This window comes from Staurois parvus, unplaced genomic scaffold (genome assembly GCF_062004578.1).
Source record: "Staurois parvus isolate SC_StPar_1 unplaced genomic scaffold, SC_StPar_1.0 ptg000414l, whole genome shotgun sequence".
Classification (NCBI taxonomy): Eukaryota; Metazoa; Chordata; class Amphibia; order Anura; family Ranidae; genus Staurois; species Staurois parvus.
Window position 1 is genome coordinate 1,015,022 of NW_028318210.1, and position 269,751 is coordinate 1,284,772.

A 269,751-nucleotide genomic window follows, 5' to 3' on the forward strand; every position below is an offset into this window, starting at 1 on the left:
TGGAATTTCCTTCATGCTCTTGATACTGTGCTGGGAGACACAGCAAACCTTCTGGCAATGGCATGTATTGATGTGCCATCTTGGAGGAGGTGGACTGCCTGTGCAACCTCTGCAGAGTCCAGGTATCGCCTCATGCTACCAGTAGTGACACTGACCCTAGCAAAATTAATGGAAAACAGTCAGAAAAGATGAGTAGGGGAAAAAAATGTCAGTGGCCTCCACCTGTAAAACCATTCCTGTTTTGGGGGTCATCTCATTGTTGCCCATTTAGTGCACCTGTTATTTCATTAACACCAAAGCAGCTGAAACTGAATAACAACTCCCTCAGCTACTTAACTGACCAGATCAATATCCCAGCAGTTTAACTGCAGTGATGTTACACTCTGATTAAAAAGTGTTCCTTAATTTTTTATATATATATATATATATATATATATATATATATATATATATATATATATATATATATATCACATCACACCATTCCATAAACCAATCAATAATATGAATATTGCTGTAGTATCCTCTACCTTACAAAAATGTAAAAGTAAAGTGCACAGTTTATAATCCAATACGCCTCTTCTTCTGTGAATGTCAATAATTTTAACAGTCCACCATTGCTTTCACCATCCAAATTTTGTGCAGAATATTAATCAGTAGATCACCATCACTCAGTGTGTCCACCAGATTCCAACCGAACCACTTACCTCAGGAAACTGCCCCTCTGAAAGTAAGGTCAGTCTGCACCTTGCCCTTTAAATAGCGCTAGTTCTCCTCATCACCTCAATATAAGCTCTTATGCTAATGCATCATAAACATTCCTCCATGTTCAGTTCAAAGGAATAGAAGAAGAAACCTCATTGCGCAATATATCAACTCACCACACAGATTTATTAAACAGCAGGATTAATCATAAATAAGGTGCACTTTGCCTAGTGCACATAGCAACAACTGCCTTTTTAAAACAAGTGTTTCCCATTTAATGATTAACTTTGGCTTCAGAAACCTAATCCAGATGGTCGACTTCCAATTCCGTCTAGAGTGAATATGTCATCTGGCCAGGCCCTAGACGCATTTCCTCATCCAATCATGACTGCATTAGAAGGGGTCATGTTCCTTCTGAAGCAGTCATGATTGGATGATGAAACACGTCAAGGGCATGGCTGGATGACGTTATCACACACTAGGCGGAAAAGAAGTCAGCTATCTCGGTTAGGTATCTGAAGCAAACTTTTATCCTTAAGGTGGAAAGGCTTGTTTTAAAGAGGCAATTGTTTCTATGTGCACTAGCCAAAGTGCACCTTATTTGTGAGTGCTATTTTAATAAATCTGTATGATGAGCTGATATACTGCGCAATGAGGTTTCTTCTTCTATTCCGTTGAGCTGCACATGGAGGAATGTTTATGATGCATTAGCAGAAGAGCTTATCAAGGAGAAATAGCCTTATTTAAAGGGCAAGGAGGAGATTGCCCTTACTTTCAGTGGGTAAGTTTCCTGAGGTAACCAGTTCGGTTGGAAGGTGGTGGAGTAATGGTGATCTATTAATGAATATTCTGCACATTATGTAGACCTCTGATGGTGAAAGAAATGGTGGAATGTTAAAATAATTGTCATTTAAAGAAAAATGACCTATTGGATTATAAACGGTGTACTTTATTTATACATTTTTGTAAGGTGGACACTACAGCAATATTCAGATTATTGATATTCACATGAAATAAACTGATTTTGAGTGGTTTATTGAATAGTGTGAGCTATATATGATATACTTTTTGCATATGTTTTGTGCATGTGGTGGTACTTGCATATGTATTCATGTATGTGTATATGTTTAACGCGATTCATTTTTTTAGTTGTGCAGAGCTTATTTTTATTTGATTTGGTGTGGGAACACGCAACAGCTGCTGCAATCACTATTCAGATAATTTTAGTACATTTATTCATTATAATTCTTTGTGGTAGCGCAGGAAATTTCTGGTTTTTCTAGCACTAAGGAGCAGTCATCCATATTCATACACTGAACCACACTTACCCATTTTAGATTGCACATTCCAAAAGTAAACCTGTGGAGTGAGTAAACTAGTACATTAAGAGCAGTATCCAATAGAAACATATAGTTGTCAGTGTATACCTTTATTTATTACTATTTACAGACATTTACATACTGTACATTCACATCAGTCCTTGCCCTCAAGGGCAAGCATACTTAAATGCCCAACACATACTAGGGTCTATTTAGACAGTAACCAATTTAGACATGAAATCCATGCAAGCTCAAAGGGAACATGCAAACTCCATGGAGATAGCATTCTGGATAGGATTCAAACAGAGGACCGCAGGGTATAAGGTCTTACTATTTATTTGAAGCTGGCCATAGTTGGATAGAATATTGAGTGAAAATTCTTAGGAAAATTAGTAAGAAAATTCTTAGAACGTTCTCAGACCATTCAAATTTCATTAGAAAGATTTTATTTGCTTTTAAAATTTCATTTTGAAATGAATGGACTTTACTGAACAAAATAACATCCATTAAAAAAGTATCACACACAAAAGGAAATTTCAGTGTCACAGGATCAAACAGCTGTACCTCAAGCAATGTTGTGCACCTCATCCAATGCAAAACATGCAGCAAAGGATCTTACGCTGGTGAAGCAGAACAGAAATTGAAAACAAGGTTCAATAAACATAGACACACCATTGAGGAACATAAGGAAGATTACTTGTGCACACCTGTGGGACATCATTTCTCACAACCTGACCACACTATGGAAAACATGAAAGTTTTAATTCTTAGAAAGGGAACTTTAATACTGCTCAGGAAAGAAACACTTAAATTAAGAATGACAATTCTATGTGACGCAAAAAATATTGGACTAAATATGGACTATGGTTTCTACATCATTATCCAACAGTTTTATGACCAAACCCCTCCCCCCTCTCACCTCTGTGCAAGTTAAGCATGGTACACACTAGCAGTAGAAAAACAAACCCACACCATAACCCCCCCTCCATCAAACTTTACACTTGGCAGAATGCAGTCAGGCAAGAACTGTTCTCCAGGCAACTGTCAGACCCAGACATGTTCATCGGATTGCTAGACAGAGAAGCGTGATTCATCACCACAGAGAACATGTCTCCACTGCTCTAAATTCCAGTGGCAGTGTGCTTTACACCACTGCATCCGATGCTCTGCATTGCACTTGGTGATGCAAGGCTTGGATGCAGCTGCTCAGCCATGGAAACCATTCCATGAAGCTCTCTACGCACTGTTGTGCTAATCTGAAGGCTACACGAAGTTTGAAGGTCTTTAGTTATGCAGACAGTTGGTGACTTCTGCGCACTTTGCGCTTCAGCATGCGCTGACCCTACTCTGTCATTTTACGTGGTCTACCAGTTCTTCCACTTTGTTATATCACTAACAGTTGACTGTGGAATATTTATTAACAAGTAAATTTCACAGATGGGCTTATTGCACAGGTGGCAACCTATCATGGTACCACACTTGCATTCACTGAGCTGCTGAGAGACCCATTCTTTCACACGTTTGTAGAAGCAGTCTGCATGCCTAGGTCCTTGATTGATGGAACACCTGAATCCAATGATTTGGAGAGGTGTCCCAATACTTTGGCAATATAGTGCACTTCTTTGAAAGAAAGACGAAAGGGTACACGGTACTAAACCCCCACTATTCAAGTGGGGATCATCGGAAGAAGGAATCCGAAAGACAATATCTTTTCTCTAGGAAAGACAGTGTAGTCATGGGATGACACAACCAACCCTGTTCAGTGTAGGAAGTAGGTAACCCAGTCTTTAGGAGGAGTTCTCAATTTGTTTCTGGAGTTGAAGCCTCCTGATAGAGTTCTGATAAGGTCAGATAAAAAAACTGACCGACTGACCCAAAAAAAGCCTGTTCCATAGAACCAGACTGAAGAAATTGGCAAAGAATACATCCATAAGGGAAGTTATGCTAGGATGGGAGTGAACCATTCCCACTGTAGCTAGAGTTTCAGGTCTAAAGAGAGCAACTTGGTGTCTTATCAAATTCCAGAGTGCCTAACTCAAGGGAAGATTGAAAAGGACTAAGAGAGACTGCACAAGAAGGGGGCATCATGCTCAAAGGGAATTGTCCAACAATCACACAAATTTGCTATGAGCAGAAAATGGTCTAATGGCCACAGAGGGTGAATTATTTTAGAAAGGATATAAGCTAGACAAATCTACATGCAGATGAGGCAAGAGTATGTGCACTAGATAGTTGTTAATTTGTACTGGACAATCATTACACTGCACAAGCCCAAAAGTCTAGGGAATAGATTTCTTCAGGGAAGGTCTTCTGAGCACTCCACAATGGGTACCAGCTAGAAGACACTGAAGAGTCACCTTACTAGGTAAAAAAGCAGTGCAGACAGGGTTGAGAAGAATCAAACACAATCAAACACAAAGGATGCAATCATCTGTGATGGAAAGGGAATCCTGTGTAGGAAGGAGTGTAAGTTCTGGTGGGATAATGTTTGCTACAAGGGGAAGCCTGAGAATCAAAATTGCAAGGATCTAAATTACCAGGGGAGCAAGCACAATGAACAAACAAGTCCCCACTTGCAAAAGTGAGGGTGTATCTTCAAGCAGATGGTTAAACAGATGAGACAGAGGTCTTCTGGCTTCAAGAACTGCAGCTTGAGTGGGATGTAGACTCTGGCCACCTACAAGATACTACTGCAGTAGTGGATGAAGACTGGGGTTTCTCCATCCCATCCACGGATCTCCTGCATTAGGGCAGGCACACTTTGCGGCCAGCAGACATACTGGGAAAGATATTGTCAAGGGCAGGTCCTAAGAGATGCCTTATCTTGACAAGTGAACCAGACATCCCTTACACATACCCTTAATGTCCCAGGCACACAGCTAAAGCGTTCTACACATACGAACAAACAGTATTCATATGCAAGGCACAAGTCTAGTTGCTTGTAAAAGGCCATCACATGCTGAAGGCAGAAAGCAACACATTTGTTCCAAAAGTTTATTTTGTTGTTTATTTTGGAAGAGAGAAGTGAAGTCAACGCCTGACCTTCACCCTCCCTATGTCGTCCCCAAACATCTACAGCTAATGCTGGGTGGCCTAGGCTGCTCAGGCCTCCTCCATATTTTGTTTTCATATTATGCTCGCAAATCTTTTTTGGATCGGTTTGTTCTGTGTCTGCTAGTTTTATTGCGACGCACTGGATGAGTCTTTATCAGTCAATGTTTTTTGTGTTATTCTTTGTTAGAACAGCATGGTTTATTTGTCATATTGACCTGCATACACTTGCTTCATGTTCAGATTACACCAACATGTCTTTACGACTATACTCTTGCAATGTTAAAGGTTTAAATTCAATGAGGAAGAGGTCGATAGCTTTCAGGGAATTCCGTTAATCTAAGGCTGATATTATCCTTATCCAGGAAACACATTTCAAAAAGGGAAGCTCATTTAACTTTGCCCTCAGATATTTTCCTATAGCATACTTAGCTATGGATATCACAGGTAAAGCAGGTGTCGCTATTCACATCAAGAAAGGCTGCCCTATCAGGGTGGTATCCTCGGTACTAGACACACAGGGTAGATTTATGCTACTGCAATGTCAATACAGTGATGTCCATATTACAATCATTAATGTGTATGCTCCAAATACTAATCAATCGGTGTTCTTTAGAGATGCTATCTCCCTGCTTTTAGTTTCTTCACACCCTTTCACGATTATTGGCGGAGACTTTAATTTATCCATATCAGCTGCACACGAAAGGAGATCCCTTCAAAGCCAATTGCCCTAAAAACATGCTTTGAAATAGTCTACATCCTTCCGTCAATGGATCAGAGGACATAAGCTGTTTGATATTTGGAGAATACAACATCTGAGTGCTAAAAAGTTTTCGTTTTTCTCTCCAGTGCATCACATCTACACCAGACTAATTACTTTTTGCTGTCAACCCCCTCACTTAGACAGCTCTGATATTGTCCACAGCTCCTGGTCAAAGCATTCTTTTTTGGCTTTAGATCTGTTTCTAGATCGACCAAATTCTCGCACTTGCTATTGGTGCCTGAAAGACACACGTCTATGTCAAGCGGGTGTCAACGCTTCTATTTCAAAAGCATTGCGTGAATTTTTTTAACTTAATACAGGATCTGTGTCAGCATCCTCAACTCTGTGGGAATCCCACAAAGTGTTTATTAGGGATCGCTTTATAATGGAAAGCTCATGTCTTAAGAAGTCCATGCTTCACCAGAAAACTGACCTTATGAACCAATTATCTCAAGTGGAAAAAAAAAAATTATCACCTCGCCCTCTTTGCCTAAACTTTTATTAGTGGTACAACTTAAAAATCAACTTAAGACACTTAAGGCTAGTTCTATAGCAAAGAAATGGCTATGGATGAAACAAAAGTTTTATTAATAAGCTAATAAACCTCATAGGATGTTGGTTAAAAACTGAAAGCACATTTGACAACTTCCTCTCTTGAATTTTTGTTTCAAGTAGATGGCACCCCTACTTTTTGCCCCCAACAGATAGCCCAAGTATTCAGAGACTTTTATCGTAAGCTTTATAACGGTTTATCGTCACACATACACCCTCCTTTCCACAGAGATTCCTTTAATGCCTTTTTTTCAGCTCTTCATCTCCCTAAATTGAAAAGGGAAGATAGACTAACACTAAACGCAGCTATTACCATGGAGGAACTGTGTGCAGTTGTTAAGGAGCTACCGTCACACAAAGCGCCGGGACCAGACAGGTTTTCCTATACACATTATAAGCAATTTAACACGGATATAGACCCTGCCCTATTGGAATTTTACTTCTCTCTGCTGAGTGGAGAAAAACCTAATTCACAATTTCAACATTTTCATATCACAGTCATTCCCAAACTAGTCAAAAACCTAACGAACCCAGCTAGCTACAGGCCCATAGCATTATTGAACACAGATTATAACATTTTTAAGAAAATCTTAGCAAATCGTTTGGCCCCTTTGCTTCCCAAAATCATCCATAATGATCAGGTGGGATTTGCCTTGGCAAGACAGGCAGGGGACAAAACTAGATGTACGATTCACTTGGTTGACGTACTCCATGGCTCACGAACACCGACACTATTGCTAAGTTTAGATGCCCAGAAGGCATTTGACCGGTTGGGATGGCCTTATATGTTTGAATTACTGCGACATGTGGGAACACAAGGGCCATTTTTTAATGCTGTTACGGCGCTGAATTCAAGACCTACCGCACAGGTTAAGCTTCCCTATGCCACATCCGATACTTTTCCCATGCTCAACAGAACTAGACAGGGATGCCCCCTGTCCCCGCTCCTATTTGTGTTATGTCTTGAACCATTAGCAGTAGCGATCAGAGCACATCCTGACATAGCGGGAGTGACTGAGGGTGAAGGAATATAAACTCTCACTTTTTGCAGATGACGTTCTATTGACTATAACTAAGCCTCACTTGTCATTACCTGCATTGCATAAACTTTTACAAACCTTTAGTGATTAATCTGGCTAGAAAATAAACACTTCAAAGACGTAAGCTATGACCCTTAATATCCCATCCCAAGATCTCTCACTGCTCCAACAAAATTACTCATATCACTGGTGCACGTCATCTATTAAATACCTTGGTAATTATATCAACCCAACTTATGCTCAGTTGTTTGAAGCCAACTACCCCCCACTATTTTGGGAAATCTATGCACTCTTAAATCAGTGGGATGCTTATAAGATATCTTTCCTGGGTAGAGTAAATATGTTAAAGATGTCAATTCTGCCAAAGCTACTTTAACTTTTTGAGACTCTACCAATCGCGATCCCTCATGCTCAATTGCAAACTCTACAACAAGCATTTCTTAGATTTATTTAGCATGCCAGAAAGCCCAGAATAGCGAGAACAGTTCTTTTGTCATCTAGAAATAACGGAGGCTTAGGGTATCAGGTATTACCAATTATTATTTAGCCACTCATCTGAGACAAACGCTATCATGGTTCACCCAAAAACCTCAGAATAGATGGGCGTAGATTGAATTAGGTTATATTTCTCTGATCCAAACATGTTCATTGCTACGCCCTTTTAATTATACATCACCTCTGTCTCCTCCACCCCTTTGCTCGAATCTATGAAATTTACCCTCAAAGTTTGATCAACTTGTGTGAAATCTCAGCAGTTATTGTCAGTGTGCTCTCCATTGTTATAAGTTTTATATAATCCGGAGCTCCCAGATAGTGTGTCCTACCCACAGATGAGCCCTTGGGCAATTAATGGGATATTTCAACTCCGTCATCTGATCAATCCAGTCTCGTGCAGGATTCAGTCATTTGAGGAGATTAGGGCGTGGAAATCCACAATTCCTGTATCAGCTAGATACACCTATTTACAGTTCCATCATTTCTTCCATTCCTTGAATTCCTCTTTAATGCTAGATTGCCCCACAGATTTCGAGCAGATAGCTATTAAAGGTCCCTCCCAACAACATCTTATCACCTCCTTATATAAACTACTTCTCAATAAAGGTTCTCTCTTTGATAATCCTCACCGTTATATGAAGAGATGGGAGGATGAACTCCAATGCTCAATCTCTTTGAAATGTTGGCAGGTGATCTGGGATTCTGTTTCTAAGACTTCTCGTTGTGTTGTGTATAAAAGAAAACTTATATGAAATATTAATGCATTGGTACAAGATCCCTGTAGTGCTTCATGCGATCAACCCGAAACTGTCTGACAAGTGCTGGAGGTGCATGGGAGGAGTAGATACCTTGGCGCACATTTTTTGGTTTTGTCCACAGATTGTGGGTTATTGGGCTATGATTAGAATGGCCTTGGAGCAAGTACTCAATGCTATCCTACCCCTAGACCTGCTACACTATCTTTTGGGGCATCTCTAAGCACTCGAAAAGGTTGGGAATACATATTCTGACAGCCGCTGGACGAGTGATACCACGACTCTGGAAATCAGTTGATGTTCCCACGCTAAATCATCTCTTAAGAGCGATCTCTGAAATCAGGGAAATGGAATATCTTACAGCTCTAGTGGGTGAACACTCAGGTCACTTTCGCTCTATTAGGGAGCTATGGGATCATTCTCCCTTTGTAGACTTCCTTCTCCCCCTCTCCCCCCCCCAACCTTTATATAGCCCAGACACCTTTTTAGGTAACGTGCCTTTGCTAAATAATGTAATCCAATGATGTGCAGGTTTAGGTCGGTTTATACTTTTGTATTGTGCAGATTACCATGCTGTCCATTTATGTTCATATTTCTTCTGTTTTTGGTTTCTTTTATACTGATGGTGATTTTCTTTCATTGCAACGTTTACACCCAAAGTGTTGTTGTAACTATGTTTTGAAAAAAGAAAATGGGCACTGGCCCTTAATACAAATTTACAGTATATAAAAAAAAAAAAAAAAAAAAAAACAGGAGCGTGGAATATGTTCTTTTACAATGATAAATAATATATCTATGACATGGTGTTCAAAACTATATTACATGGAAGATTAACCTTAATGGAAGATTTCTGAGACTTTATGTAAAGTCCTAAATTATTACAAGTTCTCTCAGCTGAAGACAAGCAAATCCTGTGTCAGATGTCTTGCAAATCGTACCTGAAATCAACATCTCACCCGATTTTGAAATCGTGCAACTTCACTGTAAGTCGCATGATTTCAAAGTCGGGCTTGATGTAACCGGGGGTAATAGAGCTTTCTTCTGGTGGTATTTGATCACCCCTGCATTTTTTATTTTTTTGTGCTATAAACAAAAACAGAATGACAATTTCAAAAAAAGAAAAAAAACAATATGATTTACTTTTTGCTCTATAACATATCCAATTAAAAAAATACAATTTCTTCAGAAATTTAGGCCAAAATGTATTCTGCGACGTCTTTGGTAAAAAGAAAAATCCCAACAGGTGTATATTAATTGGTTTACATGAAAGTTATACAAATGGCGGTATATATACTGGAATTTTGGGGGGGGGGTATTTTATACTAGTAATGGCGGCGATCAGCGACTTATAGCGGGACTGCGACGGGCATTCTCACACTAACTGACACTGGGTGGAAACTGACTGACATCTCCAGTGAAACTAATACAGTGATCAGTGCTAATAAATAACACTGACACTGTACTAATGACACTGGGCAGGAAAGGGTTAACATCTGGGACGATCAAAGGTTTAAAAATGGCAATCAAGGGTTATTATATATCTAACTAACATGTGGGTGCAAATGTGCTGCTTTTACTCACGTGTGGTGTCTTTCATTTCTCCCTGGAACTAAAAATTTCCAGGGAGAGAAGATCCAGCTAGATCCTGTGCCTGTATTTACAAATACAGGCACAGCTCTGCTTCTCCATTCATTGCAGAAGATCAACAGAGTCCCGGGCAAATATCATTGGCTAGGGCCTGCTGACAAATATGTCCTGCAGCGAAGGATGCCTTGGGGAGGGGGCACGCACATGTATGCTCCAAAACCAGAAAAACACAGCGACATATGGGTACGACGCTGGTCCTGTAGTTGATGCCCATAGACCGTACACTGCGGGCGGTTGGGCGGTCTTTAAGTGGTGAATTGACAGTAAAATTAGTTTATCGCTATAACATGCTGATCCTCCCAAAGTCCATATCCTACTGGCACAAATAATGACAGTTACGTACCTTTTTATTTTTTACGTTGATGGTTTCTTGCTTTATATGTTGCCTTTGAGGGAAGGTAGGGGTTACCTGTTCTCATGTATAACTGAAAATTATTGAAATGTTCTTAACATATACAGTCCTTGTTATTCCATTTGTAATAAAAAAATACAATTTTAAAAAGCAAGTTAAGTTTATTTACTGAATAAATCAGGGTTTCTTAACCACATTTCCATGGAACCCTAGGGTTCCTCTGGAGGTTGCTTGGGGTTCCTTGAACAATGACCAATTTCTGCCTCTCAGATAAGTTCCCACTGACACCATTGATCTTTTTAGCTGTTTGCAAGTGCGTAATTCTTTCCTATGACCACAAGTGTAAGGAGCATTCTTCTCACTGACCACCACACCAATATATCATGAGTTATAGATATAGTTGCTTTCTGCAGGAGCTCCCTGAGACCAAAAAATTATTTCAAGGGTTCCTCTGTGTTGAAAAGGTTGAGAAAGCTTGGAATAAGCTGTACTTTTATTTCAAGAATACTAATTTTATATACACTGCATTTCACATTCCCAGTGTAACAAAATGCCTTTCAATTTGTAAAATTACTCCACACTGAATTTTTCAGAAAATGTCCATTTTTCCAGGAAAAAAATATATATATTTTTTGCTCATGGCTTCAAAATGTACAGAAATTTTAAATCTCTATTGCTGACCTCTTCTTTGGCTGCTCAAATAGGCCTGTTGGTTTTTCTGGCCACGTTGTTCTAGGGGCAGACACAGTGCCACAGCTGGCTAAGTCTAATATACCAGCCATCCATATTGTTCTTGGTGTCCCAAGAAAGTCTGAGACTTCACTGAACTGAGATTGAGCTCTGCAGTCACTTATGCAGCAGTTGTTTTTTATTCTGGGTCACAATCTTGTGCAATGTCCTTTTGTCTCTTTCAGTCAGTTGACCATGTCAATCGTGCTTATGCTTATCATACAACGTTTTCCCATAAACTGTATACACTGTCATAGCCTTGATACTGTACATTGCGACACAGCAAATAAATTGGCAACTCCAGTTACAGAGGCACCAGCTAAGCAGCCACCAACAATTTGCCCTCTATGAAGCTCAGTAAGCTCTGACATGACTCTCTATCACTGCATGCATTGAATGACAAAAGTGAGGATTGCCATCTGTTAGCTAGGTGTCTTATCACACAGCAAAAGCAAAAGATTGTTACATCACTTCCGCTTTCAACGTAGTAACTTTCACATCTGCAAATCAAGAAGTTTTTCCATTTTTTCTTAAACAAAACTCCTGTATGTCTCTAATTTTAGAGATGTATAAATAATCATCTTGCCTAGAGGAGTTCACAAGATGCAGCAATTAAATTGAGATTAACTGAATTCATATATTTCTAATTTCGAAAGATGGTGGTCACTGACTGAGACAGCTCAGTTTGTCAATCTGGACAAGTCTTTAATCAATAGTTGAGACATTTTGACTGAGCCACCTGTGCTGAAAATCTGGCCTGTTGGCAGCTGCCAAACAGGGAATCATCACTAATATTTCAAATACAGTCTTCCTAGACAATACAATAAAAACCTATTAAATTATACAGTATAGGTTAAATTTCAAAGTACACAAAATAAACATTTATTTTCTCTAATTTGAGACTCATTTGAGAAGGATAATAATCACAAGGGATCCAACTGTAGCTCAGGATAACAAAAGGCTTAATAGAAGTATACACCACTATTTCATCCAGTCATGCATCCTCTAAAAGATGTTTTGTGTATTGTTAATGCCTTCCCCCAGCCACCACTGCTGGACCCTTTAAGAAGTTCTAAACACCGGGGGACAAAAGGCAAGCATTCTGATCAAGTGACCACTGTGATTGCAAGTCACAACAATCATATGATCGGAAAGCTCCGTATCGCAAGTATGCATCGGGAGCTTTCTGGTAACTCTGCTGGGAGCAGCACGCAGACAACAGAAAACTGTTTAAATAAGGTTGCAAATATGTGGCCATTAACCATTTGCCCACAGGATTTACCCCCTTCCTGACCAGGCCATTTTTTGCAATACAGCGTTGCGTTAATTTACAGTGGGGCAAAAAAGTATTTAGTCAGCCACCAATTGTGCAAGTTCTCCCACTTAAAAAGATGAGAGAGGCCTGTAATTGGCATCATAGGTAGACCTCAACTATGACAGACAAAATTTAAAAAAAATCCAGACAATCACATTGGCTGATTTGGAAAGAATTTATTTGCAAATGATGGTGGAAAATAAGTATTTGGTCACCTACAAACAAGCAAGATTTCTGGCTCTCACAGACCTGTACCTTCTTCTTTAAGAGGCTACTCTGTCCTGCACTCATTACCTGTATCAATGGCACCTGTTTGAACTTGTTATCAGTATAAAAGACACCTGTTCACAACCTCAAACAGTCACACTCCAAACTCCACTATGGTGAAGACCAAAGAGCTGTCGAAGGACACCAGAAACAAAAATTGTAGACCTGCACCAGGCTGGGAAGACTGAATCTGCAATAGGCAAGTAGCTTGGTGTGAACAAATCAACTGTGGGAGCAATAATTAGAAAATGGAAGACATACAAGACCACTGATAATCTCCCTCGATCTGGGGCTCCACGCAAGATCTCACCCCGTGGGGTCAAAATGATCACAAGAACGGTGAGCAAAAATCCCAGGACCACACGGGGGGACCTAGTGAATGACCTGCAGAGAGCTGGGACCAACATAACAAAGGCTACCATCAGTAACACACTACGCCGCCAGGGACTCAGATCCTGCAGTGCCAGACGTGTCCCCCTGCTTAAGCCAGTACATGTCCGGGCCCATATGAAGTTTGCTAGAAAGCATTTGGATGATCCAGAAGAGGATTGGGAGAATGTCATATGGTCTAATGAGACCAAAATAGAACTGTTTGGTAGAAACACAACTCGTCGTGTTTGGAGGAGAGAGAATGCTGAGTTGCATCCAAAAAACATCATACCTACTGTGAAGTATGGGGGTGGCAACATCATGCTTTGGGTCTGTTTCTCCGCAAAGGGACCAGGGCGACTGATCCATGTACAGGATAGAATGAATGGGGCCATGTATCATGAGATTTTGAGTGCAAACCTCCTTCCATCAGCAAGGGCATTGAAGATGAAACGTGGCTGGATCTTTCAACATGACAATGATCCCAAACATACCGCCCGGGCAACAAAGGAATGGCTTCGTAAGAAGCATTTCAAGGTCCTGGAGTGGCCTAGCCAGTCTCCAGATCTCAACCCCATAGAAAACCTTTGGAGGGAGTTGAAAGTCCATGTTGCCCAGCGACAGCCCCAAAACATCACTGCTCTAGAGGAGATCTGCATGGAGGAATGGGCCAACATACCAGCAACAGTGTGTGCCAACCTTGTGAAGACTTACAGGAAACGTTTGACCTCTGTCATTGCCAACAAAGGATATATAACAAAGTATTGAGATGAACTTTTGATATTGACCAAATACTTATTTTCCACCATAATTTCCAAATCAGCCAATGTGATTGTCTGGATTTTTTTTTCTCATGTTGTCTCTCATAGATGAAGTCTACCTATGATGCCAATTACAGGCCTCTCTCATCTTTTTAAGTGGGAGAACTTGCGCAATTGGTGGCTGACTAAATACTTTTTTGCCCCACTGTAACTGACAATTGCACGGTCATGCAATGCTGTACATAAATGAAATTTATGTCATTTTTTTCCCCAAACATAGAGCTTTCTTCTGATGGTCATTCATCACCTCTGTGTTTTTTATTTTTTGCACTATAAACAAAGTAAAGACCAACAATTTTGAAAAAAAAAAAAAAAACACAATATTTTGGACGTTGTGCTATATAAAACATATCCAATAAAAACATTTTATAAAAATCTAATTTCTTCATAAATTTAGGCCAAAATGTATTCTGCTTCATGTCTTAACTAACAAAAATCCCAATACTTGCAAATTAATTGGTTTACGTAAAAGTTATAACATCTACAAATGGCGGTATATATACTGAAATTTTTTTCTTTTATATACTAGTAAGCGACTTAGTGGGACTGCAGCGGGCATTCTGACACTGGGTGGGAACTAACTGCCACTGACATCCCCAGTGACACTAATAGTGATCGGTGCTAATAAAAAGCACTGACACTGTACTAATGACACTGGGCAGGAAGGGATTAAAATCTGGGGCGATCAAAGGGTTAACTGTGTGCTGTGTTTTACTAAGCAGACATGCTGTTTTGTATCTCTCTGATGTGCAGAGATACAAAACAGCAAAACAGCAGTTTTTTACACACAGGTCTCTCCCCTGTCAGCTTTGTGATCGCCGAGTGCCGGCCAGGAATCGCCGGCTGAGGCCCGGTGATTGACATCCTAGCCACCAATAGCGGCATGGGTAGGCCGGCGCGCGCCCCCTTCCCAGAAATGCAAATCATGTATATATATATGTGATTTTGCACAGCCCTGCAGCAGTACTTCTGCTATACGGCAGAGGGAAAGTGGTTAAAGCACCGAGAGGCCGCATGTATGCGTACCTCCAGCGGGATGAGGTTAAACACACCTAATGTAAGTACCTGACTCTGTCCTAATAGTTGCTTTCTGTATTCCACTGTCAGAATACATCCATGAGCAACTCCAGCTGAATGGCTGCAACCGCTGTTTGACCTCTATTGAGTAGGGATGGCCACACACTGATTGGAATTCATTAGGTCCCTGCTGAACAGACCAAATTTCTATCTGTATATGGACAACTTTAGCAAATCAGGCTGCAGAATGCTTTAGGCTTTGCTTTCTGAATCCGTATGTTGTTTGCTTCCTACCCTAATGACATCCAGTAACACTTGACCTACTATTTTCTAGACTAGGTTTATTAAAGCTAAAACCAATCAAATGTATTAAAACTGAAAAACTTAGAACTGCTAGTAAGTATAAAGTGCATGCAATAAATGCCATCTGTTTTCCACATGTAAAGCTCTAAAACCCCAACATTTTTGGATAGTGACAGACATTGTCTGCTCCCTTTGGAAGGTCAATCTGAATGTGAGTGAGGCAGAAGGGGGTGGGCAAGCTTCTTCACTCAAGGAAGCTTGGACAAGCCAAGCTCAGTTCAATCAAAACCTCTTGCATTTAACCACAGAAGATGTGAATTAGAGCTGCTGCAGGTATGCGTAGACAATTCTATGCAAGGTGCAAAGTGGTTTCTCATACAGGAGCTCTACATCAACCATTGACCTATGGAGAGGCATGCACTGTGGGGAAGCCTGGCAGAGCTCCAACTGGAACTGAAGCCGCTATCTGCCTTAAACACTTGCCTTGAGTTCAGTGGCCATAGGAGTTGAGGAGAAAAAAAAAAGTGATGTACCAACAAATGACAATGTTATTCACATGCAGACATAACGCAAAAACAAGAAACTAATACCTTTATGAAAATGGTTACGTGTGAATTACTTACTTTACTGTTATGCTTATGGGCATCGTAACGAATTTGTGAAAATTCACGGAGTCCAAAGGAGCCTCCAACAACCAAGACCTAAAAAAAACAAAAACAAACACACATCAGAAACAGGACTGTGGCATTTATAGTATAATAGAGTTTTGTTTAAGTTAAGCAGACATGCATACAAGCTGCTGAGAACACCAGCTTACAAGTGCTACTCCCAGACACCACAAGCAAAAGATTTCCCAGTACACTTACCAGCTAGCTGTCAAAACAACCAAACAGACCCTGTCTAAGAGTTCACATTAAAAACAGAGGGTTTTGTTTGCACACATTTGCAAATATTTGCGTAAGCCGCAGTACCCGCATACTGCAGGCTGGCTGATAAATGTGCTGGGAAATCTTTTGTTTGTGATGTGCATTGCCCTTCCATGTGCACCCTACTGCAAAGACTAGTTATAGGTTGGGGTAGTTGCCACTTTAGATAGTTGAGTATGGTGCGGAGACACACTGGATGCCTTCAGCTGCCATTGTGTTATTGCTGGGCGTCATGTGCATCCCTGTGCCTTTAATGAGGGATTGGCTCCCTCCAAGCACACTTGCCCTTAATCTATCCACTGCTATACGTGCTCCAGACTCTGAATTATAGGTTAGGACTGCAGTACACAGAGGAGCCTTGACATGGGCACTGTGGCTTATGCATATATTTGCAAATTTGTGAAAAACAAACCTCTCTTTTCAACGTAAATTATTAGACAGGGTTAATTTGGTTGTTTTGCAGGCTGGCAAGTGTGTTAGGAAATCTTTTGTTTGTTTGTAATGTGAGTTGCCCTTCCATGTGCACCTTACTGCAAAGGCTAGTTATCGATTGAGGTGGCTGCCACTTTTTTGGAATATTCCCAGACATATCCCTTGTAGATGTTCTACTGTTTCTCATATGCAGAAAGGCTATCAAGAGGTTCCACACAGCCTCCAATGACATATAATTATTCCTCAGAATTTTGAATGTAATTGGTTATGCAAGACATACAGTAAAATAAAAAAAAAAGTACACTGTGAAGGATTCAGGTGAGTCTATTTGAGAGTGTCATTCGAAGTAGATTTGCACTAGAACTGACAAAGATTTTCCATTTTCTGCGGACACAAAAGCAAATTTGCAGGCACAGATATATTTGCACACTGTTTAGACACCAATATAGCATATTAAAGCTGGATTCCAGGTATTACATTTATTGCACAGATACAATGGTGCAGCTTGGATTAATGTAAGTATATATAAGCCATACCTGTGGGACCATTGGGGCTGCTGCCCAGTGATTGATGCCCCTATTCAGATGCCGTTCTGTGTAGTGAACACAAGAGGCTACTTATTCAACATGGGTGCCATGCTGAGAAGGAGATTGTGATGTCTCACCCTGCCTCTCCACCTCATCCAATCAGAGAATGCCTTGTATTTATTGAGAAGAATGCAAGGCTTTCTGTGAATGGCACTCATGCCAAGCGAGAAGATGGAGGAAATCATTGTAGCAACAACTACTACAGTTATTCTCCACTTCCCCAGAGGTCCCACAGGAATGGCATAGGCATACTTACATTGGTCCAAGATAGAGCGATTTAACTATGCAATAAAATTCATACCTGGAATTCAGCTTTAATGGGTGTATGAATACCATATTAATGTATATTATCTGTTTATTTATAGGAATGTTTTATTTTTTGGATGTGTATATTTACAGTAATATATTGAATATTGTATTAGGACACACAAGAAACATATATGTAAGTGTTCTTGCATGGCAAGACCACTCACTGTTATCTCACATATATATTCTTATTATTATAGCCAAAATTACCACCCTAACTCCTCCCACAGTTTATATACTACATAGACAAGTAATATACCGAAACGTGCGGATTGTTCCCGATTGGTGTGCTATTACTTTGTGGAACGTTTCGCCAAATGGTTCACGAAATATCGGCGTTTTTGTGGTAAAATTGGTCCCAGAGGAATGAATGGCGGAATGTTCAAAACTAGAGTGGGAGCTGACAAAAGCTAGAGTGTGAGCTGAAAAATCAGGACATGATTTCTAAACTGCCATCACTCCCTCATTTTCAAGCCCACCTACACAAATCTTATATCAAAACGTTCAGCTATCCCTGCTGCCACTAAAAATGCCCACGGCTAAGCCATAGCCCTGATAGTTTTCACAATATGACCATTTGTTTGCAACTCACGCCACCCATTGACATTCATGGAAACGCCACTCTAGCCACCTCAAATTTGAAGGACAATTTCTAAACTGCGACTGTGCCTTCATTTTTAATATTTCAGAGACATACTATGCATCAAAATGTAGGTCTGGGTCTTGTGATTATCACAATATAAAGCACTTCAGTGTAGGATTTATAATTTTTAAACTACAACCGTTTGAAAATGGCAACCACCAGTAAAGTGACCAAGTTGGAGCTGTTTGTTTTTAACCGCTCTTCTCTGCCCTTGCTGTAGAGTGAGTTGCCATAGGAACAGTTACTCCAGCCACTCCAACCACACAACAGTTACTCAAGCCACTCCACCCAGTTACTCCGCCCACTCCAGTTGTAGACTACTGGTGGAGGCAAGAACACTTCACACAATTTCCCCAGAAATTGTAGCTTTTCTAGTTGCATTTGTTCCTTTTATTTATTGTTCATAGCAGTTACTGGTGTAGGTGTCTATTTTTGTTCACGTGATTGTTAGTAGTACAAAATTATTAGTATGACTTATACTTCAATGTGTGCCTACTATCATTAAAGTGAAATCGAAAAGATAATCTTGTGAGAAAAAGTTACTATCATCTAAATTAGTTAAAAGATAATTAAACCCAAAAGCAAAAATGTAATATATTGCAACTTACAAGTCCTTAGATCTGGTGGATGCATTTGTCAACTTTTTTCCATTTTTCTAAAGTACAGAAAATACCTGTTGATTTTGGCAAAAATGCAATGCCCTCGTCACTTCCTTTGACCTGAACTGGAATCATAAAACAATGTTATCTTCCTTCTGTTAACTACTAATCCCCCATCCCCCATCTAAAGGTGACGAAGAAAAGGTAGACATATTTGAAGTCCACTCTGGATGACAACCATAAGTAAGCTGCAATATATTCAACTTTTCCTTTATGGATTTAGATACATTTTAATTTTAGCCTGGCAGCACCTCTGACAACTAATGCATTTCACCCAAAGTTTAAAGCAGACCTTTACCATTAACAGTTTGATACAAAATTAACTATTTCAAGTCCGGACACTTTCACCCCCTTCCAATCCAGGCCAGTTTTTAGCACTATCATACTTTGAATGGCAATTACTCAGTCATGCAACACTGTACCCAAATTACATTTCTTTCATTTTTTGAGACAGAGATAGAGCTTTCTTTTGGTGGTATTTAATCACCATTGGGTTGTGACGGGAGCGACTTAATGTAACGGAACCGGAACCCGACCGCACTTGGGTATATTCCGTTATACCACAGCTTCCCCTGTCCAAACACCATCCACGGACCACACCCTTGAAATCCCTCAGGAAATAGACAGCACCCAGCTCTTCCTAAAACAGGAAGCCAACAACTTTTATTGTACACAAACAACATGTTTTATACAGAGGGCGGGGAAAGACAACCAGGGACAGGAAACACCTCATCAGCCCACCCTATCAGTGGGAAGGGCTACAGTATAGGCAGGAAACACCTAATCACCCCTCCCCATCCAACCAAGACACAGAACAATGGGATGCAGCCATGCGGCAAAGGACATTGACCAACCCCCACACCAATACACAAACAGTACATCCCATAATAGTTGGCTGGACAGGAAGACACAGCACCATGGGGGGGAGCACATGGCAAACAGACAATTGACAGCCATGTGGCCTAGACAAAGGACAACACACAAATGCACAAGACTGGGACATTCACATGTACACCCTGTACCCTTAAACAGGCACAGGGTGGGTTAAACATAATGATTTGGGGAGATGATACAGGGGTCCCCCCACCCCCAAAAGTCGCTCCCGTCACATGGGTGTTTTACGTTTTGCTATATAAACTAAAAAAAAAACAACACCAAAAATATTGTGAAAAAAACACTTTTTTTAGTTTCTGTTTAAAAAATCTCATAAATTTAAGCTAAAATGTATTCTGCTACATTTTCTTGGTTAAAAGCCAAAAAAAGCATTTAATTTTGACTAGAGTGCACCTTTAATAATTAGCATTTACAATTCAGTGGTATGTCAATAAAGCAGAACTTCACTCTCTCAATCAACATGGACTATCCTTATGCTGCTAGCATTAGTAAATAAATAGGATAGTATATCAGATTTACTTTTTTTATTTAATTTGGTTTTTTTTACTTTTTTTTTTTCCAGTTACTTCCTGGTTTCCATGCCAAAGCAAATGATGTCATACATCCCAGGAGTCTTCAAGAGGGGTGGAGGGGCTTTCTCAGCTAAGGCAGATGGATTGCAGATTCCAGGTAAAGGCATTCCAAAGTAAATTTATCTGCCCTTACTTAAGATGGCCACGGCCAGAATTGCTAGAGGGCTGTTTTTCAAAGCTATTTCTCAGCAAAATAAAGCATGGAGACATGGATGGATGAGGGGGAGTTTGCTTTGAATATTAAAAATGAATTAAATGGTGTTTATGGTTTGTGCTGCTTAGGTGCAGTGTAGTTCCTCTTTAAGCTGCTAAATATCTGTCATGTTTTGCATTTACTTTTCAAGCCTGTTCCAGTTTACAAAGTAAAGTTTCTGCTGAAAAACTGAACTGATGAGAAATCTCTGGCTAAGAACATCAGCTACACCCTGAAGGAAAAAGTAGGCAAATACATCTGTCTAAAATATCCCCAAACCACCTATTTAATCATGTAACAGAGTCCTGAAAAAACATGGAAGAACGAGCAATAGCATTAATTAGGCATCTGTCTACAGCATTAGAATCTACAAGGTCATGAGAGGACTCAGGGGACCTGTATATTAAAAAATATAGTATATGGAAAGAGTAACAACATACAATATTAATTTGTTTGTCGCTGGGCCAGGATTTAAGATGCCGTTACCCTAAAGATATATGGCGACCTGCCACCTTCCATGTCCATGTAGGAAAAGGTCTTACCAAAATTGATAAGTCAACCTTTGGCAGATTGCTTCAAAGATATATTGGTCTCCCAATCTATTCCTACAGCAAGAGGGCTTTGCCACTAGCCAGAAAAAAACATTAATGGAACGTCTTTTGATCAAGCAGTGATCGAATATTCAATCCCAGGATCTCTGACAGTGAATTTCTTGAAGTTGAAAATTCTGGTTATCCTTGAGCACCCACCTGCCAAATAAAATCACAATCTAAAAATTTTAAATTAACAATAATTCTCTCAAACCCCAGCTTCATGGTGCTGCCAACCTCACTAACCCTCCACATTGCCTCCTAGGAAAGCAGAGTACTGAATATCTCACAAAAAATGCACTCCTGCACAGTGGATATCGTATGTACTCTCCAGTGCCTCAGGATATGTACAGCCAAAAGGGAAGCCAAGGGTATCAGGACAGCAAAAACCAAAGGAAATGCTTCAGGGGTGCAGCCCTCCTCAGACGGGGAAATCAGCCACTGGATAGAGAGAAAACAGGTGGCGCACACACCTAGTGCATTATCCAAGGTTTATTGTAAAGAGTAAAAAAATAATAAAAACATACTCACAGACGAAGCATGTATCTAAAAAGCATAGAAAAATGACGATGGCCACAATGGCAGGCAAGGTGTCCTCACTGTCAGTGCGGTCAAATGGCTGACGCGTTTCGGGGACGAATCCCTTTCCTCAGAGCTAATGACCAGCCTCTGATGCAGATGTGTAATGGATGAAGAGTGGGAGCCTTGCTGGTGATGCCTGAGTGGGGTGGCGTAGGAGTGTGCTTTATGCCTGCGGGGCAATGGCTCTGAGGCCGGTCATTAGCTCTGAGGAAAGGGATTCATCCCCGAAACGCGTCAGTCTTTGACCGCACTGACAGTGAGGACACCTTGCCTGCCGTTGTGGCCATCGTCATTTTTCTATGCTTTTTAGATACATGCTTCGTTTGTATGTTTTTAATATTTTTTACTCTTTACAATAAACCTTGGATAATGCACTAGGTGTGTGCGCCACCTGTTTTCTCTTTACTCCTGCACAGTGCTATATAAGCTGATGGATTCTAAACTGGTATAAAAGCCAAGTTATGCAATAATAACATAATTCCTATGAGCACGGTGTCAGGGCTCCCAGGTATGACCAGAGGTGTGTGACTGAAGCAGGGAAACGCAGACCTCAGATATGTTATAAACAATATAATTTATTAACACTAACAGTACAAACATAAACGCAGTGCAATACTAAACATAATATAGTGCAAACAAACCCAACCAAACCACCCACAGATAACAGTATATACAAGCAAGCGTCGTCAGGCAGGCCGGGTCAATATCAATTGGGCAGGTAGGTACAGGGGGAGCAAGCGGAGAATGGTCGGGGTCACAGGCCAGGTTCAGCAGGTAGCAAGCAGCATAGTACAGAGGGTCAGGCAGAGGGATGGTCCGGGTCACAAGCCAGGGATCAGAACAGGTAGCAAGCAGCGTAGTACAGAGGGTCAGACAGAGGGATGATCAGGGTCACAAGCCAGGATCAGAGCAGGAGAAGTCAGCAAAGGAACAGAAACAGGATGCAGGACAGATACAGGGCCCAGGACAAACACAACACCAAGGCAGAGTCTGCAAGTCTGGCCATCCCTTAAATACACCAGTATCATCAGTTCCAGGTGTTAGCTGGCTGAAAGGTTGAGTCTCTGATTGCTGGGAGCACCCGCTGGCCAGCCCTGGTACTGCAGATCAAAAGGCAGGTGAGTCCCACCATTGCTGGCCAGTCCATTCCTAACACACGGTTATATCTTCACAGACTTACTTTGGTCACTAGTCATCCTATTGCTGGTAGCAAATTGCCAGAGAAAAGATTTGCAAGAGAACTTGTACATGCTCCTATGGCATTGGTCCCAGACTTGCTGAACCAGAGTGGTTGCTCCATCACAGTTCTCTTGGTTCCTGAGCTGGATTCTGTAGCATTTTAGCTATCGAAACACTCAGACTGGAAAAAGAAGATACAGAACTATTGACCTCTGCTGCAGAGCATGAGTGCTGAGAGTAAACATGCTGACAGAAAGAGGAAGTAATGAGTAGAATGATAACCTTTTCAATATGCTGCTGCTCCTTTATTGTCAGTATACGAGGGATGTTCTTGGCTAGGCTGTACTATTTCTGCAGTACATGTCAAGATTCGGTTATGCTATCTGGCAGGGAAGCCTGAATTGTAAAACTTGTTAACAAGTACAAATCCTTTGACAGGTAAAACAGTTCCCAAATATTAATTTTGACTGTTTAGCTGCTTGCCTGCAATTCAGCCTCCTGGAATGTGTGACATCAGTGTCCCCGGTGGTCCAGGCAAGAATCACAGTTGGGCTTAAAAGAAAATGTGTAGTATTGTACAGTATATATGTGAATATGATCATTTTAATTATAAAGTACAAATCCATGGATACCCTCCCAGAACCACACCACCCACGTACCCCCAGGGGTACACACCTTCATACACAGCTGATCACAGACAAAACTAAAAGGCCAATCAGAGAGCCCTTTTACCATGTGACCAGTTGTGTCCAATCACAGCTGATCACAGTGTAAACAGGAAATGCCCATTATTCACAGTCTTCTCCTCATGCGGACAGCGAGTGAGGAGAGCTGGTAAGCAGAATTCCTCAGAGGGGACATCTACACTGATCATCAGAGCAATAATCAGTGCCCTGATGATCAGTGTAGCCCCACCAGTGTTGGCTAATACTGCCAACCAGTGCTGGCTAATAGTGCCCATCAGTGCTTGCCATCAGTGCCGGCTGTCAGTGATGTCTGGCAGTGCCCATCAGTGCAGTCTTATCGGCGCATATCAGTGAAGGAGAAAAATCACTTATTTACAAAACAGAAACGAAGAAAAACTTTTTTTTTTTTACAAAATTTTTAGTCTTTTTTCATTTGTTTAGCCAAAAATAAACACCCCAGTGGTGATTAACATACCAACAAAAGATAGCTATATTTGCCTAAAAAAAAAGGATAAAAATTTAATTTGAGTAGTGTTGCATGACTGCGCAATTGTCATTCAAAGGGCAAAAGCGCCGAAGCTGAAAATTGGCCTGGGCAGGAAGGGGGTAAAAGTGTCCAGTAGGTTAATTAAAATAAAAATTTCCATGAATTTTTTCTTCTTTTTTTTTACATACGGTCATCAGTCAGTGTCCCTGATCATCGCCACACCAGTTATATGACGACGCTCTACTGTACTGGTGATAGCATGTTTGTTTGTTTTTTTAAACATAATCATTTTCCAAAAAATGACAAAAAAGTACAACTTCAAAAAACTCACCATGCCTCTTACTAAATACTGCAGACTGTCTACTTGCCAAAAAGGGGTCATTTGGAGGATATCTGTTCTGTCCTGGCATTTTGGGGGCTCTAGGAATGAGATCAATACATGTGGATTGATCAATTTTCAGATATATACCATAGTTTGTGAGCTCTATAGCTTTCCGGCGGACTAAATAATAAACACTGATTTGGGTTATTTTCACCAAATAAATGTAGCTGAATACATTTTGGCCTACATTTATGAAGAAAAATTGCAACAGAAACGAAGAAAAATTCCTTTTTGTTTCAAAATTATTGGTCATTTTCACTTATTTAGCAAAAAATAAAAAAACCCAGTGGTGATTAAACTCCACCAAAAGAAAGCTCTATTTGTGTGAAAAAAAAAAATAAAAAACTTTCCTATGGGTACAGTGGTGCATGACCACACAATTGCCATTAAAACTGCGACAGCGCTGAAAGCAGGAAATTGACCTGGGCAGGAAGGGGGAGAAAGTGCCCGGTATTGAAGTGGTTAACCTAAAGTTGTACATAAAAGAAGAACCCTTGGAACAGTCATATATCTGTATACTAACCACTACATTTTGAAGCAGTATTAAACCCAAAAGCAAACATTATATTGCAGCTTACCAATTCTTAGATGTGATGGCTGCATTAAGTTTCCATTTTTATACTTCCTTTCTTCTATTTTCATCTGGTGATTCAGCCAGCAACTCTGCTGTGTTTCAGAAGTTCAAGCTCTCCAGCAGAATGCATCAACTTACATGGAAGAGACCATCCATTTACCACTGGCAGGGGTGATTAAAGTTATCAGATTTCATTTATTCAAGTACAATCTTTATACCAAAAGGAAACATGGTTTGCTGTAATGGATTATACTTTAAAGTGTTAAATGGAGTTTGGCTTCAATTTCATATTTGTATTCAAATCTGCTAATACATTTAACACTCCCCTCCCCCCCGACTGACAATTCTGCTGTCTGCTGTGTCCTGGTGCATTCCTCTAGATTGGTGTCTCAATAATACAGGAGGTTTGTTGCTGGCCAGATCACAAGGTGAAAATAGAGGGAAAGAAGCTAAAGAAAACGTATGCAACTACTACATCTAATGATTGGTAAGCTGCAAAATAATACACGTTTTGTTTTCGGTTTGGGTTTAACCACAAACCTACAGGGCACTTATACCCCCTTCCTGCTCAGGCCAATTTCCAGCTTTCAGCGCTGTTGCACTTTGAATGACAATTGCGCAGTCATGCAACACTGTACCCATAAGAAATTTGTATAATTTGTGACAGATAGAGCTTTATTTTGGTGGTATTTAATCACCTCTGGTTTTTTTATTTTTTCTTAAACAAACCAAAAACCACTAAAAATTTTGAAGAAAAAAAAAAATTTTCTTAGTTTTTGTTATAAAAGTTTGTAAATAAGTGGTTTTTCTCCTTCACTGATGTGCACTAATGAGGCTGCAGTGATGGGCACTGATAGGCTGCAATGATGGACACTGATAGATGGCACTGATGAGGAGGCACTGGTAGGTGGCACTGATGGGCATTGACAGGCATCACTGATGGGCACTGAAAGGCGGCACTGATATGTGGCACTGACTGGCACTGATAGGTGGTACTGATTGGCAGCACTGATAGGTGGCACTGCCTGGCACTGATGGGTGACACTGAAAGGCAGCTCAGATGGGCACTGATATGTGGCATTGATGTGCACTGGTAGGCACTGATATGTGGCATTGATGTGGCACTGGCACGTGGCACTGATGAGCACTGACAGCTTGTACTGATTGACACTGACAGGTGGCACTGCTGGGGCTACACTGTTCATCAAGGCACACTGATCATCAGTGCTCCAATGATCAGTGTACATGTCCCCTCCGAGGAATGCCAATTACCGGCTCTCCTCTCCGATAACTCGCATTTCCATGTTTACATGTGATCAGCTGTGATTGGACACAGCTGATCACATGACCAAGCCGACATCTTCGGCTCTTTCTGTGGATCGGTGACCCGCTGTGTCTGAGGGACACAGCGCACTGCCGATCACCGCGCTGCGTGCTCCGGGAGCTGCACACGCACGGTTAGAATGGGAGGACGTCATATGACGTCCTCCCAGAACGAGAGAACCACCTTGCATCCATCATATTACTATATGGCGGGTGGGAGGTAGTTAATATTGCTTTCAGTTTAAGGCTCCATGCACACTGGTAGCGTTAGCTGTGTAAAGTCACGTTAAAAACGCACATTTTTCGGCATTTTTGCATTAGTGTTTAGCTGTGTTTTTTAGCGTTTGTTTTACCAAGAAATAAATACTTTTTTTATGCTCAAAAAAAGTCCAAAAACATAATTTTGCCACGTTTTTCAGCCAAAAAACACTGATTACAGCCTATCTGTGCATGGACACATAGGATTACATGCTGCAGAGTTTACTGGCTGTAGAAAAAACTGCCAAAAGCCAAAAACAGCAGCTGTAAAAACATCCAGTGTGCATGAAGACTAAAAGATCCTTGCTTTCTCCAGAAAATCAAAGCACTTGTAATTTGTGGATAAGATATGGAAAATGTCTAGTAACAGCAGTTGGCTCTGTCTTGTGTTTAGGCAGAGTCTGGGGGGCATATTTGCCAACAATGCCTGTGTCATCACAATGACTTGATGCCTACACTATTAGACATACATATACTGAATCTTCCAAGGAACATGGACACTACTCTCCGCACAGCGCAGGACATCACAGTGATTGCTCACACTGCACCTACACACAATTCAGGGCACAGTCAGGAGTTCTTATGTCCTACAGGTTGTTCTCTTCATAACAATGTACAGAGCACTCTTGGGCTAGGAGAAGTGCACTGTCACATTCCAAGACTCAGAAACAAAGCAGCAACCATGTGTGCATTACATACCGCTGTGTATTATAAATATGCTGGAGGTTTTTTTTTTTTTTAAGGGCCTATTCACAGCCTAAATGTAGAGCTAATGCAAATGCATTGACGTGCGGTTTTCAACCATGTTGAAACAGAGTTGTGTATTTTCATGCAGTGCAATGTGTTTTTCACTGGAATATGTGTTATTTAAAAGAGAAGCCACAACAACATATTATCAGAGTCCTTCGAGCTTCAGAATGGAACCACGCAGGGTTGCCCACTGCCCCGACCACCCGTATTTTTATACTGACCGTGGAGCCATTACTATGCCAGATTCGGGCAAATCCCAGTAAGAACAGAAATAAAATATGGGGAACACAAAATAGCAAGATATGCAGATGATTTATTATTTTCATAACCCAACCACTGATCTCCCTGCCTAACCTGTTAGCAGAATTTTAAAATGATAGTACCCTTGCAAATTTCTGAATAAATCTTCAAAAATCAGAAGCACTGAACATCAATGTCTCACCCATCAACCTTCAATGATCTCAAAGCCCCATTTCCGTTCCAAGGGGCCCAGACAAGTAAAAAATATTTGAGTATTTTTCCCACACCCTCCATAGGAGACATTTTCACTGCCAATTTCCTTCACCAAGACTGCAAAGTGGTAGACAGTTCTCCTTTCCTGGTTCGGGAGAAATAGTGTACTAAAAATGAATGTGCTACCTCAACTCCTGTACCTCTTGCAGAATTTCCCAGTCTGGACTGCAAAGATATTCCTTAATCAGGTCAGGAGCGAATTTGAGAAGTTCTTGAGGGCCAATACATCTCACAGATCAAACCATTCCTATCTAAAGCCTAGTACACATTATTAGAAAATCAGACGAGCAATCGTTTGATTTTGTTTCTTCCGAATGTTCGTACCATGTTGAAAACGAGAATGGTGTTAATGGTATGGAAATTCTTGAACAACACAGGAAAACTTCCTATGTATGTAGCTACATTCAAGCATAGAATTGGAATCTGCTTTAAAACCACTGAACTACTTTTTCAGGTGGAAGAAGGGCCCCCACCCCCGCCACCCAGCAGCACTTACCAGCCAGCCTGCAAAACAACCAATTTGGCCATGTCTAACAGTTTGCGTTAAAAACAGAGGGTTTTGTCTGCACGCATTTGCAAATACATGCGTAAGCCACAGTCCCACGTCAAGGGTCCTCTGTATACTGTGGACCTAACTCTAAAATTTCAAGAGCCTCCATAGTAGGAGCACATAGATCAATGGATAGGTCATGGGACGCACGTGATGCCCATCTATATCAAAATGACAGCAAAGGCATCCAGTACGTCCCTGCATCCAAATTAGCCAACTACACAAAAAAATGGCAACCGTCCCAACCTATAACCAGCCTTAGCAGTAAGGTGCACATGGAAGGGCAATGCACATCGCAAACAAAGGATTTCCCAGCAACACTTACCAGCCAGCCTGCAAAACAACCAATTTGGCCCTAACAGTTTGCGTTAAAAACAGAGGTTTTTGTTTGCACACATTTGCAAATACATGCGTAAAGCACAGTACTACGTCAAGGGTCCTCTGTATATTGTGAACCTAACTCTAAAATTTCAAGAGCCTCCATAGTAGGAGCACATAGATCAATGGATAGGTCATGGGTAGTTGTGCCTGGAGCAACCCATCCCTCCTTAAAGGCCCAGCTATACCAGAATGACAGCAAAGGCATCCAGTGCGTCCCTGCATCCAAATTAGCCAAATACACAAAAAATTACAACCGTCCCAACCTATACCCAGCCTTAGCAGTAAGGTGCACATGGAAGGCCTATGCACATGGCAAATAAACAAAGGATTTCCCAGCAACACTTATGTCACATGCGTCCCTGTACCTTTAAGGAGGGATGGGCTCCTCCAGGCACATCTTGCAAAGCTTGCTTTGAACTGTCATGAATGTGTTAAGTTCATGACAGTTCAATATAATAGTGATCTGTGACTTGCTCCAGCTGGTCACATGGTGCTGTGCTGAGTGCTGTGATTGGCCCCATGTGTCATGTGAGAGCTGTGAACCAATAACAGCTCTCCAGAACAGAAGCAAAGCTTTTATGAATCTTTATAAATCAGACTGATTCATAAAACCTTTGTTTGATGGAATAGCGATCACATGATCACCAGGTCCTGATTACCAGGGCTCTCATTTTGCTGGATCCACGGGGGGGGGATTGCAAGCCCGAAGTGCACCCGTGTCGGCAACAGATCATTGACGTACAGGTCTCCTGTAGCTGCCACCTGTCCACAATACATTGTGGGCAGGTGGCCCGAAAGTGGTTAATTAAAAATAGTAGTAGAAGAAGTCAAATTTCAACATGTTAATGTTTTATGTTAATGCTTTGCATTGATACATGTTTCCACTTGCACTGCACTCAAAAAAGTAGACCATGCTTTATATTTTCAGCGCAAATAAATGCGGTGTGACTCAGCATGATGGTGCAGACTATCCTAATCATGAAGCATTGTATTTCTAGCATCCATGTGTTGGATGTTGTATTGTGCAACAAATACGGTGTGAATGGACCCTAAAGCAGTGATATGACTACAGCAAGGCTATACCACTGCTTTATAAATGGTCCCCTAAGAGAATTATCACCATAATAATGATGGGAGGGCACCACCTCAACCCTGAAACCACAGCTACAATTAGTGATACACTGAAATTTCGGTAGCCGAAACGTTTCGGTCGAAAACAATCCTGTTGGCCTTTGGCTGATGTGAAAATTAGCACCGACACAGGTGCCAAAAATAACCCCACTTGCCAATGCTCGGTGGTTCTCAGCCTTACCTGAGAAACCATCGAACGATCCTGGCGCTGAGCATAGAGATAAGTGAAGGAAAGATGGCCTCCACTCATCTCTATGCCCTTGGAGGACCGGATGATGTCACTTCCGGTTCCGGTGCCTTGTAAACAAGGCCATTTTTTTTTAAGCACTAGATCAATGCTTTTTTTGATCTAATGCTTTACATTGCAGAGGCAAGATGTGGGGTCTTATTGACCCCATATCTTTCCATAAAGAGGAACTGTCACTGCTTATTTCTTTCACAAGGGATGCATGCTTTAAAATTGCGCATGCTCATGGGCAATTTTTTTCTTTTTTACACTGTCCCTTTTTTTTGTTTTCTTTAATCACCTTTATTCCTATCACAAGGGATGCATGCAATCCTTGTGGTAGGAATAAAAGGTATTAAACACAAAAAAAGGGGGGACAGAGTAAAAAAAAGTTAAATATATATATTTTTAAAACATTTAAAGTGCCCCACGTCCCCCTGTGCTCGTGCGTAGTGCTGAACACATACGTATGCCAAGCCCACATATGTAAGCAGTGTTCAAACCACACATGCAAGATATCGGCACGAATGTCAGAGAAAGAGCAATAGTTCTAGAGTTCTAGAGACCTCTTCTGTAACTTTAAACTGGTAACCTACAGAAATTTTTAAAGCGTAAACCCATGGAGATTTTTCAGTACCTTAGTTTGACGCCATTCCAAGAGCATGCGCAATCTTAAAGCATGACATGTTGGGTATCTATTTACTCGGCATAACAACAGCTTTCATATTTTACAAAACAATGAGTATATATTGTGTTTTCTTTTTTTTATCAGTAAAGTGTATTGTTTCCAAAATAAATTGCATTTGAAAAATACATTAATTTTTATAAACTGTCCATTTCCATTTTTTGGCCAAGTGCATCTTGAATTTTTGGTTTCGGCACCAGAATTTTCATTTGGGTGCATCACTAGCTACAATGGCTCCTTCACATCAACCTGAAAGATAAAATGATTTGTGTTGGGGTGGTGAGGGGCGGAGCGTTGTGCTGTTACAATTCAAGGCACTTTTTATTTATTTATTTTTACTTTATTGAGGTGTCACAAATGACACTTAAGTCAAGTATATGCAGCACATTGCAATGGTTTTGCTGCATTTTTATGCAATGCAACTCACCTCAACAGCATTTTAGCGTAAACAAGAAGCATTGAGGACAATGGTTTTCTAAGTGTCACTGCGCTAAGCCTGTGTTCATCTGTGCAGACCAGCATAGCACAAAAAAGAATGTATGATCAAGCTTTAAATATCGATTCCCACTTTGGGTTCCGCCCATGATCCCAACTCACATGACAGTCACAGCACAGCGCGCTGCGTGCCATTATTCTTCCCTGGCACCCCAAATGCAATGTTATGTAATGCAATTCTGCCATGATTGTTGCACAGCAATCACAGAAAACAAGCCTTTAAAAATAATGCAAAGCTTGTTGCCAAAAAAAGGAGCAGGAGCTTCTTTTTGGGTAACAAAAATGCGTAAGGCAGCGCATTATGTGACACCCAGAATCATGTGAAAAAAATCACATGTCTAAATTGCATAGCGGAAATGGATAAGGTGAATGGGGCCTAAAGAATAAAGGCACCCATTTGCGTGCAGCATGTTGTGCTGCGATTTCCACGCAATCTGGGATCCCAAACCACGAAGTGTGAATGCAGCCTGAATCTTCACTGTTCCAAACGTGTGATTCCTTCAGTGAAGGGTAGATGGACACCTTCCTAGAGGTCTCTAGATGGAGAATGGGGGGGGCAGCTCAGGATTGCAGGGTTCAAGGACAGCAAGGTGTTTATTAGACTTGTGCTGGTCTCACACTGCTCCCTCTGGTCTCACAGGCACTATCCAGGTTCTGAGGCTACATTTTATTATAACAGGTTGAATGCAGACAGAACACACAGCCATGATACAACTGCAATTACACATCTGCCTGGAGCAGAAGCCCCCCTATCCCCCTGATATACCTCCCCTGGGATCTGCACTCACCACCATGGGTACTCCATACCGCAGGTTCGGGTTATTTTTGAACGCTTGCCGTAAATTACTCAACATCCCGACTTCTCCCCAATCACCTTGGGGGAAGAAATATTGTACCCCACAGTATAAAATATACTTCCGGGGTGAGGTCACTAGCAGCAGCCGGCTATGAGTCCGTATTCCAAATGTTTCCCTGGCGAACTGTGCAGGTCGCGATCGTTCCGTCTTCGGTTGCTTCCTGTAACAAACTGAAAGCAATTCCTGTGCTTTTGTTCTGGTTTCTTCATGGCTGACGTCTGACAGGGAGATACACAGCCCCCAGAATCTTCAGAATTATCCTAACCAAAAGGCATTCTGCTTCTGCATTCTAACACCCCTCCCCCCTACCCATAAAAAAGGGAAAGCATTGCTCTTGCAAGAAAAGAATGAATACTTCCCTCTCTGGCATGTGATACAGTCTACAGCAATATCTTTAGCATTTTTGTTATTATAAGGGCTGTATATAGTGCCAGCAGTTTGCGCAGTGCTTTAAATGAAGGCAGACAGCCCCTATAGCAGTGATGGCGAACCCGTGGCACGCGTGCCACAGCCGGCACGCCGAGCCTTATCTGTGGGCACGCCAGGAGAATACCGTATTTTTCGCTCCATAAGACGCACTTTTTTTCCCCCAAAAAAGGGGGGAAAATGTCAGTGCGTCTTATGGAGCGAATATAGAGCGGCCGGTCCAGTATTTCCACCGCCGCCGTGTCAGAATACCGGGCCGCTCAGCTCTGCAGTGGGACCGTACCTGTCCCTCTATCCAGCGGCGCGCTGTCTTCCCGGCTTCTGTAGTGTGCGTGACAGCCGGGTCCCAAGTGCGCATGCGCAAGAAGCAGTGCTCTTTGTGAATGGTAAGGCGGTACCTGGGACACATGACAGATCCCAGAAGCCGCCGGACCAATCACAAAGCGCAGCGCTTCTCGCGCATACGCACTGGGCATCCGGCTGTCCGATGAGCGCCCACACTACAGAAGCCGGGAAGACAACGCGCGGCTGGATAAAGGAACAGGTAAGATAAAAAAAAAAACTCTGTGGAAGTAAGAGCGGGTACCTGTCAAATTCAGGTACCCGCTCCCCCTCCCTCCCCAAAGGTCAGCAGTCATCTGTACTGTCCGCAGTCTCTGGTCATCCCTGTGCTTTCCGCAGTCTCTGGTCATCTCCTGTACTGTCCGCAGTCTCTGGTCATCCCTGTACTGTGTCCGCAGTCTCTGGTCATCCCTGTACTGTCCGCAGTCTCTGGTCATCCCCTGTACTGTCCGCAGTCTCTCGTCATCTCCTGTACTGTGTCTGCAGTCTCTGGTCATCCCTGTACTGTGTCCGCAGTCTCTGGTCATCCCTGTACTGTGTCCGCAGTCTCTGGTCATCCCTGTACTGTGTCTGCAGTCTCTGGTCATCCCTGTACTGTGTCCGCAGTCTCTGGTCATCCCTGTACTGTGTCTGCAGTCTCTGGTCATCCCTGTACTGTGTCTGCAGTCTCTGGTCATCCCCTGTACTATGTCTGCAGTCTTTGGTCATCCCTGTACTGTGTCTGCAGTCTCTGGTCATCCCTGTACCGTGTCCGCAGTCTCTGGTCATCTCCTGTACTATGTCCGCAGTCTCTGGTCATCTCCTGTACTGTGTCCGCAGTCTCTGGTCATCCCTGTACTGTGTCCGCAGTCTCTGGTCATCCCTGTACTGTGTCCGCAGTCTCTGGTCATCCCTGTACTGTGTCTGCAGTCTCTGGTCATCCCTGTACTGTGTCTGCAGTCTCTGGTCATCCCTGTACTGTGTCTGCAGTCTCTGGTCATCCCTGTACTGTCCGCAGTCTCTGGTCATCCCTGTACTGTTAATTAGTTTGCAGTACTGTACGAGTTGTTTTTTCTAAACCAAAAGCTCGATATTCAGGTTTCATTGCAGTGTTGGCACTTTGAAAGAAATAAGTTGGTTTTGGGTTGCAGTTTGGGCACTCGGGCTCAAAAAGGTTCGCCATCACTGCCCTATAGCGTTTGGCAAGCGTTGGTCCGGCGTTTGCGGAGCGTTTTTTAACGCTCGGCAAACGCTCCGCAAACGCCGCATGCGCGGTTTAGTGGCGGTTGCTAGGCGTTTGCCGAGCGTTAATAACGCCCCACAAATGCCTATAATACAGTTTGAGTGGTGTTACCGCTCCGCAAATGCCCCGCAACCGCGTCGCAACCGCACCGCAAACGCCGGCCGGGCGTTTGCGGAGCGGCACCATAGACGAGAATAGGAGGCTTCAAAGCCTCCTGACTCGACCAGAGGCGTCCGTTTTGCCGCGACGCGACGCAAACGCTCCCGTTAGAACAGCACCATGTGCTGTAATGTGCAGAATTGGCAGAGGCGTTTGGGAAGCGGTAAAAACGCTTCCCAAACGCCTCTCTGCCGCCTGCACACAACGCTAGTGTGAACGTAGCCTTAGGTTCACAAGCGCAACTCACAGTGCAAATTAAGCAATGCCAAATCTGATGGAACTCCCGCACAGCATGGCCAATGGCAGTGGCCAGTGATTGAGACCCGGAAGCTGGCCGACCAAAGATGTCAGCGTAGAGTTACGGGGGTGGCAAATTGCTGGATTCAAGGTGAGCATAGTTCCGTTTTAAGTGAACAAGCTGAAGTCAGAAGCTAATTGGCTGCCATGCAGAGCTTCACCAGACTTTGTACTCTCCAGTTTTAGAAAATCAACCCCTTTGCTGGAGGTTGTACTGCACACCCTGGAGAGGTACGTATTCACAGTCTTCTAATGCAGGAGCAAATACTTATATTTTGAGTGTGTGGTATAGCCTCCACCAAAGTCTTCCGCTTTTGACACTTCCCCAGATTCTGGTTGCTTGTGTATCCTGCTGATCTCTATGGTTCTTCCTTCCAGCCTCTACTTCACTATTGTGTCCTGGGAAGAACCAGGGAGCATGGAAGGTGCAGTATAGAATGAATATGACTTTGCAGCAAAGGAAGGTATTCATAGTGTTCTATTGTTGGAGCAAATACTGATCTCTCTGGCATGCAGTGCATACTTGGGCAAAGACCTCAGCATCTGACACTTCCGCAAGTGTAGAAAACTGCATCCTCTACTGTGGCCAATGGTTCTTGCCACCAGCCCTTGCATCACTACTGTGTCCTGGGAAGAACCACATTGAGTAGCAGGTGATGTAGGCATTTTCTTTAAAGAAGAATTAAAATACTTTAAAATAAAATTAAAATACTTTCTTTATCCACTTCAAGTCCGGACACTTTTACCCCCTTCCAGTCCAGGCCAATTTTCATCTTTCGGCTCTATCACACTTTGAATGACAATTGTGCGGTCATGCAGCACTGTACCCATATGAAATGTTTAGCATTTTTTTGAGACAAATAAAACTTTGGTGGTATTTATTCACCACTGGAATTTTTATTTTTTGGCTATATAAATGAAAAAAAATTGAAAAAAAGTGTTTTTCTTATAAAATTTTGCAAATAAATAATCTTTTTTCAGAAATCTTGGCCAAAATGTATTCAGCTATCTTTTTGGTATAAAAAAATAACCCAAATTAGTTTATAAAAAAGTATAGTGACACTTCTACTACTTTCTTTTTACATTGATTGCTTTTACACCCATAAATGCTGTAAAAGCAATAATTTCACCTTCTCTCTGGCTGCATTCCTGTAGCCATTGAGAAATACTGTGAGAGCTGTGATTGGTCACAGCTTTTCACATGTTGTTGTGAATAGCCTTGTACCATGTGACGTCATGTGACCTCTGTGATCATTCACAGGTTTCACAAGTAGTAAAGAATGATGTCAAGAAGTGACATCCTATGGAACTCCCTACCCCAATGTGTCTGGCTGTCTCCTAATCTATCCACCTTTAGACGATCCCTGAAAACCTTTCTCTTTAAAGAAGCCTATCCTGGTTCTACCTAGTAAACCGCCATTTATTTCCTCCATCAGCTCATCCCCCCACAGCTATTACCTTTTGTGACACTCAACCCTTCTTCCTACATTGTAAGTTCTAACGAGCAGGGCCCTCTGTTTCCTCTTGTACCAAATTGTATTGTAACTGTAATGTCTACCTTCATTTTGTAAAGTGCTGCGCAAACTATTGGCGCTATATAAATCCTGTATAATAATTATAAAAAAATATAATAGCTATTTTTTTAAAGGTTTGGTAGTGGTTCTGCTAAATATAACACAGCCTCTACAGTGGAAAACCAGGTTCAAAAGACTGCCTTTCATCCTGATGCAAAGGAATGATTCATCATTCTAACAGCAGAGGGACCCATCGTCTTATTTCTTTTTGGCCTTCTGATAAATTGGCTAAAGTAGTTTGCTAATGATAATGAACCATTACAGTTCACAAAGGCACTCTGCATTCTGCATTCTAATAACAATAGAACCTGGTTCATATTATCAACAATGTTGCTATCTAAGATGTAGCATATTCTAATTAAATATTTAAATACACTTAGTATATATTTCTATCCTTCATTAACTCTTTTATAGGTCCTAGGTTATATTGGAAACACTGGCAAATTGTTTCACCTGTGAAGCTCAGACAAATAAAGTAGTGTTAAATCCTCTGCATTTTTTAGTTTAACACATTGAGCATGGTAAAAATAAACATTCTGTAGTAAACTGTGAAAATTCACTACCCTCTTGAGAGCCACTGTGTTTTGGTCCCCTTTTACTTCCTGCACAGCCAGGCAATATGCATTTTCCACTTGTATCCAGATGCAAGAAACAATCCATGGGCTTGGTTTTTAGGTTTTATTAGAGAATTTAACTTAGATAAGGTAAAGAGGTTATGGGATGCCCAACTTGATTGCAGAATAACAATTAAAAAGAATTTCCTTCTCCAAAATGATACAAAAAATGGCTAATGAATGACTGTGTTCCAGCCAGAACCATGACAGTCTCTAGTAAAGTGACAGCTTGCAGGGGATCTGAGTCCCCTTGAGTGGATTTTTAGCAAAATTCCCAACTTGTAGCTCTTAGTCCCCAAAGAGAACAAAATTCCGGCCCACCTGGCTACAGTATCTGATCCCAGGACAAGGGATTTGGTAAGCCATGAACCGTCCCCCGAAGACTTACCAAGAACTTGCATCCAGCAGACTTCTCTCTTATAGGCCCTGGGAGTGTAGAAGTACTCACACTGTTATTGTCCTGCAGCTGTTGATAAAACTGCTTTCAGGCCTTCTAGCCGGGCTGGTACCTCTCCAGACTTTGTAGGCTGTCCTTCCCCAGTGGACTGCAGGGCAGTGAAAATCCCTCCTTCAGCTCTCCTCTTTCAGCTTCCAGCCTTCAGCCTGGAGGCAGAAGCCCCTTTCTATGGGGCCCCCTCCCAGGCTACTCAGCAGCACCTCTCAGCACTCCATCTTCCACACGACTCCGCTGCTGGCCAGGGTCTGTCATATTTATGGGCTGGTCTGCCACAGTGCCAGGCCTCCTGCTTGAGATCAGTCAGACTCCCATAAGTATGCAGATCAGGCCCTTCTCACCTCTGCCTACTGACTTCTAGAAGCTTGTCCCAGCTTCTAGAGCAGGGAGAGGTACCAGATGACTGACATGTAGAGCCCTCCAGCTTAACCTGAAGTAACCTTCATCTAAACTCAGGCTTCTAGCAAGCCTCTAACTACTCTCAACGGCTATATACACCAGAGGGAGCTACAGCTATATGTATTTTTACACATTAAAAGGCGGGCAGAACCGCAGCACGGAATGTAGGCATCTTACACACCTGGTGTGTTAATTTCAGTTCCAGTTAAGTTGTGATATACTTATAAGGCTGCACTAATTTGTATTGATGTCAGAGCGTGATTATAAAGTAATATTTAAGTACTCTGCCTCCCAGACTACAGGGCACAAGATTGTTGATGAGTATGGCTTTCTCATCTCCACAGCAGTCTGTGCTTTTTTTACATACCCAGGTGAGTCTACAATGCATTTTCCTGCTTGGATTCGTATGTTTGAGAAGTATATACCTGCTGCTTATCAGGAGGACTTATATGCTCCTAGAAAGCCTGTTTTTCCTATTTACTGCCTAAAAGTGGAAAGACTGCTTATTTTCTATTCTCTAAATACATAGGAAAATATATCATATTTGCTTGTTTTAAACTTTCTTGACTCTACTTCCTGGTTTCTGGCCTAGGCCAAAATGATGTCATACATTCCAGGTGTCTTCAGGAGGGGAGGAGGGACTTTCTCAGCTAAGCACACTCTCCTGATTGTATGCCTGAGATAAGGGCAGATAGATTCCAGGAGGTACAGTTGTGTTCAAAATAATAGCAGTCAGACATCACTAATCTGATCAATCACTGTTTTTGGTAGAAATTATATTTCTACATGGCAAATAACTTACTAGCAGGTGTAGTAGAGTAATAGAAATCCAACAGACCCAACAGTCATGACATGCATGCTGCTGATTCTGTGTAATTGAATTACTAATTGAAAGGGGCATGTTCAAAATAATAGCAGTGTGGAGTTCTATTAGTGAGGTCATTCATTCTTTGAAAAACAAGTGGCAATTATTGCCCTTATTTAAGAAAGGAAGGCAGCAAATGTAGTACATGCTGGTTACAGTGCATTTCTCTCTGAAATTCTGAGGAAAATGAGTCGTTCCAGACATTGTTCAGAAGAACAGCATACCTTGATTAAAAAGTTGATTGGAGAGGTGAAAACATATAAAGAAGTGCAGAAAATGATAGGCCGCTCAGCTAAAATGATCTCAAATGCTTTAAACTGGCAACCAAAACCTGAAAGACATGGAAGAAAGCGGAAAAACTACCATTCGAATGGATAGAAGAATAGCCAAAATGGCAAGGACTCAACCAACAATCAGCTCCAGGAAGATCAAAGAAGGTCTAAAGTTACCTGTGAGTACTGTTACAATTAGAAGACGCCTATGTGAAGCCAAGCTATCTGCAAGAAACCCCCGCAAAGTCCAACTGTTGAAAAAAAGACGTGCTAAAGAGGTTACAATTTGCCAAAGAGCACATTGACTGGCCTAAAGAGAAATGGCGCAATAGTTTGTGGACCGATGAAAGTACGATTGTTCTTTTTGGGTCTAGTGGCCGGAGACAGTTTGTCAGCCGACACCCAAACACTGAATTCAAGCCACAGTACACTGTTAAGACAGTGAAGCATGGTTTCACAAGCATCAAGATGTGGGGATGTTTCTCATACTACAGTGTTGGGCCTATTTATCGCATACCAGGGATCATGGATCAGTTTGAATACATCAGAATACTTGAAGAGGTCATGCTGCCTTATGCTGAAGAGAAAATGCCCTTGAAATGGGTGTTCCAACAAGACAACGACCCCAAACACACCAGTAAACGTGGAACATCTTGGTTCCAGACCAACAAGAGTGACGTTATGGAGTGGCCAGCCCAATCCCCGGATCTTAATCCAATAGAAAACTTGTGGGGTGACATCAAAAATGCAGTTTCTGAGGTAAAACCAAGAAATAGAGAAGAACTGTGGAATGTAGTCCAATCATCCTGGGCTGGAATACCTGTTCACAGGTGCCAGAAGTTGGTTGACTCCATGCAACACAGATGTACAGCAGTTCTCAGAAACAGTGCTTATACAACGAAATATTAATTAAGTGATTCAAAGGAAAGCAAAATCTTCAAACATTTTTCAGTTTACATAGTGAATGTTTTGATTTGGAATAGAATGTGTAGTGTTCCCAATGCATTTGTGTGTATGGAAATAAAAGCTGTTAGAAGGATTTTGAGCTTTATTCACTTTTTTCCACACACTGCTTTTATTTTGAACACAACTGTAAATGCAGAGCTGCCAATTGTCCTGATTTGTCTGGGATACTCACAGATTTTGAAAACCTGTCCCGACACAACATTGTCCAGGGCTCCATCACGGAAATCAAAGCTGGTCACAGACAGTGAAGAATCGGAGACATTCAGGGCAAGCAGAAAGGTTCAAAAAAAGGCGTCTAACATTGATGTCCATTCCCTTGCCCGGCATGAACCCCGTCTGCTCCACATCAACTAGGTCTTCAATTACCCTGGGTAGACTAGTAGCAAGGATCTTTGCAAACATTAGACCTGGGTGGCTGCTTTCATCCCTGGGGAATCTTGATATACAATTTCTGCTGATGATACCACTAGCCACCAGGGACATTTAAATCAGACCTGGATGAGTGTTTTTTTATGCTGATGGAACCACTAGCCACCAGGGAACCCATGAGACGTGGATGTATCCCTTTTATGCTGATGTGAGTTCTTTCCTTCTGTCTGCTTATTTTACTTTGAATAAACGTATTTCACCATTGATACCTTCTTGCCTCCTGGCTCGTTTATAATGAGCTCTGCAAGGTGGTGATCTGGAATAAGGAACCAGTTGGTGCCGGGACAACGTTGGACCTACGGGTGAGTCTGAGGGGACCCCTATAAAAGGTGTGCACCACCATCCCTGAATGCCCGCTATGGTGACCAGATACTGCTCACGCTGCTGACCAGACCCTGATGTCCTGATGTGACCAGATGCTGCTCATGCTGCTGACCAGACCATGATGACCTGTTGCTGAGGATTTACATACAATGCCCATATTGTATGTATTTGTGGTAAGCGCATAACCGCACTATTTTTTTCTATCCTATTGAGTTGGATCTGGAACGTCACAGGATCATATCCATCTGCCCTCCGGATACACCATATGAACAATTTTGTCCATTATTGTTACTTTTTATGGTGTCACCCTCTTTGTCTGATATTTTGTAAGCGCTACATACCCCATTTTTGTTTATTTCACGTTCAAGGTATTGAGGATTACCCTGTATGTTAGCTGCTCGCTTTGTCTGTTTGCGCTCACTTACCTTACCCTTTACAATTGTCCTGATTTGTCTGGGATACTCACAGATTTTGAAAACCTGTCCCGACAAAACATTGTCCAGGGCTCCATCACGGAAATCAAAGCTGGTCACAGACAGTGAAGAATCGGAGACATTCAGGGCAAGCAGAAAGGTTCAAAAAAGGCGTCTAACATTGATGTCCATTCCCTTGCCCGGCATGAACCCCGTCTGCTCCACATCAACTAGGTCTTCAATTACCCTGGGTAGACTAGTAGCAAGGATCTTTGCAAACATTTGTGCATCCATATTTAATAGGGAAAGAGGACGATATGAAGCGCAGTCCTGCAGGTCCTTGCCAGGCCTAGGAATCAATACAACGATGGACTCTTCCATGGATACAGGAAGTGACTCAAGGGACGAAAAATAAAAAAACAGAGCTAACAATTGAGCGGCAAACAGTTCTGAATATTGGCAGTAGAACTCTACTGGGAGACCATCTGTGCTGCCACGCAGCTTTACTATTTAGCAGTTGTTATTTACATGTTATGTTATAATGTTATTTGGTATCATCCACACACCCCTGCTGTTTCTGACTAGTTGGTTGCTTCCACCCTCCATTTCCTGTTGTAACTCCCCTTTTGTTTAGTGGTTTTGAAGACACTATAAAGTGAGAAAGCTGTGTTACATCACTAGAAATTTACCTATGAAAACACCTCTATGTTCATACCTTTGCTACCTTGAAGCATAAAGAAGCATTGGAAAACACCTCTGAAGTTGTTATTCATTGAGTAAACTATCTGTTAAGGCGATCATTCAACTTGCTGCACACATTCTTACAGACTGGGTCTAAACGAATCTCACCACAAGTACAACCGATGCCAAGACAGAACACCATCTGCCCCAAGGGTCTTGCCACCCTGCAACCGCCCAATCCTCCCATCCAGGTCCTTATAAAATTCCAGAAAACGGACGTTAATAGAGTAAAAAAAGCCTCGTCCTGAACAGAACCGACGGGCTATGATGGGGACCTGTCCCTAGCCAACCACGCAAGCAGCCTCCCACTTTTTTCTCCATATTTGAACACTTGCTGGGCAGAGTAAAGCAGAGCTTTTTTGTTTGTTCAATTCTAAAGGTAGACAGGTGGCGCAGTTCCTGCCACCAGGCTGCATAACGGCCCTGGTCTGGGGTGGCATTATACGCTGCTTCCAGTCCAGACACCTCCTCCTCCAGAGTTTCCAAAGAATGAGCCACCTCCTTTTGGACTACTATACCCGGGTTTAAAAGGGGGGCGATCAAGATAAAGACTAAGACGTATTCTCAACTTACCTGATTGGCCGCTCCTTTATCCCACTTCTGACACCAAATTGATAGGATCAATTCCTGTCTGTAGCCCAACTTGTCCTTATGGAAATTGCCCCTAGAGGATGATGTGGAGGCTTACCTTGGCAGAAGCTAGTCAAGAAGCAGTGAGCAGATGTTCTCACACCTTTTTTAATGGGGTAGCCCAAAAATACCTACTACAACTTGCAGCTTCAGTATGCTACAGAGTTTTGTGAGCTCATAGGATTCACCATAAAACAACAATAACTGTTAGCAGGCCTGCTTTCTCTCTGGCTCAGACTTGGTGTCCCGTCGGGTTTCCTGCAGTCAGATTGAGAAATAATGAGGGACCTAGAGAAAGGACAAGGAAACGTAACAAAAGGATTGATGGGGTGGTAGGGGGGACAGAAAGAAAAAAAGGGGGGTGGCCAAAGGTAGGAGATAACAGAAAATAACAGTGGCACAGTAGGGCAGAAACCACGACAGAAAATCATTGTCTACCATGGTCAGTTTAAAAAATGGGTTTACCCTCCTCAGAATAAATAAACATATTCCAGTGAAGCCAGGAGTACATATTGCGTTTGTTTCGAGTGGAAAGCACATGATCCTCCATCCTGTTCAGCTTCTCTACTCTGTTAAGCCAGAACATGATTGACGGAGGTTTAGGATCTTTCCATCTTAGAGAAATGCATGAATTGGCAGCGTTAATAAGATGGCGTAAGATGGGTTTCTTGTAAGTTTTAGTAGAAATGTCCAAGACGTAGCAAAAAAAAAAACGAGGGCTCCTCTGGGACCTAATAGTGAATTTTTGTGATATTTCGCATATTTTCTTTCAGAAATGGTCTAGCTTAGGGCAGGACCAAAATATATGCAGCAAATCGTTCTATCATTTGTGGAGATAAGGCAAGGCATAGTCATCTGGAGGTGAGACCAAAAAGGGAATACATTTAAGATAAAGTGTGTGATAAGGTACCCTGGCCAGTGCAGAATTATTCAAAGGTGGTCAGTGGGCATCAAAAGTGACTTGGGGAAACTAAATAGCTGGAGAAATGGTGAAGTTGTAATGCTTTCCAAAAATCCAGGCCAAAAGATCTGGTTTGGTCCATTAAAGAGTAGCTCCAGGCTCCCCCCAAAAAATTTAAAAGTCAGCAGCTACAAATACTGTAGCTGCTGACTTTTAATATAAGCACACTCACCTGTCCAAGAGTCCAGGGTCGTCATCACCTGGGCTAGTTTTTCACTAGCCTCCGGGTTCCTGGCACTGGCATCGCAAGTAAGGAGAACTGGAAGTGAAGCCTTGAGGCTTCAGCCAGTTTCCTACTGCGCATGTGAGAGTCGCACTACGCCTTATGATTAGTCGTCTGGGACCTGTGAAGAAGACTGCGGGGGGGAAAGAGGGGGGCCAAACTTCTGGCTCAGTTCATTGAGGCTCCCTTTAAGGTTCACAGCCCTCTATTCCAAATCAGGTCTCTCCCCAAAGGGGAGAAAGCACACACAGTTCTCTGAATACATGCCAACTCTCAGGCCTGTCCTGTCTCTACATCCCTTCCATCCTCTAAATATATTGATCACTTCACTCCTGCCTACATGGTTGGTTATAAAGTTAAAGGGAAATCCTTCATCATCATCAAACCTTGACACCTTTTGACCAATAGATCGCCATCAGGAAGTGTAAAACTTAAGTGAGGGGGCACACTGGAAACCCTAGATGCCATTGTGCTACATGCTGGGTGTCCAGTGCACTCCTGTACTTTTAAGGAGGGATGGGCTCCCTCAGGTTCACCTATCCTTGGTCTATCCATTAAATGCACGTGCCTCTACTATGGGGGCTCTAAAAATTTGTAGAGTTAGGACTACAGAATAATGGGATGCCGTGACGTGGCTCTGTAACTTACATATGTATTTGCAAATGTGTGCTAACTAAACCCCTGTTTTTAACGCATACTGTTAGACAGGTTAATTTTGTTTGTTTGCAAGCTGGCTGGCAAGTTGAACTGGGAACTTTTATCTTTTGTTGTTTGACATGCGTCGCCCGTCCATGTGTTCCTTGCTGTGAAGGCCAGTTAAAGACTGGGGCAGTGGCCATTTTTTGTACTGAAAAGTAACCCCTGCCTACACCTATGGATGATGGATTATCCCAGTCTAAAAAAATTAGGGTTGTTAGTGGCTGCACAGATCTTTATATAGGATGCAACTACTTTCAGTTTTGTACTAAAGACTATTTGTAATGTAGATATACTCCACTACAGAACATCAACATCAATAGATGAGCACACTTCTGTCTTCTCTAAACACCTTGGGCCAGATAAATTGAGACTGGCGGTTGTTGAGGAATGCAAATTATCGCATGTGACATCTTATTTTGCCACATCGGATTTCAAATAAACTGTTATGTCTCAGTACATATATGTGTGTCTGACAAAGGGGTCTCCACCCCAAATCATGTAGCTTCGCCCACTCATGCCCATCACAGCCGGCCCTTTGGCCAGAGATCTTGCTTCTTGCTATCCACAGTGGCCTGTACATACCAGTGTGAGTCCCTCCTGGTTTTCATTCTATGAAATACTATAGTGCTTGTTGGCATACTTTTCCATCTATAACTATCCAGGACTGGCTATCCATTGGAACCCATGATATGATGCCACGGCAGGAAGTTTTTGGTACACTGCCTATTGCTTTATTTATTAAATGTGAGTGCATTTTTATCTTTTATCCTCTTATTTAATAATTATTATTATACATCCACTGATGAAACCATCCACCAGGAGCAGCTCCCTATCTCCATTAGGAGCCATCAGAAGGATGCAACCTGCTGGACACTGAGTAATGCCTGCATTACACCATCTCTTTGTGAGTGCATCTATTAGTTTTTTTATACATTGCCTTTTATTAATACTACACTGAGAGTGGTGCGTTTCCTTTCTCTCCTCTTTCTTATCGTTTTATATCCATTGGAATATTTTTAAGAAACTGGCATCTGTTAATGTCTCCACTGAACACATTGATATGCTGTATGTGAGTGCAATACTTGTCATCCAGTTTTCGTATTGATTTTCCTATCACTACTAAGGTTGCATAGTTACATAGTTAGTCTGGCTGAAAAAAGACAAAAGTCCATCCAGTTCAACCATAAAAAAAAAAAGTTTTAATCCTATACCCACAGTTGATCCAGAAGAAGGCAAAAAAACCACAGCAAAGCATGATCCAATCTGCTCCTGTAGAGGAAAAAAAATCCTTCCTTATTTCCCGAGAGGAAATCAGATATTCCCTGGATCAACTCTTTTTCTCCACACATCCACATGTAAAGAGTGCCCCCTTGTCCTCTGCGATGGCCTCAGGGTGAATAGCTCTACACCCGAGTTCACTATATGAACCACTGATGTATTTATACATGTTGATCATAACCCCCTTAATCTCCTCTTCTCAAGAGAAAATAAATTCAGTTCTTTAATCTTTCCTCATAGCTGAGCTGCTCCATGCCTCTTATCAGTTTGGTTGCCCTTCTCTGTACTTTCTGCAGGTCCCCAATGTTCTTTTTGTGAATTGGTGCCCAAAACTGAACTGCATATTCCAGATGAGGTCTTACTAATGATTTGTACCAGGGTAAAATGATATCTCGCTCTCTGGAGTCTATACCTCTTTTAATAAGAGAGCATTTTGCTTGCTTTAGAAACCGCAGCTTGGCATTGCATGCCATTATTAAGCTTGTGATTTATCAGAGCCCCCAGATCCTTCTCCACCATTGATTCCCCCCAGTTGTACCCCCCAGTATGTATGATGCATGCATATTCTTAGCCCCCAACCAAGTGCATAACCTTACATTTATCAACATCAAACAGTGCATTGAGGTCGGCTTGTAAGTTGGAGACATCCTGTAAAGATGTTATTCCACTGCAAAGCTTGGTGTGAACTGCAAAGACTGAAATGGTATTTTTAATCCCAGACCCTATATCGTTTATAAATATATTAAAAAGTAAGGGTCCCAACACTGAACCTTGGGGTACACCACTGACAACCCTAGACCAATCAGAGTATGAATCACCACTACTCTCTGAATACGATCTTTTAGCTAGTTTTCTATTCATTTACATACGGATTTTTCCAAGCCGGTCAACTTTACCTTACACATTACTATTTACAAGACATAGTATAAGGATCTAGTTGAGTCAGGAGAAATCTCATTGGAAAGAGCCTGGAGAAAGCTGTGGGAGAGAGCCCAAGTTGTCCAGAGGTGGTGAGTCTACATTTCCCTCACTAGGAAAAGCTTGGTGGATATCTGCACAAGGCAACCAATGGTCCTATGTCTAGGTGAGACCCTAGTGCTGCAGAGTGTGTTTTTTTTAACTCTGGAAGTAGTACATGTCCCAGACAGTGTAGAGATACAGTAGGAAATTTCTTTGAAAGTGCGGTACAGCCAGAAGTTATAAAGCAGAACCAGAGGTTGTGCAATACAGCCAGAAGTTTGTGCATAACATCCAGAAGTTTAACAGTCCTCATGTACAGTATTACAGTTCTGGAGAATCCCATACTCCCTATTCCTAACCAAGTTCATCGTTACCCAATAAAAACCCATAGACTGATCTTTTAAGCCATCAGAAGAATGCAGAAAATGCTGTGTGCCTGGCTGTGTGTTTTCTAAGAGCGCTAATAGGACTAAATTTAGCAACAGCTCCTCTGGGAATAGTGCTATTCTACACTTAGGAAGCACCTAGCAACATGGGACAAAGTACTATATGTACATTTGTCCCATAGGAGACAAAATAGTGAAAACACATTTTTTATGACATTTCTTTAAGGTAAGAAAAAAACAACTGAACGGCTGGAGACCATTGAAGGCAGGAAAGGCATCAGCTAAATCATTTTCATTTTCTCACAGTAAACATATTACTCCTCATTTGGTTTGGTATTCAGTATATGGGAATAAAATCCTCACCAGATGTTTGCCCAATTAAAATTTGGAAAATTAAAGTTGATTGGATAGATGTTCTGCTATTTCTAACTCAAGAAGATAGATGATTTCTATAAAATCACAAACATATTTTTATCCAACGTGAAAAAGGAGTTAAAACTTTGGATATTTTTCAGAAATATATATGCAGAATATAATCTCATTTTTTTTATTTGATATACGTCTCACAAGCTCAGTATACAGCTTGACATCCCTACCCTGGAGGAGCAAAAAGCTAAAGATAATACAATTGTAATATGTGAATCCAGCAAGAAGAGCAATATGAAGGATGATAGCACATTTATTTTACTGCAAGACAGTGTAAGAGATTTATGTATTTATTTGGCATTTTTTCAAGTTTTGTGGAATCTGGTTGTGGACAAGCCAGATCAGGACCAGGGTGGATGTTATTGGACTGAAATCCAGACAATCCATCAACATTGATTTATGTTACTTGGAAGTAGAACAGTATTGTTATATTAAATACATCAGACTATATCAGTGAAGCCTACAGATGCTGCTAGAACTTAGAAAACTCTAGGTTCTGATCCTACAAAGGAATTTACAGATATCTTGTTTTGATGTCCACTGATGTCAACATGGGGATGATTGTAAAACATGAGACTGAATTGTACACTGTCCAACAGTGGACTGACAACTCATGAGGCCCCTGGGCAATAGGGGATCATGGGGCCCCTGTGTCCTCGCCCACACCCATAAAAGCCTATGAAAAAGCCAATGAAAGTTACCAGGGACATCTCATGGGGCCCCCTACTGACTCCCGGCCCTCGGCAGTGCCTCGGCAGTGCCTCGGCAGTGCCTGAGTGCTCGAATGGTCAGTCTGCCTCTACTGTCCAACATCCTACAGTTCCCATTACTTATCGTTTACCTATGGTTCATGAAGGGAATCTAATACCTTGAGGAAGACCAACAAAGGCTGGAATATGTTCAATAAAGGGAGAGTTTAAAGCGTAACCCCATTTTCGTGGAAATAGTGAATAAAAAATATATATATAGCATTTACAATTGCTACACAAGCCATGTTATGTTATATTTAAAGGTTATTAAAAATTACATTTCCTTTTTAATCCGTGGTGCTCTAATTTTTTGTAAAATTCAGTGCAGTATGGCAACATGATGGCAGGTTCTGCACACAGCTGAAAAACAAAAAGCCTTAAAAAATTTTATTTCCTGCTTGTGTGGTTGGCTCACTGATTTTCCCAAAGCCTGCGCTAAAATAAAAATCAGATTTTATGTATCCACCACAATAGAAATGTAGGTTTTGGTGAGATAGTCCATAAAGATTAATCACTATAGGGATGCAGACACTGCAAATTTCCTCATTAGAACACAGAGAGTACATCAACTGATTAATAATGAACCAGACCCGAGTATGCGATCATTCTGGTGAAAAGAAGAGCTATTTCTTCCCAGCAACAAATGGTAAGAATCTGCTACAAAGTTTGATAAAAATCCTTGTAAAGTACATTAATCACCCAGAGAATTTTCTTTTTTTTCCCCAACAAAAGTGGAATTACTCTTAAACACTTGCCCTCCAGAGGATTTACCCCCTTCCTAACCAGGCCATTTTTTGCATTCCGGCACTGCATTACTTTAACTGACAATTGCGCAGTCATGCAACTCTGCACCCTAATGAAATTTAGGTCCTTTTTTACATGAATAGAGCTTTTTTTGGTTGTATTTGATCGCCTGTGCGTTTCTTATTTTTTGCACTATAAAAAAAAAAGATTGACAATTTTGAGAAAAAACTATATTTTTGACTTTTTGCTATTAAACATGTCCAGTAAAAAAATTTTGTCATAAATTTAGGCCAAAATATATTCCGCGACATGTCTTTGCTAAAAAAAATCCTAACACGTGTAAATTAATTGGTTTACGTGAAAGTTATAGCGTTTACAAATGGCAGTATATATACTGTAATTTTTTTTATTTAATTTTACTAGTAATGGTGGCGATAAGCGACTTATTGCAGGACTGCGGGACTGCGGTGGGCATTCTGACACTGGGGGGAACTGGCTTGGTGTCACTGACATTGCCAGGGACACGGTGACTGACCCGGTGATTGACAGCCAAGGCCACAAGCCACACGCACCCCCTATCCGGGAAATGCAAAATCACATATATATATATATATATATATATATATATATACACGTGATTTTGCACACCCCTGCCACCCTATAGCAGTATATCTGCTATAGGGCGGCAGGAAAGCAGTTAAAGTGTTAGTTCACCTTTACAGAAAATCTGTAAGGTAATCTAAGACTCGAACCCCCTCACCATCCCCCCTCAGTCCTGCTGTACTTTAATTAAAAATAATCACAATGCTTAATATTCTTATTTATATATCATTTAGATTAGTGTTTCTCAACCTTTTTCCAGTCACGGCGCCCTTGAAAATTATTTTAATTCTCGAGGCACCCTAGTTAAGGCTTGGTTCAGACTACTGTTCGTTGGGGAATATGCGAAGAATCACGTACATTCTCAACACGCACACAAATGCGCTGCTCTTTAGCAGACACACAAGGATGCGATTAATTCCTAATGTTACCCCCATGCATTAGCAAATGCACTGCGTTTTGGTGTGGCGCAATTTGAAAGACAAAAAGCGTTTGGGGACTAGGGCCAGTTCACACCAGAACGCGGTATGGGAAAGGTTCACTCCCTGTGTTTCCTGCACTGCAGGTGATTGCATTGCCCTTGTGATCTGAACATAGGTGCCAGTACATTGTTACCGTAATTCCAAAGATCGCAGATCACAAATGCAGTGTGTTTGAAGGCACCAGATTGCATGGTACCGCAGTGCCAAGTGATTTGGTGCGAAGCATTTTTTAAAAGTAGTGCATGCACTGCTTTTTCTGCATTCCAGTGTGATTTGCAGCCCATTCAAATGAATGGACTTCAAAATCACACTATAAATTCCCCTCTCTGCTAACCTCTGCACCCCAATTCCACTCTGCCCACTTTTGGACCCCAATCCCTCTGCTAATCTCTGCACCCCAGAACCCTTCTGCTCACCTCTGCACTGCAACCCCCCCCCCTCTTCTCACCTTGGTACCTCGAACCCCCCTCTCTGCTCACCTCCATATCCCAAAACCCCATTTCTTTACACCTCTGTACCCTAAACCCCACTTTGTTCACCTCCACACCTCCCTCTCTACTCACCTCTACACCCCAAAACCCCCTCTCTGGTCACTTCCACACCCCAAACCCCTCTTTACTAATCTCCACACCCCCGTCTCTGCTCACCTCCAAACTCCAAACCCCTCTCTGCTCACCTTCACACCCCCTCTCTGCTCACCTCCACAACACCCTCTCTGCTCACCTCCACACCCCAAACCTCTCTTTGCTCACCTCTACACCCCCTCTCTATTCACCTCCACATCCTCCTCTCTGCCCAGCTCTACACCACAAAACCCCCTATTAGCACTCCTATGTACACCACTCTCCCTGCTAAGCGCTGCAAGCTAACCTCCAACCTCCCTTTTGATCCCCTCTGTGCCCTGCTTTCCACTCACCAGAGCCTCGGGGCAGACCATTTTTCTATTGCAATCCACACAGTTGTGGGTGGTGCTGACCAGGTACTGTCCTGTAGGGGGAGGCGGAGAGCTCAGGATTCAGAAAGCTTCCTCCCCCTTGCTTTGCATTGGACTGTGCCAACCAAGCTCTTGCTGTTGTGATAATTGGCAGAGCGGGAATTCAGTTGGATCTGACAGCTTTTTCAAGCACTATGCCACAGCACCCCTGAGGACCTCAGGCGGCACCCCAGGGTGCCGCAGCACCCCGGTTGAGAAACTCTGATTTAGATTGTTTTGCATTGTTCCAGTTTGCTTGCATTTGGAAGGAAACTAAACCAATCATACATATTTAGGAACACTATGGATCTCTGTGGGTCAAAGTTTGGTGTTTTTCTTTTCCAGTGTTCAGGAAACACATCATTCACAGTCCAGCACACAAAACACATACAAACTGTCATTAAAACTCATACAAACAGGAAGCAAATTGGATACTATTCAGAATTAAAATACACACACAATGCATGCATTTTTTGAAAAAATACAGCAATGGAGAGAAGGTCTTCTCTAGTGGTTTGGCATATGTAGTCAGGAAAAATATAGATGCGACTATGCAAGTTGTACCATCTCTAGGCGGCTCAGTCTTACATTCTTTGAAATCAAAATACTGGAAGAAACTCTTTGATTTGTCCTCTACTGATTTTTCTGTAGTGAATGTTTATTTATAACCATCCCTAGTCTATTATTCCAGTGCTTTTATTGTTGCATCCATTCATTTCATCACAATCAGAATCAACAAGCAGGTCTTTGCATTCATTGTTAGTTGTTGGCAGCAGCTAATTTCTCATTGCCTTGAGGCAGAGCTACAGTCTTCTACAGTAGACTATAGTAGAACAGTTGCTGGGTCAAACTCTGTTTAAATAGATCACCATCTGTCTTCAGGAGCCTCACCATGTTGTACTAATGATTCGATTGTCTTCCATATAATAGCACATCTGCATGTCACAGTGGAGGATCAGATTTATATCCATCACAGCTGCCCAATAAAAATAACTAAATATGTAAGTTTGACATTTTAGTGCAGTGAGGGATTGAGATTGCTTTTTACATGTAACATGTTGATGCAAACAGCTGTTAATCATATTGTTAATATGAAAAAAAAAAGTTTGTTTTTTTAATATGGCCATTGTGCCAGCCATATTTTCTTGTAAAACTAATGCTCTGCCACACCCTACGCTTTTCATCGTGCAAATGATTTAATCAGGGCCAGGCGTTCACAACGTAACTCACATAATACTCACATATTTAAAGTGAAATAAGACCCTCCCCCCTTCCCATCAACCATTCACATTTTCTAAAAATCAAACAATAAAAAATCTACCTATATACTGTATATCTGACTATATGTAAGCAGGTGCAGCCTGCTTTCTCCATTGTAGGGGGCCCTCGACCAGAGCAATACTGCAGCTGGAGGGGGAAGTCAAGGGAAACTTGGTTTCTCTATGGTTCCCTTAGTCCTCTGGAGCAGTGTTCCAGTTGGCTACACTGCATCCAGGTGACCCTGGTGGCCATCTTGGGTCACGCAGAGTCTTTTTAAGCCCCTATCCACCGCTTTTGGCATGCAAAGTGGTTAGGGTGGGAAGAACATGTCTGACAGGAGCAGCACTAGTTATAGGGGAAGGTTCCTGAAGAGTAGGGAAAATGCAGGGCCTTCACCTAGACCTTCTCAAGTTCCCTCTTGGGTTGGACCAACCACGCTGCACTCCACCTTCCTTGGCAAATGCCTTCTTCAGCTTGAGCCTAATACTGCTGACGCTCTGCTACACTGACTGTGAGTTGCCAGAAGGAGGGTATTCCACCCCACCGGGCAGTTGTATTGTTCTGCAAGTTATTTAAAACATTGTTTCTTGCTCTTCTGGCTTCAGTGTCATTACTGCCATGCACCACACTGCATCTACCCCACAAAAACTTTTTAATATGTAATAAAAATGCCATTAAGTAATCAAGCCCTTACAAAATCAATAATGAGATCAATTTAAAGCATCTATACTGGTTTTTGTTGTTTTAGAGCTAAAGCCCTCTCATGTTATTTTGTGCTTTCTGGGGAAAGTTTTCTTAAAGTGGTTGTAAAGTTAGAAGGTTTTTTTACCTTAAGGCCCCTTTCACATGGGTGGACTCCGCCAGTGAATCCATCTGCTTAGTGGGGGATCTGTTCGCTGATCCCCACTGAGCAGGCAGATGATCACTTTCCTCTGAGTGATCGGATGTAAATGGACCCCCTGTCCTTTTACATCTTACTGATCTGTTTACAGACATGGATGGTCTGATCGTCTGATCGTGTCCATCTGAAAACTGGACAGGCCGACCTTATCGGTTCGCCATGTGAAAGGGGCATAATGCATTATATGCATTAAGGTAAAAAACCTTCTGTCTGCTCTTCCCCCAGTCCAACCTTATACTTACCTGAGGCCAATCTTGGTCCAGTGATGTGCATGAGAGCAGAGGTTCTCTCCCTCCTCATTGACTCAGAGCCATTGGCTTCTGCTACTGTTAATCACAGCCAGTGAGGAGAGGCAGGAAGCGGGGCTTAGCCACGCTCTGTTTGTATATGGACACACAGGGCTAGGCTTGGGAGGGAGTCTGCACAAGTGCCCCAATAGCAAGCGGCTTGCTATGGAGGCACTTGTCAGGAAAGAGGAGCCCAGAGTGCCAGTGGGGGAACCTGAGAAGAGGAGGATTGGGGCTGCTCTGTGCAAAGCTATTGTACAGAGCAGGTAAGTATAACATGTTTGTTATTCTAATTTGAAAAAAAAATATAAAGCTTTAAAATCACTTTAAATTCTTGTTCTGAAAAAGCAACAGAAAATTAGAGAAAATCCCTTTCTCGCTTAGAGAGCTGTCACATGAACAGGTGTCCCCTTTGGAGGATCATGCCTCATCTCTTGCTCTGATGATCACTCAAAATGTTTAGATTTTCCTCACTTTCACTCAATTTGACAATGGTGGTCATGGTACGTCTCGGTAACACAGGTCGATGAACAGGAGTAGCTACATGTCTCACCCTGGACAAAGGTCTTAATAAAGTATGGGTGGCTAGCTGCCTTGAAACAATATTGAAACTGCCATAAACTGACATTTGATGGTATTCAGGGCCAATTACTGATCCAGGTCTGCCTGACTGAAAAAAGGCCAATATGGTATGCCTTCCATGTGTGATACTGGACCTTTTAAAGAAGTGGAGTTCTTGGTTTTTAACATAGTAGGGCTCACAGAGTTTAAGAGGCATCAGGACCTTCAACCATGCTGTTAAAGCCAGCAACTCAATAAGCAGGGTAATTAATAGGTTCTTGGGAACCCATGGATCATCTACCAGGTGTCTGATCAGGTTGAAGTACCACATCTGCCTAGGCCAATCCAGAGTTATGAGGATCACCAGAATACCCTGCAGATTTACCCTGGGGAGGAGACAAGGAAGGAGTTTCAAGGAGTTTCAGAGAAGAAAAGGCTGATCCCACGGTGTCAGCAAAGCATCCTCTTCTTTTGCCATAGGATCCCTGGATTTGTAAACAAAACTGTCCACTTTGTTGTTGAACCTAGAGGCCAGGAGCTCCGCATCCAATGATACCAGTGACACAGGTTTTGGAACACCTCCAGGTGTAGAGACCTTTCCCCCTGGTTCAGGAACTGTTGGCTGAGGTAGTCTACCTGCCAAATGTCTATACCTGGAATTTGAAGTTCTGCACAAGTACTCTCTCAGATAATGCCAACCACAACAGTGCTCAATTCTTGGCGCTCCACAATTTCACACGGTATCTGTCACTTGAGGTGCAGCCCTCCACAAATCGGGGAATCTAGGAATTATCGAGACAAAACACAAGAGGGCACACTCTCCTCATGCATTACCGTAATGAAAAATTTATTAAAAAATAGATCACAAATGGATGTATGCCACTGCCTTGGCATTATCCAACTAATTCCTAATTGGAATACTTCCCATTTAGGATGTCCAACTGTTCTAATAAATTAAAAAACTTTTCTTATTGGAGAAAAGATGTCTGTCTTCCTAAGCCCTCCTAGTGAACAACGGAAGCATGCTGGGAGTACTGAGAGGTTATACCAGGCTGATCACTGTTTGGTTGCCAGTGTGCAAATCTTCCTATAGGTGGCAGTACAATCCAATTGTCTCTGAATCCTGTGTCTCTCAATGGATGATAAAGAAATTCATTTTTAATGGTCTTAGTGAGTGAAGTAAAATCCTGGACAAGGAAAATTAAAAAATATAAATTTTTATCTTGCTCAGGATTGAATGATTGAAGTCAGTACAACTTCACTTAATTGCAAAGACAAAATGCACTAGCCTTAATTTTTTAACCAACCAATTTTTACATCAGTACTCAACTTTAGTAGACAGGAGGCATTAATTGCTGAACACCCAAGTCCATGTGCTGAACCTCTAAAAAAAAAAAAAAAAACTCCCATTGTGTGCAAGAACCAATTTCAATATTCTATATGAGACTGATTGTTGGAAAGGCTTATATTTGCACACAAGAGTTAATGGTCATTTAAACCCATAATCATTAATGCAAAAAAAAAGTTTATTGATTGATATCAAAAGACATAAATTTAGAGTGCTTATAATTCCTTTGCAGACTCACAGATAAAAACAACACTTAAAATTCCCTAGCTGCACATGGGACTGGCATTTAAAGAAACAAACAAAAAATCAGGCAAAAAATCAAAAGACATAAAGGAATTTCATAATAAATTCTGTATTCCAAGGAATTATACAATACATCCTGAATCAATATCGCAGATCCAATCTCCATCTTGAACAAAAGATGTATTGTACGATGACACCTCCTTCCTGAAACCAATCATCAAGCTGTCCTTTGTGTACAAAACCTGAAAAAGAGTGTAAGGGTGCCAATGGCATCATGGGTATGAATATAGCCATGAGGCCTACAGCTGACCAATTGGATGTATACTTAAGAGCAACGTTTGCACCATTTAGTAGTCCAGCCTGTTAGGTATGGAACCTTCCAAAGACCATCAACAGTCAATAACTGAAACACAAGTTTGCAAAATATAAATACTAGAAAATTTGAGTGCATACAAATATGGACTTTGTATATATATATATATATAAAAAACATCCAGCATAGATCAAAAAAACTTCCTACTTACACCCAGATATGTGTTACATAATAAATAGATCCTCCTTTTGGTCTGGTTCACCACTTCTAGATCATAGAGCAAGAATCATAGCTGGCAAGAATCAAATATTGTCATTCATGTGTACATCACCCAGGTGATACATGTAAGCCAGGGAGAGAATTCATCCACTTGTAGTTTTTTAATACATCCAAGGAAGGATCCAATAGAGTAATCAGGGGTAAGTTGTTAATGGAATCCCAAAGTGATCCCAAAGTTCCAAAACTAAAAATGTTAAAAACTGGAAAAAGAAGGAACAAAAACAAAATAAAGTATAAAAATAACATGTGTAGCTAGCCATGTCACCGCTTTGGGTAAAACATGTTTTGTCAGCACTAATGGTGATTTTCTCAAGCAGTGTGGTGAAGAATATTAGAATATATAAGCTCCTAATGGTGCCCAGGAGGAGAGGATGCCGAATGTGTCACATCCAGGACCGGACCTACGTCACTGGAACTGGAAGTGTATCCATAACAATGATGTAACAACACCAAGGCCAGATATGGTGTCTCCCAGCAACCACCATATCTTATAGTTCTTAATTTTACAGGAGAAATATGAACGATGGTACATTAGCATCTTCTATTTTGGGGTAGATTAAGTGTTTTTTCCTATATACACCACTAGTGCTTCAATACTACTTAATCAGCCCAAGATATCAGACAGATTATTTATCAGTCAGCTGGTTGCAGAAAAAAGCCTACAAAAGTCATTATACAAACTCCAGTTCTGATTGCCCTAAAAACATCACTTTCTCTAGTGGTTGTTCTTCCTTTTGCACTCCATTTTTCTTGGATCATACAGAATACTTTAAGCACATCAAAGATACTACACATTTCTCAAAGACTTTTTGTTTCCTCTTATTCTACTCTTTTATTGTTACTGTTTCATGTATACAACTTTATACAAATCGGTTGTTTAAAAGCAATGAACATAAAGAAATAAATGACTGATTTAACAGCAGATAAGAATGGATGATAGAGGTTTTCAGCACCTCTTTACAGAAAACATTTTCTTCCCAGTCCTTATAAAATTGTTTGGTGTTCAAGTGTGGTCAGCACTAAAGAGAATCTGTAAATCATATAAAATGTTTTGACATCATCTGAAGTCTTTTCAAGAAAGAGAAGTTCAAAAACCAACCAGAACAGTCGGGGCTGATGTGCACAATTAAAACAATTCAAAATCTGTCTTTTTACCTATAGATGTCTTGGTGATTTATTTTTTTACATTAAGTATTTTTAGAAAAACATGAAAATTAGAATGCATATAGGGTTACATATTTGCTCTTTGAAACAGATTATGCACTTTGCCTCTGTGCAGAAGTTTCCTGTAATAAATACAAGTCTTTGCAGCTCTCTTTCTTTGCACAAGGTGACTGGTCTTGTATCCGCCCCTCCTGTAGTTTTCTTTTTCTGGGGGGGGGGTCCCTTAGGGTCCCACCCACAGCTCTGCTCTTTGCACAGGCTGTGTTCATGTTAGCCCTTCTTTTATACACTAATATCTGGGTTTGTAAATGCATTTGATGCACACAAAGCACATTTTTACGCTATTGAAAAATGTACAGTATTTCAATGAAAATGTTTGTTCTTAGAGTTCAGCTGTAATACTTACCTGTTGCAAAGCTAAGCTGGCTAAAAAATCTTCTGCATCTGACGCAGTTCCAGTTGTGTCAGACGTCTGGTCCCCTCTGTTCTTGCTATGTGGTTTCATCTGCCACACAGAGCACAACGAGGTACAAGCATCTGACACTCCTGAATCTGTCAGATCCAGAAGATTTTTTTATACTGCACAATGCTACAAGGCATGGAGGAGCTCAGCTATGAGGAAAGATTGGAGGAACTAAATTGAGGAAAGATTAGAGGAACTGAATTTATTTTCTCTTGAGAAGAGGAGATTAAGGGGGGATATGATCAACATGTATAAATACATCAGTGATTCATATAGTGAACTCGGTGTAGAGCTATTCACCCTGAGGTCATCACAGAGGACAAGGGGGCGCTCTTTACGTCTGGAGGAAAAGAAATTTAATCTCAAAACACAGAAATGTTTCTTCCCAGTTAGAGCTGTGAAAATGTGGAATAGACTCCCTCAAGAGTTGGTTCTGGCCAGCTCAGTGGATTGCTTCAAAAAAGGCCTGGATTCTTTCTTAGATACACAGAATATAACTGGATACTAACATTTATAGGTAAAGTTGATCCAGGGAATATCCAATTGCCTCTTGGGGGATCAGGAAGGAATTTTTTCCCAGCAGGTGCAAATTGGATCACGCTTTGCTGGGATTTTTTTTTTGCCTTCCTCTGGATCAACTGTGGGTATAGAATTATAACTTTTTTTTTTCTATGGTTGAACTGGATGGACTTTTGTCTTTTTTCAGCCAGACTATGTAACTATGTAATGCAAGAGTTTGAATATCAGTGGCTGAGGCAGTGGGGCAGGTAAGTATTAATTATTTTCTAAACAGGCTTTTTTTTCCTATTTTTTTAATGTTTATCTAGCGACAGATTCACTCTAAGAACTAAAACGACAGACATTATAATTTTATCCAAATTTACTGTTTATGTAAGAATACTTCACATTCATAAGGAACCAGCTGCTATGCTAAGATACTGTGGGTGTTTACATATTTTTATTAAGAACTGTTATTATTTCTCTTCAGCGACCAATCAGCATCAGACCTGCCCTTAAAATATAAATTTGTTTGGTATGGGGAAATAAACAGTCCTTAGTAAGAACACATTGGGGTTAATTTACTAGAACAGGAAAGTGCAAAATCTGGTGCAGCTGTCCATGGTAGCCAATCACCTTCTAACTTCAACTTGTTCATTTAAGCTTTGACAAAAAACTGGAAGCTGATTGGTTTCTATGCAGAGCTGCACCAGATTTTAAACTGTTCAGTTTTATGATCAACCCAATTGATTAATTGAGTCCCTGTATGTTTTAATGATGTCACGGGTTTCCACACTTGTCTTTGAAATGTCACTTTAGTCTTGATGTATAATCTAAAACGTCATAACAGACAGTATATGTAGGCTTTAAATAGCAGCACTTGGTGTATTTTCCTGAGCTCTAAGTGCACCAGGAAACAGTACATTACACTGAATGGCCTGATACACTTGAATGCTTGGTGAAGTATTCACTCTGCTTTGTGGCACATCAAAATCAGTGCTATTCAACTCATCCCTCTGTTATCATGTGTCAATTGTAATTATTCATTGTTCAAGTAGAGGAAGAAGCCCTTGAGGTCATATCGCCAACGTGGGAGAATATACCAAGTAAGAGAATAAACAGTTTGTTTAAAGACTACTGTGATATCTCAATGGCAGATGCCCTTTATTCTGTTAGAAACTTTAACTCCTGTCTTATTAGCCTAAAATTGAAGCTGCCACTCTTCCACTCACAGGCCAATTGCTAGTTCACTGAAAATACATGTTCTAGTGAAGACAGTAAAGAGAATCTGTCCCTTTGCCCATTTAGGAAAAAGTGACAGTGTCTTGAAAGCCCACCCCAACCCACTCATACACACCTCCCTGCCACTCCATCGAGGCCCTCGCAAAATATCCTGTGCTTCTGGGTATAGTGGAGTACATGACCTCTCTTCAGGATGAAGTGCTTGCACCTTATGTGAGGAGGGCACCTCAATCCCTTTGTGAAGATCTGACATCATCCAATATGGACCTTACACATGGTTTGACCCCTGGCTTCAATGTAGGAAAAGAAGAGTTGCGGAGCATAGGAAAGGTGAGTCTGATGATAAGTAAAGAGCAACTTTCAAGAAACACTAGCACTTTGTGACAGAGTTGTATATGGAAGCTTCCATTAGTTTTTCAGAGACACACTTGCTCCTTACCATCAGACTCAAACACTTCGATCCTCTAAAGATCATGTGTCCTCCTGACCCACAGTCATTCCTACTGTGTGGCCTAGATGGGCTGGGTGCACTATTCTCACCTTAACTACTGTAGCTGATTCTCATGAATCACTGAGTTGGTATCCAAGAAACATGGAAGGAACATATTTCAGCATTCTGTATTTTCATGTTTTGATAGAATCATCTAATTCAAAGGCTACAATTTAAGTAGCAAGATATTACTATTTAAAAGTTTGGCTTCCTTTAAGTGTGTGTAGAATTTGCATTTAAAGCAAATACACCCCAACACTAAACTCCAGAAGAAAATCTAGCCACTGTGGTGCTGACTGGTACCAATAACATGTAAATGCATTTTTCAGAGCACCTGGCAGCCCCTGAATCTCAGGGATACCTACAGAATGTAGCTTCCTGCTTTGGAAATTTCAGCACCGTGGAGCACCTCCAGCAATTTCCACAGTGCAGTTGGTTACTGAGGTTATGCATTGCATAGTGGGTGTACGGATCAGGTCAGTCTTTTGAGTTTGCTTGCCTTATGTACCCAAAATTAGGAAAGCCCTGGGGTAGGATAGGATTATAAAGTGACTGGAACTGATCAGCACCTGGAGGTCCCTTATCGTCTTTTGAATGATTAGTTTTGGGGGTTGCATAAAGTTATAGGGATACTTTGAATTGAGACTTCTGCCAAAATGTTTTTTTTTGGTTTTGGATGGTGCAGGGAAGGGTAAGAACCTCTGCTGGGATTTCATTTTCTATCAGGCCTCATTGGGGATATTTCCTCAAACTTTTTGTCCTGGTAGCAACATTGTCATGCAGTGAGGGAAACCTCCAATGGGGACACAGTCAACTATAAAAATCTGTTAGGAGCTTCAGACATCCTATACTCTACTGTTTATTGATGTCTATATCCCTTTTTTAGATTTTCTCTTCACTCACTATCCTGCTGACCCATTGTCACAAGGATAGGAGGTAAGTAGAAATCATCCAAATGGGGTAAAGATAACAATAAAAGCTAATCGAGGTTATAAACCTTTTCCACGCTATCCAAAACTAAAAACACATTTTGGCTTGAGATATACTTTTAATAATAAATGAAAAAACAACACTATAAATGCAATTCTATGCCTCCCACCAATGATTCAACCTAAATTATGTCACACCCCACTTACAACAAATGTTTGAAATATACTGTATACAGTATATTCTGTCCAAACAGGTCATGCTCTTTAAGCCTTGTCCTTTTTTGATGAAGCTCTTTTAGTTATGGTGTCCAGGAATGAAGACAGTCCAACCAAAGTCAAAAGATACCAATGGAAATTGTAAAGTTGGTGTTTGTTACATTCCTTAGAAATTCTGTTTAAAGAAAATGTAAATTTTTTGCATAACTATGATCCAAAGAATCCCCATGAAGAAGGAAAACAATAAAAAAAAGGAATAAAATAATAGGAAAAAAGTTGAATGAAAAATGTTGCTGTTTTCTTGAGTTGGAATTAAAGTTATACTCTCCCTTGGAGAATGAAAACTATTAGTCTGTGAAGGTCACAATGTAATTTAAACTCTTGTGTGTCTACAGGTTCGTGAAGCCCCAGTGGGGGCAGTCGATGTTGCTGGTGCGGCAACACCTGATGTGGAAGGAGAGTCTTCATCTGTGGTTTCTCCGTGGTCCTCTCTTTGAAGACCAAGGGTGATATGACTCTGTAGGGCTGCTGGTGTTAGCCATTCTTTTGGAAGGCAGCTCTGAAGAAAAGGGATACAGGAGCTGAAGTAAGCTAGACGATTCACCCACCGGGGAATTTCTTTTCCGCACAACATCTAAACATACAAGGACAACAGTGTTAAAACTGATGAAGAAACTTAATTGTATGGAATCAAACATTTGTATAATGTGCAATGTCTTAACAAGCTCTGTAATCTGGTTCTGGTGCAGAACTATTTTTCTGTAGAAGATGAAAGATCAACTCCCGGATAGGCAAATATTTTTTAAATACAAGAGACATTTGTATTGTTTCTTGAATCTTGGTGTGCATTGTGTATTTTTTCCAGATCTGTGCAGTAATCCAGTGTGAAACATATCCACTGTAATCAAGACTAGCCACTGCTACTTTCTTTTCTTGTGCAGGGTGACAGGTCTTGCCAGGACAGGTATGCGCCCCTCCTTTCCCCCTGTAATTTTCTGCAGCAAACTGTTATGGGTGGACCTTTTGGGTTCCTCCCACTTCTCTGCCCTCTGTACAGGCTATGTACAGCACAGCGATGATGTCACTGCGACTTTTGCAAGGTTATATCTGGGTTTGCAAAGACATTTGGGGCACACAAAGTTGATTTTTATCCTTTAAGAAAATAGTTGAATTAACATTTTTGTTCCTGGAGTTCAACTTTAACTGAAAAGCCAAAAAATACTCTGAAACATATATTTGTGTTTGTTTTCCCAGATGAACCACATTCCCAGTGACATCACACATGTATGTGGCATCATGGAAGTGGCTCTTTTTCTGTGGCACTGCATATATGCATGCCTTTCGTTTGTGCTGGGAGAATGCAACATGGCCCTGACAGCTCACAATCTAGGAATAATGAGGAAGGACCAGCTTCTAATCACATGATCACTGTGATAGCTTGTGATTGGCTATCACAATGATCAATAGTTTTAGAACCCTCCCCATCTCTTTCTCCTCTGTGAGAAGAAAGAGACACATTGTATAGTTTTTCCCTCTCAAGTGGAGAAATCTGGAAAAAAAAAGTATGCTAACTAGTTCCTGAGGTACGTACTGTATATATGCGGCCTCTTGGTGGGTGGGCTTAAACGCTGAGAAGCCGCATATATGCATCAATCTAAACATATTGCATCTAATGCATACATGCATCGGGATCATCTGATCATTTGCTGTGACTGCAAATCACAGCGGTAACACGATTGGAATGTCTGCCTCCACCTCCCAGAAGGGCTTAGAAGAATAAACAAATAGACAAAAAACAAGATCGTACCCTGCTCTACATTGGTCTCAGTGTGTTTCAGGTAGGATTAAACAAACCAGGAGATGGTTATTAAAGTAGAACAAGAATAAGGGAGGGTTATAACCCGTCAGATTTTTTGTCACCATCTGTGTTCCATTCACTTCCTGTCTGATATCCAAACAGGAAGGGAGAGGAAAAGCTTTGCAAATTAACCATTTGCCCTCCAGAGGATTTACACCCCTTCTTGACCAGGCCATTTTTTTAGTTACGGAGCTGTATTACTGACAATTGCGCAATCATGCAATACCGTACCCAGATAGAATTTAAGTCATTTTTTTCCCACGAATTTAGTTTTCTTTAGGTGGTATTTGATCGCCTGTGCGTTTTTTATTTTTTTGCACTATAAGCAAAAAAAGACTGACAATTTTGAGAAAAAAACTATATTTTTTACTTTTTGCTATTAAACATTTCCAGTAATAAAAATTGAAAAATCGAATTTCGGCATAAATTTAGGCCAAAAAAAATCCCAATACGTGTAAATGAATTGATTTATATTTTTTTTCCCCTGCTAGTAATGGCGTCGATCAGCGACTTTTAGCGGGACTGCTGCGGACATTCTGACACGAGGGGAACTAACTTGGTGTCACTGACATCCTCAGTGACACCAATACAGTGATCAGTGTAACAATCATGCACATAGGGAGAGGCGCGGTTCTCCATTTTGCTCCAAACGTCTGCATTTTGGTATTTCTCTTAAACTCCTATGCAACTACCTGAGGGGGGGAGGTGTAACAATCGTGCACACCAGAGCCAGACACAATCCTTATTTTGTTAAGAATCCTTCATGGTTTTCCCTCATTTCCTCCCTCCCTCAGGAATGCGTTCAGTGTACGGTGCTAGTCCCCTGCCTTTATACAATCCTTTTACCAAATAAAGCTATTGGGTTCTGTTGTAAGAGACACCCCGTTGACTTTGGGTAGAAATAAGCTGTTATGCTTTGTGTGTGGTGAGAGAATGAGAGATCTGCCCTGCGTTTAACATTACTGCAGAGTCTCCTGCCATGAAAACAACGAAACTTGCAGTCGAGACAAAGAAAATCATCCTGGAGCTCATAAGCCTTGAAGCTGCTTAACCCAAGGCGTTTTGGCAAGTGCTCATCTACCTAAACTTCTTTCTGTTACCTTTTTGCTGTGCTGTGGTTCTCTGTATATTTATATATATATATATATATATATATATATATATTCTGGTTGCATTTTTTTCCTGTAAATATTTTTATTGCACCCCTTTGACCTTTTAGTAATAAATCTTACTTTCTGAAAGTGTTGAACTGTTTCTATAGCTCTTTAATGTAACTTATGAATCCCTGCCGCTGAAGAGTGCTACTATGAGTGTTTAACCCTCTGTATAACCTGTCTGCGGAGATAGCGGTATACTGACAATTAACCAATCATCCTAGTGTATTGCTGGAGCTCCCTCTTTCTCAGTACAAAAAGGAGGTGGTGGCAGTGTGAAGGGTTAATTGTGTAATTAACCTGACCCACTAACAAATGCTCCCAGGCTGCAGGTACATCGATTGTGGTCCAGTTAGCTGGAAAATCGTTGTGCAGGGTGCAGCTGGGCGTGGCCTTGTTACGCACGTGACATCGCAGTTTCAGATTGGCTAGTCCTTCAGTCACGAATTTTGTGAGAAGGTCAGGGGTCTGATGCCGCGCCCATCACAATCAGTGCTAAAAAACAGCACTGACACTGTACTATTGACTCTGGGCAGGAAGCGGTTAATGTGAGGGGCGATCAAAGGGTTAACTGTGTGTAGGGAGTGTTTTACTAGGTGGTGGGGGGTGTGCTTTACTGTAAGTACACTGCTGTGCACAGCCATCCCAAACAGTGTGCCTGAGCTGACAGGGAGGAAGACTGTTTGTACACAAAACATTCTGCTTCCCCATCGGTGATTGTTGGTAATCACCGGGGCCCGGCGGGTAATCGGGTAATTCGCGTGGGCTGCGAATGGTGGCACGGGTAGGGAGCACACGTGCCTCGCTCGTGCCCCCCTACCAGGAACTGCAAAGTCACATTTATATACGTGATTTTGGGCACCATGCCGTCATTTAGCAGTATATCTGCTATACAGTGGCGGGTAAGTGGTTAAGAAAATTCCTTGGGGCCCCCCAGGTCACCAGAACTAGTGTCCCCATTAGAAGATGTCCCCTCTATTACTTTTCTGAGGACAACCCAAAATGTGGGATTTTCTTTTACTTTCTTTTTCAATTATAAAGGTAAAGAGGACATATAGAGAAGGTGAATCTCCCTAACGGGGGAACAGACGGCAATGAAAACTGACAGGGGTTCTAATCCCTCTCCACTCTGTCCAAAACTACAAAATTTCTGATTATTGGGAGAGCCTCATGATCAGGAGTTTGGAGCTCAAGAGATTGGGGGGAAAAAAGTGCAACTCTTAAAGAGACACATTTAATTTCTCGGCCACCATCCCTTCTATTACTCTCACTGTCCGGAGTTGCAGGCAGCATCTGGAGCATTATATCTGGTGGAGAAGAGTAAAGGAGATTTACAGAGATTCTGGAGTTTACATGTAGATATCCCTGTTGCAGATACACAAGCGATGCATGCCAACCATGAGAATGGAAGGCATGTAAATCTGGTGAGTGCATACATAAGGGAAGGCATTTGTTAAGAGCAAGTGGTGTTTTTGTCTGGGAATACTTGAAGATTGCTACACTGAAAGAGATATTCACGTCTCACAATGGACTTCATTTTTACACACTAATTAATTGATGTATGTCACATGATTGTTTTGTTTCTTGTTGACCACTGGAATATTTATGCTCATTTATTTATGCACGATATATTTGATTCAAAGTGGCAGCAGTGCTTGTTAGTCACAATTTTATGTGAGTTATTGTATTAATTTAATGCACGCATTCAGCGCAAGTGGTTTTTTTGGTTGTGTTTGTCTAAAAAAAAGTTTTGTCTTTAGGTATACTTTAACATTTCTTATCAAATGAAGGCACAATTTATGCTGAAAAAAAAACAAGATATAATTCATCTGAATACGCTGAGTAGTTGCAAACATACTGTATGTACAGCTGTACTAACAAGGTTGCAAAACTGGGTTCAGGCGTTGCGCTCCTGTATGACCTTTACCATTAAAGTGTTACTAGACTCAAACATTTATTTTTATTAAAAATACTCACCTGCAATTCTACTGCACAGAGCATCCCCGATCCTCCTCTTCTCGGGTCCCCCGTCCCCCCGTCTTGGCTCCTCCTCTCCTTTGTGTGTTCCCATAGCTGTGCTCCATAGACTTACACAGTGCCCCACCCCCCACTTCCACCTCACTGCATTTGATTGACAGCAGCAGGAGCCAATTATTCCTGTTGCTGCTCGAGTCCTGTGTGAGGCGGAAGAGAGGAGAGAATAGATGCAGCCATGCACAGCGCTGGATGTGTTCTCCCCTCTCTTCACACAGGGAAGGGGAGCAGAGAAATAGAAAAAATGTTTTACCATAATGCAAGAAATGCAGTAAGGTAAAAAAAAGTGTCACTTTAACCTGTTCCCGCCCGGCCTATAGAAGAATGACAGCCGAGTGGGACACTCATCGATCCGGATGGGTGTCATATGCCATCCTCCTGGATCTCTGCCTTCACACACCCGTGGGGCCACGCTGCGGCAAGATCTGTCCATACGATACAGCTGATGACCGAACTGTGTACCAGCCCATTGCTGGAACCATGTGACTTCTGTGACCAATCATGGCTTTCTTTCATGCCATCCGTTGTGTACAATTGTGTTGTTAGCTGTGATTGGTCACAGTGATCACATGTACAGACTGGGCCAATCACAGCCCATATGTGTCATATGATTAGCTGTGGCCAATCACAGCTAATCACAACAAAAAAGACTGAATGAATCAATTTCATTCAGTTAAATGCTTGCTTATAGCAGTGAAATTCCCTGCTTTAGGCAATAAAAAAAAAAAAATACTGATCACTTCCCCAGAGTAGTACAATGTTACTATGGTAACGGTATATTACTGTTGTCACAGTGTTTTATTTAAAAAAAAAACTTGCAAAAAGAGTGTCACAGCCCATGGGCATGTCAGCCTGCTGCAGAGAGGCCACTGCTTACTAGCAGAGAGCAACAGATGTCTATGGCTGCACCCTGATGTGATTTATTGACTTCAGTCTGGGTTCCCAAATTTTGTATGGCTCAAATCGCACTGCAAAAGGTATTGGTTTTTGAGCATTTGCAGGAGTATATGTACTTGTGCAAATGCTTAGGATTGGCTGTACTTGTGCAAATGCTTAGGATTGGCACCAATACCGGTACCGGTATCGGTATCAGTGTAACCCTAGTTATTGGAATGCAACTTTTTTTCAATAGTGGTTCTTTAGTTTGCTATAAATTAAAATTAAATTAATCTTATTTAGATATTTCTATTTAGAGTTGGTTTAGAAATATAGCAACTAAAGATGTGCTGTATGAAGAGGTTAATCATTTCTTTGTTTATTTGTTCCATTGTTTCATGACCGACATCAGCGAAAAGTCAGTGTGAATATTCCAAACATTGGTGCTTGCTGTGTTCAAGTCTTTCCCTTCCCTTCCATCTTTTCTACATCAGTAGCTGTCTTTTTTTTTATTTGAGATGCTATAATGTAATCACACTCCTCCAGATTTATTCAAATGAGAGAGCAAACAGGGACATGGCTGATGTGTTAACAGCACACAAAAGGAACATGAATGCAAATCAGCTTGGTACCAGGCAGGTGGGGTCACCATGTCACAGACCTCAGCTAGAGCTGCAGAGAAGTGATTGCAGTTTTTGTGCATTAAATGGTAGGCGTTGCCCTTATATTCCTTCCCTAGCTCCTCCATGATGTTATCAATGTCTTCCTCCGTGAAGTCTGTTGTACCAAGGGCAATGGCTTCCCTGTAGGAGACACAAATGACAGAATTGATAAGGAGACCCTGTGACCACCATTAAGAACAAACGTCTGCAGTACAATGTCAGCTAGATAAGGTAGAATGGACTAATTAAAGGTTCAAGGGAAATTATGATTATTTAGTTTAGACATTTAACATTTCTTAAAGTGTACCAATTCATTTCTATCAAATGATTCATCAGAAGGGTCGGCAAATCATAACTTTAGTTTTGTCTAAATATGTCCATCTGAAAATCATGCAATTCTAAAAACTAGACATTTGTGAGTAATAAATTGTATGATGCTCTGCAGACTGGACATGTCTGCAATTATATATTCAGGCAAATCCAAAAAAAAATCATTATTTTCTTAATTTGAAAAGTGAAACCTGTTAGTACATAGCAGGTTGTAAGGAAAGCCATGGAAGTAAAACATATACTAGGGATTGTTGTTAATATTTTTCCCTTTTCGATGTTCTGGGGTTTGGCTTTCAAACCAATAAATAGATCTAGAAATATATGCAGCTGACTTTGTCATAAAATCAAGTTTATTTTGTTAATACTGAGCTTGGCTCTTTCCCTCCTACCTCTCCAAGCTTACCTAATGGTTGAGATTTGCAACTTCAGCACCTATATCTCTGGATGTGCTAATCATTTATATAGATTTCACTTAACCACTTGCCCTCCAGAGGATTTACCCCCCTTCCTGACAAGGCCATTTTTTGCAATACTTTAACTGACGGTCATGCAACGCTGCACCCAAATGAAATGTACGTCCTTCTGTTCCCACAAATAGAGCTTTCTTTCGGTGGTATTTGATCGCCTCTGCGGTTTTTATTTTTTGCTCTATAAACAAAAAAGGACTGGCAATTTTGAGAAAAAAAACTGTCTTTTTTACTTTTTGCTATAAAACATCCAGTAAAAAAAATTTCAGAAATCAAATCTCATCATAAATTTAGGCCAAAATGTATTCTGCTACATGTCTTCGCTAAAAAAAAATCCTAATGCGTGTAAATTAATTGGTTTACGTGAAAGTTATAGTGTTTACAAATGGCGGTATGTATACTGGAATTTTCTTTTTCACTAGTAATGATCAATGGCGATCAGCGACTTATAGTGGGACTGCGGTGGGCATTCTGACACTGGGGGGAAACTGACTTGGTGTCACTGACATCCCCAGTGACACCAGTACAGTGATCAGTGCTATTAAAAAGCGCTGACACTGTGCTAATGACACTGAGCAGGAAGGGGTTAACATGTGGGGCAATCAAAGGGTAAACTGTGTGCTGTTTCACTGTGTGCTGTGTGTGCTTTACAGTGTAAGCACACTGCTTTGTATGGCTCTGCTATGCAAAGCCATACAAAGCAGCGTGCAGGAGCTGACAGGGGAGAGATCTGTGTTGTTTATACACAGGTCTCTCCCCTGTTGAAGATACTCGGCGATCACTGGGTGCCGGCGAGGAAGTCACAAGGAATATGGTTCCTCTATGGTTTCCTGAGTCACTGGGGCAGTGATCTGCTTGAATGCTGGCAACTCAGGTAACTCTGGTGGCCATCTTGGGTGTGGCAGAGTCTATTTAAGACATTAGCCCCTGGGATTGATGTGCGTTCGTGTGCGGGTAGTGTAGGAATAGGTCACCTGTCTGTCAGGGACAGTATTAAAATTAAACATGTGTATATTTAGAACATCATAAACCAGTACTTCCTGAAGACGATCTTTGATCGAAACACGTCGAGGTTTGATGATGCAACTTCCGACGATGTCACATCCGCACGCTGCTCCGTGGAGCGGTCAGGTCAGCGGCTTCCATCTTTGATTCACAACAAGGCTGAGTACACCAGATATCGGGCTATAGGCACTTCTCTTGTGAGTGTATATTTATATAATTACCCCCAATAAAGGTACCAAACTGTTTTACACTATGGGATATCCCCTTCTTTTTCTTCATACATGGTGATACATTTCTTTGTTACTTGCGGAGCTGTGGAAATAGCAGGTTTTTTGGAATTTGTTCTTTATATGTCACGGACCGCCCTAAGGATAGATGATCAGAGGCTAAAGGATCTGGGGACCATTGGCTTACTGGGATTGTTCCTCAAAGCGTTAATGACCACTCTAGAGATAGATGGTCATTGAATGAGGGTGAGTGTCTGTCCATGTGGGACACTTTTGTTGAGCACAATGGAGCACTGATCATGATATTGAATACAAGCTGAACACCAGAATGAGCACCTTCTTTTTTTCACTGATTATGGGACTGGCTTATGATATGTTCTAAATATACACATGTTTATGACCATGCGCGGTTCATCTGCTTTTTAATTTATTTTATTTTTTTAGAATTTTACACAAATATAGGACTGCTGTAATAGGTCTAGTTTGAGTTGCTGAGTGTGGAATATCAATAAGCACAGAAGGACTTTTTTTCTATTTACGTTATCACAGTAACAGTATTAGCAGCAGGAAAAGGTTCCAAATGGAAAGAAAAGCTTAGGGCTCACATTCCCCTTGGACATCTTCCTGTTTGGGCACAAGGCCGGGCCATATTCTGCCCCTCCAGACAGATGGGGGTTTATTTACTAAAGCTGGAGAGTCCAAAATCAGACTCCCTTCTGCATAGAAACCAATCAGCTTCTAACCTCAGCTTGTTCAATGAAGCTTTGGCAATGAAACCTGGAAGCTGATTGGTTTCTATGCAGAAGTGAGTCTGATTTTGGACTCTCCAGCTTTAGTAAATAAACCCCATGCTGTCTGTTCAGCTGATACTTGCTCTGCTACACACTGTTGGCATCCATGAGTGGTCCCGGTTGGGCCTTCTCCCTCTGGGTTTCTTGTGAACTGTTTTGCATTTACTACAATAAACGTTCTACAAATTGCACCTGGACTGTGTGTTATTGCTGCTGCACCCACCCACAAGCTCATCCCTTTCATAGACTATATGCTTGCTTCTATGACAGTTCTATTAAAATAATGCCAGTCATCAAAAGAAAGCAGTTTGAGTACTCCTGACCCACCATGTACTCCCAGGAGCTTGCAGTATGAAACTTGCATGGTTCATAATGGTACAATACATACTGTATATGTGATGGGGCAAGAGCCTTCTTGTTCTCTACTGTGTTCATTTTAGTATGTAGACTTCTATATAAGTCTGCCCTTAATAGACATTTTACATTTCTTGGACACTCCAAAAGAAAGATTTCCCTTGAAGCTCCATTCTTCTTTTGTTTTGGATGATCCTGCCAATTTTTGGAGTTTGATCTCCTCCTGTTGCATTGACCACATTATAAAATAAATGGAAATTATAAAAATAGTGGGATCCTTTCATAATGCCACCCAGGTGCTCAAGTACAGGAAGTGATGACATCTTCTCTCTCTGCATACATTCCATTCCAGAGAGAGAAAAATCCAGACACAGTTAGTAAAAGCAGCACACATTTTACAGTTAGAACACTTTAGGACACATTTAACCCCTTGATCCCCCCCAGTTAGTGTCACCGGCGACTTCAGATAGCGTTAGAGTCAGTTAGCTCCTCTCCCAGATAGCGTCAGATTGCCCGTCAGTACACCAGTAATCACATTTAATCCCTTGATTGTCAGGAACATGCTCACATAAACAATAAACCTCCATTGCTAGTATAGTGTCTGAATGGATCAATATCTTTTGATCAGATCAGCACTACACCAGCGTTCACATTAGTATAGTGTCCCCAAAAATGCAGCATTAGCAAGATCAGCCTGTGCACCTGCCAGCACCTGCATTTAGCCCCTATGCTTACCCCTCCTTCTCCCCCAGCAGGTGCAGTGTCAGTAGGTCACTGTCACTTGATACATTGCACACAAAACCGCAGTGTTTGCAGAATCAGGCCTGATATCTGCTAGCACTTGCAGGTAAATTTTGTTGGAGCGGTTCAAGCAGTCCCTGACGGCCAGGGGCTCTTTTTCCCATGTGTCACACTAGGTACGTATAAATTTAGTGGCCAAAATGTCAATGGAAAGGTACTCTAGTGAAGAGACTTACAGGATTCTGAGCATGTCAGGTGAGAGCAAAGGGGAAGACTCCCTGACACAATCAGCCTCAGAATATGAACCTGTAGAGAGCAGCGGCACCCTGACAGATAACTCAGACGATGGAGAAGAGGTCCCTGTTAAGATCAGGTATACCCAACCCTGTTCTCAGGTTGCTGAGATGTTACATTCGCATGATGACTCTCATATGCAGCAGAGTGCCAGTACTAGTGCCCCTCTACCTTTTGGTGAACTGGCGAGCACCAGTGACCTAGTACATCCTGGTCTTTCACATACCAGCACTGCAGAATCACTTGGAGTCCCATAAGTGCAGTACAAGCTGGTACGGAGGTGAGCACAAGTAGTGTCCCGCAGCCACCAAGAATTCGCACACAGGCTCGTAGAGCCCCTAGTATCCTTCAGGACGTGCTTGCAAATACCGATTGGCAGCCCACAAATTCTGCAGCACCCGTACTTCCCCTATTCACTGCCCAACCCGGAATTCAGGTGGGAACAGCAAATTTAAATACTCCCCTTGACTTTTTGGAACTACTTTTCACGGAAGATCTGTATGCATTGATTGTGGATCAAAGAAATGTATATGCACAACAGTTTATTGCCGCCAACCCAAATTCAACCCTTGGCAGACCATTCGCATTGGAAACCCATTACAGTTTCCGAATTTAAAGGATTTTTGGGCCTAACTCTCAACATGGGCATTACTAAAAGAAATGAATTGCGGTTGTATTGGTCCACAGACCCAATTCATTAAATGCCCGTGTTCTCTGCTGCCATGGCCAGGCATAGATATGAAAGCATAATGTGTTTTAACAACAACATACTCTGTCCTCCTTGGGGTGACCCTGAATTTTACCAGCTCCACAAAACACAGCCCCTTATAAATCACCTTAACCAAAAATTTGCAGATGTATATACTCACCAGCAAGACATCTGTGTTGATGAGTCCCTCATTAATGTTTTTGGCCGCCTTGCATTCAAACAGACATGGAATTAGGCATGACATCCGCTTTTTTTGGCCCTCCTGTCCTGGCCAACCTGGTCTCTGCCTCAAGGACTGCTTTCGTCGCTACCACACACTAGTGGAGTATTAGTATAGGGTACAGTACGGCACAGTTCAGGGCACATATTTACACAGGGTCTCGAAAGATGTTAGGTAGTTGAGAAACTGGTTATCGAATTTGGAGAGACCCTGCAATCTGTTTTAAAAAGTTAAAAATTAAAAAAAAAACACATAAAAAATAAAAAGTACAAATCCCCCCAAAATTAAAATTGTTAAAAACCAAAAATAGTTATATTTTTCTTGTTGTTGTCATTGTTGTTACTGTTCTACTGTTACAATTTTACTGTTACTGTTTTACTGTTTACTATTGCTGTTTTCTTTGCAGGAATGCCATTCAGCTGCAGCACCAACCTGTTTATTCTGACAGCAAGAGGAACTTGCTCTCAGAATATACATAACTCAGTGTGGACAGTGGTGTTGGATGAGATTTTTCATCCGCGGTTAAAAAAGAGCATATATGCCGAATCATGGGGGCCTGGGGTGCCCAGTGGGTAGATGGCCCCTATGCTTCGGCATATATATTTTATAATATTTTTGGCAGATTTCATGTGTGCCCATTATAAGTGGGTGGATACAGGGCGGTATATTCTAATGGTGTGCATACCACAAACTTTTTCTGACAGAGATTTCTTCTTTTCTTTTCATTCAGCCCACAGGCTGCATAAAAAAAAAAAGAACATAGCATATTCATGCAACAAGGACCAGTGGCGCACTGGTACATCACTGGACTTTGAATGATTATACCAGGATGATGCCTGCAGCTGCCCCCCTCCCCCGCTACCTTCCACAGCCTTCTTGGGCAGTCCCGTACCATTGGGGGAACCTGAGAATGCAGCCGGTGTCTCTGCCGGCTAACCATAGAGCTGATTGGAGACTGGAATGGTGCCAATCATCTCTATAATCTAAGAAATTGAAAGCTACGAGCATTTCATCACTTCAGTTTTGCAGGATATAAACAGCGCCATTTGTAAATTGGGAAAGCATCTGATCACACCGATCTTGGTGAGATTAGACAATGTAAGGGCAGAGGAGAGATCTAGAGTCTGATAGACCCCAGATTTCTCAAAAAAGAATATATGCCCATTGAAGTTATAAGGAATATTTGCATTCCTTGTGATAGCATTAAAGTGATCCAAAAAAAAAATTATAAGAAAGTGTAAAAATAATTTCAAAAATCAAAATAACTTAAAAAAAAAAAACCCTACCTCGCCCCCTCACGCACACGCACCTGGGTGCTTGAGCGTTGACCCCATGCCAGTATGTTAACAGCGGTTGCACCATGCATGTGAGGTATCACGGCAAACGTCAGATCAAGTGCAGTAATTCTAGCACTAGAACTCCTCTGTAAATCTAAAATGGTAGCTTGTAAAGGCATTTAAAGCGTTGTCTATGGATATTAAAAATGTATGAAGTTTGTCACCATTGCACGGGACATGCGCAGTTTTAAAGCATGTCATGGCTTGGTATCTATTTATTTGGCATACCATCATCTTTTATATCTTACCAAATAACTGGCCAATATATTGTGTTTTTGTGCATTAAAAGTAAAAAAAAAATTATTTTTTTCAAAATATTTGTGTCTGAAAAAATCGCTACGGGAATACTATGTGACATAGAAAAATTGCAGCACCCACTATTTTATTCATTAGGGTGTCTGCTTTAAAAAAAATATAATGTTTGGGGATTCAAAGTAGTTTCCTAGCAAAAAATACAGATTTTTTTCATGTGAACAAAAGGTGTCAGAAAAGGCTTGGTCTTTAGGTGGTTAGAAGAGTGAGTGATGTGTGGCATAAACTTCTAATGCTGGGCATAAAATGCCCCCACCTCCAAAAATGACCCCTTTTTGGAAAGTAGAACCCCAAACTATTTGCTGAGAGGCATGTTGAGTCAATAGACGAATTTATTTTTTACCCCAAGTTTTTGGGAAATGACAAAAAAATATTTTTGTTTACAAAATGTGTCACTTAAATGATTTATTGCTCACACATGCCATGGATATATGTGGAATTACACCCCAAAATACATTCTGCTACTTCTCCTGAGTATGGGGATACCACAAGTGAGAGACTTTTTGGCAGTCTAGCCAAGTACAGGACCCCAAAATCCAACAATCACCTCCAGGCTTTTAAAGGGCTTTTTATTTCCTCATCACACTTCCTGATACCTATCACAGTTTCGGAGGCCCTGAAATGCCAGGATATCACCTACCCCTCGCCCCCCCCCCCCAAATGACCCCTTTTTGGAAAGTAGACACCAAGAAATTTTATAAATAGCTTGGTGAGTATTTGCAGATCTTGTTTGTTGCCACAAGTTTTTAGAAAATGAAGAAGGAAAACAAAAACATATTTTTTAAATTTTTTTATAATATATATTTTTTTTATATTTCAAAACCTTGTGAGAAAAAATTAGATATTCAAAATACTCACCATGCCTCTTTTTAAATTCCTCAGGGTGTTTACTTTCCAAAAAGGGGTCATGGGGGGGGGGTGTTGGTGAATTTCAGGGCCTCCGAAACTGTGATAGGTAGTGAGAAAGTGAAATGAGGAAGTTACGCACCTTCGGGCTTTCAAAGGGGTCATTGGATTTCAGGCTCCTGTATGTGGCTAGGCTCCCAGAAAGTCTCACACGTGTGGTATCCCCATACTCGGTAGAAGTAGCAGAATGTCTTTTGAGGTGTAATTCCACATTTACCCATGGCTTGTGCGAGAAATATATCATTTAAGTAACAACTTTGTTTAAAAAAAAAAAATGTTTTTGTCATTTTCCAAAAATGTGTGGAAAAAAAAAATCTTCCATGGACTCAATATGCCTCTCAGCCGATAGCTTAGGGTGTCTACTTTCCTAAAAGGGGTCATTTGGTAATGTTTGTACTGTCCTGGTATTTTAGCACCTCAAGAAATGTGATGGGCAGTCAGAAAGTAAAAGCTGTGTAAATGCCATTATCTATACCATAGTTTGTAGATACTATAACTTTCACACAAAGCAATCAATATACACTTCTTGGAATGTTTTTACCAAAGACATGTAGCAGAATACATTTTGGCCTAAATTTATGACTAACGTTGAGTTTACTATATATTTTTTATAGCCAAAAGTAAAAAATATTGGTTTTTTTTCCAAATTTTTGGTCTTTTTTTGTTTATAGTGCAAAAAATAAAAAGTACACAGGTGATCAAATACCACCAAAACAAAGCTCTGTTTGTGTGAAAAAAGGACATAAATTTTGTTTGGGTACAGCATTGCATGGCCGCGCAATTACTAGTTGAAATAGTGCAGCACCAAATAGCAAAAAAAAGCCTGGTCAGGAAGAGGGGTAAATCCTCCGGAGGGCAAGTGGTTAATGATGACACTACCAAAACACAATGAAATCTTAATCAATAAAATATTTGAGTATATTATCAATCAGCCTACAGCAAATGTTTACTACACACATACAGGTTTGCATTAAGTCTTGGCATCTGTGTTTTGCATGGCCTTGTGCAATTATCACCAAAGCAGAAAGCTGGACAGGCTGGCCTCTAATCTTTATAGAATAACACAGTTGATACACAGGCAGAATATTACTCAGTAACAATAAATGGTCCAGTAATTACAATTCACCTTCAAGAAATCATTGAATACCAAAAGCAGCTGCAATATCTCCTTCTAGCACAAAGTATTTTAATACAATGCATGCCCAGTAAAAGAACTGTTGATTAAAACTGAACTACAAGCAGATAAATACACAATGGAAGAAATAAAGCAAATTATTTAGATGCTAAAAACATGACACTAAAAACCAAATAAAATGTTACAATTTTAATGTATGATAACATAAAACCATACACCAAGAATATGGTATTGTTAAAATCAACATTTAGTTACATTGGAGATTACTGTGACTTTTTTGTGAATTATTGCAGAAGCTTCCTCTCAACATGTTTCACCATAAACTGGCTTCTTCAGGAGTCTTATGAGTACTGCAAGTGTTGTTACTATCAAATAAACCAAATTCATATATCAGTACAATACACCATATTTTGATTATATTCATATGGAGAATATACAACATGAAAACTACAAAATGAGTTCTACAGGGGGCTTCATACCAAAGGGCCTTGTGCAGATCCCACCATGATCACTAATAAATCTAGTAATGAATTTAATATATATATATATATATATATATATATATATAGTTATTATTAAAGCTTGTATAAGTGTCTAAATCTCTCTTCAATAGGGTTGTGTGGACCTCTGCATAGCTCAACTAGGGAGGAAAGGGTAGCACTGTGAGGATTAAAGTACATCCTTTGGGATCAGCTAATCTCTACAATCATGATGGACCACATTTGTACATGTACACTAGCCTTAAGCCAGATAAGGTCTAGTGTTGTCAATTGTGAGCATTCTTACGGGAGGAGAAGCAGAGTGATGCCCTCATCTTTGTATTTTAGTTGTGTATTTACCTGTTAGCTTGGAATTCAATTTTAAATGTGTAGATAAGTGTAAATATTCTCTAGAACTAAACATGAAACTAAAATGCTTATGTTGATGATCTCCAATATCTTTCATGAACTTTCTGGTCTTTGAATAAAATAGATGTAGAGTTTCCATGAACTGGTTGAGCTTCACAAATTACCTTAAGGTTACTGGCTTTTACCACAACTACCACAACTACCACAACCACTACCACAACTAAGAATATGGTGACATAGCTTGCTTTGTATCAGGTGCATTAAGTGCATAAATGGCATAAATTACAATTACTTGAATTTAAATGTTTCTCCAAGTTCCACTGCGCTGCCGGGTGTAATTTCAAAAATGCCACTGAATGGGTAGGGATGTCCTCCATAGGCAAACTCTGTAAATAAACAAATACATATACTTAATAAATGTTAACCAATAATCACTTCACAATGAAGAGGTAAAAAAATGGCACTGATAGATATTGACATAGAATGTGCTGAGTCAATATTTCTCTGAACTGACTTTATTCAACTTGTTTGACATCTAAGTAGCCGTGACCGCCTAAAAGATATCTACAACTAAGAAGAAAAATGTAATATTGCAGGAAAAAATACAATGGAAAATGTGCCACTGTGCTTGTGGTCCCTCCCAGTGACTTATGTGCACCACCTCCATGGCATTGCATGGTTGCAACATCACAGGTTGCCCGTTTATTAGATAAATCCAGCAAAACAGAGCCCATCTAATTGCTTGAAGAAGTAGTCCTAGGGCACTGATGGGAAACAGAGACTCCTCCAGGCTGTAAGAATGCTGAGTGTGCCGATGACCTGGTACTCCCTCCTCAATTTTTTTTTCTGACAGAAGGAACACCTTGGCCTGGTTGGCGTCCAACACCAAAACCAGGTATTCCAGGAGCCAGAATCGGAAAGGAATTCTTGAACTTTAAATTCCACCTGAATTCCTCCAAAGTCTAAAAGATGGAAAGGTTGGACAGTTTGGAATAAGACTCCACACAGAATAGGTCATCCAGGTACCCCATGATTGGTATCTCTGGCAACAACATCTTGGCAAGGCTGTAAACTAATAAAGCTCCTGCTCTACCACAAAGTCCAAGAACTGCTGGTGGCCCTGGTAAATGTGTACATGGAGGTACAGTATGCTTCCTTGACATCTATTTTTGCCAGACAGTCCCACTGATGCTGGGATGTTACTAACAAAAAGGTCAACCTCTTTGTGAACTTGCAAATTTTGACAAAAAGTCCAATGCTTTGAGATAGATCATACTCACTCTTCTTGGGCATTGTGAGGAGGTTTGTGTAAAAATCATGGGGTCTTCCTGCATCTGAAACTGGACTCTCCACCCCCTAGGCCAAGAGTCTCTTGATGGGGCAGACATAAATCTGAGGATAAAGGCACAGGTTGAAGGCGTGTGTGACACTCTTTTTTGTGGCCTCAGGCTATCAGTTTGTGAACTCATTTGTGTGACATATTTGCTAGCCAATAGTCCACAAACTTTAAAAGTCATCCCGCACCTTAAACTTAACATGTGGTGGCCATTGTTAGGAAACCACCGGTCGAAGCCAAGATGCTAAGATTCTCTAAAAGGGATATAGTGACTTATCATTTGGCTTGCCTTCCATATATGGCCCTGCCAGGAAAAAAACCCCACAGGCTGCCCACAGGGAAAATGGACTGTGGCAGCCGACCCATGCTCTCAATGGCTGAACATAGGGTGAGTATCAAAATCTATATTATCTGGACTTTCGCCCAGTTGGTTACTTGCTTGAAGCAAAACCTAATAAACTAGGATTTCTAACTTTTAGACACCATGGTAATAGCTGGGTTGTTCCAGAGTTTGTGTCTGTATGGGGTGGGGAGGTAGAAGGGTGTGAAGGAGGCAACCAAAAGGTGTTTTGCGTGGGCTGTTTTTAGGTTTTTAGTTGAACCTAGCCCCCTACTCCTGCAGGCAGCACTATTCTCACTTGGTGATAATCTAAATCTGTGTCCTCCAGATAATGAGAGAAAAAATACTTTTGCTTCTGGCAAAGGATGTTTTCTGCAAAAACAAAGTACATGTTGATACTGTCAGTCCATGCAAATTCTTGTGTTCTGAACTAAAATTTCAAATATTATTGTCAGTTTTTCCAGCTATGATCTGTATGCTACAGCTATCCCCATGTAATAGAGATTAGGAGAGGTGGAGGTGTTTGTATTCCAAATCAGAGAAGAAGCCTAAGGTGACAACACTGGTCCTCCATAGATACAGTGTAGTGAGTAAGCGTTGTCTCCTTATCATAAGAAGTGTGGTAATGGCAGAATCACCAGATGAAAATGGACCATAAACCAGAACACAGCAATATATACAATTTGTTTTTTGGGGGAGGGGTTAGATACAAATTAACTGTTTATTGTGTACCTCTCTTCATGTACAACACAGCTACCATATTCGAGCAAAGAAATTCCAGAGAAGAAATTGCCAGCACATGAGCTCACACTTGGATCTTATCTCTTACAATACTACATACGATTAAAAATTATAATATGTCAATTAACACTGAAAAAATAGTTATTCTTGAGACGCCAACTCAGTTACTGGTGGACTTCCCTCCTTTGATTCTTTAAGAATTGGGCAGAGTGGATTACCAATTTCAACTTTAACTTATTTAGCTGCTTAGTTGAAACTTGTCTTGGAAATAATCTGGAAAATCTTGGAAAAATATCTTTTTACTTCCCTCCACCTAAAATATTTCAGTTTGTTTTTCAATTGAGTTGTATAGTTTATAGGTCACATTAAAGGTGGAAAAAGTTCTGAAATGATTTATCTTTGTCTAATTTTTTTACATCACAGAAACCTGACATTTTAACAGGGGTGTGTAGACTTTTTGCTTCCCACTGTGGTCAAAAACAAAAGGCAGTTTGACACACTAACAATTAGAAAATTGAATTAATGTTCTCAACCACTTACCTAACCCCATATAGCAGATATACTGCTACAGGGCGGCCCCTCTGCGCAAAATCACGTAACTACTTGTGATTTTACTGTTCTGGGTAGGGTGCGTGCCATTGGTTGCAGCAAATGTCAATCACCGGGTCCCGGCCAACACTCAGTGATCGCCGCTAAAGCTGTAAACAACATAGTTCTCTCTCCTGTCAGTATGGACATGCTGGTTTCTCTCTCTCTGCACAGCAGAGAGAGAGAAAGCAGCCTGTCTCCCTAGAAAAAAATCACACAGTTAACCCTTTGATTGTCCTAGATGTTATCCCCTTCCTGCCCAGTGTCATTAGTACAGTGTCAGTGCTTTTTATTAGCACTGATCACTGTTTTAGTGTAACTGGAGACGTCAGTGGCCATTAGTTCCCACCCAGTGTCAGAATGCCCACCGCAGTCCCGCTATAAGTCGCTGATTGCCACCATTACTAGTATAAAAATAAAAAAAATTCAAGTATATACCTCCATTTGTAGACATTATAACTTTCTCGTAAACCAATTAATTTACACGTATTGGGATTTTTATTAGCAAAGACATGTAGCAGAATACATTCTGGCCTAAATTTATGAGGAAATTTTATTTTTTTTATTGTTTTATTGGATATGTTTTATAGCAAAAAGTCAAAAAAGTTTTTTTCTCAAAATTGATGGTCTTTTTTTGTTTATAGCACAAAAAATTAAAAACACAGATATGATCAAATACCACCAAAAGAAAGCTCTATTTGTGGGGAAAAAATAACATAAATTTCATGTTATTGACTGTTGCATGACTGCGCAATTGTCAGTTAAAGTAACGCAGAGCAGTATCGCAAAAAATGGCCAGGTCAGGAAAGGGGATAAATCCTCTAGCGTACAAGTGGTTAACATAAAAAAAATACTAATACAAAATTCTACTAGTGTATGGGCAGCTTAATGAAAGATGATTCCTAGGTGGTTGGTTTGTGTTACTGTACAAAGGATGCTGCTTTATGAATATGTGACATAACGACTTCAGCAGAACCATATTTTCACAAGGGACAGCAGTTAACTATATAAATCAATTTATATTTTACAAAATAGCAAGCTGTCTTTATTTTATAGTTTAAGAAAACATACATTTTGTTGTACTTGCCAAACGAACTGTTACATTAGTGACGTTTTGCTGGAAATAACATGCTTTTGAAATGTAAAGCATTTTAAAAATCTATGCCAAACAGATGCCAGACTCAAGTTGGCAGGGAATCCTGATACTGATTCAAATTGTTAAGACATTTATTCCAATGAACCTGTTATTTTCCTAAATTGAAAATACAAAAATATCACAGTATTCAAGATGAACTTCACACATCTCAAAAACAAAATTTGTGCCTTTCTTTTCTTCAGATTTTTTAAACAAAGAGAAGCAGAGCTGAAAAGTGATACCAAAATCTAAATGATCTAATTGCTGTCCTTAAAGTGAATCTGTCAGCCATTTTAAACCATTTTAATTAAAGGAGAAGTCCTTACATAAAAATTTTAAAAAATACATACCCACCTCTATGCTGTGGCATTGGTGTCCCACATCGGCTCTAAGACCACTGATCACTCAGCTCATGGCCTTTTTGGAGCATAGAGCAGTGACTGTCTGACACTGCTTTCTGTTCCACCCCTCCAGCACTCACTGGAGATCTGTGAACAGGGCATGTGCGGCTGATTTCAGCTCCCAGCCATGCACTGATAGGTGGAGCCAGTTGTCAGTCAGGCAGCTGGGTGGATCCTGACAATATGGTCCAGATTCTTTCAGAGCCTAGAGGGACTCTGGCGATATAAGTCGACAGTGGGAAGTTTCCTGCTATATGCTGACTCTGGGTCAAAGGAGCACAAAAGTAAGTGCATTCCATGTAGGTGAGGTGCAATGTGCAGTGTGATATGAGCCAAACAAAATGAATGGCTCAAATCACACTGCAGATTGCACCGCACCCACAGGGAAACCGCATGTGATTCAGACAGGAATTGAACCATCTTACCATCTGCACCCTCTTCATTCCTTGCCCTCCCCTTCTCTTCTTCCCTACAGTTCAACTGCTTTGATCTTTCCTCATCCTCACCACTGGTCTTGCATAGATACGATTTATTTTCTGGTTATTTTTGGCTGAAATTTGGCTCTAATGTCAGTCCTGGGATGAAGTATCTTTGGGAACGCTATTTCTAGTGCAGATTCTGAATGCTGTAATGGAATAATATTTATTCCATTGTACTAAATGAGTTTTATGTGGCTTTCTATTCATAATATTTTCCTCTGTGCAGTTTAATGACCACATACTACTCTGTTCTACTGTTTCTGTATTCGTAAATTGTTAAAAATTCAAGAATAACTGCTGAAACAGAAAGTGCTTATTGAGGGCATTTCCTTTGAATAAGGTGCAGACAAGTAGATAGAGAATAACCAAATGTCATGCCTTTTGAAATTATTATTTCAGTACTGAAAGTTCCAAATATATATATATACACACACATTCACACGCAATGTACCCTCAAAGCAGAATTTGTTATTAGTTTAATAATTAATTGGTTTAATAAATTGCAACTGGGAAAAAGTATTACAACTACCAGGGGCGGACTGACCGTTTGGAAACTCTGGCACTGCCCAAGGGCCCGGGGTCAGTAGGGGGCCCCATGAGATGCCCCTGGTACCTTTTTCATAGGCTTTTTTGAGTTTGTGCAAGGACACAGGGGCCCCATGATCCCCTATTGCCCGGGGGCCCCATGAGTTGTCAGTCCGCCCCTGACAACTACTCCAAATATTTTAAGAAATACATCACTGTAAACGTGGGTATCTGAAAGACTATAAATCAGTTCCCCACAGCTAAGTGCAAGTTTCAAATCAGAACATGACAGGAGGAATTACTGTTGCACTGAACTGCATTGTGTGTAATGGCTAGTTGCTTAGTTGTCACTACCTGTTGCTAGTTACTGTTTCAAATTCACAAAATTAGGCCCCGTTAGAACAGTTGTTTTATGTACAAACAATAAAGATTATTTATTTTTTTGCTTCAGAAAAGGGCATCCAAATTAATAGGAAACAGAAAAATATTATTTCTTTTTACATATTTTTTACTGAATTTTGTTTGTCTGGAGTTCTCCTTTAAGCTACACATCGAACTCCTTACTGAGATTAGATGCCGTTCATGTACAAACTTCATGTTGCATTCATGTACAAAGCCCTGTGTGACCTTTCACAGTTCTGTGTACAATAAAGAGACTGAAAGGCACAAACAAATAGTCTTGAATTTAGGGCAGTGCAGACAAATTGAGCACAATTTGTTTGTCAGGAGCATTGAATAAATGACTGGAGAGAGGTGCAATTATTTTACAATGTCACGGACTTGACATTTGGAAAGCCACAAAGAAGGTGAATATAGATTAGAGGGGGTAGAGGTACAGTAGACAGTGGAGCCGCTTGATGATATGAAGCTATCAGTGTAATTTATTTCTCACTTAAAAATAATTAAACTATTAGACGGGGACAACCACAGCATCAGATCTCATGACTAAAATGGATCTTGATTCACCTGTGGCTTTTTAGGTTTTTGGAATAAAATTTCAATGCCAGAATTCTGTAATCCAATTGCATTTGTTCCAAATTTCTAACATGGGAAAGAGGGATACCTTACAGTGTCAAGTATGTAGGTCAAGCACATTCATGCACTGCACGTTACATGGAACATGAAGAACTGCTTTTCAAAAAATAATTGGTTTACCCGCAAGTGTTTTTTTCACCACTACTTTTTCTTTATATTGGCTTTTTAAACTAACAAATTCAATAATTTAGTGGCTGGATGTGCAGTGTACAACACTTCAAAAAAATACATTTCTTTATAGAGGTCTATACATCAGACTATAAAGAGGACTAATGAGGAGGAAAGAGGGGCAGAGGGATTAGATTCCAGTCCCTCCAAATCAGGGACAGCTGGGAGCTATGCAATTTTGTGTTCATGCATGATGGTTACACGGTATATGAGTTAATAAATGACTGGCATAGGGCAGTGGTCTCATGTGCCAATCTTCTTTTCACAAATAAAGCTTTGACAAATCTCTTTCAGGGTTGCTTGTGTGTTCACCTACATAGCAAAAACTGTCACTCCCAGCGCTCAGAATACTACCACTGCCAGAAAAGGCCAAAAATGGATAACCATGGGTTCCACCAGGAATGCATAGCTGGTGCAGCCTTCCTCAGATAGGGGAATCTCAAAGTAACTACAAAAACAAAGAACAGGAAGGTGCAAACACGCAGTGTATTACCAGCGATTTATTTGTTAAAAATCCAATGAAGGCCAAGTGAATACTCAAAAAAGTGGAAGAGGAAATTACGTAAAAACACAAGATGGCACAGTGTGTGGAAGCCTCATGTAGACATGCAACGCTGCCAAGCTAGCAAGTTGACAATTCGGGGGCGCACTCCCTTCATCAGAGCTGAACTAACCATCATACAGTATGTCATATGTGGATGTATATACTCTTATTTCATCACACTGGTGCCTCCAATTGTCACACAACAGAGGGGCAGAGTCCAGATCATAGACCATGTCAGGGGTCAAAGACCATAGTTGCACAAAGGCTATTCTGCCAAAAATCATCACAACATGCACCACGCTGCAAATAATGTCTTGCCAAAAAACCTGATGTGCTCAGCATGGTATAATGTCACAAACTCTTAAAGTCATATAATCATATAAAATGGATGAGTGGAGCAATAAAGATAAGGACTTACAAAAATGGACCCACATTGTTTCAAAATCTGATACCTGTAAAGAGCCGCTGTATAGGAGTGTTAACATGGCTGGGGGCCACTGAAAAGCAAGCACAAACCAGTCACGGACCAGAAATGTGTCATGCGCACTTCTGGTTAGAAGTGATGCGATGAAAAAGAATCACCACCATTGTGGCCCCAATGGGCTGAGTCATCTGCATGTGGAAGGGCCTCTATGGAGCACTCTACTAAACTGTAGGTAATCAGAAAAATAAATAAAGAATATAAGTAAAAAATATAGGAAAATTATAGGAGTGTTTAGCTGCACTTTAAGACACATTTGCTTCATTTATAACAAGGTGAATGTGCTGTCAGTGAACATTTAACCAGCTGAATGTTTAACGTAAGGCTGGCAACTGTGTTGCTAGCACGCTCCGTAATGCAGAACTTGCTTTTTTCTATGCAGGTTCAGCATTTGAAGTGTTATTTGTGTTTCTTTAAAATTAAAAAAGTGTCTCTCTCCTGATATTACCATAATGACCACCAGGTATACTGGCTGGTATGCCCATGGTAACAGGACAGTAAATGTATGGCATCATGATATTTAGATACCAATCTGTGTCCCCTTTAGCACTAGAGAGGGTTGTTTTGAGAGGCATATTAAAGAATGGTATACCCCTCCCAAAGTGTCGCTGCCCAGAATACAAGGTTGATTGGCACCCCATTTGTCTAGGAGGAGATGCCAGAAAAAGGTTTATGTGAACGCTATCTACTCTTTCTGGGAAGTGAGTAGGTTGTAACCCCACCCCTATTGAAAGGAAATGGGGTACTTTTGAATCCCTTATCCATTCAGCTCTGCCTACAGAGGTATACAGCATGTAAGAAAACACAAATGCAAGTTAAAAAAATTAATTATTTTGATTACAAGTTATTATTGAGCTCCCAGAGATCTGACTGAGTTTCCTATTTATCCATCCTTGCTGGGATTCCTAATAGGGGAACCAAGGCTCTTTGCTTCTACTTCACAGCCTATGGATCCCAACCAGAGACTGGTTTAAAGCATACAGGTAAATCTGGGGCAGGGTCTTTCTGGGATTCTCATTGACATCATTAGTACCATGGCATTAATTCCATATTTGATCTCATATCTAAAATGTAGGGTTGCATCGTTTGAGAAGGATGGCTAGATAGAATGAGCAGACATATGGACGGAGGAGCAGAAGAAATGAAAGTAAAATAATAACCATGATAAAATGGCAGACAGGTCGAGTGGGGAAAAATTGGAGAGCTTGCCAGGACTGATAGACAAGAAGGACAGAGCAGAACAAAGCCGAGAGATGGGACTGCAGATAGAATCAGGAAAACAGGGTCAGAGTATTCCATACTGCTTGTCAAGGCTGAGGTGGTGTTGGGAGTTCAAAAGTGAAAACACAAATGAAAAGGAAGTACGAAGGGAAACACAGCTATGGCCATAGTTAAGAGGAGTGTAGATGGTTCATCAGAATATTCAGTGGTTTGCATTTTCTGCTAGAGAGGAACTGTATCTTGCAGTTTACTCAACAGGTTCAAAGTTAGAAGCAATAACTAATGATGGAGCAGCGCTGGCTGAAGCCACATTCACCTACAGTTAGGTCCATATATATTTGGACACAGGCACAATTTTAGTTTTTTTTCAGGTATTTACCAAAATGTATTTAAACTATAGTTATATAATGGATATGGGGCTGAATGCGCACACTCAGGTTTAATTTGAGGGTATGTACATCTAAATTGGAGGAAGGGTTTAGGAATTACAGCTCTTAAGAGTAGCCATTCACCCTTTTTCAAGGGACCAAAGGTAATTGGACAATTGAATCAAAAGCTGTTTCATGGCCAGGTGTGGGCTACTCCTTCATTATTTCTTCATCAATTAAGCAGGTAAAAGGTCTGGAGTTGATTGTAAGTGTGGTACTTTCATTTGGAATCTATTGCTGTGAACCTACATCATGTGTTCAAAGAAGCTGTCCATACAAGTGAATCAAGCCATTGTAAGGCTTAAAAAACAAAACAAATCCATCAGAGAGATAGCAGCAACATTAGGAGTGACCAAATCAACAGTTTGGTACATTTTGAGGAAAGAAGAACGCACTAGTGAGCTCAGCAACATAAAAATGCATGAACGTCCACGGAATACAACAGTGATGGATGATCGCAGGATCCTCTCTATGGCAAAGAAAAACCCATTCACTACATCCAGACAAGTGAAGGACACTCTCCAAGAGGTGGGCGTATCATTGTCAAAGTCTACAATCAAAAGAAGACTTCACAAGAGCAAATACAGAGGGTTCACCACCATTCATAAGCCTGAAGAATAGAAAAACCAGAATAGACTTTGCCAAAAAACATCTAAAAAGCCAGACCAGTTCTGGAAAAGCGTTCTTTGGACAGATGAAGCTTAAATTAATCTGTACCAGAAAGAGGGGAAGAAAAAGTGTGGAGAAGGCTTGGAACAGCTCATGATCCAAAGCACAAAACATCATCTGTAAAACATGGGGGAGGCAGTGTGATGGCATGGGCATGCTTGGCTTCCAGTGGCACTGGGTCATTGGTGTTTATTGATGATGTGACAGAAGACAGAAGCAGCCAGATGAATTCTGGTGTGTTTAGAGATATACTGTCAGCCCAGATTCAGACAAATGCAGCAAAGTTGATTGGACGGCATTTCACAGTACAGATGGACAATGATCCAAAACACATTGCAAAAGCAACCCAGGAGCTTTTGAAGGAAAAGAAGTGGAATATTCTGCAATGGCTGAGTCAATCACCTGATCTCAACCCAATTGAGCATGCATTTCACTTGCTGAAGGCAAAACTAAAGGCAGAAAGACCCACAAACAAAGAACAACTGAAGACAGTTGCAGTTACAGCCTGGCAAAGCATCAGAAAGGAGGAAACCCGGTCTTTGGTATTGTCCATGGGTTCCAGACTTCAGACAATCATTACCAATAAAGGATTCTCAACAAAATATTAAAAATGAACATTTTATTTATGAATATATTCAATTGTCCAATTTCATTTGGTTATTTAATAAAGGGGAATGGTTAATTTTAAGAGCTGTAATTCCTAAACCCTTTCTCCAATTTGGATGTACATAGCCTCAAATTAAACCTGAGAGTGTGCACTTTCAGCCCATATTCATTATAGAACTATAGCTTGAATATGTTTTGGTAAATACCTTAAAAAAACTAAAATTGTGCCTGTGTCCAAATATATATGGACCTAACTGTATATACTAATGCACTGGGTTGGTGAGCGATACCTTTTCTTCTCTTTGATAATGCTTGTATACCTCTGAGTGGTGCACTGACAACAGCTCCCTTTTGGGGAGATCTCTGTCTCAGATTAGAGCGGCACTGCAAGTTTCATTTGGATCAATAATGCTAGAGAGGTTCACGATGGCAAAGAGCATACATTAAATTCAAAATAGTAATATAAATCAGATTATAAAGCTGCACAAACATGGATTTTTCATACTAATGTCTGTGTGGATCAACCAGAGTAATGTTGCTGAATAGCATAGTCTCTGTGAGATTGTATAACAACAGCGAAGCAAGCTGAGAATCAATATTTTAGTAAAACAGTTCAAAGCGCAAACAGCTACATATAATTATCCCAATAAATAGCATCCTTCTCAGTGACATTCAGGGTAGCTCTGGTAACACAGGTGAACAGCTGGAGGGATCCAAGGACAAAGGACAAAGGGCCAACCCACAGAAACTGCAGTACTCTGGTTGAAAGTAAGGAAGAGCTCCCCACAGAAGATGGGTCTTCCAGAGGTGCTGCATGTTATTAGGCTCCCACCTGGTTGCAGGTCACTTGCCCATCTACCTCTGCCTCATTAGGTGTGGCCTCTTTGAAATGCTGGGGGACAGAAGCTAAGGAACCTATCTTCTCTGGGGTGTCCAGGAACCCAGGGAGTTGAGATAATGGATTTAACCCTGGCTCTTTAAGAGCTTCTACATACATGGTTTGCTGTCACAGCGGTCACATGATCAGAAAGCTCCTGATTGCAAGTATGCATCAGGTCTTTCCGGTCCCCCTGGTTAATGTGCTGGGAGCGTGCAGGGTGTGCGTTCTTTGCACAGAAAAGTATTTACATAGAATGTGGCCTCTCAGTATTAAAGCTCACCTGCCGAGAGGCCACATATATGCGTACCTCCTATGGGAAGAGGTTAAAGGTGTCTGCGCCTGCATCTGAGCATGATGAGTAAATGGGCAATCTGCTATAATAGTCACTAAAGGGAAAGAGGATAGGACATTGAATACGTGAGATAAAACCCACGTGTATACACGTATGTGAATACGAGCCCACGCGTATCGTCACGATGTCACAAGATACCCTGATGAAGTCACGTGATATCGTGATGATACGCGTGGGCTCATGGTGACACAACTTCTGGCGTGCTGATGCAACTTCCGGTGCGGACGCCTTGGAACTCCTATTTAGGTCACTGTATTAGTACACCCACAGCATGTGGATCGGTACTAAAGGCTTCTAATTTCTAGTCAAATGTGAGTGGGATTTGTACTGTTTTTATCCATTTGAGTTATTAAATGGTAATGCACTATGGGAGCATTTTGTATTCTCTTTCTGGGCGAATGAGGAGCCAACACTTCTAGGACCACCTAGAGGAGGCTGCATGCGGGACCTTGGTTATCAGAGAGGGAACTGACACGGCGGTGGACCTGACATCCGTTGGAGGGAGTCCGGGTTCCAGACCGGTGGTGTTTGCTTGTTTAAAGCGTTTTGACCCTGCAGGGTCACCGCATGGAGATGAGGGGCCATTGCACCTAGAGTGGGATTCATAGTATCCTGTTGCACATTTTTGTGATCACAGGACTACAGAACACCTCCACCATTTGGATGGTTCTGGACACTTTCTATAGATTGGACACTTAATTTTTTCACTTTTTAGGACACGATAATTATTATTTTTGGGGTTTGGTTTTTTGTTTGTGTTAGTGGGTGGATTATCCACTGTCATTATATATATATGTTTATGGATATACGGAAAGTGTGAAGCATTGTTTGAAGTCACTTATTTTCACGCTTATTTAGAACCCCCATTTGGGGTTACATATCACGTCTTTAGGCATTTAGCCTATTTTTTTTTTTTGTGGTATTCACCCATCCCCAGTAGGGGGTCACTATTGTGTATATAGTGATTGCTAGTGATTTCCAGGTGTTGAGCCCGATTTTTCTTTCTTTCTTAATTACCACATTTGTGGTTTCACAGATTCACTTTATTTATCCCATATTGGGATCACTGGCATTGTTTTCATTCACAAGTTATTTTTAGGTTATACATGCATTTATTATATTGATTCCTCTTTCTTTTTTCGTAGGTTTACCGAGTGGTTTCACTGATTCACTTTGTTTTTATCCCCCAGTGGGATCATTATTATTTTTTTCATACCAGTTTTTCCAGGGCATGTAAAGTTTACATGCGTTTATGTCACTATATTTTTTCATTGGTGTTGTCGTTCAGGAGTTTTCTCAGTTTCATGGCATTTAATATATGTGTATTAATATTGTGTATATTTGTGGATTATCTTACTTAGGAGAGGCGGTGGAGAGGTTGTGGGGTTTATGCCTTATTTGACTTGGTTATCTATTATTGATTTTAAGGGGATATTGTTCACCTATTTATTGTATATTAAGTATTGGGGTTCACATATAGTTTATTAGCCCAGCACCACATTTTACAACTATATCGGGTATGTGTCAGGGCTGTGTATAGTGGAGGGGTGAATTAAAGCTGCCGAATGGCCACAGACGGTGTTATGCATTGTTACTGATGTTACAGTTGGTGTCAAGCGGAGTTCTGACGAACTGCTGTCAGGAAGTGTTCTTAATGGTCCAAGCTCTAACTTAAACAGCATAGTTGTGACTGTGGAGTTTCATACTTGTACAATTTATAAGCATCGGTTACAATTCGTTTATACTTGGAAAGATTATCCCTGGAAGCCTGTTTGCCAAACACGAGAGTGGAAGGCAATTACCTGTGGTGAGTGCGCATCCATGTGGGGGATTTTGGGAAGCACTTGCTTATCAGTATACACCACGTGGTGAATTCTAAAGGAAAATAATTAATTTTCATGGACTTTGGATCACTATATTAGATTTTTTTTATTATTTTGTGTGCACATTAATTCACGGATGCTAAAATTGTTTGTTCACATTCATTTTGTGGTATTCACTATATCACTTTATTATTATTAATCTAGCGCCACTATAACACTATATGTGTTGTGTGTTCACTTATTTATTACGGTTTATGTAAAGTGGCAGCTTTCTATTTTTGATTATATTGATAACATTCAGCGCAATTCAATAAGTGTTGATAATTATCACTATTGCATTATCACATTTATTATATTTTATATTATTTCAAGACCTGTGCCCCACTACAATTGCCAAAAGCAGAGCCATGAAACCACATCTACAGGTTCTCCAACAACAGGGTATAGCCTATCGATGGAACTTCCCTTTTGCAGTTCACTTTTCCTACCAGTCTCGTGACTACACCTGCAGGTCTCCAGAGGAGCTGCTCGATACGCTATACTACCTTCAACTCCAACCCTCTACAGCCTCCCCTGATGGATCGCGCAGACAGTCGGTGTCCTGTTCCCCACAGAAGAGTCTTTCCTCAATCTCCGCTTCAGGTCAGCCACAAACGCGGACGATACTCTTCTCCAGCTCCAGCCCCTCTGGACTCTATGGACTGAAGCTCACATGTGCAAGCTGCACCACCTCACCGCCCTATACCAGGCTGCTAATGGGATCGTACTTTCTGGTCTCCTCACCATGACACACCACCGTTGAACTCTACCCCCTTTGATGGCACACACTGAGAACATTTCGGTTAGTCTCGGCACCGCAGCCGACCACCGAGCAGTAGCTACTTCCTGCAGTCTGGTCCAGGCGGATGTCCACCTTGGATCCCCGGCTCTTCCCCATCTCCACTCGTAGCCACACTGGATTCCGCTTTTCCCATAGCAACATGGACCAGATGTCCACTTACTCGAGGCCGGGGGCCCCCCCCCCCCGGTCATCCTGTCTTGTTTATATGCCACCGTTGTTTTATATCTTAATATCTTCAGATATCCTGCCGCAGTGGATAAGATATATAATGTTTTATTTTTCCTTATCTCTTCCCCTTGGTTTTGTTTACCATCTTATGCCGGTTTGTTGAGGCACTATCCTGAGTGCTTGGCAGCCCTGAAACTGGTTACACACACGGCACTGTAGAAGTTCCGCACTCCTTTATTGTCATGCAGTTTTAGTGCCAAATGTTGCCTGGGCCTCAGACTCCCTTGACATCCAGGGAGCCTTAGGCGCTTGTTGTTCAAATCAGTGACTGCTAACTTGTGTTTATATTCGGGCTGTCTTCTCCCCTATGTCTGTCACTGAGCACCCACCACTAGTTAATGCGGCACAGGGTTCTTGTGCTACTACTTCTGACCCCCTGGACTGTTCACAAAACATGTGTCCTGGGGGCCAGACTATCGACCGCCGTTGCTCCCCTCGTTCCCTACCTACTACTGTTTTCTACTTTTTCCATCCTCCTTATTCTCCCGTGTGACTCCTCTTCAGCTCTCACTTTTTCCTTTCTCTGCCCCCCTCCTCGGGACCGTTCCACACGCGCTCAGTCATGGACTCACCACCTATTTGCAGATCACATGATTCCACCATGGGACCCCTGAGCGTCCTCACCCTGAATGTACAGGGCCTCAACGTCCCCCAAAAGCGCAACAAGGCCTTCCATTCTTTTGCGTCCCAAAAGGCACATGTTGTCTGCCTACAAGAGACATACTTTACCCCCACTTCCACACCTAAATTTTTTGTCCCTCAATACCCCCAAGTCTTTACTGCTTCCGCGAAATCCAAACGTAGAAGAGTCTTTATCACCTTCCATCGCACAGTCCCTTTTACGCTACATACCAAGATTGGAATCCCAGAGGGTCATTACCTCATCCTGTGGGGACTTCTCGATTACCACAAGCGCAGCACCCTGCTCATTTTCAGAGACTTTAACTGCACACTATACCCCTTCCTTGATAAATCCCCCCAACCACCCATCCCATCTGCCTCTAAAATCTCTTTCCAACAACTCCAGAACCGCCACTCCTTAGTGGACTCTTAGAGAGAACTTAACCCGGTGAAGCACAGATATACCTACTATTCCCATCCACACAAAACGTTCTCCCGCATTGACCACATCCTCATGACATCCAGTTCCTCATCTCGACTTCTCGCCTCAGATATCCTTCTCATACCATGGTCGGATCACAGCGCTGTTTTCACATCCATCTCCTCCTTGACCTCCTCTTCTACCGACGCCTCATGGGTAATCAACGATAATCTACTATCCCACCCAGCACATAGCCTAGACCTAGAGATTGCCCTTAAAGAGTACCTGTGGACAAACTCCACCCCAGATATCTCTCCTCTCCTATTATGGGAAGCACACAAACCAGTCCTTAGAGGGATCTCAATGAGCAAATCACCCTTCCTTAACAATGAAAAGCGTCAGACAAGGCAGCCTACAATCTGTCCCATCAAGCATTTCAGACTCCATCCCTTAGCAACCGCAAAGCTCTAGAACAGTCCCACCTGGAACTTGACCTCTTTTTGATGGACCAAGCAGAACTATCCCTCCGCAGGTCCCGACACAAATATTACACCAAAGCAAACAAACTTGACACATTCCTGGCCCTTTCACTCCGCAGACTAGACCGAGCCGCTAAACCAATCTGCCTGAAAATATCCCAAGGCAGCTATACCAGCAATACAAAAAGAAAAAAAGTGCCATTAATTAGGGGTGTAACCGCCCATCAAAAAGCATTTCCCTGACTCACCGTTTTTGGGTGTGGATTCTAAACCAAATAAAGCTGATAAGAAAAAAGTTAGCAGCTGACTAGAGCAGACCTGCCAAAAAGACGGTATATTATGAATCCTATGCGGAGTAAGTATCACCAGAAGTAATGGATGCAAATAGTTTTATTTAGATCAAATAGATCATGGAAAGGTTTGGCATTTAAAGCATGGTGTACACACTGTCAATCACAAAAATAAAATCAGTGCATAAAAAAAACAAAAAGAGCATTCTGCGTTTTCACTTAGCTGCATCAGTGTAAATGGCTGAAAGAACCGTAATGGGTACTTGACAGAAAATCTTCTGTTAAAGTATTTGGGAAGTCCATAATAGTTGTATACAAGTTGAGTGAATCTTCACAATTTACATTTCTTATTCTTCCTCTATCTTGGAAGCGTCTTTGTTCTTCCTTCATATATTCATCAATGTAAGGTGATGTAATAATAAATAATGGGACTCCTTTGTAATTCGTCATCATCATATAGGTTGGTAAAGAAAATTGCATTATGTATGGCCAGCTTCAATCGGCCGATATTCCTTAAATGGGATGCATTCAGTGGATAACAATAATGGTAAATCCTGATAAAGGTCATCATTGTTTCCACTTAAAAGAGTATGGATCATTAAGACCCGTTTTCAAAAGATGAGAGATATAATTCCTCCTAAATGGCAAAAATTGTATGTATAGTTGTAAGTAAAGCTTGGATTGCAGTATTGCACTGGACATATATGTAAATAGCCTTCTGTAGGCCCCAAAAATTCCTCTTCTATATAAGAGCAAGGCGGTTCCTTTAAAAGGTTTTTGGACAAAAAGTCCCATTTTCCATAAAACAATGCTTATCTCAAAGCACAAAATCAGTTTTCACCTATGAGAGGCCCAAAAATTTCTCTTTAAATAAGAGTACTGGAGTTCCTTGATGAGGTTCAGAACATAAAAGTCCCGTTATTTAATAGAGTGCAAGATATGACTTAGCTCTATTCAAAAAATTACTTACCACTGGTGGAAGTGGTGTATCGCCACATGTAATTAAATGAACTCCTGGGAGACAGCCCAAGTACTGGTGGTTTCCGTCTTGCCCAGTGTTTATCCAAGATGGATTGCTCTTCGCCCTACCTATTGAACCTCTAGCCCTTCTGATCAGAGTTGATCCTAATATACATGGACTCGTGATAGGTGGATCCAACCACAAGCTTTGTGTAAGGAACCGCCTGGCGGTACCTCTAGCAGCCCACTGGTTAGGTTTCCTCAGAGCACGGAGTCTAAGTCCCGGTCCAATTGTTCACCAGGGCCCCTGATGGTGGGGATGGACTTGGAGCAAACCGAGACCAGGTCGTGGCTCCTGAGTACACCTACCCACGGTAGAGGGATCCACCAGTGGTTTCTGCAGGGTGAGAGCCTGATGTGAAGAGGCGGATATGCCAGAGCAAGGTGGATGGATGGATGAGCAGGAGCGTGGTCAGACAAGCCGAGTCGGTAGCCGCGGGAGCAGTGCGGTACAAAGCAGCGGGCAGAGAATGGTCTGGTCACACGCCAGGTCAGCAACAGAAGATCAGATCCAAAAGGGGGCATCCAGGAGGTAGGTCAGGCAAGCCAGGGGTCAGAGCAGGAGAGTACAGCAAAGTCAGGAACAATCTGGGTCAGCAACAATCAAGAATCACGGTATACAGGATCAGGAACACAAAGACCAAACGGCAATTCATGTCAGCGCAGGGCGATTTAAATACCGCGCCCTGCGCTGTCATTGGTGCCAGGCGAGCACCCGCGGCTCCGAGTGCGCATGCGTGGGTTCCGTCTCTACCGCGGCCGGCCAGGACCTAGTGCCCGTACACTAGTGTGAACGGGCACAGTGCGCCTGCGCCGAGCCGTGTATCGTGGCGGCTCCTGACACTTTGTCTTTTTGCAGACAATGTACTTCTCTTTCTAACCTCCCCACTGACTTCCACCCCTACCTTACTCCAGCTTCTACAAGATTTTGGTCACATCTCCGGCCTTCACATTAACTCCCAAAAGTCGACAGTACTGAATATCTCCCTACCCCCTCAGGAGATAATACACTTACAAAAGTTCCTCCTGTTTTCTTGGTCCCACCAGCCTATTCCCTATCTAGGCGTTAAACTGACGGTCAACCCATCAGATTTATATTCCACCAACTATTTGCCAATGTTAGCCCAACTTACTAGCCTTATGCACAATTGGTCTTCCTTGCCACTGGCCTGGATGGGGAGAAACACAGTGGTTAAAATGTCCATCTTGCCCAAAATACTGTACTTGTTTAGAGTCCTCCCTATCCCAGTTCCTGCACATCTGCTTTGCATTCTACAACGGCGAGCCTACACATATACAGTATACGGGGTTCTATTTGCCCCCGTGTTCTTCGTTCCACCATCCACAAACTGATGAATGGTCTAGGCCTTCCAGACTTTGCTAAATACTACCAAGCTGCACATCTTGTGCAACTCCCGAAATACCATGCAACGCACGAGATCCCTCAATGGGTCGTTCTTGAGTCAGTTGATTGCAAACCTCTCTCAGTTGCCAATCTTCTATGGCTCCGGCCCTCAGACCATCGAACACTCCAGAATCCAGTTACATCCCACTATATTTCCCTTTGTGACAGAATCAAATCCCATTATCCCCTCCAATCACCACACAATCCTCTTCTCTCACACCTTCGGAACTCAGCCTTCCCTCCAGACTGGTCCTCTCCACATTCTTTCGTACATTGGTACTCAGCAAACCTAATCCAAGGACACAACATTTTGACCAGCACTGAGATCAAGTCTTTCCCTTCGTGAATCGCATTCTTTACCAGCATCGGAAATCTTTAGATATCTCCAACTGAAGCACTTCTTTGCTCCTTTGTCCACTAAATCACACTCCGTCCGCTCCATGACCTTTTTCGAACGCTCCTTTAACAGAGACCCGCATAGGCAAGGCCTTATCTCCACTCTCTAACTCATGAGTCTTCTCCTGGCCCTACCTATGTTGCTAAATGGGAGAAGGATCTCGGATTTCAGCTGAGCCCTGCTGATTGGGATCACGTTTGGTCAGCAACCAAATCCCTCACAGAACGTGGTGGCAGTTGAGACTAACTACAAGGTCTTGACTCGATGGTACCTAGTCCTGACAAGGATTGCTAAATATACCCTGAGTTACTCTCCAGACTGTTTTCGGGGCTATGATATGGTGGGAACATATTTCCATATTTGGTGGTCTTGCCCTGCTGTTCAAGTTGTCTGGCTTGAAATCTTCCACATGCTGTCCACTCTCTTCTCACAACCGATATCGCCTACCCCGGCCATTGCCCTGTGTAATCTTCAGCTCCCCTCGATATCCAAATCCCAATTCAAACTTTTTTTTACAAGTCACTACAGCTGCTAAGCAAATATTGGCCAAATCTTGGAAGTCCCCATCCCTGTGTGTTCTGGCAGTTCAGAACAAGGTAACGCAGGCAATGATACATGCTAAAGTGAAAGCAACCATTATGGACCCTGTCCCCAAATTTTTGTCAGTTTGGGCCTCATGGGTGGAACACTTCCTCCCTCCGAATTTTGACGAGTCATTGTTCCTTCCCTAATACTCCTCAACCCCATCTATTGGCAGTCCTGTACCTTGGTCTGGACCTGAGCCCCCCTATCTACCCTGGAAATCACATGTCCTTTCTCGCCCTCCTATCCCCTCTTCTTGCTCCTCTTCTCTTACTCTTACCATTCACACTGTTCCACTTCTCTTTTTTGCCTTTCAAGGAACCCGCATATAAGTCCTGGGAGCTGCACTCCCAGGTATGTGTATAATTATATTTTGCTTCCTTTTACATTGTATTCTCCGTTCCCATTCATTGCGGTTCCTTATTGTTTGTATATGTTTGACATTTTTAATTGTCTGTCTAGCTTCAAGTTATTATTTCTTCTCCATGAACGTATTTTGGATATCTTACATGTGCCACAGTACTTGAAAAATCAATAAAATGTTTGAACAAGAGAATGTAAACCAACACTGTGTATAAGTGAACTTATAGTGCCCGGGGCCCCCCAAGTTCTAAATCTGGCACTAGCTTAAGGCATCATCTTGGTATACCACTTGAAACTGCTGATGTATATGTACATATTGCAGACTTCACGCCCATTAACAATGCATGAAACAAGTGAAGAGGGAAGAGAAGAGTAAATAAGTGCATGTACTGAGCAGGCACAATGCATGAATAGATTCTAACAAAAATGAATGTACTGAAAGGGGAAAAAAGACATAGGAGCAGGCTTGTAACAGCAACATATTCACATTGATTAAGTAAACTGGGGCAGGGTTGAAAAAAACATCTAAGAAAGGCAATAGACAGGCTTGATAAATTGATGTTGACAGCTTGAAGGTGAAAAGGTGTATGCAGGGTTCCATGAACAGAAGGTGAAGCTGTTCTGACTTGCTAACTGTAACAGCTGACTGTGGTAAATGCATAACTTGATGGTGTCACCTTTCAAAACAGACATGTTTACATAAATGCATTATAATCAGAATAATTTCCTCCCAATGGCTTTATTATAAAACAAATACCACAAATTAAAACAAGAACCCTGTGGCACACCTTAAAAACCTAATTTGAGTGGGCTACACTCTTCCATTGTTCACACTGCAACTACTAAGCTACAACATAATGACTCTCTATGCCAGCCTTTCGAAACACTTTTACCCCAGAAGAACCCTTGACATAATTTCCATGTCTAAGGGAACCCCTGCTAAAACTAATTAATCCTCCCTCCTAATTAATCGGAGGGGAAGTAAGTAGAATACCCCATACATTGGAAGAAAGTAAGAAGAATAACCCTCAGTAGTGGTCAGATTTCCCCCCCTTCCCCCACAACCGGCTAAAACAATATCTGATATCATGCCACTGGCTCTGTCAAGAGGTGTTGGTCCCTAAACTAGGCAGGCATCATCAGATCAGACGTCAATTAACCAAAGTTCAAAGAAGCCCTAGCAACATTTGAAGGAACCCTAGTTGAGATTGGCTGCAATATGCTGTCATCAATGAATCTATTCATACAATGGCTTCTGTTGGATGAAGTAACTAACCAACCAACCAACCAACCAGAGCATGATAACAACCCAAGGGAACCTGTCGTGATTCCATGATCCAGCACTAGAGTACCAGAATTATTTGGGTGCATCATAGCTGCAACACTGTACAAATAGTAGTGATGTCCCCTCAAAGGCAATATTTGGCTTTTTTTTTTTAAAGATTGGATTACCTTTTATGGTGATTTATTCATATTGATAACATGGTCAGTGTAAAAGTGGAAGTTTCGGTTCACTTTTAACGCATATCTTTTTTTTTAATATCTATGTTCTATGGTGAATGAGTAAGATGACTGATGTAAGGCCCCAAGGAGCTTGGCAGTATGTGTTGCTGATTGTCAGCACTTTAGTTCTGAGTGTGCTACTAATATGGCACGATGTGCAAAAAATGTAAACCACATGTTTTAGATGTGCTCTTGTTCTTTAGGTTTTTCCTGGAGTACAAAACATACTGCAGCCTCTAATGGGGTATATACTTTCTATAAATCTATGAATTATATGGAAATATGTGGATACTATATAAATACATAAAAAGCATTAGGTTTAGTACCATGAGGCATTGCAAGATTGACAGTTACAAGCATGACTCCCAAAGGCAGAGGCATGATGGGACTTGTAGTTTCATAACAGCTGGTTTAGAATGTCTATAGTTTTCTCCTTTGGTGGTCCAGGAGTAGGAGTGTGGAAAGGGTTGAATGTGAGTTTGACCTAAACCCAGCCCATTTGCAGTTTGGTGCAGGGCTGAACAAACTGGTCATATTTGGCCAGTACACTTGCCCGAACCTCGACTGATGTTTTAAAACATTTCTACTAACCACAACACCATGACTGATCTCCAGCACACTGGTGCTTCTAAACCAATCAATTGTAAAATCTGCAAGAGGTCATGACCCTATTGGGTCATTGATCTCACCCAGCAACCCTGGCTGCTCTTTTTGCATATACCCATTGACAGGGAATCTAACATTTTGTGGCAGTAGTGTGACAGGGGAATATCATCAGGCAGCGGATCATTGGGTCAGTGGGTCAAGATAGTTAAGCAGCAGGTTATCATGATTCAAGAAGATCTACATCACTGGATGACATGATTTTTCACAGTGTGTAAATAAAAACATCCACAATGAGTGAAAAAGCTTTATTAAATAAATCCAAATTTAATAACATCACCCAGCAATGTAGATCCTTGTCAACTATGTTTCCCCACCATCTGACAATGTTTTCACTTCACAAGATGACCCGCCAAACAACAATTCTGCCTTACTGCTGCTCCCATCGCAAATGACAGATCCCCAGTTGGCTGCTGTACATAAACAAACTAGCCACGATTTCTGAGGAGTGATGTCATTGGCCAAATATGGCCACAACTTTATTTAGTCAGTGACATCACCCAGGAACCCCAGTCACATTGTTTACAAACAGAAGTCAGCTGGGGATCTGTCCTTTAGCAGCAGAAGTAGCAGCAGGGAAGCATTGTTGGGTGATGTACTACAAATAACAGAACCCCTGTCGGCTTCTGTTTGTTGACAAACCAGGGGACTTGACATTTAGCAGCAGTAGCACTACTGCCACTAAATGAGCGATCCTCCTATTTGTTTAGAAACAGAATCTGTTTGGTGATTCTTCACTTAGCGGCTGTAGTGCTACAGCCACTGAATGACAGATCTCTGGCTGGTCTTTGTAAGCAAAACAATTTCACTTTTAAAAGACTGTATTGTACTGCTTCCTAACTTCATGTGCAGATTTAAGGCTCCCCAAAGCATGTTATTTAACAGATTTGTGTATTTTTAGGCCACTTTTACACTTGCATATTACCTGAGAGTGGCTGCAGACAGCTTTGGGAGCTACCAGACACCCATTGTTTTCAATGAGGTTTCCTACCTGCAGCTAATCACAGGGAGCCCCTGCTGGGTCTCCCACATTTATTTGCAAATGGCCTGGTACGCAAGTGTGATTGGAGCCTTAATGTTGCTCCACTAAAATAACCTTTCTAGAAAAGTATTTAAAACAAAATTACATTGGTACATGTACCTCATAGCAGTGCCCAGATACCCATAAAATTGCAAATTATAGACTTGAAAAAGCTAGCAAACAACAAAATAAAACACAGGATTCAGCTCCCATATATTCAGTGAGGTTCAACATTGTGTTTAGGGTTTGTAAAAGTCCTGCTGTACCCAAGTTGGGAAATGGCCCTTTTCATTCCATTAATTCACTGTGATGAATTTAGATAAATAGTTAAATACTATTTATTACAACTGTATCCTTGTTATGTAACCACAGCTAGTAAAGTAAAAGTGTATGAGAGTCTTTAGTTAACTATTTATCTGCATCATATTGAACATTTATATGGTAGAATGGAACCCTTTGCCAGTTCACTGGCCAATGCAGTAGCCACTTCCCAACTGCTGATACACAATTCTTCTTACTATCTCCCATAATAACTTTTTTGGCAATGGAGGCACAGCATCAGCATCAGCAGCAGCCTGGTATGTTGAGAGGACACCACCTGTCCTTATGTTCCATTCTCAGTTCACTTAGCTCTAATAATCATGCTGTAATGTTTACATTTCATGGAGATTAATATAATTAGTTATTCAATCAAAATATGAGGAGGCATATAGCCTGTCCTGCTGCAGGCATTGGGGTGTAACCTTTCTCTGCAAGAGAACACATTTCTTTTTTGCTGAGATATGCCTGACAGAAGCATATTTTCCACATGACAACTTAAATGGAAACAGTAATAAGCCTCATAGCAGTTCTACAAGCAATACATTATAAAAAAAGACAACCCCTAGACTAGACCTGGAATGAATGGACTGTAGCTTGGGTGACTGCTGGCCTCTTTACTGTTTGAGAGAGAACCAGTTAATATCAGCAGCCCCTGTGGGGGTAGCACTACATAAGTCAACTAAGGAACAAAGCCATAATGGAGATCTGGACATCACTGGCATAGAATAAGTTGCCTTAACATCAAAACCAGAAAATGTTAAGTCCACCTCTGATCTGCAAACCACTGCCAAACATAAGTGCATATTTGCGTAAGATTACAAAATACAAATATTTTTAGCTGAAAACACATGATAGAAACTTACCTCTGCCATAGATTTCTATTCCTGAATGAAATACTCCTATGCCCAAGGTTGACGTATATTCGTTTATCCAATACTGAAAGAGAAAAATGGATTGTCATTGGATGAGGTAAAGGGCAGTATTTCCATTTTGAAATGAGAACATCGCATTTTATGGACACTTTATTTGATTACATAATAATTAGTGCAGTCATTTTATTTAAAGTGTTATCAAACCCACAGCAGTAAAATCAGTCTGTATATGCAGTAAAGCATGCTCGTTATACTCACTGTGGAACTTAAGGGGTTAATCCTCTGCATTGTGTGGAAAGGCTGTTTGATCCTGACTTCTCTGCCCCGCCTCTTGTTAAAATGACCACCTGATACAAACTGAACTCTTGGTCACATGTACATGCTCAGTTTGGTGTGTATTGCTAGAGAGGCTTTTTTTTTCTTGGGATGGTGCATGTGATCAGCACAGGGCCAATCAGCACTGTCCAGACAGAGGGTCAGAGGTTTCACATCCTCCTAGAGCAGAAAGAAAAATCCTCCTACAAGCTTTAACCAGTGCTCTGCTGAAGTCACAAGACTGCTCTAACTGCTGATGAGAAAAGGTATTTAGCAGTTTATATTTACTAAAATAATTGCATGTCTATGTTCTGTGAACTGTAGGAGATCAGATATAGTGAATGCAGGGTCCTGGGTTCAGTAACACTTTAAATATTTACGGTGCTACCTTTCCCATTCAGTACAAAGTGACAGTGATTCTGTACAGATCTCTAACCCCCCCCCCCCCCAAAACCCACTGATACTTACCTTTCCAGGTCTCTCTTGACACTTCTTTCTTTGTCACAGCCTGTACCAGAATACCCAGTGTTAATTGAAGAATATTAGTGTGTCAGAGCACTGACAAGTCAATTCTTATTTTTAATTGCTAGCTTTCATGGAAAAAAAGCAGCTGGTGATGCTGGGATAAAGGTCTTTGTTTGGGAAGTTTGTGCTATAGGGTGTCAACTCTCTGCCACAATCTCCTCCCTGTAAGGCTCCATGTACACTGCAGCTGATAAACTGACATTTAGAAGCTTTTCTGCGTTTTTTTCAGCAGCCCCTGAACTCTCCCTAATGTTTTCCTATGTGTCCATGTACACTATGTTGTTTACAGTCATTTACAGGCAGTTGAGTTTACAGTCATGTTTTTGAACGCACCAAATTTGCGTTCAGGAGTAGATTTTATCAGCATTTCAAACGCTAAAAGCTTGTAAACGCATGTAACACAGCTAACTGTGTTTATAAGCGTTTGGAAAAATTTTTTAACTCTTCCATTTCCAGATGCTGTCCAGAGCCTTTATTCATCATCAAAAATGCATGCAAAGCATTTTCCCGGTACTCAAATGGACCTAGCACACCATACTTTGAGGTTTTGCATGAAAGAAAATATGTTAGACACTGCTGCAATAATTTCTGCACAGAAATGAGCTGGAACACATCCAAACACCACAAAAAAAAGACAGCTAATCTCAACAATTACTGCTCTCTCTGCTTCTGCTATTTCTCTCAAAATGTCTGAAATAGTAAATTTTTTACTGTTTTTCGGTGCATTCTGGGCATTTTGGAAGGTCTCCTGAGGTTATCTTTAAAAAACGCCTCTAAACGCAAACACTCATAAACGTGCATTAACGCGGTATGCAAACACGGCTAAACAGGCATTTTTTAACCTACATTTTCCAGCAGTCAGTTTCCATCATTCAGAAGTGTCCCGTGTACATGGAGCCTAAATCACCCTATTACATGCTCCCCCAAAGGAAACTACAATCAGCTGTGCTTTTGCACATTGCCCATGCTGTAACACTGTTATAACTATTTAAAAAGGCCAATTAAAAAAAAACCATTTGCAGCCAGTAACAATGAGGAAATATGCCCTGTTATCACTGTACTGTATGTGTACAAGTACAGGCTGTAACCAGTAGCATACTCTGGACGTGTTAGACACACCCATAAAGATGTCATCATTGTACGCAGGGTGCGTGTAACATGTCCAGTCCTTCTGCCCTGCTTCCAGGACCTACCCTGTCACAGTACTGACATTGTCCAGTAGACAAAGTTCTGACAGCTGGAGCAGTAAAAAAAAAGCTGTCACACAAAGTTTATCAACAACATTGCTCAAAAGAAAAAATGTTTCATTTTGTATCTCTTTATTCATCTACAGATCAAAGGGATAAACTTCAATGTGCAGATGTACAGTGGGGATCGAAAGTTTGGGCACCCCAGCTAAAAATTTGTATTAATGTGCATAAAGAAGCCAAGGAAAGATGGAAAAATCTCCAAAAGGCATCAAATTACAGATTAGACATTCCTATAATATGTCAACAAAAGTTAGATTTTATTTCCATCATTTACACTTTCAATATAACAGAAAACAAAAAGATGGCGTCTGCAAAAGTTTGGGCACCCTGCAGAGTTAATATCTTGTACTGCCCCCTTTGGCAAGTATCACAGCTTGTAAACGCTTTTTGTAGCCAGCCAAGAGTCTTTCAATTCTTGTTTGAGGTATCTTTGCCCATTCTTCCTTACAAAAGTCTTCCAGTTCTTTGAGATTTCTGGGCTGTCTGTCACGCACGGCTCTTTTAAGGTCTATCCATAGATTTTCAATTATGTTGAGGTCAGGAGATTGTGAAGGCCATGGCAAAACCTTCAGTTTACGCCTCTTGATGTAATCCCCCGTGGATTTCGAGGTGTGTTTAGGATCATTATCCATTTGTAGAAGCCATCCTCTCTTTAACTTCAGATTTTCACAGATGGCATCAAGTTACCATCCAAAATTTGCTGAAATTTTATTGAATCCATTTTTTCTTCTACTCGTGAGATGTTCCCTGTGCCACTGGCTGCAACACAACCCCAAAGCATGATTGATCCAACCCCATGCTTAACAGTTGGACAGAGGTTCTTTTCATTAAATTCTGTGCCCCTTCTTCTCCAAACGTACCTTTGCTCATTCCGGCCAAAAAGTTCAATTTTAACCTCATCGGTCCACAGAACTTGTTTCCAAAATGCATCAGGCTTGTCTATATGTTCATTTGCAAAGTTCAAACGATGATTTTTGTGGTGAGGACGTAGAAGAGGTTTTCTTCTGATGACTCTTCCATGAAGACCATATTTGTACAAGTATCTCTTTATAGTGGAATAGTGTACCACAACTCCAGTGTCTGCCAGATCTTTCTGGAGGGATCGTGCAGTCAAACGTGGGTTTTGAATTGTTTTTCTCACAATCCTGCGAGCTGTTCTGTCTGATATTTTTCTTGGTCTTCCAGATCTTGCTTTAACTTCCACTGTTCCTGATGACTGCCATTTCTTAATTACATTCCGAACAGAGGATATTGACATCTAAAAACGCTTTGCTATCTTCTTATAGCCTTCTCCAGCTTTGTGAGCGTCAACTATTTTCAGTTTCAGTTTTCTAGACAACTGCTTAGAAGAACCCATGGTGCTGATTGTTGGGGCAAGGTCAGATGAGTCTGGGCATTTAAAACCTTTGAGATTGAAATCACCTGGTCTTCCCAGACGATGATTGAGAACAATCCATGACACTGGCAGGTCTCAGCTTGGCAAAGGGGGCAGTGCATGCTATAAATTCTGCAGGGTGCCCAAACTTTTGCAGACGCCATTTTTTTGTTTTCTGTTATTTTGAAAGTGTAAATGATGGAAATAAAATCTAACTTTTGTTGACATATTATAAGAATGTCTAATCTGTAATTTGATGCCTTTTGGAGATTTTTCCATCTTTCCTTGTCTTCTTTATGTACATTAATACAAATTTTTAGCTGGGGTGCCCAAACTTTCGATCCCCACTGTAGTTAAAGCAACCTAACAAGTGAAAAAACAAAAAGGTTGTTTGTTTTTTTGTTTTGTTTTGTTTTTGTTCCTCTATACAACCCCTTATTAACCCTTAGTTTTATTAACTAACAATATTTTAACTTTTTCTGTTTATTAATATTTTAATACCTTTAACATATATTCACAAATTTCACATTTAACTTTCATTTGCAAATAACGTTGCAATGCTTTGCACTACAATCATAATTTTAGTGTCATTTTAAAACAGGATAAATTACACAATAAAATCTGCACTTTTTATGTGCAGTAACACTATTTTTAAACTAACACTGCTCAAAAATAGGAAAAGTGCATTTTGTTATGTTTTGTTACATTTAATTGTTTAAGGATTGAGGGGAAAACTTGTTGCAATAAAATATTCAGAAAAAGAAAGCCTTTTTGTCCTTAAAAAAAAAAATGTATTATGTTTTTATCTTAAAGTGCTACTAACCCCAGGACCATATATTCACTATATCTGGTCTCCCACAGTACACAGAACATGGAAATGAAATTATTTTACTAAAGATAAACTGCTAAATACCTTTTCTCATCAGCAGTAAGGGCAGTCTTGTTACTTCTATCAGTGTTCAGCAGAGCACTGGTTGCAGCTTGTAGGAGGAGTTTTCTTTCTGCTCTAGGAAGACGAAGGACCCTTGACCTCTGTCTGGACAGTGCTGATTGGCCCTGTGCTGATCACATGTACACTCTCAGGAAAAAAAAAAATGTCTCTAGCAATACACACCAAACTAATCACGTGCAGAATGACTCCACACGATATGTCTTATTAGGCAATAAAAGAGTGACACTGGAAGAAGGGGAGGATCAGAAAAGTCAGGATCAAACAGCCTTTTTACACAATACAGAAGATTAACCCCTTAAGTTGCACAGCAAGTATATCAAGAATGCTTTACTTCACACACAGACTGATTTTACTGTTTTGGGTTTAGTAATACTTTAAGTAATGACAAAGTTATCTCCAAATAAACAGGTCCATAGCAGAAATGTAAATATTGCTCTGGTCCATAGGAGGTGAAGAGGTGTGAGAGGCGAAGTGGGTGAAGAGGCTGCAGGACATCAGAAGTATTGAGATACAAGAGGGGATGAAAAAAGGTAAACAAAAAACTTTCCCTCTCCACCCCAACTCTCTTAGAATTACACCCTGGAATTTATAATGTTTTGCACAGACAGATTTTGCAAAAGCGCCTTTCTTGTGCTTTAAAAGTGCTGCAGAACACACCAAATTCTTGAAAAGGGAAAAAAATAAAGCCCATACGTCAGGTTTTCCATCAGGGGTTTTTCACCACCAGTCAACCGAAAAATGCTGAGCCACCTGGCTGCCCTTTTCAGCACCATTGCTGCTCTTCTTACTGACCCTCTGGACTGTATCCCCAGCTCTCCTTGTTCTCTGGGATCCCTTGGCTCACTCAGCCCTCAGTGGCAGCATCCAGCTGAATGAGCCCACTCCTGACCTCTCAATATGGGGTCTCCTGACACCCTGGGCTCTCACTCCCCTTAGACCTACAGACTCTCTTTGTCCCTGGGACTCACGTAGTCCCCTCAGCTCTCGCAGTCTCCTGGACTCGCTCAGCTGTCCCAATTTTTCCAGACCTGCAGGTGATGAATCTCTCCAACATGGAGTGCAGTCTCTTGAGGGCATCACAACTCTTAATGTGAGCACAGCTGTCTCCCGGCTGGAGCACACAGCTCTCTCATGACAGGGCTTTGAGCTATGGCCAGGCGTCACCTATAAAGAGTGTGTACACCTGGACACACGCACAACCTGTAGGCCTTCAGGATGACCTGGATACAGGGTTCAAAGCTTCATTCCACCCAAGACACTTTGAAGCCTTCAAGATCCAGACCCCGATCCAGAATTAAAAAACCCAGGGAACACTGACAAACCAGTCTTCTCCACTCAGACACAATACTCTGGACCCTCTCACTCCACATTAGTACAAATCCTGTGTGTATTTTCCTATCTTCACACCGTGACAGAGCCTAGTACTGTCACACTGAATAATTACTTTGAGAGAGACTTGGCATTTTTTAACTAAGGGAGCTTAGAAGAGGTATTCCAGGTATATCCTCATCTGTAACAAACCTCATACATACGTGTATAGCTACACACTAGGCAATAGCCCTTCACTGGAACACTACTGTAGTTCCCTTTCCACTATTTATTGCTAGGATTGCTGAAATTATGGAGAAAAATGTATACACTGAACAACACAAAAATGTATTCGATCTAAAATGGGATCCTTGGTTTCTTTATAGCCTTTCAAATGGTAAATTAGATAACAAATCCTGATTCTGAAGCATTGTGACTTGTATTTTTTTCACTTAATTTGCACCTTATATTGTCATATTCCTCTTTCTTTTTATTCTGTATCCTTTTTTGTGCAGTTAATTTTGGTTCTTGAACTGAGAAGTAACAACTAAACATATATTTTTGATATCTTAATTAAATTGATATATATATATATATATATATATATATATATATATATATATTGTAACACTACAGAATTTTATGTATATCTGTTGATATATTTATGTATTACAACTGTTAAGTCTCATGTTATTATGTAAAACGTTTTTAGAATAAAAAGTTTGTCAACAAAAGAAGACTATTTCCCAGTGAAATAAATTAAATAATGAGGAACACAGCACCAGCCCCTGCCTGTGGGTGTTTTATCATGCCAGGGAAGTATTGTATTTGCAGGTGGCAAGGCAGGGTTCTGTTGACCAATGTGAAAGACATTCTCAAACTCTATATAGCCTTTCATATGTGATGTCAATGAAAGCAAACACAGCATGTTCTATTTCCCTTTTCCTGTTTGAGCTGAAGCCTAGCCATTGTTATGGCCAGATAAGTGATACACAAGGTTCTTTAAAACCCTATCTTTGTACTGCGACTGCAATACCAAGCATAGCTCACACTTTCTTAATAAAGAAATTCCATGACTATTATTCCTTAAAAGAAACCTGCACAGAGAGATATATGGGATGTGTCAACACTGGCCTCCTTCTGCAAATTGTCTGTCTGCCTCTGATATTAAATTTCTGAGTCACCAATCCAGAAAAAAGTATGCAATAAGTAATTTCCTGAAGTAGGAGCTCCTTATATGTATTTAGAACAGCAATAAGAAAGATACAACCTCCCTAGTAAAACTGTGCTCCAGGGATGTCAGTCTCAACAGCTAGGCTCCTGTGTACCTCAATAGCAAAAGGTTAATGGTGAGCAGAGGCGGACTGACCATTTGAGCACTCAGGCACTGCCCGAGGGCCTGGGGTCAGTAAGGGGCCCCATTCGATGCCCCTGGTACCTTTTTATAGGCTTTTTTGGGTGTGCTTTGAGTGTAGGCAAGGACACAGGGGCCCCATGATCCCCTATTGCCCGGGGGCCCCATGAGTTGTTAGTCCGCCCCTGATGGTGAGGCTGGCAACCACATACTGTATGATCCTAAATAGTCATTTACTGTTAAAAATCAGCGGTATCAAACATGCATGTGAGGAGGTGCAGTGTGGTTCAGCCAGTAAAAACACAGATTCTGGTTGCAGATAAACTTGGAACTTGTATTAAAGAGAACGCCAACATTACAGACACCCTGGTACTCAGATGTGGCAGAGGAGAGGTGCTGACAACATCTGTTTCAGAGCTAGAAGTGTGGCCTGGCTGGTGGGGTCCCAAGAGGGAAGCTAGGATCACCTCAACAGCACCAAACAGACCCACAGCCAGGACAGTAATGGCTGTATACCAGGGTGGCAGCTTAATAAAGACAACATTCAGCTGACCTGGCTGTGGGTCTGTTTGGTGCTATCAAGGTCATCCTAGAAGCCCTGGAGATTGGTGATCCATCAGTAACAGGTAGAGAATGTAGATGATTTGACTTCTTTATATTTGTACTATGTGCAGTAATGGCCAAAAATATTGGTACCCTTGCAATTCTGTCAGATAATGCACCGCCTTGCCCAGAAAATTGTTGTAATTACAAATGTTTAGGCATTCACGTTTATTTCTTTTGTTTGTATAGGTATGACACAAAAAAGTGAAGAAACAAAAAGCCAAATCTGACACATTCCATGCAAAACTCTAAAAATGGACTGGACGAAATTATTGGCACCTTCTCAAAATTGTAAGAAATAATTGCTGTCATGAACCTGTGTTAGTGAGCCCTTGTAGACCGCCAACTCGGGGTTCCCCAGGGCACGAAGTCTAAGCCCCAGCCTGCTTCTTCACCAGAGCCCCTGATGGTGGGGATGGACTTGCAGCAAGCTGGAACCAGGTTGCGGCCCCCCTGGGTACGCCCAGCTGAGGATGAGGAGACCGTTCGCGGGAGCAGAGTACAGTGGGAGGAAACAACAGAAATCCAATAGACTAGTCGAGGTCAGGACAGGCGGAAAACAAGCACAGTCAGAGAATGAAGCCGGTGTCGGTACACAAGTAGTCAATGCAGGATACAAGCAATAGCAACACACAGGAGCTCAGACAACTAGGAAGTTGCTCAGGCAAAGTGGCCTAGACTGAGCATATCTTATATAGGCAGGAAAACAAGGAGGCGGGCCAGGAAGTGATGGAAGGGAAGGAAATAAAACCCAGAGAACAGCAGACGACGCCCATAGGTGAGCACAGACAAACACACATGAAAGAGATCAGGAACAGCACTGCAGCAAGGAGGTAAGAATGCACAAACAAGAAACTGCAGGCTAACTTGTGACAATTGCATTCCAAGTTTGTGATGCTCCTGTAATTTGTAATTAAACTCACCTGTATCAATTAACAAATCTTAATGTTCCTGTGTCCACTGTGCGCATCGTTGTAGCTAATCTTACGGCACTGTAGCTAATCTCCCTGGACGTGGACAAAAGAGAAAAACTTGATCAAAGATAGCAATGAAGGATTGTTTGAATGGTGGATAAAGAACCTCGATCAACTTCCAGACAAATTCAAGCTGACTTCAGGCACAGGGTACAACTGTCAGTTCTCACTACACATCACAATCTGAATGAAGAGGGATGCTATGGTAGGAGACCCAGTAGGACCCCACTGCTGACACAGAAACATAAAGAAGCCAGACTGGAGTTTGGCAAAACTCACCTGAGGAAGCCAAAATCCTTTCGGAAGATTGTGCTCTGGACAGACAAAACAAAATGACAGCTTTTTGGTAAAGCCCATCATTCTACTGTTTTCAGAAAAAGAAATGAAGCCTTTAAAGAAAAGAATACAGTCCCTAGAGTCAAACATAGTGGAGGTTTACTGATGTTTTGTTGCTTCAGGCACTGGATGTCGTGACCGTGTGCATAGCATTATAAAATCTGATGACTACAAAAGAATTCTGAGGTTCAATGTAGGACCCAGTGGCAGAAAGTTGGGTTTCCGTCAGAGGTCATGGGTCTTACAGCAGGACAATGACTCAAAGCACATGTCAAAAAGCACCCAGAAATGGTTTAAGACAAAGTGCTGGGCAGCACTGAACTGGCCAGCAATGAGTGCAGATCTCAATCCAAAAGAGCACCTGTGGAAAGATCTCAAAACAGCAGTTCGGAAAAGGAATCCTTCCATTCTGAGAGACCTGGAGCAATTGGCAAAAGAGTGGTCCAAAGTTCTAGTAGAGAGGTGTAAGAAACTCATTAATGGTTACAGGAAGCAGTTGATTTCAGTTATTTTTTTCCAAGGGGTGTGCTATCAAATATTAAACTGAGGGTGCTAATTCTTTTGTCCAGTCCATTTTTGAAGTTTTGCATGGAATGTTTTAGATTTGGCTTTTTGTTTCTCCACCTTTTTTTGTATTGTACCAATACAACAAATTAAATAATAATGAAAATGCCTAAACATTTGTAATTGCAACAATTTTCTGGGTGAAGTGGTGCATTATCTGACAGAAATGCAGGGGTGCCAATATTTTTGGCCATGACTGTATATTTGGCCAATATGCCGTATCGACTTTTGTCTTTTTGGTAGGTTATCACTTTTCTTTTCGTTTTTTTAAGGAATTTTGCCATTCTCCCTTGCACTCTATCTGATCCCCCTCTCTCTTTAGGACATGCATTCATCTAGTTGTTTTTAGATTGCATCTATGGGTATGTACAATTGGCCATTCTACGAATATGATTGGCTATCTGTCCATATAAGTAATGATGTTATTTGGTATTGGTACTTATGTTCATTTGTATTTCAGAATACACTGCTTTTATCCTGATGAAGATTACTTATGAGTTGAAACGCGTTGAGGTCTCAATTTACCATCTGAAGATCCTTGATAGATGGACCTTATGTAATGCAGGTAACCATTGATGTATAGGGTTATTTATTGCTTTATGTATGATAACTCCTTTTAAACATTGTTAATATAGTCATACTTTTTACTAAAAAAAGTCTATGATTATCGGCACCTTCAAAGTCCCACCCTTCTTTTTCTGTTTTTCGAGTAATATGGTCTTCAGCGTTACCAGTAATCTGTTTTTGTGTATACTTGTTCTGGGTAAGCAAAACAAATACTGAAGCCATTGAATAAGAATGACAGCCAGGCAGCCTCCATATTTTTTTCAATAAATGTTTTCTGTATTAATAATAACATTTTTTTTATAAATATATATATATATATTCTTTTCTATTCTTTTCTATTACAGTCAGCCAGTGTTCATAAATTCCAGATCTAGACTGTCAGGTCACATCTATTTATCAGAACAGTTCAAAATCTGGCTTTGTACACAGCCTTCTGTTACTAATGTACATCTCCATTTGTCTTTTCATGATGTGACCTTATAAACAATGAGAGAACTAAGATATATTACAGAGAGCAGCTCCTGAAGGGATGAAAAAAGAGAATTCAGCCTAAAATAAATATCCCCAAACTGCAATAGAAGGTGTAAAGTCATTTATCAAAGTTTCTCAAGTGCAAACAGTAGCTGTGAATCTATACATGTGGGTGAGAATGAGCTCTTAATGGTTTCCATGGCAATATATTTTCTTATCACATGATCCACTGCTATTGGACCGCTTTACATGCTTCTGATTTATTTCAGGATATGGACTGTGTTATTATTGGCATCCCTCCTATCCTCGCTGTTCACAGTTGTCTCTTTTTGGTATCTCTGTTTTTCTTACTTACTGAGTCTTTATGTAAAAGCTACACACAAAGGTTTATTTAAAGGGTCAGATCACCCAAAACTGGCAAATTTATAACTGAATAATGTAATTTATTGCATCTTATATGTCCTTGCCAGAGTCCCTGCTAGAAGTCTTGAGTCCCTTCTTGTGTACTAAACTAAAATTTCAAACAATGCTTTCAGCTTTCCCAGTTATTTTTTTTACTGCTTCCCCTCCACCCTATAGCAGAAATAATGCTACATGGTGGCATGGCTGTGCAAAATCACGTATATATACATGATTTGCATTTCCGGGTATTCCCCGCCAGCACCTGTGGATCACAGAGTATCACTGACAGGGGAGAGACCTGTGTAAACACAGGTCTCACACAGGTCTCTCTCCTGCCAGCATTTAGCAGAATACATTTTGGCCTAAATTTATGAAGAAATTAGATTTTTAAAAAAATTTTACTGGATATGTTCTATAGCAAAAAGTTAAAAATATTGGGGTTTTTTTCAAAATTGTCTTTTTTTGTTTAGAGCGCAAAAAAGTTAAAATGCACAGGTGATCAAATACCACCAAAAGAAAGCTTAATTTGTGGGGAAAAAAAGACAAATTTAATTTATGTACAGCGTTGCATGACTGCGCAAAAGTTGGTTAAAATAACGCAGTGCCGTAAAAAAAAAATGGCCTGGTCAGGAAGGGGGGGGGGGGGTAAATCCTGTGGAGGGCAAGCAGTTAACCTGCAAAACAACTCCAATCTAGGTAAGAGAGATGAGGAGGGAAAGGGTGTTTGTAGCCCATATAGGGAGAGCAGCCTAGGGTGACAATGCTGCTACCCCTTGAAGATACCGTACAGCAAGCATGAATTGTCACCCTAGGACAGGAAATGTGTTGCTGGCAAAATAATCAGGTGGAAATAAAGGAAAAAAAACCCTGAAAAACACAAATGCAGCCACCACATCTAAGGCCTGATTAGTTGTAGTGTATAACATTTCTAAATAGGCCCTAAACAAGGATAACACGCCGTACAGCATTCAGCTTTGTCCAGCTGCAGCCTGCCATAGACGTGAACAGGCTGCAAGCAGCAGTACTGAACACTGCACCTGTGCAAGCTAGGCACACTACAGCGCCAGGAGGGATGCACAGCACTTAGGAGCCCCTGTGTGTAAGGAGCCTTAAAGGCTGTATTAGGTCTTCCTGATACCACAGCATAACTACTTCTCAACTGTACAAACCAACAAAAAAGAGAAAGGGGAAAGAGTTAAGTTTACACAAGCTATAAAGCGCCCCCACACAGTTCACTTGCTGAATTTATCTACAAATGAGATATCAGGTGCAGTTAGCTAAATTGCCACTAGATTGCTCTATTCCCAATATAATCTGGGTTAGGGAAAGTGGTAATTCAGTGTTGGGACCCTTTTTTTAAAAAAAAAACTTCCTCTAGTAATGTAATGGGTGGAGTTAGTACCCATATAAATGCCAGGATGAGAGGGGCCTTGTGAGTTGGGCCATGGGAACCAAACATCGAAGAGCCATCAGGATGTAACCAACTGCTATTGCTGTCCAAGAGCTGAAACCCTGCAACAAGACCAGCTGTGGTCACCCTGACTCTTTTATTGAGGGCCATGAGTACGGTGCAAAAGGCTAGACTAGAGTGAGTGACTACTAGTAAACCTGGGAAGGAGTGTGACATCTGGGAGTGTTCCTGGCTGGGCCAACCTATAGAATGGGACATGGGAAGAGACTGGTATACTAATGAGGGCACCTTGATTATTCTCAGTAATGGAAGCTAAATACTGTGGACTTAGAATACATTGGCGGAGTGTCCCAAGTCTGTGCTTCTCCCAAGGAGAGAATAGGTGCAAAGGGAAATGGTTTACAGACTGTGTGCTGGCATTCTACGCCTCAGCCTGGGAACCCAGAACGAAGACCAGGTGAAGATGGAAGCCTCTGTAGCAGTGACAGTGTGCCGCTGGAGGACTTAGTTTTAAGGTAAGTCCTTCATAATGTGCTAGTATGGGATGCATACTAGTAAATTATGCCTTTGCCTTGCAGGGGAAAACTTGTTTTTTTTTCTAGAGTCTATTACTGCTTTATGGCCTTTGAGGAATGTCGTGAGTGGGCTTACAGCCAGGAATTTGGCAAATTATGGTGAAGGGTCACAACTACCAGCAGGTTGGTAGATGCCCTATCCAAGAAGATGTGGTACTTGGGCTTGTACCGTATGGCACCAACACACAGCTAATCATAGTCCTCCTTACAGTTATGGTGTAGTTGGCAGGATAGGACACACCCCTTGTTCCGTGTAGCAGGATGGTGATTGGACCAAAGTTGGAAGTTGAAGATCAAGAAAAGAGAGTGGGTGGTGGACTGCAGCAGATGCTTCCAAGTCTGGGAAATGTAGACAGCAGATCTGGCAATATGCAGTCTTATTGGTATGCTGCAGCATGGATGGCTCAGCCACGCTTCACTGCACCTACAATCAAAAATGTTACCTTAGACACCAGCCTGCAAGTGATGCCCAGAGGGGATTGATGGTGTATCGCACCAGGATGACTGAGAACGTCTGTACACTTGTATATTTTAAATTGGTCACTGCTTCGTCCATGCAGAGTAAAGCAGTAGATTTACTTATAGTGTTACCAAACCCACAACAGTAAAATCAGTCTGTATATGCAGTAAAGCATGCTTGTTATACTCACTGTGGAACCTTAGGGGTTAATCCTATGCATTTTGTAAAAAGGCTGTTTGATCCTGTCTTCTTTGATCCTCCCCTACTTCTACTGTCCCCGATCCATCTGCTGAAAGTATAAAGCTCTAGGAATCACTCTGCACATGCTCAGTTTAGTTTGTATTGCTAGGGATTTTTTTCTTTGGAAGAGTACATATGATCAGCACAGGGCCAATCAGCACTGTCCAGACAGAGGGTCAGGGGTTATGCAGCCTCACAGGACAGTCCGAGGAGAATGAAAACTCCTCCTACAAGCTTTAACCAGTTGGACACTGATAGAGGTCACATGACTGCTATATACTGCTGATGAGAAAAGGTATTTAGCAGTTTATATTTACTAAAATAATTGTATTTCCATGTTCTGTGTACTGTGGGAGACCAGATATAGTGAATGCAGGGTCCGGGGTTTAGCAACACTTTAATGCAGACCTCTCCAGCAGTTTTATACTTGTTTACTCTACTGCTGCTCTCTTTGCTGCTGAGAGTGTAAGGAAAGTCCTGTGTATGGCTGCATTCACACTGATCAGTTTATCTTCCATTTTTGTGTTAAAAAAGGGGAACAAAAACGCATGACCAATAAATCCTATGGAAGTGTTCACATTGGCCAGTTGCAGGTTCATTGCATTTTTCAAAGTCCTGCTTTCTGCATTTTTGCTGCATATTTTGTATGGTAAAAAAGCACCAAAAATGCACCTCCCCATTGAAATGAATGGATGACAAATAAAAAATACATAAAAAACGCATTTGCGGTTGCATTTTTGGTGCGTTTTTTGAGTCCTTTCACAGGTGAAAAGAACACTGCAAACACGGCAAAACGCAGGAAAAAACATATGCATTTTTAATGTACATTTGCAGCTGAGCAGTGAGAAAGTAACCTAAGATACAAGTAGCTGGAGTCATAACCTACCAACAGTTATGGGTTTCCATTGACCCCTGTGGTAGGCTCAGGAGTGCAAAAAAGAGATTTTTATTTGGTGCAGTTAAATACTTGCAGATCATGACCCTCCCCAGCCTGTGACTGGACAGTAAAAGTGGAGGCAGCAGACTGGTGAGCCCATTTCTCTGTTACCCTGTACTCTCCTCCTTGCAGCATGTTCCTTGTTAGCACTTACAGTAATGGCCACAAATGTTGGCACCCCTGCATTTCTTTCAGATAATGCACCACTTCACCGAGAAGTTTGTTGCAATTTCAAATGTTTAGGCATTCTCATGCTTATTTATTTTGTTTGTATTGGTATGACACGAAAAGTAGAGAAACAAAAAAACAAATCTGACAAATTCCATGCAAAACCCCAAAAATGGACAGGACAAAATTATTGGCTCCCGCAGTATATCATATTTGGTAGCACACCCCTTGAAAAAAATAACTGAAATCAATGGCTTCCTGTAACCATCAATGAGTTTCTTACACCTCTCTACTGGAATTTTGGACCACTCTTCTTTCGCCAACTGCTCCAGGTCTCTCAGATTAGAATGGCTCCTTTTCCCAGCTGTTGTTTTGAGATCTCTCCACAGGTGCTCTATGGGACTAAGATCTGAACTCATTGCTGTGCTTTGGGTCATTGTTCAGCTGTAAGACCCATGACCTCTGACAGAGACCCAACTTTCTGACACTGGGCCCTACATTGCACCCCAGAATTATTTGGTGGTCTTCAGATTTCATAATGCCATGCACACGGTCAAGACATCCAGTGCCTAAAGCAGCAAAGCATTCCAAAGCATCAGTGACCCTCCACCATGTTTGACTGTAGGGACTGTATTCTTTTCTTTAACCACTAGCCTACCGGGCACTTATACCCCCTTCCTGCCCAGGCCAATTTCCAGCTTTCAGCGCTGTCGCACTCTGAATGACAATTGCGCGGTCATGCAACACTGTACCCATATGACATTTTTATCATTTTTTTGTGATAGATAGAGCTTTCTTTTGGTGGTATTTAATCACCTCAAGGTTTTTCATTTTTTCTTAAACAAACCAAAAACCACTGAAAATTTTGAAAAAAAAAATGTTTTTTCTTAGTTTTTGTTATAAAATTTTGTAAATAAGTGATTTTTCTCCTTCACTGATGTGCGCTAATGAGGCTGCAGTGATGGGCACTGATAGGGTGCACAGATGGACACTGATAGGTGACACCGATGGGCTCTGATGAGGAGGCACTGGTAGGTGGCACTGATGGGCATTGACAGGCATCACTGATGGGCACTGAAAGGCAGCACTGATACATGGCACTGATATATGGCACTGTTAGGCGGCACTGATTGGCACTGTTAAGCGGCACTGACTGGCACTGTTAGGCTTCACTGACTGGCACTGATAGGCTGCACTGACTGGCACTGAGGCACACTGATAGGCAGCACTGACTGGCACTGATAGGCGGCACTGACTGGCACTGATAGGTTGCACTGACTGGCAGCACTGATAGGTGGCACTGATTGGCATTGATAGGTGGCACTGACTGGCACTGATGGATGACACTGAAAGGCAGCTCAGATGGGCACTGATATGTGGCATTGATGTGCACTGGTGTGCACTGATATGTGGCATTGATGTGGCACTGATAGGCACTGGCACGAGGCACTGATGAGCACTGACACAAGGCACTGATGGACTTTGACAGGTGGCACTGCTGGGGCTACACTGATCATCAGGGCACACTGATCATCAGTGCCCTGATGATCAGTGTACATGCCCCCTTCGCGGAAAGCTCATTACCGGCTCTCCTCTCCTCTCGAGCTGTCAGCGTGACACCTCGAGAGGAGAGAAATGCCGATAACCGGCATTTCCATGTTTACATGTGATCAGCTGTGATTGGACACAGCTGATCACATGACCAAGCCGACATCTTTGGCTCTTTCCATGATCGGTGATCCGCTGTGTCCGAGGGACACAGCGTAGCGCCGCGCTGCACGCTCCCTGAGCCGCGATTGTGCGGTGAGAATGGGAGGACATCATATGACGTCCTCTCAGAACAAGAGAACCACCTTGCACCCGTCATTGGACTATATGGCAGGCTGGAGGTGGTTAAAGGCCTCATTGCTTTTTCTGAAAACAGTAGAATGATGAACTTCACCAAAAAGCTGTGTTTGTTTTGTCTGTCCAGAGAACATTCTCCAAAAAGGATTTTGGCTTCCTCAGGTAAGTTTAGGAAAAATCCAATCTGGCTTCTTTATATCTCTGTGTTAGCAGTGGGGTCCTCCTGGCTCTCCCACCGTAGCGTGCCTTTCCACTCAGATGGTACGTATAGTGTGAGCTGACACAGTTGTACCCTGTGCCTGAAGGTCAGCTTGAATTTGTCTGGAAGTTGATCGAGGTTCTTTAGCCACCACTCGGACAATCCTTTGTTGCAACCTTTGCTTTTCCACAATTTTTGTTCTCAAATCCTCAGACAATTCTTTGCTGCTTTTTCTCTTCTCCATGCTCCACGTGGCACACAGAGACACAAACAAATGTTGAGTCAATTGTTCACCATTTTAACTGCTTGCCCGTGTGATTTCTATATTGTCAGCGCCTGTTAATTGTTACAGCTGAGTTTAATTACAAATTACAGGAGCATCACAAACTTGCCCTCCTGCGCTCCTAACTAAAAAAAAATAATAAATAAATAATTTATAAACCTCCTGACTGTGGGGAGCTGCTAACAACTAATCATATACCTTGTGACAAGTAAATATCTTAAATATAATGGTGCAGCGCTAACCTAAATGAACTCTAATCCATAAATGTGAAAATACGTAAACTAGATCCTTAAAGTGAAAACATAAGTGTTAAGCATATTAATTACCTAATGAATAAATCAAGTCCAAATGGGACTATATCAAGTGTACAAAGTGAACTGATCCACTGCGGGATCCAATGTGATAACAATACATGTTAAAAACAAACAAATACAAAGAAATTTAAATTGCAGTGTATGACGTGAACTGATCCACTCAGGGATCCAATGTGATGTCCAAAGGGTGAAAAACCCCAAAAAATAAAGGATATTTGAGAATATACACAGTCCAAATGGGACTGAATAAAAGTGAAGACTGTCCAAACGGGACTGAATAAAGAAGACAATACAAAAAAGTGTCAAAAAACCCCTTAATGTCACTCAAACTCAGCACTACATACAAAACATCACTATCCCATAAATAATTATCCACAAAGGATATATTAAAAATAAAAATGAATATAGATATAAAATATAAAAATAAATATACAATAAATAAATAACTTCAAAACTGTGCCAAATTACAAAGATACAAACACAAAAGTGAAAAAAACCCCCACAAAAGTGAAGAAAAAACGTGTAAAAAAAAAAAAAAATTATATATATATATATATATATATATATATATATATATATATATATACACACACACACGGGTGAAACTCAAAAAATTAGAATATCGTGCAAAAGTTAATTTATTTCAGTAATGCAACTTAAAAGGTGAAACTAATATATGAGATAGACTCATTACATGCAAAGCAAGATAGTTCAAGCCGTGATTTGTCATAATTGTGATGATTATGGCTTACAGCTCATGAAAACCCCAAATCCACAATCTCAGAAAATTAGAATATTACATGCAATCAATAAAACAAGGATTGTACATAGAACAAAATTGGACCTCTGAAAGGTATAAGCATTCATATGTACTCAGTACTTAGTTCGGGCCCCTTTTGCAGCAATTACTGCCTCAATGCAGCGTGGCATGGAAGTTATCAGCCTGTGGCACTGCTGAGGTGTTATGGAAAACCAGGATGCTTCAATAGCGGCCTTCATCTCTTCTGCATTGTTCGGTATCATGCCTCTCATCTTTCTCTTGGTAATGCCCCATAGATTCTCTATGGGGTTCAGGTCAGGCGAGTTTGCTGGCCAATCAAGCACAGTAATCCCACGGTCATTGAACCAGGTTTTGGTGCTTTTGGCAGTGTGGGCAGGTGCCAATTCCTGCTGGAAATTAAGTCAGCATCCCCATAAAGCTCCCCTGCGGAAGGAAGCATGAAGTGCTCCAAAATCTCCTGGTAGACGGCTATGTTGACCCTGTACTTAATGAAGCACAGTGGACCAACACCAGCAGATGACATGGCTCCCATAATCAACACAGACTGTGGAAACTTCACACTGGACTTCAAGCATCTTGCAGTGTGTGCCTCTCCATTCTTCCTCCATACTCTGGGTCCTTGGTTTCCAAATGAGATGCAAAAGTTGCTCTCATCAGAAAAGAGGACTTTGGACCACTGAGCAACAGACCAGGTCTTTTTTCCTTTAGTCCAGATAAGACGATTCTGACGTTGTTGCTCAGGAGCGGCTTGACAAGAGGAATACGACATTTGAAGACCATGTCCAGGATCCGTCTGTGTGTGGTGGCTCTTGATGCACTGACTCCAGCCTCAGTCCACTTCTTGTGAAAGTCCCCAACACTTTTGAATGGCCCTTTCCTGACAATTCTCTCCAGGCTATGGTCATCCCTGCTGCTTGTGCACCTTTTTCCTCCACACTTTTCCCTTCCACATAACTTTCTATTATTGTGCTTTGATACAGCACTTTGGGAACATCCAACTTCTTTTGCAATTACCTTTTGAGGCTTTCCCTCCTTATGGAGGGTGTCAATGATGGTTTTCTGCACAACTGTCAGGTCAGCAGTCTTTCCCATGATTGTGATTCCTACTGAACCAGACTGAAAGACCATTTAAAGGCTCAGGAATCCTTTGCAGGTGTTATGGCTTAATTACCTGATTAGAGTGGGACACTTTGAGCCTAGAATATTGCACCTTTTCACAATATTCAAATTTTCTGAGATTGTGGATTTGGGGTTTTCATGAGCTGTAAGCCATAATCATCACAATTATGACAAATCACGGCTTGAACTATCTTGCTTTGCATGTAATGAGTCTATCTCATATATTAGTTTCACCTTTTAAGCTGCATTACTGAAATAAATGAACTTTTGCACACTATTCTAATTTTTCGAGTTTCACCTGTATATATTAAATTACTTAATATAAAAAACATATATAAAGGTGTATAAACACCAATGACTTTGGCAAACGTGCGGGTGACAAAGTGGATGTGCGTGCCAACCAAAATGAAAGATATCCAACACGGCTGAAATGCCCCCTTACCTCCTTGCCACGACCCAAACGGGCCAAAACACCTGTAGGATCACCAAAAGGATCCACGACTTTAAGAAACTCATCTGCGGATGATATCCTCTCAAAGCGATGATATCCCCTTCAGTTATATGCGTTTAAGGTAGCAGGGTCCTCTCCAGGTAAGTATAGATGTGATACAGCCAACTCACATTAAAAGACATAAAAAAGATCTTCCACAGTGTAAAACCTCTTTAATCCATTACGACTCATATAAAATCCCAATTTCCCACTCACATTTCAACAGTTGTTTAAAGGTGTTTAAGACCACATGCTATGGGTGTACTTGCATGGGTTTTGGTGTAGCAAGATGGCGTCCGCTCCGGAAATACGCCACCACGTTCCTACGCATTACGTCCCGTTATCACGTGACTTCCTCAGGGTGATAACGGGACGTAACGCGTAGGAACATGGTGACGTATTTACGGCGCTGTAATTATAAAGAGGTTTTACACTATGGAAGATCTTTTTTATGTCTTTTAATGTGAGTTGGCTGTATCACATCTATACTTACCTGGAGAGCACCCTGCTACCTTAAACACATATAACTGAAGGGGATATCATCGCTTTGAGAGGATATCATCCGCAGAGGAGTTTCTTAACCTGGAGGATCCTTTTGGTGATCCTACAGGTGTTTTAATCCGTTTGAAGAAGGTGAGGGGGCATTTCAGCCGTGTTTGGATATCTTCCGTTTTGGTTGTCACGCACATCCACTTAGTCACCCGCACGTTTGCCAAAGTCATTGGATTACTTGGTGTTTATGCACCTTTTGAACTTTTCATATATGTGTTTTTTATATTAAGTAATTATATATTATTTTTTTTTTTACACTTTTGTCTTCACTTTTGTGTTTTTTTCACTTTTGTGTTTGTATCTTTGTAATTTGGCACAATTTTGAAGTTATTATTTATTTTTTTCATTTATTTATTTTATATTTGTTTTCATATTTTTATATCTATATTCATTTTTATTTTTAGTATATCCTTTGGGGATAATTATTTATCACTTTCCCAATTTATGGGATAGTGATGTTTTGTATGTGGTGCTGACTTTGGGTTTCATTAAGGGTTTTTTTTACACTCTTTTTTTTTATTGTCTTCTCCTTTATTCAGTCCCATTTGGACAGTCTTCACTATTATTCAGTCCCATTTGAACAGTCTTCACTATTATTCGGTCCCATTTGGACTGTGTATATTCTCAAATATCCTTTATTTTTTTGTTTTTTCACCTTTGGACATCACATTGGATCCCTGAGTGGATCAGTTCACGTCATACACTGCAATTCAAATTTCTTTGTATTTGTTTTTAATATGTATTGTTATCACATTGGATCCCGCAGTGGATCAGTTCACTTTGTACACTTGATATAGTCCCATTTGACTTGATTTATTTATCAGGTAATAAATATGCTGAACACTTATGTTTTCACTTTAAGGATGTAGTTCATGTATTTTCACATTTATTGATTATAGTTAATTTAGGTTAGCGCTGCACCATTAAATATTTAAGTCCATTTTGGTGGTTTTGCGTGGATTGTGTCAGATTTGGCTTTGTGTTTCTCCACTTTTTTTGTGTCATACCAATACAAACAAAGAAATACACATGGGAATGCCTAAACATTTGTAATTAAAACTATTTTATGGACGACGTGGTGCATTATCTGACAGAAATGGTGGGGTGCCAAAATTTTGGACCATGACTGTAAGTACTGTCGCACACAGGGGCGGACTGACAACTCATGGGGCCCCCGGGAAATAGGGGATCATGGAGCCCCTGTGTCCTTGCCCAAACTCAAAAAAGCCTATGAAAAGATACCAGGGGCATCTCATGGGGCCCCCTACTGACCCCGGGCCCTCGGGCAGTGCCCAAGTTTCCAAATGGTCAGTCCGCCCCTGGTCGCACAGTTGACTGACTCCTATTATTATTATTATACAGTATTTATATAGCGCCAAAGGGTTTGCTTAGCGCTGTACAAAGGCAGGGGGACAAGACATGACTCCTAGGGCTCCTTCTCCAAGTCAGAGCTCTGCTGTATAGGGAGTGCAAGATGCTGATACCAGGTAAGATTCTAGTACTGCTGTTTGCCTTTATAAAGATGTAATTATATATTAATGAATACAGAGCGGCATAAATTTGTGGAGTTTTTTTTATATCTGCCTGGGGTTTGGCTTGAAAATATGAAAGGGTTGATTATTACTAAGTGATGGGAAAGGTACGAGGTAGAAGAGACCTATTGTAATCAATGAGATTTCCTAGCTTCAATACTTTTTTTTTTAACCGGGACCAAGCACTTCTCTTTAGAAAATCAGTGTGAAGTCATAATTTCAGAATTGTACACTTGTCCCAGGTCAATGGCTCAGAAAGCGACAAAGCAGTCAGCATGACAGCCAGGCAAGTAGCATTTTCAAAAGAAGAAGTCAGTAAAATCCACCTTCTCCTGTGAATCCTTATGTAAATTAGAGATAAAATGAGCTGCGAATAAAAACAGAGAGCTTGTGCTGATACCTCCTGACCCCTCATCTCTGCTTGCCCCAAGTCAGCGTAGATCTTCAGTGCTGCCTAGCTATCTTTTATATTATGTCAGGCAGTATTGATTGTACAGTATGTGCTACTGCCATTGCATTAAATCGTTTGCAGCAGAAAATGTCAGAGGTCTCTCCAACGCACAGATCGGCCTCTTCTGAAAAGGTCAATACAGTTAACATTACTGTTATCCATTTGCTGAAAAAGAAACTCCTTCATGTGTGTCTGGTCTTAGTCAGCACTCTCCATGGATTCTAAATGGCAGAGCAGGCCGTGTTTACAGCTATATTCTCCTGGCTCTAGAAGGTGTTTTCATTTAGCCTGTCTTTTCCATTGTTATTATGAAATGACATGCAGGTTGTTTTATTAGTTCACTGCAGAACACATCCAGGCAAGTTTAAAATGATTTTTCAGGTGAACATTTAAAAATCATCGCTTGATTTAAAAAAATGGTCTTTAAGTACTGTACAGTATTTGTTTTTATGTACAAAACGTATTTATATGTATTTACATCAGGGCATCTATGTTTGCTCATTACATGGGCAGGTACTGCTTCCTGCTTTGCAGTTGTGCTCTACTGCTCCTTTTTCTCAATGGAATTTCAATGGAGTTTGCTGACTCATTGGAAACAATTTAGTCCCTGAATTCAATTCTATCTCAATGGTGCTTAACCACTTGACCTCCAGAGGATTTACCCCCCTTAATGACCAGGCTTCTTTTTGCTACTCGGCGCTGCACTAATTCAACTGATAATTGCGCGGTCATGCAATGCTGCACCCAAATGAAATTTAGGTCCTTTTTTTCACACAAATAGAGCTTTCTTTCGGTGGTATTTGATCACCTGTGCGCTTTTTATTTTTCACGCTATAAACAAAAAAAGGCCAAAAATTTTGAAGAAAAACAATATTTTTTAATTTCAGCTATAAAAAATATATAGTAAACTCAAAGTTAGTTATAAATTTAGGCCAAAATGTATTCTGCTCCATGTTTTTGGTAAAAAAAATCCCAATAAGTGTATATTGATTGCTTTGTGTGAAAGTTATAGCGTCTACAAACTATGGTATAGATACTGCAATTTACGCCATTTTTTTGCTATACAGCGCTGGGCTAGTTTAACGGACAATTGCGCGGTCATGCAATACGGTACATAAATGAAATTTACATCCTTTTTTTTTCCCACAAATTGAGCTTTCTTTCAGTGGTATTTGATCGCCTGTGCGGTTTTTATTTTTTGCGCTATAAAAAAAAAGGCTGACAATTTTGAGGAAATAAAACAATATTTTGGACTTTTTGCTATAAAACATGTCCAGTAAAAAAAAAATGTAAAAATCAAATTTAGTCATAAATTTCAGCCAAAATGCATTCTGCGACATGTCTGCTAAAAAAAAAAACACTATATGTAAATTAATTGGTTTACGTGAAAGTTATAGCGTTTTAAAATGGCGGGAAAGATACTGGGATTTTTCGGGTTTTTTTGTACTAATAATGGCGGCGATCAGCGACTTATGGCGGTGATCAGGGACTTATGGCGGCAATCAGTGACTTATGGCGGGACTGCGGCGGACATTCTGACACTGGGGGGGTACTGACTTGGGGTCACTGACATCCCCAGTGACACCAATACAGTGATCAATGCAAAACAAAAAAACACTGACACTGTACTAATGGCACTGGGGAGGAAGGGGTTAAGTTTATTTTGCAGGGAAGGGTTATCTGTGTGAGGGGGAGTGTTTTACTAGGGGACGGGGGTGTGTACTGCAGGGGACACGGCTGATCGGGAGAGTTAAACTCTTCTGTCCCGATCAGCTTGTCCTCGAGCTGTCAGGGAAGTGACAGAGAGCACAGCTACTGCAGCTGTGCTCTCTGTCACTGATTGCCGCCGATCGCCGGGAGATAGCCAGTAAGGACCGTCTGTGACCCGGCGACTGACATCCGCGGCTGTGATCGGCGGGACAGATAGGGCGGCGGTGCGCCTCGCGCGCACCCCCTGTTTACAAAACACACGTTTTAAAACGTGGTTTTGCCTGCCCGTGCCGCCCTGCCGCCGTATTTCTACAGTGACAGGGCGGCAAGTAGTTAAAGGAAACTCTGGCCAGAACTGTCAGGTTATTTTATTTTGCTGTCCATATCCCCACTCAGGAGATTTTCCTCCACTTCCTGTCCCAGAGACACAGCAGTAAGTGGAAATATCACTATAATATGGTCATGGGTGTCACAGAACAGATGTCCCCATTCATAGAATGTTATTATTATAGATTTTTTATACATGTTTTTTTAATTTCTAGCAGTGGATCTATAATATGACAAAGGCACTGCTATACTACCAGATAGCTTACCTTTTCATATGTGTGCTGTGGGGAAGTGCAGCATGACACGGGCAGTAAGTTCACACCAAACTGTGTTCCAGGGATGCCCGTCTCATTAGCTAGGCCACTGTGTACCTTAGTAGCGTAAGAATAATGGTGAAACCAGAGACCACATATGATCCTCAATAGTCTTTTACTGTTAAAATAATGAGCAGTATCAAACATACATGTGGGGAGGTGCAATATGGTGAGGGTGTAAATACACAGAGACCGGTTGCAGTAAAACTTGGAATTTGAATTAAACAGAATGCCAACATTGCAAGCACCCAGGTGGGAGAGCACCTCTAGGGAAATAACTCACTGTTCAATGTAGTCAGATGTAGAGGAGGAGAGGTGTCGACAGAGTCTGTTTCAGAGGGTGAAGCGTGGCCTGGCCAGTCCAGATCCAGGAGGGAAGCTCCAGGATATCATGTCCCTAATCTTTCCCTCCTCTTCAGGAACCTTTCCCTATCACTAGTTACTTTCCCTAACAAGCAGGGTCTCTCTCCCTACACTAGCCAAAAGCCCAAAACCTTGGGGCAGGGACTTAAATAGACCCTGCTGACTCAAAATGGCCACCGGGGATCACATGGGCGCAGCGTAGCCAACCGTAACATTGCTCCATTGACCCTGGAAACCACAGAGAAATGTTGTTTCTCCCAGACTTCCTCTTCAGGCACTCATTTGAGCACCACTTGCAGTGGAGAAAACAAACCACACCTGCCTACAAGTGAGAAACTGAAGTGATTTTTAATACCTGATTTTTTTTTTGTGTAAATTTGTGAATCAGGTTTTTAAATTGCATGAGAGAAATTTGTATTCCCTAATAGCACATGCAGCTTCCCTTTTTTGATTATATCGACCATTGTCACATTAGAAATAATTTGGTTTGATTTATAGCTTTAGAAATCATCATAACGTATCTGGGCCTGGCGATATCTGGCCGCTCTTTGCCATAAGTTCAGTGCAAGGTTGTTTTTTGCACGTATATTTGTGAATTAGATCAAGGCAGCCCACTAATATATTAATATATAGCAGTTCTTCTAGCAAGTGTCAAAATTGTCAGCCAGACTTTCCACTAGTTATGAATTTGGTTTCCCTTGGCTATAGACTTCATCCACACATTTTTTAAATTTATGTTATCCATTTTTACATTTAGATTCTATCTTTCATATTGCTAGTGCTAATTAAACTGGGTGTGAAAAAACAGGTAAGGCCCGTTTACACCTTCAGGTTTTAATATATGTATTGAAAAGGAAAATATTCAATGAGGTTGTTCAGATCTCTGCAGTGCATTGTGCTGCGGTTTAAAAAATGAATCATGTATGTTTTTCTGTGCATTTTCATTCGCTGTGATGTCTAATAGAATAATGAAAATGCGAATTGAATGTCATAAATGCACTTAAAAAAAAATGAACAAAAGCATACACGAATAGATGTGAACCTAGCTTATTTGATTCTGTTTTAATGAAATCTAAACTTAGGTCGTGTAAAATAAATTCAAAACTAGTACGGTTTCTAATGTGATTCTTAACCAATTCAGTCCCGAAAGATTTACCCCCCTTCCAGGCCATTTTTTGCTATTCTGCACTGCACTATTTCAACTGCTAATTGCGTGGTCAGGCAACACTGTACCCAAATTAAATTTATGTCCTTCTTTCACACAAAATAGAGCTTTCTTTTGGTGGTATTTGATCACCACTGGGTTTTTTATTTTTTGTGATATAAACAAAAAAAGACTGAAAATATTTTTTAAAAAGTGATATTTGCTACTTTGTTATAAAAAGTATCCAACAAACTCAAATTTAGTCATGAATTTAGGCCAAAATGGATTCTGCTACATGTCTTTAGTAAAAGAAAAAATCCCCACATGTATATATTAATTGGTTTGTGTGAAAGTTATAGGGTCTACAAACTATGGTATATACTGTATATTGGAATTTATGCAGCACTTACTTCAGGGTTTTTTTTAAAAAAAAAAACAAAATGACCCCATTTTGGAAAGTAGACACCCAAAGGAATTTGCTGAGAGGCATGGTGATTCCATGAAAGATTTTATTTTTTGCGACACATTTTTGAAAAGTGACAAAAAACTTTTTGTTTTTTTTTTACACAAAGTTATCAATTAAATTATATGTTGCTCACACATGCCATAGGTGTATGTGGAATAACACCACAAAACACATTCTGCTACTTCTCCCAAGTAAGGGGATATCACACATGAGAGACTTTTTGGCAGCATAGCAACATACAGGCCCCCAAAATCCAATGACCACCTTCAGGCTTTCAAAGGGGTCATGTCACTTCCTCACTACCTATCACAGTTTCGAAGGCCCTAAAATGCCAGGATAGTACAAATACTCCCCCAAATGACCCTTTTTTGGAAAGTAAACACCCCAAGGAATTTGATAAGAAGCATGGTGAGTATTTTTCAGATATAATTTTTTGTCACAGGGTTTTGAAATTGAAAAAAATGAGAAGAAAAGATACATTGTCGTTTTCTTTCTTCATTTTCCAAAAACTTTTGGCAATAAACTAGATCTGCAAAATACTCCCCATACCCCTTAGCAAATACCTTGGAGTGTCTACTTTCCAAAAAGGGGTCACTTGGGGGGGTTGCTTCTACTATCCTGGCATTTCAGGGCCATCATCAGAAGCTTATGCCACACATCACCCACTCTTCTAACCACCTGAAGACCAAGCCTTTTCTGACTTTTTGTTTACATGAAAAAAGGGTTTTTTTTTTGCTAGAAAGTTTCTTTGAACCTGCAAACATTATATTTTTTTTAAGCAAAGGCCCTATAGAATTAAATGGTGGGTGCTGCATTTTTTTATGTCACACAGTATTTGTGCTGTGACTTTTCAAATGCAATTTTTTGGGAAAAATACTTTTTTTTTAAATTTTAATGCACAAAAACACAATATATTGCCTGATTGTTTGATAAAATATAAAAGATGATGTTACACCAAGTAAATAGATACCAAACATGGCATGACCTAAAATTGCGCACACCAAGGCAACTGCGACAACCTACGTTCATTTTTAATATCCATAAGCTACACTTTAAAAGTCTTCACAGGTTACCACTTTATATTTACACTAGTACTAGAATTACTGCCCTCAGTCTGACATTCGCAGTGATACCTCACATACATGGTGAAATCTTTGTTTACATACCGACACAAGACCTACGCTTACGTTCGCCTTTGTGCGTGAGCACGGGGGGGGTGATTTTTTTTGATTATTTATTTTGCATTTTTTATTTTTACACTGTTTTTTATCACTTTTACTGTATTGTTATCACAGGGAATGTAAATATCCCCTTTGATAGTAATAGGCAGTGACAGGTACTCTTTCTGAGAAGTCCATTAGACTCTAGATCTATCCTCTGCCCTTAAAGCATCTGATCACACCAGGACTGGTGTGATCAAATGCTTTCCCAATTTAAAAATGGCGCTGTTTATGTCTGGCAAAACCAAAATGATGAAATGCTCATTGCTTCCGGTTTCTTAGACCATAGAAATGATTGGAGCCATTCCAATCTCCGATTAGCTCTACGGTCAGTAGAATGGCAGAGTGGAATGGGAGAGCCTGAGAAAGCCGTGAAAGGTGGCGGAAGGAGGGACATTACTTTCCACTGCTTAAAAGTGATTCAGCAGCTAATTAGCTGCTGGGATTGCTTTTACATGAAAGCCGACCACCAGTTGAAAAAAATGATACCAGGATGATGCATGTAGCTGTGGGCATCATTTTGGTATAACTACTCAAAGTCCAGCTATGTACCAGTGCATTGCTGATCTTTGTTGGGCATATACTGTATATGATTTATGCCATTAAAGATAGCATTCAGTTAATGACCTTTTTAATGTCACATGCCTGTATATATATGTAACTTTCTCCACAAACCAAACTGTCCAGCAAAAGCTACAAGGGTTGGGATAAACATACAACAGATAAACAGTCAGCTTTATTTATATGGTTCAAACAGTTTGTTATCTAAAAGATAAAAAATTATTACTCCAGCCAGGGGCGGACTGAAAACTCATGGGGCCCCTGGGCAATAGGGGATCATGGGGCCCCTGTGTCCTTGCCCAAACTCAAAAAAGCCTATGAAAAAGGTACCAGGGGCATCTCATGGGCCCCCCTACTGACCCCAGGCCCTTGGGCAGTGCCCGAGTTTTCAAATGGTCAGTCCGCCCCTGACTCCAGCTGCTTATATCAGAACTAAACTCATCAATTTAATGGTTTCCCAAAACAGTTACATTCAAGGCATGCCATGCATGATAACTGTTGCTTGTGCTCATAAGCGAATTGTCAAGCCATCAAACAGCTGGTGTCATAACTGATCACATGTACAGTACCATGGGCACTGTAGATCAAACAGAGGCGTAGACTGAGGAAATGACAAACTGCTGTGTCAATACATTTGGTAAACTTCAGCATACATGTCATTTTTGCTTTTGCCAAAAGTTCAACTAGACTTTTTTTTTTAATTTTCTAATCTGCTAAAGTGACCATTGGGAAATTATTGGTTGCTTTGAACAATGCAGATGCTTGTTTCCTTTGGGTTTTATTCTTACCAAAAAGGGCAACAAGAGCTTACGTTTAGTCTCCTAAATTTCTGTTTTTCCCTACATCCAATGCCACTTGTCCATCAATCACTGAAAATTTTTCTTTTATCATGCAGCTGCAGCCAGCAGCTCATCATCCCGGACCCATCAATCAACTTGTCTCAACCACAACAGCTCTGCAAAGTGCTGAAACTGCTGTATCTAAGGTGCTTTTATATTAGAACATGTTTCCATGGTTTGCCAGAGCTGGAATAGGAAACTACAAACACACATCTGTGACCTCTGCTTCAGACATTATTCATTTGCTTTCATCCTTTAATAGATTACGCTGGACAGCTGCTTTTTCTGTCCATCCATAGCAAAATGCATTGCCTATTCTCTATTTTCACACCTAAACTCTATGCCAGGTTTGACTTCCTGATGCCTGAAACTACTGATGCTCAGGGGTTCCCAAGATAACAGTACCTAGGCTAGGGCAACACAGATAATATTGGAGACTGAAAAAAAATCTACTAGTGAAAAAAAAAAAGTAAGGTTATATTTGATCAGGGAAACATTAATATGTAATAAAACCAATGTTCTCATTCAGTTCTATGGGGGAGAGGAGATTACATTCCAGGCTTAAATGCACAGTGATGTATATATATATATATATATATACTCACATACACACACACTCACACACATGTATGTATTGCATGTATTACTGCACAGCCAGATAAGTGACACATCACCACCTCTCTATAGGATAGTGAATAAGCAGTATCACTTCTATTAAGCAAGCAAGAAGCTGACCCAGAGGCAATCATACAAACCCCAGAAGTAGCAGAGGGATCCTACTTATTAGCAAGTTGTGTATCACAAGAGGGACTGGCCACAACTAATAATTCTTTGAACCGTTATATATACAGTGTGGCAGTGTAGTAAAGTTATAGCCACAATCCCTGAGTTCATTGCTGACACTTCGAACCTCCTGAATGCATGCAGTCCTTTAGTAGGCCTCCTTGAAGGATGAAATAGTGAACACTGCCACTAGGATATTGGGAATTTTTTTTTTCTATGTTAGAAAGTTAATAACGTTAAATTGGATATATACTGACGCCATTAGTATAGCAGCTTAGAAGAAATTGATTAATATTCCTTTATATAGGATGACATACAGAGTAAAAAAATATAGTCTCACTGGGTAAATTCTAATGAAACTACGGTGATATATCCTAAAGGAGGGATACAACTGTATAAAACAGTACTTTTACTGCATGATTCTAGAGGCTGGGCGACGGTAGACCAAACAGTTTAGGTAATTTATATTGAGGTTATGCAATATGGAAATAGTATCAAGAGCACTGCAACACACAAAAAAATTTTCAACCCACATCTACAAGTTTGTTTTTTCTTTTATGTTTTATAGTATAATTCATTTTTCACAGTTAAGTTATAAAAAACTTGCTATATGTCCTACCGACAACATCTGTTTTTTTTACGACAAGGTTATTGACAAATGTTCAACTTCGACTGTGTGTTTATGTGTACTTTGACTTTATCTAGTCTTGTGTGACATTGAAATGTATTGAGTCTGATGAGTCACCTGTGCTTGGTGCACATCTATGGATTGTGGTATGATGGTGTGACATGGTGACATGGTGTGGACAAGCCCTAAAAATTCTGCTACATGATTTAATTGCATAGATGTGTGATTGTTGTAGATTAATTAACTCAGTCACAATATTGAAAATCTATTATCTAGCAAGTCACTTTAAAACGAACGTCAAAGAAAAAGAGTAGAATGACAGAGGGAGTGAGAAGCTTCAGTAGAGAATAATGTTGTAAACTTGTGCCCAGACTATGGGTATTAAAGTAATTACTTATCCTTAACAAGCAGTAAAAGAGGTTTACAACAAGTAATTACTTTTTTAGCTGGACCTTTTGGTAAAGTAATGCATTCTCAAAGATCTTCAATGATCTACAAAGAATCTAAAATTGAGTTTCAGTGGGTTTCTAGCAGCCTAATAACACTTGCTGTGTGTTTACAACAGAGGGCTGTCAGGTTGTCAAAATCCCATTTTACAGTAATAATAAAGAAGTTAAGATTTCAGCAATGTGAACTTTGAAGATGAAGATTCTCCAAAATATATAGCTACAGAGATGAATGCGAGCTTGCTTTAAAGTGTTTTTATTGCTTCTGCTTAGAATATGCAAATAATTCACTGTCCACAGTCTGGGCACTGGTTCCTATTAAGTCCTCATGCACACGGGATGTTTTGATAACACTGGTAACGTTAGCTGTGTAAAGTCATGTTAAAAACGTCAGTTTTTCAGCTTTTTTTAGCGTTTTTGCATTAGTGTTTAGTGGCAATTTCCCACATTTTTCCGCATTCGCGTTTTTAGAATTTTAGCGTGTTTTGCTGCATTTTTCAGCGTTTTTCAGCGTTAGAGCATTTTACAGTTAAAAAACTCCTCTAGAAACCAGAAACAGAGTCCTGGGGTTTTTTTTACAGCCAAAAACGTTGATTACAGTCTATGTGTGCATGGGCACATAGGATAACATGCAGGGGGGGTTTACTAGCTGTAGAAAAAAACATCAAAAAAGAGCAGCTGTAAAAACGTCCAGTGTGCATGAGGCCTAAGAAATACAATTAAAGTGTATGTATCGCTAAACGTTATTGCTGTCTGTGTCCCCACTGGAGAGATTCACCCTCTCTGTTTGTGCCAGTGGCCATTGGTTTATAATTATAAAAGGAACCAGTCACTAACACTGACCCAGTAAACTAACGTTTGAATGAAACACCACCAGCTGATGATAAAAGCCTTTCTTTAACAAATCACTGATACAGTACAGAAATGTTGATGCCATGAAATGCTACCTTATCTCTCAGTTTAATGCAAGAATCCACCCAATGGATTGCAGAGCCACAGATATTATTTTCTTGAGGTGAGGCTGAGCTTTGATCAACCAGAGGAGAACAATTAGGAGGAGAATTGTGGGCATGGCAAAACTGCACTTAAAATTTAGCCTATGTATAAAGTAACTTATGTCACAGTCCTTGTACCCAAAAAATATGCTCTAGTTATTATGCCATAAGCAGGAGTCTAACAGACTTGTATAAACATCAGCACAATCAATTGTAAAAATAAAGCTCTTCAATTATATGTTTTCTGCACAAAGCCTACCTTGAAAAACGTAATTTCCATAGTCAGTGACTACTTAGCAACCAGCAACAGTTGTGAAATATAAAGAATGTAATGATCAAGACTATTAAATATGTAGCATAGTATATACAACAATTTCATAACACAAAGAGCACATGCCTAACGAGTGCTTATTACACAGTGTGGAGGGGTCAGGAATGGTTATTGCACAGAATGCAAGGGTCAGGTGTGTGTAATGCACAGAGTGTAGGGGTCTGGAGAACATGATGTACAAGTCAGTTGTAAGAGTACAGCAAAATTACCCCCCTTCCCAAACCAAAATTCCTTCCTCAGTACAGATCTCCCCCCACCAGTACAGAACTCCATCCCCCAGTACAGATTTCACTTCAATACAGATCCCCTCCCCCATTGCAGCAAGGGTTTGACAAGAGGAAAGCACTGATCAGCGACTGTTGGTACCTAGTCTTCCCTTTGCTGTTTATTTAGGAAGTCCAGTCTGAAGAAAAAGGGAATATGCTAGGATTCCAAATACTGGTATCTAGCAATAGTAGGGGTGACCAGATTGGTGTAGCTCCATTTAATGAGCTGAAACCAGAACTATTGATTAAAGTAAGATTTGTTATTGTACCCTATAGCTTAGCTAGGTAGTTTCTTTAGACAGAGGCTGGGTAGCAGCTTGGGATGAGTCAGTCTGGGAGTAAGACAGGAGTTCACCTCAGGACAGGCTGGGAGGCTCTGCAGCTCAGGGCTTCTGGAGCCCTCCCACCCTTACAGAAACTCAGAGAACTTTCTAGAAGAGGAGCAAAGGAGGGGAGGAATTCTAGATCTGCAAGTTTAAGGGAACTTGGCCAATCCCCAGGCAGGAGGCCAGGCATGGTGACCAATGACAACCCTTAAATGTGGAAGAACCTGAACAGCAAGGGAGTTGGGTGGAAGATGGACTGAGGGAAGGTGCTAGAGTGTGGCCTACCGACAGGCTGGTGCTGGATGTAAGGATCTCCACTGTACCACATGTCTCCTAGGGAAGACATCCTGTCACCAGGGAAGGAGCCAACCCAGTGTAAGGCCTGGAAGCAGCTGCAATCCAACAAGCTAAGAGAACAAGAAAGTTTGAGTACTTCTACACAACCTTGGGCCAGGGAAGGCAGAGGGGCCAGGGGCAATGCCCAACTAGTTCTTACCCAGGACTACTTAATTGCAGATCTTGGAATCTCTTGCCCAGGGTTACCATGAGGACAGTCGGGTAAAAGGGTAAAGATTCAAAAAACAAGCTCAAGGACTGTTTTACTGACTCTGTGAAGATGTGGAAAATGCGTGTTGCCTGGCCATGCAGAACTTAGGGGGACCCATCGAATTCAGCAGCCCTTAAGGTTTTACATTATAATGAAGCAAGACCCATCCAACACTAGCAAACATAACACAAGGCAAAAGTGAAAATATACATAAACAGTGAACCAAGTGGCTGAATACCTAACAAGCAACCTAACTACAGTATATTAAATATATACAACAAAAAGAGAGATGACAGATAAGCAGGGTAAGAAAGGAGATGGATCAGGAAAGGGACCAGGAATGGGATCAGAAACAAGGTGAGCAGATATGAGGCAGCAGGGTACAAGATGAAGGTACTAGAACAAGAACAGAATCACGGTAGGAAGCAGGATCAAGGTAGAGAGCAGTATCAAGGTCAGCAGCAGAACATCGATAACCAGGTGCATGGCAAACAGGCAAAACACTGAGGCACTGAGGGAAGCAATAGGAGGGGCTATATACAGTACTTTTCCACCAACCAGCATCAGGTAGAGACTGATAACTGGGATCCGCTGGCTACTGGGGGGCATCTGCTGGTGGACACAAGAACTACACCCTTCATCTCTAGGAACCATGGTGCCGTCAGCTGTGATCCAAGTCCTGATAGAATAGGAACATCTTTATTTGATGAAAATAAGGGACATCCCTGCTAGGGTACATTTGTTCTCTGTGATGGGACTCTGGCATTGCAGAGTTTCATCTTGAGCTGAGAATAATTGTGAATACTGTAGCTGACCAAGGCATTTCTTGACTAAAGCGACCTCCTAATACCTGACCCTGCCCTACTGAACACATAGTATACCTGCTAAAGCAATCCCTTTACACTTACCTGCACAATCCCTCCAATACAAAAAAATCTTAACTTATCCCATAATACACTAACATTAACTCTTCACATAAGCACTAAAGTGAGTCCATAACACTTATTGATCTGTTTATAGGAAAATTGTGTGAATGTCTCAAGCCATCTCAAATAATCCTTGTAATTTGTATGTACTCCTCAGATCTATCTAGTGGCCATAGTGCAGTATTTCCGTGATTGGGGTATTTCAGGAAAATACCACATTATGGCTACCATATGGAGCTGACAATCATAGAAAGTAAACATATCACACAAATTACTGGGATTATTTCTGAGGGTTGTGTGAATGCTTGACACATACTCACAGGGATTGTTTTAAAAATAGACTAATTAATCTTCCCCCCACACTTGTTTCCAAAAAGCTATGCCCAACATTAACTTAGACTCTAAACTAGGCCCTAAAAGTAATTAATTCCTATCCTCCCCACATCCTGCAACTGTAGCCTCTGTGTATTAAAACCATATAAACAGTAAATCTATTACACCAGAGGCAAAACAGTGAGCATGACTTGTGGGCTAAAGGAGAGAGATCTTAGTCTGTATGGCAAAGCATATAGAGATAAGACTGTGCACATTGGTCATCATAGTTGCTACTTCCTAACCAGACTTCCACTTCATTTTAGTATTCATTTTATTTTATTTATTTATTTATTTATTCATTAGTTTTTATGTTATTTTATAACTATTATTGTGTGTCCTGGCACAATAATGAACAAAACGTGTTCTATGCCAACACTTCATCTTAGGTTCTGTGCTCTTCCTCCTGTCTTGTTCTGGCAGTGTATTATGATGGCTTGTTTATGTAAATGGATAATGCCAAGGATTTGTACATTGTGCAGACAAGAAGGTGACAAGGAACATGGCATGTTTTGTTTCTGGATAAGTTACTTTTACTTATGCGTTAACAAGGAGATAATGTTCCTCTCAGGTGAGAGCACAGGGATGAAATAAATAATTCAGTGTGGTAAAGCCATGTAGGATTTTCCCCTTGTGAATATCTTGATCCACTTGCCACACAAGGCTCAGTTATGTTGCTTAGACCTGCACTAATACAACCTATAAGCAGCATTTAAAGTGGAACTCCAGACATTTTCTTGCTAGTTTGGACAGGAATGGGTTAGACTCTCAGGCTTTTGAATTTTTTTGGATTCAGTTTAGGGATGGGGAGTCTGAAATGGGGTACACAGACAGCAATAAAAATAAAGCGGGGAAGAGTCAGAACCTCTGTCAAATATATATATTGTTGGCTGCATTTCCACCCAGAAAATGTGGTCACTGGGAAAGGAAATTGGGAACATTTCCCCAAAGGGGGCAGGAAAGCTGTAAAAAGTTGGCAAAAGTTTTATACCTTCCCTATGTCTAAAGTGTATCTTAAACACAAACTTTGATTAAAACCCCTAAAATAAAGTTTTTTTTGTGTGCTTTCTTTGTCTCAACAGGGACACTTTCATCTGGATTCTGTCCCAGAGACAGTTGTCACTGACATCTTTGTCCTCAATGGAGGATTTCCATTCTATTCCTGTTTAGAAGACAATGGTAAAATGTTGAGTTATCTTTACTTTTTGTGCCCATAACAATGGCCACCAAGATTTGTATCTCTGTCCATGCAGCTGAGAGATTTACGCAGCTCTGCCACACATAGAATTGGCAGACTTTTCCTATGATAATTCAATTAAAAAGGCAAACTTCAACCCTAACAAAAAAATGTTACTTTTCTATTGGCCATTTGTTTACTGTCGTAGGCAAGAGAAGTTGTGAACACTACAGTGGCTTTAATTGTTATTTTCAGTAACTGGAAGTAGGATCTTTTCTCTGTGACCAAGCCCAATGGGTGGGGCAAAATACGTCAGATGGTGTGGCCAGAACAGCAGCTGAGGCCATTCTTTAACATTGGACTCCTGTGGTCAGTTGAGCAGCGTCCATCCCTTCACTTGTATTGGCTGACACTGGAATTGCTCGGACTCATGCTCCCCTCTTCTCAATTGCCGGTGGGGTGATATTTTTCCTACCATCCACAGCTTGGAGTGGTGCCACAAGGCATGTATTTACTTTTCACTAGGATCTTTTCATTTTATGATCAAAATGGTTTGATCAACCAATCAGCTGCCTTTACATCTTAGTAGATGAAGAAGGAAACTTTATATAAATAAAAGTTTTTTTATTGCTGATCAGTATTTTTGGAAGGAAAGAACTAGAATATAAAATACATTATTGCAAGCATGGAAGCCACCTAGGTGGTGGTAATATAGATTGGACATACTGTATATGCTGGATGGGTGGATTGTCTATATGTTTGCTAAGGCAGGATATCACAGGAGAACTGGGGATTCTGGAGGCTTCTGATTGTTACATTATTTTTCAAGTACTCTGTTGGGCTTGTAGTTTATTTTGGAATCCAATAAATGCTACTCTCTGGAAAGAACTAAGTTGCTGCAGAAATTCATTTGGTTTGGAGGAGTTTGCCTTCTATACCCATCTGTACATTCCTGTTTCTATAATACTAATAATGACATTTATTAATTAGTCCTTCATCATTATTATTTACAGCAAAAAATCACATTGAAAGAATTACTTACATCAAGCTGATTTCTTTTACATGTAGAATAACACTGATGTGGAAATTAGAAGATGGCTTTCTAAAACTTCCAGTTATCCTAAATTAATCTTGATGCTACCTGGATGCTCAACTTTCATTAGTTGAGCGCTTTACAAAAGCTTTTTGCCAAAAATTCAGATCTGAACAATAATTTCTTATGAAAATTGAGCACATGAGACCACATTTTAAAAATCCTATTTATTTAAGCTTATTGAAACTGTAGCTCTATGCTAGATGCTTGGAGTGCGAATCTTGCCCAAATCTCTCCATTAGGATTTGTCTGAATCCTGGATTATGTTCATCCTTAATTGTTATTTCACACACTGCTTCTCTCTCCACGTTCCTGTGAAGATTATCAGGCTCGCTCTAAGGAATCGCTGTCTTGGAGAAGCTTTAATATATATACTGTGTACATATCTCACCAAAGCTTCAGCAATCTCCTTTTATTAATTTCCTCTGCTAAAGCCAGCAGCACAAGATTGATTTTTCATGCCGTTATTATTTTATAATAACTTAACTCTGCAATATTTCTTTGTGAAAGGAGAAGAAAATGGCAAAATTGTCAAATAATCAATGTCTTACTGTTGCAGAAGGAATTGTGCAAACTGGCCAGACAATGTTAGGGTTTTGCTTAGCATGGAAAAGAACGTTTTACATTCAGGGCTTTAAGCAAAAGCTGAGTTTTATTAGGATATTTGTGGCTACAACAATCCAATCTCCCATCATTACAGTCTTTCTATAAAAATTTCCCAGGGCATTCACGCAAGCTTTAACAAGGATATTTTTTTTAGATTCATAGAACTACAATGAGCAATGCTTATTGCTCCTGATGTTAGATATGCATTTTTCATGAACAGAGCTGGAAAAAAGGAACTAAAGCATATCATTGAATCAAGATCATATTATCCTACCGGGCCCTGCAGCAGAGAAGATCAGCATTCAGAGAGGTGCCTATGTCAAAGATCTGTTCTGGATGGACTGGCTGGATAATGACAACCTTTGGCAGATATTCAGTTTAAGGGCAATGTATATCTGAAGACTCTCTGTACATATGGAACATCAAGTGGACCGTGCACAACTTGCCCTACTTCATTTTGAGGCAAAAAGATTTTTAGCTAATGACCCAGTTCTAGTGGGAGTTCTAAAATCTGTTTGGTGCACTTACCCAATGGACCAGTATAAATAGAGCCTCAGAAATCTGTTGCTGCACTGAGCCAATGGTCCAGTACTAATGGGGGTTAGAGATATATTTGGTGCACCACTGAGCCAAAGTCTCAGTACTACTGGGGGCTAAAAGACTTGTTAGTTCACTGGGATAATGGCTCAATACTAATAGAGGCACAGAGATCTGTTGGTGCACTGAGACATAGGTTCAGTACAAAACGGGGCTCAGAAATCTGTTTGGTGCACTGCACCAATTGCCCAGTACTAAAGAGGGCTCAGAAATCTGTTTGGTGCACTGCACCAATTGCCCAGTACTAAAGAGGGCTCAGAAATCTGTTTGGCACATGACACAAATGATCCAGCACTAATAAGTGCTCAGAGATCTGTGGGTGCAATGAACCAATGGTCCAGTACAAATGGAAGCTCAGAGATAGGATTGAACAATGAGACACTGTCTATTAATAATGAGGACTCCAATATGTATTGGTGCAATGGGCCAATGGCCCAATAATGATAATAAAAGCGAAAGATTTGTTTGGTGCACAGAGCTGATGCCATATTAAAAAGGGGGCTCAAAAACCAGTTTAGTATACTGTGCCAATGGCCAGGTACTAATAGGTGCACAGAGATGAGGGCTCTAAAATATGTTAGTGCAATAAGCCAATGGTTCAGTACTAATGTAACCAAATAAGTCTGGTCATTGAGCCAATGGCCTAGTACTAATATAAGCTCAGAGATCAGAGATCTACTGGTGCAATGAGTTAATGTGCCTAATGGAAGCCAAAGATCCATTTGGTGCAATGAATCAATAGACCAGTACTAACATGCTCAGAGATCTCATAGATCTGTTAGTATGCTTAGCTAATGGCCCAACACTAACAGGAACTCAGAGATCTGATTGTCAGCATTGACTTACAGGCTTCCTGTATCCCTGCATCTTCCTTTAGGTAAGCTCTGAAGCCAATGTTCACTTGGGAACTTGAAGGCCAAGTAAGTTGCACCATCTGGAGCTCGTAGCAAAGCATATATGTCATAGAAGTATAAATTCAATTTGTATGCATTGGTTGTAAGTCTAATAGACTTGTGATAGATGTGTGATTAAATTAGTGTTTTAGAATGATACAAGTCCTTGCACTTGGACTATATATATAACTAAAATCATTGACCTGCACAGATTTTGCTACAGGCGCAGTTAGTTTGGATTCATACAAAACCAAAGGAAAGCACATTTTAGCATTCATGATAGACACCTAGCACTGTCATGTAATCAAATCCTGCAGATGAATGTGGACTGCAGTTCTGCCCCATGTTATCAAGGTTTTGGTAACATCTGTTGCTCACTTGGGAAGAATGTTAAAAAAAGATGCTTCAGAAACCTTTGGATTTACATGGGGGCAGAGATGGGTGTCATAGTTATTAATTTTTCTAAAGACAGTACACAATATGACCAGAAGATAGAGTTTATGCTCTGCTTTTGCTTAGGAAGAACATTGTAAATGTATGCAGGAAAATTAATTAAAATGAATGCTGAAGTATGTGAAAAAGAAAACATACATGCCATAATGTTCATTAACAATGCAAGAAACTGCCATCCCAGCCTAAAAGGGTCTCCGAGAGATGTTTGAAAAGTTGCACTGTGCTGTAAACCCAGATATAGAAATGACTATAGTGCAAATATAAAAAAATTACAAAAAAACATTTTTGCAGCAGGAAATAGATTTCCACAAAAAAAAAACTGCAGGAAACTATTTACTATTTTAAGCCTTAACAGGATATGCTTTGTTATCTAGGATGGAATACATTTTCTACTGCTCTATACATTGTATACAGAAATCTATTTTCTGTCAGTTAAAGATGAAAATTGTTTCATTGAATGGGTTTTCCAAATCAGTTGCACACTTAAATATGAGCAAATAGAATAGGTTCCCCTTTAATGAAGAGGTATCACACTTCACTGTCCCACTGCCATACTTAGTCCTCTTCAAGAGCTATGAAGTTTGGATTTCTGATTCCCTGCTCTGAGCTATGGTTCACTTCTGGCCCATACATCACTGCTGGAGTTTGGATGTAGGGGCTGGTTGGAAGAACCACAGTGTTATGTGGGAAAGTTATTAAGTCACCATCTTCTACAGCATACATCATTTCTCTTCAGTAATTTGGTTCCACCTGTGTAATCTTAAACTGGCCCTACACCCATTGTTTCCTTTTAATCAGCATGTGAAAGAAAACTGATTCCTCCATCTATTCTAAACAGTGCAGATCAACAAATCTCCCACTGTCAAGGTGACTGAACAGTGGCTGCATCTGTATGGACTGGGGAGCTGTTTGACCAACAATTTGCCACCCGGCTCCTTCAGTTTTACAGTTGAAGGATGTTGGACAGGGTGGTACACACTTATCAAACTTCAGCCAATTCAACAGAAATCTTTCTAAATTTGCTTAGGGTATGGACAGTTTAACAAGTTTTACCGTATTTAAGTATTTACATATTGTGCAAAAATGATGGCAGCTGCCATTGCTGACCTCTTTCTAAAAATGCTAGATGCCTCACTGTCATGCTGATCTGATGGCCTCAGCTCATTCTGGGTCACTGCCCAGAGACAATAATGCTGATTGGGATATGTTTGCATATTGCATGTCTTTACAGGGTCTGTCCCTCAAAAATTACTGATGCCCAAGACAGCCAGGCAACTAACATTTTTAGAGGGAAGTCAGTAGTAGAAACGTTCAGGCTTCTCCTACAGCAGATTTCCTTTAATGTATTTTCCAGGTCAGGTTGTGTTTACACAATTTTATATAGCAGAGATTAGCAGGCAAGGGCCTCTGAACCAGGGTGCGTCTCTCTCTGTCATCTCCTATATAATCAAATTCCATTTTGCCAGCTCTATTGACTGGGACTACAATGCTGCAGCAGCATCCTATTAATCTTATTTAGCTGCATCTCCAGGAAAGATAGATATGCAGAACACCATAATGCATATATTACCTATCCAAAAGCCAAGCGAGAGTGAGTGGAAAATGATGAGTCCTATGTCACAATCGACCTGAGCTGTTATTATAAATAACCTTTGGTCTTTCCTTTTTTCGCTAATGTGTTCTGGGTTTCTAGCTTACAATCACAGGTAACATTCACACTGCTGGAAAAATCTATGTACATTATCTCCAGGACAATACAGTTATTTTAAATGTTCAGCTGATGGATTGGGAAAAACTATCTCCCCAAAGGAAAGAGTACATTAATAACTGATGAACGGTACAAATTGTATCAATATGTCTGTGTGATTGGGTTTAGTGGTCTAATCTCTTGTGATGAGGGGAACATTGCATCTGCGGATGCCTGACATATTACCCCAAGCATGGTGCAGGCTTTCCGCAAAAACAGAGAACCAATCAGACTCAGGAAGTCATGGAGACTTTGTCATCTCAAAACAGGCAGTGCCTGAGCAAGGACCTTCATTGCAGAATCAGTAGTAGTTTTCTTGAAAGCTGACCATATAAAAGTATTTAAAATGTCTTTTAAAAAAAAGTATTAGCATGTTAAAGTTTGTATGAGATTTGAGCGAGTGTGTTTAACCAGTTGGCTGTATGCATATACAGGTGAAACTCGAAAAATTATAATATCGTGCAAAAGTTCATTTATTTCAGTAATGCAACTTAAACGGTGAAACTAATATTTGAGATAGACTCATTACATGCAAAGCAAGATAGTTCAAGCCGTGATTTGTCATAATTGTGATGATTATGGCTTACAGCTCATGAAAACCCCAAATCCACAATCTCAGAAAATTAGAATATTACATGCAATCAATAAAACAAGGACTGTACATAGAACAATATCGGACCTCTGAAAAGTATAAGCATGCATATGTACTCAGTACTTGGTTTGGACCCCTTTTGCAGCAATTACTGACTCAATGCGGCGTGGCATGGAAGCTATCAGCCTGTGGCACTGCTGAGGTGTTATGGAAGACCAGGATGCTTCAATAGCGGCCTTCATCTCTTCTGCATTGTTCGGTCTCATGTCTCTCATCTTTCTCTTGGCAATGCCCCATAGATTCTCTATGGGGTTCAGGTCAGGCGAGTTTGCTGGCCAATCAAGCACAGTAATCCCACGGTCATTGAACCAGGTTTTGGTGCTTTTGGCAGTGTGGACAGGTGCCAAGTCCTGCTGGAAAATGAGTCAGCATCCCCATAAAGCTCGTCTGCGGACGGAAGCATGAAGTGCTCCAAAATCTCCTGGTAGACGACTGCATTGACCCTGGACTTAATGAAGCACAGTGGACCAACACCAGCAGATGACATGGCTCCCCAAATCAACACAGACTGTAGAAACTTCACACTGGACTTCAAGCATCTTGCAGTGTGTGCCTCTCCATTCTTCCTCCATACTCTGGGTCCTTGGTTTTCAAATGAGATGCAAAAGTTGATCTCATCAGAAAAGAGGACTTTGGACCACTGAGCAACAGACCAGGTCTGTTTTTCTTTAGCCCAAGTAAGATGCTTCTGACCTTTGTTGTTCAGGAGCGGCTTGACAAGAGGAATATGACATTTGAAGCCCATGTCCAGGATCCGTCTGTGCATAGTGGCTCTTGATGCACTGACTCCAGCCTCAGTCCACTCCTTGTGAAAGTCCTCAACACTTTTGTTATACTTTAAATGAATACAAAATATCTTTAGAAATGTCAAATATTGAAAGAAAATAGTATCAAAAATCACTCACATTAATAAATACTCTTTATTCACCAATAAAAAATACAATGTTGTAGAAGAAGGGTATTTATATATGTGTGTGATGTTTGATACTATTTTCATTCCATATTTGACATTTAGAAAGATATTTTGTATTTACTTCATTTAACTTAGTTGTTCTTCATACATCACATGGGTCTTGTGAAAGTAGCTTTCCTTTGACTGGTATTCTAGTCAAGTTTTTTCTTGTGTATTATTACATATGGTGCAGGGCCTGCACTGACTTAGTGAGTCGGCATATTTCTATAGTTTAAATCATTTTACCTCTTTATTAGCAATAAAAACTTACAGGGGTTCTAATTCTTTTCCACGTTATCATTTGCACTGCCTATTGCATGAGATAAAATACCAAATGGTTTCATGAGAAAAATACCTCACAATTTGAAGCCCCCCCCCAACCCATGTTGAGGGCAGGTGGCCTGGTATGGTTCAGGAGGGGGGGAGGGGCACTCACTTATCCCCCACCCTCCTGATCTGCCAGGTTGCATGCTGGAATAAGGGTCTGGTATGGATTTTGAGGGGGACCCCACGCCATGTTTTTTACATTTTGGCATGGGGTTCCCCTTAAAATCCATAATCACTCCAAGGGTCAATACTAGACCTTCAGTCAGACTACACACATCATGCATTTGTCTCCATTTTCCAAAACAGGCAAGTGTATAGAGATGAGAAATATTCTTTTTAGCAGAATCTGTTGTGAAAATCCTGTTGCTTTGCAGTGTATTAGATAAAAGACTTGCACATTGCATATTGGTTGCATTGACCCACAGTTTGCCATTTAAATCAATTCACTTGGAGTTTTTCCAAAATGCAAGGAGGCGGATTTTATGAATTAAGAATCTTCACTCAGAAAAGTGTGTAAATATTAACTTCAATTATCCATTCATGTGAAAAGCAAATGCCTGTTCAATTTGAACACCCAGTCATATGCAGATGCTTTGCATATCAACTCCTTTAGTATACCAATCCAAAGGTATCTAAAATATATGTTAAAGCTTGTTAACCCACACATGGTGGTGTGAACAAGCACTTAACCAGTTGCCCTCTGCCCTATAGCAGAAATACTGCTACAGGGTGGCAGGGTTGTGCAAAATCATGTCTATATATGTGATTTGCATTTCTGGGTAGGGGCACGCTCTGCAGCTCTGCCTGCGCTGCCATTGGTGGCTACAGATGTCAATCAACGGGTTACAGCCAGAGATTCCCGACGGCACCCAATGATTGCCAAAACAGGGGAAAGACCTGTGTGTAAACAACACAGGTCTCTCTCCTGCCACCAGTAACATGCTGCTTTCTCTCGCTCAGCTGTGCAGCATGTCCGCAGCAGCATGTTTCCCTAGTAAAACACACACAGCACAGTTAGTAAAACAGCACACAGTTAACCCCTTGATCGCCCCCAGATGTTAACCCCTTCCTGCCCAGTGTCATTACTACAGTGGCAGTGCTTTTTATTAGCACTGGTCACTGTATTAGTGTCATTGGGATATCAGTGGCAGTTAGTCAGTTCCCCCCGTGTCAGAATGCCCGCCACAGTGCTGCAGTCCCGCTATAAGTTGCTGATTGCCGCCATTACTAGTATATAAAAAGCAAAAATAAAAATTCCAGTATATACCGCCATTTGTAGATGCTGTAACTTTCATGTAAACCAATTTATTTACACGTATTGGGATTTTTTTCAGCAAAGACATGTAGCAGAATACATTTTGGCCTAAATTTATGACAAAATTTGATTTTTTTACTTTTTTTACTGGACGTGTTTTATAGCAAAAAGTCAACAATATTGTTTTGGTTTTTTTTTTCAAAATTATCGGTCTTTTTTGTTTATAGTGCAAAAAATAAAAAACGCACAGATGATCAAATACCACCAAAAGAAAGCTCTATTGATGGGAAAAAAGGACATAAATTTAATTTATATAAAGCGTTGCATGACCGTGCAATTGTCAGTAAAAAGTAACGCAGCGCCGTATCGCAAAAAATGGCCTGGTCAGGAAGGGCGGTAAATCCTCTGGAGGGCAAGGTAGTAAAGCCACTTTGTTATTTTTTCCCTACAGGTAAGCTTATAATAAAACTTACTTATTTTAATAAAACTTAAAATGAATATCTTCTAAACTTGCAGCATATAGGAGATATTAGGTTTTATTTAGAGCTGGCGAATGTGCTCTGAAGGAACAGCATCCCCGTACCATTCCTTCAGAGCACTGTGCCATGTCCATGTCCTGTGCACATGCATGGGACTGACATCATCGTGGCTCGGCCATTCAAGTCAACGGAACCTGCGAACCCGGAAGAAGGACTGGGTGAAGATGGAAGCCCTGTCAGCGGTGACAGTGTGCCACTGCAGGGCTTCGTTTTAAGGTAAATTTTACATATAGCACTACCTGCCTGACCTGTCTGGAGTTTGCATGTTCTCCCTGTGCCTGCGTGGGTTTCCTCTGGGTACTCCAGTTTCCTCCCACACTCCAAAGACATGCTGGTAGGTTAATTGGATCCTGTCTAAATTGGCCCTAATATGTGTATGTTTGAATGTAAGTTAGGGACTTTAGTTTGTACGCCCCTTGAGGGTTAGGGACTGATGTCAATGTACAATATATATGTAAAGCACTGCATAAATTGATGGCACTATATAAGTACCTGAAATAAATTTGATAAATAAAAAATAATGTGCTAGTATGGGATGCATACTAGCACAATATGCCTTAACCTTGCAGGCGATTATTTTTTTTTTTTGCATGCAGTTCACTACCTCTTTAAATTTGATCCCAGGCAAATATTAAAATACCCAGAAAACTCTTCATTTTTGTTCGATGTCCTGAGTTGCTACATGCTTTGTAAGCCTAGATATGAGGTCAGACAGGGATAGGGGCGGACTGACCATTTGGAAACTCGGGCACTGCCCGAGGACCCGGGGTCAGTAGGGGGCCCCATGAGATGCCCCATGTACCTTTTTCATAAGCTTTTTTGAGTTTAGGCAAGGACACAGGGGCCCCATGATCCCCTATTGCCCGGGGGCCCCATGAGTTGTCAGTCCGCCCCTGGACAGGGACCATCTATCCATCTCTCCATGGCTGGCTTCCAACAAAGAAGCTAGCCAGGAGATGGCTTCTCTCAGCTAGGTTCTGGTCTGAGACAAGAGGCAGCAAGTGGAATGCAGATGGGGGGTGGAGGGTGAAATTCCCCCCAACCTCTGCATTCCTCCTACCAGCACTTGTCTCATGCAAGCTCTTGGAACCGAGAAAAGTGCTCCTTATTGGGAAGCCACCTCCATGCTAGCTATGTAGTTGGACAGCCTTGATGTTCAGCTTAGAGTGGTTCTATTCTGAATGGAACTGCAACCTCGTGGTATATGTGATGTGGGTATCCCAGGAGGCTGCAGGAGAAGGTTGTATACATCACCTAGGCAGGTAATGAAAAAGACAAAGGATGTATGTAAAAGAAGAAAAATGGTAATGATAAGCAATTAAATATTTAAAATGTCAGCTTTTTAATATGGTGAGGGGGGAGGGGTAGCTAATGGAGACTGTGATATTATTACTGAAAGGTCCACTTTCACTGTTGTAGATAAAAGACAGGTCACCAACATGGCTGTGCTCTATGGTGCTCTATGGCGGAGCTGTGTAAATATCAGGATTGGGTTATCAGAAATGCAAAGTCTTTGGCAGGCAAGGCAGCTCCAATATGTACATTTCACGTGTGTAGTTAGCAGCTTCTATACCAGTGGTCTCCAAACTGTGGCCCTGGAGCCAGATGTGGCCTTTTGCTTGCCTTTATCTGGCCCTTGGAGCACTATTCCTCCCACTGATATGACACAATATTCTGCCAACTGATACCAACAATTATTATTATTATTATGCAGGATTTATATAGCGCCAACAGTTTGCGCAGCACTTTACAATATAAGGGAGACAGTACAATTACAATACATTTCAGTACAGAAGGAATAGGAGGGCCCGACTCATGGAGTTTACAATCTAAAGGAAGGGGGAGGTGATACAAAAGGTGATAGCTGCGGGGGATGATCTGGCGGAGGTGATTCAAGTACAGTCCTTAGGTGGAGGTGAGGTAGGCTTCCCTGAAGAAGTGAGTTTTCAAAGATCGCCTAAAGGCAGACAAGGTGGGGGCTGACCGAATATGCTGTGGTAGGGAGTTCCAGAGGATGGGAGAGGCTCTAGAGAAGTCCTGGAGGCTAACGTGGGAGGAGGTGATGAGGGAGCTAGAGAGGAGGATATCGTGGGAGGAGCGGAGTGGGCGATTTGGGTGGTATCTGTGGATGAGGTTGGTAGCTAGGGGCAGTGTTGTGGATGGCTTTGTAAGCTGTGGTTAGTATTTTGAATTTTATACGTTGGGTTAGTGGAAGCCAGTGGAGGGATTGGCAGAGAGGGTCAGCAATCGTTGATTGGTTGGTAAGGTGTATGAGTCTAGGAGCAGCATTCATAATAGACTGAATAGAGTGAACAATGGGGCACAATTTCTCCCCCCCCCCCCCAGTACCAAATGTGGCAATGTTTACTCCCACTGACACCAGGAAAATATTCACTCCCACTGGCCACAGTCTGGCCCCCTAAAGTTTGAAGGACAATAAACTGGCTCTTTGGTTAGAAAGTTTGGAGACCCTTGTTCTATACTATTTACTTGCAAACCTTTACTAAAGGATAAACACGGGCTGCCATTCCTGACCTCCTTCTAAGAATACTAGCTGCTGGCTGTCTTTGGCTTTAATACTTTTGACTGATTGACCTGGAACATGTATGCAGAATAAAACGTGAGTGAAGTCAGATCTTCTTATCTGCATACACACTTGTCCTAGATCAGTGATTGTGCCATCATATCATCATGACAGCCAGACAGCTATTTCAGAAGGAGACGTTGACAATGGCAGCCCGCAGAATTACTCAATAATTTGGTCCTCAGCATTACTAAATTGTGAGCACTCTGACAACCATTAACAACCAAACCTTTAGCACTTTTCAGAGTTAATGAGAGCAAGCAATTATATTCTATTTGGATCCGAATAATACATCGATCAGTGTGAAGCTCCACTGGAACAATGCCATATAAAAGCATGAAGTATACAGGGGTTCCTATTTCCATCCAATTTTACACCATCAGACCAATTTTTAGATTCCTAATTATTGGTCTGGCACTAAAATTGGCGCTTTTATTATTTCCTTAATGCCTCAGCTGTGGGTTTCCTATGGGTTGATGCCTTAATTGTGTTTTCTAATCTTCCCCCTAAACCTGCTAAGTGACATCCATTAATAGATCTCTTGCAGATCACCATGTGTGTGCTATTTAAACACCATGAAGCTACTTTGGATAAAAGTACAGGCCGTGAGGATGGGACGAGACCTAATAATACATTGCTAGAAGGTATCAGCAGTCTGCTCTGCTCTAATTCAGGATAGAATAGTCCAATAGGTGGTTAGGATCAGTCCGTGGCATTGAAGAGCTTTATCTATTGTATACGTCTTTTATGTCCAGCACTGTTACTATACTTTTAGTTGCTGGTTGACAGCTGGATTCTTTATCATAGCAATCTGTTTCCTTTATAATCAGGGAAGACATGAGATATTTTCAAGTAGACATGTGCAGAACGAACATTTCATTACAATTCTTTATTTAAGTCATTTTGTTTAGTTAAATTTGTTTAATTCGTTTTCAGAATTAGTTTTGTTTCCTGTATTCAAATTCGAGTTTTCCAAATTCAGTCGAATTGAATTCAATTTGACCAAAATTTGAATCGGCATTCGAATTCATATTTATTCTATGCGAAATTTGAATTTCAGAAGATGGTTATATTTATTCTATTCTAATCTATTCACATTATAATTTACTCTAAAATTCAAATTTTGGAAGACTTTTATATTCTTTCTACAGTATCTTACTCTATTCTACTGTATTTGCTATTCTATTTCTATTATATTCTAATCTATTGTATTTAAATTCAGATTTAAACTGTTCAAAATTTGAATTTTAGAAGATGGTTATTTTAGTCTACTTTGTCTATTCTATTGTTTTTGCTGTTCTATTCTAGTCTATTGGAATTCAAACAGGGGTGGACAGACCATTTGGAAACTCGGGCACTGCCCGAGGGCCCGGGGTCAGTAGGGGGCCCCATGAGATGCCCCTGGTATCTTTTTCATAGGCTTTTTTGAGTTTGGGCAAGGGCACAGGGGCCCCATGATCCCCTATTGCCCGGGGGCCCCATGAGTTGTCAGTCCGTTGGTTGTCAGTTGGTTATTTTGGATTTGTTTAAATTCATTACTATTGTAATTGGTAAATTCAGATACATTCGATTCTCCGAATAACAAAAAATTTGTCAGAATTTCGATTAAGAAAGAAACGAACTGCACTTGTCTATTTTCAAGGCTTAGGCTGAATTCACATTGCAACAGACAGCTGCAAGAATGCTTTACCGCTCTGGCATCTGTCTGTTCCTGGCTGTGGTAATGGTCAGTGTGGTGCGCAATTCAGCTCATCACACAGCTCCCTTTTTTTTTTTTGTACAAACTTTATTTGAAGTGTATAAAACTTACACTTCATTCATGGTGCTGTACAGCAGTGCAATGTGCTGTGCTGCTGTACATTGCCATGCAATTCTGTGCGGTGCGCTGAGATAAAATGCAGCATTTTAGTGCAGGCTTAGGCTACATTGCACTGTCCTTGCTATGACAGACATTTTACACTGCAGTAAAATGTCTGTTCCCTCACACTGTGTGAATTCAGCCTTATTGTTAAGCTAGCCATACACAGAGCCGGTTCCTGATGAACCAGCCAAAATTTGGTCAGTGGGTGGCCCTGCTGGCCCCATGTCACCTGGCATCTCTATACAGAAAAATCACAGGAGCCATGCAGAAAATGTTTGGTCAATCAGCATGCACATCCAATCAAATGCAGGTAATGTTCTGGTATTTTGACAGTTGGTGGTGCCAAGATATTTTCCTATCTCTACCACATAGCACAGTCCTGTCTGGCTAAGAAAGGGACTTGATATTGCTCAGATGCATTCAAGTAACCCTTACAGGTCTTTTTCCTCCCCTGCAACTAGGAGAAGCAGCATACTGATGATCTTAGCTCTCTTTTACTCTGCTCTCTCCTCCTATCAGCATGTTCCTTGTTAGCACACAAGCAGTGCAACACAACTATGTGGATCCGAAGATATTTCTCCCTCTCTTATTCTGAGCTGTGCTGCACAGGGAGTACAAAAGGTTAATAGTAGGTAAAATGCAGGTATTTACACTGCCTATGTATAAAAAATACAGTGCGGTTGACAGTGTAGAAGGTATGATTGCATGGGATGACGATAAGTCTGAATCCTACATTTTCATGTGGACAGTATGGTCTCATTCCTGATAGTCCTCTGAGTTTGACACCTTTGTTACGGTGAAGGTTTGAGATTCCAGATGTTTCCGGGAGCCTCCCATGGGTACTACCTAACCTCTACCCCCTCCCTTTTTTTCTTTCTTTTTTGTTCCTCGCTTTTCTGGTTCCAAATACCCTTTCCTTTACATATTCAGTGATAGTTCATTGAATTACCTACCTAGTCCGATCCTACTGTCAACATTTCCTGAAATGTCTTTGAGGTATTTACTGGGTCTTCCGTCTACCGCATACACTAAATTTCCAATGGTTACTTTCCTGTACTTGGTTGATATTATACATTGTACTGATTTAGGTAACAGACCCAACTGGGACAGGGGATTTTGTAGAGGCAGGCTAGCCTCTTCCCCTACTGACCATGGGCCCTGGCATCTGAGCAGGCTCTATTCTTTGGGAGGTGTGTGCCTGGGGGGACCTTTGGAGTAGTTTTACTTTGGATTTAAGTCAATGTCTCCCCAGAACACACAGACTCTGAGAACTGTATGATTCGGATACAGATTTGGGGCCTCTGTGCCCAAACCAACATTGACTGCTTCAACCCCCTTTCTAGACTCAGAGCAGATGTTAATATAATCAGCTCAAAACAACCTGATGCTGAGGTCTCTTGCTGTAATCTGTTTATTAAGGTGTTATGTGTTTGCTGTTTTGTCTTTGTCCCATTGTTAATTGAGTCACCTATTGCTTCTGTCTGTTGGTTTGTCTTCCTGGAGATTCCTACATGACGGGATTAATCTTGTGTCAACTTTACCTCATTACCTAATCAATGTGTGATGTTTATCCCAATGTGTAATATTGGTTTTCATTGTCCATGTGAGGACTGCCCATATTTTTGCAGTGTATAAAAATCTGTATTTCTGTTCAATAAAGTAGTTCCTGTTTGCACTTAAGCTAGTGTTGTCCAGTTCTTGGGTGCATTTCCCAGCTATCATACCTTGTTCCTGTGTTCCAGACGTGAGGAAGCAGTTCTCTGATGGAAGCACCCAGGCAGGGAGCCAGGCGGTCCATCATAGTCTTGACAGCTACAGGTGAAACTCGAAAAATTAGAATATCGTGCAAAAGTTTATTTATTTCACTAATGCAACTTAAAAGGTGACACTAATATATGAAATAGACTCATTACATGCAAAGCAAGATAGTTCAAGCCGTGATTTGTCATAATTGTGATGATTATGGCTTACAGCTCATGAAAACCCCAAATCCACAATCTCAGAAAATTAGAATATTGTGAAAAGGTACAATATTCTAGGCTCAAAGTGTCCCACTCTAATCAGCTAATTAAGCCATAACACCTGCAAAGGGTTCCTGAGCCTCTCAGTCTGGTTCAGTAGGAATCACAATCATGGAAAAGACTGCTGACCTGACAGTTGTGCAGAAAACCATCATTAACACCCTCCATAAGGAGGGAAAGCTTCAAAAGGTAATTGCAAAAGAAGTTGGATGTTCCCAAAGTGCTGTATCAAAGCACATTAATAGAAAGTTATGTGGAAGGGAAAAGTGCGGAAGAAAAAGGTGCACAAGCAGCAGGGATGACCGCAGCCTGGAGAGGATTGTCAGGAAAAGGCCATTCAAAAGTGTTGGGGACTTTCACAAGGAATGGACTGAGGCTGGAGTCAGTGCATCAAGAGCCACCACACACAGACGGATCCTGGACATGGGCTTCAAATGTCGTATTCCTCTTGTCAAGTCGCTCCTGAACAACAAACAATGTCAGAAGCGTCTTACCTGGGCTAAAGAAAAACAGACCTGGTCTGTTGCTCAGTGGTCCAAAGTCCTCTTTTCTGATGAGAGCAACTTTTGCATCTCATTTGGAAACCAAGGACCCAGAGTATGGAGGAAGAATGGAGAGGCATACACTGCAAGATGCTTGAAGTCCAGTGTGAAGTTTCCACAGTCTGTGTTGATTTGGGGAGCCATGTCATCTGCTGGTGTTGGTCCATTGTGCTTCATTAAGTCCAGGGTCAACGCAGCCGTCTACCAGGAGATTTTGGAGCACTTCATGCTTCCTTCCGCAGACGAGCTTTATGGGGATGCTGACTTCATTTTCCAGCAGGACTTGGCACCTGCCCACACTGCCAAAAGCACCAAAACCTGGTTCAATGATCGTGGGATTACTGTGCTTGATTGGCCAGCAAACTCGCCTGACCTGAATCCCATAGAGAATCTATGTGGCATTGTCAAGAGAAAGATGAGAGACATGAGACCGAGCAATGCAGAAGAGCTGAAGGCCGCTATTGAAGCATTCTGGTCTTCCATAACACCTCAGAAGTGCCACAGGCTGATAGCTTCCATGCCACGCCGCATTGAAGCAGTAATTGCTGCAAAAGGGGCCCAAACCAAGTGCTGAGTACATATGCGTGCTTATACTTTTCAGAGGTCCAATATTGTTCTATGTACAATCCTTGTTTTATTGATTGCATGTAATATTCTAATTTTCTGAGATTGTGGATTTGGGATTTTCATGAGCTGTAAGCCATAATCATCACAATTATGACAAATCATGGCTTGAACTATCTTGCTTTGCATGTAATGAGTCTATCTCATATATTAGTTTCACCTTTTAAGTTGCATTACTGAAATGAATGAACTTTTGCACAATATTCTAATTTTTCGAGTTTCTCCTGTATGTCTTGCAGATGGAGCTTATTACTACCCGTGGTTACATTTTTACTCTGAGCATTGTGCTTATGTGTCCTATTTGGTTTGATATATCATCGAAACTGGTGACATATGTTTTTTCTACTTGATCTGTACTGTTTGGAAATTCTTAATAAAAATGATTCAACGCATAAAATACAGTACATTTAATGAGGTATAAGTTAAACCAGAGCTACATTAGATTGTCTTTTAGTACTGCCTGGAGATCGACTTTATTGAATCAGGTGAGGATGAACTCATATCGATCATCCGTATATGTGCAAGCAAAAGTAATGTTTTGTTACGATTATCCTTACATGCATTTGGGTAATTAAAGTGAACATAACTAAACTTTATTAAGTAAATTAACATTGTGCACTACTTTAATAAATCAGCCTGATAGTATTATACATTTTAAATGATACACCATATTCACAATAAATATTATTTAGTTTGTATGATTACATAAACTGTACCCTGAGCCTAATATACCTATCACCAAGATAAAAAATGCAGCACAACAGCACAATAATGGCATCTTCTGCAACACCATAATATTCCCATAATAAGGAAAACATCCAAAGACTGATATAACCGCTGAGGAAACACTGTGGGTGCCAGCCTTTCTCAGGGGGAACAATAATCATTGGCTAGAAAAATGCTCCAGCTTTCCCTGAACAAGGCAGGCTTAGTCAGATATGTGATGGTGACTGTTAAAAAATATGGACATTTCATATTACAACCATAAATGGCTGAAATGAATAAACAAACAAACAATCTGTAATTGCCACAGGCCCCTTAACCACTTGCCTGCTGCCCTATAGCAGATGTACTGCTACGGGGTGGCACGGCTGCACAAAATCACATATACATATGTGATTTGCATTTGCAGGTATTTCGGCCCTACCCATGCCACTATTGGCTGCCAGGGATATAAATCACTGGGTCCCGGTTGGCTAGTTCCCACTAAGTGTTAGAATGCCCGCCGCCATTGCAAGTATACAAAATAAATAAAACTTCCAGCATCTATACCACCATCTGTAAACACTATAACATTCACGTAAACCAAATTAATATACAGTTATTGGGATTTTTTTTAGCACAGACATGTATCAGAATACATTTTGGCCTAAATTTCTGAAAACATTTTTTAAAATCTACTGGATATGTTTTATAGCAAAAAGTAAAAAATATTGTTTTTTTGTTTATAGTGCAAAAAATAAAAACCGTGATCAAATACCACCAGAAGAAAGCTCTATTCGTGGGGAAAAAAAATGACATAAATTTCAGTTATGTACAGTGTTGATGACCATGCAATTGTAAGTTAAAATAATACCAGTGCCATATGCAAACAATTTGCCTGGTCAGGAAGGGGGGTAAATCCTCTGGAGGGCAAGTGGTTAAAGTTGAGTCAACTATTGAAAAAATTGTATGTTACTGGGGACACCTAAGCAAGACATTAGCATTCTACCTTCTGCTTCATTTATTCTGTAGATCTGTGTTTCCTCCACATCTGCTGCTTCATGATCATTACCCCACCAGCTAGGAGGACAGCCCTGGTATGAAGTAGCAAAGACCGGCCACTACCAAGCTGGTTGCCTCCACAATGAAACACAGCCTGGAACAAGGCATGAGAGGTGAGTAATAGGAAAAAGCTTCAGGGAGCCTAAAGACAATTCTCACTAATGCTCCTTTGAGCTTGGGTTGCCTTTTTTGAGCAAAGGTATAGTACAAGGTACTCTTTAAAGTGATTGTAAAGATTTTGTTATCATTAAAATAACAAACATGTTATACTTACCCACGCTGTGCAATAGAATTGCACAGAGCGTCCCCAAACCTCCTCTTCTGGGGTCCCAAGACCAGTGCTTTAGGCTCCTCCTCTTTTCCAAGTACCCCCATAGCAAACGGTTTGCTGTAGGGGCACTAGTGAGGGCGTCTCCTGAGCGTGCGTCCAGATACACACACAGGGCAGTTTGGCCCCACTCCTTCTTCACTGGTTTTGACTGACAGCAATAGAAGCCAATGGCTCCTGCTGCTCTCAGTAAAGCCAATGAATGCAGGAAGAGAGGAGGGCGAGGCTGCTAGCAGAGATAGCGCTGGATTGAGAGTGCTGTCAGGTAAGCGTTTAGGAGAGGGGGGATAGGCACAGACAATGGAGGGGTTTTTGCCTTAATGTATAGATAACTTGATTGATTTTATTTGTTCCTTAAGACATTTTACAGGAGACAGGTCACAATATTTTCTTACAATTTTGAGAGCAATATTTGCTTTAGTGACTGCAGCTATAACTTATATTGATAGAGGCAGGGTTTTTTTTTCTTGCGGCATAGACTTAATTTGTGAGCATAGAATGCATTAAGGTAAAAAATCTTCAGCTTTTAGAACCACTTTAAGTTGTATTTTCACTTTGGAAGTCAAATAGGGATAAAACATACTTTTTTGTTACATGTCCCTATTCACTTAGCATAACTTAAAAAGAATAGAAATTGCAGTTTATGTTTTTTATATTCTCTTTTCTGAAAATCGCAGGACTAAAAAATCTTCCTTAGTGCTCCCTGGTTATGGGGAGGCTGGTGACTTATCTGACCAAACAAAGGGTTCCAGATTTCCAGGTTTGGCTGGTCTCTCATATGTTAATGTTAATGTCATGGTAATGCAAAAAATATAGATTCCTATACATAATGCTACTCAAATCAACTAAAACGAAACCTTCCTATCCTTTTTAGCCAAGGAAACTGCCATCTTAGCCTCTGTTTGATCCATAAATGCTATGGTGCTGCATGTGATCAGTTGACATCAGCCATTTAATGGTTTGAGAGTTTGGTTGACAGAATTATCTGCATGCTGAATATCTAACTTTTTTTGAAACTATTAAGTTGATAGGTTTAGTTCTGCTTTAACTATTTTGCCTCTCCCTAGCAGCAGAGTTTGTCCTGTCACCTCTCCTGTTTTTCTTTTCTCCCTCCCTAATCCGTCCTTCATTGGCACAGTCTGCGTCCTTCCTGTTGCTTTCTACCTCCTTCAGCAACAGTAAATCTTAAAGCTGTCAGCTGATCGGCCTACAGTGGATCTAATTTTAGGCACAGTGCCAAGAACAGAGAGCAACTGAGCATGTGCAGAGCAGGGTGGGACAATGTATTGCTGGATTTTAAACAGTTTGGGCAATTATTTTCATGTTTTACATAGCTATACCTGCAAAAGGGGCCACCCTGAGGTGATCTAACGGGATCTAATTTTTTGACTAAAGTTCCACTTTAATTTTTTAAAGATACCATTTTTTCATTGAAGTGACTGCTGTTTGAAAGATCATATCTTTATGGCCAGCATAAGCAGCAACAAATTCTAACTTCTACGATGGCCATAAACAGGGGCGGACTGACAACTCATGGGGCCCCCGGGCAATAGGAGATCATGGGGCTCCTGTGTCCTTGCCCTAATTCAAAAAAGCCTATGAAAAAGGTACCAGGGGCATCTCATGGGGCCCCCTACTGACCCCGGGCCCTTGGGCAGTGCCCAAGTTTCCAAATGGTCAGTCCGGCCATACATAAATATGTAAAGTATGCCTGGCTTGCCACTGAAAGGACTGGTACATTTGAGAGAAGGCAAGACTTAATATCACCCTCCCAAGATACATTTGTAATTGAAATAAGGACACCTATTGTTTCTACTATTTCCTAAGTCCAAACTATTGATTAAAGTTTCTAAATAAAACCAATTGTGTTGAATAATTGTATTTACATACAGGTATTTATTTGCAGTTGTAGTAATAATATAGTACAGTAAATTAATTGTTGTCGCAAGCAATGAATCAAACAAAAGACACACAGATATTACAGAAATATTTGTTTAAAGAAGATATACAGCACCAGATCTAATCAAATGAAGAATCTTCCCCCACAGAATTTTAATATTCTCTCTGTGAGATTGAATCTTGTGCTGCCTGCATCAATATTGCCAGCAGAAAGCCAGGCGGAGATGTTATGAAGCTTATTTGTCATATGCAGAGATGACTTGTCGGAGTGACAGGGACAAATGTATCATGTGACAACTCCCATCAAACCATTTCACTGATTGACTGGTTTGCTATTAAAGAGTGCATGGTGGTAATGGGGTCTTTCCATAAACTATTCAGTCAGAAGCACCAGACACGATAAAGACAAAAACCATTATATGGAGAAGATCATCAGTCTCTGTTAAAAACTGAGGGATGCTCCAGGTGCAAACTGGGAGGTGTCTGGGGAAAACAGTCTTCAAAATTACCTATCAATTTTCACCGCTTATTGAACCACTCTTTCTGATTTACCAACTGATATTGCCTTCACCCTCTTGAGCTGGGCATAAATGGATCACATTTAAACAGATTAATACTAAATTGTCCAAGATTCACACAATGGATGGCCTTCCAAGTGGAAAAGTTGTCAGCTATGGCACAATTGTTTTCAGGCAGACATGGGTACCACAACTGCCTGAATACAATGGAGATTCCTTCATGAACACTGTATGGGGGAATCAAGCAATTTTCTGTCTATCTTTTGCAGGCTGAATGGCCAAACTCTGAGCTGTCTATTCCCAGTCTTATTTCCTACTATATGTAGCCTTGCTCTTCTGTTTTGCTGAAAAAAAAATTATGTGATTGCTACACAAATAAAGTTACATTTTAAATTAGATGTAAACGAAACACTAAAATCTTATACAAGCTTTAACGCTGAACAGTGGGTAAAATCAAATTTATTCTTGCAATGGGACTCCTCAATGCCACAAGGGTTAAATAGTCGTTATGCAAATTAACAAAAGGGGGGTGGGGGCACTGGTCTAGTGCAAACACATTTATTAATAAAAAGGTGATAAGTAATATACTCACAAACGACGAATACGTCAAAAGCACATCAGAAAAGAACAGCACACTGTCCAGTCCATATTGCATGACTGTCCACAATAGGAAACCTGGACCTCCAACAGGCTAACACATTTCGAGGACTTGCCTCTACCTTAGAGCCCTCGTTAGCCTGTTGGAAGTCTAGGGTTCCTATTGTGGACAGTCATGCAATGTGGACTGGACAGTGTGCTGTTCTTTTATGATGTGCTTTTGACAAATTCGTCATTTGAGAGTATATTACTTATCACCTTTTTATTAATAAATGTGTTTTAAGGTAATGCACTAGGCCAGTGATCCCTCTGTTTGCATGCTTTGCATTCAGTGTTTTTGGATTTCCCTGGTCCTTTGACGGCAGCAAGGCATGCACTATCCAGGACAATCGAGATGGAGTTGTAGCATCTGGTGAGTCCACCCTCAAGCACGGGAGTATTTGTGTGTGTCTTTTTAAATAGTCGTTATGGTCTAGGTGGAACATTAACAGTATTTTACTTACTTTAACCCTGGCACCTTCTGCTCTCTGGTGTTCCAGGTTGTGGGTGGGTCCCTGGTGTCCTCACTTACAATGCAGGATTACTGGACCTGCATTGTATGTTATGATATCAGAGTCCCTGCAACCGATGGAGCAGCAATGAAAATTGGCCTGGGGGGACCAGTCATGCGGATAGGAGGAAGCCCTTGGGAGTGAGGGGTAATGTAAGTAAAGCCCTTTATTGTGTTACCCCTAAGCAAAAATTAGCATTTAAAGCAGGACTAAACCTAAAATGTAAGATATTGCTAGCAGATATTCATGGTAGAGGCTCTGTATGTCTCTTCTGCTATAAATTCTTCCTCCCTGCCTAATGGCAGTTTCTTACAACTTGCACAATGACAGCCACACAATATAAGTCGTGTAAAGTAAGTGCTGGGATGAATGACCTTCCATGTGCGTTTGAGAAAGTTGCATCATCCCAGCACAGCCAATCAAGGCTGATGAAGATAGCAGACGTTGCAGCACTGGAGGGGGCACTTTACAAGGTAAGAGTGCCAAAATGTGTAAATATACTGTGCAAATTGGCATATTATGACAAAAGCTTCTGGGGAACCTGAAATGTTTAATTCCATCTTAACCCTTGCAGTGTGGATAGTAGCCTCTCTGCACATTATGACATTACCTTGCAGGGGATTTTTTTTTCAAGCTGCAGTTTACTTTTTTCTTTAAAGCTGAACTCATGGTAGAAAAAAGTCAATCGCAGCTTGGAAAAAAAAATCCCCAGCAAGGTAATATCATAATGTGTTAGTATTCATCGCATACTAGCACATTGTGAAGGACTTTCCTTAAAACAAAGACCTCCAGGGGCGCACTGTCTCCACTGCAGAGGCTTCCATCTTTAGACGGTTTTCCGTCTGGGTTCACTAGCTCCGGCCATCTGACTGCGCATGCGTACAAGAGTCTCGGGCCATGGGTGTGCCGTTCCTTCAGAGCACATGCTGTCAAAATGAGCAAATATCTCCTAAACACTGCACATCTAGGAGATATTCATTTTAGCATTAAATTAGAAGCTTACCTGTAGGTAAAAGATACAAGAGTGGTTTTTCCAAAACCCCTGTGGGACCCCCTCAGCAACCACACAGGCTGGATTTGCTGCAAGAACCTTTACTGTAAGAAGCTCACTAAACTTCTACATCAACCACAGACCTAAGGAGCCACTTCCATGGTGGAATGATGGATATTTCTTAGCTGTCTGGTGAGATGGTGGATGTTCCCAGGTGTGCTCTGTGTCCCCACAGAACACCGACAACCCTGGAGACATCTACCATCTGGCAGCTAAGAACTCTCCATCATTCCACTAGACAGATTTTGTATCATTTCCTGATCCAGTGATTGGCTCACTGCTTTGCCCATCAGTTTGTATCCTATTATAACATTGGGATTACTCATGTGAATATGGAAGGCAGACTTTCCAGATTAATTTAGTCTAAGGAAGTTATAATAAAATTTCTGCAAAGTATTATTGACCAGAAGAGGACTGTTTAATTTTCCTCATAAAAAGATAACATATAGATGGGAATGCTCTAATCATTACTTTTATGGTGTTGTGGCAACATCTATTGAGTCTGTTGGTATCAGCAAACAAAAGCAGACACCCCCAACCAATTGCACTCAAAGAAGTTAGCAATCAGCTCGATAGCATTTTTAAGCTTTCAACTACCATTTCCCCTAGGATTAACCTGGGGTCAGTGAAGACTAGCTGCTCAACCTCCATGCATTTTAATGTCCTAATCATTCAAAGATCTTCTGAGGTCAGAGTGCGCTCACACATCTGGCTGCTGTTTACTATCTCAACCAAATCTTGGTTTATTCAGATCACGATAACTTTTTTTTGCTAACTCTTTTTGCTATGGTTTAGGACGTTTTAAGTGTGTAATGTGTATTTCCTTGCAGAAGAGGAATCACAACTTTCAGTGCCCTTCATTAAACCATGCTCCGTCTGCAATCCAATGCCATTTTAATAACAAATGATAATAGTAAACTATAGCAAAAGGCAAAATGACAGTATAGAATAGTAAATTGATATCCCTTATCTGAAGATTAACTCTACTTTTGAAACACATTTGTTCTTTTAAAGTGTATGTAAAGGCTATATTTAGTTTTGGATAAAGAGTGACAGGTTAGATCCTTTGTCAAGTTTTTATTGTTGTAATAAAAAATAGAAACTGAAGCACCACACCACTGCAAAAAAAATCCAGAGAAAACTTTATTCCAATGAAAGTCATGGGAACAATCCAAAGGGTAGCCAACATATTTTGAGGTTTCAAACACCTTTTACTGCCAAACCAGCTGCTGTCAAGTTAAATAACACACTGTGCAGCGCTATAAACCACTGATATAAAAAATAACAATTTCTATAAAATGAAGTTCCAAAAATTAATAATCCAGAGAAATGAACATACTCACAGACAACATTCTAAAGCTATCAGGCATTAGGTGCTTAATATCTTGCATATATAGCATGCATATATAAATGAACACCAAATCAAGTGAAAAGTGTTAAGTGCCAAATAAACAGGTAAACAGTTCATGTAAAAGAAAAAAGTCCAATGTCTTTTATAGCTGTATGAACCAGTGACATAAATTCGATTGTGACACCTCTTCTGTACAATCCTTCACCTCTATGCATTCACAAGAACTCTGGTAAAAACAAGCCTGCAGTATTAGATGAGAACAAAGGATGTCCGATCGGCTGCACTCCAAAAACCACTTTATTAAACCAAAATTAAACCAATACAGACAGTGGAAATACTTTGGGGGACTGGCAGGTAAACGCGTTTCATGCTAAAGACAGCGCTAATTCATTACCCCTAAGCCCGCAGTATTACTCCAATCTTTGACAGCTCACTTCACTCATTCCTCTTGACGGATCCGATCAGAGGTAACCAGGATACACCTTAATAAAAGTTGCTCACCACACGGAGCCCAGAGAAAGGTGCATAGTGTATTATTTTATTCAAAACACAGTATAAAAATCCATGTGGAATACATAAAACGGCCGGACTTACATAAATGGCCGCTGGACCATACACGGACTCAGCGGCGTGACGTCAGCACGTAGGCTCTTACTGACGCGTTTCGTGCACATGCACGTTCTCAAAGGGACCCACTTCCATTTTATTGGATATGTTTTATGACAGAAAGTAGAAAATATCATTTTTTTCAAAATTTTTAGTCTTTTTTCATTTATATCACCAAACAATTAAAAAAACTGTGATGATCAAATGTCACCAAAAAAATCTATATTTGTGTGAAAAAAATGATAAAAATTTTATTTATGTACAGCATTGTTTGACTGCGCAATTGCCATTTAAAGTAGCACAGTGTTGAAATGCAAAAAATGCCTTGGTCATGAAGTGACCATCACTACCAAGACAGAGCATGAGAGGAAATCCTGTCATTTTGAGTTGTCACCACAGAAAGGTGTGGGGGAATCTTCCAATGGGGACACCTATGACAATTCTTTAAGTTGGAAGTTTTATTCATCCAATGGGAGACAGACAGCAAAAAAATAGCTTGATGGGGGGTTTAACCCTTGTCTTCTCTATGAAAAATTAAAAAAAGCGTTAGCTATAGATACACTTTAATTATCAAGTGACATACGGAAACTCTGCAAATATATAAATTTTAATTCTCAATGCTCTACCATTATCACAGGGCCAGGCCAGTATAGACCTTGCATTGTTTACATTCAGGAAGATGTTTGTAGTTTACACAGCAAGATGTCAGCATAGGAGTTTTTGAGTCCAGAGCCTTTGTCCTTTACATTGTTATTTAAATTAAATTAAATTCATTATGAAATTTAATGAAGTTAAATCATTAAGCCCCTAAGCATTGCCATCTAAAGGATGTATTAAAGAAGGCTATTGTTCAAACGTATTTTATTAAGGACAGGCCAAGGAGAGTTCTTTTGAAGGATTTTGGGTGTCATCTTTAATCATTGGTAGCCAGAAGATAGGGATAGTCACATGATGTGACGTAACGCGTATGGTACACCCATGACGTCAGGCCGCTAATGATCATTTTGGAAAAGGGATTTCTGCACATTTCTTACAGTAAACACTGTATAGTGAGTTTTTAACCCTGTAGTGTCCCAGGACACATTTTAATGTGAGTGGTACTAGATTGTTTTAATAAAGGCTGTTTTTAGTGGAAATACTACACTATATTGAGCATTTTTTTCACATGGATATGGAGCAATCTGGATCTGCTTAAAAGTGCTGGCTAACGGTGGTGAAGATCTGTGTACCATTATACCCTCCCGGGTTAAAGGGAAAAGCGCAGTTTGACCTGACAATACGGGTCAAACTTGGAGGTGAGCGCAATTGAGTGTTGGAGGTGGAAGAGCGCTAATGGGTGACACAGGAGCACCGTACACGTTTATACAGTAGTGTGTTTACACTGGTACACTGGTAGTACAGCGGATTTAAAGGGACGGTTCACCATTCTTTGAGATTATATTCAGATGACACTTGTTGCTGCTGTGTTTGGATCACGATATACAGGAAGCGTACCACACAAGTCCACGTGATGATATTTAGGATTTAAAAAGGGACAGATCACCATTAAGGACTATTTATTTGGTATTTGTGTGCACTATTCATTTATAGCACTGGTTATGTGCAGTGTTCATGGGTGCTTATATGTATGCATTGGAAGACATCTGGTATAGCATACATTGATTCTCACAAGTACAGTTTTCTGTTTTTTCACTTTTATATATGCACGTATTCGATTGTTAGCACCATATTTATGTATATATTGTTGCACTGCATTTCTTCATTTTATCTAGAAGATAGGGATAGTTTGTGATAAAATGAGGCCCGGGCAGAAATTCAGTAGGCATAATATGCCTGTAATACAGTACAATTTCATAAAGACATAGTGCCATGTTTTAAACACAATAACATGCTACATAAAACTGGACAAAACTAACACTAACTACATACAGTGCCTCAATCAATACTGTAAATACACTTCAAAGACCATCATATGCAGCTCTTTGTCTATGAATAGCAACACAGCTAAAAATCAAAGCTTCTACAACTCAATGATAACAGTTTAAAAGAGTAAAAATAAGTCACCAACATGCAGAAAATAAATACTTTTAAATGCTATTTTCCATCGCCAGTGCCACATTTGGGAATCATGACCAATGGGTCCAGATAAATAAAAGATAAGGAATAATATAAAAACTATGACTACTGTATATATTAACCATTATTTTAATATTATTATTAGAATACAGGATTTATATAGCTCCAACAGTTTGCTCAGTGCTTTACAATATAACGGGAGACAATACAGCAACAATACAGTTCAATACAAGAGGGTTAGGAGGACCCTGCTCCTTGGAGTTTACATAGTTTATATTTTATAACAAACATGATTTGGCTAAAAGAGGAGAGGCTGTTTGTGACCTTAATTAGGTCCAAACAAACCCCAAACTAAATAGGGAGAATGGGCAAAGTCATAGTAATCACAGTGCAACCCTCATTTCATCAAAATTCACAAGTCAGTAACAGGGGTGGACTGACAACTCACGGGGCCCCCGGCAATAGGGGATCATGGGGCCCCTGTGTCCTTGCCCAAACTCAAAAAAGCCTATGAAAAAGGTACCAGGGGCATCTCATGGGGCCCCCTACTGACCTCGGGCAGTGTCCGAGTTTCCAAATGGTCAGTCGGCCCCTGGTCAGTAACAATAACAAGAAAATGTAATTTTTATGGCTGGGGTGGACAACTAGCCAGTGAGACACTTTGTAAAGCCTCCCACTAGAACACAACTCAGATTTAGGGCACATTGATACAAACAGAGAAGGTGATAACTTTAATAAGCCTCAGACCAGATTGATACACCCTTGAAAAACAACACAGCCAGCTTAAGAAATATTTAGAAAACAGAGGCGCCATAAATCCCATTAAAACATTCCAAGCTACAAGCAAAGCAGATTGTTGTAAACCTCTATGAAGCCAGAGTCTGCTCGTAGCTGTTGTAAACCTGTCACGAAACAGCATAGAGCAAATGCATCTATGAGTCTGGATTTTGACCTTGAATCGAACTGCCAGGACAAAACTCTACACATAATCCATAATTCCTATGATGAAGCAACATTTAAAACATACTGTATTGGGGTTGATTTACTAAAGGCAAATAAACTGTGCACTTTGCAAGGGCAGTTGCACACATTTTCCCCAGAGCTTAGTAAATGTGGTAAAGCTCTGCTGATTTCCATCATCCAATCATGTGCAAGCAAAAAAGATTTCATTTGTTTTCCTTGCTTCTGATAGGGTATTCTTTACTAAAGTGAAGCTTTACCACATTATATTTTCTAATGAAAATGAGCGCAACTGCACTTGAAAAGTGCACAGTCTGTTTGCCTTTAGTAAACCAACCCCATTGTTACACTAATGTATAAGAAAATAATCAGCTCGACACCAAACACACCTAGGGTACAAAGTGCAGAAGGTCTATATTATATTTGGTGTTTAACCTCTTGGCGCTGGCCAAATGCAAATGCGCGGTCCCCCCCGGCTTCTGGGCCTAGATGCCGAGCTGCCGCACATTTGTGTTCTATTAAAAAAAACATGTGCTGAGAGCGCACGCCCTGCTCACTCCCAGCACACACGTTCAGTACTCACAGAAAGGTCCCGTTCTCCTCTTTCGATTGGGACCTTTCCCGATCATGTGACCACCGTGACAGCGAATCATGGCGGCCACATGGCCCTAAAACCTCGCCCCACCTCCCAGCTCCTGGAACCATTAAAGGGCCGGGAGGCGCCGACGGCAAGGGGTTAATAATGGCATGCAATGCCAAGCTGCAATTTCTAAAGCGAGCAAAATCCTCTCTTGTATTAAAAGAAGTATAGACTCCAGAGAGAGAGATATCATTCTACCCCGATACAAATCATTAGTAAGACCTCATCTGTAATATGCAGACCCTAAAACCCCCGGTTTCTGGAACCCTTAAAGGACTGGGAGGCACCTGCGCCAAGGGGTTAACAAACCTTAATATAATTCAATAATAATACCGGGCTACATGCCCTCAACATGGGGGGGTGCTTTTTGCCCATGTTGATGGGGACACAGGGGTGGCACCAGACAATTTTTTTTGGGGTGCTATGCTGGTGCTTGAAGTATGCTTGAAGTATGCGTGGGGGTACTCATGCGGTATGCAAAGCGCACCACCGTCCGCAGACATGTCAGCATGGCCAGCAAGTAGGCATGGCCAGCAAGTGGAGGAAGAGGTTTCTTCATGACCTATGACTTGTAATATAACACTTTCCCCCTTTGTATAGACCAAATAGGACCTGGGGTTGAACTGAAGAGACTTTGGGATTAAAATAAGCCCAGCTGGGGACAGAAATGAAAATCCATAGCTTGCGTCAAACTCAGCAATAACCCCCAGCACAGCAAAATAATTAACTCCCAATACTTCACAATAATTATTCCACAGTAGGACGCAAACATTACCCCCTAGCACAGCACAGTAATTAACCAGGGTTCAGCATGACACAGTAATTAAACCCCACCACCATTGCACAACAATGAACCCTCAACATTGCATGGTAAATAACCCACAGCACATCACAACCATTAACCCCCAGCACGACATAGTAATAAACATCCAGCACAACACAATAATTGCTGAGCACATCACAGTATTGAACCTCCAGCACAACACATTAATTAACCCCCAACATTGCACAATATAAACCTCCAGCAGTATAGCAATCAAATGGCCCCTCCTCTGTATATCAGTAAAAAGCAAAAAAATGCAGTGCAACTCTACAATTCCTCATAAAATTGTACAAATGGACTTACAAGTGCAAATCAACCGATGTATTGCAATATAGTAGTGCTGTTGTCACCCTCTCTGCAAAAATATTTTGAGAAATTACAGAGCTGCAATGTACAAACGATGGTGAAATCCCCTACGTACAATAATAATAGCAGACATGCAAATCAACAAGTGTAGTAGAACATAGTAGGGATGGTGTCACCCCTCCTGCAAAGGTTAAAAAATATTGCAGAGCTGCAATGTGCAAACAAGGGTGAAACCCCCTACATACAATAATAATAGAAGAGGTGCAAATCAACCAGTGTATTAGAACATAGTAGTGATGGTGTCACCCTCTATGCAAAAGTTAAGAAATATTGCAGGGCTTCAATGTGCAAATAGTGGTGAAACCCCCTATATATCATAATAATAAATGTACAATATGTACATTGATTTTACATTTATTATGATTTCTTAACTGTTTCAGAGTGGGTGACATGATCACTGTTATGTTCTAATACACTGGTTGATTTGCGCCTCTTCTATTATTATTGTATGTAGGGGGTATCATCATTATTTGTACATTGCAGCTCTGCAATTTGTCAAAATATTTTTTCAGAGAGGGTGACACCATCACAAATATATTGCAAAGCATTGGTTGATTTGTACTGGCTATTCATATATAGGTTTTACCATTGCAATTTTAAGTCGTAGAGAGGAAGTGTAGGGTTGTGCTGCATTTTTAGCTTTCATTGATTAACGTTGGCCGTGGGAACACATACAGCATCAATGCTAGCTGCAACCAGCTAAAAAGATTCTGTGGTTATTGCTTTTGAAATTTTTTGGGTTGCGCAATAGCGGTTTTTATTTTATTTGGTATGTCCTCTGTATACTGGTAGCCAGTGGTCCTGCATACTAGTGGTCAATGTGCCCCCGTATACTGGTGGTCAGGGCATTTTTCTCAAAGACTAGGTGCAGGATCTCAACCACGCACCACAATATAAATTACCCCATTTCCCCCACTGGGGGGGGGGGTTATGCCGCATCAAATGGTGGTTATGCCCAATCTGTACTAACAGTGGAAGGGTCTTAAAGGGGCATTGTTAGAAACCAGGAGTGTGCAGTGTGCTACTTACAGAGTGTGGGGTTGAGGAGCATGCTACATGCACAGTGCATATTTCAGAAGTGTGCTACGTATCTATAGCGCAGGGTTGAGGAGCATGCTACACAGAGTGCAGTGTTCAGAAAGATGCTACGTACAGAGTGCAGGGTTGAGGAGCATGCTACACAGAGTGCAGTGTTCAGAAAGATGCTACGTACAGAGTGCAGGGTTGAGGAGCATGCTACACAGAGTGCAGTGTTCAGAAAGATGCTACGTACAGAGTGCAGGGTTGAGGAGCATGCTACATACAGAATGCAGAGTTCAGTAGGATGCTACAGTGTGCAGGGTTCAGGAGGATTCTACATACAGAGTGCAGGGATCAGGAGGATGCTCCGTACAAAGTGCAAGGCTCTGGAGTGTCCAGTGTACAGAGTGCAGGGTTCAGAAGAATGCTATGTAAAGAGTGCAGAGTTCAGGAGTGTACTAAATACAGAGTGCAGGGCTCAGGAGTGTACTACGTACAGAACACAGGGCGCAGGCTGGGCTACGTACAAAGTGCAGGGCTCAGGATGATGCTATGTACAGAGTGCAGAGTTCAAGAGGATGCTCCGTACAGACTGCTGGGTTTAGGAGGATGCTACATACAGAGTGCAATGTTCAGGAGGATGCTGTATTCTGACACCAGTAAGGCTTGTGGTAAAGATCCTCCATGGGACAGACAGAACAGCGCACACATCAGGGAGAAAAGACATGATGTCTGGGTGTTCTGTCCATCCATCCGCTTGCCTTATCTTTGACATACAGTAAATATTGCTGGTTGTACCCTGCTGTATTCCTTCAGCCTGGGATCACACTGATGCAGACTGGAATTTGCAGCGTTTTCTGTGCGTATACCGCACTACATCAGAATAACACCCCGTACACAGTGCAGGGTTCAGGAGCGCGTTATGTACAGAGTGCAGGGCTCAGGATTGTACTATGTACAGAGTGCAGAGCTCAGGAGTGTACTACATACACAGTGCAGGGCTCAAGAGGATGATACGTACAGAGTGCATTGTTCTGGAGTGCATTACGTACAGAGTGCAGGACATAGTGTGTACTATGTAAAGAGTGCAGGACTCAGGAGGATGCTGCGTACAGATTGCAGAGTTCAGGAGTGTACTACGTACAGAATGCAGGGCTCAAGATGCTACATACAGTGTGCAGAGTTCAGGAGTGTGCTACATGGAGTACTTAGTTGTGAATGGGCTGATTTTCTTGAATAGATTGCATGACACGAGGAGGGACAGATAGTACAAGCTCAGGTTACTTTTATTGAGATTCTGGCTGGGTTCACACTGATGCAATGCAGAATTTGCAGTGTTTTCGGTATGAATTCTGCACCGCATCAGAATCGCACCCCGTTCATACGAACCGATGTGGGTGTGTATGTTAACAACACCCTGAAATCTGTCCGCAAAACTTGATGCGATGTGCAGAATCGGATCGCATAGGTGTGAATACCCATGTGATCTGATTCTAGTGCAGACCCAAAAATGGGTCCTGCACCTTTTTGTTGCGGTGAGATTTGAGCCATAAAAAATGTATGGCTCCAGTCACATCGCACACAAATCGCATGTGATTTTCCCAGGAATGTGGTGCGGTTCCTGTGCGAATCACATGCGATGTACCGCACTGCATTAGTGTGAACCTAGCCTCAGGGCTCTTGCATACAGGTGGCTGTCCTCTGTCCATGCATCCTAGGTGCAGTGTACAGCCTGTCATTGACATGAATGGTTGTACACTGCTATATTCATGTTTATGATTGCCCCTCTGTATAAGGCTAAGTGCACACTCATGTGGAGCGGTACATCGCATGTGATTCGCACAAGAACCACACCGCATTCCTGTGTGAATCACATGTGAATTGTGTGCGGTGCGATTTGAGCCATACATTATGTATGGCTCAAATCGCACCGCATCCACACCAAAAAGGTGCAGGACCCTTTTTTGGCTTAGATTGCATAGGTATTCACACCTATGCAATCCGATTCTACACATCGCACTGCATTTTGCGGACCGATTTCGGGGTGTTAACATACACACCTGCAGTGGTTTGCATGAACGGGGTGTTATTCTGATGTAGTGCGGTATACGCACAGAAAACGCTGCGAATTCCGGACCAGATCAGTGTGAACCCAGGCTGAAGGAATACAGCAGGGTACAACCAGCAATATTTACTGTATGTCAAAGATAAGGCAAGCGGATGGATGGACAGAACACACAGACATCATGTTTTTTCTCCCTGATGTGTGCTCTGTTCTTTCTGTCCCATGGAGGATCTTTACCACAAGCCTAACTGGTGTCAGAATACAGCCTGGACGGTCCAGTTCTCTGGCGTTGCTCTGCTAACCTCCATTATCCCACACTATGGAAAGAGCAGGTTCTTTCCATGCTGGCAGAAGCTGTTGCTCTCTTTCTCCCTTTCTCCCTTTAGACCAAGTGTAGGGAAACAAACTCACTGCATATCACTGCAGCCAGTTGCTGGGGAATCCCTCTGCTTCTTCCATTCCCTCCCCTGTATCATAAGGCTGTGCTGTGTTCTCACTGACATCTGTGCCAGGATGACAGTTCTTCAGTACTGTGATGACGTCATAAGTGGATATCATCATCATCATGCACTGTGGTCAGGTGCATTGCTTTGGCCAATCACAATGCACTGTCAGGGTGCAGTGCGTTGTGGGGCACAGTGGGCGAATAGCCCACCGAACGCCTTACCATTCGTGTGTTCAGCGATCACATGAACGGCCCATGTTCAAATCAAATGTAAGAACATGAAGCCCACCACTAATCATAACTAGCAAAAAATCCAGTTTTTTCCTCTTGCACATATAGCACCCTCCTAGATAGGTGCTAGGATAAGTAGATTATATTTGGTTCCCCTGCTTATCAGGAGAGTTGTTAGGAAATTGAATCAGGCTTTCTGCTTAACAGAGAGCTGCAATTGTTATAGTGATGCCTGCTCAGTGTGTTCAAGTGCTGTTAGTTCTGCCTCTGGTTTCCTCTGTATCCAAGAAACCTGGGAAGGTTCTGGATGCATAGGTGGAACTCATGCAGAGCACAGTATTAATAATAATGCCGCTCCAGTCAATCCCAGGGAGTGTAGCCCTGATGGATGCTGGGAGAGGGTATTTATTCTTTGGGTACACTGAGCCCTGGGTCTTTCCTGGAGAGAATTGCACCAGCCTTGGGGAAGGCACTCTGCCTCCCCAGGCACCCACTGCCATGTAGCCTCAGGTGGGAGACCTGAGGGCCTGAAGTAAGAGAGTGACCTTGATTCTTCAGAAAGTTGGCTGAGGCAGTGTCTACTGAAGATCTGGTCTGCTATCAAAGAGAAGAGGCTACCGGCTGTCCTTTTAGGCCTTGTGAGTACAGACGTCCTGAGGATCTCGTAGACTGTTGCTGTTAACCCCTTCGGGGTGCTATATATAGCCAGCTAAGGGTCCAGTCAAGGGCACGCTGCTAGAGTCCTGAAGGGTTTTGAGCATTTACTCTTTGCTGCAAGGGACTTTGCTCTAACCTGAAGTTACCATTATTGCTGCTGAAAGGGAGAAGTCTTTTACCTGCTTCCAGCAAGGACTTCACCTAAAGTTTGACTAAGAGATCAGATTCCTCATTGTGAATAGTTCTATTCTTGAACTATCCTACTAAATTCCCCATCCCTACCCAAGTTCTCCAACAACAAAACTACAAAAAACAACACCTCTTGATCATTGAAGACAATGAGCAAAAGTGTGTGTGTGCTGGCTTGTGCCTGGCTGTGAGACAGAGAGGGACCTGGATAATATGCTAGCGGCTCCTACGTGAGTAGCGCTACACACATCATTGGATATTCCAAGTCACTGCAGATTCATCTAATTTGCTAACATTTACTTTACTAGTGAAACATGCCCTCTAGTAAGTCAAGCCCAATGATAGGCACAATACACACAAGCAAACACAAAAAAACTTAGTGTTGTACAAAAAAAATACCATAAGCAACCAATCAGCTTCTTTCAAAACAAATGTCTGATTAAAATACTATTTCATTTTGCACCGTAATCTCCACCATTTTGTAATGAGACACCTTTCTGGTACATTTTCCAGTTTCATCTTACAACTGTGACACAAGGTATGGAATATTCTGGTTGAGGTTTCTGGTTACTGATGGTGGGATAGGACTCCATTATCAAATTACTCCTGGCACGATTCTAAGAGCTCTGTATTTTTCTTTGGGCAATCTGATCCCACAGTACAGATAAGTAGTCATATGGAGTCTGCTTCTCTCTTATATAATGCTGCATGCATGCATCTGCTAATGCACTGAATTGAAGGGCACATTTAAAAGGATTCATAAATATAAAATAAAATTCTGATTTTCAAGAATGAATCTAATTCTCATTGATTAGTCACACTTAATGGTCAGGTTGGTTGTGAATGGACACCATTAATAAGGAGTAACTATGAAAAAAAAGGCACTTATATCTGTGAATCGTGCTTGCATTGCGTCCTTACCTGATGTCAGGCTGCTAGAAGAAGAAGAGGAAAAGTGTATCAGCACGACATGTCATGGAGTGAAAACAATTGGAACAGATCACTCCCAAACTCTGGAAGTTTAATCAGATGGTCTTGAACATTTCATCTACTGTAGTTCCCTGGTCTGTTTAAAAGATTTAGATATAAAACGGTGCCAAGAGTCTCTATCTTAGGCTTTGAAGATGCAGGTCCTGTTCTGTGAAATAACTATTGCTGCCTTTTCTGTCATAGTCACACAATTTATCCCCTTCACGTTTACCGCCCATATACTTTAAAGCATAACTAAAGTCAAAGAACAAAAGTTACATATATACCTGAATTCTCAATTGTTTCATTCAGTTTCTGTAAAAGTCTGAGTACATTTACTCCCCATAAATACCTTTCTAGAATCATCCCAGAGAGCCCCATCAGCATTTCCTTTATTCCTGTATCTACGATTCATTCTTCTCTCTTAACATGTCCCTTTGTAAACACCTATTCTGATGCACTAAGAGCAGACAGTGTGAGTGATGATGAATGATGAGCTAAAGTAAAAGAACACATCTCCACCAACCCTTTAGAGAAGCATGTTCTTTCCTGGTGGCCACTGGATGCTGCTGTGATCAGTTGCTTACTTACTGCAGGTCTGAGGATGTAATCAAACAACTGATGGGCAGACTGCATTGCTAAAGTCTACACCAGCCCCTCTCAATTCTTTTAATGCAGAGGAACCTTTGAAATAAATTTCAGGTATCAGAGAACACTTGCAAAAAGTAATTCATTGGTTGTCAGTGGGAAAAATGTCTTTTACATTGGTGGCTATTGGGAAGAATGTCCCCCTTACAGTGGGGGTCAGAATGTCATCCTTTCAGACAGCTAAAGGGATCATTGAGTTCATGTAGCAAGCTGGCTCTGCCAAGTGGTGTTGACCCAAGAACTATGCAGGTACCATCAAATGGGAGATCTGTCTGCCACAGCTCAAGGAGCACCTAGCAACCTCTGCAGGAACCCTAGGGTTCCACAAAACCCTGGTTTATTTATTACAGGTACTTGTATAACGCTGTCAATTTAAACAGCACTTTACATACATATATTGTACATTCACATCAGTCCCTAACCCTCAAGGGGCGCACAATCTAAGGTCCCTAACTCACATTCATACATTGGCCAATTTAGACAGGAGCCAATTGACCTACCAGCATGTCTTTGGAGTGTGGGAAGAAACTGCAGGCATAGGGAGAACATGCAAACACCAGGCAGGTGGTGCGGTTGGGATTCAAACCAATGACTCTGGTACTGCCAAGTGGAAGTGCTAACCATTTAGCCACTGTGCTGCTGGTTGGGAATGACTGGTCTACACCATTTAGTGGCTAGCTCCTTCCTTAGAAAATGCACATCTAAAGGGTGCCCAGGGGAATGTTTTTGCACTTCACTGATATATCACCCTCTGCTGGCTGTAAAAAACTGTAAATGCTAAAAACAGCAGCTACAGCTGCAGGGATAAGCTGAGGATATGCACATATTTTAAAAGTAAGAAAACATATCAATCATAATACAGCATTTTGAGTCAATAATTAATGTTATTACTTCTTAAATGAAGCATAAGAACGACATGAACTCAAGCGTTTTGATTTGATAAGGGAATATAATGTTCCCTGTATTCAAATCTGTCACCCAATCGTGTATAAGGAAATATACTATTTTTTAAGTACACTAATAGCACCAGCTTCTGACTCACCCCCATCTTCCCAGAAGTCCCCTTCCTAATCTTTTTAAAACAGTTACACTCTATAAATACCATTTTTCCTGCAATACTCAGACCTGTTGAGTGACATTTTGGATCTTTCCTCATTGGTGGAGGAGAGTGGCCCTTTGTATTCGAGTCAGCTCTCGTGGTGATTTTTGAGAACTACCCAGTCCATGAATACTATGATCCAAGGTTGCAAGATGATGAGGGGGGGGTCTCAACAGCCTGAGATCACTTGAAGTGAGTTGGATGATGCTGACCATCACTCGACCTGGAAGACAAGAATGCTGGATGTCATAGTCAAGGACAGCGCCAGGAATAAGGTAAGTATTGATGTGAAACCAGCCTTTCTAACTTTTAAAGGTTGAAGGCACCATTATATAAAATCTGTGGCTTTCCAATAAATATAGGTATTTAAAGTATATCCAGCTTCACCGGGCTATTCAAATTTCCTCTCCATTAGTAAATCACCCCCATTATATTAATGCTGATTACATGCTGTCAGAGTAAGGTGCATGCAGACCTTGTGGGATTGATAATGTCTGTGAACATTTATATACGTGAGCTTGAGGCTTGTAGAAGCACATGTCCCTATTTAAATATTTATTGATATAAAGCTGCTCAGCTGCTATTTTTCCATAAAATGTTTTCCCCGAGAAAGAAGTTTTGAAGCACCCTTGTGTTTGAAGAAGTATGCATTCTGTATGGACAATTCATCTAACATCTGCCAAACACTGGCAATGCATGTCAGGAGAACTTCTAAGAGAAATGCTGTTTCTATGTAAAGGGTTAGAAGCCTTGTGTATTTGGACCATTAACCTAGCTAATTAAACTACCACAACTGTTAGAACGAATCCAACAGAATATGTTATTCCAGGTTTTTCTCCTAACAATAAGACTACTTCCATCAAAAGCTGATGTCAAAGTTGAATAGATTTTGCTGGCTGAAACACCTCCTCCTGATACCTTTTCTGGATTCCATCTGAGAATTGTCTCTGTTAAACTGAAATTCCCATTCACTGTTATAAAGAATTTAGCAGGATGTAATCTTTTAGATTGACATACTATGAAAAACTGCAAAACCTAAAATACTGCCAGTAGCTTCTATGCAATAATACCAATTTGTTGACAGCATTCGATCATTTTCATATTGTGCGGATTTGCTGTGTAGGGGTTTGAACCTCCTGTTTTAATTTATTTGTGGTTTCAGATTTAGTGAGGTTATAACGGATCATATATTGTGCAAGCAAAGAGAATGATGACTTCAAGGCTTGTAATAATCTCACAGAGTACTGGGTCAGATGAAACAATCTCACAAATTCCAGTTGTGCAATAAAAGAAAAAATCCATTATGATCTCTGCAGCAAAGTAGAGAACAGTAATGAGAACGGACAGTGTTTGAATACCCTGTCCTTAAAGTTTCTGTGAAACTGTTGGATGTTACATCACATCTAATTAAAGATCTGGCAGTATATGATCCAAGAAAGGGTTGGGAAAAAAAGCTGGCTGAGAATGGAAGGGATCATAGTCACTTAAATTTTCAATCATTAGCTATTTCACAGGGCTCAAAATCATACTAGCAACCTCTGAACTGCTGCTTTACAGGCATAAAACAGAAGACCAATGGGGGCTTAAATGGTTCTCCGGGGGAATGAGTGGTTCACTGAGAATTGAGAGGTTTGCTGTGTTTTCCACTCCTTACTGAAAATGGAAGCAACTCAAGTTTTGCAAAAGTAGAAAAGGGTTTTGGGTAAAGTCCCTTTTTTATGTGCAAAATCTGTAAGTGAATGCCTCACTCACTGGGTTTTTAGAGGATCATATGGCCTCTGTTGGACAAGTAAGCAACTCAGGTTTTGCAAAAGGAGAAAAGGGTTTTGGGTAAAGTCCCTTTTTATGTGCAGGGTCTGTAAGAGAATGCCTCACTCACTGGGTTTTTAAAGGATCATATGGCCTTTGCTGTACAAGAACATGTACTTGAGAAAATACTGTATCAGCATTTGGGGCCTCATCATCAGCTTGAGGCTCAAACTTCTGATGGGTTTGTGAGCTGCCATGACAGTAACCCCACTTCACAAATATCAGGAGACCAAAGAAAATGACTCCTAGAAAACATATTCCTATACAGTTGTGGCCAAAATTATTCAACCCCCACTGAAATTGAGTGTTTTGGCCAGTTTGACATTGCTTTTGATCATTCAGTCATCTTGCTTACATTTACATTAAAGAGGCACTTGTAGGTCAGACAAATATAACATAACAGTTATAATGAAATAACCACAAATGTCTTTTCTGTGCTCACAGCATTATCAGTTTTATTCAACCCCCAAGTGACATTCAATCTTAGTACTTAGTACAGCATCCTTTTACAGTTATAACAGCTTTTAAACGTGAAGCATAGCTTGACACAAGTGTCTTGCAGCGATCTACGGGTATCTTCGCCCATTCTTCATGGGCAAAGGCCTCCAGTTCAGTCACATTCTTAGGCTTGCGCACTGCAACTGCTTTCTTTAAGTCCCACCAGAGGTTCTCAATCGGATTTAAGTCTGGTGACTGCGATGGCCACTCCAAAATGTTCCAGCCTTTCCTCTGCAACCATGCTCTAGTGGACTTGGAGGTATGCTTGGGATCATTGTCCTGTTGAAAGGTCCAACGTCTCCCAAGCCTCAGGTGTGTGACGGACTGCATCACGTTTCCATCCAATATCTCCTGGTACTGAAGAGAATTCATGGTACCTTGCACACGCTGAAGCTTCCCTGTACCTGCAGAAGCAAAACAGCCCCAAAGCATGATTGACCCTCCACCATGCTTCACAGTAGGCAAGGTGTTCTTTTCATCATAGGCCTTGTTCTTCCTCCTCCAAACATAGCGTTGATCCATGGGCCCAAACAGTTCTAATTTTGTTTCATCAGTCCACAGAACACTATCCCACAACTTTTGTGGTTTGTCCACATGGCTTTTGGCATACTGCAGTCGACTCTTCTTATTCTTTGGAGACAGCAAGGGGGTACGCCTGGGAGTTCTGGCACGGAGGCCTTCATTACGCAGTGTGCGTCTTATTGTCTGGGCTGAAACTTCTGTACCCACATCTGACAAATCTTTTCTCAGTTCCTCAGCAGTCACACGGGGACTTCTCTCCACTCTACGCTTCAGGTAGCGCACAGCAGTCGAAGTCAGCATCTTCTTTCTGCCACGACCAGGTAGCGTTTCAACAGTGCCCTTTGCCTTGAATTTGCGAATGATGCTTCCTAAGGTGTCTCTTGGTATGTTTAACATCTTTGCAATCTTCTTATAGCCATTGCCCTTCCTGTGAAGAGAAATCACCTCTTCTCTTGTCTTCCTGGACCATTCTCTTGCCTTCACCATGTTTGTAACCACACCAGTAAATGTCTAGAAGGAGCTGAGTATCACAGTCATTTTAAAGCTGCCTAATTGGTGCTTATTATGCTTGATTGCTGCTCGGTGACATCCACAGGTGTTTTCAATACCTGATGGAAAGCACCTGTATGAACCTCTGTTCTTCAGAGTGGTAGTCTTTAAGGGGTTGAATAATTGTGGCAATGAAGAAACCACATAAGAACCATTTACTACTGTATTACATAAACAATTGATGTCATTTTAGTTGCATTTGGGTAGTTACAACGTCCTTGTAGGATTTGATTCTGAATACAATTCCAAATGTACACTATAGTCCCTAAACCCCTTTACAGCATTGGGGGTTGAATAATTTTGGCCACAACTGTATATGTCACCGAAGGAAAATGGGCTTAGTGCTCTATTTACATGGCAGGATGAAGGTTAATGGACTACAAGTGGTACTTGTACCCTTGATGATTCCTGGAGTACTTCTACTAACTAGAGCTGATAATATCAATAAAGTGCTTTAGCAATTAAAAAATCAGACATAAAAAGACCTGAGCAAGTATTCAGATTTACTGAAAGCCCAACTCCACTGAAATCCCAATTATATTTTTAATGCTGTCTATGCCTTTTTGTCACAAATGTAAAAAAAAAACCATAAATTTGAATTCTTTCCTACTCTATCCAAAACTAAGACAAAATATTTGGCTAAAATTAGGTTTAAACACAGGGAAGTTTTTGGGAAAAATGCCAATAAATGTACAGCTGAACAAATATTTCATTTTTAAACAGACCCATTGGTAATTGGTAGCCAAATTTTTATCACATTACATTTTCATTGTGAAATACCCAAAATATTGAAGCCAGACCTACCAGGCATTTCCAGAAGACGATGTGCAGTGACAACCTACATGTTTCACTCAGCGCAGGTGCAGGGGCGAACTGACCATTTGGAAACTCTAGCACTGCCCGAGGGCCTGGGGTCAGTAGGGGGCCCCATGAGATGCCCCTGGTACATTTTTCATAGGCTTTTTTGAGTTTGGGCAAGGACACAGGGGCCTTATGAGTTGTCAGTCCGCCCCTGCACAGGTGTCTTCTTAAATGTTTTGTTTATATGAAATTGAGGTAAACTCAATAAACATTCAATATACTTGTAAAATATAATTTAGTTAGCTAAAACACCCTAAGAAATCTATATTGGGGTGGCACAGTGGCTTAGTGGTTAGCACATCTGCCTTGCAGTAAATGGGTCATGGGTTCAATTCCCGACCATCGTACCTCCTGCATGAAGTTTGCATGTTCTCCCTGTGCTTGCTTGGGTATACTCTGGTTTCCTCACACACTCCAAAGACATGCTGGTAGGTTAATTGGATCTTGTCTAAATTGGCCCTAGCGTATGTATGAATGTAAGTTAGGGACCTTAGATTGTACACCCCTTGAGGGTTAGGGACTGATGTGAATGTACAATATATATGTGTAAAGTGCTGCATAAATTGACAGCACTATATAAGTACCTGAAATAAATATCCAATAATTATAAAAATTAAAGAATTCCCATATTTCAGGTTAAACATAGTACCCTAACCCAATAGCTATAACACTGGAAATGTGTTTCAATATTCAGGCCACCAACATTCAAAATGCCTTTTCTTCCCCAAACTGGTTCCCATTCCCCCCAAAAAAACTCCATCTAAAAATATATTTTATTTTATTTATTCAGGGTAATCTTTTGCCCATCCATTTTCTGAGCAATTCCTTTAATGTAATCAGTACAACCACAGTATGCAATATGTGTCATTTAAACATTTGCAGAGATCTCTGCAGAATGAGTGGCCTGAAGGTGATTGGTTTGTGCCCGCTCATCAGATTGCCCTCTGATGTCTTCAGGAGATCAAATGATTTGTTGTTGAGGTTTTCCGGTCCTTTAAAATAGGCCTATGCGTAGAAAAACAGAAAACTCTTTGCTTTGTGTTGCAGTCATTTCTAGATGCCTATGTGTCATATGCGATTCTTTGAAGAGCTCTGAATTGTGAAAAGCTTTGATATGCAAAGCGTCCAGCTTCCATGGTCACTGCCTGTGTGCTGCCCCCTCCACACCTTTCTGTTGACCCATCACCATTATGAACAGAATCACTAGCCAATTGTAAGCTTCAGAAGAACAGGCCAAGCTGGTGACCACAGAAATAATTGCTATTAGCATATTGGAGTGTCCCAGCATGCAGGGCTCCTAGAGTGCTCTATACAAAACCCGAAATAACTGGAAGGCACCACATGCTTCCAGTACACAATAAAGGTGGCAGTTTGATATATTTTTCTATCCATGGGTACACTTTAATTTACCATTTTTACACTAGGTCAGAAACACAATTTCAATCAGCAAACTATTTTTGAATTGCCTACAGAAATCTGAGTGTTAGCCATCAATAGACTACTTTGTTGTTATGAAAACCCTACATATTATAATCATTGTGCACAATGTAGATGAATGTGTTATTAGATTGAGCTTCTACCTACATGAAGCATAATCTAAATAAAGGAGCGAGCACAGAAAAGCAACAATGACTGAATAGAGGCATTCTCCTGGGAGTGCATTATTATAGAATGCAGCCACTTTGCTTGTGGTGCAGCTTTTCATACTGATATGCAGTTGCTCAAATCATACTCTATGTCCTCATTTGATGCTGCTGCCTGGACTGTGGGCCAGCTTGCAGGATGGAGTTGCACAAATAATATCAAGTGTCTAAGAATAGACACGGCTTTAATTAATGACGCATCATAAGTAACGTCCATAGCAACCAACGCTCACATATCAAAGGAATTCTTTATTTGTATCAGTGAAATATGAAGTATGCTCATGCCCCTCTGACTCATACAGTAACAAAAACTGTTTAGTATGATTAAAGTGTTACTAAACCCACAACAGTAAAATCAGTCTGTATCGGGGCAGACTGGCAACTCATGGGCCCCCCGGGCAATAGGGGATCATGGGGCCCCTGTGTCCTTGCTCAAACTCAAAAAAGCCTATCAAAAAGGTACCAGGGGCATCTCATGGGGCCCCCTACTGACCCCAGGCCATCGGGCAGTGCCAGAGTTTCCAAATGGTCAGTCCGCCCCTGGTCTGTATATGAGTAAAGCATACTTCTTATGCTCACTGTGGAACTTAAGGGGTTAATGCTCTGCATTGTGTATAAAGGATGTTTGATCCTGTCTTTTCTGATCCTCCCCTTCTTCCATGGTCCCCATTTCATCTCCTGATAGAACACAGCCTCTGGGGCAAGCTGCACATGCTCAATTTGGTGTGTACTGCTAGAGTTTTTTCTTTTCCTTCAGAGGGTGTACGGTGTATGTGATCAGCATAGGGCCAATCAGCACTGTCCAGACAGAGGGTCAGGGGTTATGCAGCCTCATAGGGCAGCAAGAGGAGAATGAAAACTCCTCCTACAAGATTAACCAGTGCTCAGCTGGACACTGATAAAAAAGCATGAGCAAATGAATGCTGAAACTTCTGCGCTGGACGATGAGCTCCACAATGTTAGTAACCCCACATGGAGTACGTTTTGGCAATGCAAGCCTTGCTGCCCTCAACGGACAAGGAAATCCAAAGTAGCCGTGTGCAAAGAAACAAACAGAGGGCGCACGGGCCTAGTGCATTACCTTCTAAAAATGAGATTTATTGAATAAAAAGTAGTATACTCTACAAGACAGGGGGTATTGCTATGATGGGACACAGATGGCAAAACAAAAAAATTGACAGGTGTTTACACATTTCATACTCTATCCAAAATTTAAAAAAAAAAAAGTTTAAATTTAAATTTCTGAATAGTCATATGTTCACCATGTATTCTTGCCCTCTCTGGTTTAAAAAGTTGAATTTGTCTTAAAGTGTTACTAAACCCCGGACCCTGCATTCACTATATCTGGTCTCCCACAGTACACAGAACATGGAAGTGCAATTATTTTAGTAAATATAAATACCTTTTCTCATCATCAGTACATAGCAGTCTTGTGACTTCTATCAGTGTCCAGCTGAGTGGAAAGAAACAAACAGACGGCGCACGGGGCTAGTGCATTACCTTCTAAAAATGAGATTTGTTGAATAAAAAGTAGTATACTCACAAAAGAATAAAATTAAAGGCACATCACAATAAAGACAGCATGGTCCAATCTCACTAGATGGTGGCTGTTGGGGGACTGTAGGCCTCCAAATGTTCACGCATTTCAAGGCGAGAGGGGCTCTGAGGACGAGGTTCTGTCTCGAAATGCGTCAGACATTTGGAGACCTACAGTCCTCAACAGCCACTATATAGGGAGATTGGACCATGCTGTCTTTTTTGTGATGTGCCTTTGATTTTATTCTTTTGTGAGTATACTACTTTTTATTCAACAAATCTCATTTTTAGAAGGTAATGCACTAGCCCGTGCCTCTCTTGTAGACAAAACATGGACGTAAGAGGAAATCTATGTTTCCTTCTTGATAGCTGTCACCTGAACAAATATCCCCTTTGGAAGATATTCCCCCATTCCTTTTTGGGTGAAAATTTAGACACTTAGATTTACCCTCTCTTTCAGTTTTGGTGACAGCGGTCAGCAGGGCAGATAGGAAGAATTAATCTCCCTAATGGGGACACAGACAGCAAATAAATAAACTTGACTGTAACCCCTCACCAATCTATGCCAAACTAAAAAAAATAATCTCTTTTCAGACAGCTGTCACTACAACAAGTGTCCCAATTGGAAGATGTCCATTCTGTTCCTGTTCTAATGGCAACTCAATTTTTGATTTTCCCATTACTTTCTTTTCCAGTGATAGAGATAACCAGGATGAAAAAACTATAACCCCTCCCTAGCAGGATACAGACAGCAATCACAACCTAGGAGGGCTTCTAATCCTTACCTACTCCAATCCAAAATTGAAAATAGAAATTTGGGGGTTTACTATACTATAGGCTCCTGTGTATGTCCACTTTCCGTTCTCACAGCTGGGTATAGATAAACCAGAGTAAATAAAAAGATGTATGATACAATGGCAGTCTTTATGATTTCTCTCCTCTATGTAATCTGATCTGTCACTTTTAATGATATAGCAAAGGAATGGCGCAGACACACAATTTGTAGTTCCGCAATATTGGTTCTCATATTACAGGTTAGCATTTTTAAAAAAATAAATGAGAGCTTGCTGCCACATAAAACAGATTTCTTGTGCTGAAGGATATTTTAAAGGTTCTCCCTGATACACAAATAAATATTACCTCTCATAAACTAGTGTATATTTTCTAGCAGTGCTGGTTGTGCTAGAAACGTCCCATGTTCCTAGGGTTATCACTATTTCTAGATAAAAATTACTCCCTTTTCTATTATTAACATTGGCAATAAGTCCAATTTTTACTGGCCATGCTGCAAAAATATTGAACAGGTGGCAACCGTACACAGGGCTGCCATTAGAAATCATAGACCCATCCCAGTACCTATAGAGTCGCGAGGATCAGTGGAGAGGGAAGGTGTCAGGCAACTGAACTCACCTTTTTGCTTTGAACACAGGAAGAGCATTACCAGCATCATTCCATACAGAGAGGAGCTATGCAGGGGTGTGAATTCCCCATCAGATACCGAGGTGTTCATCCTCACCCAGCTATTCATGAGTCTCAAAGCTTCTGATGTGCCTCCCACTTGCCAGTCATCAGTAGGCTGGGAACAGGGTTGCCACCTCTAAACCTCATCTAACCATGCATCCTACTTAAGGACTTACCCCCCTTCCTGACCAGGCCATTTATTGCGTTATGGCGATGCGTTACTTTAACTGACAATTGCGCGGTCATGCAAAGCTGAAGCAAAATTAAATATAAATCCAAGCGCAGCTCTAATAAATATATTATTAGTAATAATATCCATATAAGCGACCAAATAAATGTATAAATAGGATATAATGAATAAAAGTTCATAAAGTGTCAACTGCAGCGATGCTTCAGTGCTTGTGCTTGAAAGTGTGGTAAAAATACATACTCACCAGATGCGTATTAGAAATACGCATGTAAATAAACACTCAGAGGTCCTCTTTAAGGAAGCGGGTTAGGCCGGGCGAAGGATTATCCTCCCTCTGGGTAGCGTATGGCACAGCAGGTACTCCTGGGTAGTATGAGGATCCAATCAGCAGAGGTCCCCTTTAAGGGATGGATGGGTGTTGCAGCCTGTGTTACTGGAACTCCCTCCTCTAGATACTGGGATGGATCATGGCTCTGGGATGGGCTCTAAAAATCAATACCTCTACAAGGAAGCCACATAAAAGGTACCCATAGTGTAGTAGATCAAATAAAGTATTTATTCCAAAAAGATAACATAAGTATTTGGCAAGATAATGGTGAATCCATGATTACAAACTGCAGTGTAAAGGACTAACTGTTCATAAGAAAGATGGCCGCCGGACCTTCACGAGGCTCCGGCAGCGTGACGTCACGACGTATTGGCTCCTCCTTACGTGTTTTGTGCCATGCACATCTTTAGAGGGGTGCCAATACCGTCATGAAGTGCGCCGTCTGAATTTATAGGGAAGATGGCGCATACACACTACACCAGAGCCATCTTGGTTAAGTGAAAATCATGTGAACACGCATCCGCAGGTGCCATTTTGCCACGGATTTACGGGAAAAGTATCATTAACACATCGGAGGACAATTTGCTTCATGTTAATTAACCACTAAATTACAAAAGTTACAAAATAATTAAAATAAAACTCTGGGAACTTCATAATGGCACGAAAGTTTATGATTATAGCCCACTTTTCGAGCGGCCACAGAGTATATTACAGACCCACAGAGTCATATTGGGAATATGTGACCTGGGGTTTTACTAAGTGCTGTATCCATGTGCTTCACTGTAAGCACAGTGCTTTGCATGGCTGCGCTCGGCACAGCCATCCAAAGCAGTGTGCACAAGCTGACAGGGAAGATAACTGTTTTGTTTACAAACAGTTCTCCTCCCCATTGGAGATGCTCGCACTCCCAGCTCGGAAATGCAAAATCACGCATATATACATGATTTTGAGCACCCGTGCCGCCCTGTAGCAGTATTTCTGCTATAGGGGGTCAGGAAGAGGTTAAACTATGCCTCTAAACAACCTAATGTGCATGGACACATAGGATAACATTAGTTGCTTCTACAGGCAAAACGCATGACTCCTCTAGGAGCAGCCAGTGTGCTTGGTCCCTTAAAATAATTCATGCAGAATAATGAAATTGTACTGTGGGGCTTGACTTGATCCTAGAGTTTTTGATTCCTTAATATACTCTATTGAGTGTAGTACACTCCCTATAAAAACCCTTTCTTGGCTTGCACTGAATGGTGTATCTATGTATGATGAACATAAAAGGGACCTTCATATGAGCTTATTGTTACCAATGAACAAAGACAGGTTGATTTGATATACACATGAATGTGAGCAGCTTAAAAGTACATTTACCAATGTGCATTATTATTGTGAAAACCTTGTGTAAACGTAAAGTTTATAAATGTACATGTACCTTGGCCAGCTATATATATGCTAATTATACGCACAGATTCTGCCGCCTGCTTATTAGTGCTATTCAGCAATTTTTGTTTATTGTGCCTTTGTCGTGGTGCAAGTCAATCAATCTACTCAACTGAACATGAACAATCGACTCTCTATAGGCCTAATGTATCAACATGTTCTTGCTGAGAATTGGAGTTCCTTCCCCGCAGCAACCAATCCCATTTAGCTTTGACTTGAATATTTACAACCGAATGCTGGCTGTGGGGGGAAAAAACACATTGATGCATCAGGCTCTATGGGGCATATCCTGCGAGCTCAGCTGCTTTTTTTGTAGGAAAATTGATGACAGTTCCTGATAACCAGACAGAATCTAAAAAATATTAGAAATCAAATTGTAAATATATGGAACAAAAGCATGTAAAATGTGAACTTTGCATCACAAATTATTTTAAAGGCATTATAAACCTTTCTACCTACACCTTGTATTTTGTATATGCTTAAGACGTGCATTGATTCTGTAGTTTTGTGGTGTCATTTGTTGCTCTTTACACACAGCTTATAGTAGAGCGAATCAATGTTCAATCAATGGTTTCTCAATCTACTGCTCTGCAGGTGAAAGCTTCATAGTAATTATATCTGAAACAGAAACAAACAGGTAGAGCAATAAGAAAAGAGATGTGTTTCATCACATTAGCACTCTCACATTTGTGATGCAACACAGAGGAACTAGTGAGCCAAGGATTGAACGCTGTGTGGCCCAGAACAGGAGGTTGCCCTTTGCGAATAAGGACAGGCTCTGTGAATTAATACATGGACATAGGAGATTCGATCAGCCATGACATTACAAACTTCAGTCAAAGCATGTGAGCCCATCATTACAAGATAAGGAAGGCAAACAACACAGAATATGGAAAATGCCTTTAAGATGTAATGAAAAAACTTTTTTTGTATTGAATGGATTGGTAAGGGGTTAGGCCCTCTGCTTAGTTTTTTTTTTCTCTGGTTGTCTGTGTCCTAGCTGGCAAGAATTACCCCTCTGTCCTGCTGACTACTTTAACCACTTTACCCCCGCCATAAGGCTCCATGCACACTGGGCATTTTAATAACTATGGTAATGATAGCCGTGTAAAGTCACGTTAAAAAAACGCAAGCTTTTCAGTGTTTTTGCATTAGCGTTTAGTGGTGTCTTTTCACGTTTTTACGTGTTTGTGTCTTTTTGACTGAAAAAATTTTTTTTGCTCAAAAAAAGTCAGTTTTACCGCATTTTGCTGCATTTTTCAGCATTAGAGCATTTTTACAGCTAAAAAGCTCCTCTAGAAACCCACTAGTTCTGGTTTTTTTTTGTGAGCCAAAAAACGTCCCTGCCAAAAAATGCTGATTACAGTCTATGTGTGCATAGAGACATAGGATAACATGCTGGAGAGTGTACAGGCTGTAGAAAAAAATGGCAAAAGCCAAAAACAGCAGCTGTAAAAATGTCTGATTTCCACCCAATCCAATCAGAAGAATTATTAATTTATAAAAATACAAGCCTTCCCTTGAATGGCTGAGAAGCATTCAGGCTGATTTGATTTAGTTTCGGCAGTAGAGAGGATGACTGCGGTACTGCTGCAGAACACAATGCCGCATACTGTATGTAGCTGATACTACTACAGTATAGTGTATAGCACAGACAGTGGCTACATCAGTTAGTAATGGAAATAGTTTGTTTGGACCAACTTTGCCCAAACAGACTAAAGTCATATTGAACATAGAACATAGAACTCAGTTTTAATAATAGAATAATAGAATGAGGGCAAGAGGTAAGAGGAAATCTTCCATGGTGACATATGTTCTGGTGACAACTGTCTAAGATGTGAATCCCCTCACTTTGTTTAGATTTCCTCTCACTTCCTGTTGCATCCCCAAGACATGAAGTAAAGGGAAATCTTTACAGCAGGAAATAAACAGCAGAAATAGCCTGGCAGGGGCTTTAACCCATCCCTATGCTATCCAGAACAATATGTTTTGGCTGTACATACATAAATAATATATTTTTTTCACGTTATTGTGCTGCTAAACCCTAGACGCTGCCACTTAGACATTCTTGGCTAGGGGTACCCACAGAATGTATGAGGGAAGCATTAAGTAGGGTCCTCTTTCAAGCCCGCAAGATAATTCTGCAGTAATGGAAATCCCCTGACTCACCCTCCCATAAGGCCTGAGCAGGGGCGGACTGACCATTTGGAAACTTGGGCACTGCCCGAGGGCCCGGGGTCAGTAGGGGGCCCCATGAGATGCCCCTGGTAACTTTTTCATAGGCTTTTTTGAGTTTGGGCAAGGACACAGGGGCTCCATGATCCCCTATTGCCTGGGGGCCCCATGAGTTGTCAGTCCGCCCCTGGGCCTGAGTAATGTTGGTAATACTCTTTTGCTTGAGCACCATATTTATCAAAGCAGGGGCTGTCCTGGCAAATATGAAAACTGTGGGGGCTGTGGCTAGATACGCCGGGCCTTAGCGTGCTTATCTATATGAGACTGCTACAGTGTCCAGAGGAACAACAGAGCTGATGATTTGGGTATATTCCTCAATGTGCCTTATAGCTTTACTTTCTGTTTCCTTTGTTTCCTCTATGTACTGGACATTATTGTTGGAAAAGCAGTCAAGACCGCATATGTCAATAATTGCTTTGGAAACGTATGCTAATCATGATCTGGATTTATTGTCCTAGAATGCCATCATTTGCTCAATAAAACCTCTCTTTATTTAAGAAAACTATTTTTTTTACTGACTTTTTACTGAAAGTTTGTTGTTTCTTTTTAAAATAGAAGTGCAGGTAGATCACAGATATAAGATCCAGTTAATTACAGAAATTGTTGAAGCGAAATACACATACTAAACTGTATAAAATTATAAGAATCTCACACCTTCACCAAGCAGAGTGGAAACCTCTTGGCTGCAGGACTTTTGAAAAACAGCAGTGATCTTTATTCTCTGACCCCTGTGGATCAACGGTTTCATGGAGGCTTTTGAACTGAGCCCAACCTGCCAGAGGCCTCACAACAGCTGGGCTTAGTCCAAGATTGCACCTTGAAAACCACTAATTTCTTGAAGAAAGTAGAACATCCCTTTAAGATGAAAAGAAATGTAAAATCTTCCATAACAAAATATTAATACGCCATTCAAATACAACTTTTTACCAATTCCAAGAATCGTTTCAGATGGATTAAACGTTTTCTTCAGTTGGTTGATCCTCGCAGAGACTGAAATTGCTTTGCTTGTTAGGTAGCAGGGGAGGAATTGTGTTGTCCGTGACAAATAAAATCCAAGACATTAGGTACCCATACTGGAAGCTATGGGGAAGGCAGTTTACTATGTGGGTGAGATTGCAGACGACTGTTCATTGAATAGAAGGGAGTGAGCACCGTATTGGTGGAAAAGCTAAGCTCTGGAGGAAAATACAGACTCCTGTTGTGATGACGCAATGCTTAAATATAGCCTGAGCGTAGAATATACAGGATGACACTGAGGGTGTTAGAGACAGTGTGTAGTGTTTTCCATGTTTGTTCAAATAAACACATATAAGACATCAGCTTGATGTATATAGTCCTATCAATATCTTATCAAAGTGACTCTGTGGGAGGGAAACAAATGTCAACCAAAAATGTCTTGTAAGGAAAGACTTTATACTAACCTTGTTTGATGTCCATTCTTTGAATCTTTCCTTTTCTAAACTATGCTTCCACAAAGAATCCAGCACACTTCTGGAAGTGTTGGATGCCTGTCTGATGACATATCAGCAGGTGAGAGAAACCAAGAAGCATGGTGGAGCATGCAGGTATCCAGCACACCTGAAAGTGTGTCAGATATGAAGATACTTCTAGGAGGCAAAGCTCTGCAGCACAGGGAAGATTCAACAAACATGTTATGGACCAAGTAAGTATCTTGATTTACAGGACATTTTTTGGTTTGTTTCCCTCTGACAGGGTCGCTTTAATGTTTAATAATGATTTTTTTATATAGAGTTTGAAAAAAAAATTATATATATATTGATAAATAATAGTGGTGAAGCGCTAATATATAAATCCAATAAAATATATATACAAAGTGCTGAATGCGTGATATTTCAAGTGATAAGGTGCAGAAACATGGTCCCAAACATGGACCTATACAAACTGTAAATACACACATGTGCAAAAAACGTCCATGCAAAAATGGTAAATATATGTGCTTCAGTTGTCACTCCACAAAACTTTCTGTGCTTGTGCGACACTCAGGTGGATCAATATCCTAGATTGTAAGCTCCAAGGAGCAGGGCCCTCAAATCCCTCTTGTATTGAATTGTATGGTTACTGTATTGTCTCCCATTATATTGTAAAGCGCTGAGCAAACTGTTGGCGCTATATAAATCCTGTATAATAATAATAATAATAATAATATCCATAAATGGCCAGATTGCCCCCTCACCTCCTTACCACAACCCCTCAGGGCCACAACGCTTTACACAGCAACACACTCAACACCATGTGGCATTACATGAACCCGGCTCCAATGGCTCCTCAGTTGTAGTTCTCCCTTCTAATGGTGGTCACCGCAGCACAACTCATAGGTATACACCATTATACCAAGGCCATATGGGACTAAACAGAAGAGATCTCCATAGTGCAACTCTTATTTATTAATAACAAAGCAAAAACGCCAAATGAACACTCACAGTAAGCTGGTTTCCAAATAAGCAGTTTCCCATATGCTATGGGTGTATTGCAGGCAATGAGAGTACTAAGATGGCGCCGACCAGAAGTGCGTCACTGCGCTTTACGCGTTACGTCACGATTTTAACATGTGACTTCCTCAGGATAGATATATATATACAGTATGTGTGTGTATATGTGTATGTATGTATGTATGTATGTATGTATGTATATGTGGGCAGGCATATTTACAATTAGCACTTAGAAAGGCCCATGTCCTATAAGAAAGCATGTGTGGTCTAGAATTTGGAATAAAAGGTATTCTTAAGCCCCATTCACACTTTCTGCTCCTTTCCCTATGTTAGAATATGCTCAACATGCAGAACACCACTATTTCCTATTGACTTTGTTCACACTTGTACGTTCAGTCTCCCCACACTTTACACCCTATGCTCAAAAAAATTAGTTGTTTTTAGCATATTTATTTGTTTTTGGTCCCATGGATTTCAATGGGAGTGCCTACAAATGTGCGCCGCACATGTTTTTGTGAGGTTTTATGCTTGAAGAACTCCTCTTCTACTACAGAACATCTCTCCTTCCCTTGCCCAAAGCAGGAAAAAAATGTCTGAAACTTGATACAGATGCTAAATTACTTAAAAAATGCCTGTAAAAAATGTATGAATTTAGGCCACTGCAAGGTGGTGTATGGTGCCTGAATTGCTTTCTTAGAGCTAATAAATATGTACTCTTTCTTGCTTGAATGAAAATGCTTAACACACTCATTAGTAAACAAAAATGTATATAGGAAGCGCAGTAGGTACTGTTTGATGACTTTGATGGTCCAAGATCGAGAGTGAGGGAACTCCAAAGTTCTATATTCTAGAGCAGTGGTCTCCAAACTGCGGCCCCTTGCCTGCGTATATCCGGTCCTTGGGGCACTATTACTCCCAGTGACACCAACAAGGGGGCACAATTTCTCCCACTGACACCAATGATGAGGCACTATTCCTTCCCCTGATACCAATGATGAGGCACTATTCCTTCCCCCGATACCAAATGATGAGACACTATTCTTCCCATTGACACCAATGACTGGGCATTATTCCTTCCCCTGATACCAATGATGGGACACTATTTTGCCCAATGACACAAAAAATGGGACACAAGTTCTCCCACTGACAGCAATAACGAGGAACTGTTCATCCCACTGACACCAATGATGGGTTACTATTCCTTCCACTGACACCAATGATGGGGCATTACTTACTCCCATCGACACCAGGGCATTTTCTGTGCACATTGACAGGCTGGACATCCAAAGTCTGAAAACCGCAAACTGGCCCTTTGCTTAGAAATTTTGGAGATCCCTGTTCTAGAGGTTCAGTATCTGTTCATAACATATTATATACTCTATAAAAAAGTACTAAGCGTGAAATGCATAGGAACTGTGTCCTGTGCTATTTAACAAACCAAGAAAGACATTTTCAAAAATCTGCTTGTATGATGGATACTTTTTATTGGGAATGTATATTTTGCACATTGTTGATGCTTACAACCTGTTGGACAAACCCATCCAATAGGATGAAAAAAGCATCAATAATGTGCAAAGCATACACTGCCAATGAAAAGAACCAGATTGTGAAAAATGTCTTTCTTAGTTTATTAAATGGCACAGGACCCAGTTCCTATGCATTTCACACTTATAAGCAGTTTTTCAAAAAGTATATAATATAATCAAATATTGAACGTCTAGAATATACTACAGAAGGGGCTCTGCCATAATTGCAGTTGAAAAAAATATACAAAAATCAGATATTGACAATTATCTGGAAAGTGCTCAAATGGAAAGTATGTTGCATCACAAGGGGCTTAAAAGTATTTAGGATTTGCAGTGAGTACCTCAGTGATTTTTATTGGCAGCTTGATCCACTTCTATGGATAAGTAAGTGCCCAACGCTGTGGGGGTCCTCATCTACTGGCAAGTCTTACACTGATTTTTTCTGATTACACATACTATCTGCAGTTCTATATATGAACTCTCATTGAAAGCTTGATTAGGATTGGAAACTTGACTGATCCATCATAATTAGTGCCACCATCCCACTAGGCCTCCACGCATCACCTAACAGCCGAAAGAGTGGCTTGTATATTATAGGAATAGAGTTTGTAAATATATCTACTGTCTGAACTGTCAAGTAGGATTACAGCACAGTTCTTGTTTTTCTGAGTCTGATTCTTATGGGAAGAAAGGTTTGTAGTTACGTTTGTAATATAGGAAAGGTCTGCAACTCCTATTGTCCACTACTACAACAGAAATTATGGTCTGACACAAGAAGCACCAGTGCTACATACCAAAGAACCAATCCAAGTAGAGAACCACACATCCTACTACAATTGAACAGGAAACGCCCATGGCTAGACAATCAGACGTTTAAAAGGTGTTCATAAAAAGAACCATGCACCCTATTGTATATTCCTCCATATGTACGACAGGTTTCCCTGCCCCTTGTCTGCCTTGTAGGAAACAATGGAACATGTCTTGCTGTATGTTATGTTGACTCAAGGTACTGACATTTAACAATTCTGGTTGTAGACTGCCATATTGTAATAGACAACTAGTGATGGCAGTTGTCACCTGCTATCTTATAACTTCATCACTCCTGACCACAGCAAGACAAGGTGGCTTCAGAAATTTATGACTATACTTATTATGATATTATACTTTATTAAATCATCAGTGCTTTTTTACTGACAGTGCACAATTCAGGAGCTGTCACCTGTGTTCCTGATCTGCTACAAATCTCCTGACATTCAACAATATTTCAGGTGTTTATAAGTTACCACATGCTAAGCAATAAAAAAGTGAGTCCTCAACAAATGTGCGGCAATTCCTCTAATCTAAGTGAATCCTATCTTCCCATGCACAATTTTACATGGGAAATAATAAGACTCACCATATTAAGGCGATTGCAATTTGTGAACGCAAATCAGTAGATATGGGTGATGGAGAATAAATATAATTGGAAATACCAGAAGGTAAGCAACAAATAAGTAGCTGTTGATAAAGGGCAAATTATTACATTTACCCATTCATGAACAAATCCCTTATGCTTATTATTATTAGAATTTTTGAGTTCTATATAAATGAACCCAATATTATTAGCATTATTATAGTTGTAGAGTTAAAAATGCTGGCTAAAGTCGAGGCAGTGCTGGCAAAGCTCCAGTTAAAATTACCATAAAATGTAGGCTGCCCATTCTATTGCTATTTCCATTAATTTAATTTGCTATCCATTACATCAATATTGTGTTGCAACAGCATACAGGCCATTGGCTGCTTCTGCATCCATTTGAATCTTTCTACTAAATTGTCTTACGTTTCAGTTCTTTTTTTCCACACCTCAGTTATGAAACATAAGCACATTTTCTGCTTTCTGTGTCTCAAACACACTTATTTAGGTTGTCTATGTCTACCACAATTAAGAACAGTTTTGCATAGAACTGCAATGCTGCAAGAGAGCAAATCAGACATTCTGGCTGTATAGTAGTAAATAGGTAGGGGAGGGGACTGTGAATGCGCATGCTTTTATCTGTTCTTAGTGAAATCATACAGGTTGGCTGAAATTAACTCCAGTGTAGACATATTACTGTGTAAGCTAGAAACATATATAAAAAAAAAAAAAAAAAGAACAAAGCAGGTTTTATACAACAAGCAGGGAACTTTGCTGATGCTAGACCTGGTGAAGCGTGAGGAGTGAAGAATATTGTCAGCATCTGTGATGAATGACTTTTTACTTGCTTTTCAACTAATCATATTACTGAAAACCAAGAAGTGAAAAGCAATTTTTCTCTATAAGTATTGCTGGTCACCCAAAGATGTTGTTTCAGATCGGTGTGTCCAATCAACAACATTTGTCAACTGTCTAATGTGAAGGTCCACCAAGCTGGGTATCATCTGAATAGACTGTTTAGGCAGGTCTTCACATTACACAATTTTTGATAAATTTTACTGGTTTTGATCAGTCTGAAACCAAATTTGTCTCTGCGTGGCAGGCATAAACTAAGTCCACCCAACTGCAAAAATTTAGTAAAGAGACACAATTTGCATGGCAAAGTACCCACTGGCTATTTACTTATGCTTGGGCTCCATCCATGTATGTGAGCTCCATCCAATGAAGTTCTGGTCTGCTACCCAAACATGGCCATTTATTATCTAAAGCTATAGGACTTACTTATACTTGCCTTCAAACTCTCTGCCTAGGCGTGATTGCTACAATAGTAGTGGTTGTTGTAGCAACTCACATGGCACATTTTGGCTAATTAAGCAGCTGGTACTTGTCTTTTGATTTTTTCCATGCGACAATGATTTATGGACATGCTAGGTCTTTAAACCGATACATCAATAAAAATAAAAAGAATTCATTTCTCAATTTCTGCAGACCAATGGAATCAGTGGAAATATTCCCAAGTAACAGATATGGCCACAGACTGGGCTTTACATTTCCCATGTTGTCTCATTTTGAAAGACTGCAAATAATTAATGGAATTGGATAACATAAAGGAGATGCTGAAATGAACATTTGTTCTGATATACAAAATAGATTACTTATTATTACCTGGAAAGCTCTAGTAAATACTATTAAGGCACACATATCTAATTAGCCTAGTTGAGGATTGAGGCTTCTGAGACAGTATGCAAAGGCTAGCTCTCTAAGAACCAGCTGCAGCATTACACGAGCAACTCCAACCACCCCACATAGGTTGTCTATTCAACCCTTAAAGATCAAATAATAAGCAAGCAGAACTATCTTACCATATCATAAACATTGAGTATAACTGGTTCATTGGCCATTGCGAGTCCTGTCCTTTGCTTATGACTCTCCAAGGTGTGTAAGATCCCTCTGGTCAATACTGCAATTGCTTACAGAAGGAAGAGAGGTTTTCATTCTAGGTCCTCCAAACAAACCGCTCGGGGGCTCTTTTCAGTCAAAGTTAAGGTAAAAATAGGTTTCTTTCTGACACCACAGCTCATGGATATAGCTAGAAGTGACCACCAGGTCTGGTGAGAACCCCAAGTTCTATGTTCTACAATCCAAAACCCAAGGGGACATCATTAGAGAAATAAAGCAGTGTACTAAAGAATCTGCTGCAGTGCATTTGCCATCTGCATGCCAGTGACCTTTACAGTGCTTAAGGTTAGCTCGGCGTTTAAAAACATGCTGTTCTTCTCTGCATCATCCAATCCACTCAGTTGTGCAAGATAGAGACCTCTGTCTATCCTTCTCAGTCTGGCGGCTAGCACTGCACAGATTGCAGGGAGACGGTATCATGCATAAGGCAAGGATGGCTTTAAATCTGGGATTTGTATCCTGTGTTTATCTCTGCTCGTGGGAATATTGACTGTTCACAGAGCCCTTGATGCTGCTGCTGATGCTGTTTCCAGGATAATAAGGGAGGGAGACAAGTCATGGCTTATGATGTAAGGAGCTGAGACAGGAAGGAGTTGTGCCATCCATGGGTTTTCGGCTTAGAAGAGGTATGACCCTGGTGCTGCCACAGTGCAGGCTATGTAGTATCCATAGAAAAATAGGGACAGGATGACCTAATCTAAATAGAAGGAGGAGTTCTGGCTGGATGCCTAATAGATGTGAATGGGAGTTGCAGGGAGGCCAGTTACATCATACAGCATCCCCGGTCCTCAGGAGACGGAGGTAGAATCATGAATACTGCATGTGAGCCATTCATGAAGCACAACTGAGAGTTCCCCTCTTTATTTTACATCCAGCATGTGGAATCCCTAATGAGATACTTAGCGAGCTCATTTCTGGCAAGACTTACAGACAAACGTTCTGTTAACCATTTCAGTACAGGAAAATGCTGCAGCTATTTGGAAGCTTCATCTAATCGCTCATCAAAATAGAAAAGGTTATACTTTTTTAGAAAGTATAAATAATGTTGTTTCTCAGATAATAATGACAAAGATGGCTCGTTAAGGTTTAAATAAGGATTACTCATTTTTGGAAATGGTTTTCAGAAACTTTACTTACTTGTGCTCCAGAAGGTTTTACCCCCTTTATGACTACGTCATTTTTTGCTATTTGACAGTGCGCTGCTTTAAATTGCGTGGTCATGCAACACTTTACCCAATTTAAATTATATATAGATATATATATATATAGATATATATATATACACACACACACACAATATATCTAAATATATATATCTATAGAGACAGACAGACAGACAGACAGACAGACAGACAGATAGATAGATAGATAGATAGATAGATAGATAGATAGATAGATAGATAGATATTGTTTGTGACAGGTGTTCAGGAAGAACTAGGGGATGTGTTCAGGATGGGAGATATGTTTTTCCCAGGTTCATGCTCTACACAGACTGTTTCTCCTGTTGTGCTGTATAGTGAGCCTGTGTGGCTCACTGATGATGTAATTAGCTCAGATGTAATGCGTTAAGGGCTCTGGGCTCTATAAAAACTCCCAGGCTGCATAGGTAGAATGCTCCAACCTGGAACCAGTTTCATTTGCAGGACAGACTGGGGAGCAACCAAACCATCCTGTGGGGAGAGAGAATCTGTGTGATCTTAGACTGTGTGAATATCCCATGTCTGAGCAGCGGTAGGCTGTATTCAGACAGCTAGATAGGAAACCTGTGTTTGCAGTTAGACGCCCAGTGTAGCAAAGTTTTATTTTCTGTTTGTATTTTTTTGCTGTTTTGACCATATGCACCGTGTTCACCGGACTTTGTAAATAAAGCACAACTTTTCACCAAGTACCTGCTGTCGTGCTGAGCCTCTTTCACGGTGTTCTGACCCATCCAGGGGGTCAAGCACAACCTGCTGCTGGGCTAATCCCTCACAATATATAGTACACACACTATATTGCCAAAAGTATTGGGACGCCTGCCTTTACACACTCTTTAATGACATCCCAGTCTTAGTCTGTAGGGTTCAATATTGAGTTGGCCCATCCTTTTCAGCTATATGTCTGTACGAAACTTGCTTTGTGAACTGGTGCACAGTCATGTTGGAACAGAAAAGTTCCATCCCCAAACTGTTCCCACAAAGTTGGGAGCATGAAAATGTCCAAAATGTTTGGTATGCTGATGCCTTAAGAGTTCCCTGCACTGGAAATAAGGGGCCAAGTCCAACCTCTGAAAAACAACCCCACACCATGATCCTGCCTCCACCAAACTTTACATTTGGCACAATGCAGACAGGCAAGTACCGTTCTCCTGGCAACTGCCAAATCCAGACACATCCATCAGATTGCCAGACAGAGAAGATTGATTTGTCGCTCCAGAGAACATGTCTCCACTTCTCTAGAGTCCAGTGGTGGCGTGCTTTACACCACTGCATCGACGCTTTGCATTGCACTTGGTGATGTAAGGCTTGTATGCAGCTGCTCGGCCATGGAAACCCATTCCATGAAGCTCTCTATGCACTGCTGTTGTGCTAATCTGAAGGCCACACAAAGTTTGGAGGTCTTTAGCTATTGACTCTGCAGACAGTTGGCGATTTCTGCGCATTGTTTGCTTCAACATGCACTGACTCCGCTCTGTTGTGGCCTACCACTTCGTGGCTGCATTGCTGTTCTTCCCAGTTACCACTAACAGTTGACCATGGAATATTTAGTAGCAAGGAAATTTCACGGGTGCACTTATTGCACAGGTGGCAACCTATCACGGTACCATCTTTGAATTCACTGAGGTCCTGAGAACAACCTATTCTTTCACAAATGTTTGTAGAAGCAGTCTGCATGCTTGGGTGCCTGATTTTATACACCTGTGGCCATGGAGGTGATTGGAACACTTGAATCCAATGATTTGGAGGGGTGTCCCAGTACTTTTGGCAATTTAGGCCTGTTTAACATGGGCGTTCCTAATGTCCGTTTTTTATCTTTCCATTTATGGATGAAAAGCGGACACCCATGTATTTCTATGGATGATTATCTGTTTACATCCCTTAATGTCCGTATCTGTTAAGATCCATTTTTTTGAATGGAAGAAAGCCCTATTTTTCTTCCGTAAAAAAAAAATGGACCTGACAAAACTGATGTAAACGGATGTAAACTAATGAAAAATGGATGTAAACACATGAAAAATGGATGTAAACAGATGAAAACCGGATGTAAACTGATCCGTTTTTGCTTGGAAAAAATGTGACTGAAATGATGAAAAAACGGAACACCCATGTGAAAGGGGCCATAGTGTATATACAGTGCCTTGAAAAAGTATTCATACCCCTTGAAATTTTGTCCCCACATTTTGTCATGTTACAACCAAAAACATAAATGTATTTTATTGGGATTTTATGTGATAGACCAACACAAAGTGGCACAATTCTGAAGTGGAAGGAAAATGATAAATGGTTTTCAAAATTTTTACAAATAAAAATCTGAAAAGTGTGGTGTGCATTTGTATTCAGCCCCCGAGTCAATAGTTTTTAGAACCACTTTTTGCTGCAATTGCAACTGTCTTTTTTGGGAATGTATCTACCAGCTTTGCATATCTAGAGAGTTATTTTTTTGCCCATTCTTCTTTGCAACATAGCTCAAGCTCTGTCATATTGGATGGAGAGCGTCTGTGACCAGCAATTTTCAAGTCTTGCCACAGATTCTCAGATGGATTTAGGTCGGGACCTTGACTGCACCATTCTAACACATTCATATGCTTTGATCTAAACCATTCCATTGTAGCTCTGGCTGTATGTTTAGCGTCGCTGTCCTACTGGAAGGTGAACCTCCGCCTTTTGTAGACTAACAGGTTTTCTTCTAAGATTGCCCTGTATTTGGCTCCATCAATCAACTCTGACCAGCTTCACTGTCCCTAATGAAGAAAATCATCCCCACAACATGGTGCTGCCAACACCATGGTTCACAGTGGGGATGGTGTGTTCAGGGTGCTGTGCAGTGTTAGTTTTCTGCCACGGATAGAGTTTTGGTTTTATGCCAGAAAGTTCAATTTTGGTCTCATCTGACAGAGCCCCTTCTTCCACATGTTTGCTGTGTCCCCCACATGGCTTCTCACAAACTGCAAATGGGACTTCTTATGGCTTTCTTTCAACAATGGCTTTCTTCTTGCCACTCTTCCATAAAGGCCATATTTGTGGAGTGCATGACTAATAGTTGTTCTGTGGACAGATTTTCCCACCTGAGCTGTGGATCTCTGCAGCCCCTCTAGAGTTAAATCCAAAGAACAAAGGTATACCGCTCAGGCAAACAATCCAAATCAATCCATAACAGGTGCAGGCTCTGACTCGCTACCACAAGCTATGCAATAGGAAGAAGGGTCAGCCGCACACCGGAGGATAGATGAATATAGTGTGTATTTATTGATCTATAGGACACACAAAACACCAGGACATGAATACAGGACCTGTTGACACGTTTCACACGATCTCGTGGTTAATCATAACCTTATGATTAAGCATGAGATCATGTGAACGCGTCAACAGATCCTGTATTCATGTCCTGGTGTTTTGTGTGTCCTATGGATATATAAATACACACTATATTCATCTATCCTCCGGTGTGCAGCTGACCCTTCTTCCTATTGTCCCTCTAGTGTTACCATGGGCCTCTTGGATGCTTAATGAGGAAAGAACAAACAGAGGGCGCACAGGCCTAGTGCATTACCATAAAAAATGTTTAATAAGAAATAAAATAGGTGTTGTACTCACAAACGAGAATAAAGTCAAGGCACATCATAAAAGAACAGCTGGGTCAACACCGCGCTGACTAACAGTCCGCAATGGGGAGTGTAGACATACAATAGTCTGACGCGTTTTGAGGACTTGCCTCTTCCTCAGAGCCAAGAGGAAGAGGCAAGTCCTCGAAACGTGTCAGCCTATTGGATGTCTACACTCCCCATTGCGGACTGTTGACCCAGCTGTTCTTTTATGATGTGCCTTGACTTTATTCTTGTTTGTGAGTACAACACCTATTTTATTTCTTATTAAACATTTTTTATGGTAATGCACTAGGCCTGTGTGCCCTCTCTTTGTTCTTTCCTCATTCAGTATATTTGGATTCCCCCGGTCCATTTGAGGGCAGCAAGGTGTGCATGTTCCAGGACATTCTTAATGTGGTTGTAGCCTGCATTGAGTCCATCCCCAAGCGCAGGAGCATTTGTGTTTGCTGGTTCATTTCTCTTGGATGCTTCTCTGATTAATGCTCTCCTTGCCTAGCCTGTCAGTTTAGGTGGACGGCCATGTCTTGGTAGGTTTGCAGTTGTGCCATACTCTTTCCATTTTCAGATTATGGATTGAACAGTGCTCTGTGAGATGTTCAATGCTTGGGATTTTTTTTATAACCTGACCCTGCTTTAAACTTATCCACAACTTTATCCCTGACCTGTCAGGTGGGTTCCTTGTCCTTCACTATACTGTTTGTTCTTTAATGTTCCCTGACAAACCTCTGTGGGCTTCTCTGAACATCTGTATTTTTACTGAGATTAAATTACACACAGTAGAACTCTATTTACTAATTAGGTGACTTCTGAAGGCAATTGGTTCCACTAGATTTTAGTTAGGGGTATCAGAGTAAAGGGGGCTAAATACAAATGCACACCACACTTTTCAGTTTTAAATTTGTAAAACATTTTGAAACCCGTTTATCATTTTCCTTCCACTTCACAATTATGTGCCACTTTGTGTTGGTCTATCACATATAATCCCAATAAAACAAATTTACGTTTTTGGTTCTAACATGACAAAATATGGAAAATTGCAAAGGGTATGAATACTTTTTCAAGGCACTGTACTTCCAGCAGGTTAATTCACCATGTCACAAAGCTCAAATCATCTCAAATTGGTTTCTTGACATGACAATGAGTTCACTGTACTCTAATGACCTCCACAGTCACCAGATCTCAATCCAATAGAGCATCTTTGGGATGTGGTGGAAAGGGAGATTTGCATCATGGATGTGCAGCTGACAAATCTGTATCAACTGTGTGATGCTATCATGTCAATATGGATGAAAATCATGATGCTATCATGTCAATATGGATGAAAATCTCTGAGGAATGTTTCCAACACTTTGTTGAATCTCCGCCAAGAAGAATTAAGTTCTGAAGGCAAAAGGGGGTCCAACCCAGTACTAGCAGGGTGTACCTAATAAAGTGGCCGGTGAGAGTACATGTCAGAGTCTGCACATGCCGCCCTGTACTCTGGTGGGACGACAAGTGGTTAAACAGTCACCCAAATCTATCAATTTCACTTTAGGTGGAAAATGGTAGGCACACGTCCCAATGTAATGATAAAAAGGGCCCCCTTTTATCACAAAGTATGTATGCAAAGGACATGTCGCTGCTACGGTCCCTGTTACATGGATCACAAAGATCTAATATGCAGAAAATTATTGTCTTAACCACATAAGTGCTTTTTTGACCTTAAGGTTTCCTTTATATTGGCTTCTCAATATAACCAATGCAGTAATAGAGAGGTTTCATAAAAAAACATTTTTTGCAGCATAACACGTTTGGTAGTAAAACAATACATTTTGTATAGAGATGTACACATTAGACCAAAAAGAGGGAAAACTGGTCTGAAAAGAAGAATGAGGGACAGTTGGGAGCAATAGTGGTAGGGACAGTTTTTGTAATCCTTTTCTGATACAAATCCGAGGCTGTGAATTTATTCCACAAGATCCTCCTTTCTTTGCTCTTGCAGTTTCCAATGTTGTGCTGTCATATCCCCCATTGATGGCTGTGGGGTTTGACACCCAATTCGGACATATGGAAGTAACAAATACTAACGTGAAATTACTACATGCAACATTTCAAGGTGCTTCTTCTGTCCCCATTGCCCACCATGGGTGCTGTGAAATGACTTTAGTTCCCACTTTCCTGCATACCTACAATATGTTTAGACAACAAACACACATCTTGGCATACACAGTGGTTTACAAAATAACTGCAGATATCTAACACCTCAAATTCTTGTCGGTTATCTCCAGATTATAGCATACAACCTTTACATGACTCTGCCTACTTGTCATAGGGAAATGACATTTTTATTGCATCCTACTTTCTTGTTTGCATTAATGCCTTCAGTTGCTTGGGTCATTTTACCATAATCCCACTACAAAAGCATTCATTGCATATGTCACCCATGGGTCAAGCTATTCATCTTTTTTATCCGTGTAGCACGGTAGTGATTGCTTGGCTCATAACTGCACAAATAATATCAGAAATTTTCTAGCTTTTTTTTTATACAGTAATTTATGTGTGCTAAAGTGTTACTAAACCCACAACAGTAAAATCAGTTCGTATATGCAGTAATGCCTGCTTGTTATACTCACTGTGGAACCTAAGGGGTTAATCCTCCAAAGTGCGTAAAAAGGATTTTGATCCTGTCTTCTCTGATCCTCCCCTTCTTCTACTGTCCCCAATCTATCTGCTGATAGAACAGAGCCTTGGGGGCAAGCTGTACATGCTCCGTTTGGTATGTATTGCTGGAGAGTTTTTATTTTATTTTTCTTGGGAGAGTGCCTGTGATCAGCATAGAGACAATCAGCACTGTCCAGACAGAGGGTTAGGGGTTATGCAGCCTCAAAGGACAATCAAGGGGGAATGTAAACTCCTCCTACAAGCTTTAACCAGTGCTCAGCTGGACATTGATAGAAATCACAATACTGCTATATACTACTGATGAGTAAGGGAATTAGCAGTTTATATTTACTAAATAAAATTGCATTTCCATGTTCTGTGTACTGTGGGAGACCGGATATAGTGAATGCAGGGTCCTGGGTTTAGGAACACTTTAAGGGCCAATTCAGGCCAGAATCACACAGGAACACGTTCTGCATTCCTGTGCGTTTCCCGACTGTGCGACTCTGCAGTTCATTCATTTGAATGGGTTGCAAATCACACAGGAGAGCATGAAAAGTAACACATGTGCTACTTTTGAAAAATTTGCTCCATCAAATTGCATGGTACTGCAGTGTGTTTGCAATTTGCATTTGGGGTGTCATTAAAATGTATTGGCAACTGCAACAGATCACAAAGGCAGTGTATTTTGAATGTGGTGCTTTTCCTGCACTATGTTGTGGTGAGAACCGGCCCTTGAACCTCAGATATGAAATATGAACAAAGCATATCCCTCTATAGTGTGTACTTGTTTCAATCCAGAGTACTAAGTGTCATTTATGTCTGTTGCTTCATTCTTCTGCTATCAGCATGAGTCATTTCTGACAAGCCAATAGAAGGGGGTTGTGTCTCTTCCCTCCAATCAGCTCTCAGAGCTCTCCTCACTGAGCTCTGCAGTGTGTGATTACAGCTCTCCGCCCCCTGCTTTCTAAACTCTCAGATATGCATTATAAATTCTGGACTTTGAATGAATGTAGAGAAAAGAAGACTAAAGACAAACAGGCACAGCTTATGTAGGAGGATTTGTTTCATCTCTGCTTATCACCTGAGGCTGGTCACTTCATTGGGTATATGGAAGGATTTAAAACTACTTTAACCACCTTCCGCCCGCCCTATAGTACAATGACGGGCGCAAGGTGGTTCTCTCGTTCTGATAGGACGTCATATGACATCCTACCATTCTCACTGCGCATGCGCGGCTCAGGGAGCGCGCAACACGGCAATCGCCGGTGCGCTGTGTCCCTCGGACACAGCGGATCACGGAAAGAGCCGAAGATGTCGGCTCGGTCATGTGATCAGCTGTGTCCAATCCAGGGGCGGACTGACAACTCATGGGGCCCCCAGGCAATAGGGGATCATGGGGCCCCTGTGTCCTTGCCCAAACTCAAAAAATCCTATGAAAAAGGTACCAGGGGCATCTCATGGGGCCCCCTACTGACTCCGGGCCCTTGGGCAGTGCCCGAGTTTCCAAATGGTCAGTCCGCCCCTGGTCCAATCACAGCTGATCACATGTAAACACGGAAATGCCGGTTATCGGCATTTCTCTCCTCTCGAGCTGTCACACTGACAGCTCAAGAGGAGAGGAGAGACGGTAATCGGCTTTCTGCGGAGGGGACATGTACACTGATCATCAGGGCACTGATGATCAGTGTGCCCTGATGATCAGTGTGGACCCAGAAGTGCCACCTGTCAGTGCTCATCAGTGCCACGTGCCAGTGCCCATCAATGCCACATATCCGTGCCTACCAGTGCACATCAATGCCACATATCATTGCCCATCTGAGTTGCCTTTCAATGTCACCCATCAGTACCAATCAGTGCCACCTATCAATGCCAATCAGTGCCACCTATCAGTGCTGCCAATCAGTGCCACCTATCAGTGTGCATCAGTGCCAGTCAGTGCCGCCTATCAGTGCCAGTCAGTGCCGCCTAACAGTGCCAGTCAGTGCCGCCTATCAGTGCCAGTCAGTGCTGCCTATCAGTGCCATATATCAGTGTCATGTATCAGTGCTGCCTTTCAGTGCCCATCAGTGATGCCTGTCAATGCCCATCAGTGCAACCTACCAGTGCCACCTATCAGTGTCCATAAGTGCAGCCTATCAGTGCTCATCACTGCAGCCTCATTAGTGCACATCAGTGAAGGAGAAAAATCACTTATTTACAAAATTGTATAGCAAAAACTAAGAAAAAAAATTTTTTTTTTTTTAAATTTTCAGTGGTTTTTGGTTTGTTTAAGAAAAAATAAAAATCCCAGAGGTGATTAAATGCCACCAAAAGAAAGCTTTATCTGTCTCAAAAAAATGATAAAAATTTCATATGGGTACAGTGTTGTATGACTGCGCAATTGTCATTCAAAGTGTGACAGCGCTGAAAGCTGGAAATTGGCCCGGGCAGGAAGGGGGTATAAGTGCCCTGTAGGCTAGTGGTTAAGGACACCCACAGTTAGAAGATGCAAGCAAACCCAAAAATATATCCTATAGATACCTTCTTTAAGGAGTTCTCTTTGTTCAACAGCTTTCTGATACTGTAGCAAGATTGTAGTATCACATCTTACTAAGCTAAGTGGCTATTTTCTGCTTCTTTAGTAAATCTCCCCCACAGCCTTGTATTGTTATAAAGATTAGTAAAGAACAACCATTAATACAGCTAAGCAGAGAGCAGACCCTGTTTATGTACAAAGCAGATATCACTACCCCCACGGAACTACAAACTTTTTTTTTTCAAAGATTAGGGCCCCTTTTGCATGGGCAGCTTCCATTCCGATCAGCAGCAGATCCATGACCAGATTTTGTGATGAAAGAAAAACAGACTCATGTCAGGTCTATGGACTCAGGCATTGGTGCATTTAGGTTTTTGTGCTACCCTAGGCAACATAAAAATCAGGCATCCCCCCCCAACCCCACGGAGAGAGCCTGACATTGACCAACAACACCTCTGCTTACCTGACTGAGCCTCACCCCCCCCCCCCCCCCCGGCTCACCTTCACAGCTCCAAACATCTCTGGGAACAAGAGTTGGGCTCTCCATACACCATCAAGCAGCTCAGATCCCACCTGGTCCCCATGCCACATGTGTCCCTTCTTCCATCCTTTCTTTTCCGGGGGGTGGTGCTGCCCCCCTGAAAAATGCGGCCCTAGGCAAATGCCTTGTTTCCCTTGTGGTAAATACGCCCCTGGGCGCAGGTGGAACTACACAGATGTACATTCATTTACATCCATTTACCTCCAATCTGTCATGATCTAGAATCTGAGAAATGGGAAAAGGACACCAACCTTTTCCATTGTTTTTCAGGCCTTGCTGAACTCAGAGGTATTCAGATGTGTATGGAGGCACGTCTGTTTACATTCACCTGCCCATAGACTTACAATAACCTGAAAGGACCCTAACACACATTGATAAGATCATATTCATCTATCACATTATTATTATTATTATACAGTATTTATATAGCGCCGAAGGGTGTGCTCAGCGCTGTACATTAGCGAGGGGGACAGAACATGAGATAATACAGTAACAATACACGAGGGGTTCGAGGGCCCTGCTCTTTCGAGCGTACAATCTATTGATATTCCTTATCTTTTACATTTGTATCTATCATCATATTCCTTATCTCTTTTACATTTGTATCTATCACATATTCCTTTTCTCTTTTACATTTGTATCTATCACATAATCCTTTTCTCTTTTCCATTTGTATCTATCATCATATTCCTTTTCTCTTTTACATTTGTACCTATCATCATATTCCTTTTCTCTTTTACATTTGTATCTATCATCATATTCCTTATCTCTTTTACATTTGTATCTATCATTATATTCCTTTTCTCTTTTACATTTGTATCTATCATCATATTCCTTATATCTTTTACATTTGTATCTATCATCATATTCCTTATCTTTTACATTTGTATCCTATCACATATTCCTTATCTCTTTTACATTTGTATCTATCACATATTCCTTTTCTCTTTTACATTTGTACCTATCATCATATTCCTTTTCTCTTTTACATTTGTATCTATCACATATTCCTTATCTCTTTTATATTTGTATCTATCACATATTCCTTATCTCTATTACATTTGTATCTATCACATATTCCTTATATCTTTTACATTTGTATCTATCACATATTCCTTATATCTTTTACATTTGTATCTATCACATATTCCTTTTCTCTTTTACATTTGTATCTATCACATATTCCTTTTCTCTTTTACATTTGTATCTATCACATATTCCTTTTCTCTTTTACATTTGTATCTATCATCATATTCCTTATATCTTTTACATTTGTATCTATCACATATTCCTTATCTCTTTTACATTTGTATCTATCATCATATTCCTTATATCTTTTACATTTGTATCTATCATCATATTCCTTTTCTCTTTTACATTTGTATCTATCATCATATTCCTTATATCTTTTACATTTGTATCTATCATCATATTCCTTATATCTTTTACATTTGTAAAAGTTTTAGCTGAAGGTCCAGATTTTAGCCAAATGTGGCACAGGGCTTGCTTACACCTGTGTCACTCATTAGCAGCAGATCGCTTTTCATAGATCAGCATAGGTGCATTCAGGAGGTGAAACTACCGACTTTCTGAATGCCTTTTTTTTTTTTAGGAGCCGAACAGGCTTTTTGCATAGGAATAATGCACCACAACCACTGCCTCATTCCTGACCTGGGGGGAAGGAGGGGATGGTTGAGGTGCGGTACAAATATAGTTCAACTGCCTATTTTTACCGACCTCAACTGCAAATGTAAATTAAGGTAATAATTTAACAACTTCCCTTCTGCCACAGCCTATAAATGGCGGACGCGATGCAGATTAATGTACCTGTGCATAAGCCTGCATCGGCGGCTCCTGCACGGCTCACAGAGCATGCACCCAGGAGCCTGGTAATCTGTGTGTCACCCATACACAGCCAGTAACATTACCACTGTGTCCGGGTGATCACATGGTGTTTTACCATATCATTGCTGTGTCCAATCACAGCTATCACATAGTAAACACTACAAACTGAAGTAAAGATTGGTTCTCTCTGCAATCAGTGTGAGAGCAGAGATACCTGTATAGTGAACTCGGTGTAGAGCAGGGGCAGACTGACAACTCATGGGGCCCCCGGGCAATAGGGGATCATGGGGCCCCTGTGCCCTTGCCCAAGCGCAAAAAAGCCTATGAAAAGGTACCAGGGGCATCTCATGGGGCCCCCTACTGACCCCGGGCCCTCGGGCAATTTCCAAATGGTCAGTCCACCCCTGATGTAGAGCTATTCACTCTGAGGTCATCACAGAGGACAAGGGGGCACTCTTTACGTCTGGAGGAAAAGAAATTTAATCTCCAAACATGGAAAGGTTTCTTCACAGTGAGAGCTGTGAAAATGTGGAATAGACTCCCTCAAGAGTTGTTTCTGGCCAGCTCAGTGGATTGCTTAAAAAAAGGCCTGGATTCTTTCTTAGATACACAGAATATAACTGAATACTAACATTTATAGGTAAAGTTGATCCAGGGAATATCCGATTTGCCTCTCGGGGGATCAGGAAGGAATTTTTTGGATCATGCTTTGCTGGGTTTTTTTTGCCTTCCTCTGGATCAACTGTGGGTATAGGATTATAATTTATTTTTTCTATGGTTGAACTGGATGGACTTTTGTCTTTTTTCAGCCAGACTAACTATGTAACCGTTGTTGCAGCCTGTGCATGTACATCAGCCTATCACAGTGCATGTGCAGTCACAGACTGCTGTGCCAGCCTGCCCCAGTGTCTCAGATCACTGCCCCAGTGTCCCTGATCTAGGGTTGCCACCCAGTGTTGCCAATCTACCAGACTGAAATTCACTGACATGACACCCAAAGTTTTTACTGGCATTTCCAAAAGTTAAAAAAAATCCAGTTTTAAGTGCAAATCTCAGTATTTAGACTACAAACAAGTACAATGTGAAATTCGCAATGTGATTTAAGGTAGATATTAAGGCAAAAAACATATTTCTTAATTTACTTTTGATATAATGAGTTATGTCTTCATCATCTATGCTGCTGCACACTGCTGTCAGTGTCACTGTGAGAGCCAATTTTTATGTGTGTGCCTGCCCATTCTAATTTCTTGCCCTCCTGCATCCTGTTCCTGAGCATTAGAATATGTTGTGGCAGTCTCTCTCCATTTTAGGTGGTCTTTTCAGTCCACTGCAGTCCAAACAGTGCTGGCAGTCCTGTGCCCGACTTGCCTTGATCCCGTCCTACAGATCTGCACACGAGGCTCTGTTCGGCTCCCTTGCGCCATGACATCACACGACATGCTTAGGCACTGCCTCTGCCAGACCTACCGCTATTACTGGTATTTACTGGCGAGAGAACAGTATGCATTTTTTACTGGCTGCCAGTAAAAATACTGACGGTTGGCAACACTGTTGCCACCTCATCCCTCGAACACCGAACACATGTTAATTACACAGGTCTTGTGGCTGATTAAGGTGGTAATTAACCCCTTTCCTGCTGCCCTATAGCAGATATACTATTACAGGGCGGCAGGGGTGCGAAAAATCACATATATATATGTGATTTTGCATTTCCAGGTAGGGCGCACACGCGAGGCGCACACACTCCCTACCTGCGCTGTCATTCACGGCCGCGGCTGTCAATCACCGGGTCCCGGCTGGTGATTACTCACCGGCACCCGGTGATCGCCGAGCATTACCGATGGGGGGAGATAACTGTATGTAAACAATACAGATCTCTCCCCTGTCAGCTCCAACACACTGCTTTGTTTGGCTTTGCATAGCACAGCCATACAAAGCAGTGTGCTTACAGTTTAAAACACACACACAGTAAAACAGCACACAGTTAACCCTTTGATCGCCCCACATGTTAACCCCTTCCTGCCTGTGACGATCGCAGCGTCAGACCCAGCCCTTCTCACCAAACTCATGACCGAAGGACTAGCCAATCTATAACCTCGCTGTCGTGTGCGTAACAATGCCACGCCCAGCTGCACTCTGCACAAAGATTTTCCAGCTAATGGACCACAATCAATGTATCGGCAGCCTGAGTGCGATTGTTACTGGGTCAGGTTAATTACGCAATTAACCCTTCACACTGACACCACCTCCTTTTTGTACAGAGAAAGAGGAAACTTGGCAATATTAGCAATACACTATGATGACTGGATAATCATCTGTATACCACTGTCACCGCAGACAGGTTATACAGAGGGTTAAACCCACACAGTAGCGCTCTTCAGTGGCAGGAATTCGTAATTTGCATTAAAGAACTTTAGAAACAGTTCAACACTTTCAGAAAGTAAGATTTATTACTAAAAGGTCAAAAGGGTGCAATAAAAATATTTACAGGAAAAGATGTAGACAATACATATATATAAATATACAGAGAACAATAGCACAGAAAAGAGATAACAGAAAGGAATTTAGATAAAGTACTTGCCAGTCAGCCTTGGTTTAAGCAGTTTCCAAGTTTCAGAGCCAAAAGGATTCTTTGATCTCTCACTGTTAGTTTCGATGTTAAAGCAGGGAGATTCTTCAACTCTCACACACAGCTCAACTCAGCCGAGCTTAGCTTTTCTAGTAACTCCACAGGGTGTCTCTCTGGAGCAGTAAACCAATCGTCTCATTTGGGGAGGGAGGTGTAGGTGGAGACCGAAGTTATGACCAAAACTCTCATAGCTTCTATTAGGATTCATAACTTATTCTCGGGGCATTTAGCAGCCTTGCTACTAGTAAATTAATATGCAGCCGCATATGTGGAATGGTTAGATATGAAATATCACATATTTACTTGCATGGTTCAGGAGATAACATTTTCTGCTCTCCTATATATCTTAGATAAGGGGTGTAATATATCAGGAGATTGGTATCAAAGTGAGCCATCCGAATCTGTGCTCCATGTTTATGTGAGTCTTCCATAATCCAAGATATGTAATCATAGGGGAAAATGGATGTTGAATGTGGTGTCCAGTTTATGACTTATCTGGAATGTCTTTGAACTCAGTGAAGGACTCGGTTTACTCTTTTATGATCCTTTATGACGGGGGGCACCTAACTAGTAAGGTTTTATAGCCAGGACGCCCTCCCACTGAGTGTGTTGCCTGTGATCTCTGCAAACACACACCGACCACATGTCACTCAACAGAGAGGGAGAGGGGATGAGGACAGAGGGAGAGAGAGATAATTATACAAGATGGATGATCCTTTGCGAAAATGGAGGTTCCCATCCATCCCTGTGTGCATGATTGCTACACTGCCCAGTGCCATTGTACACTGTTAGTGCTTTTTATTAGCACTGATCACTATATTGGTGTCACTGGGGATGTCAGTGAAACCAAGTCAGATCCCCCCAGTGTCAGAATGCCTACCGCAGTCCCACAAACCTGCTATAAATCGCTGATCGCCGCTATTACTAGTAAAAAAAAAAAAATACCCGGTATATATACCACCATTTGTAAATGCTATAACTTTCACACAAACCAATTTATTTACACATATTGGGATTTTTCTTAGAAATGATATGTAGCAGAATACATTTTGGCCTAAATTTATGGTGAAATTTTGACATGGTTATGCTCATGGAGCGTATACATTATACATTACTGGATAGGATGCACTTATTCAACAGAAAATGGGACTGCTGGAAAACACATCGGCATTTATTGTTTGATTGATGGTCTATCATGGATTGAAGTGCTTTGAGTCTTTGTAAACAATTTGGTTGTTCTATATTTCTTTCTGACTGCCTCATTCATGTACTCGCATTTATATTTCTATGATTGTATTTTATAATACTGTTCATTACCTATGTGCCTTTTTCTTGGGGTGTATTTTACCTCAAGAGTTTACACTGTTTTTGTTGCCTCTTAATAAAAACGTTTGTAAACAAAAAATGTATGAAAAATTATATTTTTAAAATTTTTTTACTGGACATGTTTAATAGCAAAAAGTCAAAAATATTGTTTTTTTTTTCTCAAAATTGTCGGTCTTTTTTTTTATAGCTCAAAAAATAAAAAACACACAGGTGATCAAATACCACCGAAAGAAAGCTCTATTTGTGGGAAAAAGAACATAAATTTCATTTGGGTGCAGCATTGCATGACCGCGCAATTGTCGGTTAAAGTAATGCAAAAAATGGCCTGGTCAGGAAAGGGGGGTTAATCCTCTGGAGGGCAAGTGGTTAAACTCACATAGGGCCTTATCTGCAACAAATGAGCCTCAGAATCTGTGTGATTGATATGTGTTTGGTTTTTAAAGGGATAAAGTTGCACCTTTTCCCTGATCACTGCCCCAGTGTAGTAATAACAAACAGTGCTCACAATAACACCATCATACACCATACCAACATCCTGATCACTGCCACACTAATGTCCTGATCACTGCCACACTAATGTCCTGATCACCGCCATACCCCATACCAGTGCCATGGTCACCAGCATATGCCATACCAGCACCCTGATCACCACTATATGCCATACCAGTGTCCTGATCACCACCATACCCCATACCTGCATCGTGATCACTACCATACCAGAGTCCTGATCACCGCCATACCCCATACGTGCATCGTGATCACTGCCATACCAGAGTCCTGATCACCGCCATACCCCATACGTGCATCGTGATCACTGCCATACCAGAGTCCTGATCACCGCCATACCCCAAACGTGCATCGTGATCACTGCCATACCAGAGTCTTGATCACTGTTATACCAGCGTCCGGCATTTTAGGGTCTCAACTGATCAATTTTCAAATACATATCCCATAGTTTGTAGACTATAACTTTCACACAGACTAAATAACATACACCGTTTTGGGTTATATTTACCCAAAAAATGTAGCAAAGTACATTTTGGCCTAAATTTATAGAGAATGATTATTTATTTGCACATTTTTAGAGCAAAAACTAAGCAAAAAATGTTTTTTTTTAATTATCAGTATTTTTTCATCTATATAGCAAAAAAACCCCAGTGGTGATTAAATACCACCAAATGAAAGCCCTGCAAATTTCAAATGATGCACCATCACAGTGTTGCATGCCTGAGTAATTGTCACTCGAAGTGTGACAGCACTGAAAGCTGAAAATTGTCCAGGACTGGAAGGGGGTGAAAATGTCCAGACCAGGGGCGGACTGACCATTTGGAAACTCAGGCACTGCCCGAGGGCCCGGGGTCAGCAGGGAGCCCCATGAGATGCCCCTGGTACCTTTTTCATAGGATTTTTTGAGTTTGGGCAAGGACACAGGGGCCCCATGATCCCCTATTGCCCGGGGGCCCCATGAGTTGTCAGTCTGCCCCTGGTCCAGACCTGAAGTGGTTAAAAAGTGGCACTAAAGCAGGCCATACATGGGTCAAATTCCAAAAACATTGTTCATTCTGTAATCCGATTGTGCCACCAATGATGTCGAAAATTGGTCGTTTTTCACGAATTTTACAGCATGCCTGATAAACAAAATGGGGAGGAACCACAAAAATCAGCCATTGCCATTTTCCCGCTAACAGAGCGAAAATCGGCCAACTATTCTTAGGTCTGATTTTTGATAGAACAATCATTCAAAAATCGACCCATGTATGGCCGGCCTAAGTAGCAAAAGTGGTCCTGGGTGCCTTTTAATCTAGTAAATATACTAAGCAGTGTTATCAGCCCCACCTAGCTCATGCCTGTGAACTACAAAATGCCTCAACTCTGAAGTCTAAATCAGGAGTGAGCAACCTAGGGAGACATCTCTATTTTCATCCTAGGACAGGAAGAGTCTTTCCAAAGAGGGACACTTTTTAGCACACAGTATGTAGGCAAAGGATATGTCCCTGCCAGAGCCCCAGTTACACGGATCACATAGATCTAAGATGCAGAAATGATTGGCTAAACCAAACAAGTGCTTTTTTTTATCTCTATTCTTTCTTTACTCTCTCTTGATATTGGCTTTTCAGAATAACAAATGTAATACTATGTAGGTTGGGTAAAAGATTTAGTGCAGTATAACACATTTATGTAATAAAATGGCACATTTGTATAGAGTTGTCCACATCAGACCAAAAAAGAGGGACAACTGAGGCTGCAAGAGGCAGTCCCTCCACATCAGAGACAATTGAGAGATATGGGAAAATTGTCTTTGGTAGGATCACCAAATTTAAAAAAAGAGGGAAAAAAAGCCTGAAATACAAGAAAAAAGAAAACTAATGCAGTCTCCTCATCTACACTGCAATATATTATATTATAGTTCTTGGATTTAGATACACTTTGTTTTGGTTTCTTAACCTGTAGTGAAAACGATATTAGAATGTAACTGTTTGCAATACAGAGCACCTTCTGGGGAATCTGGTTTATACTCCAAATACTAGCCTTACAGTAAATCAGAAAAACACTACCAAGACCCTGTATATGTTAAGCAGTCTCACCATTAATTAGAAGTAAAAATAGATGTGTTCTCACCAACTGAATCCAGCTGAGCTGGCTGGGGTTTTAAATTACCAGTGCTTTGCAATCTGTTACTTCCACGGCTGCTTATTTTGCAGGGATATGGGAATGCAATAGCACTTTGCTTTCTTATCAGGATAGACAATAAGCTTTTCTCCCACGCCAAATAGAATAGAAAATAATGTTTTTGCTGAGCCTATGAGCTAACAATGGATTGTCTTTCTTACAGGCCATATTCCATTATATGTAACTTATTATTTTCCTTACATTTATAATGCCAGGGCTGGAACAGAGGGTAGGCTAATGAGGCGTCTGCCTAGGGTACAACTGAAATAAGGAGATTGTTTAATAAATTTGCATCTACAAAAAGGAACACTCAACCAAAAGTAAAGCACTTTGTTGAAAGAATTATTTTGGCTGGTACAAAAGTGATGGCTCTTGCTCTGCATTTTGTAGGGTAAGTTCACATGGATGCCAAAATGAATGTATTTTCCATACCTGCAAAGCACTCAAAAACTGCTGAGTTAAACAGGGAGCACTAAACCAAACAGTTAAGCACACATTTCTGCATTTGATGGGCATCACACTGTTGCACATTGATGTTGCATGTGCAAAGTCATCTACTTTAAAGGCATCTCCTGATGGGAGACCTGTAGGGAGAGCGTTGCTGGCCAATCAGAACCTGAAAAACATGGAAATTTCTGTATACAGCTATTTTGCAAATGTGACTTTACTTTCACAGTGAAGTAAAGCTGCGCAATAGACAAGCTAATACTTGAAATGGTAGTAATGCAAAAAAAAAAATCTGGCCCCCCTGCAAGACAATTTCATAATGTGCTACTATACATGTGTAGCACCCTCCTAGTTTAGCTAGGGGGAGCTAGAGTTCTGACTGTCAGTGAGGAAGGCTCAGTAGCAGCCTGGGTGTAATAGCCAGAAGGTCAAATTGTGGTCAGAAGCTGAGAGGCTCTGCAGGCCGGCCCCTCTTGAATTTCCCCCTGTTCTAGGGCTTTGGAGGAATGTCCTAGAGGCAGTGGGTGTATCTGAGAAGTGGCTGGCTTGCACTCTTGATGGATCCTGGCCAATCCCCAACAGGAGGTTGGAAAGGGGCCAGGACACTCTTAAATTTGTTGAAGCCTGCTCAGTTACAAGAGAGTTCAGGTGGAAGAAAGAGAGGAAGATGTGAGGCTTAAGGGAGGAGGCTGCGAGGAGGCCCCGTGGGATGGAGCCTACCTGCAGGCCTGCAGCGGGAAATGAGGAAAGCTCAGGGATCTCTGGCCCCCTGAGAGAGGACCACCTGTATGGCAGGGAAGGAGTGGCCTAGCTGATAGGCCTGGTAGCAGCCACCAACCCACCAGTGAAACAGGAGAGCATCTGAGTGAGTACACCTGCACCCCCTGGGTGGATAGGGGAAGGAGCGCTCTGGAGGGAAACTAGATTTGCCACCTGCCGCTGACTGTTAAATTGACAGGAACCAGATCCCCCATTCAGGGATACCTCCAGATTGCTGGGCGAAGAGAAGTTCATCTAGGGTCTGGGGTGGTACATTAAAGAGACGCTGGCTAGCTCTCCAACAAAGGCTGTGCTGCAGATAAGGCTCATTTCATTGGACATCCTGTACACCCCTAACCCTATCCATGTTCCCTAAATCCCCTAAATAAAACAACAAAACCAAAGCTCAAGGACTGATCTCTGACTCTGGATGCAAGCCTGTGAGAAGATGCATGTTGCCTGGCTGTGTAGGACTGCAGGGGGACCCAAATCTTCTAGAGAATCTTAAGGAGGTAGTGCTACACATGGCATACTAGCACATTATGAGATACTTTCCTTAAAATTAGGTCTTCCAGCAAAGCACTGTCACCACTAACAGGGCTTCCATCTTCACCCGGTTCTCCTTCCGGGTTCACAGGCTCCAGATGCTTGAATGCCCGAGCCGTGATTATGTCACTCCCATGCATGTGCTCAGGAGTCATAAGTATGCCGTCCAGGGGCGGACTGACCATTTGGAAACTTGGGCACTGCCTGAGGGCCCGGGGTCAGTAGGGGGCCCCATGAGATGCCCCTGGTACCTTTTTCATAGGCTTTTTTGAGTTTGAGCAAGGATACAGGGGCCGCATGATCCCCTATTGCCCGAGGGCCCCATGAGTTGTCAGTCTGCCCCTGGTGCCGTCCTTTCATAGCCTATGCACCATGACATCACCAGCTGCAGAAACACTGAATATTTCCTAAACGGTGCAGGTTTTGTAGATATTCCTTGTACCTACAGGTACTATAGGCTTATCTGTAGGCACAAGTGTCCAAGCGCTGTTTGCTACCACTTTAAATAAAATTCTTACATGTGAATGGCTAAACTAGCCAAAAGATTTATAATTGAATTCTTCTGATCCCAACATCCTGCAACACTGTACAGCCAGTTCCGGAACCTCTCTGCAGACTAAACTGCAGTCAAAGTGGACCTAATGTCAGCCCTTTTTTTAATGTAAAAACTGAACTCCATGAATTATGTATTGTATACTTTTATTGGCCTAGCTTAGCACAGTGTAAGTATGTATATTTCATACCTGAAGGACTGCTGGGAAAGCTGAAAATCACTGCAATAGTTGGTACTACTACAGTGATAACTGCAATCTTTCGAGTCCTGTTCACTGCACGCAGTTCCCCTCTGCACAATGACACTACAGGAGGTTGCTCACTCAGCACTTCTGCCATTCATAGAACAACCTGTGTTTCTTTAATTATACAAGGCATTCTCTGATTGAACAAGGTGGAGTTTGTGACATTACCATCTCTCCACTCCACTTCGTCCAATCAAAAAATCCCATATAGTCAATGAAAAAATAAGAGGTAATATATGAATGGCCGCAGTGCCAAATGAGCTTCTTCCTGTGGTCAGTGCATAGAGGGGAAGCCTCTTGTACAGACCCCAGTAGGATCCGAAAGATTGAAAGTGTGACAACAAAAGAGAAATGAGGTATAGGGGGGCAATGTTCAAAATGAAGGAGTGGAAAGCAATGGAAATACTAGTCTCTCATCCCTGGTTCAGCAGTGCTGTAAAAAAAAGAAACTCCCACTACCTTCTACATCGCTCAGTTCCCCTTTGGGGAATAGGCCTAAATGCACCAAAGTGCAGTGATGACCAACTTCCAAGAGGATCCCCTAATTATGGTATGTGCGTATTATATTGGCCCAAGCTGGAGTAATGTAACTTTGTGAAAATATCCTTACCTGGAATTTATCTTTAACCACTTCCCGTCGGACGTACGTTTATAAACATCCTTGGACAGGATGGCAGAGCTCCAGCAATGATCAAGGTATCTTATTATAGCCCCAGAGATTTCCTATATAATAAAAGAGATTGGAGCAGCTAATGAGCTGCTGGATTACTTTTACAGGCGGCAGAAGGGGGTAAAACCCACCCTCCCTCATGACGCCGCAGCATTTACCGGGCTCTCCCATGAGATCAAAGGGCCAGGCAAGGACATGTCCGGTGGCATCCAGCTCTAGGCACACAGTGAAAGGAATGGATGTCGTTCCTCCCACTGTGTGACATCAGAAACAGGAAGCAACAAGGATTTAGTCACTTCCTGTTTCAGTCCTTTGTTCACTTGGTCCTTACTGGCCAGGGAAGCAGCCAATCAGACTGGTCTGTGTCTGATCGGTTGCATTGGAGGCCAAAGGACTGTGGACTTGCCATGGCCCATGCTATTACAGGGGATATTGTTCATCCCTTGTAATAGCAATAAAGTTGATCACAAAAAAATAAAACATTTTAAATAAAAAAAAAAATGAAAGCACAGCTGTAGTAATGATTAATAATTTTAGAGTTAGACCTCCTCTATATCTCTAAACTAGTAACTTGTAAAGACTTTTAAAGCATTACCTATGGAGATTTTTAGATACCATAATTTGGCATCGTTCCACAGGCAGACACAATTTTTTTTTTTAATCCAAACAAGTTTTATTGTCAAGATAATAGAGAAATAGAGAAAATGAAACAGTACTTACAGAATCCACAATGACATTACTGCAACAGCAGGATTACACATAAATGGAACAACGTGGATACACAGATAAACAGAATAAAAGAATGGTAAACAAACAAAACAGAGACCACAAAGATCCAAAACTTGCAGACTATGTATGTCATATACAGTCTAGCACAGGCCTTGAAATTTCCACTCGCCTGCTCGCCAATGGTGAGTGGAAATTCTGGTGGGGGCGAGTGTGTCCCCCAGGGGCATATTTGCCATGAGGCAAGCAAGGCGTTTGCCTAGGGCAGCACTTTTTAAGGGGGTGGCGCAGTGGCAATGCCACCCCCCCTCTTTCCCACGGAAAAGACACTTAGTACAGGGGCGGGCTGCTGTGTCTTACCTAGGTCCGCGACTCTGTGTCCCAGTCCCATGTCGATCCGGTCCATGAGGTGCTGCTGTTTGAGGGGTAGGGAGGTTGTCAACGGGTCCAGTGTCTTCATTTCCCTGGATCGCGATGTGTGGGCGGGATGACATGCCGCCCCTGTCATCTTGCCACACCCCTGAGATCACTCAACAGCCTATGGCAGCTTGTCCCTCCCTGTGCAAGCTCTGCCTCCTTGCCGATGATTGGCCACCGGAACTGTAGCTCAGGAAAGGCACACACGCGGTCAATCACCGGTGAGGAGGCGGAGCTTGGAGAGGAGGAGCCGAGCAGCAGCGCGAAGATCAAAGAAGTGAGGGAGCAGCCGGCACAAGTGAAGAGGAGAGCGGCCGGAGAAGGAAGAGAGATGACTGGTAAGTGTCTGTGCCACGCAGATGGTGCTGCTGCTGCAGCCAGGTATGCTGGCTGTGGATGGGAGAGGGAGGGAGCAAGCCCAGGCTGGAGCAGGGGTCAGCAAAGTAAGTATCATTGGTGTCAGTGGGAGGAATAGTGCCCCATCATTGGTGTCACTGATACCAATGATGGGGCACTATTCCTCTCACTAACACCACTGATGAGGCTCTATTTCCCCCCCACTGACACCAACAATGGGGCATTATTCCTCCCCCCACTGACACCAACGATGGGGCACTATTCCTCCCCCCACTGACACCAATGACGGGGCAGTATTTCTCCCCCCACTGACACCAATGATGGGGCACTATTCCTCCCCTCACTGACACCAATGATGGGGCACTATTCCTCCCCCCCACTGACACCAATGATGGGGCACTATACCCTCCCCCCCACTGACACCAATGATGGGTCACTAATTTCCCCCCCCCACTGACACCAATGATGGGTCACTATTCCCCCCCCCACTGACACCAATGATGGGGCACTATTCCCCCCCCCCACACTGACACCAATGATGTACATGTGTCTGTGTATGTATGTACATGTGTCTGTGTGTGTGTGCATGTGTCTGTGCGTGTGTATTTCTGTGTATGTACATGTATCTGTATGCATGCGTGTCTGTATGTGCCTGTGTGTGTATACATGTGTCTGTATGTGTGTGTACATGTTTCTCTGTGCGTGTGTGTACATGTGTCTCTGTGTGTGTATGTACATGTCTGTGTGTGTGTACAGGTTTCTCTGTTTGTGTGTGTTTGTTGGTGGCGAGTAATTCTTAAGGCATGGAGTAGCTCAGGGCTTGAAATTTTAAGCCCTGGTTTAGCATATGCATTTCCCATTAAGCAGAACTCTACTGGTAGCAGCAAATCCCTGTGACAGCAAATAAGTATAAAACAAATAAGCGTGGCCAAAGGCTACTCACCACATCGACAGCGATCAATCTCACACTCTCTGTTCTAACCAGGCTTGAGGTAGCCAGCAGTGCTCTGGGACTCCCTCTCAAACCTGTTGTCCACACGATCCTCTGGCCCAGCAGTTAAACCCCTGATGGCCAATCCTGGGTGCTTTGCATTTTCAAAATGAATGGAAAGCAGTAGCTGATCAGATAAGGTTGGGATGTGTGACACCAATGCAGCAGGGCATCCGCTCAGCGCAAGTGGAGATCACTGGAGTATCGGTGTTTGTTTCAGTGATTCCCAGCTTCCAGGGGCTTTGGTCAGATATGGTATTTAGGTAGTTACAATGTACATTGCTCCAAGCTGGAACAATATAACTCTATATAAAATATCCATACCTGGAATTTTTCTTTAAATTGCCCCTGAGTAACAACACTGGTGTCAGTGGATGCTATAATACCACCCAATATTGGTGTAAGTGGATGCAATAATAACCTCCAGCATTGGTGTCAATGGATGCCATAAAAACTCCAGTGCTAGTGTCAATAGACACATTAATAACCCTGAGGATTGGTGTCAGTGGATGTAAAAATAACCCCCAGTATGGTGACAGTGGAAACAATAATAACCCCCAAAATCAGTGTCAGTGGCTGCAATAATAACCCCCAACATTGATATTATTGGATGCAGTAATAACCCTAAGCATTGGTGTCAGTGGATGCAATAATACCTCTCCGTGCAATTGTCAGTGGGCGCATTAATAACCAGCAGCATTGATGTCAGTGGATTCCATAATAACCCCCAGTGCTAGTGTCAGTGGACACAATAATAACCCTAAGTATTGTCATCAATGGACACATTAATAATCCCTAGATTATGTGTCAGTGGACACAATAATAACCCCAAGTATTGTCATCAATGGACACATTAATAATCCCTAGATTATGTGTCTGTGGACACAATAATAACCCCCAATGGTGCAGTCAGTGGATGCAAAAATATCCCCCAGCACTGGATTCAGTGGATGCAGTAATAACCCCCAGCATTGGTGTCAATAGACGCAATAATAAACCCCAACACTGGTGTCACTGAATGCACTAATAACCCCCTGGATTGGTGTCTGTGGAAGCAATAATAACCCCCAGTATTGGTGTCAGTGGATGCAATAATAACCCTTAACATTGGGGTTAAGGGTTATTATTGCATCAGTAATATTAACCTCAACCACCACTCCCATGGCCACCAATGGGGGGGGAGGTAACTTTCACTGGATGATCACAAATGCAGAAGGGGGGATAGTGGGTTAAAATTTCACTGATATGACCACCAATGCTTAGTGGGTGAGTGATGGGGGGTTAACTTTTACTCCCACTGACCACTATTAAGGGGGGGGTGAGTGGAAGTGAAAGTAAACTCCCCATCCTGAATTGGTGGTCATGGCAGTGACATTTTAACACCCCCCCCTTGCATACAGTAAGTTAAGCATGAGCCTAAACATACTGCCAAGTCAACAAAGATGTGGCTCAAGCAGAAGCACATTAAGATCATGGAGTGGCCTAGCCAGTCTCCAGACCTTAATCCTGTAGAAAATGTATGGAAGGAGCTGAAACTTCGAGTTGCCAAGTGACAGCCTAGAAACCTTAAGGATTTAGAGATGATCTTTAAAGAAGAGTAGACCAAAATCTCTCCTGAGATGTGTGCAAACCTGGTAACCAACTACAAGAAACGTCTTTCCTCTGTGCTTGCCAACAAGGGTTACTCCACCAAGTACTAAGTCTTGTTTTGCTTGGGGATCAAATACTTATTGAACTGCAGCTCAATATATAATGTTTGTATCATGTGTTTTTTTCTGGATTTTTGGTTTAATATTCTGTCTCTATCATTTAATATACACCTTTGATAAAAATAATAGACCCTTCATTTCTTTGTAAGTGAGCAAACTTACAAAATCTCCAGGGGATCAAATAATTATTTTCCCCACTGTATTTCAGTGCATGGAGGAGACAGGCTGTTGTGCGTTCCAAAGTAGAGATTTTAATCTGAAGTGTTTATTAACTCATGTTTTCCTGGATGGGATTTGAAGTGTCTTGAAAAAGTATTCATATCCCTTGAAATTTTCCACATTTTGTCATGTTATAACCAAAAGCGTAACGTATTATATGTGATGGACCAATACAACGTAGCACACAATTGTGAAGAGGAAGAAAAATGATAAATGGTTTTCAATTTTTTTTACAAATAAAAATCTTAAAAGTGTGGCATGCATTTGTATTCAGCTCCCTTTACTCTGATACCCCTAACTAAAATCTAGTGGAACCAATTGCCTTCAGAAGTCGCCTAATTAGTAAATAGAGTCCACCTGTGTGTAATTGAATCTCAGTATAAATACAGCTGTTCTGTGAAGCCCTCAGAGGTTTGTTAGAGAACATTCGTGAACAAACAGCATCATGAAGCCCAAGGAACACACCAGACAGGTCAGGGATAAATATGTGGAGAAGTTTAAAGCAGGGTTAGGTTATAAAGACAGGGCTCAACAAATCCCAGGTGCCAGGTTGCCATGGTGACTAGAAAATATGACCTGGTGCCAGGGCTGTTGTCAACCCAAGTGGTGTAGCATAGGGAAGTGCAGCCAGGTGCAACATTGCCAGGCAGCCTGCAGGTGTCACTGGTGTGTGAGGCCAGGGGGGTAGGGAGGAGCAGCGCTGTGAAGGTGGAGATTGGCTGGAATGTGAAGGGCGGGTTAGGGGAGATGCGGGGTTATAGAGTAGTAGGAGAGCCGGGTCACAGGATGAGAGGAGCTGGCCGGAAGTGTCCCCTGTGCAGCACTGGGGAGACTCTCAACCTTAGCTTGGAGCAGGAACCAGCAGCGTGACAGCCAGTGTGGCCACCTATCAGTGCCCCAGTAGTGCAGCCTCATCAGTGCCCCATAAGTGAAGCCTCATCAGTACAGCCTCATCGGTGTCCACATCAGTGTAGCCTCATCAGTGCCCCATTAGTGCAGCCTCATCAGTGTCCGTATCAGTCCCCTATTGATGCAGCCTCATCAGTGCCCCATCAGTGCAGTCTCATCAGTGTCATCATTAGTGTCCCATCAGGGCAGTCTCATCAGTGCCCCATCAGTGTAGCCTCATCAGTGCCCCATCAGTGCAGCCTCATCAGTGCCCCATCAGTGCAGCCTCATCAGTGTCCACATCAGTGCAACCTCATCAGTGTCCACATCAGTGCCCCATCAGTACAGCCTCATCAGTGTTCACATCAGTGAAACCTCGTCAGTGTCCACATCAGTGTCCCATCAGAGCAGCCTCATCAGTGCCCCATCAGTGTAGCCTCATCAGTGCCCCATCAGTGCAGCCTCATCAGTGTCCACATCAGTGCAACCTCATCAGTGTCCACATCAGTGCCCCATCAGTACAGCCTCATCAGTGTGTACATCAGTGCAACCTCGTCAGTGTCCACATCAGTGTCCCATCAGGGCAGTCTCATCAGTGCACCATCAGTACAGCCTCATCAATGTCCTCATCAGTGCCCAATCAGTGTATCCTGATAAGTGCCCCATCAGTGCAGCCTCATCACTGCACATCAGTGAAGAAAAATTACTTCTTTGAGCAAAAAAAAGGATTTTTTAAAAAATTTTCAGTCTTTTTTTCATGTATTTAGTAACAAATAAGCACCCCGGTGGTGATTAAATATAACTAAAAGAAAGCTCTGTTTAAAAAAAAAGATAAAAAAACTTAAATTTGGGTACAGTGTTGCATGACTGCGCAACTGTCCTTTACCCTCGGTTCACATCTGTGCAGGTCCTGCAGCCGCATCACCCACACAGAGGAATGCGGGACCCGCAGGTGGGTGCCCTCAATTCTAAAGTCATGCTGCATGCACTGGAAATCACAACTGTACTGTGAACCTTGGTTCCCATACGAGCTGCGATTTTCAAAGTAGTGCAGGGACTTCTTCTTTGCATGTCCCAGGACACGGGCGTCCATTCAAGTGAAATGGCTCTCGTGTCCGCACAAATTGGTACCAGCACGACCGCACAGATGTGAACCAGGGCTTAAAGTGTGACAGCACCAAAAGTTGAAAATTGGCCTGGGCAGGAAGGGGATGAAAGTAACCAGTAGGCAAGTGGTTAAAAAAAAACAACTAACTATCTCCTAAATTTTTTAACTGCCCCCTAGATTCAAAGAAAATTTGTCAAGCCATGCATAAAGATTATATTCCAAGCTTTGAACATCTCACGGAGCACTGTTCAATCCATCATCCAAAAATGGAAAGAGTATGGCACAACTACAAACCTACCAAGACATGGCTGTCCACCTAAACTGACAGGCCGGGCAAGGAGAGCATTAATCAGAGAAGCAGCCCAGAGGCCCATGGTAACTCTGGAGGAGCTGCAGAGATCCACAGCACAGGTGGGAGAATCTGTCCACAGGACAACTATTAGTCATGCACTCCACAAATCTGGCCTTCATGGAAGAGTGGCAAGAAAGCCATTACTGAAAGAAAACCATAAGAAGTCCCATTTTCAGTTTGTGAGAATCCATGTGGGGACACAGCAAACATATGGAAGAAGGTGCTCTGGTCATTTGAGACCAAATTTAACTTTTTGGCCTAAAAGCAAAATGCTATGCATGGCAGAAAACTAGCACTGCGCATCACCCTGAACACACCATCCCCTCCGTGAAACATGGTGGTGGCAGCATCATGTTGTGGGGATGCTTTTCTTCAGCAGGTACAGGGAAGTTGGTCAGAGTTGATGGGAAGATGGATAAAGCCAAATACAGGGCAATCTTAGAAGAAAACCTGTTAGAGTCTACAAAAGACTGCAGGAACTTTCTCGCGCTAGTGTTAACCCCTGCTGTTCCGGGCAGGGATAGACTGACTGCATTGCAGGTGTTGCTATAGCTGAATCCTGATAGTAACGCTTGGGCAGTTTGCTGGCGAGAACCGGACACTTAGCTCCAGCCATTGTTGGACAACTGGGTGTCAGCAATAGTTGTAGAGATGATAATCCTCAGCTTTTGCTACGGTCAACAGCAAGGCACAGGACTCCCCTGCTGAACGCTGTTGATCGATACAAGTCACTGGGTCCAACTGATGCAAAATAACTGAACATTGTAATCCTCTGGGTTGCAGGCCGTTCCAGTTGCCCAACGGTTGGACAACGAGGAGCACAAACACATGACAAACACTGACTTTAGCAGGCACGAACATTATCAATAGAACAGTCTTTTGTTGTAGCCACCTGTAGAGAAGCAAAAAGACTTGGAGACACTGATAAGCCACTCTGGTTGCTCCGAGCAATGGCAAGCAGGATAGTAGCGCACATTTTACTGTCATGAGCAGGAACACAGCATACATAGTCTCTTTGAGGAGCCACCTTTAGTGCAGTAAAGGGATGTTTGTAGACTGATAGACCACTTCATTTGCAGCAAGCAAACGTACAGCAACAGCAGACACTTTATAGACATTAGCAGTCACATACTGAGCATAGTCTCTTGTAGAGGCCCCCTGAAGAGCAGCAAAAACACTATTGGATAAGCCCAGCATGGCTGCTATGGGCAACAACATAAATGACAGTCCTTTAATCACAGCACCAATCACAATCCCATAGTACAGTACACTCCACTTTTCCAGCCAGTTACGGGACACTTCCACCACTGCAAACACTTATTCAGGCTCATTGGTTTCCGGTTATGAGGTTCAACAGCCATGTAGGTTTCCACAGGAGATCCCAGACGAGCCCCATATGTAGCACTACCTCCATAGGAGTTGCTGAATTTTGGGTCCCCCTATAATCCTGCACAGCCAGGCAACACGCATTTTCCACACAGACTTGCATCCAGGACACAGTAACCAGTCCTTTAGCTTGTTTTTTTTTTATGTTTTTAGGGGAATTCAAATCGGATGGGGTAAGGGGTGTATGGGATGCCCAAGGGTAACGGCAACAGAGGACAAACTTTCCTAGAATTATATACATATCTTTACAGCAAGAATTCTCTTCTGGAGAGCTATCCAGCATCTCCTGTAGTACCACTCCAGATGCCAGATTCTCCTAATCCAGCTGTTCTGGGTGAATCTCTGGGCAGGGGATCCATTATCTTCCACTTTAAAGAAGACAGTCCTGGGTAGTAAGCTAATCCAGTTTTCCACTGAAGTGCTCCTTCCCCTTACTGGCTCAGGGGTGCAGCCTGCTGAGTGGGCTCTCCCACTCTTAAGGGCTATCCTGACCCCAAGGCAAGCCTTCTGTTGGAGATTGGCCAGGATCCCTTGAGACTGCAGACCAGCCACTCCTCACCTCCACCCACTGCTTCTAAAACTTTCTCCAAAGTTCTAATGCAGGGGGAAGTCTCAGAAAGCTGGTCAGCAGAGCCTCTCAGTTCACTCAGTCCTTCTCTTACACTGCTGGTGGGTCAGTGGCTGCTTTCTGGCCTTCTGCTGGGCTGCTCCTTCTCTGCTGCTTAGGTCGTCCTTGCTTTGGGGGCCAGTGAAGTGCCAAGCTTGCCTCCTTACAAGATCCTCTGCCTGTAGGTGAGCTCCTCTCCATCTGGGCCCCCTCCCAGGCTCCTGCTCTACAGCCTCACTTCTCCATCTTTCACCTGATCTCTCCTGCTGCTGAGTAGGCTCTCCCACTCTTAAGTGCAGACCAGCCACTCCTTACCTCCGCCCACTGCTTCTAGAATTTTCTCCAAAGTTCTAGTGCAGGGGGAAGTCTCAGAAAGCTGGCCTGCAGAGCCTGTCAGCTCTGACCACAGTTTGACCCCACTTTGACTGTTACACCTGGGCTGCTACTCAGCCCCTATCCGCAATTTGTGATCTACCTCCCCCTAGCTGCCTAGGAGGGTTTTCCATTTAAACTATCCAAGTAGATGTATAAAAGGGTCTTGCCCATTTCAGCTATTTGCCCATGTCTTCTGCAGCTTTTACAGTTCTGTAGTCTTCATCACATTTTATAGTGGTAAAATTTGATAATTAAATAACATTATACGTTATTCAGTGCTGATACACTATTTCAGCTGCACATAGTTTGCACCATTCAGATTTTTCTATTGAATGTTGAATGTTCTTCCTATAGTTATGTGTAACAAGTTGGAGTGATTTAGGGAGAAGCAATTAGCCCACCAGCAGGGCCTCAACTGAGTGCGATGGAGCCCCAGAACCATTAGGGTCTCTCTAACGTCATCTCGATGGCAACTTTTTGTGTGATATAGAATACTGTAATTTGTTAACTGTATCCAATTGTATTTGGCAAACACTATTGATTATTTGCATCAATCACTGCGTAGACAGACAACACTGATCCACTCTGCTTCTTAGACCCAGAGGACTTTCATCATCTGCTTTGGTTTTAGTTACATTCTTCTCTACTTCTATGCCTCTCTTTAATGGGAAGAAATGCATGCAACTGTGGGAAAATGTATTAATATTAATGCAGACAGCCAGGGCTGTGGATAAGCTGGTACCACCAGTCCTCCTGTACGGAGCTCAGGCCAGCAGGGGGACCCAGGCAGCTAGGTGAATCAGATGTGGGCAGGGAGGGTAATCAGCATGGTGGGGGGGTGCAATTACTAAAGTGAACCCCTGTATGGCTCTCTCTATAGCAACTGAAAGCTGGCTTCTTCTCCTTCTACAGACAACATTCATGGTGCTTACCACCCAGGGGCAGGCTGACCATTTGGAAACTCGGACACTGCCCGAGGGCCTGGGGTCAGTAGGGGGCCCCATGAGATGCCCCTGGTACCTTTTTCATAGGCTTTTTTGAGTTTGGGAAAAGACACAGGGGCCCCATGAGCCCCTATTGCCCGGGGGCCCCATGAGTTGTCAGTCCCCCCCCGTTACCACCTATAGACTGACCTACCAGTATGTTCCTCAGAGCTGTATCCTAGCAGTCAATGATCTGATTTATACTATATGGAAAAGTATAAACCTGATTGGTGTCTGGAAGAGAAGTAAATTGTGCTTATTCAGACCACATTGATACATTGAGGTTTTTTAGTCTTCAAACAGAATCTGAACAGTAACCGCATAATAAAGATGATTAAAGGAAAGCACAGATTTGCTTTCATTTCTTTAACTTCTGCTGTTATTTTTTTTTATTGCATTTATATTGAGGCACACTGGGCATGTGTAAAAGCCTCTGAATGCCAGAACTCCTGGCAGGAAAATGCTGCTTAATAATGCTCTAAAAGCTGTGTATTGCACATGCATTTAGGTGAGCCTAGTGTTTGAGTGTTAATGCATTCTTTTGGTTAGAATATGAATTTATTCTGGCCAATGGAATGCATTAACACACACACACATTACACAAATCTAGTGTTTATGCACATTTAGATGCGTTTACTGAATGCACCTTTTTGTGGGGTTTTCTGCCTGTAAATGTTCCTCATCTACTATGCCTGTAAATGTGTGCATGGACACATAGGCTAACATAGAGGTGCTTTTACAGGCTGAAATAAAGATTCAGAAGGCAGAATTCTTATAACAGCGTGGAAAAAACGCTCAACACGGATTTTCCCTTTTTTCCTTCTCAGTGAAAATGTTCATCAGTACAAACAGAAGGGTGAATAACACCAGTGGGGACACAGACAGCAGTAAGAAAACTTGACAGAGATTTCTACCACTCACAACTCAAGGTTTTGCTTTTCCCCATCTTTTCCAGTCTGGAATTCACATACTCTGCATTGAAGAAAAGATCTGCTCTGTATACAGTTGATTTTGTTAATGTAACTGACCAATTTTTATTATTGTCACAATGACATTTAAAGTGGTATTAAACACAAAACCAAAAAATGTAGTATATTGCAGCTTACCAACCATTAAATGTGGAGACTGTATCAGTTTTCTTTCTTTGGCCCTCTGCTTTCACCTCGTGATCTGGCCAGTAACACCCCAGTATTAGTGCGATACAAGGAGGAATAAGCAAAGGAGTCACACCTGACAGCAGCATTGTCAGTCTTTGGGGGGGGGGGGTGTTAGATGTTCTAGCAGATTTGAATACAATGACAAATTGAAGCCAAATTCTAGCTCACATTTTATAATCTGTTACAGCAGTTTTTTTCCCTTTTGGGATAAAGGTTTACATTAATAAACAAAAGCTGATCATTTTAATCACCCCAGTCAGTGGCAAATGGATTGTCTAATCCAGTGTTTCTCAGACTTTTTTGAGAAAAATGCTAAATATATTCTAATAGTTTAAAATAATGCATCAACATCCACACACGAAGGACACCCAATGCTAGAGGTGATTCTATTCTTCAAAATCAAATCAGTGTTTCTCTTCTCCTTACATTTTTTCTCCATCACTCAGCTAATGTTACCCCAACACTCAAAGAGGCAGGGGAGGGTCAAAGAAGGATGCTGTGCAGACGGCCAGCATCCTCCTTATCAACTGATGATGTCATTGGTTGTTGGGATGCCGGTGGCTAGAAGGTCATAATGGTGCACAATGAAAACCTGTGCCTTTGTGTAACTAAAAGGCAGGCTTGATCCACCTCTGGCCTGTATACAATTTTTATGCATTTTGCCAAGGCACCCCCTGAAGAAACCTCAAGGCACCCCAGTTGAAAAAGGCTGGTCTAATCCATGTCAACTGATACAATCTGCTGGAGAGCTTGTGCTTTTGAAAAACAACAGGCTTGCTGGCTGGATCACCAAACTAAAGAAAAAAAAGCAAGAAAGAAAAAAAAAAAAAGAAAAGAAAACTGATGCCTGTCATCACATCTAAGAATTGGTAAGCTGCAATATAATATGTTTGCTTTTGGGTTCATTACTGCTTTAAGTATGTAATAGAAGTAAGATATAAGACTGTCATGTTGATAGTGTGGTCTCTATATTCTATATACCACTTTCAAAGTTTAACTTCATAGTAAGTGTAAAATTGTAAAGAGGGGTTGATCCATAAAAGGAGGCAATAACAGATGTACCTGTAAAACAGGTATTTTTTTATATTTTATATATTTACTGTTGTCCATACCATAGAACACTAATTTGATGAAGAGAAATTTCCAACTGAAATTGCTTTATAATCTGACATTATTATTATTATTATTATTATTATTATTATTATACAGTGTTTATATAGCTCCAAAAAGTTTGCTCAGCTCTGTACAATATAGTGGGGGACAGTACATGAGACAATACAGTAACAAAACAATATACGAGAGATTCGAGGGCCCTGCTCTTTCGAGTTTACAATCTAGGAATTCAGGAGTGTCAGTCTCCTGTGTGCCTTGCTATGTTGTTGTCCATGTTACTACTTTGCCTTGTAATGGTATAGGGCCAGTGGCCATATTAACAGTCAGACCATTTAAAAGGAATATGCTACATTGTCCACACCCACTGATATCCTCTCTGTGCCCCCCTGCAGCTCCTTTCATTGTCACATTGGGGAGCAGTTCAAACCTCCTATGAGTTCTGACACTCACCCACAGGAAGCATACATTGATTTTGTCCTATGCTTCTAATAGAAGAACGGAGTGGTGGCAGAATGCAGTGAAGATGAGTATAAGTGGGAAAGGGGGCTTTAAAGAGAACCTGTCATTTGGCCTTGTAAGGGCAGATTTTTTTTAAGTGTGTAAGTATCCTAAATTATGTGTGTGATATTTTTGATAAATAAAAAAGAGACAGTAAAAGGACACTGTAATGTGGGATCAGCAAAATGCTTTTGACAGAAGAAAAAGTATGTTAGATCCCTAACCTACCTACAGAGGAATCCAGAAATTAGACAAAACATAAAATACACTATGTATAAAAATGTATACACCACTTAAAAAAAATACACATACCCAAATTAAAGGTTTAAAACAAGGAAAAAAGTGTATTTAAGAGAAGAAAGTACAGTAGTAAATAAAGTAAACTAGTCACTGACGCTTGATGACAACTAACACAAGACGCTCCCATACTCCTGGTAGGGTGCGTTTTTCCCCCCGAAGAGAGAACCTTACTCTTCAAGTCATAGGATTTTGTGATTAACTGGTGGATCAACTGTGAATTAGCTGCCTTAGATGCCGCCTGACCCTTCCTGGCCCTTCTGGCAAAACAAATAATCAAGTCTGACTGCTTGATCTAATTAGATAACCTTAAAAAAAATTTTGATTGCCCGAACTCCATCCATAATGCAAAGAGCTTCCCTCTGCGACTCCAGAAAAGAAGAAGGTAAGACAATGTCCTGATTGAAAAGAAAAGTTAAACCAATTTCGTCAAAAAAGATGGATGAGGTTGAAACACCCCTTTATCATGGTGAAGGACCAAAAAATGGCTCCTTACACAAAAGAGATGCCAGCTTTGATACCTTTCTCTTCACGGTGATTGCAACACAAAAAAAAGCAAAGTAAAAACCTCCTTCCGAGTCAATAAGACTAACGGAACATGACGAACTAGATCAAAGGGTGGTTTTCACAAAACAGCCAATACCAAATTAGAATCCCAAGAACACAAGGATGGTCTAACATGCAGAACCATACTTGACACTCCTGAAAAAGGGAACAAAACAATGAAAAAAGAAGCAATCGGCGTCTAGCAAAACAGATAGAGCTTATAACTGGCCTTTAAAAGGTACAAAAGCACTAACTCTCCAGTGCTTCAAAAGGACCAACACCCGGGAGAGGCCAGGGTCATAGTGTATGAATAACCTATGGATAAAGTCCTGGAGATGTAGCCCTCCTCAGATGGGGAAATCAATGAACTGGAAAAAAGCTCTGAGGAAAAGAACACGTCCCCAAAACTCATCAGCAGGCCGACCACACCACCAGTCAGACAGTCTGCCATCATTTCGGCCATCATTGTGGCCTTGCAGGCTTTCTCTTGTGCTACTTTTGTGAGTATGTTTTATGTCTTTTTTATACATTTTAATAAACCTTAGATAATACGCTAGCTGTTTGCGCCACCTGTGTGCTTTTTTCTTTGGCCTTTAATGGTACTTAACCTCTTCACGCCAGCCGAACACAAAATGTGCGGCCTCCCGGTGTCTGGGCCTAGACGCCAAACGACTTGCATGCTCCCAGCACACATGTCCGGTACTCACGAAAAGGTCCCGATCTCCTCTTTCAATTGGGACCCTTCCTGATCATGTCGGCGGCCACATGACCCTAAACCCCACCCCGCCTCTCGGCTTCGGAAACCCTTAAAGGGCCAGGAGGCGCCGGCACCAAGGGGTTAAAGGCAAATTCATCTCTACCCCTGTACGGAGAAAGGCCAATATTTGACCAATCAAAAACTTCTGAGGATGACACTTCTTGGCTTCCCACCTGGACACATAAGACTTCCAAGTCATATAGTAAATCCTCCTGGATGCCAGTTTCCTGCCTTCAGCAGAATAGAGATAACCATCCCAGAGACACCCCAGTCTTTCAGCACCTGGGCTTCAATAGCCAGGCCATCGCTGAGCAATTGTAAAAGAGGGTGCAAGACTGGTCCCTATGACAGAAGGTCTGGCCAGACCGAAAATGCTCAAGGGCCGTCAATCACTAAGTCCACCTTGAACCTGTATGTTAGAATATGATTCACCTTCTCTTGGTTAGTCTGATCTTATTGCTGCCCTACTGATTGATACATGCCATGGCCGTGGCATTGTCGGACTGAACTTTTACTAGAAGACCCCCTGCAGTCAGTTCACCCAGTGATCCAGTGCAAACAGCACGAAGCTCCTGAATATTGGTGGGCAAAATGCGTTTCCTGAGGGGACAAAGACCCCTGTACTGAGGCAGATCCCAAAATGACTCCCTAACCCAACAGAATGACATTGATAGACATTATCCACTAGATTACCGGAAGGAAAGACTTCGCCCTGTCTGGGTTCTGAGGAACCATCCACCATTCTAATGGCCATGACGCACTGGGAGGTAGGGACATATGGCAATCCACACACTGAACTTTCCTGTTCATATACACAGAATATTCCTTTTTAATGGCCTGGAGTGAAACTGAGTGTATGAAATGGCCGTGAACACCACCATTCCCAGCAAGCTCATGGAAAAGATGTATTACAGCCTATTTTAGCTTCCAGGACTTGATTTCTCAGACACAGGCTACATTCTGTGTTTTCCCTCTGGATCCAGATGCCTGTGGGTGCCCATAAGACTGCCTGGATGACAAGGTACCAGCTGGCAAAGCAACCGTTCCTCTATAAACCAGACACATACCCTTCTTTTTAAGCGGCAAAAAAGGGAACTCTTTCCCCAAAGATCTCTTAGCTGTATTTGTCCAATACTCACCAACAGGCATCCTCCATAAAAGGAAAACTCGCCAACCACTTTTTACAGGGCAGCTCAGCGGACCAGCTTTTTAACCACGGAACCCTGCACATGTGAACTGACAACAGAGCCGAATGCAAAATCTGTTGGCTAGAGCTGTGAACTGCACAGTCCGAGGTGATTCTTTAAATTCCTCCACATGCGCTGGGTTCCTTTTTTTTTCCAGGCTTTGCCAAAAACCAATGGCTCTCACAGAGGGTTATAGAGCAGGACCCTCCCTCCTGGAGCGGCAGACTTCTAGATGTAGACAACAAATATTTCTTTCCCCCCCCCATCCAATGGAACACTCTATGGCACGGATATACAGTATGTGCAAAAACAGAATACAGGATTTAATGCTCTCTGTATCAATGGCATTTTATTAAAAAAATTCAAATTGTGGAAGCATGAAGAGCACCAGATTCTATGTTATATTGTTGTAATTTTCAGTTACACGTGGTGTGGATATATATTGGACTTTATATTATATTTAGGTTTCGCTGCACTATTTGTGCTTTAAAACACTTACATACTTGCAAAACTGCAGATATGCAAGTATGTAGTTATGCAGGTATGCATGGATGCAAGTATACAGTTATGCATTATGCATTTATGCAGTTATTAGCAGTACCTATCAGTCAAGAAAGAAGCAAAGGCAGCACAAAGCAGTAATCCTTGCAGCAATCGTACAATTATGCAGTGGCAATGTGGTAGAAAGGCAGTATAATAAGCAGTAATGCAGGGCACCCTGTGGCTGCCAGCATCCAGCCCCCTGGATAGCACTCAACCATCATTCTGCCTTGCTCTGTTACCCTTGTGCTCTTCCCAGCCACCAGGTCACATCTGCCTCCATTAAGTATGGCCATGTAAACAAGGTTTCAATACATAACCAAGATGGTCACCATGTGCACCAGGTACACACAGCTTCCCAAACCAGAGCACACAAGGTCAATGAGTTTGATTACACACAATCCATATCGTGAGCACACCTACTACCCCTAGTTGTTAACAAGGAGGAGGGCCCCTGGCAGCCCCAATTTTTTAAAGGCGAGCCTGCCACTTAAACAAACCAATCCTGCTCTGTTTAAAAAAAACAGAGATCCAATCTTCACTCATTAAAGCTGGCTTAGTCACTCAGGACCTTTAAGGACTCCTTCCCCCTTTCCTGGTCTGGGGTCCACAGCCTTGGATCTGTATAGCACCCTACTGGAAGCTTCCTTTGGTCAGTGCTAACTGTCCAGGGTTCCATAATGCAAGGTCCAGCACCAAAAGGCTGCTTTACAAGCAATCCCTGCCAAGTCTTCTATCTATATTACAGGGCTCAGGTACCATCCATTTAGGGACCAACCATCCGAATGGATCCCATTATCCTGTCCCTTGATTCCTATTAGAACCATTATGAGACCTCCAGTATTCTCAGAGAGCTGACTATCACCTTCAAGACATTGGCAAAAAAACTGAGGGACTTCCTGTATAGGAGTGGTTATGTGGGGGGCTTCCTGTCTGTTTTTAGTCTGCCGGTGTCCATTCATTTATAGGTGGCGCATAACCCAGATAGCCTGCTCTGTGTCCCGTGATGTTGTAAGCCGTATACTGGGGTGGGCTCCCCAGGATACAGTGAAGTCACGAACGAGGAAAGCAATCCCAACACCAGCTTTTGCCACAACAGAATATTACTTAGATGTGGCAAATAAACACAACCACAAATGCTGGAAACATACAATAAATTTACATACACCCAGCCCAAAGGCTGAGACCCTTGTGCTGCACAGCACAGCGCCTTCTGATGGATGAAGGTAGAAAGTGAAGTAATTTACCTACTGGCGGGCACAACTAAGCTGCCACGCCTTACCTGTTATTACCCTAAAAGAGCAGGAATCAGTGTATGGGTGTACGGTATGGGCTAGCCTGCGGTGCAGCACAACAGCTTACAATCTTACACAAATCTACAGTATTCCCTCTCTCATAACTGGTCCTGTAGCACGTGCCTGAGTATTCCTTCTGAGCAAAATGCCAGTCTGGCTTGAGTTTGTAGGATCTTATCAGCTCTCCAATGTGAAATGTCACTTTAAGTTGTGGAGTTCTTCCAATGATCAGTAACAACACTTGTGGCCTGACACAAACAGAGACCCTAACTAACTAACTATAGGCCTGGACTCAGTCTCAAGGCGCCAACACTGAAATGAGGTGCATGCACGATCTTACTGACCCGGGTCTGCTTTGCATCCACTGGTCACTCTGAACAGAACAAATGTCTCTCCAACAAGCATGCGGTCTCGTCGTATATGTTGCTTAATTCCTCTGCTCTCATCAGCATTCCTAGCAGCAATCTCATCAGCTTCCTGGCAGCAATCTCATCAGCTTCACTTAGCTGCAGCTCTGGTTACGGAGGGATGCTTTCACACCTGGATGTCATTAGATTCTCAGCTCACAGGGCCCCTTATTCACCATGCTCCAAAAACATGGCTGCTCTCTCTCTGTGTGTGAAAAACTCCACCTCTTCATGAATACAGAAATATCTATGCAGTCTGAGTCTGTGTTAGAAAAACAGTGAGATCTTGTGGCTAAACTGCAGAATGTCAGTCAAAACATTTAATTTACTCCACACAAGCAGTATTCAAACAATGAGAGCTGTTTCCCCATCTCACAATGTACAATTAAAAAATGCTATTCAAAATGCACACCTTCCTATAAAGTGGATGTGGGTGTAAGTGGGTAGTACAGCAACCAGCGGCTAGAAATGGGAGATGTTCAAAGCGAGAAGTATGTCGCCAGCTCACGAAAGCTCTTCAGAATGGGTCCAAAGCTTTATACAGTGATCAAATCATAAATACAGAGGCAAAGTTTCAAAGCCACACAGGACCCCTTCATCACGCCTGTGACATTCACATGCGAGATGGAGGGGTCCTGTGTGACTCCAAAATGTTGCCTCTGTATGTATGATGTGATTGCTGAGTCAGAGTCACTGCTATATAGCAGTATAGGGCAGAAAGACTGTTTTTTCCACAGCATTGAAGTGGCCTCCTAGGTAGCTCATTTGCTGGGTAGGCATCATTTGGCTCTTTTCCAAATTTTTGATCCATCCAAACTCATGCAGATTGATAAGATTGTGTAGATGACCCTGCAATTGGGCTAGTAATGGTATCTAATTGAGGTAATGATAAATTTGCATTCCTCGCTCTCTGAAAGGGATTAAAGATGCCAATGGGACTTTGGTCCTTGGTGATGTGTGGTGAACTTTTAGATACTGTAATGCAACAGCAATGCACATACATTTTTGAAAGTATGGTAAAATCTGTCTGTGTAAATATGAGAGAAAGAAAGAAAGAAAGAAAGAAAGAAAGAAAGAAAGAAAGAAATTTTGCCTTCTCTTGGGACCACAGGACCTTTGTTGGCTGAAAAGACTTGATTGGAAAAAAGATTTTTGGGATAACCAGAAATGTCCTACAGGCTCTTCGTTAGCTCCCATACATCTGCACAGGTTGTCACCCACACCTGCCAAAAACGTAAGAGACTTGCCATTACTTAGGTATGGCTGCCTGTCAAAATGTTTGTTCACATTTTACTGAGTAGCAGAAACAACCCTTTGCTTGGATGATTTTAGATAAGTTGTTTGTGAGCCCTCACATCTGCTTCTGTATTTGCATCCTGGCGGTAGATCAGCATGTTACTATTTTTTTTTCTGAATGGCAGCCCTGGTTACAAAAGCAGCCCCTGTTTACAAAGACATGGGAGCTGTCAATCACAAATCTATATCCTGTCTTACTGCATTGTCAGAAAAGATGAGTGGGAGGAGGTCCTGTCTGACCATGCTACTAAGGGCCAGATTTGAAAGATTGCAACTGGACAACATCACAACAAAGACTCCGAGGTTGTGATCTAACATCTCAGAATGAAATACTAGTTGCTTACATTAGAGGGCTGAAGCCTGTCAAGATTTTGGAGCAATTGAAATTAAAAGGAAAAATAGCAATGATTTCAATGTCTCTATTGTGCAGGAAAAGTCCTTGTGCATCTCTATCTATAAGCATTGTGAAGAAATTCATTTTCAAAGTGTTTTTACTGCTTGTTCAGAATGTAAAGTATGTATGATATGGCAAAATGTTGTTTAGAGTCTAAATCAATCTTTCAATTTAACTCCTTCATAGGAAGTTCACATTCCCTGCAAATCTTGCCACTGTGGCATCTACAGAGGGGGTAAAATCATTCAGCTGTGAATCAGAATCATTTAAAGGATAGGAGCTTAAAAAAAGAAGAAGAAAAATACTTTGCTAGGTGGTTCTATTAAGCAAGGTTTGCTTTCTTCCATCCCTCCAATATTGCCTATGTTTTGTATTTGTGAGCTGAATGGCCTCTTTGATAGCCAAAATAAATTGTTGCACTAAGACAAAGTCAGAGTTATTTGCAATAGACTTCCTCATATTCATTCTCTTCCACATCCTGTGATTATGTTTCTCAGACCCTTGAAGGTCCTGGTACCGGTTGTTCTTTTGTGAACTTTTTCACGGCATCTTGCATAACCTGTTCCATGTATGAAACAGCATCAAACCACTCAGAGTAGTGAAATGGGAAAAATATCTTCACGTGGTGTATACACTGCTTTTGGCAAGTTTAAAGCGGAACTACTCTGCATCTGAGCAGCACAAACAAAAATCACTATTTCATTCTTTTTTAGTATTCAAAGCAAACTCCCCCATCCATCCATGTCTCTATGCTTTATTTTGCTGAGAAATCACATTGAAAAACACCCGTAGCACTTCTGGCCGTGGCCATCTTAAGTAAGTGCAGGTGATTTATGTAGAATTTACTTTCGGGAATCCATCTGTCCTTTGTTCAGGCATGCAGGCAGAAGGGAGTGCTTATCTGAGAAATCCCCTCCTGAAGACTCCTGGGATGTATGGCATCATTTACCTAGGCCTGGAAACTAGGAAGTAAATGAGGAAATATAAAAAAAAAAAAGTTTAAAGCATGTAAATATATTATACTTCCCTGTCTATTTACTAATGCTAGGACTGTGTTTAGGGAAGGCTGAGGAGGGGATAGACAGAGAGGGATAATACACTCACAGTCCAAACAAGAAGGGCAGGAATATTATGGGTCAACACTTTTATTTGCATTGGTTTCCTGGGTTGGAACGGCAGAGCTAACAACCATGTATGCTACCATGTGAGCAATAGGGAAAAAGGTCAGCCTTGGAAATTCTGAAATAATGTCCATATTTTCTGGTGAGAAAACATTACAATTCGATGACTCTCAGAATTTCTGGGTGACTTGACATGTCTGACAGTGTGTATTGCGTATTCGATCTGCATGTTCTTTTCTTTGACATTTACATTACAGTCACATACAATACACAGGAAACAATTTAAACATTTTCAGACTGGCCAGTTGATATTTCTCAAAAAAAAAAGATCCATTCTTATCAGTTATTTGTATTGGATAACAGTCAGTTCTAAAGATGGCCACATATTTTCAATCCATTTATCATAGGTTGTGGCACATTTTTTAATAGCATGTAACCCAAAGTTAGTAGATATACTGTATGGTAAAGGTGGGCCATGCAGTAAAAATGGCCACACTTTCGAATCTGATGGTACAATCTACAAAGGGCAAGTTAAAGTGATATTAAAGATATTTTTTTATAACATACATTTTTTTACAGCTCCGTGAGGACGTTTATGACGAAACGCGTAGGGCGGGGCTTGATTGATGTGACGTCATTATGTTTCCCAGCGATCTACTGCGCATGTGCTGAGTGGCTGGGTTCATTTTTCACTGTGATTCCTATATGCTGTTAATGCTGGTGTCGGCTGGGACACCTTTTGAGATAAGTGCAATGAGTGCATAATAAATGAAGCTGGTTTTTAACAATACTGCACCATGAAATTTTTTTATTTCTTCCGAGTGTCTGGTATTACCCCTTTTGGATACGATTAAAGTGATCTCTTGGAGAAGTGGATTTCCTTAGTGGTATTTGATTATAGAGCATTGCTTCATTGAAATTGGTCTGCTTGGAGCTGGGTTCTGCAGAATATTACTCCCTGAAGACACATCCATGAATGGTTCATTACTCTGCTAATACCATCGCCCCCAGAGCAATATATGCTTCAGTTTTTTTATAGCTCTGGTGAGTTTATTTAGTGCTTTTGCTGGTGGATTGTCACATTTTTTTGTGCACTTTTCTTCAGATCTGTACTACACATCTTAAATTTGGACTGTTTTTGGACACTTTTTTATATAAAAAAAATGTTTTAATTATGTATTTATAAGTATTACTCACATGGATAATATCTTTATATTTTCTTTGTTCACAGGTATATTGTAATATTTATTTACTAGTGCAAATTATTTTTGTGTTATTTTTTTACTTACCTGCTCTGTGCAGTGGTTTTGCACAGAGTAGCTACAAATCTCCTATTCTCTGGTCCCCCGCTGGCACTCCAGGCCCCTCCCTCCTGCCCCCATAGCAAGCAGCTTGCTATGGGGGTTCCTGAGCCACTGCACTGTGTGACAACCCCCCCATCCCCAACAACATTCTTTTTTTCTATTGAATTGAATAGAGTAGGGGGGAGTTAAACTGCTGTACATTTATTCTTTCCAGTGTGTGTCCAATTAACTAGGAATTGAAGGAATATATTTCCAATGTTAGTGACATTTATAGACATTTGTCACAGGTACAAGTTCTCGTGGCAACTCAATTTTACATTTACCCTCATTTTCATTTCTGGTGTCCCTGGGGAGAGTGACTAATCCCTCAACAAACAAAAATGTTTTCCCCCTAGTTATACTTTAATAGATTGTGCAATCCAATTATAATGTGTGCAGGCATTTTAACAGTGGATTTTTCCCCTTCTCCTTTCTCGTTCAAGAATGAGTTTTATAAAACAGTAAGGGATTTGAAGTGCACCTGTGCCCAAATTATAGACAGTAAACTATTTATTTTAACAAGCAGTAGCAGAACTTTAAACAAGCCTCCATCCACCTCTCTAGGTGCTTGTAATGCAAAGTAATTAATTCTCAAAAGATCACTACAAACCCGGATGTCCAGTTTCAGTCTGTCTCTAACAGCTTAGAAATAACATTTCAGTGTATAAACTAGAGAGCTGGCAGGCTGCTGAGATTTCAGTGCCTGTTGGGAACTTTGAAGATGAGATTGTCCCTGATGCCTATAGCTACAGAGGTGAAAAATTATTTCATTTGCAGTGCTTTTCCTGCTTGTTTAGAAAATGTGAATACCTTGGTGTGCATAGTCTGGACACAGGTTTAATTTAATGACTCTATCACTTTTTAACCTCTCCTGCATTTACAGAATATGACTGCCAGGATCACCCAAACAGGATTCTGGAGTATAGTCAATCTGGAGGCAGAAAGGATGAAATAAAGAGAACACTAGGGCAAACTGTTGCACTATTCTACTAGCGGTTTGGTGTAAACATCCAAAATCTGAACTAGTACACTGTTGCAGCAACAAAGTTACACAACCTCTGCAGAGACAGCAACGAGAGGTACCAAACTAATTGCACTGATAAGCAGGCAGCAGATGGAAATTTTTATTAAGTTTATCATTCGTTACTATGAGCTAGCAACATGATGCCCAGGTGGCTGTGTGCAGTTCCTGAAAGTCCTGTTACCCTATGTTGTGGTCTATGTTGGCTAGGCAGCACTCAAATAAAATGTATGTATAACCAAAACTTTGTAGTTTTGAATAGAGGGATGCATTAGAAGCCTTGTCAAATATGCTTGTTTTATTGCTGTGCTTCCAAGTGAAGAGGTTCATCATCCATTTGTCCTGGTTACTAAGACAGAAAGTGACGGATGTAAGGCTAAATCTTCCAATAAGGAACACCAATTCCCTTATTGGAATAGTACTACATCAATCATGATTACTTATTTTTAAACCAATGCTGCGTTCCATATACATACTAACCAACTGGTTTGATTATTGCAGGGCAAGTAAGGGGTAGATTTGCTGGTAAAAAAAAGCACTTCATTAAGACAGCCCCTACATTGATCTTTTTTTTTCATTCAGCCAGTGGGTTGAATTTAAAAAAATTATCTGATTCTCCTATCTACACAAACAATGTGGATGGGGGAATCCTTCTCTCTGTGGTATTGTATTCTGACAGCTGGGAAGCTTTACAATAACTATTCAGTGTTGCAGGCTAAAGCCAGTAGCATTGATTGACTTGTGTACAACCAGCCTGTTGGGTTTTCGCAAACATGCGATAGAGTATTCAACCAGCCTACCCATCCATTGATTTAAATTTGGCTGGTCTCTGTTGAACTGGCTGAATTTTGATCCATGTATGCAGTGGTTTTGTGCTGCCCTAGGCAACACTAAATCGGGCACCCCACCCCATCTAAATTGGAGCCAATGGACCAAAGGGTGAATTGGAACATAATAATATTTTATTTTTAGATGTAAATGAGAGAGAGAGAGAGAGAGAGAGAGAGAGAGAGAGAGAGAGAGAAACATACTGCTGTATATATACAGCAGTACATCCATCATTAGAGGGTAGATCAATCAATGAGGTTTTGACAGACTATCCCTGGGCAGGGAAATGCCCCACCTACCTGCTCAGCTCACCATCCACCCTGGCTGACAATCAGCCGGTCTGTCATGAATCATCCCAGCCTGTGCTCCCCATCCCCAACACATACCCAAGGAGTGCGTAAAAGGATGGGACGGGCAGGCCACCTCCAACCTACCTCATCCCATGCACACCCTGCGATGGCCACCAATGCCCTCCTGTCTGGCGTGGCTTTCCTGCGCTCGATTCATCACCTCCCACTTTGAGCTGGCGCACATTCACCGGCCCCAGAAATATCACTGCTGCCAGAGAGTTAAAATTGGGTTACCGAGCTGCCCCAGAGAGTTAAAATTGGGTTACTGAGTAAATAACTGCTTACACAAAATGTTGCTATATTCGGCTAAAATTGTTCAATAAGTGTAACATATGTATTCATAATTAGGCCTAGCCGCCTGTGACTTTTTATTTTATCCTTAGCCTAAGATAAAGGAAACGTGATGTCTTGGGGCAGCACAAGAATTTGCCCTGAGGGAAAATAACGCAAACCTTGTTTGCCTTTCGGTAAATACCCCTGCATCATGTATGGCCTGCTTTAGAAAGCCTCCTCTGTGTATGACATATGTGTGGCTTCAAGTTGGCCACAATTACACCAAACAGAAATATCAGTTTTCCGTGGAGTTGGTCTTTAAGGGCAGTGGCTGTTACCGAACTGTGATTATGAAAAGAAATGACAAATTAAACTGGCCATTATGTAAATTCCCACTGCAGATCATTACAAAGAAAACTGAGCAAACCATGATGCATCATTTAACTGATTCTGTGGCCTCCTTCCAAATCACAGGCACTGGCAGATGGTTTTAAAGACTTGGGACAATTTCTCATACAATGAATATTCCCTAGTCTTTGCAACTGGCTCCATATTTAGCCTGAAAATGATAAGAGCCTTAAAATTGGGTTACTGAGTAAAGAACTGCTTACACAAAATGTTGCTTTATTTGGCTAAAATTGTGCAATAAGTGTAACATATGGATTCATGATTAGGCCTAGCCGCCTGTGACTTTTTTTTTATCCTTAGCCGAAAATAAAGGAAACGTGATGTCTTGGGGCAGAGCAAGAATTTGCCCCGAGGGAAAAAAATTCCTTAAGCTCTCATTTATAATCCGTCAACATGAAGAGATGGGATGGATTTGCAAAGCCATCAAGTAACAATGTCATTTGTGAAGCCCAGGCACCTGCTCCCCATCTCAGCTCTATTAACAGGAGAGGATCTGATCTTCTGTTTACCACTTCAGTATTGGAGGATGCCAGATGAATGATAACGATGAAAGCGATCAAAATGTCAGTGATGACTACACATTATCAGTTCACTTATTACATATACCTACAGCTTACTCTTTTAAAGCACTTTTGTGTTACACCAGCATCAGACAAGAGACATCTACTATGTTAAATTAGAATGGCTTCAGCAATTATATTAGGAAAGCTCGCAAAACAATATTTAAGCAGATATTTGGCATTTGCTAAAGCACTATAGATTTTTTTTGTTTTTTAATAATAAATGTATTTATTAATAAAAAGTGTTTTTCCTTACTTTTCATCCTTCTTACTCATAGTTCTCAGGGTGGATTTTCTGATGGTGGCAGGACTATTATGTTGCAACAGCCATTTGTAGTCTAGACAGGGTTAGTGCATAGTCCCACTATACTAGGAAATGTGTAAACAGGGACCCCATAGCAGGATCAGCAGGTATTATTGTGACGAACGTGGCGTCAGACCCCTGACCTTTTCACCAAACTCGTGACCGAAGGACTGGCCAATCTAAAATCGCGATGTCACGTGCGTAACAATGCCATGCCCAGCTGCACCCTGCACAATGATTTTCCAACTAATTGGACCACAATCTATGTACCGGCAGCCTGGGAGCGATTGTTACTGGGTTAGGTTAATTACGCAATTAACCCTTCACACTGCCACCACCTCCTTTTTGTACAGAGAAAGAGGAAACTTGGCAATATCCGCAATAACACTATAATGGTTGAGGTAATCGTCTGTATAACACGGTCACCGCAGGCCGGTTATACAGAGGGTTAAACAAACACAGTAGCGCTCTTTTTAGAGGCAGGAATTCAGAAATTGCAATAAAGAGCTATAGAAACAGTTCAACACTTTCAGAAGGAAAAATTTATTACTAAAAAGGTCAAAAGGGTGCAATAAAAATATTTACAGAAAAAAGATGTAACCAATATATATAAATATACAGAGAACAACAGCACAGCAAAGAGGTAACAGAAAGGAGGTTAAAGGGTTAAAGTACTTGCCAATCAGCCTTGGGTTTGCAGATCAAATTTCAGAGCGAAAGGGTACGGGTCTCCCCAGGTGGTTCTGATGTTAAAAAGGAAGAATTCTTCAACTTCACTCTCTTAGGCCTGACAGCTCATTTTGTAGTTCCCCAGCAGGGGGTGTCTCTGAAGTCAAGGACCAATACCCCGTTTAGGGCGTGAAGGTCTGGGCGTAGACCTAAACTAGAGCCAAAATCTCTTTTTAGCTCATATTTTGGCTCATAACTTTCCATCTGCACAAGTGACACTCCACTAGATTATTATGCAGACACGTCTGAGGATTGATTAGATATGAAATATGAAATTATACACTGAATGATTCACAAGATCTATTTTTCTGCTTTCCTATGTATCCCAGCCAAGGAGAGTGACCTATCAAATTGTTTGTCTCCTCTTAGCGAATCTGACGATATGCCTGATTTTTTTGTAAGTCCCTCATATTCCAAGATATGAGACATAGGGGAAAAAATGGATTTTTAAAAGTGTTATCTGGGCTGTGCTTAGCTAGAATCTCTTTGGACTCCTGGGAAGGCTTGCATTAGCTTTTACGAGGTGCTATATCGCACAGCTCTCTCAGACAACCAGGCACCTTTGCTCAAAAATGTTTTATAGCTCTGGGGTTCCCTTCTGTGCCCTGCCCGGCCTGTGACCCTTCCAAAACACATATGTCCCTGTGGATTAACAGAGAGGAAAGGGGGAGAATGAGGAACAACATGGGGATTTCTTAACTAAATGGAGGACTGCGTCAGTCTCTGGGTGTACGCTTGCGACAATTATCTTAATGAAAGCTGCAAAATTAATCAAAATGAATTTTGAAATGACATTAACATGTTAAATTTATACGAGATTTTAGAGATTGGGTTCACATATACTGTACTTTACCTTTTTTTTAAAGTGAGGATTACTCCCCAACCTTCTTTAGCTTTGATCATGTGAAAACATGCTATGGCAATTAGTCATGTGACCAGCTGTCACAATCAGGCTCAAAGACCAGTTGCTATAGCAGTGGAAAGGCTCACCTGAAACCAGCAGGATAGGTACACAGGCAGGTCACCGTGGTGGAGGAGTAGGCTCACCCGAGTTGTGGAGTCTAAGTACCAACCGGTATTCACCAGAGCTCCTGATGATGGATATGGAGTTTGCTGCATGTTAGCACCAGGTCGCGGTCCTCAGGATCACCCCACAAGGAGGTGAGCAAGCGGAGGTCCAGTAGTGTATTAAGCAGGTAAGGATCAAACAGAAGCGTGGTCAGTAAACATGCCAAGGTCGGAAATGAGCACTCGCAGGTCGGGATCAGGCGGAAACGTAGTCGAGAACAAGCCAAAGGTCAATAACGAGTGGTAGCAAAATATGTATAACAGAAGAGAAGGCAAGGAGTGAGATACTGACTGGAGAGCACAATAATCTGGCAAACAGGAAGTGCAGAGACATGGCTTATATCAGGAAGTTAAGGGAGGAGCAAGGGGTACAAGGTTCATAACAAACAAGGTCAAGGTAGGATCATCCAAATAATTGTCAAGGGAACTGTCCAGCATTCCAGGTGGCTCAGCAAGAAGAAACATTGCCACTTACCGTGGAAGGCCCAGGTTCGGACCCAGGCTCTGACAGTACTCCCCTCCTCACAAGATGTCCCCTGGACATCTTAGGACCAGGCTTATGGGGAAACCTCTGGTGGAATTCTCTTGTTAATCTGGGAGCATGGAAGTTTTCCTCAGGCTCCCAAGAATTCTCTTGCCCATATCCTTCCCATTGGACAAGATATTGCATTTTTTTTCTAAACATCCTAAAGTCAAGATTCTTCTCCACCACATATTCTTCTTCACCCTGTACCTCAACAGGTGAAGGAGGTGGAAGAATTCTTCCAGAGAAAGGATTTTCATTAAATGGTTTGAATAGCGATATGTGAAAAACAGGGTGAATCTTCATACTGTCAAGAAGTTCTAAGCGAAAGGTGACTGGGTTGATCTGAGCAGAAATCTGGAAAGGTCCCACAAACGTTTGCCCCAACTTTGCAGATGGAACATGAACCTTCAGATTTTGGTTGATAGCCAAACCTTGTCGCCCACATGAAAGGTAGGAAGTGATCTGCGATGGCTGTCAGCAGCCTTTTTATAACATTCCTGAGTCTCCCCCAAAGTCTCGATCAGCTTCGCCTAAATCTCCAGCAATGTAGTTAATCTGTTGGCAACAGCAAGAATTTGAGTTGCGATAGGGAGATGGAGGTGGAGGTGGAGCTATGTTTAGCATTGTTATAGGCAAACTTTGCTGTAGGAAGATAGTCCACCCAGTCATCCTGAAGATAACTGACAAAACACTGAAGGTACTGCTCCAAAGTTTGATTGGTCTTCTCGGTCTGACCATTAGACTGAGGATGAAAAGCAGAGGACAGGTTAATTGTTACACCTAAAGCTGAACAAAAGCTTTTCCAAAATTTTGACGTAAACTGTAGTCCTCTGTCAGATACCACATCATCAGGAATTCCATGTAGTTTAAAAACATCTCAAACCATCAACTCTGAAGTTTGTTCAGCAGAAGGTACGCTCTTAACAGATATAAAATAAGCCATTTTAGTAAGACGTTTGACGACTACCAAGATAGTGGTCATTTCTTTTGAGGGAGGTAAATTGACTACAAAATCCATAGAAATTGACCCCCAAGGTCTTGATGGAACAGGAAGTGGCTGGAGCAACCCCAACGGAGAAGCTCGGGGTGTCTTATGGCGTGCGCACATCAGACAGGAGGCCACATAGCGTTTGACATCTTTCTTTTAACTAGGCCATCAGAAGGAACATGACAAAAGTTAATCTGTCTTAGAAATCCCAAAATGTCCTACAAGTTTAGAGTCATGAACTAATTTGAGGGTTTCCACCCAAGCAGATTCAGGTACATAGAGACGATGTACTTGAGTCCAAAAGCTGTTCTTGTATTCAAGGTTAATGTCCTTAGGAGCATCATTGAGAAGTGAGTCATTCTCATACCCCTCTCTGAGAAGACTCAAGAATGTCTTTGTACTTGTGGCCCCTAGGAAGTTCTTTTGAGTTAGGATTGAACATTCAGATTTGCCTTCCTGGGGAGGCTCAGACAACATCCTTGATAAGGCATCGGCCTTACCATCCCTTGATCCAGGTCGATACAATAAAATTGAATCTGGAAAAGAATAAAGGCCAACGTGCTTGTCTAGAAGACAATCTCTTGGCCGAGCGAATGAATTCCAGATTTCTATGGTCAGTGAGAACAGTTACAGGATGATTAGCCCCTTCCAGCAGATGCCTTTATTCAGAAAAGGCTTCATTAATTGGCAGTATCTCTTTATTCCCAATGTCGTAATTCCTTTTGGCTGAGGACATCAAACGAGAGAAGTAGGCATAAGGATGAAGCTGCATTTTTTCATCACTTCGCTGAGACAGGATAGCTCCCACGGCAGAGTCAGAAGCATCCACTTCCACTATAAAGGGTAGTTCAGGATCGGGATGTACCAAAATTGGTGCAGAAGTGAAAATAATTTTTAGCTTTCCAAAAGCAGCCTGTGCCTTGGGGGTCCACATGAAGGGTACCCCTTTCTTTGTCAGTTGTGTAATTGGAGCTATCACCTTAGAAAAGTTTCTTATAAATGTTCTGTAGAAGTTGGCAAACCCGACAAAAGTTGAATTTCCTTAACATTTCCAGGGGCTGACCAATCTACCACTGCTTTGATCTTCTCGGGATCCATGCTCACTCCCTCTGGAGAAATGATATAGCCTAAGAACTGGATCTGGGTTTGTTCCAACTCGCATTTCTCCAATTTAATGTAAAGTCTATTCTTCCTTAATCTTTCAAAGACAGTGCAAACATGTTTGTGGTGCTCCTCCCAATTATCAGAAAAGATAGGAATATCATCCAGATAAGCAATTACAAATAGGTCCAACAGATCACGAAAAACATTGTTGATGAAATGCTGAAATGTCACAGGGGCGTTGCAAAGTCCAAACGGCATAACCAAGGACTCGAAATGGCCATACCTGGTTCTAAAGGTGGTTTTCCATTTGTCTCCTTGACAAATGTGGACAAAGTTATATGCCCCTCGTAAATCAAGTTTTGTAAAGATTTTGGCAGAACAAAGTCTTTCCAACATTTCAGAGATCAAGGGTAGTGGATAGTGATTTTTAATAGTGATTTTAAACATGTGTCTGTAGTCAATGCATGGACGCAAGGTGGAGTCTTTCTTTTCAACGAAGAACAGGGCTGCTCCTGCAGCAGATGTTGAGTGTCGAATAAATCCCTTCTCGAAATTCTCATCGAGCCACTTCCTGAGCACCTTTAATTCAGGTTCCAACAGACTGAAAAGGCGGTAAAAAGGTATTTTTGCCCTTGGGAGCAGCTCAATGGGACAATCATATGGGAGATGAGGAGGTAATTGATCAGCATTTTTCTTGTCACAGAAATCCCGGAACTCATGGTATTGTGGAGGCAAGTTGTCATATGACTAGATAGATACCATATCAATTTGCGGTTCCTTGGCTGGTGAAGAACTTGGTCGACAAAGTTCCCTACAGTATTTTTCACAGTGGGGGGGACGTAAAATCTATAGTCCTTGCTCCCCAGTTGATGGAGGGGTTGTGAGTGGAGAACCAAGGAATGCCCAGGATGCAAGGAAACTAGGGTGACGTAATCAGCTGAAAGCTGATGGTCTTACAATGGTCAGCCACAAACTGCAGTACCAGGGGAACCGTTTTATGCGTAACAAGTCCTGAAGATAAGGGTGAACCATCAACTGTCTCAATATCAATAGGGGTAAATGTGTTTCTTGCATGAATATTATTGATGTGGGCAAATTCTATATCCATAAAGTTCCCCCAGCCCTGGAGTCAAGCATAGCTGAGCAGGTGATTTCATGGCTCTTGGAGACAAGTTTAATGGGGATGACAAAATGAGAGAGTAGAGAGTTCACTTTATTTTCTTCAGGAATTAGTGGGGAGACAGACTGGCTAATAGAGTTTATTTGTTCAGGCTCAATCACATCAGTCTTAGCAATTGTTCTTCTAACCTTGTTAGGACAATTAACTGCATAATGACCAGAGTCCCTACAATATAGACATAAGTTCTCTGAACGTCTTCTCTCTCTCTCCTGAATGGAAATGGATCTCTTGATAGCATCAACCTGCATAGGCTCGTGAGTGTTAGAACCCAGAGAGACTTTTGAATCCTGCTGAACAAATGAGCTAGCAGAGAGATGCATACCACCATTATTTCCAAACATTCTCAGCCTCTCCTTCCTCCTTTCTGTAAGTCTTTGCTCAATTCGGATACATAATTGGATGAAGGCCTCAAGATCATTAGGAGTATCTACTCTGGCAAGCTCATCCTTTACCTGTTCAGAAAGCCCTTGGCGGAACTGGCTTTTTTGTGCTGCAGGGTTCCAAGTGGTATCTGCGATCCAACATCTGAATTTGGCTGTGTTCAGCGACAGAGCGTTTACCCTGCCGCAGACTATGCAACTTTGCTTCGGCAGTAGCACAATAGTTGGGATCATCAAAAACCTGATTCAACGCAGTCAAAAAGGTCTCAAAATCATTCAGAGTGCCACTGTCATGTTCTACATAAGGGGAGGCCCAAGCTAGAGCTTCCCCAGTCAGAAGTCCAACAATAAACATTACCTTCTTTTTCTCTGAAGGTAATACAGCAGGGTGCATTTGGAAATATATACAACATTGATTAAGGAAACCCCTGTAATTGTGGCGGTCTCCATTAAACTTAGATGGGTGGGGCTGGGGCATATGTGAGTTAGTATCATCTTGGTCCAGCAGTTGTCTCTGCAGAGTATGAATCTCTCCCTGTTGCCTATCCACTATACTTTCCAGTTTGTCAACTTTTTCTTGATGGGTAACCCCAAATTCCTGCAGCTCAGCAATTTCTGCCTAAGAGGAGCCACAACGTTTGTTGTAGCGGCCTCCATGTTTGGGCCAGATTATTCTGTCATGATCAGGGGTCAGGCTCAAAGACCAATTGCTATAGCAGTGGAAAGGCTCACCTGAAACCAGCAGGATAGGTACACAGGCAGGTCACCATAGCAGAGGAGTGGGCTTACCCGAAGTAAGGAGTCTAAGTACCAACCGGTGTTCACCAGAGCTCCTAGTGGTGGGTGTTCACCAGAGCTCCTGCGTGTTAGCACCAGGTCACGGTCCTCAGGATCACCCCACCAGGAGGTGAGCAAGCAGAGGTCCAGTACTCTATTAAGCAGGTAAGGATCAAACAGAAGCATGGTCAGTAAACAAGCTAAGGTCGGTAATGAGCAGTCGCAGGTTGGGATCAGGCAGAAGCGTAGTTGAGAACAAGCCAAGGGTCAATAACGAGTGGTAGCAAAATATGTATAACAGCAGAGAAGGCAAGGAGCAAGATACTGGCTGGAGAGCACAATAATCTGGCAAACAGGAAGTGCAGAGACTTGGCTTATATCAGGAAGTTCAAGGTAGGAGCAAGGGGTTCAAGGTTCATGACAAACAAGGTAAAGGTAGGATCATCCAAATAATTGTCAAGGGAACTGTCCAGCATTCCAGGTGGCTCAGCAAGAAGAAACATTGCCACTCACCGCGGAAGGCCCAGGCTCTGACACCGGCCTTCCTGGGAGACCAAAACAGAATTTCCTGCAGCACAGTTAGGCCTCTTGCATACGGCACTCATATGTGAGCATCAGCATTTCTGGACGTAATTTCAGGCATTTGTTTACACGTATTCGTGCGTATTTTTGCAAGCATGCGCATTCTCATGCACAATATACACTGCTCAAAAAAATTAAAGGAACACTTTGAAAACACATCAGATCTCACAAAAATATCATGCTGGATAGCTGTACTGATATGGACTGGGTAATGTATTAGGAAAGTAAGAATGCCCCATTGTTTGATGGAAATGAAAATGACCAACCTACAGAGGACTGAATTCAAAGACATCCCGAAAATCAAAGTGAAACTACATACATATAAAAAATATACAGTATGCATATATATATATATATATATATATATATGCATATATACACATATACATACATACTGTATATACATACATACACACATACATGTATATATGTGTGTGCGTGCAAATGCGTGAACACAGAAAAAAATGTGCACTCATACATACACACGCCTGCACGCAAACAAAATGCGTGGCGTGTAATATGATATATGAAAGGATTTAAAATAGCAATATAATTAATGATACGGTAATCATCAAATGATAGGATACATCCGATCATGTAATAATGGAAGAAAACTCCAACATGAAACTATGAATAGATAGAGACCTAAAGAATACCGTGGGGATAGAGGATGGTGTTAATTTCTAGCTCCTCATTTAACCCTTTTGGTGACAAGGTGTTAAGGGTGAATATCCAAAAGTACTCTCTATAGCAAAGCTTTTGGAACCACTCTTCCAAAGAGTCACCTGGAGGGACAGATTCCGGGACCCAGACCCTCAGACCTTCTGTGGACTTATTGTGCTGAGTGAGGAAATGTGCGGGACACGGTGGTCTTCACTGCTGTCCTCAATAAGCCTCCTGTGCTTCCCAAAACAAGCCCTCACGTTACAGATGGTACAGCCCACGTAGAGGAGACCACAGGGGTAAGACAGGCAGTAGACTACATATTCAGTGAAGCAAGTGAAAAAACTTTTTAAAGCGTACTTCTTTCCAATGGATTCAGTGAAGTTTTTCTGCCAGTGTGTGACAAACTTACACATTTTGCATCTTAATTTTCTGCATTGGTACATACCAGTAAGATGACAAAAATTGGCCAAAGGATGAGCTGGGTGGGGTGTTGTTTGGGCAATTCTACTAGGGGCGACTATACTTTTGACATTATGCGCTCTCCTATGTATGATGCTGGGTTTTTTTTTGCCAGGACTGGACCTAATCAAATGGAAAACATTTTGAAACAACATTGGGATATTCTGCTCCAAGACCCTAAATTATGACCAGTCCTGGCAAAAAAACCCAGCATGATATATAGGAGAGCAGGCAATGTCAAAAGTATAGTCAGTATGTACCAATGCAGAGAATTGAGATGCAAAATGTGTAAATTTGTCACACACCAGCAGAAAAAGTTCACTGCTTCCATTGGGCTGTATGATCTGTACCATGAGGGCATGGTTTGGGGAGAACAGGAGGCTTATTGAGGAAAGCATTAAAGACCACCGTGTCCCGCACCATTTCCATTCTCAGCACAACAAGTCCATGGAGGGTGTGAGGGTCTGGGTCCTGGAATCTGTCCCTTTAGGTGACTCTTTGGAAGAGTGGTTCCAAAAGCTTTGCAGTAGAGAGACCTTTTGGATATTCACCCTTAACACCTTGTCACCAAAAGGGTTAAATGAGCAGCTAGAGATTAACACCATCTTCTATCCCCGCGGTATTCTTTAGGTCTCTTTCTGTATAGAATCTATTTACAGTTTCACGTTGGAGTTTTCTTCCATTATTACATGATCTGATGTATCCTATCATTTTATTATTATTATCATTAATTTTATTGCTATTTTAACGGTTTTCATGTATCACATCACACGCACGTTTTTTACTGCGTTCACACATACGCGTATACACATGCAAACATATACAGTGGCTATGAAAAGTCAACACACCCCTGTTAAAATGTCAGATTTCTGTGATGTCAAAAAATTAGACAAACATAAATCATTTCAGACCTTTTTCCACTTTAATGTGACCTATAAACTGTACAACTCAGTTGAACAACAAACTGAAATCTTTTAGGTGGAGGGAAGTAAAAATAAAAAACTAAACTAATCTGGTTGCATAAGTGTGCACACCCTTGCACTAATCCTTTGTTGAAGCGCCTTTACATGTGATTCCAGCACTCAGTCTTTTTGGGTAGGAGTCTATCAGCATGGTACATCTTGACTTGGCAATATTTGCCCACTCTTCCTTGCACAAACACTCCAAATCTGTCAGATTGCGAGGGCATCTCCTGTGCACAGCCCTCTTCAGATCACCCACAGATTTTCCATCGGATTCAGGTCTGGGCTCTGGCTGGGCCATTCCAAAATCTTAATTATTCTTAATTATTAATCTTCTTCTTCCTTTGTTGATTTGGATGTATGCTTTGGGTCGTCATGCTGAAAGATGAAGTTCCTCTTCATGTCCAGCTTTCTAGCAGCAGCCTGAAGGTTTTGTGCCAATATTGACTGGTATTTGGAACTGCTCATAATTCCCTCTACCTTGACTAAGGCCCCAGTTCCAGCTGAAGAAAACAGCCCCAAAGCATGATGCTGCCACCACCATGCTTCACTGTGGGTATGGTGTTCTTTTGGTGATGTGCAGTGTTGCTTTTGTGCCAAACATATGTTATTGAATTATGGTCAAATAGTTAAACCTTGGTTTCATCAGACCATAACACATCTTCTCACATACTTTTGGGAGACTTCAGATGTGTTTTTGCAAAATTTATCCATGTTTGGTTGTTTTTCTTCGTAAGAAAAGGCTTCCGTCTTGCCACTCTACCCCATAGTCCAGACCTATGAAGAATATGGGAGATTGTTGTCATATGTACCACACAGCCAGTACTTGCCAGATATTCATGCAGCTCCTTTTAATGTTGCTGTAGGCCTCTTGTCAGCCTCCCAGACCATTTTTCTTCTTGTCTTTTCATCCATTTTGGAGGGACGTCCAGTTCTTGGTAATGTCACTGTTGCGCCATTTTTTCCCACTTGATGATGACTGTCTTCACTGTGTTCCATGGTATATCTAATGCCTTGGAAAATCTTTTGTACCCTTCTCCTGACTGATACCTTTTAACAATGAGATCCCTCTGATGCTTTGGAAGCTCTCTGCGTACCATGGCGTTTGCTGTAGGATGTGACTAAGAAAATGGCAGGAAAGACCTGCCAGAACAGCTGACCTTTATTTGGGGTAAATCGGAGGCACTTTAAATGATGGCAGGTGTGTACTGACTCCTATTTAACATGATTTTGAATGCGATTGCTTAATTCTGAACACAGTTATAGGTCACATTAAAGGTGGAAAAAGATCTGAAATTATTTATCTTTGTTTCAATTTTTTACATCACAGAAACCTAACATTTTAACAGGGGTGTGTAGACTTTTTATATATATATATGTGTGTGTGTGTGTGTGTGTATATGTATGTATATGTGTATATATGAACATAGATTTTTTTTATATGTATGTAGTTTTTATATTATCCATTTTCAATGCAATATGTTTTGATTGGATCCCTATATACAGTATGTGTATGTATAAACGTGAGTACATTATCATTAACTTCTCAATAGAGTAGTAGGTACTTGTTATCACAGATTCTGGTATTGTGTGTTTTTATAGAATTGTTTTTACTTTGGTTGGTCTTTAAGTAAACATCAGTGCTCCATGTGTTCTTTTGATATTTTATTTTTTATTATATTAGGTACACCTTGCTAGTACTGGGTTGGATTCCCTTTTGCCTTCAGAACTGCCTTAATTCTTCATGACACAGATTCAACAAGGTGTTGGAAACATTCCTTAGAGATTTTGTTTTTTATTGACATGATAGCGTCACGCAGTTGCTGCAGATTGTTCTGCTGCACATCCATGAACCATTGATACAAAGCAGGATGGATCCATGCTTTTGTGTTCTTTATGTCAAATTCTGACCCTACCATCTGAATGTTGCAGCTGAAATTGAGACCTATCCAGGGGCGGACTGACAACTCATGGGGCCCCCGGGCAATAGGGGATCATGGGGCCCCTGTTTCATTGCCCAAACTCAAAAAGCCTATGAAAAAGGTACCAGGGGCATCTCATGGAGCCCCCTACTGACCCCAGGCCCTCGGGCAGTGCCCGAGTTTCCAAATGGTCAGTCCGCCCCTGGACCCATTGGACCAGGCAACATCTTTCCAATCTTCTATTGCCCAATTTACATGAGCCTGTGAGAATTGTAGCCTCCGTTTCCTGTTTTTAGCTGACAAGAGTGGCACCCTGTATGGTCTACTGCTGCTGTAGCCCATCTGCTTCAAGGTTCGACGTGTTGTGCATTCAGAGATGTATTCTGCACACCTTGGTTGTAACAAGTGGTTATTTGAGTTACTGTTAAACAACAGAGCAGGGCGCCAGGTGAATGTGAGATAAAAACAATAATGCTTTATTGTAGCACACTTACATCGGAGCAACCTGTGAACAGCTCTGTTGATTGGGATGGCATGCAGGTGCAGCTCTCTCCAGCGTAGATAGACTGCCATCCGCTGCAAGGCACAGACAGGGGTCTGCACACGAGTGTAGACTGTCATCAGCTGCAAGATGGGGATCTGCTCATGGATGAATGCTGGCAGCTTATCTCCCCTCTCACTACCGCCAACCAACACAAATGTGACAGGCACGGATGAAGGACAGATGAGCAGGCCACAACAAGTTGCTCCGCCTCCTTTATCAAGTTGGTCCGCCCAGAGGGGAGAAAGAAAATTTACAGGCTTTACACCCGGCCAAAAGAACCAATTAAGAAAAGGGCAGTGGACAGGCTAGCTGAACAGCGTGAGCCAATGAGAAAGCTAAGCAGTGCAACGATGGAACCGGATCGTAAGGGAAAGTGTATACTATGACAGGCTGTCTCCTCCACACGGTGAAAAAATATACAATGCACTTAATAATGACAATAAGGTAGGCTGCACAAGTAAATAAAACAATATTGTAATAATAAGTAATGTTTTAAATGAAAAAAAGACACAATAAAAATATAAAATTATATATATATTTTTTGTGTCCTTTTTTCATTTAAATGCATGCACTAGCTGTATGGATTTGAGCACAGGGATCTCTTGTTTGTTGTATTGTTGGGTCAGTAGCCAGACCTGAACCTTGTAGCTCTCCCCATTGTGTCTTTTCCCCTATGTTAGCATTGTGTCCACAGTAGCACTTGCGTAGGCAGGGCAGAGTAGGACTGGCCATAGAGGGATTACTTTGACGCAGTTGGCCAGCTTAAACATGTATTGCAATATGTGTGAACCAAATATCCCTATTTGTTGCATAGTTTGCTTGGGGGGGTATATACCAGTGTGCAGAGGGTCCTCAGAATTTCTAGAGTTAATGTGGTTACACCCCTTTGGCACCTGATGGATAAATGCATGCACTAGCTGTTGGGATTTGAGCACAGGGATCTCTTGTTTCTTTTTTCATTTAAAACATTATTTATTATTACAATATTGTTTTATTTACTTGTGCAGCCTATCTTATTGTCATTATTAAGGGGAGAGAGGGAGAGGGAGAGGGAGAGAGAGAGAGAGAGTGTGTGTTATAGCTGACACATTAGAGAAACCTCTCATATGAATAATAGGGATGTATATAAAAAAATTATAAAATATACATACATATGTAAGTACAGCCCTGACAATTTATAAAGACAAATGGATATAATTGAGTTCATTACATAGTAGATAAAAATTAAATACAGATATATAGTATATGAGGAATTATACATATTTGTTTAAAAAAGAAAAAAACAATTCTAATAGGCTCTATGAACCAATTCTGGATCATAACCCTTATCCAAAAATCTGTTGATCAAGGCCTGACCCTAATCAGCATAGTCAGCATCAGAAGTACAGTTTTTTTCTGAGCCTGCAAAACTGTCCTCTGGGGATATTCTGAAACCATTGGATGATAACAGCTATTAAAATTGAATTACCAGGGGAAGGCTTAAAATGAGTCTTAGATGTTATGAGTCCTTCCCTTTTGCATGTCCATGAGGGATTCCCCATATCCTTGGTGAGGCGTTTGTGCTCCACTCCATTGTGATCCAGCTGCCCCACTCTTTGATGCGGATCTCACCATGGACTAATATGTATTTTACACTGCTTTTATTTCTCTGTTTCCATTGTAGTCTATGAGCACTGAATTGGCTGGCTTGTTATTGTTTACTATTTGAGTTACTGTTGCCTTTCTATCATTGCAAACCAGTCTGCCCATTCTCCTCTGACCTATGACATCAACAAGGCATTTTCCTCCACACAAGTGCAGCTCACTGGATATTTTTTCTTTTTCGGACCATTTTCTGAAAATCCTAGAGATGGTTTTGCATGAATATCCCAGTAGATCAGCAGTTTTTAAATGACTCAAACCAGCCCATCTGGCACCAACAACAATGCCACATTCAAAGTCACTTAAATCCCATTTTTTCCCCCATTCTGATGCTCGGTTTGAACTTCAGCAAGTCATCTTCACCACGTCTAGATGCCTCAATGCATTGAGTTGCTGCCATGTGATTGGCTGATTAGCAATTTGTGTTACCAATCAATTGAACAGGTGTACCTAATAAAGTGGCCGGTGAGTGTATACAGTACGTCCCCTTCTTTATTTATTGCTCGATATGGTGTTCCGACCTCCCCTTCATCTTTGACATTCTTCTCCCACGGTCTGGCTCCTCCCACACCCTTCTGATTGGTCTCTGCCGGCCACCTGACAGCTCTTAAATATCCCACTGTCCAAGGGGCGGGCCTGCTTGACAAAGGAGACAGGGTCTCGGAAACACGTTGCGGCCCGCCCACCAGCCGCCCATTGACCTTTCACTCTCCCCTGTCAGTCATTGGGAATGAATGAGGAGAGACGCTGACCAGCTTTTCCAATGAGCGGACTCCCACTAGCTCTGCAGTCGCTGCCAGTTCCACCACCTGAGTGCTGTGATCTGTACACGTCGTCCCAACCACTGGAGCACTTTACAGTGGTTTTTTACCTGGCCTCCTGCTTTCTGGTTCACAAGACTAAATCTCCTGTTCTGTAAACTAGTTCTGCTCAGCATCTCAAACTTACTGCAGCAAAAATGTATCTATGGCAGCCAGGCAACTAGTATTTTTAGAAGACTTAACCATGGCTGCCTCCAGCTCTCTCTCTAAACAGGTTTTTGTTTCAGATACCAGAGACAACACCATGACATTAACTGAATGTACATAAAATCTAAGCAAGTGGCTTACTAAAGGAATCATTTTCACACTCTGAAATGACCAGGGTGCTTGAAACCACTACATTAAAAATAAACGAATAAATCCAATAGTTCAGCATATTTCCTCTTCCACTTAACCTTAAAAACAATTACATGGAAAGTGATAGGACAGTGCTGACACATGCTTTGATTTTAGCAGGATGTGATCAGAATAACAAATGATTACATTGAAAATTTGCAAGTTCACCTTTCCTTATGCACCCAGATTATTCACGTAACATCAGATTTAAAAAGAAAAGTAATAATGTGACATTATTTCATCATGTAACCTTTATTGAGATTTAAAGAGCAATGGATTGCAGGAGCCCATCATCTACATCAGATGTCATCTTCAATTACTCTGCCTGGTGGTGCTATGCTTATGAACATCTGCTCAAAAAAACAACTGGTGATACTAAATAATAGCATTGTAAACGTGAAAAAGTCAAAGTCTCGACTTGATGATTCTGATGTAGCTATCCACTACAGACCTGTGGTTGTATCCTATGGGATTCCCTCCCTATTACCCCTCCCTCCTTCTTCCCCCATCTCTTTCCTTTTCTCCTTTCTACCATTTTTTTTTCTTTTGTTTTATTTCTTTTTAGGCCTTCATAGGCTTTTACTGGCTTGTATGGAGAACTTGGACCACCTTCTCCTGAGTTTTGGGTAGCTCTGATCATACATGAAGTGCAGATTCTGCGTACTTCAGCAACATTTTGTGCTACTACGTACTCAAGTCCTGTATTGCCTTTGCAATTGTAGGTCTATCAGCCTATTTCTCTTCTTTCTTATTGTTCTATTGGCATCTATTACTTTTGGTGTCATTATCTTTTGCCGTGTGTGATTTTGTTCTTTTGGAAAATTCAATAAACACTTTGTAAAAGTCAAAGTCCATCAAGTTTATTTTAATGTAAATATGTTTTTAGCATGTATTAACTTTGAAATAAAAGCAGAACATTTACATGAAGTGCTGTGCTTTAATCCCATTTTCTGAAAAAAAAAAAAAATGACATACATTATTGTGCAAAGGTTCTAGGCCGGCGTGAAAAACTGTCATAAATTAGGAATGCTGCCAGAAATAGAAGTGTTAATAGTTTATTCTTATCAATTAAAAAAATAACAAAAAAGTAAATGAACAGAAGAGAAATCCTAATCAATCACCCTTTGCCTTCAAAACAGCATCAATTTTTTATTTCTAGGTAAACTTGCACAGTTTTTGAAGGAAGGCAGGTAGGTTGTTCTAAACATCTTTGAGAACAAACCACAGATCTTCTGTGGATGTAGGCAGCCTCATATCCTTCTGTCTCTTTATGTATTGCCATGCAGATTCCATGACGTTGAGATCAGGGCACTTTGGTGGCCAAACCATCATTTCCAGGGCTCCTTGTTCTTTACGCTGAAGATAGTTCTTAATGATATTGGCTGTATGTTTGGGGTGATTGTCCTGCTGCAGAATAAATTTGGCACCAGTCACACACCTCCCAGATGGTATGACATGATGGATAGGTATCTGCTTGTATTTCTCAGCATTGAGGACACCATAGATCCCCACCAAATCTCCAACTCATTTGCAGAAATGTCACACTTGCAGGAAACCTCCACTATGTTTCACTGTTGCCTGCAGACACTCATTATCATAATGCTCTCAAGCCCTTTGGCAAACAAACTTCCTTCTGCTACATCCAAAAATTTCAAATTTTGACTCATCAATCCAGAGCACCTGCTGCCATTTTCTTTACCCCAGTTCCTATGTTTGTGTGCATAGTTGAGTTGCTTAGCTTTGTTTCCATGTAAGAGGTATGGCTTTTTGTCTGCAAGTCTTCCATGAAGACTACTTTTGGCCAGAGTTCTTTGGACAGTAGATGGGTATGCTTGGGTCCCAGTGATTTCTGCCAGTTCTGTGCTGATGGCAAGTAAGCATGATGTGTCTCATCTGTTACATTAAGCTTCCTTGGCCAATCACTCATCTACGGTCCTCAACATTGCACGTTTCTTTGTGAAAAGAACATCTTGAAACCCCAGTCTGCAATAAAATCTTTGCCTGTGAGAATATTTGCTGATGCAGTATAACTACCCTCTGTCTATTGCTTTGCTTAGTCCTGCCATGGTGTATGAAGAGTTTAGCTGTTTCTTGCCCAGATTTAAGCCTAATATATAGCGGTTTCTGTTTCAATCTATTGATGATCATTAGCACCTGCTTGGTATAATTGGTTAATAATACTCCTGACTCTAATCCTACAAAATCCTTGACTTTGTGCAAGTGTAATAATTGCTGCTGGTTTGAAGCTAAAGGGTAGTCACACCAAATATTGATTTGATTTAGATTTTGCTTCTGTTCACTCACTTTGCATTTTGTAAAATGAAATGAAAAAACCTTTTGCATAGTCATATACAGGTGTGCTCAAAGGTTTGCACACACTGGCAGAAATCATCAAACTAGGGCAGTGGTGGGCAACCTTTTTTTTCAACTGAGCCAAATCTCGCCAAAACCAAGATTGAAATTTATTTTGAGAGCCACATTTTTAAAACTGAAAATACATAGGATGGTACACTGTTTTTAGTTTCAATAAGTTTTTATAGTAATTCATCCCCCATAGTAATTCATCCCCCATATAGTAATTCATCCCCCCCATAGTAATTCATCCCCCCTATTAATTCATCCCTCATATAGTAGTAGTAAGTAAGTAGCAAGTAGTAAACCAAGTCCTCCCTGTGTCAATTCACTTACCTTTGCTCCGCGCGTTCCTCTCGCCGTGTTCCCGTGCCGTTCCGGTCTTCAGGGCGGACTGTGAGAGGAGCCTAGCTCCTCTCACGTTCGTCACGCTGCCCCGCCTACACACATCCTGACAGCCAATCACTGGCTATCAGGATGTGAGTGGCAGCGAGACTGGCCAATCATTGCATTTGAGCGCGCTGCCCTGGCTGTTTTTTTTTTGGATCACGCTGTAGAGTCCCTGCCGCCCGAGAGGAGGGAGGGGAGCGGGCGCCCGGCACACAAGAGCCGCATTAAAGCGTGTAAAGAGCCGCATGTGGCTCGCGAGCCGCGGCTTGCCGACCACTGAACTAGGGCATTGACATTGAAAATATTATTGTTCATGCTAAAACAGTCATTTGTTTAAGGGTAGTGATCATATGAAGCAATTTATTATCACAGTTGTTTGGCTCCTTTTTAACTAACAGAAATCAACCAAAATGGTCTTATCAAAGTTTACATACCCTGGAAAGTTTGTCCTTGGTACAGATACACAAGGTGACACATTCACACAGGTTAAAATGGCAATTAAAGGTTAATTTCCCACAGCTGTGGCTTTTTAAATTGCAAAGAGTGTGTCTATGTATAAAAAAATCACTGAGCTCTCATGTGGATGCACTGACCGGGTTAGATACTGAGCCATGGGGAGCAGAAAAGAACCATCAAAAGACCTGCGTAGCAAGGTAATGGAACTTTATAAAGATGGATAAAGTTATAAAATGATATCCAAACCTTTGAATATGCCAGTTAGTAATGTTCAATCACTTTTTAAAAGTGGAAAATTTGGGGATCTCTTGATCCCAATCCAAGACCTGGCAGACCGAGAAAGACTGCAGGACAAAAGAATTGTTTAGGATACAAAGAAAAACCAACAGGTAACCTCAAGAAAAATACAGGCTGCTTTGCTATGGTTGTTTTAAGGAGCACAATATGATGACACTTGAACAATAATGAGCTGCATAGTCAAGTTGCGAGAAAGAAGCCTTTACTGCACCAATGCCACAAAAAAAAGACTACTTACAATATGCCCGATAACACCTTGACATGTTTCACAGCTTCTGACACATTGTAATCTGGAGTGACAAGAGCAAAATAGAGCTTTATGGTCACAGCCATAAGTTTGGAGAAGGGTCAACAAGCTCTATAGCAACAAGAATACCATCCCCACTGTAAAACATGGTGGTGGCTCACTGATGTTTTGGGGGTATGTGAGCTCTAAATCAATGAGGAATATTGTAAAATTGATGGTAAGATGAATGCAGCATGTTATCAGAAAATACTGGCAGACAATTTGCATTCTTCTGTATAAAAGCTGCACATGGGACATTCTTGGACTTTCCAGCCTGACAATGACCTTAAGCACAAGGCCAAGCTGACCCTCCAGTGGTGACAGCAGAAAAAGGTGAAGGTTCTGAAGTGGCTATCACAGTCTCCTGATCTTAATATCATCGAGTCACTCTGGGTGGCAAATGTGCGGTTCATGCAAGACGACCAAAGATTTTGCATGACCTGGAGACATTTTGCCAAGATAAATGGGCAGCTAAACCACCTGCAAGAATTTACGGCCTCATAAACAACTAATACAAAAGACTGTACACTGTCATTGATGCTAAAGGGGGTCATTTCATTTGTTTACTTGTTCCCATGTTTTGTTTTAGGATTGTGCCATTCTGGTATGACCTACAGTTGAATATAAATCCCATAAGAAATAAATGTTTTGCCTGCTCACTCATGTTTTCTTTACAAATTGTACATACTATTAGCAGTTCTGCAATTGTATGCAAACTTTTGAACATAAGTGTGTGTGTACAGTATATATATTTACATAATTCTTTGCATTCCCTATGAAAAGTCAACAAACCTTTTCTTCCCCCTCCTGCTGCTGGTGTTGCAGTTAAATAGTTAAAACGTACCATTTGTGACTGTATAATCTGTTAACCGTTGCCGAGTTGTTTTTTCCATTTTATCAGTGTTTTGCTTTTATGCGTTAGAGATGTACAGTTGTGTTCAAAATAATAGCAGTCAGACATCACTAACCTGATCAATCACTGTTTTTGGTAGAAATTATATTTCTACATGGCAAATAATTTACTAGCAGGTGTAGTAGAGTAATAGAAATCCAACAGACCCAACAGTCATGACATGTGTGCTGCTGATTCTGTGTAATTGAATCACTAATTGAAAGGGGCATGTTCAAAATAATAGCAGTGTGGAGTTCTATTAGTGAGGTCATTCATTCTTTGAAAAACAGGTGGCAATTATTGCCCTTATTTGAGGAAGGAAGGCAGCAAATGTTGTACATGCTGGTTACAGTGCATTTCTCTCTGAAATTCTGAGGAAAATGGGTCATTCCAGACATTGTTCAAAAGAACAGCGTACCTTGATTAAAAGGTTGATTGGAGAGGAGAAAACATATAAAGAAGTGCAGAAAATGATAGGCTGCTGAGCTAAAATGATCGCAAATGCTTTAAAATGGCAACCAAAACCTGAAAGACGTGGAAGAAAGCGAAAAACTACCATTCGAATGGATAGAAGAATAGCCAAAATGGCAAGGACTCAGCCAACAATCAGCTCCAGGAAGATGAAAGAAGGTGTAAAGTTCCCTGTGAGTACTGTTACAATTAGAAGACGCCTATGTGAAGCCAAGATATCTGCAAGAAGCCCCCGCAAAGTCCCACTGTTGGAAAAATGACATGTGCTGAAGAGGTTACAATTTGCCAAAGAGCACATTGACTGGCCTAAAGAGAAATGGTGCAACATTTTGTGGACTGATGAAAGTAAGATTGTTCTTTTTGGGTCTAGTGGGCGGAGACAGTTTGTCAGACGACCCCCAAACACTGAATTCAAGCCACAGTACACTGTGAAGACAGTGAAGCATGGTTGCGCAAGAATCATGATATGGGGATGTTTCTCATACTATGGTGTTGGGCCTATTTATCGCATACCAGGGATCATGGATCAGTTTGAATACATCAGAATACTTGAAGAGGTCATGCTCCCTTATGCTGAAGAGGAAATGCCCTTGAAATGGGTGTTCCAACAAAACAACGACCTAAACACACCAGTAAACGTGCAACATCTTGGTTCCAGACCAATAAGATTGACGTTATGGAGTGGCCAGCCCAATCCCCAGATCTTAATCCAATAGAAAACTTGTGGGGTGAAATCAAAAATGCAGTTTCTGAGGCAAAACCAAGAAATAGAGAACTGTGGAATGTAGTCCAATCATCCTGGGCTGGAATACCTGTTCACAGGTGCCAGAAGTTGGTTGACTCCATGTAACACAGATGTACAGCAGTTCTCAGAAACAGTGCTTATACAACTAAATATTAATTAAGTGATTCAAAGGAAAGCAAAATCTTCAAACATTTTTCAGTTTATATAGTGAATGTTTGAGTTTGTAAAGAAGAATACAAACACTGCAATTTTTTTTGAACAGTCTAATATTCACTTTTCTTCAATTTTTTTAGATTAACAACACAAATTTGATATATTGTTCTTCATGTTTTGATTTGGAATAGAATGTGTAGTGTTCCCAATGCATTTGTGTGTATGGAAATAAAAGCTATTAGAAGGATTTTGAGCTTTATTCATTATTTTCAACACACTGCTATTATTTTGAACACAACTATATATATATATATATATATATATACATACACACACACACACACACACACACACACTTTGGCATAAATGGGTATAACAAGCCTAATTTGAAAAACAATGGCTTAGATGCGAAGAGGTCCCTTTAACTAGAAATAGCACCTTGAGTTCTGAGATGTTAAAGTTGTGATAGTAGCCATTGTCTTCTGCTAGGGATGGTGGAACCAATATATAGTAGTCAGTAATGGTAATTCAATGAAGATAACAGATAGGCTGTGGTAAATGTTTAAAGCAAAGATCTCCTGGTTCTGAGGTGTAAAGGTGTCTGCATTCAGTGTCTCTAGAGTGTTGTCAAAAAGAGGTTGGGAATCCCCCCCGCTCACCAATCCCATGGATAGAATAGTGACCTAGGAACAGAGTTCTTGCACTGGCTCTTGACTGTTCATAGAGAAAATGCAGAGTTACCGTCTGATAGCATGTCAGCAAGGCAAGCAGAGATGTCTAGCTGAAGACTGGATAGTGACAGTCCCGCTGCAGAGAAGCTGATTCAATACCAGGTGGAGATTGGCGTCACCGCTGTGCTGACCCACAGTAGTAGCCAGAAATCTGTCTCTGGAAGAGAACGGCAGTCCCCCCTGTATCCGGTTCTGAATCCTACACCCAGAAAGCAAGCCAGTTCCTTGCTGCAGAATATATCTGCTCTCCCAGCAACCTTCTGGTTCCCCAGCTCTCTGGTATGTGTAGTTCAATCAGCACTCACAAATACAGTATGTATTGGCTATAGGACTACAGATACCAACATCCCTTGCCATCTTCAGGACTGGATCCACTCTAACCGGAAGTAATGTAGCAGTCCCAGTACTGGGCTTCTAGAAATGTCCCTGCATGGCATAATGACATAGCCAGCACCTGGCTACATACAGTGCTCAGCATAAATGAGTATACACCAACAGATTTGTCAGAAAACCTTTACTTTCAGAATGAACATTTTCTGTGGGACACTATACTACAAAATACTCACACGGGCCATTAATTGCAAACAAGATTTATTATTTGTACACACAAAAAAAGTATTTTTCCTAACAAATTCATTCAAGACCATGTTGCAAAAATGAAAACACCCCAATGAAAGTCGTAGGAGCAGAGCTAAATTTCAGACAACAAAATCCTAATTAACAATAATTCAACAACAGGTGAGTCCAATTATTCATTAAACAGGTGTCCAGCAGACAGTTGATTATAAAGTGCGTTACGTAAAGAAAACCCCTTCCCATTTCATGCTGTCAGCAATGGCACCACATGGAAGAGAAATGCTACAAGGCCTGAGAAAGAAAATTATTTCTTTACACAAGAAAGATGAAGGCTACAAGAAGATCAGCAAAGCTTTACTTATCAGTCAGAATACTGTAGCAAAAGTGATTTCAATTGAACAAACATGGAACTGCAACCATCTCACAGAGATGGCCACCTTAACAGGAGCATATTGAAAAGTATTGAACACACTAACTGAAATGTATTTACTACTTCACACAAAATCCTTTGTTGGTAATGACCGCTTCAAGACACCTCCTGTATGGAGAACTACACGCATGCATTGCTCAGGTGTGATTTTGGCCCATTCTTCCACACAAAGCCTTCAAATCTTGAAGGTTCAGAGGGCCTCTTCTATAGACTATGATGTTTAGCTCTTTCCATATATTTGCTATTGGATTCAAGTCAGGTGATTGGCTGGGTCATTCTACAGCTTTATTTTCTTTCTTTGAAACCAATTGAAAGTTTCCTTGACTTTGTGTTTGGAATTATTGTCTTGCTGAAATGTCCACCCTCGTTTCTTGTGCGACACCTTGGTAATAAGATACCTTTTTATAGGCCATCGGTTGAGACTGAACCAGGTGATATTAATTTGCACTGACAAGGGGCAGGATTGCTTTTCTAATTAGTGATAGATTTCAGCTGGTGTCTTGGCTTTCCAAGCCTTTTTGCACTTCCCTTTCTTTTATGTGTTCAATACTTTTTCCTCGGTCGTTCCATTTTACTACACATAACTTAATTTCTGAACTTATTTGTTTTAGGTTCTTTGTATGTATGGATTGCATGGGTTACCAGTGAAAATTTCATGTCAATAGCACCTTTAGAAATATATTTACTGAAAAAAATTATGACATGTTCAATACTTATTTTACCGTGTGTGTGTACACAGAGCTCAGCATAAATGAGTACACCCCTTTTGAAAAGTAAGATTTTATTCAATATCTCAATGAACACAAGAACAATTTCCAAAATGTTGATAAAACTGAGCTTTACAGAACATTTGTTTAGCTCATTACATGAAAGTAAGGTTATATAGCAGATTACAAAATCTTCAGTTTTACTCAAATTAGTTGATGCAAAAATGAATCCACCCTACAACAAAAACAACTACATCTAGTATGTTGTATGACCTCCATTATTTGTAAGGACAGCACCAAGTCTTCTAGGCATGGAATGAACAGGTTGGGGACACATTGCAACGTCTATATTTTTCCATTTTTCAAGAACGATATCTTTTAGAGCCTGAATGCCAGATGCAGAGTGGTGCTCAACTTGTCTCCTCAGAATCCCCATAGGTGTTCGATTGGGTTCAGATTAGAAGACATACTTTTACCACTGAATCACTTCACCCTGTTATTCAGAAATGCAACAGTAGCCTTAGATCTGTGTTTTGGATCATTGTCATGTTGGAAACATGCACGAAGACCAAGGGCACGGAGCGATGGTAGCATCTTCTTTCAATATAGAGCAGTACATTTGTGAATTCATGATACCATCAATGAAATGCAGCTCCCAACACCAGCAGCACTCATGCAGCCCCACAGGACACTGCCACCACGTTTCACTGTAGGCACCATGCATTTTTCTTTGTACTTGTCAGGGATCCTGCCGCCGTGCAACAGATCCCCTCGGGCCGCGGCAGTGCGAGTGCGGATGCACGGAAGCATGTGGGCGCGCATGCGCAGTAGTGTACACATCACCGCAAGGAGGGCTATTTAACCCTGCAATACAGTGTAATCAATGCCTTCTGGTCTATAACGTCCTGCACTCCATAACCTGATTCTGTTGCCTGTATCCTGATCTGACCTAAGAAAGAACTCCGCCTGCACCAACCCTGGCTATCCCTGACTATCCACTTGCCTGCTCCCTTGTACTTGATTTGCTCGTTTGATCCTGACCCGGCTTGTCCGACTCTGCTGCACCTACCTACCTGTATCTGCACCTGGCTTGTATACCGATTGCTGCAATACTTACCTGCTGCTGCACCCACGGTCCTGCACCAGGCCTGCATCCTGGTCAACGCCATACCTGCCTGCTGACGCATCCACGCTCCTGTGTCCAGTCCGCATTCTGATTGCCGCCATACCTGCCTGTTGCTGCACCTACGGCCTGCATCCGGATCTCCAGGGTCTCCACCTACCTGCCGCCAGCTCCAGACCTACCCGGCACTCGTGCCACTTCTGGCTCTGTGCCCTCTGTTCCCACTATCAGGGGCTCCGAGCAGGAGTAGTAAGAGGGCGCCTCCTCTCCATGTCAGGCTCCCCAACCAGGTACGTGACAGTACTCCTCACCTTTGCAACGCCATACAGTTTTGAAGCCATCAGTTCCAAAAACATTTATCTTGGTCCCATCACTCCAGAGTCCCAGTAGTCTTCTCTTTCAGCATGGGCCCTGGCGGGCACTTTTGTGCATGGGCTTTCTTCATGCACGACACCCATGCATGCCATTACTCTGCAGTGTATGCCGTATTGTGTCACGGGAAACAATCACCCCAGTTTGGCTTTCTACTTCTTTAGCTAACTGCAATGAACTTGCATGGCAATTTTCTTCAATCCTTCTCATCAGACGCTCCTGACGAGGTGTTAACTTCCATGGACGGCCTGGACATCTCTTTGAGATGGTTGCAGTTCCATCTTTGCCAAATTTTTGTATCACTTTTGCTAGAATATTCTGATAGATAAGTAAAGCTTTGCTGATCTGCTTATAGCCTTCACCTTTCTTGTGTAAAGAAATTATTTTTGCTTTCTCAGGCCTTGTGACATTTCTCTTCCATGTGGTGACATTAATGACAGCATGAAATGGGGAGGGGCTTTCTTTGTTACGCAACACCTTTCATAATCAACTGTCTGCTGGACACCTGTTTAATTAGACTCACCTGTAGTTAAATTCTTAATTAGGATTTTTCTAAAATTTAGCTTTGCTCCTACCCCTAGGTTCACATCTGTGCGGGTGGTGCCACTGCGGATTCGCACGAAAATCCATGCAGCCGCACAGAGAATTGCGGACTCGCAGGCGGCTGCCATTAGTTCTAATGGCACGCCGCCCGCACTGGAAAACGCAACCGTACTGGGAACCAAGGTACCGCTCGTACTGGGAACCACACGGCCGCATAGATGTGAACCCGGGGTCAGACTTTCATTGGG

The 269,751-nt window shown here is 41.4% G+C and overlaps 2 protein-coding genes across 2 annotated transcripts in view; both read right to left on the reverse strand.

Annotated features, from left to right (window-relative positions):
* COX16 (cytochrome c oxidase assembly factor COX16) overlaps window positions 1-32,449 on the reverse strand; it is a 164,582-nt gene extending 132,133 nt beyond the window's left edge. The window contains exons 1-2 of the mRNA XM_089686837.1: window positions 32,293-32,449; window positions 16,124-16,201 (exon numbers count right to left, since the gene is read on the reverse strand). Coding sequence (XP_089542963.1) covers window positions 16,124-16,201; window positions 32,293-32,358 — 144 coding nt within the window. The 5' untranslated portion in view covers window positions 32,359-32,449. The remainder of the gene's footprint in view (window positions 1-16,123; window positions 16,202-32,292) is intronic.
* A 25,086-nt stretch (window positions 32,450-57,535) lies between these two features.
* LOC149454918 (deubiquitinase DESI2-like) lies at window positions 57,536-197,071 on the reverse strand. Its single transcript, XM_089686836.1, has 5 exons — window positions 196,193-197,071; window positions 102,194-102,266; window positions 77,716-77,809; window positions 67,747-67,888; window positions 57,536-61,797 (listed from the first exon to the last, which is right to left on the reverse strand). The coding sequence occupies exons 1-5, from the start codon at window positions 196,229-196,231 to the stop codon at window positions 61,537-61,539; spliced, it is 609 nt and encodes a 202-aa protein (XP_089542962.1). The 5' UTR covers window positions 196,232-197,071; the 3' UTR covers window positions 57,536-61,536.
* Between the last annotated feature and the right edge of the window lie 72,680 nt (window positions 197,072-269,751).

What these genes read in the sequence shown, in the direction of transcription:
- LOC149454918 (XM_089686836.1), bottom strand. Translation starts at nt 196,231, where the DNA reads ATGGCCAATGAACCAGTTATACTCAATGTTTATGATATG. An exon ending in TACTCAATGTTTATGATATG is followed by an intron (nt 102,267 to 196,192) that starts GTAAGATAGTTC and finishes TTTCTCTTTCAG; the next exon opens with TATTGGATAAACGAATATAC. An exon ending in TCTCTGCAGCTCTAGCTGAG is followed by an intron (nt 61,798 to 67,746) that starts GTCTGTGACATG and finishes TTGTATGTTTAG; the next exon opens with ATGTTGTGCGGAAAAGAAAT.